Source organism: Corvus kubaryi, unplaced genomic scaffold (genome assembly GCF_017639235.1).
Source record: "Corvus kubaryi isolate FWS band 111438036 unplaced genomic scaffold, C.kubaryi_AGA036_p1.0 138, whole genome shotgun sequence".
Taxonomy (NCBI): Eukaryota; Metazoa; Chordata; class Aves; order Passeriformes; family Corvidae; genus Corvus; species Corvus kubaryi.
In genome coordinates, this window is record NW_024580672.1 from 6,315,833 (window position 1) to 6,527,992 (window position 212,160).

The 212,160-nt window shown below is 40.8% G+C and overlaps 4 protein-coding genes across 10 annotated transcripts in view; 1 reads left to right on the forward strand and 3 right to left on the reverse strand.

The window, feature by feature from the left end:
- The window catches only part of ARHGAP22 (Rho GTPase activating protein 22), a 131,415-nt gene extending 119,053 nt beyond the window's left edge, over window positions 1–12,362 (reverse strand). Inside the window, exon 1 of one of the 3 annotated variants that reach the window (XM_042018838.1) lies at window positions 12,057–12,362. In XM_042018838.1, coding sequence (XP_041874772.1) covers window positions 12,057–12,090 — 34 coding nt within the window. In that variant the 5' untranslated portion in view covers window positions 12,091–12,362. The remainder of the gene's footprint in view (window positions 1–12,056) is intronic. The other 2 variants (XM_042018839.1, XM_042018840.1) reach the window with 2 other exon arrangements.
- A 15,797-nt stretch (window positions 12,363–28,159) lies between these two features.
- Window positions 28,160–152,831, forward strand: WDFY4 (WDFY family member 4). Of its 4 annotated transcripts, none has more exons than XM_042018862.1 (62): window positions 28,176–28,294; window positions 32,223–32,484; window positions 38,203–38,317; window positions 38,903–39,006; window positions 40,410–40,556; window positions 40,918–41,107; window positions 42,224–42,413; window positions 44,306–44,466; window positions 44,826–45,278; window positions 46,870–46,974; window positions 47,833–48,023; window positions 50,566–51,176; window positions 55,231–55,324; window positions 59,816–60,030; window positions 60,913–61,013; window positions 62,950–63,157; window positions 63,428–63,504; window positions 64,187–64,405; window positions 65,845–66,029; window positions 68,944–69,175; window positions 71,124–71,275; window positions 71,809–71,920; window positions 72,036–72,226; window positions 73,760–73,912; window positions 74,272–74,345; window positions 75,123–75,284; window positions 77,428–77,519; window positions 78,434–78,533; window positions 79,343–79,548; window positions 80,079–80,248; window positions 80,598–80,723; window positions 81,199–81,360; window positions 81,473–81,670; window positions 82,673–82,790; window positions 83,355–83,512; window positions 83,952–84,190; window positions 85,984–86,093; window positions 87,046–87,237; window positions 87,792–87,931; window positions 98,442–98,519; window positions 99,433–99,636; window positions 100,530–100,581; window positions 101,434–101,600; window positions 105,883–106,031; window positions 107,172–107,292; window positions 109,666–109,751; window positions 111,133–111,195; window positions 124,022–124,064; window positions 124,836–124,955; window positions 125,441–125,558; window positions 126,233–126,342; window positions 131,526–131,679; window positions 133,300–133,391; window positions 137,906–138,118; window positions 138,643–138,790; window positions 139,230–139,387; window positions 140,974–141,132; window positions 144,978–145,157; window positions 147,996–148,178; window positions 148,795–148,882; window positions 151,112–151,223; window positions 152,221–152,831. In XM_042018862.1, the coding sequence occupies exons 2-62, from the start codon at window positions 32,224–32,226 to the stop codon at window positions 152,285–152,287; spliced, it is 9,579 nt and encodes a 3,192-aa protein (XP_041874796.1). In that variant the 5' UTR covers window positions 28,176–28,294; window position 32,223; the 3' UTR covers window positions 152,288–152,831. The 4 variants fall into 4 exon arrangements, with proteins under 4 accessions (XP_041874799.1, XP_041874798.1, XP_041874796.1 ...); XM_042018863.1 differs by having other exon boundaries at window positions 82,673–82,766; XM_042018864.1 differs by lacking the exons at window positions 126,233–126,342; window positions 133,300–133,391; window positions 137,906–138,118; ... (6 more) ...; window positions 151,112–151,223; window positions 152,221–152,831 and having other exon boundaries at window positions 28,171–28,294; window positions 131,526–131,640.
- On the reverse strand, window positions 113,698–119,394 carry LRRC18 (leucine rich repeat containing 18). The gene is made up of 2 exons (XM_042018869.1): window positions 119,008–119,394; window positions 113,698–114,790 (listed from the first exon to the last, which is right to left on the reverse strand). The coding sequence occupies exon 2, from the start codon at window positions 114,758–114,760 to the stop codon at window positions 113,981–113,983; it is 780 nt and encodes a 259-aa protein (XP_041874803.1). The 5' UTR covers window positions 114,761–114,790; window positions 119,008–119,394; the 3' UTR covers window positions 113,698–113,980.
- A 7,483-nt stretch (window positions 152,832–160,314) lies between the features above and the next one.
- Window positions 160,315–193,257, reverse strand: VSTM4 (V-set and transmembrane domain containing 4). Of its 2 annotated transcripts, XM_042018866.1 has the most exons (9): window positions 193,133–193,257; window positions 187,489–187,887; window positions 183,812–183,880; window positions 182,908–183,015; window positions 180,367–180,400; window positions 174,739–174,851; window positions 173,835–173,896; window positions 164,558–164,747; window positions 162,848–162,932 (listed from the first exon to the last, which is right to left on the reverse strand). In XM_042018866.1, exons 1-8 carry the CDS (start codon window positions 193,185–193,187, stop codon window positions 164,574–164,576), a joined length of 1,014 nt encoding a protein of 337 aa, XP_041874800.1. In that variant the 5' UTR covers window positions 193,188–193,257; the 3' UTR covers window positions 162,848–162,932; window positions 164,558–164,573. The 2 variants fall into 2 exon arrangements, with proteins under 2 accessions (XP_041874802.1, XP_041874800.1); XM_042018868.1 differs by lacking the exon at window positions 164,558–164,747 and having other exon boundaries at window positions 160,315–162,932; window positions 193,133–193,253.
- Window positions 193,258–212,160: the final 18,903 nt, after the last annotated feature.

A 212,160-nucleotide genomic window follows, 5' to 3' on the forward strand; every position in this document is an offset into this window, starting at 1 on the left:
TGACTGTAATAGTTAATTTCATTAGGGAGATACTTAGGAACTTCATCTGCAAGTCAACAACATGGATCAGATAGAAATTTTTAGAAAGAGGAATTATTTATGGCTATTAACAGCATTGATGCTTATACTGCATGCTTCACAGAATATAATAATTGCATAGAGGTCAGAAGAAAACTTTTACAGATGAGCACAGCCTGCCTTTAAAGCAGCAGCTATCTCAGACTACTGAGATCAAAATATCTACTTCTATAATCTGATGCAGTACATCAAGACCTTGATTCTTAATGGTAGAAATATATTATTTGTGCTCATCTATTTAACAGAATTATGGAATCAGCAGAACATAAGGAAGAAAACAAATCAATAAATCAGACTCACAACTCAGCAAATACATTACATGCTCTGGAGTTCTGATCCAGTAATGCGTTTTCAATAACGCCACACAGGTTGGTTTCGCTCTTCACATTGTCATTAGTTGATTATTGATTTAGCCATATGCATAAGTTCTAAACAGAAATCGGTGTAGAAAGGATTCAAACTCTCCACGGATAAAGGTTTGGGATTCATTTGCACAGCACGGCAGTACTGAAATGCCAACCACATACCCACACCACGCCCACTCCAGGTTAATTGTAGCACGGCAAGGTAACAACAGACCAGGCAGACACATAGGTGGCACTAACGAGTCGAGCCATTTTGGGATGGTAAATCATTGTGTAAGGCAAGAATCAGAATTACAGACCTTGAAAATACTCCTGTGACTGGAAGTGACACTGGCATATGGAAGTTCTCATATCGAGATGAATATGAGAGGAGGAATACAAGCAAAGGCAGTGAAGCAATGCTTAACACTCAGTGTGCAAATGCCTGAGACTACACTAAACAAACTCCCCTCCTTGATTGACACTTGATTGTCATGCCTCTAATGGTAAAATCCAAGATTATCCTAAGGAGTGGGTGGGTCAAGTTGGATGGAGCCACACTTCCATTCCTTACAGAGGCAGCGATCCCTATCCAGAGGGCCATACACCACTACAAGAGTTCCTCTACAACTTAGACCTGCCTCCAAGCAATATCCACATTCCTGTTTTCTCATCACATCTATTTTCTACCCTGAATATGCACATAACAGAGACAACATCTGCCCTTCCCTATCCATACCATCCCCCCTTCCTGAGTTCAATCCTGCCTGGCAACATTATACAATCTCTTCTGCTCTCCCTCTCCCAGCTCTGAACACCACTAGAGATTTGAGCACTCAGTAAGTACTTACTTAAACCAGACATGGAAATCAATCAACTCAATGCAATTCAACATCAATTAAAGTTGTAATCTTTTGAAATTTCATAGGCAGTTAGCTAAAATCAATATAGTCATTAAAATTGATTCTGGCCAACAAACTGTCCTACAATAAAGGCACTTTGCTCTGGTGTTCCTTCAGTCTGATGACACAGTGACACGACATATTATTTCTAATATAGTCTGTTTAAAGCACTAGCCACAAAGGGAAGTGGTTTCCCATACTATAAAAAATATTCTCACTTGGTTTACTCAATTCAAATTTGGCCTTATAAAAAGGATTCACTGGAAACATGAGTAATATGCCTGAATTTCCTTTCACTGAATTGTAGGCAATAAAATACTTGGTTTAGATTTTTCTGTATCCATCTCACAACCATATCTATGTTTGAATTTGATTGCTAAGATACCAGAGTCAGTAAGCACAAACAAAACCAAGATACTTCCTCAGCACAATCTGAGAATTAAGCATCTTGAAACACAATAAGCAAAGAAATTAGTCAGAATATTTAATATTTCTAAGGAACTGGCAAGGGCTTTTAGTTCCCTCAAGACAGAGTAGCAATCTCTACAGAAACAAAAAGGTGCTACACAGTCACGTACCTGCTCCCATTTTGTGATCAGGATGACAATTGCCACATTCAGAAACACTACCATAAGAGCCAGCTTGTGCTCCATCACTTCTACTCAATAAAGCTGCACCTGTCTGCTCAGAACATTTTATAGAGCAAAGTGATGTGCTGTGTTCTATTTCGTTCCCTTGATCTGGTTCTCTTTCAGCCAAAATAAAAACAGGAAAGGAAAAAATAAAAGGGTCTGGAAACCTGTTTCTGTTTGTTTTTTTTTTTTTCAAAAAAACCCCTATGCAGGCATTACACTGGAAGCAGTTCTGTAACATTACAGTCCAACCAAAGGAAAAGCAGGGAGACAGCTTTATATATGTTTGTCTACTAACTTGTATTTTCTGCAGTGGTTGGAAAACCAGACTGAAAGTACCAAACCAGACTAAAAAAAAAAAAAAAAAAAAACCCAACAACTTAAAGTCTGAAGGATTGGTGGATCTGTTTGTATAAATATTTACTTGTTATTAAATTCCTGCAAGAAAAACTGCATTCCCAAAAACCAGTTCATAAATGTAAAATCCAACATAAACTAGTACAATATACTATACTATAAACCACTGTAATTTCACTCAGACTACGGATGACTGCTGTTAGAAATTGGCTATATTCACAGTCTGAAATACCTTTCAGCCCTTAACTGAACAGCAGAAACTTTGGTTATACATTATTTACCTGTAGGTAAGCACATTCTGTTTAAAAACAATCACCAAACCCAAATAACCCTGCCCCCCAACCACATAGATAGCCTTTTGAGCAAAAAAATACCAAAGGGGGGGGAGGGGGGGAGGGGGTGAAGAAAGGTCTGAATAGAAAGGAGATTACCAAAAAACATATTTCGGCTATGGCTAAAGAATCTGAGCCAGCATGAAGGACTCTGACAAGAAAAGATGAATGCCCACAAAGGAGCCCAAATGGCTTGGGAAACTAGACTTGTCCATGAAGGAACACCCTATCTCCAGAACACAGTTCCATCTCCTCTCAAAGTCCAAAAGCTGAGGGTTCTGCTTTTAAGATGTGTGCTATTTTGTAAAGGTTGTTCTCGCATGTCTTGCACTGCCAGATCAGTCAGTGCTTTTTCACTGGCAAACTCCAGGTGCACCAAGAAGTTCTGAAGAATAACACTGGACTGTATAAATGCTTCATATCAGCACTTTTTAAAGGGTGAACATGCTGACAGTACCTGGCAGAAAGGGAGGCAGGATTTCCTGCCAGTAAGCAGGTTAGGCACACCCAAACAACACTTGGAATACACATAACTGGATCTGCTTCTGAAAGCTGTGTAGCCCCACCGTGCCGTAAGCTCAGGCACAGCAACACACATTACAAGTTGCCTATAGCCTTTTTAGGGTCATCACAGCTGACTCGGGTTTTCCATCTATCTTCAACAAGATCACAGTATTTCCTTTGTAGGATATGTAGAAAAACGATGCCTCTGTTCCACTGGCACAGCATTTATGGAACACAGTCAGAAACGAGGCAAAGACACACTAGTTTGAGGGAAGTTGCTCGCTCCCTGGCTAGAATGAAGAAATTAATCTTGGACTTCTTTGTGGTGTTCAACAGCCATGACTTTTCACCACCTTACAAATGGCATAGCCAGCTCTGTATAAAGCACACTGTAAATCAGAAAAATAATTTTATACTCCAGTGACCTGGGTGATGTGACCATAAAAGCCACTTTACTGAGCAGAGTTACTTTCAAAAGTATGCAGGTCGTTTATCTAAACATGGCATCAGGGGGATAAGACTGAAGAAAGAAAAAAAATCAGCTTCAATCTTAGTCCTCTTTTCAAGTAACACAAAGTTCAAGGCTTCCATGAGATATACTAACCAATGACCTGGCAATGCCTTGTCTTTATTACATCAGAGAACACACATACAGTAGCACAAACAGATAAACATTAATGCAGAACCTTTCCACAAGTCAAGGAAAACCCAAGTATATTTGATAATCAATGCAATCCACCCCATACAATACAAAACATAAAGACTGGAATAATTTAATCATTTTCTCCTGAAGAACAACTGACATTCATCTTCAAACTATTGTTACAAATTGATGGCATGCTGGACTTCAGGAAAAGCTAAGTATTTTGGCAATACACTGCTATCCATAAAGGGGCATTGGTTTGCTGGTTGACATTTCACACTGGAGACCTTTCAGCTATTGTACAAAGCAGTCCCAAACTTAATTTGCTGTCACTATCAGCAAGAAGGCCAGCAGGTCTCAACTCCACAGAACAGTTATTTAAAGAGTTTAACCTTGTATTTGCAAAATAATTTGAATTTCTGTTTCAGGTTGTAGGAATAGGTAGTAATTTTGACAACTGTCAATGAACAAACCTTAAATACTGCAGGTAACCTGCCACCAGCTGTTCTCAAAAGCACCCTGCAAATACACAAAGCCATGCCAGTCTTTTCAAACCACCAGCATTAGATCATGGATAAGTGCCAGGATGGAAAGATGATGGCTTGACTTCTTCTGCTACAACAGACTGACCTACCAATTTACTATCTAGTAAAGTGAAATAGCCCATGTCCTTTGTTACTGCAAAACCAGAGTTACAGACCATATTGACAGTGTAAGAACAAGTACAGAAACTGCTCCCAGCAAAAGACCGTATTTTCCAGTCCCTTTATCTGCACCATCCTCTGAGATCTTCCATCTGGATCCACTGCAGACTATTCAGAGGACAGATCAGCACTTGGGTCGTCTCTAATTGATGTGTTGCTTTAAAGCACATGCACTTGTTGCACACTGCGGACTACAAAGCTATCCAGCAAACCCAAGCACCAGCTCTCCACTCCCACTGAACTCTGGCACAACCTCTTGCAAGCTGTACATCTTCTCCATCTGGTTGGTTAGAACTGCACACCTGACAAGCACTGCTGAAGGCATCTCTGTTGCATCTCTTGTAGTCCCATGGACAACCACACTGAGCTACAGCTTACCACTGCCAGAAGAAAAAAGTCTTATTCCTTTCCTTCTACTTCCACTCAGCTCTTTCCATCTGCCAATACACTCAGCCTTACATTCCCACACTACACTAACAAGGTGAGACCTTTTCATAAGAGAAGTCGCTCACTGTAATGGTAGAAAGTTCTCAGATTTTTTTTCTTGCTGCTATTTTAGTGAGTCAAATCAGGTCACAGAAGGAAGGCTGAATGAATACTTGTACTCCCTCTGCAATCAGCAGCAGCCCCTTGCAGTCCTCTCTATGGCTATGACTATTAATTTTTAATAATCTTTCCAGCCACAGTAGATTAAGGAGCTAACAAAAAAATGCTGACCACAGTAACACTCAGTTTGGAGCTGGGACTGTGGCCTGAGTTTGTACATCATCAAATACTGTGGAAGCCTGATCAAGATTGTAGCTCTACAGCACTACAGATGCAGCATAAACATAGGTCCACTGCTGCCTAACAACTCGGGCTCCTCAGAGGCACTCCAGTCACCCACATGCTTTTGCTAAATACTGTCTGTGCCATGCCAAGCATGGGACATATTCTTCAGACACTGCAGTGTCTGCTAGCATCAATGATTCCTAAAATTGATGTTATGAGCACCAAACATTTGTCCACCCTGCTCCATGAGATATCACTTCCCAAAATTATTCTGGACTGAAAAAATAATCTAGAGTAGAGAAAACTCTCTCAAGGCCTTTTGCCAGCAACTGGCTATAAAATGACGTGATACCACAACCCAGCTGCTGTCAGCAATAAACACCCCTGAATTCAGTCGTAACATTGTATTTCTCTTCTTTTAGTCATCCAAAGATCAGGAGGGTATTCATGCCTACCCTGCTTTTTAGGGCATAACACTGAACCAAGAGCCCATTTTGCCTATTTCAATACTGTTGTACCTATTTTCAATGTGTGAACAAATTCTGCTTCCTTATGTATGCAACAGCTGACTGACTTGCTGCACTGCCAGGCTTGATCTGGGGGACAAAAGCAGAAGAAATATAGGAATTCTTACTCCTACATTAATTCATACTCTGAATCTAAGTACTCAGATATTTGACTCATCATTATTTGTGACATCACTGGTTAATAAAACAAAGGTGGCTCATCCTAAACTGGAAGTCTGCAAAGGAGTAAGTATTAACCCTGGGCCTACAGTTCTTCCAAAGAGATCATAAAGAACCCAAACCCTTTCCATGCAACAGAATCAGTTCTCACCTTAGAAACAACATATGCAGCTTGTCATTTATTTCCTATACCACAGGTTGGTTTTTCTAATACCAGTGCACAGGATGACAATCTTAGTGAAGCATAACATTTCTGAACACCTGCTTTTAAGGGGAAGGATATTACAAGCAACTTTTTTCAACCACAGCAAAAACCTAGTATCTCCTCTATTTAACTCTTCATAAAGACTAATTTACAGCTCATTGGGCACAAAGGATGCACAGAAAAGCTCGGTGGAAGGAATACATATTAGAAAGACTGTCAGTAGGAGCCTCCCTCTCCCATATTAGTTTTAAATACCTAAATACATGCAGGCCTGGACAGAGTCTAGGCACAGATCCTTTCCTCTTCCATCTCAGCAGATGGCACATGCTGCAGCCTCAGGAAGGAGTTTCCCACCAGTGAACCTTTATCATTGCATCAACTACCCCTGCCCATACTGCAGAGAGCTGAAGAAAACAAATTAAGTTGTTTATGCTGCTGTGCTTGCCTAAAATTTACCATAAATGTAAAGGGAAGGCCAGCAAGGAAAGAAAGTCATTCTGGCAGTAATCTTACAATTAAGAGCAATACATTTATACAGGTAGTAAAAGTAGCAGGTGACTGTTCTCTCAGGAGAGAGGTGCTAACATTTGTAGTGCTTCCACTGTGCTATTTATGCACTAATTTCCAGTTTCACCCTGTACTCACTCAGTGATGTTCTACGAGTAATTAGAGAGCCTATGGCTTCGTGATTTTTTAATATTTAATTCTCTCCCCACAAGTGGTCTCCCCAGCCATCCAGCTGCCCTCAGAGCTGAATTACTGCTCTTTCTCAAGGCCCCTTTCCCTCCCCAGGAGGTGAAGCTATGGCTCGTTATTTTGAATTCAGATTGCCTGTGCTTAATAAGCTGGTGCCTGCCTGCAAACTTTTCAGGGCTTTTTCTAAGGAGAATGACTGCCTGCCTGTGCCTCCAGGCAGGGACAGAAAGCTGCTATTGCCAATAGCAGCAATTCTCCAGCACACACCATGTATCCAATTTGAGAGCAGTATCTCTACAGAAATGAGAGGATTACACCTTTGAACAACTCATGTCCTTCTTCATGGGACATGCCACAAAGTAAGAGCGAGAATGCAAACCTGTCTCTTGAAGAATCCCACAAATATCACTTTCTTGACCCTGTCTCTATATGCAAATAGCCACTAAATCAGGACAAGAGAGACCAAAAAAAAAAAAAAAAGCCCAGAGCTTATAATGCAGCTCCTTGCCACACACCCCTGCACCAGAACAGCACAATGCTAGGAGCCTAACCCTGTACTGAGGAACACAAGTAACTCCATGCTTCATTCACCTCCCTAGGGCTGCACATAGTGAGAAGGGACCCTCATAGTTTACTTGTCCCCTACGCTTCACCCTTTAGTCTGCTCCTATTTCTTCATGCTACCTTCAGGGAAGTTAGTCCAGCAATGCACCAGGTCCAGCCCAATGCCTCCGTCCACAGCCCCTGTACCCCTGCCTTAGGATTTAGACTTAGCAGCTTCATCTGAAGTTCCTCCACAGCAAAATAACAAAACACAGGGCTATGCTGCAGGCAGCCCTACTGCCACCACCTCTTCCTCCTCCCCCCCACGGTCTCAGAGATGCCTTCCTCTACCAAATTGAGCTATAAACCAAATTACCAACACCTCATCCTTGCCTTTTACCCACATACCTCCCAGAGAAGAGCTCCTGAACTTGCCTCTCCTGCCTTAAAGGATCACTTATTTAAGGATATGGGGTAGTGAACCGCCCCCTCACAGGTGGGCTCCTCGTTAATGGTGCCTCTGCTCTGCCAGCTGCACGAGTCACTCTGATTGCTCCCACCCCAGGGCCTCATGTGCTCCCAGCAATGTTGGTGGGCTCTGAGGGCTGAAGGAAGTGTTTGGAGGAGTTCACAGCTTCAGGGCTGTTTACCTTGGTTCCAGGAGTAAGAAACCGGGTGTTACCATTTGCCTGGTAGGCTGGAGGTGCCAAGGCGCTGGCCTCCCAAGTGCTCTGGGATAGCTGTGTACAGCACCAGCCCCTCAAACCAAAGCTGAGCGTGGGGCTGTGGAGGCACCGGTGCTGCGCTGTGCAGAGCTGAGGCTGCAGGTGCTCAGGTGGCATTTGGTGAGAGGCACTAGACACAGGAGAGCTCCTCTTTTCCATCTTTCACTGGCTGGTGAAGGGATGGTTCTTCACACAGCATGAGGGAAATAACCCAGTTCTACGACAGGCATGTGAAGGATACCAGTACATTTGCAGCAGCCTAACTAACCAAAATGTTTCCCATCACTTTTCCCAGGCTCTAAATTTTAATTAAAACAGACAAACAAAAGTTTAATTGTTATGACTGTAAGGAAAACTTTCAACATACTGTAACATATGTAAGAGCATGTCACAAACAGAAATAATAGGTCAGAGTGTCACCCAAAAGTACAAGGTCCTACTAAGGAGACAAGGATTATCCTTGGTGCCTCTACAACTGAGACCGACAGTGCTGAAGACAGGAATACTGTAAATTATATATCATGGCAGCAGGCTAACTCTCTTTCTATAGAGGGCAATCACATCACTCATTAAAATACAAATGCATAAGCCTGTAGTCACTCCAGCTTCCATTTTCTAGCACATTTAAATGCAACTGGGCAGGTGTAACCGTTTTGGGACTTTTCAAGCCAAGGAGCAAATGCTTTGTTTCATTTTTTAATCTCTTAAAAACAAGGAAACAAAAATGCTTGGGACTGAAGAATGTAGTCTGAAAACTGCCTTCACTCCAATCCATATGGAAAGTTCTCTTGCTTCCACTCTGCGAGGATATATTTTTATGCCCCATCACATAAAAAGAATATGAAAATAGATGTTTTCCATTGCAGTCACTCATTTTGGGATCCTGGACTCGGCCAATTGCTGTGCATGAACCCCTATAGATGAAAAAATAATGCAAAATCCATTCAGACCCAGCCAGAATGAATGATTTCCCAGAAGGCCCATTTGTGCACATTAAGATTTTCAGTCTGTGAGATTTTGCACCTTCCTAGATCTTATGAAAAGAACATGTACCTCTGAATGCTGATTTCTGAGTCATAGATGTGAGGTTGCTGGTGGAACGGCAAGGACTGCCTTATACTTAATAGTTACTTTTAATAAAGCAAATTATCTTTGTTCTCTACTGTCCTTTTCACAGACATTAGGAACTACACCCTGGATCTCAGGCTCAAGTCTAGACACCGCATTTTCAAAAGCTTGAATGCCTTTAAACCCAGGAGCTTTCTTAAGGACAGTCTACAACTCAACCAAAAATGACAGCATCACAATTCAATGTTTAAAGGTACCTTCTCAGCAGAGAACTGGAAATAAAAGAGAAGTTGCTGAAGAATTCCTATTTGCACAAATGCTGGGAGCCTGAAGCAAAGAGCCAGCTAGCCACACACACATAGGGGTTTGAACCTCAAGAACTCTACAAATACATGGACATCCCTAGATTCAGCCACATTGCTGCCTTCTGTCACACTCAAGTAAAACTACAGGCTGTACCCTGAGTATCCTTCCTTGTCCCTTCTCTTCAATCTGTCTGCTCAGAGAAGTCACATTGTCTCCCTTACACAACGAAGTCTTCAATGGCAGAATTAACAGTCACTACTCTGAAAAGTCAGCCAAACTCATGCAGCAGCTTGCAGCAGATCAATGGCCCTTGTCGATGTTCACTGCAAGCAGAACATTCTCACAGCCTTCTGAATAATGTTTGTCCACCGTTTATCACCTGAATCTTCACTGCAATCCCAGCTGAGACTCCAGGGAGCATGAACTACCACTTCCCATTCACCTCAATCTTGCAAGGTGGGACACTTACCTTCAAGAAGCATTCAGCATCTTCAGAATGGCCTGTTTACAGTTCCTGTGAACAAGAGCTGTAGAAGAACCTTGCAGGATTAGGTCCTACTTGGTAGGCTTTGATAGAGGTTACCAGTGCTTTGCCACAGCATTGCAAAAGTAGGAAAATTCCTGGAGTTTCCAAACCCAGCATCCCAGCTCTTTTCATGAGTTCTAAATTCATCCAGAAATAAACTTAGCACTGCACAGTTAATGAACCAAACAGAACAAACCCAGAGAGAATGACATGTACTGCTACAAATAGAATCACAAAGGTACACTATAGTTTGTCCCCTAAGTATCAATAGCCCCTAGGAATCTAGCATGTCTGTGGATACTAAAAAGCTAGGAGCAGAGGAATTTTCCAGCTGCTACAGCATCCTGTGAAGTTTTTCTTTCTCATGCAAGCTAAGTGAGAAACAATTTTAGGTTTTTGTAAACCAAGGCTTTATCTTGCACTTGCAAACTTGTTTTCCAAGTTGTTATGGTACACTGAAGAAAATATTTTGAATGGGTGTTGTAAAGCCTCCACCAATCATTCTAGAAGGTGGTTGATCAAGGGACCAATAGTGTCATGCCACCCTTGTGAACAAAGCTATATAAGCTGATTTATATAACTAAATATAGCCATTTTGGCCACTTATCCTGAAACTGGACTCGTGTAGTTTTTCGCTGTTCTTGGTACAACAGTGACACATGTCTGTCCCATAACCAGACTTCAATATATATTAGTGCACAAATTAGTCTCTTCCAGGTGGTTTGAAGAAAGCAGAAGAATGGCAGGCATGACACAGCCTTCCGGTACAACCTTAGCAGCATCATCTAGCTTGTCTCATCAGAGCTATAGTAGCTGCCAGGAATGCTGGATAACATATATTAAAAGATTCCCTTAGAAGGGGGATGGCAAAGAGGCAGCATCTACAAAAGGCTTGCTGAACTTCTACAACATTGTGTAACTAAAAAATAAGTACTTATGACTTTACTGTGGGTGTGGCAGTAAATATCTGATCCTGACAACTCCACATGGCAGGAAGCTTCTTCCTTCCAAGATGCTAACAGCTACTTAATGGGCTGATGGCATTTTAAGGACTTTTAATCACGTAATATGGCTTCAATATACAATGCAGTGACATTTGGCTGAAAGTACCTGTCTCAGAATCACAGTAGCTAGAAGCAGTGACACTTTTCCTATTTTAAAAAATGCTGGCATGGCTGAAGAAAACCCTAATCTTTACAATACTCTTCTGTGTTTGCTTTAGGTCCTAAATTACATTAATCTAATCTGTTTCCAATATGCAGGAAGATATCCCTCTTACACTGTCATTAGTTTGTGAGTGGCAATGATGATTTACAAATGCCATGTCAAATGAGGAACTGGTGCTGCCCCTGAAGATCACAGAATACATCCCCTGCCAGAACATCTCTTCCAGGTGACCTGACATCGAGACAACGGCTGTGCCCAGCCCCAGCTCACTGCTTTACAAACATGGCACACTATACCTCGCAGCTCCGAATGACTGCTCAAAGCAGCTGTTGCAAACCCAGGGCAGGTTTTTCTTCCTTCCTTCCTTTTGTCTTGCCCACAGCTCACAGAAATAGTATCTCCACCTCCTGCTTCCAGCCCTGCAAGGATAATGTGCTACAGCAAACTGCTTCTCCAAGATGCTGCAGGTAAACCAGGCACACCTGTCTCCAGCCGTTATAATGAATTCAGCGTTAGAAACACAGCATTAGCAACCACTAGAGGGGTGAAAAGACTACGTCGAGTCCCAGGACAGAGTACATTTTTTTTTTTTTTTTTTTAATTTATCCCTGCTGCTCATCCCAGACATTGCAGACCACGTTGGTGAACATCAGCACAGGTCTCCTCCTCCTTCTGCTTCCTTCTCCCCGAACAGTCACTCCGCTGCCCTCCCCAGGGCTGGCTTCAGCCAGCGGGGCAGCAGCCACTGCAGCCGGGGTGGGGGACACTCCGCGGGCAGCGGTACAGGCTGTCCGCCGCCGCGAAGTTTCCCCGCGCCAGCAATGGTCTCCGTCCCCACCCCGCGAGGGGCACGGGTCGCACACTCACCTCTCCTGGCCTGCCTGATCTTGGGGCTCAGCATGCTCCCGGCTGGGCGCTGCCCGCAGCCTCAGCGCCCGGCTCCGGCCGCCGCCCCGCTCATCGCCGCCACCGCCGCTCGCCGCTCCAGCCCTGGCTCGGGGGCGACGCTTCACGCGGGGCTGAATAAGCCCTAATACATTATTTATCCGGCCTCGAATTAATTCCCATCCAAACTAGGCATTAAGTGTCTCGGTAATTACTGCCGATAGATCACCAGCGCGCAGACACGAGGGCTGGCCCTGGCTCCTGCCGCTAATTGGCCACGCGGCCGTGTGATCAATGTGCCGCTTCCAGGGAGCAGCGCTCAGCCCCGCTCCAGAGCTGCGGCTTCCTCCGGTGCCGTGCGCTCAACAGATGCTTTGACTCGACAAGGATCAGATCAGGAGCTGAGCCTGATTCAGCGGGATTTCCTCTGCGCTGGAAGAAATACCAAGAGCGGTGGTCCTGAGGGCAGCGGCGTGCTGGACCACCTGCTGTGCCCTGCATCCCTCCCGGGGAGGCATCCCGGTGAGAGCTGGGGAGCCGAGGGAGAAACGACCCACTGCTCTCTGTGACTGAGAAAAATATTTCTTGCCTGCACTGACAGCCTGGCAGGATGGGCACAAGGGAATGTCTTCATTACATTTTACATTGCATGACATTTTAGCACCCATCATTTTTATTTGTACTGTTTGCTAAGCTCACCCTCACTCCTCCCCGGGAGGGAGGCAAAGTCTGCAGTTCTGCAGACAGTAATGAAGAGGAGGAAAGGACAAACATTTGTTGAAATAGATAGAAACTATTAAGTAGTGTCTATAAAATATAAATAGATAATTAGATGATAATTGAGTAATGGACATATCCTGACCCTGGGCTGCTCTTAGCTCCATCTGCCTAGCAGTTCCTTCTGTGAGTGCCAAAAAGGGGGTAAATACTTCCCTAGCAGTGTACGTGCCCTGCAGTATCACCCTGCAGGTTTGTATTGCTGAGTTGTACTGACAAAAGACATTTGAGATTGGCAGTTTTCTCCTCTACCAGATCTATCATATCTCGGATACTTAATGCTGGCTATCGAGTTGTATCTCCAATACTGGAAGAGGTTTTCTGGCGCTTTATAGAGGTTGTACTTCTCAATGTGCAGACTGCAGCAATGGCTGAGATATTTTGGACCTTTTGCTGCTGGTGGAATAAGTGATTGTAAATCTTTGAGTTCATGGTGGCATGAACTCAGATTTACACACTTGTATGTGAGGATAGAAGTGAGATCTGAACTACCATCTCAGTTCTGAACACACAGCCTCCTGCAGTTATCTCCCCACTAATCATCTGTTTTAGCTGGGTTTCAGCACAATGAAGAATAGCTAACTGGTGATCTCTTGGCCAGCAAACTTAACAAGCGTCCTGATACTGTGGACAAGCAGAAGGAGCATCAGCAGAGGGATGTTACACTTCTGCCTTTCTGTCCAACCTGAGACTCTGGATCAAAAAGTCGTTCCTACTAACCACTTAATAGAACTCTTTTTCTCTCCATATTTTTAGCAATTCCTGTCTGTTTGGGTGCTGTTTATACACACCATTTTGCAGTTTGAGCAGGAAGTCAAAAGGTGTGTACAGTAAACATGACAAGGGATAAAGCTGACTGAACTTTTAACCTCATGGGAAGCACAGAACACTTCATCCTGCTAAGTCACTTCCCATGAAAACTTGATTTCCCCTCTGGGAAAAAAATAATATAGCATGACCTATATAAATAATTATCATTTTTAAGAGTAAAATGAAAACATTCAAGAAAATAACAGCCTAACACTAAAGGCTCACTTCTAAGTTGTTCTTGTTAAGTAAAAAAAAAATACTCAGTGCAAATGGAAATATTCAATTTGACACTGTTTAAAATATTTTACTTTGACTTAAACATTTTCAGCCCTTCTTAAAGCAATTTTTAAAGTGGAAACATAATTTAAATGCTTTTTTAAACACTTGGAAAGTTGGGGGGCCGGGGGGGGGGGGGATGTGTGTTGGGATTTTTTCCTCCCATTTAAGTATTGGTCTGAAGTCCAGGTCTGAAATTCTCAGGCATTATTTGTGGAAAGTAAACTGCTTGCCAGGGATTTTAAAAAACCCCAAAAACAAACCAAACGAAATTGAAACAAACAAGCCAGCTGAGAGGAAAAAAAAACCTTACAACAAAACCATCACCTCCAGTAAGTGGTTCCATGCTGGCTGCAATGCTTTGGTCTGAAAATTTAGAGAAATAGCTCCTCAAAGAAACACTAAGAGTAGATGAAGTAGAAAGGTAGCACAAGTTTCTAGAAGGAACCAGGCCCTATGGGAATGTTTAATCCCTAAAGTTTGTGTGCTGAACTGCTTAAACTGAGGAAGATAATTGGGACAAGTAATCTCAACAGTTTGTATTTACCTTAATTCTCCTGTGTGAGTTTAACAGCTCCTTTCCATCCCAGCAGCAGAGATATTCTCCCATGTAAGCACATTCTGCAAAGATGAGAGAAACCTGTATTGTGATCCTGAAGTGCATTAATAGCCTTAACACACCTCCCATGGTCACCATCCACACCCTCCGCCCATAGGTCCAGGATCTCTATTTAAGCCCAGGCTTGGGCTTCATATCCAGCTTAAACTATCTGGTAGGAATATTGGTCTTTAATGCAGCTGTAGTGATAGACTGGGTTTTCAGCTTGGCCTTGCATGTCCCTCACTGCTGTGGAGCTACCTAGTAACTGGAAGATTGTGTCTGCCATTGGTAATCTTTATTCTACGTAATTCTCACTCTTAGCCATGGGGTGTTTTCCTAGCTTGACCCTAGACCTGCTTCTTCATCATCATAAATGTGTTTGATGAGCTTGATTTCTGATTGAACCTGGCCACTTCTAAATCTTTCCTCCTTACTTCATTCAGGTGCTGTGGGGACTATGGCCTGGCCTGCTGTGCTCTCCCTCTCTCCCTTAGGGAGGAAAGGGGTTTTGCTGCTCATTCTATTCCAGAGCTGGGCTCTAAGGGTGGTCCCATTTAGTAGGCTTCTCAGAGTGACTTAGGAAGCTGCTGGGCTGTAGGCAATAGGGCTTTTATGACTGATCTGAGTCAAGAGGGGACTGATGGCTTGGAACACTAAAGTGATGATGTGTACCAGTTGCTGCAAACCACTGCCCTCGTGCTTATATCCCTCTGCTTGGTCAAATCCAGAATGACAGTCAATTGCAGAGCTCTAAGCATCTAGGGAGCTAGAAAATAGAAATCAGTTGACTAACCACATACTGCAGAAGTGTTACTGTGACTCGTATGTGAATCTAAAAATAAATGTGGTCATTAATTATCTGCTGCCTTTTTGGAATGTGGAAAAACTCTTCTCTATCAGAAGTGTTCACCATTGATTGTTAAGCACACATAATGAAGGCAGGTGATGTGACCTAGGGATTAGAGAATTTAAGGAGAGTGAGGAGATGGGGTCTCTTGTCTTAATGATAGCTGATTTCCCATGGCGACAAGCAAGATATTAAATCCCAGGTCACATCCATATTAATGCAGTGTTTTGAGATCTGGGATTGGCAAGTGCTATCTAACTGCAGAGGATGATAATAAGGTACTGCAGCAGGGACACTCACAGAAGATATGATTCATCTGTTGGCGCCAAGGCTGATGACTGGAGGCTAAGAAACACGGCGGGTGCTTGAGACGGAAGAGTGCGTGGGCCAGTGAAGTTGCTGGAGCTGTTGTGAGGTGGATTGAATGGATCTCTGTTTCCCCAGGCTGCACACACAGCATGCTGTCACCTACCAATTATCACACGGTATATCCTTATTTCCTCCTCCTCATCTTCTGCTTCCATCTGCAGGCCAAGGACTTGTTGTAACTAGCTGACTGATAACGTTTTCTTTGCTCATCAGCATGATGCACCTGGATTAAAGCCCAAGCTCAAATCGCCCTGGACTTTGGCCCCATGGAACTCTAGATCCAGTTTATTTAGACTGTAACCAAAATTGCAATCTGTTCTAATATGTTATAAAGTGGAGTTGATAGAAAAGGGTCCAAAAAACCAAGGAAAACCATGGTGAGCATTTTGAGATCAATAACTGCAGCAGCATTTCTTCTGCAAGGCAAGTTTGAATGGTTATGTATACAGGAACTGTGAAATTCTGCTGAAGAAGTTTGTGCATAAATCAACAACTTTTCAAGTATCTAATGACCAGAAGAAATTTCAGTTTGATATAACCCTTGTTTACAGGCTAAGTGATCACCACTTGAAAACTCTTGATGCTCATGATGCCAGATGGTTTTCCAGGTGAAAAAGGGCACTGGTCTTTCAGCTGCCAGTAACCAGTGATTTTACTGGCAGTCTTAGGAGTTATAGCAAGAAACATTCAACCCATGAAGAGAGAATTACCCTGGTTTTCTTTGGAGATGGCCTCTCGAGGACCACATAAACTGATGATGCAGAATGGAGAAAGCTGTGTTGATGTTCTAGAGCAGCTCTGGAAACAACTGGAAGTTCAAAGGTATCTTTGAGGGAAAAAAAGGTAATTCAGGAAAAGCTTTAGTTCAGGGATTATCTAATGCCAAGGGACAAAGAATGGAACAATTTCTTTAGCTTTGGCTGAAAAGTAAGAAAACGCATAAGCCTAATGACATCTTGGGCTTCCCAGGGGTAATGCTTACTGCAGGAGGCAGTGAATGTGCCAAACACATCATGACTACCAGGAAAGGACAGAACTATGATCTTACAGAATTACATTCAGGAATGCGGGCTAAGGGGGAGACTAAAAAAGAATTATTTTTAATGTTTTTCAGAGTGAAACTAGGGAATTCTTGTGTATCTTTATTGTTCTGTTACAGTCAATGTAAAAAGCACTTTTTTCTCCTCTGCCTGCAGTGGTGAACATATACCAAGTGTACCTATATCCCTGCAAGATCTCACCTACTGCTGTTGGAAAGACCTTAATGTAATCCAAATTTATTCAAGAGTGCCCTGTGAGTAAGAAAAATAGGTGGCCTCCAAAAGCACTTTAAGAACTGTATTTTTCATAGTAGATAAAGTATGACTTGGATTTCTTTCCCTTTTTTTTTTTGTTTATACTTAACCAACATTAGAGCTGTTGATGTGCCCTTTCTGATTTTGTTATAAACAGTGATCTCTGACCAGGTCAAGGTGCACTATTCTAATGAGAAGCGAAACCTTTGACAGAAATTTTCAGCTTTTGAGAAGCTATTAGGCAGTGCAATTGAAGAGGTGGTAAAAGAAAGGATAGACAATTCTGAATGATCCAATAAAGACTTCCAAATGTGTTTCGTGATGCACCTTCATGTATTACAGGAAAGCAAGACTTAGATTATGAATGCAAAAACTTTCTTAAAAGCAGTAAGTGTATTACAAATCCAGATATTCTGGATTTCATAAACCGGGAGACAATGTTCCTAGTCCTTATTTAATTTTTTTATATTTCCTATTGTGTCTTTGTGGTATCATCCTTATTATACCGAGGGCAAAACCAGGATCAGAAATTATATGTCCCCTTTAGTACTAGAAACTCTTGCTATTGCCATATTCCTAAACATGACTTCAAGCAAAGTTTCCTTTGGTAATGAAGGCAATCATAAGGACACTGAGACAGGATGGCTCCAAGTATTGCATCTCATCTGCTTTTCACAGGATAAGGAGATAAATTAAATATAGAATGGATGCTAATTGTATGGAAAACTAGTGGCCATCTTAATTTTGTGTCTAGAAGATAGCTTTATCAGTGAGGCAGAGAGAAATCTTTTAACCATTGCAATATCTGCTGGGGAAGTGTCAGGGCAGATCAGAGACTTTGAATTATTTGGTTCTGCTCCATACAAGATCTAGTGGATATTTTCCAATCTGAAATAGAATGGCAATGACACTGCAGCTTGTCTCACAGCCAGATAAAATACAGAATTAACACAATTAAGGTACACAGAAATAAATTGTTCCCAAATTATACTTGGGTTGAAATCTGTTTCACATCTGAATAAGGGCTACTCAGACTATTGAGGACTAGGGCCCATCTCCTACAAGGAAGAGCTGAGGGAGACAGACTTGCTTAATCTGGCAAAGAGGCTAATGGGGGAATCTAATATCAACCCACAATTAATTAAAGGATGTTTTCAGAGTATAAAATCAAAGACCTGCTAGTACAGATGCTGAAACAAAAAAGCAGTGCCCCCAAGTTTGGGCCTTAGAAACTCAGACTGGAGCCCAGAAAACCTTTTTGACCAGGAGGATGATGATGCAGCACTGGGACAGATACCTGCAGAGTAGGGGAGATGTCAGCCTTTGAAGATGATTAGATTAGTCTGGTTTCAGTGCTACCTCTGTTCCAAGCAGAAGGCTGGACTGAGTAACCTCCAGAGGTTCCTTCTGTCACCATTTTTGTGAGTCTGCCCGAAAGCCTCTTTTCTGCTGCTACATCTTTTGATCTAACAAAATGCTACTTCTCTCTCCAGCCCTTGCATCACTATCACCTTCAGATCATCACAGGTCTGAGGGCTGCTACTGCTGTCAAATCAGGGAAATCACAGCTGAAGGTCTTCGCTTCATCATTGCCTCTTTTAAATGGGTGATTCCTCTCACAGAAATTATCTGTGAAATGTATTCTGATCTTTCTGAACTTAATTTCCTGACTCCAATAGAGAAAAGCATTTGAAGTCTTAATTTAAATCATGAGAGAGTGCTCACAAGCTTCACATTGAAATATATGCTTAACTGACCTGCTGGATGAGAATTTATTGGAGTAGTTCACATTGTTTGGATTTTGCATTATGCAAGCAAAGCATCTCAAACTTCAAAATGAAGTTTCTTAACATGACCAAATTCCACTTAACTGTGCTGTTGTGCTCACATCTCTGATTCTAATTGTATTACCTACACAGTTACGCCTCCATTTGTGTCTTAAGATCAGTCTGCTCCAATTACCCAACAAAATTTGCCAGTTTGAGTTTTTATGATATTCCTGAGACAGGTAGGATGTGAAAGCCTGGAGACATTACTGATTTCTCACTTGTTCATCTGTTTCTGTACATCCCCAGACCTTCCCTGCACCTTTGAGAGCAGTGACAGCAATCTATCCTTTAGCAAGGAGCTGCAGGACCTCATGAATCAGCTGCATAGAACGCAGTAACCTGGGCAATTGCTTATCCTATCTGTCACCTATGGGCCTGGAAGAAATGAGGTCCTTGGTTTGGAGAGGAGATACAGAAATGCATTATTTAAAACTTGAAGGCTATCTCTGCAGAATGAATGTTACTTTTTTTTCTTTTAGTGGCAGGAATCAAAGAGCGGTGCATGCATATTTTAGACACCAGGGACTGCAACTGGCATCCTCAGGAACGTATCTCCTCCTGCTGCCTCAGGGAAAAACACTGTCATTTAGGCAGATCTGATTCAAAATGAAACTAGGGTGAAAACTGGAGGCTAGGTGAAAAATGGAGGGCGCTAAAAATTTCAAATGCGCTGTTATTTTAACACTGACCCATTTTTCTTCTGTTTCAAATCATTTTAAGGAGAGAAGAAGAAAATAATGAAATTAAAATAGAGTTGTTAATGACTTCCAGACTTGGATTTTGGAGGCCCAGGTACTACTTGTGGCTCTGCCACTGGCTGTCATTTCAATTCTTAATGTCACTGTTTCTAGCCTGTGAAATGGAGTCTGTAAAACTGACCTCTCTGATAAGGTTTTCAAGATGTATGGAAGAAAAATCCCTAATGAAATGGGTTTAATATAAGAAATATTACTTATTATACAAAAGTGTGATCTGAAAATACATTCCCATTAATATTTTTGGATCAAAATGTTATGGAAAAATGTGATATTATTTTTTAAAAATGCTTGTCAACTTTTCTATGGGTGAAAACAATTTAGGAGTCATAGTATTTTAAAGCATCATTCATGTTAGAGCAGCATCTTGTTTACAAGGACACCAGTTTCCTGGAAGATGACAAATGTTTCTTCTCTTTGCCTACTCCAATATTCATTTGTGGAGCAGACTTATTTGGACTATCCTAACTGTTTAGTTATGCAGATATCTTCTCAGATATGCCCTGCTGTGGAGGTTGCCCACTCATAGCTGCAGTATAATGACTTTGCATAGAGATACTTAATTTGAAAAGTCAGAAATCTGTAGGACCAAAAAAATCCCATGGTTCTAAATCCTTAGCAAGATTCCTAAGTTTGTGTTCCTGCAGGGAATTTCAACTTGGAAAAAATAAGGTACTGAAAAGTTCTATATTACTGGATTTACAGAGAGAACTGAACTACTCATTAAAGTTGTATGAATGGGATTTTTGTTTTGTTTAAAAGCAACCAAATAACCCTCTAAAAATCATGAACTCCCCACTAATGTCATTTGTCTCAGTATATTCTTGTTTATGTTATCCTTCATCGAGCTTTACTAATGTTTCTGTTCAAGGTTTAAATGAAAAAATGCCTTTCCAAAACAAAACATCAACTAGTTTAGTTTTGAAAGTATCAAACCCCACTTTTTAACTAAATATCCTCTATGTTTTTTCCTTTTGCCAATGCCGACACAATTTACAAATAATTTGGTTTCCCCCAGAGTTCCATTCTTCATCCACAATCTTTTATCTGCTCTGCTACCTGATGCTACCTTTATAAGCTGTGTGCCTAAAGTGAGAAGGTTGAAGTACACCACTGTTTTCTAAGTGGCTTCTCTGCTGGGTGCACAGCTAAGACCTGTCCATTCCAGAGGCTCGTGGGAGTATGAAAATGTAATCCTGTAAGTGCTCATAGAGCTGAAAGCACATCAACGGGCAAGTAAGTGGTTATATTTTGTGCTGTCACACTCTACTGTCTTGTTTTTTAAGATGGTCTGAGGAAAAGAAAAGGAAGCTGCAACTCTAGGATGAAAATGAACTCTCTACTTGCAGGTATGTGAGATTTTGGCTGCCTGATGGAAGAGCAGCCCTTGCAAGCCCTTCTGTTGTGCTGCCACCTCGTGACGCTCAGGGAGGACGGTGCCAACACAAAGGATGCTCAGAATTAAGACTGCCCATGTTACTGCTGAGAACCACAAAGCAAGTAATGATTTTAGGAACTCAGAGGCTAAAAGGCTGTAAGGTACAGTTTACAGTACATAGATTTAAGATCTATATGGACAAAATAGGCTTGTGGAAATGGGAGAGCTCTGAATAGCTCTGGTGGGAATGCCTGTATTGGGCAAAGGCCAGCTGTCTGAATTTTTCATCTTTATTCTCATCTCATTTGAGGGAAAAAAAAAAGAAATAAAAATAGAAAATAAAAGTTTAGTAGAAATGAAAAAGGATAAGACATTAAATAGAAATAAAAATACCACCAGAGCCTGGCCTATCTACACTAAGCATTTAGTCATACACTTGTCATCTGTGCATTTCAGATGTCTTTTAAGACGGATCCCGCCTCTGAGCTGTTCTTCCACTTGTGCCTAATAAAGTACAAGCCAGGTGCCTGATTTTGACTTTTTCTTTTTCTTTTTTTTTTTTCCTTCCCCCTAGTAACTGTTAATGTTCTGAGCACAGGTTCTGGTAGTAGTTTGTTGCTACATAGTTGGATGAAGGGGGAAAACCTTGCAGGTTACATTCCAAATGCATATAGGTCCCAGACTTTGACAAGGTAGGTTTCTGCTTCCTTTAAGTTAGAGGCATCTGTATTGTGACTGATGTACTGAGATACAAAACAATCATTTAATTTTCACCTTATGATTGGTGTCTGTTTTTTAGACAGCTTAATAACTATTGTCACTGAATAAGCTTTTGTAGACTTCCATGTGAAGCCTGCTGTTCACATTTCCCTGCTTACAGCCAGGCAATTCTTGAAGGCAGTGACACTTGTAGAGACCCTGTGTCTGAACTGGCATCCTAACGTGCAGCCTTGCAGAAGGAATTTGCTTTGGTTTGTCAGATCTGAGCCACTGCTCTGCAGCCTTGCAGTGGCACAGCAGCAAAAGGGACTCCCATCTGACACGGAGCTGCTGAGGTGCCTGTTGCACTTCCCTCTTGTGGTGAGCTCCTCTGCAAGGTAAGGACTGCACTCTTTACCAGTTCCTCCTTTACTCCATGTGGTAACTGCCTCTGCTGTGAATGTGCAAGCTCTGCTTTCAAGTTCTGCTGAATGCTCTGAGCTCCAAATGATCACACAGCCAATGACTAGTTCCTTGTTGCTCTAATCTGCCACCTTAACAAAATATTTTCTACTTGTGCAGTGCTTGGGTTTAATTTCAGAACTAAAATTACCTCTCTGATGAGCAGCAGCAATTTTGTGTATCCTTATTGGTCCAGTTCCTAGAGCAAAAGCAAACACTAGTGTAGAATCTGTCTATAAATTAAGTAGAGATTAAGGAGATTTTTTTCTTATTATTTACCAGCCTAGAACAGTGTTGTTTGAACACCCTAAAAGCAATTGTTTCCTAGGGGAAAAAAAAAAAACAACACAGTCCCCAGGGAAGATATTCAGCTTAAAGAATTGTTTTTTTAAATCAGAGCATACCAGATAGCAAAACCACTATTTTCATATTCACTATTCCTTTTGTCCAGAATTTTGTATGACATGGCAAACTAAATGCTATTGAAGTATTAGTTCTGTATATAAATAATTGAAGAAAAGGGAAGATACATGAGTCTGGTTCACAGAGCTAGAAGAATATCTGTAGAAAAAACAGGCTTATCCGTGAATAGGGTGTGACAGCTCATTAAGCCTGGCTTATTAGGCATTTGAAGCTCTCTGAGCAGTTATGACTGTGGAAGAGCAGCCTTCCTGGATACATGCAGGGTCTCTCTGGGAGCACAGCTTATTGGAGAACAAGGTCACAAGAGCTGGAGTTTATCAATAGGCTTGGGAGTTGCAAAAAAACCAACCAACCAATCAAAAAAAAAAAAAAAAAATAGCAGGGGACATATCAGTGCTGGAAAAATGTGTGCTCTCACACTCGTGTTGGAAGGATCTTGTCTAATTTGTTTAGCCGGAACTTCAGGCTCCCTATTTCCTCTAAAATGACGATGAATTGCTGTAGGCTGTGCAAGCTACACAACATCCTTACAGAAAACAAAGCGGGTGTAAAACAGGAACTAGGACCCATTTCTGGAACTTAAGAAAGTGATGCTGTCTGCACAGATTTTGATGGTTCTTCTACATAGAGAATAAGAGTAAATCTTCCAAGAAAACAGCTCTTGGTCAATATGTGTTTTGTAATTACCTCTTGTGCTTTTGTCTGCAGCTGTCTTTGAGTGCTATTTTCTGATAAGCACTATGTGTTAAAGTCCAACTTTGCTTTGTAAATTTTTTTTTTTTTTAAATCCTGCAGACCTGCTGTATCATGATCTTTTAATTCAACAGCTTTTGAGTTGATATGTAAACAATGAATTCCTGTATATCCTTTAGTGGAGAGTTAATCTGAAGTACAGGAGGGGGCATGTCGTTGCTGTGCCAATTACATTTTTTGCACCAGCCTTTCAACTTCCTCAATCTCATTAGACTAACATGGGTTCTAGCGTGGAGATCATGTGTTCAGTTAAATTGCCTTAAAATTTTCCTGCACAACGTTTTTCTAGTCAGTGGGTGACACTTAATCAAAATACCAGCTTCCCAGAGGAGTTTTTCTTAGTTGATACTTTTTTTCTTCCAGGGAAAAAATATTCTATTTATTTGGTTGTTTGAGTCTGACAATTTCAAACAAAAATGTTTTCACTTTTGTTACATACCCATTTTCAAATGAGGCTTCTTTTTTCTTGTGTTTTTAAAAGTTGATTTTTTTTTTTACTGACTCTGGAATAATTTTGGGATTTATTTACGCACAGAATTTTTGAAAAGTGTAGCTTAAAATTATTCAGTGTACTTCTACAGCTTTATCATCCAGTGAGTCCCCCTGACTAATTTTAACAGAGGCAAAAAAAATGACCAAAGGGTGAAGCTCTCAAGCAGCAGATTTACATGTGCTGCGTAAGGATTTGCAATAAACTACGTCAGGATTGCATAGATTTTGAAAGACTGAAAACCACTGTTGCAGCCCAACATGTAAGATACAGGCTATTGGATTCACTTCTGTTGGTTCCTGTTTAAACAAAAACACTGGAAAAAAATTCATTTTGATTTACAAATTTGTGTTGATGGAGAGAATTTGTTTCCAATGAAACATTCTGAAATAGCAAAATTCAAGTAACAAATTATCCTTACTACATAACATTGCTACTGCTGATGAAAGGTGACTGCTGGATGCCAGGAGGCACAGAGGACCAGCTGCAGAACCCCTGACCTTACTCAGGTGGAAACACTGGGGAAGGAAATGGACCACTTTTCTGAGCCAAGTTAGGAGCTTGACTGCAGGACCAAGGCTGAAAACTGCCCTGTCCTTTTGCACCCCACAGTCATGGTGCCAGAGTAGTGTGGGATGTCTGGGTCTCCCGATCCAGACTGAGAGTGCTCAGGTGCAAGGTATGCTAGCAGGCAGGAGATATTCTCCTCGTGGTACGCTGTGTGTCTTTACCAGCTACCTCTCATGGTTTCATCATCACAAGCTGCATTTAATTTAAAGCTGAAGTGCAGTTACCTGTGCAGGTGCACAAATACATGAGTTAGCTGGCAATCTGCACAGTGTGGCTGTGCTTTGGCACACGTCGCTGCCTTTCCCTCAGAGGTGGTGGTGCTGCCCGAGGGCCTGGGTGGGAAGGGCCCTGGCTCAGCTGGGGCTGCCCAACAGCACCAACAGCAGCTGGCTTTTCCTTCCCACGGCTTTGACCTCCAGAGAAGACCCAGCCAAGGAGGTGGGGTGGCCTCTGAACACCTGCTGCCCCAGGCCTCCCCTGTGTGTGTGCCTGAGGGAGAGGAGCTGAGCTGCTCAGGCTCACAGTCCTGTGGCTTCTTCGTAGCCCGCTGCTTTTGCTTCTCTGGGAGGATGTGCTGAAGGAGCTGAATGCCTCCTTCATTGCAAATGTCAAGGTTTGCTGAGAAAAATGATGACTGAAAATGATGGTTAAGCAGATGGTTTAAATTTTTGCGTCGCCTTTCTCTGCGGTTTCTCTGTCAGCTTCTCTTCTGCCACTGAAAAGAGGGGAGGAAAATGAAACACAGCCGCTTCCCTAGAGAAATGAAAAATTATTCTATGAACATTTTTTAATCAGCTTGCTTTTTATCAAGAAAATATGATGGATTTTAGCAAGAGAGGCAAAGAGTGGGAAAAAGCCTGCAGCTAATTCAAATTTGGACACCAAAATGTTGAAAGGAACACGTGTTTAACTGGCTTTTTTTCGTTAGATTGAAGGATATAAATGTGCAGCACAAAAATTTATTGTCTCAGCAAATTAATTTTATTTTTTATGTCTACAAGGAGACAAACCTGCTGAAGGGAGAAATACAGGCTTTTCAGCAAAGCCCCATCCCATCTGAGTTTGCAGTTGGGCGAAACTATGAGCTCCTTGGGCAAGGGCACCTGCACAGCAGTTAGCCAGAGGACATGTCTGCTCTTGCTGTAGCCAGTCAGCCATTTGGTGAATGTAATGCAACTGGAACATACTGCAAGTTGTGTTTTTGGGGAAACCTGCAGTCACTGACCTGCAGCCTCAGGCTGAAGAAGTACTGTGATTCTTGGCATCCTGAACCACTAAGATACACTGGTGTGGCTGGTATCATAAAGGTAAAGGCACAAATCTGTTTTTTTCCACTTGTGTGTGGAGATTGAAGTGGCAAAGAAGAAGGAAGTTTGACAAGAATCGGCATGAGGGACACTTTGATGCTGTGAGACAGGTGGACCTTGTAGTTATAGTTATCTCTAGACCCTTGCCTCAGAGAGCCGTCTGTATGTCTGGCTCAGGCAGGACACCATCTCCACTGGGCCGTGCATGATCTACATCACAGTGCTGCCCTATCAGATGGCAGTTTCCAGCTGGTGTTGATAGAGCTGGCTCCTGGGACCAGGAGATTTAGTGCCCTTTCTAGATATCACAGACAAAATGAAGGTTCCTTTGAACTAGGTGCCCTGACACAGATGCAAATGCAAGTATGTGGGAGACATATCTTTTTGTTTGTTTTTTTTTTTCCTAGACTAGGGGGGAGAGGACAAAGAAGGATTTTTCTTCCTGTTTTTGTAGGTGGAGGCACAGTGCAAAGTGGTTTTTAGTATAAACAGCCCAGACTGACAGAGTGTTGTGGCACTGTTTCTTACTATGTTAACTGTATGCTTGTCTTTACCCCTTGAGTTATTTTTACTACAGATAATTTGGTTACATCTGTTTTGCTCCAGTGAAGCAGAAATTAAATGGGTGGGCGTCTTGAAACTGGACTTTCAGACCCATCAGCAGTTAGTGAAGAATGAAAAAGAGAAATGGTACTTCCTCTGCTGTGACTCTCCTAACTGTGTGTCTGCTTGAGTCCTGACATCATCTAGTGAGGAGGTACTACTGTATTGGGAAGATCCCTGGGAAATAAACCTCTCTGATCAAACAGCATGGGGAGGCTGCTGCAAATGACCTTTTGTGCTTTTAAAGTGGCAGTAAAAGGGTGGAAATGGAGCACATTTAGGTGCTTAGTTAGGAAGTTCTGAGTTAGGAAGTCGAAAACAGTGATATTCTCTCTGAGTTGGTATTAATATTCTTTTCTTGGTCTCTCTGCTTCTGCCATTCATCTCACCAGTGTGGGATTGGCTAGATTGCAGCTGGAAGCATATCAGCTGATATGTGAATGGCCTCCAGCAGGAAAGTAGTGGATGTGTTGGCACAGAGTTTCACAGGCTGTGTGAGCTTGCTCAGCCTGTGCTGAGAGCTGCCAGAGGCCCCACAGCCACACCAGTGCAGCACTGAGCTGTTAGTGGCTCTGGGACTCACTGAAGTGGCCAAATGCAACACTCACTGGAGCTGCCCTGAATGTGCACAGCTCAGTGTGACTTTGCATGTTCTTGGAAAACACCCTGTAAATTATACTTAGTTTAGCTAATGCTTTCCAATACCTGGTCAGTTTAGAGGCTACTATATGTATAGACTGGAGCAGAGTATTTTCCTTGGGATCTGAGGCATATTTCTGTTTGCAGCAAAGCTAGAGTTTTGTTTAAATCCTGGTATAATGTGTAAAGGGATAAACTAAACCCATGATATTGCTGCTGCCTATAGTTCAGTACAATACAATTCCACTGTAAGAGATGAGAACAGTCCTCTGTGTGCCAGGAACACCACTGCATCAAGAGAGGTCTCCGTGGTGTACAGGCAATTGCTGTCCCATCTTACGACTCATTGGGAGTCTTCAGCCTGGATTAGCTGTGCTTTATCCAGCAACGTTGCAGATGAGTTGGAAGAGAAAGTTCTTCTGGATGCTTTTTCAAGCATTTGAGTAAAGCAGATGTTAACAGAAAACAGATGGCTTTAACCACCTAGGTTAGAGTCCCCTCAGGTTTCAGTCACTGTAAGGCCATGATCCCATTGATTCTCAAGGTCACCATAAAATTGCTGGGGAGAAGAAGTTGGAAACACTTGAATTTCCTGTGTAAAAATGTTTAAACTCCACTTCCCCTTAAAAAAACATTGTAAAGCCTTTCAGATGTGTTAGGGAGAACAAAAAAGCAACTAGACAACTGAGAAGTAATCTCCTCTCAAGCCCATAGCTAATCAAGGTTCATTTACGTTGTCAGTGAGCTTACAGTGCTTGTTTGCCTCTTGATCTGAGCAGCTGCCTTGACCATTTTAGTAGGGAAGTCAGGGACGCAGCATTCCCCTCACCATTCAAATGTGTTTATTTTAAGGGTGGAGCATTTGAGGAAGGACTATGACTGTTGCCTGACTTTGGGCATAGATTGTTGCATGGACAGCATGAGCTTTGTGGTGCTGTATTCCTGTAGTAGTTTTGTAAACCTTAAATTTAAAACCAAAATGAAATAAATCCCACTCCCCTTCCCCCTTGTGAATATGGTACAGAGGGGGAAATACCTGGTTACCCTTGATGCAGGGAGAAGAATGCTATGCCTTCCAGGTTTGTGTGTTAGCTGAGCTGTTCTAAATTGCTTTGGGAGCTTGATGGGTCCTGAGCTGTGGTTCATTTGCTTTTCACTTCTGCTTTCCTCAGGAAGTAAGTGCAGCAGCTAATCAGGTGATTCACAGTGGAAAGTTTAAAGAGCAGAGCGGGAGCTGCTGCATACACCAACATGCATAGGAGGACAGAAGCAGCAACACTCATTTCTCTGGATATGGTTATTGACTGCAACAGCAGCTGCCAGATCTAGGAGCCCAGGTATGTCAAGAGATTTTCTGTGAAAGCAGAAGGAACAGACTGTTAAATGTTGAGGGAACCTACAGTATTGGTTGCAACTTGTGTGTTATGATAGATTACTTTCAATTAGTGAAGGTTTCAGTCAAAGTTCACCCTAAACTGCAGTATGAAGACAGCTTTCCTTAGGAAGTAGTGGAATCCCTGTTTTTAGCATTTACAATTATGAGCTGTCATAACTGTGCTCATTAAACAGTCATCTTGGCTGCCAAAGAAAGAAAGGGAGTATAAAGGAGTATCACACTGGATTTTTGGGATGATCTGAGCTGTGTGTTTCTGATAGTCCACAGAATCCTGGTATTTAATAGTCAAGAAAAGTATATTAGGATAAAAAATACTTAAAGAAGATAGTCCTAGAACTAGGGGTCTGACATTTAGTCTCGTAAATCTCTCGTTATCAGAACAGTTGGATTAAATAAGGAGGCAAATTGTAGTCTTTATTTTATGTTCATGTACTTTTGGAGATTAAAGATTTCCATGTACACCCAACTAACATTTTTTAAAGATACTTACTGTAAAAAGGGAACCAATTTTGGCCTGAATTTTGGTATGAAACTTGATTCTCTTTTGGTCTTGGTGCAAATTGGGATTTTTTAACTGAATGGGATCCTTCTATGAACTGCTCAGGGGGGTAATCACAGATAAATAGAATTAAAATGTCATTAAAAATCATGTTTGTTCAATTAGTAATCTGTTAGTAACAGTATTGTGCTGGTCCTTATGGTTAGGCCTTTCTTCCCCTCTGTCTTTTCAGTCTGGAAAGATGTAGCCACATTGCAGTGTGATTTCACACAAGCTTTATTCAGAAAAAAGGGAAAATACATGATTAAGTTCCATTTTCTCTCTGTAGCCTGACACTACTTTCTGAATGATAGTATCAAAATTATTTGATAAATTTTCACTCTTAAGTCTTTTAAAATATTTATTATTTAGTGTTTACTTTTTGTATCATTGTGATACTTATCAAAAAGTATCTTATCAAATTTAACCAAGAATCAAACAAAAAACTTATCAAAACTGAAATAAGGTTACACTAAGGATCAGAACAAGTGGTGAAGTGAAGAAGAGAGACAACATATAAGACCTTTTCGAAATATCTAAGTTATCCTTCAGCATTCAAATATCTTTGGTGTTAACTCCACGATTTTGTGGTTGGTCTAGAAGAATAATTGTCCTCCAAGATGAATAGAAAATTGAAAGGATTTTAAAGCCCTAATCAAATTGTAGATGCAAAAAAAGGCTGCTAGAAGTAATATTTAAAGCATATAGTGCAAGTGGAGTGAACAGACTAATATTGGAGGACTGATCTTTAGTCTAACATGCCTTTTGTAGTCTAGATAGTTGGAAAAAATAACGAGGAATATCATAATCCTCATTTTGCTTTCATGTATTTCTTGAGATTGAGTTCCATGTACACTTTAAATGTCTTACATAGCCTCTTACAATCTGATCTTTACTAATGAAGTTGTTTGTGAATATCTGGTTGTAAGAGTTTCTGTGGAGATGAGAGCTCTTTCATTACATGGATTCATAGAGTGAACACTTTTTGAGAGGCTATCCCTGCTTGCTTTAGCTGTGCCACCAACAAGAAAGGCCTTCTCAGTCAAGTATAAATAGAAAGAGAGAAAATTGGTTAACACATTTGCTGGCCCATGCAGTGCAGCTGAGGGAGTTGACCTTCTTCTGAGGCCAGTGTAACCATTTCATTTCACCTCACCATGATTTAGTGTCACCATTTGTAGAATGCTTCTATAAAGAACCTTGGGGTTCTCTGTGCAGAAGACCAACATGAACGTAGGCACTGGAGTGAGTTACTTCTTATCATTGATTTAGGCTTAGCAGAGTAGCTTCCAAGGTCAGATCTCCTTGAGGAAGAGAATGGCTTTGCTATTTGGGATGCAAGTTGAGCCTCACTGAAAATGTAACTGAACTATGCTCACCAAAGTCCCTAGAACAGCACCCAGGTTTTCTCAACCAACACACTTACAGCTTCAGGATGACTCAAGTGGGTCAAAATCCCACACCAGAGTTCAGTATAACATATGACAAATGTAACTCCCACACAGTCATGAGGAACAGAGTCTTCCTGTTTACTCTGTGCAGTCACCACACTTTTTCTGCTCATAGGGCTTATTGTCTTAGTAGGGATAATTAAGGAAAACAATAGCAGCAAAACACAAAATGTTGTTGAGATAGGAAATTCTAGACTGACTGTTCCTTGGGGACTGATCAAAATTACATAGGCCTCCATCTCCTAGCAAAGGACAGAGTCTGGGCTGTGGTAAAATAAGTTAGCCTGTGGTGTAGTGTGAAGAACCAGCGTTTCCATCTAAGCACAGGTGTCTTCTGGGACCACCATCTTGCTGCAGGTGGTGTGGTGTACAGTGACAAGATAAATGCCATTCCCTTCATCTCTGTGGTACAGAGCTTCTGCGGGAGCATGGAAGTGAAACTGGTTCATCTGGCATGGAGTGGGCAGAATGCAAGCAGTAAGCTAGCTGTGTAACTGATGGATGACGAAGGAAGAGAATCCCAAATGCAGTTTTAGTGTTGGCTCATAATTCTAAACCAGGCTCATAATACTGCCTTTTAAAATTTATTTGTATGTATGTATGTATGTATTGGTAGTGCAGATCTGACTCTGTTTTTTAGTTAGTTTGCTTTTCTGACATTTTTATTGAAATGGTGGAATGGCAATCAAAAAGATACTGTTAAGAAAGAATCTATTTCCTAGAAAAGAAGGTAAATTGGTGTTTTTCTTTGAGGGTAGTGATTTGTTAAAGACTCTTCTGGGCTCTTAAAAAATGATATATTTGTTAAGTAAAGTGAGCTACATTCATCTTGGTGACAACTCCCATCTGCCCAGCCACACTGCCATAATTTGTCCTGTCGTAGACTCCGGAGTAGTCAGACAATGACCTAGACTCCAATAAGCATATGGATGCCTTTGATGGAAACTGGAGAAGCCTGATCTCCGTTGGTGTAGGTGTTTTCATGATGTAGGCTTGGCATAGCAGGGTGAGCTCACAGAAGGCTGTGGCAAAGAAGTGGGGCTGAGTGACCCCACAGAACACTATGGAGGAAAACAGGGCTGTAAAGTAGATGAAAGGACTTGGGGTTGAGATTAGGGTACCAGAAGGATTCCTTGATGTGTACTGTAAGATGGACCCATTTTAAATTTGAAGGAAATGAGACTGCCAGAAGCACCATGCTCCTTCATTGAGGCATATCCACTTCAGTTTACAGGATCAGCAAAACAAGCAACGTTGTTGTGAAAATACCTATTGTCCAGAGCTGTACCTCTGGCACAAAGAAGAACTGAATGTTGCTGCCTCTTTGGGCCAGCACAGCCCTGTGGGGAATCCTTGGCTTTTCTACACAGCTACTATTCCAGACAGGGCTTCAGCCCCATGCCAGGTGGGGAATGTATCAGTGATGTGCAGCTAGGTTTAGCATCCATACTCAGTGAAATGTGTAACTTGGCTCTTGGCTAGTGCTCTTCTGTTGCAGATCTGCTGATGGTAATAGTTACAACTTGTTTTATAGTTGGATGACTGAACTGCAAGAGAGAGGATCTGGCTCAGTGGCAAAGCTGGGGCTGGAATCCAGATTTGCTGTGTGGTTTACTGGCTTGTTCTGCCAAAGCCCAGATGAGCTGTGTAGCACATGCACATGTCTCATGGAAGAGAGCTTTTTCATGCAATTGCAGAGTGGTATTGTTCTTGTCCAGGAACAGGGTGCTTTGCCATGAAAAGTGGAAAAGAGTCAATGACTGAGAGCGTTTCCGTATTTCTAAACTCTGACAGTTAAAACTGTCAGTGTCTCATTTCTTGGGAGAGTTGACTGGTAAGAGCTGTAAATAACACAGTATATTTATCTGGTCTCATCTCAGCATGGACAAAGCAGCTGAACTTGTGTGGCAGCTGGAGGACACATCTGACAAAGCAGGACAGCAACAGCAGAGCCCTGATGATGGAGACACAGCGGAAGCGCTGGAGCAGCCTGTACACAGCAAGGACGAGCTACCCCAGAGCCATACCCTCCAGTGGGAGACTCTAGGAAAACAGTTTGTAGAATATGAGCAAGTGGCTCCATTTCTCATCCCAGAGGATCAACAAAGAAGGCTGCTGGAATTTCTTCCCCTCTTCTTAAAGGTTTGTTCTCTTTGTTGCCTTTGGTGCAGATGCTAATTTGAGTTTCTCTTCCCCTATCCATTCTGTGGTCACCCAAACAGCCAGTGTAGTTAATTAAAGCAGGATCCTTTTAGGTGATAAGTTCTTTCACTCCATTGGGAGCCTGGAGAAGAAGTTTCTTGTCCTCCTTTCATCTACCTAACCTGCTAGGTCAACATGAAAAAAGTACAGGGGGGAGCACTTCTTCACTTTCCTGAGTGGCTAAATTCTATCCTTGAAATCAAGGAGTGAGACAGCCATCTTGCAAAGTGAGTACCCTGTGAAGAGGTCTGCCTCATCTATGTCATTACTTAGTGGGGGCTGAGAACTTTCCTTCCCTGTTTCAGTCTGGGAAAATGTGGTTGTGGCATGCAGCCAGTTAGGGGAAATGCAGGTGTACAGTCTTAAGATGGAATTTTGGAGTTAATGACAATGCTGATGTCTAATTTTAGTGCTTGAGAGAGGATTTGGGTGAGAGATGAGGAAGCCATGGAGTGAGAAGAGGAAGGCCATATCGTGGGTGAGGGACACAGCTGAGAACTAGAACATTTTAGTTAGCAGCCTGCCCTACAGCTGCCATCAGCCAACGATTCTGAGACAAACATATTGAAAGGTGAAACTAGAAAAGCTCTGTAATGAATAGGAGCCTTATGGGTCGGTTTTCTTTGCTAGAGTCTGTGGAATATACAGGAAACTGTTTGAGTGGACCATACAGAGACAGAATGGCAGAGCATATGCTGAGTGAAGCAGAAAACCTGGCTTATCTTTAAATGTACTGTAGTGATCTACTAGTACAGAAGAATTGTTTTTCTCTTGGATTACCTTGGGTATTTATGGGTATTGAATCTGCATTTTTACACTCTCACTGTGCCTTTCAGAAAGAAAATAAAAACCCCTTTTTGGTGAAACCATATTTTACTGATAGCGTATTTCAGGTGTCTGTATTTTTGAGTTCTTAGTGCTCTTGGCGTGACCAAACTCAGATCCATCTATTCCCTACCTAGATGAGTTGGATTTCTAAAATAGAAGTCAGTGGATTGGTGAGGGAAAAAAATTAATGTATGGTCACTGTTTATGTGGAAGCATTGTGAGACATAAAAGGGGATACTCTGCATTTTGAACTGAGTGTGTAGGAAATCACTGTACTCAGGACTGTGAAATCTTTGGTATTCATGACAGTAAAGCAGGAATAACTTCCAGATAGTCATAAATATTTCACTCAGCTGGATGGAGCATGAATATTTGGAGCTTTTAAGTCCTGGTGCACTGTGAAATCAATGTAGATGCTTGTGTCAACGAACAGCATTGAAACTGGTGCAAACAATTGAGTTGTGGGTGGGACCTGGAAGTGCCTATGGTATAGAGTTTGCTGTGTTTGAGTACAAGCTTGCCCTGGTCCAAGGCAGTGCAGACAAAATGAGTGCAGGGGTCTGAAAAGACAGTGAATGTATAGCCTGGAGTCTCAGAAGTTGCCTTCTCATTAAATCTAAATGGTTCTACAGATATTTTATGTTTACTGAACAAAACTTTCACTTTTCACCACTTCCTCTCAACTTCTGGATTTATTAGCATAGAAGAGTGTCCCTCCCAAACCAAAGGCTATATTTGAAAAGAAGAACTGTTGCTCTCTGTATGAGCCTGTCACTGGGATCAAATCTCTCTTTGCAAATGGCATTATGTGTGCTGTGGTGGTCTTTTCTGTCTTGGGAGCTCACCACTGCTTTATCAGATCACCGAATTACTGGCTTTGCAAAGGGGTAGCATTCCTTTCTCAGCCTCCAAAGAATGCATGTCAAAGTCAGATAGGGGCTGATAATCTGACAGTTTTCTGTAGAGGAGCACCTCCTTTTTCTGTGGATCTGCTTTTAAAATGGCATGCTGAAAATTTCACTGTTGGGTTTTGGTTTTTTTCTGACACACCACCTCAACAAGTTACAACAGTTTTGTTTGGAATGAGAGCCATCTATTCTACTTCCCCCCGCCCCCCGTAGAGCTGTTTCCAGATCTTTTGTCTTCTTTCCTGACATGACCAAGCACCACACAGCCACTCACTCACCCTCCAATCAGTGAGATCAGGGAGAAAATCGGAAGAGTGAAAGAGAACACCATCACTGCAAACATCCCTTCCTTCCTCCTTGTTCCCCCACTTTATGTACTGAGCATGATGCCATCTGCTCTGGAATATCCCTTTGGTCAGTTGGGATCACCTGTCCTGGCTGTGTCTCCCCCCAGCCTCCTGACCAGTGTGGCAGCACTAAAAGGCCTTGGCTCTGTGTAAGCCCTGCTCAGCAATGACAACACATCTCTGTATTATCAGCCCTGTGTGCAACACAAATCTAAAACACAGCCACATACCAGCCACTGTGAAGAAAATTAACTCTCCCCCAGCTGAAACCAGCGCTGCACTTTCTCTTGAAGGTCCATTGAAAACATACATCCTTAATGTTTCTAAGGTATTAATTCATCCCAATGAACAGGCTTTGCTATAGAAGATAGTCTCTCTAAACTGCTTCCTGCTGTTTTTGTAAGCAATATATTGCAGGCTTTATGAGAAATTCTTCCATTAAGGTTTTCCTGCCTCAAACTTAAATTGAAATTCTAAGATCTAAAGTTTCTGAGTCCTATTGCAGCTTTAGTTTTTGAATACCATGTAGTGAGCATGAAGTAAACAAATTGTGGTGAGATGAAATTATATATATCATCTTTAGATTTACTGGTCATTAACTAAGTATGAAAAGCAAGAATGCCTTTAATGTGGTGATGATTTTTTGGAGTGAAACTTTCAAAGGACTGAGAAAGTTGTTACTGAACAAGGGTGAGAAAAGTTATAAAATCTAGAAGTCTTGGGAATTAAAAATTGGACAGCAAAGCAGTAAATTCTCACATCACGATAAATAAGCAAATAAATTTTAGTACCAGTACTTTAGGGTTGAAGGACAGTTGTTGCCAGGAGGCAAGATGAGTATTGCTGAGGGACTGGCAATGTTGTATATATGCACATCCATGGTGAGTTTCCTTTCTTTAAGACTGAACTTCACAACCCTTAGGGTTGTAGAAACTGATTTCCTGAATTGCAGTAATGCTTGCAAAAAGGGGATTTTGAATTCTCAAAGGAAACTTTGCTACTGAGTATATTCATAATGGAGAAATGAATTTTTCATTATCTTAACACTTGACTTTGTGCCCTAAGAGTGAGATTCTTCCCCTCCACTTCTCTTAGATATGCTACTGGAGCTTTGCACTGCTTTATAGGCATTTAGGTCCAGAAGCGTGACTAGAGAGAGCATTTTGGCTCTGCATCATTGATTTAAGAGTACATTGTGGAGGATCTGGCCCTTAGCTTTTAGTCAGCATGTCCTTCCCCATATTACTTTTACTCCCTTCATATACCAGCCTTCTGCTGGCTTGGGGAAACACATCTCAGTTTGAGTTGTATGTGTTGCGAAGTTCTTACAGAAACTACCTCATTTCCTCTTGTTTAACAATGGACTCTGTGTGAGTCCTCTCCCTCCTTGGAAGATTTTTCTCTTGCTTTTCCTTCCCTGTTTCGATGGTGCAGATGGCAGTGCATCCTTGCCTTTTTGAGTGCTTTAGCTCTTACTCAGTTGGCTGGAGAGAGGGGTCACCAAGCAGGAGACTCCTGTGATGCGGAGGCTCGTTACTCACTGATGCTCCTTGACGTAGAAGGAAAAGGTGTGGGAGGGAAATGTCAGCCATCTGCTCATGATTCAGGCCTGGGCTGGGAGTCATTTTAATGTGCCTTCTGTGTCTTCCCTCTTGGTGCCTCAGAAAGTATCAGAACGTTCTTTTACGTGGCTGGCTTTTGAGCTAGCATCTCTCCATGAACCATGGAATAGGAAGGGCAGATGGTAACAGCAGACACAGGGATTTTGTGGCAGAATCTTAAACATGCAGAAACAGGTTTAAGAGGAAGAAAGAAAATCAGATTACATTGATACCATATTATTTGAGTTTCCCCCAAAGGCAGACATCCTGCAATGTAGTAGGTTGATATGCTTCCAGACATAGATCTTCTTTAGGCTCAGACATGAATATGAAATTAATGAGGTCTGTTCCTAAAGGACAGCATATTCTAAAGATTGGTGTCTGACCCTCAGGAAGAGCACCTACAAAATCGAATCAGAACATTAGTGGCCTGCTTTGTAGGGAGATGGACTAGTAGCATTGCTATGAACATTGGATTACTGGTCTCTGCTGTGCATGGTCTGAACTTCTAAAATTTATCCTGCTCTTTCTGTTAGCGGAGGAGTGACTATAGCAAGGCCTTTCTGAAGTGTTAAGAGGATGTTTCTCTTTGAGGAAGAGAGGCAGAAATATGTCACTACTTTCTTCTGTAAAAGGGCATAGCTTAATGACAAACATCGTATATTCTTAAGTGGCTGTGAGTTTCTTGTCACTGTGTTTGCCCAGCTTGCTTCTATTCTTTACAGATCTTCCCTCCCTTCTGCATCAGAGCTGGAGGAATTTGTGAATCTTGCTTCTGCAACTGAGTGTCTCTGAAAGTAACTTACGGTCAAAATCTGAAAAAATTAGTTTGTTTTTAATATTATTGATTGATGAAAATTATTAATAGATGCACTGTGCAGTTGCATTTCACTCCTGTAGCACAGAAAGAAGAGTTGGGGGCATTTTGCTTATTGACTGCAGTAAAATTAAGTCAAAAGTAGGTGCTTGCCTGATTACTGAGAGATGATTGATGCTATCTCCACAAGCTACCATCTGTGATGAAAGAAAAGAAATTGAAAGCAATGGTAGGGAAGGAAAAAATATTTGTGGAGGATCTTCATTTACAAAGAGTTGCGCTGATTTCTTGGCAGAAAGTATTATGGGGTGTCTGATCCAATTTTTTTAGGAGAACACATGTCATTTTTATTCCTTTCATCATTGGGGCTTACAGCGTGATTTTTCAGAGCTTCTTAAAGAAGGAGACTTTCATAAAGAAAATTTTTCAAGGTTGCTGAGGACAGAGGTGTCTCAGACTGGTCTTCAGAGGTGAATACTGAACTATTACGAAAACATAAATGTGTGTATCATCAGATGTTTTATATAAAAGAATTGGTACCTGATTCTCAGAGGCCCTTTGGGTGCAATAATATTAGTCTGCTGGAATATTTTCTTTATTTCTCTTTAATTTTTTTCCCCCGAAGGCAGGGCTAAGAAACAGTTAAGAGGGGTTTGTTTGTCCAACTCAGGGACTCTACAAGTCTTACTGTTGTTTATCTAATAAGTTTTGCACTTAATTGCTTGTCCATTCTTGAACAAGTGAATTATAAACATATTTATAAATTGTTTATAAACTTCTCTATAAATTTGTGTTTCTTCAGGGTGTTTGTCATGTTTTGAAAGGGACTAGAATAATTTTTGACACAAATAATTAGTGACAAAGGGTGTAACCAACATTTACATTGTTTGGATTGTTTTTGATGTAGAAAATACTGCAAAAGATCTCTGGTAGATGCATTACATTATTCAAAAGGTAGTTCCAGTTTGAATTCTCTATCTGTAGTGTCATACTCCTGCCTGTCTGGGAAATACTGCTAAATGGACTATACTGACTAGGGGGCGAATTTTGTAGTGCAATGTTAGCCTTATACTCGTTTGTTTATATTTATTAGTTTTTGTCAATCTACCAAAGATATGGTCTGTCAGAAAGACTTAACAGTTACCCTTGGATTTCAGGCCTGGGAACAGTCTGCTGGAGTAATCGTGTTCCCCAACATTCAGCTGTTAGCCAGTGAGGTTTCCAAGCTTCTGACTAAAGAAATTAAGAGGAACCTCAATGGCAAACCTGCAGGTAATGATCCCATACCATATCCACTGGATCCAGTTTTTCTGGAAACGTGTGTCTTTCAGCTGTCCTCTGTGCTGGAAATAAAGGGGGAACAGGAAAATGCTCTGTAGAAAGCCAGATATTTTAGTGGGTGCAAGCTAGCACTGGTTTGAGGTGATTGCACTGAAGATTTGGCCTTGTATGCCATGCCGATCTTGGGTTTGGAACTTTTGTAGCTGGAAGTGTGTAATGTATAATGCATGTAAGAGTTAAAGAGCAGGTTATACACTATTCTGAGGAGCTTTCTTAAATGAGAAAAATATTGCTAGCCACACATGGCTTTCCTGGTGGCTGTTGTACATTGTTTGTGCTGTCAGCTGCCAGGCTTCGTGGATTGAGCTGGTATTCTCAGTGAAATTTCAGTTTGAAATGGGTAGTTTACATGAACTAAGCTTGACGGTGAATCAGTCATTTTATGTTTTTCTGTTCCCTTTAGTGGACTCCGGCTACTGTAATTTTGTTAAATTTGTCAGATCTGTTAAGAAAGCATAAATGCAGCATTTTCATCTTTCACTAAGGAATTAAAGTTTAATGTTTTTGTGATAACAGAAGAAGCTCTTCTGTCTTTGGAGAAATTGCTGCAAAAGAAAGGGGAAGCAGGAGATGGCCATTTGCTCCTGAAATCGGTGTACCTGCTCTCACAGACTGACTTGGTAAGAGAAATTGCTATAAAGTGTATTTTCCCTTTTATTTCAGAGAAATTGTGTAGGCATCTCAGTGGAACACCCAGGTCTCAGTATTTGCATTATCTCTAATATTTTGAGCTTCAGCATGCCCAAGGTATACAGTTAGAGGACACAGCACCAGGTTTGTCGGCCAGGCTTTTCTAAGAGAGAGAAGTAAGCACTTCATGCTTTCAGAGACCTTTTTAGTTTTGATATCAGACAGCTGGTTTTTCTGATGCTTCTCTTCTTCCCCCCCCCGCCCCGTGTATCTTTTTGTGTATTCTTTGTCACTCCAGCATACATATCAAAAAGACGACTAGTAAGAATCTGTCTGGTAGTACAGTGGTTGGCTTTTCCATCCTGATAGCCTCTCACTTTGAAGCATAGAGTTTAACAAACTCTACTTGTACAGCCATCCCAAATGCAGACTGGCATCAGGAATGCAGACTGGCATCAGGAGTACAGCCTGCTGATGGGCACCTGTGGCGTGTTTATCTGTGACATTTAGTTAAACAGTCTTTCTTATTAAAAGACACAAAAAAAAATCTTACTGTCAGCTTATAATGGATATATTCTGTGTCATAAGGAGCTCTATAAAATTATATATATAGCTAGTCACAACATGAAGTATCTGATGAGATTTTGTGTTTTTCACAGATTTAAGATGTTGTCATTTTTTGTAGCACACATACTCACAAAACTTCATATCACAAACCTCATTCCTCTGTTAGTTTGGTGCTGATTTTTGTCATGATTACTGCGTGCCAAGCACACAGACTAGGACTTCTCTGGAAGCTCTATGCAGCCATAATGAAGATGGGAAGAAAATAAGTGTTGGGAAACACTGTGAAGAAACTGTCAACTTGCATTTATAAAACCTGTAATTAGAAGTGTGTGTGCAGTTATTGAATATGTTAAAGAGTGAAGGCGTTATAGCTAAACTGCTGCTATGCCGAGTCAGGGAGGGAATGGAGAATCCATGCTTTCAACATACCAGGCCTCTATAGCTGCAGGGTGTCCTGGAAATTAATGGTAAGGGGAACACTCTGCCCCTGGCCTTACTGCTGGTTCAACTGCTAGTTAGTTTGCAGGTTGTGTGCTTCACTGACTGTAGGTCTCCATATGCAGGACATAGTATTTCTGCCAAAGCTGTAGTTCAGCTGGAGCAGGAAGTCCTGGGAGCAGCTACAACAATACACAGTGCATTTACTTCTGCCAAGTGGATTTTACAGCTGTGTTATGTGACTGCCAGTCCCGTGTGCCCTAGAGCACTCATGAGGATAAAATGCTCAAGTAGGTCTTTCCTCTGCCATGACTATTCTCAGTGTGTAGAAACACAAGGAAACTGTGGTCAGCTTCTGGAGGGACTGATCTTTATTTTGTCTGCTTAGAGGACTATATGGAACATCATTGGATCTGGACTTCCAGCTGCTCTGATGCAGTGCCTGTACCTTTTCTTTACTGTCCCTCTGAAGAAAACTAGTGATGATGGAGAGACAAGTGAGGATGATGCCCAAACTCAGGAGATGCTTGTTAAGGTGAGATGTGCATTTGGGGTTCATTTGCCCTGGGTACTCAGATATTCACTTAGGCTCTTAGCTGTCCATTTCATTCAAACTGCCAAAAAACCTGTACATTTGGACTGAAAACCATTGAATAAGCATCAGGAGCCACATAAAACATATAACCTATATCTTACATTTTTATTAAACAAAACAACATGACTTTAAGTGGGAAAAATCCGTTAAGAATATCTTAATGGTAGTTTTCCTTGTTCATTTCACTGCATCCTTTCTCCTGTCACTAGTATCAAACTTACAGTCTCCTTCCTCAATGGATTTTTCTTCCTCTCCTGGGTGTTTCTAAAGGAGTTGTAGCTGATGTTTGTCTGCTTTTCAGATAATGCTTAACATGTACAAAGAAGAACAAGGTGTAGAGGAACTTCTGGCAGCTGATAAGCTTCAGTCTTTAATCATAGCAACTGCTTCTCTCTGGGACCAGTGCAGCCACTCATGGAAAGTACCTACAGGCCGTGTGCTAAGAACAATTTCAAAGGCTCAGACCAAAAACAGCATTGTGTACCTACAAGGTTTGGTTTAGTAAATTTGCTTCTCCTTTCCTTATAGCTCCCCTGAAAATGAATTTTATCAAAAAGAGTCTCCTCAGGATAAATTTTTATCCCTACATCATCCAGTAGTCAACTGCAAAGCATGGGCTCTTGACTTAGTAGAGAGGAGCTTTATTTAGCACTGATAGCCATCTGGAAACTGAAGGGTTTTTTACACAGAAAACCCCAAAATTACAGGCAAGAGCTAATCCCGTTTGATCACACTGACGTAGGCAAGGGGAGATGTATTATGTTTTTTCTTAAGTCATGTGACTCAGTCTGTGGGCCTGAGACTCGTGAACACTAAATACAAGGCTGGGGGCACTGTCAGAGTAATGGTATCTTTTGGGACAACATCACAGTTGGTTAAGTAATCATTTCTTTCTAGGCTTTATTAGTTTAAGCAATTTTTTTTCTAATTAAGAAGTGCAAAGGCCAGAAGTCTCAATTTCTTAGAAGTGAAAAAATAGTTTTATAATGCACAAAATAATATCAGTATTCCATGTCATGGAGTAAACACATATAGATATTTTTCTTTTTTAAAATGAAAATTTGGCTTCCTGTGTAAGATGGAAAGAACAATTTGGACATTTTGAAGCTGCCCTGGAAGGAGACTGGCCATGAGATTAGACAAGAAAATAAGCTTCATTCCTCAGAGCAAAATGTGTGTACCCCATTACATATGCTTCATTGAGCAAATTAATCTGTGAACTCTGTACAGAATGTGTGATTGACTTAGTAGGAGACAATTAAATCTGTTAGTCTCTGCTTACCTTGTACTCAGACAGCTGGATTCACTGTCTATGAATTTTGGTGAGTTGGGGGTTGAAAGCTTATACTCCTGAGATTAAATCAGTTTCTGGGAGTTAAGCAAGGAAATGCATGTATACTGTAAAGCCAGCAATGCTCTTCCTGTAGCTTCTGAAATGAGTGTGATATTCATATATCCTTTTTTCTTTTCTTTGTAGAAAAAGAGTTAACTGATTCCTATTTTACTGGGAAATAACTTGTCAAATTAGTTTCATTTTTGTTAGTAACTTTAAACTTGTTTGACTGTCAGTTTGTAAATACCTGCTGTATTTTTTTTTTTTTTCACAGCTGTGGACTGCATTAAAATAGCTATTCAGCAACTCTTTACACTGGCTGATACTCTACCTGCTTGTGATGTGTGTGAAGCTGCTAGTATTGTGTTGTGCTTTGTGAAAGATTCTTACCCTGTATCATCAGCTTTATTAACAGAATTTGAAAATAATGATGGCTACCAGCTCCTGCTAAAAATTTTAGTCAGGTAAGAGAGGCTCTTAGTAGGCTTCTAGAGGATGGTAAAACTAAATTTTCAGAATGCATAGTGGTCTCTTAAAATAAGAATCATATAGGTAATCCTGTGGCCATGCAAAGCATTTCTGTACTAGGAATGGAAACAGTACATAACTTTTTCTACTTAAACCATTACAGAAGGAGAACAGTATAGGAGAAGTTAGTTTGCAGGTGGGATAGGGACTTTTTGAACACAAGACAAAAGTTCTTCATCAATTAGTATTACAGAGGATGTAGGTCAGAGATATTTGTCTCAGTTAAAGTGAGCTTTTAGTCCAGGAATGCAGTCAGGTTGGGAGGGAAACACTATCTCCTTGCTGTGCAAAAACAAGCAAACAAAACCCACCCAAACTTAAATCTGAAATGTTTACATTCTTCAGAAGCAAGATGAGTATAAACATATCAGGAAAAATCCCCACTAGTTATCCTAATCCAAAGTTCAAAGAAGAATCTGTTACTCTCCTTGTCAGCTTGTGTTGTCTCACTAGGCTGGGTTTCTTTAATATCATTTGAAGAGAGCATTTCCAGATCTTTGTTTCCATTCTGGCTTTGACTATTCTTGTCCTCTTTCTCCAACACTTGTGAAAACTTTGGTCCCTGAACAAAGACTGGGTGGGGAGGGTATTTTGTAATTTGTATCTAGAGGATTGCAAATTCTATCATGAAGTCAAAAATATCTGTAAGTGACTATGGCTGCTCATGATTTTTGAATGGCACAAAATTATTAAATTATGATTGGAAAAAAAATTGTGGTTTTCTGGCAGTGTTTTCTTTAGTTACCAGAGACTGTCTAGATTTCCCTTATAAGTAAACTGTGTTGAGATGCATATTTCTGATTAAATTCTAGCCATATAAGGGCAGAAAACACGGGATCTTTTTCAGTAAGGGCCATGAATGTCCCCATCCTTTTCAACTGATGTCACTAGGCAGGAGAGACAGAAATAACAGATGCTCAGGGCTTCAGATTAGTCTTCGTTCCCAGCATATGCTGGCATAAAGGGATAGATGGAGACCTTCCTTCCAGAATGTTTTGTGTGAGCAGGTATCCTCTTCTCTGATGCTTAGAACTTTTTCTTCAGGTAGAAGAACCTTGCTAATAGCATTCTTTGAAAGAGAGCATTTGGTCTCTTTTTTCTCTTTCTTGTTTACATGAAACCAGAACATTTTGTTCTGTTTTCTTCCGAGATTTTTCTAGCCTAACAGTACCAATCTATTTCTCTGCCACTAACCCGTGCCCAGGTGATGCACTTTTCCTTAATAACTGACCCATCTGAGCAGTACAGAATAAGATGATGTGATAAGCAGCTCTCTGTCCTTTGACAGACTCTCACTTCAGTCTATGAGCCATGGCAAATCTTGGTTACATTTCAAATCATTACAAATCCTGGTTAAGTATTTCCTTACTTAGGAGAGACATGCCATCTTCACGTCTGGTTCACAAAGCTCAGGCAGTACAATAATTTTCCCTTCCTCAGGGCTGAAATTTTTTGTTATTTATCTCAGATAGCAAGTCCCTTTTCTTGCCAACCATATGCTCACCTTTTAATATGAAGTGTCTGCTTTAATTATTTGAATTCTCACAAAGTTTAAATTTTTATTCCCCAAACCAGGCTTTTTTTTTTATTTAGCTTTTTCTTTTTTTTTCAAGGACAAATAACTGGACTAAGTTAAAACACTTATCTTTCTTTTGTTCATAAGACTGTCAGTGTCACTTCAGTCTGTAGGTTTTGTCCTGATTCAGAGTGTGTCACCATGGTGTGGATTATCCTGTGCAGCGCCTATGTGCTCTGTACTTGATGATGTATCCAAAGAGTCTGTATAATTAAGGTATGAATATATGACTGTCCCAAGTTTTGTTCCTAGATGCGAGGGTTTGCAACAAAATGAAGGAGATCCCTATCTGGATGAGATCTTGGACATGCTGACTTGCCTTACAACCTGTGGAAAAACTGAACTGAAAGTTTCTGGCAATATCGTACACCCGCAATTGCCACACTTTGATTTTGAACGGACACAGTCTTCTGGTACTGTATATATCTATATATATATACATGCACATGTGGGTGGGTAGGTGGGTCATTGAAAAATGAAGCTCTATTCATTTTGTTTCTTAATATGGAGGAAGGAGTATGATGTGGCATCTTCAGATCTATGTGCTAGTGCTGCAGGAGCCTGAATGCCACCTACCTCAAACGGAAATGCCCATGTCAGTTCTAGGGTCTGATCCAAGCTCAAGATTATGCCTCTCAATCATGTCTGGATTGTGCCTCCATCCCTCATGTCTGTTGCTCTTATTTCCACTTTCAGACATGAGCTAACATTATAGTTACGGTGCTTGCAGGCTTAAATAGCACTCATGTAAAATTGGGTTTTTTCCCCACAGGAATGACAGTGAAAAACCTCCAGCCTTTTCAGGTGTTGCAATCCATTTTCCAGAGAAGTAATGATCAGCACCTGTGTGGAAGAATCTTGGCAGCAATTGGTACCATATGGGCTTGGGACAGAGTGAATTTCTTTCTTCTGGAATGGACACTGCAACCTATCAACCAATTTACTGACATAATTCATTTCAAACCACACCCAGTCCAAGTCCAGTTCTTCAGACTGGTGGAGTCCATAGTCCTAGACCTGTCCTATGTCCCCCATGAGATTTTGAAGAAGGTTCAGTATTTGATCAAGGAAAATACAGTGCCATTCTGCACCTTAACAGCTCTTCAGTGCCTTCTCAGCATGACCCAGAAGGACCTGTTATTTAGCGATATTTTCCGTGACTCTGGGCTCTTAGGCCTACTGCTGGCACTTTTGAGGAAGGAAGCCAAGATCCTGAGGAAGTCAGGTACAACTTACTGCCACTCACAATGACCACTGAAGTAGGCAGATCAACAGGAATGAATAATCTCTTTCTATGATAAATTTATGTATTTTATATACTGAGTAGCTAGATTTTATCTTCAAGCCAACTGGCCTAAATTTGACACATTAAGCTGGGTCCTCTCTGAAATCTTTGCTATTTTTTGTTCTGGTCACTAGCCTGAACAGCTCTGGGCTATTCTTCACTACTGTATGATGAATTATTATGGGTGGTACCCTTCAACCCACACTTTTAAACAGGTCTTAGTTTGGGGCTCTCTAGAATGCCAGCTGGAGGTTGGAGCAAGAAAAGTTTTCCACAATGCTTATTCCTTTGACAGTAACACCTTAATCCTGAGGACTGGTGATAGAAAACAGTTTATTGAACTTTGGCCATATGTTCCCCACAATTGCTACCACTCATTGTGATGTGATGGAGTTATCTCCTAGTATAGAAACAGGAAGGTGATACCCCTAGTTTGGTAACTGTGGAGTACAGCTAACTTAGGAGACAGACTCACATATTTAAAGGTTTATAACTACTATTTTAATGAAAGAAAAAGGCATCATAGTGTTTTCTGTGCTATATGAGTTGGGAAATGCCTTTAAATTTCAGTGCAAGAGTCATTTATTGAAGGAGGAGAGACACAAGGTACTAGGAATAACTTCTGATGCAGTAAGCATACTTGAATTATTTATACACAACAGAAGGAATATGAATTACAACAGAAATTCTAGAGTGCAGACATCCATCAACTGCAAGGACACTTAGATTTGGGTTCTCGATATCAGAGAACCAGGATTTTGCACAAGAATGCTTAGATAAGGATTGTCAAGATAAATACCAAGGTTCTTGGAAACTTGTCTTCTGATTATGAGCTGGTGCATAGGGTCTTTCTTCTGTCTTTGCATTTATTTCACTGCTTTAGATAATGTGGTGATAAAAATTTTACAGAATGAGTGATTGAATGGCTATATAATTTGTAAATTTAGACACAGGTGAAGAGGAACAAGTGAGAAGAAATTATTGCTACTTCCCTCTCTTGGTTTCCAGAAATTTAGCCTGGAAACTCTTGACTTTTAGATCTTAAAATAACTTACCATACGCTGTCTGATCCTGTTTGCCTTTGAACATGCAGGATATTTCTGCTCTTGGCTTTTAGATTAGGTATTTAATGTCTCTCTGTTGCTATAATATTTTACCACTTCATAGCTCATAATCTATCCTGTTCTTTTGTTTATCTGTGTTCCTACTAGATACCACTAGACAGGTAAATCTACACCATCTGGGAAGTGAAAACACTCCTATTAGCAGTACTGCCTGTAGTTATGAAGGAGATGTGGGCTGCAGAGCAAGAATCAGACCTGTGTTTCCCAAAACCAGACTAGACCCTGACAAATAGGCAATGACATGTCTGTATTTTGTTGCTTGTTTTTAGGTTTCAAGTAGCCAGTAAGTAATACTTGAGAGAAGCTAGAATTTGCTGGAGAACTGTTTTTCCATTTTGGCTAAATATATTTTAGCTACAGTTGCCCATTTCTTGTATATTGTAATATTACTTTTAACATACTGACAGCTGGAACTCACCTGCCTGGTCTGAAAGAAGGCACTGAGAAGGAATTAAATGTTGTGATGCTGAAGATGGTGGCTGCCCTTACAGCGAGGTCTGTGAGGAACACGGGTAAGGAAACATATGACTGCATTACCTTCGTGACATTTGGTGGTAGGTGGCCATGGTTTTAAGGAGCACCAAAATATTTTCTGACTTTGGTGCTTCAGTCAAAAATGGAGGACAAAAGCTAAAGTGTAGGGATAACTGTGTTACACTAGGAAGAAATGTGACAAAGGTATTCTCATCCTGCATAATGAGCTTTGTCCCAGTCCACTTGTTTCCTTGATCCATGTGCATACTCCTGAAGTGTTTATATAGGATGTACAAACTTAGCTTCTGGAAAAAATGTGTGTGTACTTGACTCTTGTGTATTGTTTGTTCATCCAGATTTTCTTCCATCATTTCTGTTACTTGAAATCTTGATTGGATCAGGTGCATGCTGAGTAACACTCTTATATTACTGTTATACCTAGGAAGTCTGTGTGTAGGGAATCTTGTGGAACATAGTACAGGAGTGAACTCTAGTGAATACTGGAATCCACTCAATTAACTCTGAAATCCTAGAATCATCATGTTTGTAGTATCTTGCACAGTGTAAAGGTCTTTTCAGAAACCATCAAAAAGTTCCCTTCCTAAATGAAAAAGATGCTTAAGCTGAAAACTAAGGTGTCTTTTCCTTTTCATTCATTATTGTATTGGGAAGCTGTCATCTCTGATGATTAGAAACCATGGACACCCAGTCATTTTATCCCTAGTTGTTCTTGTGCCATTCAGTTTGTGTCATCTTTAGCTTAACCAGCTGCTCTCCTTACCTGTCCTGCTGTATTTGTAGAAATGTGGCACTTCGCACCAACACTGAAAATCTGCCTGTAAAAACTATGAGCAAAGGATAGTTTAACTAACAAATGATAATATATTTGTCCCTAGTTGTTCTGAAGGACTATGGAATGGTGCCATATATCAAGATATTTTTGGATGATGAGTGCTACAGGAGTGCTACTCTCAGCATCCTGGAACAGCTATCAGTCATCAATTATGAAGAATATATGAGCATTATTATTGGGGCCCTCTGTTCTTCCACTCAATGGGAACTGCATCTGAAACTAGATCTGCTGAAGGTAATTAATGTGGCTATCACTTGGGCATTGTTTTCTTGGGAACTCTCTCTTTTTCAAGATGGCAAGAGCAGAGGAAAAAAGAGCCATAGGCAAGCTCTGGATTATGGTAACTTGAGCACTTTGATTTTTAGCAATGCATGTGTGGTCAATACCTTCACTCAGTATCAGATTACAAAGTATTTTGAAGACTTAAATAGTAATGCAGGAGGGAGAAATGGAAATGCTAAAGGTACAATTGTATGAACAGTTCTGTGTAATGTGACAGAGAAAGGAGAAACAAATGGGAATGAAAGTGGATATGTGGAGAGAGGATGTCAGATGTGAAGGAGTGAGATTGGAAGAGCCAGGGTAGGCATGAGATGAACAACTTCATTCTGATAAGTTTCCATGGTTGAAACTTTGCTGTCCTTAATTTTGTCATTTCTCACAAACACTAGTATCATGTAAAAAGAGATGAGGCAATGGAAAGGAAGAACTTTATGAATGCTTGGAGAAAGAAATTAGAATTAGTCATAGCCTCTATTGACCCCAGAGTGTCTGATCCCTAAGCAATGAAACAGAGGAAAGAATCGCTGTGCTTTATTTTGGTTTAGGTCATAGGCATCCAGTTGAAAAGCAGCAGTGTTGTAAGCACTGATTTTAAAATTTCATTCTACCTTCTCTATCAAGTGGGAATGGAATTAACTTTTCTGTACAATATAGCAACTGCTTCTGTGATAGAAGAACCATATTACTTAAAAAAAAAATTAAAGAACAAAGTTTATAGCTTTCATTTGACAATTTGAAACAGTAAACTTTAACAATACCTGTGGAAAAGTTGAGTATGGTGTCCAAACTAATATGAAAATAAATGCAACTTCAGTGTCTAATTTTGACAAATGATAACTGTATTAAAGCATAATGTAAGCAAATGAATTTATTTTGTTTATCCATTGGGACTGTGATTGTGTTACACACAAATTCAGATTGATTTGCTAATGTATATTTAGCTGTTAAAGCCTGAGCCCAAATGCAATTAGCACTGCTGTATTCCAGTGTGACACGTGGACAATTATGAGGAATAACAAATAATGGAATGTGCGAAATAAATTCTGTTAGCAGTAACTGAGTTAGGGGGTTTCCAGCAGACTTCAGTTTTATAGATTCAAGACAGAGGAATACTAACTCATAGGCGATTAAATTCTAACTGAGTTAAAGCTGGAGGAAATGTGTTTACTGTTGACCTTCTCTGGAATGTGTTAAAGCCATCCTGGTAACTTCAACTCTAAGTTATTAAATTTACTCCCTGTTCAGAAGTCTCTGCCTGGTTTGATACATTATCATACAAAACTGAATGCCAGTAATAGAGTTCCCCCTACCCCTTCAGTTCTGGCAACCCTTTCTCACAGTCCTAGATCCTGTTACAGGCAGATGTATTTCTCTTAGAAACTGTTCCTCTTAAGGAGGTTGTGAAGTAAAGCTCTTCCATTGGATATCTCTTGGGAAGGTCTATATGTAAAATTAACCCTTTCCAATGTGCAAAGGTACAGTATCAAATTTGAAAACTCCCTGTACAAAATTAATTGTGCGACACCTGAAAAGCTTGGGATCAATTATATTCAAATGCAGTAGACGGTTTCCTTGCAAGCTCCTTTTTCTCATCAATTTTACTTCCACAGCTCTTAATAACTTTTCAAGATTTGTTTTAAAATGGCAAGCCCATAGCATTCAAAATTGGCAAATTATTTAAGTTGGTTTTACGCATGTGTAATACTGTCAAGTGGCATTCACTTATAACCTGCTTTAAGCCTTTTGAGGTTAGATAAAATCTAATGACTTCATTGTCTTGAGATCTTACTTTTTATGGCTTTTTTCCTCTAAAGTATTGTGCAAACTTTAAAAATACCTCAGCTGAGAAAAGGTATTCTCGTCTTTCTTAATGAGGAGAGCCTGCTGCTTACAATATTCTTTGTGCCATCCTGAGTCATTGGTTTTTGGAAAGGTCCTTCTCAGTCATTTGAGCAAAAGTCTAATGTGGGTTCTCACGTGCATTCAGGGCTGCAGGAAGACTTGTCTGTAGAGAGCTGTGCCTTCCTGCCAGTTTCTATATGAGGGTATTTACATTTAATCTTTACTTCCATTTATTTAGGGCAAAGGCAGGTTTCTTGAGAGAGTCTGAGAAGACTGATAAAAGAACAGCCAAAGATATGAAACTACCTCTGGCCAAACTGACTAGGATATGTAATGCAGGAAATTTGATTCCTTTGCTTCTTCCTGTGAGCACTGTTCCCCACCTGTCAGGCTGACTGCTTTAGCTGCTCCTAAGGGTGCTTCCAAATCTTGGTTGTATGATTCATTGGGTCTGTGGGGGAAGGGAGGAAGAGAAGTTGTGCAGTGATGACATTTATTTTGACCACCTTCCCCTCCCCCCTCCCCCCCCACCAAAGAGTGAAATTTCAGTGAAAGAATTTCGGTGCAAACTTGGAATTTTAAAATATTCTAAAGCCTCTTTGTCCTTTGATTTAAGTGCTTCTTTTGTTTCCTTTCTTCCCAATGTTTGTAGTCACTCTTGAGGATATTGGAGAGTCCCAAGAGTCATTCAGCTTTCAGAACCTGCAGTGGATTCAATGGGCTCCTGTCCCTCCTCTCAGACACGGAAGGTGCGTTGCAGGACCCTCCATCTGGGCAGTGGACAGCAGTTGGACAGAATTGTATATTGGAGCTTGTTTTCTACACACTTCAGGGGATAACTGCAGCCCTGCACCTAGACCCTGTCAACAGCAACTTCTTCCAGAGGAATGGTCTCTTTGAAAAGATGGCAGAGGATCTCGGATCACTTGGATGCTTCTGGACACGAGAGGGAAGGCAAATTCCTGTGAGCCTTGAGAAGAAAAGGACATTTGCGGAATTCTTGGATGCAGTTTTCTGTTCTTCAGAACCTTTCCCAGCGTGGCTAAAGAACAGCATTTGGATTCTGAATTTTCTTGATCGTATGGTCAAAGGAACCCTCCACCAGGAAAGCTATTTTAAGGAGAGGAAGCCAGAGATGGGAGAAGAATCAAGAGATGATCAGGAGGCACCCCAAACTCAAGAAGAGCATCCTGTTGTTTTCAAAAGACCAGGCAACAAATTACCTGCCTCTACCTATATGCTGTGGGGAAACCCTGAAGAGAAGTAAGCTTTTATTTACTACAGAAAATATAGTACTAAGACTGGTATGTGCATTTTATATGGTAGTATACTGAGGTAAGGTGTGATACAACCTGCCAAGAGCTAACAAATCAGTTCTGTCCCAAGTCCCAGGCCTCCAGGCAACAGAAATCTATGCTTTTGGAAAGGTAAATGATGATAGAAGTGGGGCATAAGGATTTAGTGCAGCAGTGGGACACACAGCCCCAAGAGCTGCAGAGTTTATGTTGGAGATTCTGACACCTGAAATGTGGGAGCAGGAATGGAGTCGAAGAACAAGGTTGCTGGGACTTAAAGCTTGTGCTTTAAGTTCACTGCTTGAACCTGCCCCAATCAATTTTGACTTTTTCAATTATGTGGAAAGCTGCTTCCAGTCACTCAATACATTAAAAATAAAAATTACTCTAAGCTATTTTAAATGCTCTCTCATGCATCTATGTCCAAGCATATGTGTGCAGACACACTCATTCATGCTGAAACAGAGAAAATTGGAAAAGGGACAGTCATGCTGCCTGCCTCATTGAATGAAGGTTTATATCAAAATATATATCCTTTGTAGGAAGGGAAGACTATACCAGAAATCAGCATTGCTGTCAGCTGTGAATCAGTTCTGAATAACCTGCATTTTGTAACTAATGAGATCTTCTGTCCCTTCACTTGTCTGTAGCTTTATCTTGAATATTTCAGTCCTTTTACCAAATTTATGTTTCTGGTTGAAGTTTTGCTTAAAAAGGCTAAACTGATAAGTGTGAGACTTCTTCAACCCTTACTGTAGATTATTGCAAAGTCATCTTCCAAGTTAAAGACCAAGACATGACGTCTGCCACTTGTAGCAGCAGTCACTGAAGTCAGCAGAACTCTTTTTCCCTGAGTACCGAGGCAGGCTGAATAAGCATTTCTGGTTATATTTAAACTTGTTTGAAGAAAGTAGAAAAACTTGTGGTGGATTTCTTTGTTCCTTGTGCAGCAGATTTTAAAGTAGTCATGGAGGCGTTTGCTCCCTGTCACCACTCTTTAAATTACACTGGAAGTTTCTGGTTAGATACTCAGTGCTGGGGAGAGGACTTGGTAGCTTGGGAGGAATGAATGCTCTTTTCCAAGCAGATATTCCTAGCCTGATTTGGGAGAACTTGGGTCCATATGCAAAGAGTATATAGATGGTGGTAGTTACAGGAAGTAGACTGTCTGTTGCTTAAGTATGCATATAAGGGAGGCCCAGGGATGGTAAGGGAGAGAGAGTAGGTCGGGGCAATGCTGGGAGCAGTGTGGCTCTGTCTTCTGATTGTCCTTCTGAAGTCACTAGGTCCGAAATGAGCAAGGCTTCCTATGTCCTTGTGTTGTTTTGCCTGCTGAGATGTGATGCTGTACAGTAATTGAATACCACTTGTGGAGAAATTAATCCTGTAAACTGGGACCCTTTCAGTTCTCACTGTCTGATTTGGGACTGTTTGTCTTGGCTATGGGATGTGAAGGCATAAAAGGAAGCCAGATTAGTTAGGGGTGGTTGGAGACTGTCCACGACAAATGTATGCAAACACAAAAGAGGAACATGTGCTGGAGAGCTGACAATCTTCAAGCCATAGAGCCTGTATCCTTTTCCAGCAGTAAATTTTATGAAAATAAAAAATCCCATAGTTTCTGCAAGCCTGTTGTTCCCCTGATGCAGCTTCCTCTTAGCTGTACTCCACACTCACACTTCCCCTTGAAAAGGTTTCAGGCAGCAGCTATGCAGCTTGAAAGGAGGAACTTGAATGCAGTCAGTGTAGGTGGCCTGTGATGCCCCATCTTGCAACATATATTTAACATTCCCAAAGAGGCAGGGAAGGGAGGTGACCCTGCAGGAGCCTGTGACTAATATATAAGAAAGTTAACATTTTAATGCTGGATAATATTGTAGCCCCTTCCACTGTCCTGTGGTCAATGATGCTGCAAGCTTCTGGGACACAGGGGAATTGATCCTGTCATTCCCATCTCAAAACCAGCCCTCTGTGTTCCTGCTCCTGCAGTAATGTTTGGAACACCTTTTGTGACAGATGAGGTCTCTGGTTTTCCTTTTGTTCCTGGTGATTAGACATAGCTTGCTGCAAGCTGTGTTAACTGAGGCTGATCTCTTTGGGAGGGAAGCCCTTCTTTGTGCCCACCCAAGCATCGTGGCTGCTGCAGCTGCTGTTACCACAGACAACTCAACTGTGCTAATGGCTCTTCAGGTTCTTTGTGACATCTCATTTTGTCCCCAAACCCTCTCATCTGTCTTATTTTTAAGTAGCGCTAGTGCAGAGCAGATCTGTGATTCACAGCATGATACTGGTGAGATAGATGGAGTGGAATCACAGGGCTGACTGGATAGCCCTGGGGCAGGAGTGTGAGACATGGGGTATTTGCAGAGGGGAGGAGTTGGTACAGGAAGACAGCTTTTGTACTAAGACAGGCCATAAAATGAGAAACTCATAGAAAATCACAGAGAAGGCTGGAGATAAGGCTTGTGTAATGTTCTTAGAAACCCTTCATGAGCCTTGTGGCCCTTCTCTGCACACACTCCAGCACCCCAATGTCCTTGTAGTGAGGGGCCCAGAATGGGGCCTCACCAGTGCCAAATACAGGGGGGATGATCACTTCCCTGGTCCTGCTGGCCACACTATTGCTGATACAGGCCAGGATGCCATTGGCCTTGTTGGCCACCTGGGCACACTCTTGCTTAGGTTCACCTGGGCATTGACCAGCACACCAAGTTTGTTTCCAGCCATAATTTTGCTCCTATTGATTTTAGTGAGCCTGGATTTTTCTCTTTTAAAATGGTGTGGGTTTTCTCAGGGAAATGTAAGTAGAGCATATTTTTGGTGTACTTTTTTCGTTGACATTTAAAAACGTGCCCACATTCATGTCAAGCAGAGGTTTATGTATCCACACTGAAACCACTGCTGCAACAACTTTTTATACCAGACCTGATTTTGGCTTACTGCACAGAAAATATTGCAAACAAGCAATTTATTTGAAATTATCTTTCTTGAGGATGCAGTAAGAATTATTTGTCACTGTGTGGCAGTGTGCTACACATTACTCCCTGTTCTGCTGTATCAGATGAGCCTTTTTGGGAGTGGCTAACAAACATGTTTAATTGCAGCCTTTTTATCCTCCTTTACATCCCTTGTAAAACTTTTTTTTTTACGCTTACTCTTATACTTGTACCTTGTGTTTTATAAAGTCCATAAAACATATTGTGCTTTATTTTGTCAGTCTAATTACAGCCATTAAATGTTGCCCTTGCTTTTGCTGTGAGATCTGCTTCAGACAGATGTTTCTGACAGTGTACATCACAACTCCAGTTCAGAGGTGCACCCAGAAATGCTGATGATACTCTGAACAGGACAAGCCTGTAGTGCCTAAACTAGAGTTTCTGCTATGCTGTGGGTTCATCTTTGAGATATATTGGACCTCTAACCTGCATCATGGCATAAGCAGATCTTCTCTGTGATGTCTCTGATTCCTCAGTTCCTTCCTGTGCCTGAACATAAAAAGGTCGTAAGTGGCAAAAATGAAAACTGGTGGGAAAGCAGATATTCAACTTTAGTTTACTACTTTAGGCAAATTTTGGTGTTGGAAGGGGAGGGTGACATACTGATTTTATCAAGACTGTCTCACCTTTGCTTATTTCTATTATGTTTTAAAGTACTGAAGTTACTGTATAACTGAAGTTATAAACTCCTAGAAAATAAAAGGATAACACTGGTTGTGGACTGATGCATCAGTGATTCCTCTGGTTGTCTATTTTCTGTTCTGAAAATACCTTCAAAAGCAAAGTTTGTTTAAAGAGGCTGCTGCACATCTTTGAATGTGCAGGTCCCTGGGATGAGCAGGTGATGTCCTGTCTTTGTTACTTGAAGGAGGCTTCCAGTTGTTCTGGGTCATTTGTATTATTTGCTTAGTTTCCAATGCTGAGCCTGGTTGCTGCTAGGAGGATTTAATGCTGTGCTCTGCTGGAGCACTTTTAGACTCTCTTTGCTGTTCTTAATGATAATTAGGATGTGTCTTTTCACTGCAGGTTGGAAATGAGAGACTGCACCATTGTACATCCAGGTGCTGTCTGTGTCATGGTGAGGTTGCTGCCAAAACTGTACAATGAAGGACATGCTCAGGTGAGTCTGAACATAACGAAATGCCATCTAAACAGTGTCTTCTACTTCTCTGTAGCTTCTTTTCCAGGAATTGCTTACTCTTTGCAAATGTGGTAGTTCTAAAATTTACCTAAAACACTGTCAGGAGGAACAGCACAAACTTCACTGAGTCAACAGATGTGAGAACAACAAAGACTCTTGGCTGTCAGTTTGCCTAAGCATTTCTATACTTGTCTGATGCAGTACATGGACTTTGGTCCCAGAATACTTATTCCAAAGGCATAATGTAGAAGTGCCTTGAAAATTGTCTAAAGTATTGCTAACAGCCCTAGCAAACAGAAAAGTCTGGCTCTTTGGACCTAATGTTCCATAAACTTTTAATGCAGCTTAGAATGTATTTTTCTTGTATCTTTCTATATATATATATATACACCCACTCTGAATAAAGGTATTTCCTATATTGTATTGGCTATTTGGTCCAAAATACTTGAATGCAGTCAAGTACATATGGAGGGCCTGAAATAAAACCAGGTTATTCATCCAGAGCTATGAAAGGGGCAAATAGCTGCTGGCAATTTCCAGCTCTGTTTATTGGAATCAAGCCATCAGCTAGTGAAATTTTGTTAATTACAGTAATTAATTTCTGAAAAACAAGTAGAATCGTTAATTGGATGAGAGTGTCATCAAGAAATTAGAGTTGAGCTCTGCAAGAGAGAGAGCCTCTCAGACCCTCAGTAGATGGCAGTGTTCTTAAAAGTATGAAGGACTAGAGCACAAATTCCAGCAATTTCAGTTATGTATTTAATTATGCTCATATTTTCTTTTTTTCTCTCACTCCTTTCTTAGTCAGTAAGAAATTATTACTGGTAGTGTTTGTTTAGTATTGCTGTTATGAATATGATTGCCTCAGGTAAAACAGGACCACTATTATGCAAGGTCCTGAGTCAAACCCTGGCTAGGAGTTAACAAATGTCTTAAAGAGTTCTCATAAAATAACCCACAAAAAGGATACAGGAAAAATAGAATTTTCCTGACTATTTCTATTGAAAAAATCATTGAGAGAATGGATAGAATATTTCAGAGCTTGGGAAGCTCACTGATGCTGCCAGGTAGAGACATAAAAGTCTGGACTTTAATACTGTTAATCATAACGTAAACCACTGCATGAATCTTTGTGCAAGGAGATTCTACCTGGAGCACAGGATTCTGGTAAGATGTGATGCAAAAGGTTTAACCTCAGTGGCTAGTGAGGGGGAGTTACTTGGTAGAAGGAAAATAACTGAAGGAATTACTCTTTGGGTAGATATATCCTGTCCAAAACAGTGTACTATTTTTTTTTTCTAGCACCACAGTGTTTGACAGCTGGATGAGAGATGAAATAATGGCTTCGTGGATGTATCTCAGACATTCATTAAAAAGTTTTAAGGGGTTTCTTGCTCTGAATTTAAGACTGAATTAAATAATACATTTTTTAGGAGCAAATATGGAGAAGAAGAGAAAATAACTCTTCTCTTTCCGCTTCTTTTAGCGCTGTGATAGATACTTTAGGCCTGAGTGTCCAGGAGTAACCTGGAAAAATCTTTAGAATCAGTTCAGGTCATGTGCGATTCCTTTGCTTTCACAGAATTGGCAATGAGAAAGCACTGCTTTTACAGAAACATTAATGGAACTCAGTAAAATTAATGTACTTTTGATTCTGACCCTCAGAAATAATATCAATATCCTGCCAATTTTGCAACCTCTCACTGACCTTTGTCAGACCCAAGAAATGATGACCTGAAGCAGTGTTAAGCCTGTCAGCATAGAAAACCCAGTAGCAGATAGTAAAACAGGTGATTTTGCACTTCAGCCATTTCTTATTCTTTCTGTAATGAAAGTTAAAAGCTGAGGAGAATAGATTTGTGGATGTATATCCCTACCATTGCTAGGTATGATAAAAAAATCATTTGAATGTCATGGGTACAAAAACTTGCTTAAAACTTTAAAACTGACCAAGAGTTTTGAGTCAGTAAACTGTATTTAGAGGGTATTGCTCATGTTCATGCCTATGACTGGAACTAAACCAGCTTCCATGTTGTTTGACCAAATATAAGATCGATTTTCCTTTTATTAATATGTTGTCTATTTAGTGATGAAAGACAGCATTGGACACATTTCAAACACCTAGTAAATTGAGACATATTTGCATCCACTTTAGATATGTGGCCCAGGATATTCACAGAGTTGATTCTACCTTAAAAAGAAAGAAGTTACCTCTCAGACACATCTCATCCTTGACTGGAATTTTAAGATTCCAGAGTGTCATGACTGATCTTTCCCATTTGTAATGTCAGATACTGAGATTGCCTGTATCTGACAAGGCTGAGTAAAGGAAAGGAAAGAACTTTTGAGAAGAGAATAAAAGAATTACTCAGTTCTGTCTCATCATCCTGGTAGGTTTCTTGTGAATACGGACAAAAAAAAAATCCTCTCGCAATTCATCATGTAAATTATCTATACTTTTGCTAAATGATATTATTGCTTACACAGCTGGATTTTTCCTTTTTGTTTTCATCCATGCCTCTTGTATGATGAACTGCTGTCATAGTCACTGTTGTGAAAGTAAAACATTGTCCATCAATAAGGATTTTGCACCTTTTAAAAAGACCCTTATCCCTGTTTTAAATGTAGGCTAAATGACTTGTTCTTCCTTGTAGATGTTAACAAGGTAACATTTTTCAAGTATTTTGCACACATAATTATTGCTATATTGTTCTTAAATCTAAGGAAATTGCGTCCTTTTGAAGTGAATGCACAGCGACAAAAGTTCATAATTTTTGCTTATCTTGAATATAACCTTGAAGATGAATAGTAGTGAGTTAAATTCAGCTACCAAGTTTTGAAACTATAGGCTCTAAGGAGAAAAAATCTGGGTACTACTTAAGCAGATTGGGCAAATTGCTAGGTGACATTTTGCCCTTAAGACTAATCTGAGGCAGAGCTCAGCTACATTCTAACTGCACCTTCAATATCCTGATTCACGGTGCAAGTAATAAGTGTTAGGAAAATCAATCCATGCATACAGAAACACACAGCATGGTTTCCTGGCCACCTTTAATATTTCCACTAAAATCTCATTTTACTGGAACAAAGATCCCTGAAAACAGCACATTTTATTCAAAACAAGGCAATATTGGTATTGACAGAGCTGCTAGGCTAATGAAAACAATCAATTTTTTTGTACACCATTACGCTTTTATTGGATTTATTTTGGAGTAAACCAGTTGCTTCACTTAGTCAAGACCTATGTCAATCTTTGTTTAGTGGTATTTACACATACTTTCCTACATATAGTCAGAAATGGAGTAAAATATTAATTAAAATATTTATAATGTTGTGAGACTTTGTAATAGTGTAGTTTAGTCTGGTGGATGATTTTTACATGTAATGCGATGCATAGTGAAATTTATGTCCCTGGCAATAAATAGTCCTTCAGAGAGAAGAAAATGTTATCCAAAGAACTCACCCTTCAGATATGAAAAATGGTAATTGAGTTTGCAAAAACAGTATGTATGTTGCAATGGCTGTATTATCTTCTAAGTGTTGGGGATGCTTTGAAAACAAATTGCTTGTGGGCTTTGAAATTGTTCTGTATTGGCTTTGTCTGGTTGAATGAAAAAGAGCTCAATTCCTCTTTACACTTAATAAGCTTATTCTGAATCCAGTTACTTCTCATTCATGTTATAAAATCAAATCCCATTGCCTTCATTTGCATTTCTGTCACCATTGTTGTCCTCTTGTTTAAAAGTTTGCATATCTATTTCCTAGAAGAGCATATGAGAAAGCTTGAAAGCTCTTGGAAATAGGGAATAATTAATCTTTGTAAGATTTGTGTTTAAATATATTATCCAGTTACTTTTACATGAAGTCTAGTTAGGTCAATGGAGTACAATTCATTCCTGAATGGGAACAAATTGCTCTAAAAATAATTTATGAGAACTGAGAGACTTTAAGATCAGTAAGAAGCAACAATGAAGTAAAGCGTCAATTCAGGAAAACATATAGAGAAGTGTTTAAGATTGTTTCATGACATTGCTTGATACAGTTTTGTTTAAGAGCAGGGTTTTAGAATGAAGAGTAGATCATGTCAATATGGATCTCCACAGGCTCAATGTTAAATATATTCTGAATTCCTGTTTGGTCTTGGAGCTTATGCCTAATAACCTGCCCTTGGTGGTGATCCCTTGTTTGTGAATGACAGCTGATTGCTCTCTTCCTTCACCACCATAGTGTCGAGGCAGGAAAGCTGAGTTGTGGTTGGCCAAGCAGCTGCTTGGATGAGTATATGCACACTCTTTAAGTGCAGAGCTTGATAGAACAGCCATGCAGTTCTGCTTGAGCCTCTTGCCTTAGGGGCTTCAGATGTTTACACTCAGGGATTTGACAACTGAAAACCAAATTAAAATAAAATAAATCAGTTACCATATACAGTTTAGTTCCAGCCCTCTGACTTTACTTCTGTGTCCATTTCAGCTTTCCCAGGAAATCCAGTGTGCTCTGGTTGATCATATCCAGTCCCTGGTGAAGTCAGAGAAGAGTCGTCAGGTGATGTGTGAATCTGGCCTGCTGAGCACCATCATAACCTCCTGTCAAGATGCTTTCTGCAATGACAGCCATCCCCTGCATCTGCCCCTCACCAGAGTGTTTGAGAAGCTCGCATCACAGGCTATTGAGCCACATGTGTTAAGGTATCAGATTGTATCTAATGGAACCAATTTGCTTTAGTGGTGCCATTTTTTTGCAAAGTTTATATAAAAATTAAATGCTTCACATAGTGCTCTAATTCAGCAAGACTCAGCCTTTTGTTTCAAGTCCCATTTAATCCTCCTTTCTCACTGATTGCAGGATATATGCTTAAATGACTCCTGAAGATGGTATGAGTCTGTAGTGTTCTGCTGCATCATCTCTGCAGGGGTTGTAAAGCCATTTATTAATGAACTAATTAAGTCATTGCAAAACAACCAGGGTTATTCTCTCCTGGTATTCATATGGAGAAGCTGTTTTCTGCAGAGTAAAGATGACTTTTTCGTATCTCAGATCCATGTCAATGACAGATGCAGAAATAAAAAGTATGGTCTTCTTCCTCAGTCGCTGTTTCTAGTTTGAGGTTGCACTTTCTTCATTAATGCTAAAAAGTGCTAGACATTACAGTACCTAGCAGGTATCAGAGTGCAGGTAAATTTAAATATTCATTGGAAGATTGTATTTCTTTCACTCAAATACAGAATAGGATTTCTATAAAAAACCTCAATAAAAACCCCCAACCCATAGATTTTTTTCTTTCTGAATAATTACAGCTAGTCAAGAATATTGATGAAGGAAAGAAATCTTTGATTTTTTTTCAACAGGAAAATCTTGAAAGGAAATGTGAAGCAAACTAAATATTTGTGATGCTACAATGGAAAGCATTTCTTTTGTTCTGTTTGGGATGTCTTTAAAATTTGCTGTTAAATACAAAAGTTGTTCTCCAGATCTAAGCTCTATTTGCATGGTTGCTGTGACTACAAAGTGTCTGGCTTCATTGTTTTCTTTTTTTTAAGTTGCTTTCTTAATTTTTTTTTCCATGTTAGGCAATTTCTGTGGTTGGGAGGTTCTCCATTGCTACCTTCCAGGCCCAGCGCAAACAAGCCCAACGTCCTTTTGTGTCAGGGGAGTGAGTCAGCTAATGCAGGTAAGCACACAATGAACAGTCTGTTGCTGATACAGTGGCTAAGTTAGGCATGTCTCTGAAATGACAGGAAACTGCTGTTGAGTAGGTTGTTCCAAGATAGTCACAGTGAAGGTGGAGTATGCCTGGAAGTTTTTCACTGGGTATTGCCCAGATTGGGTGGTACTTGAACAACACTGAGAGCTGATCTAATGATCAGCAGAGATCAAATTGTGATGTCTTTGCTCAAGTTAGATGCTGAGTATAGACTCAGGCTGTGCTGGATCAGACATGGAAGTGATCTATAAAAAAAATAATATTCTACAAATGAAGTGGAGTGTCTCCTTGGTTTGCAGCATGTTTTTCCTGTGATTTATAGATAGGAATGGAATAAGGATGGGACTAAAGAGCACTGCTTTTTGTAGTCCCGAGGATATCCTAGTAGTCTGCCTTGCTTATATAGGCTCTTCTCCATAGGAGCCCTGTCACACATGAAATCCCTAATTGTGCTTGGTCTTTGCATATTAAGTGCTTTAATTAATTAATTCTGAGTTAAATACTTTTTAAATTGAATGTTAAAATTAACCCATCACCCAGGTACAAAAATCAAGTTCCATTATCAGTGTTTTCAATTGTTCAGAGTAGTTTATTAAGAGAGTTGCACCATTCCCAGTTAAAAATTCCCCAGTTAAAAATCCCCAACTGATGCTCCCTTTTCAAACTTCAAACCACCTGTACACCATAAGTTATCTTTCCTGTGTTTACTGTATACTTTTACAAGTGTTTTAAGATGTGTTAGATGTATTTTAATATTTTTTTTAGGTGTTTTTACTTTGCACTTTGGTCCAAGGGCTAACTCCAAAACCCCAGTTCTAACAGCCAGCAGCTATTTTTAGCCCCATAGCCTTTACCCTGTAGGCAAGCTCCATGGCAACCCGAATTTTAATGAGGGCATTTTAGCACCCTTATCTCAACTGATACCACCCCTCTGACAACGACGAGCGATTGGTGGACTGAGATGATCTGTCAAAGGGAAAGCACCAATCACTTTAAATCAAAGGGGCAGGCTGTGGGCGGAGCAAAGGCACTAAAAAACAATGAGACAGGCCTCAAAAATTGAGGGAGGAGGGGTTCTCTGCAGGCTAGCTGTGGTGGACATCAGTGCTGGGCATTAAAAGCCTTACTCCTATTAAGGAGCCTTTAATAACTTTTTTCCTGACTTTTGGACCTGCCAAAAGCCAGCCCAGCACTGCAAGTCCTTTTTTTCTACCTGAGGTCCAGTGCTGACCCAGCCAGAAGATCTCAGATCCCTGCACTCCTGGGGCATACCATCTATTGAGCCATAGGATCCCAAATTTTTATATTTTTCTAATTTCTATAATTTTTCAATTTTTCTGTTTTCAGTAAATTATTTTAATTTTTTATTTAAGAGTTGTCTCTTTTCTCACAGCCCTTTCTCTGCTATAATGTATTTTATAGATGAGAGGCTACAGTATAGCAGTATTTGGTGCTTAAACTATTCTCATGCCTGAGACACCTGATACAGTATGATCCATATCTGGGTCTTAAGTTCTTTGCAGTCATTCTTCAAATCCTCTCCCACGTGTTTCTTTTAACTATTGTGTTACAGCAGAGTTGAATGGTCTGTGTGTAAGGAAAATGGAACCAATGGGTTGGGAACAATTTTTGGTAGGGTGAGTTCTGAAGCTGCCTGAAGATGTGTGGGAAGAAAATATAGCTGAAATATGGCTATGGCTGTCCTGCCAGCCTCCCATTTTGAAATGCCTTCAGTGCAATATTTTTTTGTATTGCTGAGGATTTTTGTAAGCTGTTGAGGATGTGTTATTTCAAGAGCATGAAGTGCTGTTCTGAGCAGTGATGAATAGAATATGGGCAATACCTGTGACTGGAAAAAGACTTGCAGACATTGATCTGATTAGGCACTGTGTTCATCTTTCAGGTTCAGAAGAGCGTGTGGTGGACAGCAAAACAGATCCTCAGACAGTTGTACCTATCAGGACCTCTCCTTGGCTGTCTAAACGATCTGCACTGGCACTCCAGACTGCCATGAGTCTCATCTCCATGACATCACCTCGAAACTTCCAGCTACACGGCACGGCTTTAGCTCCATCGTTTGTGGAGTTTGACATGTCCATGGAAGGCTATGGGTATGGCTGCTGTTGCTTTTATTTTAGCTGCTCTGGGGTCTCCAAGCCCTTACTCTGAACACAGTAACTTTTCACTTCTCTCTTCATCTTAATGTATGTACCCTATGGCTGCTTTCCTTGCAGCAATGCTGCCAACATATTTTGTTGCTGTCTTACTGCTGACAGCCTACTCTCTGCCTTGCTAGCATGATTCTGCAATGCCAGAAGTCCCTGGTGGCCTTCAGGGATGATTTTTGTTTCTGATGAATGGGTGCTTGCTTGCTTTTGTAGGTGTTTATACCTCCCTACCTTGGCCACTGTCATGGGATCCAGTGCAGACCAATCTGTCTCAGGAGGGACTGGCATGGGTAAGAACTTTGACTCACCTACAGCTTGCTGGGAGCACCAGCTTCTCAGCCCCAATGAAAGCATTCAACAGTTGTAAGAAATAAGTTGTGTGTTTCAACGTTTCTGTCTCTCTGCCCCAGACCAGCTCTGAACTGTGTAACTTGTACTGCTCAGCAAAATGCAGCACTGGCTACAGATTCATAGTGTGATGAATTAATATTAGCAATACAATTTTAAAGCAAGCTTCTAAGAAAACAGACTTAACAAGTAAGAGCCACCAGATTTTAGGGTAACAGACAATGGAAGGAATAGGAACTGTCACTTAAAGGGATTTTTCTATACAACAAAAGGCTCTATTGGGTGGAATGGGAAATGGCTGTACTTTTGCTTCCTGAATTTTTGTGAAATTTGAGAACTTGTTTCTGGCTTGGAGATTGCTAATTCATGAGCTCCATAGCATGGAGATCTAGCAGTCATTTCTCATCGGTCAGCTTTAGGTCATTTATACATGTGCACAGACTCGTATGTGCAATCTTTGTGATACTGAATACAAGCAGTGAAATCTAACAGAATAGAAATTAAACCCCATAACCTAATGTTGGTTCTTCCATGGTATGGACTACAAATGAAACACAAAGCAGTCTGCTAATGGCTGCCCAAGGAAAACAACTTCCTTAATGCCTTTTTGTTTCCTGTCTACAGGCATCAGAACATTCCCTCCCTCAAGTGGACTGACACTCTCCTGCTGGTTCCTGGTTAGCAAGTTTGGTTTGGTGCACAACAGCCACCCACTCCGCTTCCTTACCATTGTGAGGCACATGTCAAGAACAGAGCAAGAATTTGTATGCTTTTCTGTAAGCTTCTTTCCACAGGACCTTTCTTTGGTCATTTCTACAGAAGAAGTAGAATTCCAGCCACTTGGTAAGGCTCTTTTCAGTCAAGCTGCAGTGCTGTGTCCTCTTATTATCTGGAATTTTTCATTAATAAATTTCCTCTTCTTTGAAGTACCCAGGATATTAATGAGATTTCTCTTCAGTTTTCCTCTTGCATCCAGTTGTGATTGTAATTCTTGGCCATGTTTAATTTTTAAGTTTGCTGTAGGCATTGTGAATTACTGCAATTTTTATGGAAAATTTTTGAGTGCCACTTATACTGTGGTGTGCAGTTGTGGAGACTGGGCTTGAACCAGTCTCTTCTGTGTGACATTAGGCAGGTTTGGAGAGTAGGACTGAGAATTTGGGGAGTGATCTAGCTTCCTAATGAAACAACTCATTTCCTCTCCTCTCTTTCAGAATGTTTTCTATTATGCCAATCTGTTAATATTGTTCCCTGCTGATATTTATCCCCTTTTCCTTATTGAGTAGAGTAGGTATTTCAAATGTAAATGTGATTGAATATTCCAGAGGAGGTTGGAAATGGAGTGGGAATAGTAGCTGGGACTTTTTCAAGCACAGCTGACATTGTATGAGTGCTCTGATTGCCTTAGATAATGATAAAAATTCCAGCTTACCTTTTTTCATAAAAGCTACAAATTATTATAGAGACTTTTATAAATAATGGATTTGCTAGGAGTTTCTCTGTGTCAGCTATTACTGTTTCTGTCCGGCTCTGTGGGGTCACATGCATGCACGCACACACAGACGCATGGCTAGCTTCAGTATAAAGTTGGTCACCAAGAGATAGGAAGGGCCTTTGTGTGTATTCCAAGAGGAGCAGTTACTGCTTCGCCTACACTGTCGAAGGCTACAGAGGCAAAGGCGAGAGCAATGCCGAACTCAGGGGTTTTATCTGGGGACAGGGAAAAGGCGGGACTAGGGAACGGGACCAATGGGGAAGCTCTGGGGGAGTGACGAGGGGTAGAGGCTGACAGCCAACTGGGGGAGCCAAACTGGGGTCGATTACTGTAACAGAACAAGGCATCCGGGGAGAGATTTCTTTCCCTCATCATGACCGATAAGTCTCTGGCACCAGAGACTGTCTTACCAATAGCTCTCTCTATCCCTTGTGCCACAGGCTAGTCGGCCATCACAGTCAGCTAACTGTGAATATACTGAGGGGTTCTCCCCTTAGTGAATATGTTGGGTTTTCCTAGGTCAGGGTAGTTTTGCAGCGTCAAGGCAGATAGCAGGTATTATTTGGGAGGGTGACACGTATGCTGGAGGGAGCTTGAGAGTTGTGCAAGTTGTAGGTCCTGATACTAGACCTTGGGCAATGTTTTAAAGACATTGGACATAATACCATCGAATCACACTCTACCCACAGAGTGTCATGCTCTTTCTGTCCCATTTGAAAGTTGTGTTCCAGAGGTTGGTGAAGGTAAGAAACTTTCTGTTGACTTATCTCTGTTTTTGCTGTTACAGATATTATGGAACCTGAGGGTGAGGTCCTAAATCCCTCCACATTTCCAGGGCAAGTCCAGTTTGGCTGTGGTAAACTACTGGTCACTGGCCAGTGGCATCATCTCACAGTGACAGTTGCTAAGGAAGCAAAGAAGAACTGCATTGTGTCAGCTTATATAAATGGTCAGATGCTTGGCTCTGCAAAGGTAAAGGCTCTCTGCATAGATCTTGCGCCTGACTTTTGCCTTGCATTGCTTCTAATTTTCATCTCCCAATGCACCTACCATGACTTCTCAGTATTAATCTGAGAAACTCAAAGCATGGTGATTTACACATGTAACACATGCCACTGTGCTGGGTGTGAGTGGAGTCAGAAATCCATACCAAAGAGGGTGTATTTGTGCTGCTTTTCAGAAGTATGTTCTCACCTTATACTGATGCTTTGAACTAGTCCCCCCTCCCCCTTCAGCATGTAGATAACCATGTGGTGGTTATCTCCTCTAGAGCTGAAGTTACCTAGGTTGCAGGTAGCTCAGGGTTATGTTGCTGAAATTCAGTTAAACATTTAGGTCAAAATTTTCTGAGTTTACTAGTGATTCAGAGGACCTATCAGTTTAAGCCCAAAATTTGCAGAAGTCGCCATCTATAAAAAGTACTTCACATCAAGGTGTGACCAGAAAGCCCTAAACCAAAGATAACTTGGATTTAGGCTAAAACCTGCAAAGGTGATGAATTATGCAGGGAGTCTTCACTTTTTCTTTTGAAGAAAGCTCTTGAAAGTGGAAAGGTCACAGAGAAATAAGCTGCTGTGATTGGCCAGCTCTTTGCAAGAATCCAAAGATGGGAGCAATGTCAGTCAGTGGTCTTTTTCCTCACTAGCACACTAAGCATTCAGGAACAGATAGGTGTTCCTCTGGGTTAGTTGTACAGTGTCTGAGATTATATCAATTCATGAGTTCATTGCAAATATTGGTGTACTGGTATTTCCCCTAATGTGCCATTTCTTGTGATTTTTGTTTCACAGCAGCCAGTTCTCAGGTTGCATGAGATATCAGGCAAAAGTAATCCAAATGCACCTGAAGGGTTCATAATCTATGAGATAAATGAGAATAGCCCCTGGTTTATATTATTAATATCATCATGCTCCTCGTTTTGCAGTAAACTCATACTATTTCAGAGATCTAATTTTTGCATTTTGAATGCAGTATAGAAAAGGCAGCCTGCTCTTTCTAGTATGTCTCTGATTGGTGTAGTGTTATTTTGGTTTTGTTTTTGAATAGAATCCTATTATTAATTGAAACTTGTAACCTTGGTTTCTTCCTTTTTGTTCCCATATTTCAATTCAATCTCAGTACGTGCAAAGCTCACTTGCGTGTTTTATGCTTCCCCTGTAAATGCAACCTGTTTAATTCAAATATTCTCTTTATCATACTTGGGAAAATGATCTGTCTTATAAATGTCTTTTGGGACCTATATCCATTTCAAGAATGAAAATTTAATTTAATTTGACTTCCTTCAAATGAGACTGAAAGTCATCAATAAAACTAGGCCTAAACATTGCAATTGATTAAAGAATTCTCGGCAAGTGTGTTTAACATTCAGTGAAACAGCTCATATAAATAAAAGAATCCTTTAGTAAACAAAAGATTGTCCCAGTGTTGGGGTCACTGACTAAATGCAAGCCTTCATCTTGATATGTACAGTGAAAACATTGTCTAAGAAGTTAGAAATGGACAAAGGCCCTTAACAATACCAAAGGCTATATTTAGTTGGTGGCTATGGGGCGGGTCTGTATGTGTGTGTGTTACTGTGTTTCATCAAGTCAAATATTTATTCACTCAAGTATCAACTCCTGCCTCTTAATATTGACCAGCCCTGTCTTCTAAATCTCAGTATCCAGACACCAGTAAATGCTAGGAGTCTCCTATCCTAACAGCAAGTTGTTAAAGACAGGGCTAAGCCCCAAAGTACAATATAGTTTCTCTCTGCCAAAAAATTCCAACTACTTCCTGTTAGAGCTCTCTACAGTTAAATAAAATAATAGACTCTGTTCAGGAGGCCAAATCATTATTTTGGTACCAAAAATAAATGGCCCTGTTTCTTAAACAATGTTAGCTCCACTGAAGCTTACTGATGCACTTGAACAATCTACACTCTCCAAAAACTGCTTATTCTCTATTTGTGCCAGTCCAAAGTGTGATCTGTAACTTTTCTTTCTGTGTTGTCATAGTCAGGATTATGAATTTTAGAAGAGGAAAAATATTTCTGGAGTCAAGACAGGGTTTTTCTTTGCCAATACTTGAAATTCTTTTGACTGTGTTTTTGGAACAAAAATTAGCCTTAAACATTCCAAAATGCTTATGTTTACAGTACTTCTCAAAGTCCAATTTCTGAACAATAGCTGATAATTATTGTGTGGGTTGACCTTGGTTGGATGCCAGGTGCCCACCAAGCAGCTATATCACTCCCCTTCCTGGCTGGACAGAGGAGAGAAAATAAGATGGAAAACGACTTGTAAGTTGAGATAAGGCAGTTTATTAAAGCAGAAGTGAGTTTTCATGTCCACAAGCAAAGAGAAAAAAATAGGTTTATTCTCTACTTCCCATCAGTGAGTGCTATTCAGCCACTTCCTGGGAAGCAGAGCATCAGCACATGGAGCAGTTGCTATAGGAGGCAAGCATTGTAAATCATGAATTCCCCCGCTTCCTCCTCCTTTCCTTGGCTTTTATGTCTGAGTTGACGTTATACGATATAGAATATCCCTGTTGTTAATTTGGGTCAGCTGGCCTGGTTGTGTCCCCTCCCAGGATCTTGCCCACTCCTGCCCCTTGATGGGGGGAATGTTGGAGGGACAGCACTGATGCTGTGCCAGCTTTGCTCAGCAACAGCCAAACCCTGGTGTGCTGTCAGCCCCTTTCTAGCTCCCAGGGCAAAGCCCAGCACTGTGAGAGCTGCTGTGGGAAAATGAGCTCCAGCTCAGCTAGACCCAATATAATTTTGTTGCACAGCTGACTGAGAGCTTAATGAGCAAAGAGGTGGCAGGCAGTACCTTACAGGGACAAGACCCCAGGGCACCCTGAATGTATTGGATCCCCTTAGTGAATTCCTTCTCTGTTGCAGATGCAGTATCTCCAGCCTTTACCGGGTAGCTGTGTTTCCATGGAACCCTCTTCCTTTATTGATGTCTATGGGTACATAGCTACTCCTCGAGTTTGGAAACAGAAGTCCTCTTTGACCTGGCGCCTTGGTCCTACATACTTGTTTGAAGAAGCCATTTCTGTGGAAACCATAGAAGTTATTATTAAGCTTGGCCCTCAGTATTGTAGCAATTTCCAAGCAGTACAACTTCAAGGTATGTAATAATTCTCATATGTGCCACTATTTGTCAGGGCAGTGTTCTTTTTATTTTTATAATCTGCTATTAATGTTCCAGCTGTGTCTAGGGCTCATTCTAAAAGTCTGGAAAACTGCATTACTGAATGTTGTACAAGGCTGTAGTAAGATACACAAGGATCTTGTAACATACTGTGAATTGGAAAGAAGGGCAGGAGTCAAGCAGCAGAGAGAGATGAAGAGTAAAGAGGTATAACATCCTGAGCTGCAAGATTGTGATTTCTGTTGGACAAACCTTAAAGCAGAAGCTTTAACTGAGATACTCTGCATTAACAGTGCTAACGGGAAAAAAAAAAGGGCAGAAAAAGAAGTATGGAGCTTAATTGCAAATGCCTGCAGTGTAGGAGAGAGGGGTAGGGGAGTAAGATACATTCCATTTAATGAAGAGGCTTTTTAACTAAAGTATGTTGTTAGCTTCAATTCTTAAACAGACAGACAAAACATTTCAGTTATTGATTACTGTTTGTTCAACATTGAACATTCACCTCTGTGCTAGAGCTTGGGATGAAGTGGGATGGTCATTTCTCATTTGAAAAGAGCAAAATAATCTTTCTTGGTGACACTCCAGCCTAGAACAATGTGAAAAGACTGGCTGAGAGTACTCCTTCAGAATGCTGTCTATCTACACGCAAAAATCTGCAAGTCAAGCATGGGAAGGGGTTGTTGAAAGAGAAATGGTGTCAAAGTACAACTCTGAAATAAAAACATTACCTGTAGAAGTCAAAAGGATTTGATTTTTTGAATCATTGAGTCTTTATGAAGTCTGGGAGGCTTGTTTTCTGCAAAGTTCTCCCCAGATGGGAAGAACTAGTACTAATTATAGATTGTGTCCATCTGACTCTAGTTATGCCCTGCTGCAGGGAATCACAGAGCAACATATAAGATATAATCTCATGATTGTGAAATGATCTCCCTCTCTCTCCCTGCACTCTCCCTATTCCATCAAAACACTCAAAGGGACTTGGTCAAATGGAAATTCTGACTTAAAAAAAAAAATTACCACAATCCCCTCAAATACTATGTTTTTTTCCTTAAAATGGATTGATGACCTTGTTGCAAACAGCAGTGGGAATTTTTAGCAGTGTTGTGTCCTGTCTTCCCCACTACCTCATTGCTTCTCACTAATCAGCTGCAGTTGTGCAGAGGCTTAGTCCTAAAACCAAGTCCTGCTGGAAGGGAAACGGTGACACAGTCTTGGGGCATTTACTTATAGTTAATCTTCATGTGGTGTATGAACTAATTTTTTGCCTAAAGGGGCTGTGTGACCAGCATTAGTAAACAGTTTTGTAAGTCAGCTGTTTTCCTAGTGTATAAAATTGTCAAAAATACAAGCTTGACCTTTTTTTTAATAAAGGTACATACAGTTTTTCCAAGTGTGAGCAGGAATAGAAAGTTCTTTAAAGAAATGCATATGGTAATTTCATGTAGTTATTAAGCTGCTGAACCTGGTACTTTTTAGAAGCTTCCCAAACGTTGTGAGTTGGCAGCTCTACACTTTTGCCTCTGCCCTCTTTCCACACAAATCTTTGCTTCTGGTATCCCTGATAAAGTTCCCAGTAACACAGAAGGCCTCTGAAATGTTTTCTATATCCAGAAAGCTTGTTTGTTTATATCGTGTGGACGGAGGGAGAGGTTTATTCTGGACTTTACTGAGCTTCATGAGATGTTATGAGAGGATATTGAATCAAGGCAAAGTAGCAGAGGACACAGCCAAGCACATCTGCTGGTGATGCAAGCTGCTGTGGACTGTGTTGCAAAGGGTGAATGTTTTTTTCTAATTATAGTTAAGACAAAGTAAAATTATTTCCTAAATACCAGTTTCCTCCAGTTATTTTTCACCTGCCTCTCTGTCTTGCATATTGAACAAACGAAGTTCCTTCAGACATTCACAGTCTCTCTTGTTTAAGGTGAGGACCAGTACAGTGATCATAATACTGCACCTCTGGTGGCAGAAGAGAAGATTTCTTTTGGAATCAATGCAGTGTGCTCATCTCTCACCACAGTCCAAGATATAAAGAGCTCTTACAATGAAGTGGATGGTCGGCTGATTGCCAAAGAGGTCACAAATTCCCCTTGTCTTAAACAAGTTTTCTCTTGCTTCTAATCAGTTTCCTAGAGCCAAGTTTCTGACTTTGTCTTGTCTGTGTACCTTCAGTGCTTTTTTTGAGCTTCTTTTCCCATTCCTTAACTTTGTTCTACTCATAGGTTAATTTTCATATATGGAGAGGAATAGATTGGACAGTGTGAGCACAATGTTAAAAGCATTTTTTTGAAACAGGAACAGAAGTCATAATTTTCAGATTTTGGGATAACTTGTTTCATTCTGTGTTTTCTTAATGCCTTCACAAGGACTTTTCACATCCTGTTCTATCATTCTTGCTAATACCAGATCTACTGACGTGAAAGTAGTGGAGTTGTGGGATATTGTAGATAGGTGAATGTTTGTCCTTACAATAAACTTGTTGTGAAAAAAGATGGTTTTCATAGTATAAAAGTAATAAAATAAGCTAAAGTGTCAGAGCATGCATTTGTTACTTTTAGTGTCCCCGATACTACCAAAGGTTTTCTTAAAATGTCTTTTATCTGTTTTAGATTGGGATTAATTCTCGGGACAGTTCAACTCCAATATTCCTAGCTAAGAATATTGCTGGGCACCTCTCAGGTTCCTTGCGGACTATTGGGTCAGTTGCTGTGGGCCAATATGGTAAATGCACTTGTCTTAATGCTTAATATTTTTTTAAGAGTGAAGCCTTTGTCTGGCTAATAACAATAGATTTGGTCATGTAACTTCCTGGTAGAGTAACACTGCAATTTCCTAGGGGTAAGAGTGTTCCAGTCCACTCCAGCAGCTACTAGTCTGAACTTTATTGGAGGCCCTGCCATTCTCCTGGGTCTCATTGCTATGGCCCGTGATGACCACACTATGTATGCAGCTGTCAAAGTCCTGAACTCCATTCTCAACAATAGCCCATTGAGTGGAAAACTGATGAGGCACATCCATGGATACCAGGTAGACACTCCTTTGTTCATTCATTCTGGTTATAATCTTTTCCTTGTAGATATTTATCCCCAAATCCATCAATGGGAACGAACCAAACATATCTTGGCTACAGGCACTTGTGGTTGGAACTTTGTAAGTTAGGAGGGGAATATAGGATAGTGCTCTATATGCTGTGTTTATAGTTTATAATTCCTGGGAACCTCTGTAACAGTTTATCTGCTGAAGGGAAGGAGATGGCAGATGCCTCTTGGTCAGACATGATTTAATAAACTAAATAAACCAGTGCAGCAGATTTGTGACCGAACCACTCTTCACCTTTTACCAACACACTTGATCCCTACACAAAAGACCACTTATCAGGCAGGTTTTCTTCCTCCCCTTGGCCTAGGATTCCTCTTTACAGACTGCCCAGTGTAAGGTTGACAATGAATTCCCACGGCTCAGTCTTCACTGTGTATGAGGAATTGTGCTGATAAAAGTGCGTGCTGTCTGAATTCACTGATTATGTCTATCCCAGATTAATCTTTAAACCTGAAAGCTATGCAGATCGAAGATTTTGGTTATACGTAAAGTCTATATATGTAACATTGGATGGATTGAGGCTCAAGTATAAAGTTTCAGTTTAGTATAATTTACTTCATGCTGAGTAGGTGAAGCAGAAAACTCTGAAGGAAAAAAGAAGGCCCTTTAATACAGAAGGTTCCAAACAAGACTCTTAACATTAGGGTTTCATGAATGATTTATTATAAATTCTCAATTTTCCCAACATGCAAATTGTTCATAAATTGATTACAATTTATAGGAATATATTTATCCTACTTAGATATTGCTTGCCCAATCCTTTTTTGTAGGTGAATGCCAGTCTTTATATTGTGTGAGTGTTCCTTTTGATTTTTTTACTAAATAGTGTTCTTTACATGTGACTGATCACCATATTGCAATGGAGTGAAGTGGGTTTTTTTAACAGCTAAGTAATAAATGTGTCTTGATATGTATTTTCAAATTAATTTCTGTTCTTCCCAACCTGTTCAAAATGTAATGGCTTTCTGAACATTCTTCTCACAGTATTGGGAAATTGTTGGATAATCAAAGGCTCAGTTGAGAAACTGGCAATGTTTCATAAATGTTCTTCACTTGGAGAGGTGAAAATTAATATTTTTTAAATTAAGACCATTTGTAAGCAATTAAGAATACATCCATGAAGAACAGCATAGAACACCTACTGTGGTTATTTATAGTTATATTTGTCTGTTGCTTTTTGTACATTCGATTCGACATAATATGGCAGATATTTTCCTGCTGTTCAATGCCACGGAGTTGTCAAGCTACTTCAAAAATTGACCCTTTCATTTCCTGCATGAAATTTTGTGTCTGGACTGAAATCTTCATTTTCTTCATGATACTTATGGAAAATGTATGCATGCATGACTACTACAGCTGAGTAAACAGTGTATTGGTCTTGAATTAAAGAGAAGTGTTATATATCAGTTTATAAATAAAGATTTATACTTGGCAGGTACTTATTCAGTCTTCTTTTTTCAGTTGCTGAGCTATCTATTGAAGAGGAAAACCCAGCTGCTGAACAGCAGGATTTTACAGTTAATGTTCTCCCTGGTGGGCACAGCTGAGCTGGACTTCGAGTCTTCAGTCATCAAGAATTGTAGTGCATTCCAGTATGTTCTCTGCAACTTTGAGGTAAAACTGTTCATGTTACTCTGTGGGTTTGGCTGTATTAAAGATGGCTTTACAATACGAGGTTTGGTTAGTTCCCAGCACCACCTGTATCCAATATTTAGGGTGGGGTTGTATGTTGTGCATTATCACACTGTGGCTCCCCAGGTCTGCAGGAACACTCCCAGAGGGCCTGCTCCTTGGCTAGCTCTGGAGCTACAATTCCCTATGCTAGCAGGGACTTCCAGTGCCTGCACGTTGCATTACAGAAATGCTGAATGTTATGATTTTCTCCCTAACTAGATTTAACTGTTTCTCTGCTGCAGGTACTGTTCTCTAAGTTCAGCAGAGCGGTAAAACCTCTGCTTTCCTTTGTCTTTCAGCTTTGGATGAAAGCACCAGAAAATCTTGACCTTGTTCTTCTTTCCCATCTTGTGGAGATCTTGCAGTCCTCCAGGTATATAGAGGTGTTTGAATCAGACACCTGTGGGACAAGCACATCTGTAACCTGAAGCTAGAACTGTGAGGTGGCTGTGAAGGGTCTAGTCCCAGTTGGAATCTGTGGATTCTGGGAGTGAATCATTCCTGTAGCCCGGAGCTAGTGATTTGATCAGCCCCTGAGATGACTATGGGGCCAGACTGGGCAAAGATATCTGGTTACCTGGTTCACGTGCAACTACTGCTGTACAATGAAAGTTTAAATATCTGCTGGGGAGGGGAAAATTGAATGTTTGAATTCAGTATGAAATAATTTTTTAAAATATATAATTGAAGTTGTGTTTAAAATCAAAACACAACCGTTTTATCAGTATGCTTAATCATCTGGACTGGAGTTAAATGTATCTAAAGAGACAAAGCATGGTAGGGGGGCTAAGTAGCAGAAAGCTCTGTGGAGAGCTGTCTGATGTCCCTTGCTGAGTTTTCCAGGAATAGCATTTTTTTCTACCAACTTGCTGCTTGAAAATTCTATAATGTTTTCTTTGAACTTGTTGGAATGCAGCAGTTTCTGGGGGAGAGGGCAGAAGAGAAGAGTAGAACACACAGAGTAGTCTTCAGATCTCCATCACTGACACATGTTCAGTTTGTCTGACAGTGTTTGAAATGTTATAAAGACAATATTAGAAGCCAAAAGCACAAATTATCAGTGCAACCTGAGAATCCTTTTAGCTGAAACTTCGGCAAATTTGGTCATTTCCAGTAGAAGCTTTTAATAGTCCCTGTGCTTTTTTTACAGAGATGCATGTCAGAATGTTGTAATTGCCTACCAGGTACAAGTGGTGCCCAAGCTTCTTTTCCTTTTCAATGATCCTGAAATCAGTAGCTCCAAGATCACTCTGGCCTGCACTATTCTGTCCCATCTCTTGCAAGGATACTTTAATACAAGGGATGTTCTCAGGTAACCTTCAAGGTCTGTTGTGTTTCCTCAGATTGTAGATGAACTATACTTCTGCTAGTGTTGGAGAGACCTTGACAGTAGAGCTTCTCTCACCTTGTCTTTGGTAGAACACCAGATCTTTGGCAACTGCAGGATCCCCTGGTGAAAAACTGATGAAAACTTTTTTCATTCACTCCAACCTTACAGTTGTGTGAAGGTGATGACCCTTATAATAGTGGCACAGACAGTTCTGTAGGTATGACTGGGATTACTCAAAGCCTGTAGCTAATATTTGGTTTCATTAAAGCCTTGTCCCTAAAGTATCACTACAGTATTACAATTTGGCCCCAAAGAACTGTGTACCTAATCCTGTTGATTTGGTTTATATCCCAGTAACAGTCCTTTTCGTTCTTGAATTTCAATCAGTTATGTTAGTCAGGATTTCATGAAGCATAGCATTTAAATCCTTGTTTGCTCTTCACAGAATGTAAGCACTGCTTCATTTTATATTCCCGGCCTGTAGCCTATCAACTGAGGAAGGTCCATGTAGTGCTGTCTATAGCCACCTAATTCCCAGGGAAATGCACTGCACAGATGGCAGCTCTGTTTCTAAAGCTCTATTTTAATAAAATGTAGAAACAGAGTTGCATGTCAAACCTGTGGTCTCAGCCTTTTGCTCTGTTAGAGAGTGTGAGTACCTCTAATAGTTAACTGTGGAGTAAGCTGTTACATGAACTTAGTGTTTGCCAACTCTTTTGTGGATGTTATGTTCGTGGATGTATGTTACCTGTATGCATGTCCCTGCCCTGGGCTTGTAGGAGTTAGTCTGTTTCTTTTTTCATATGGGTAGTGAGACAGGTGAGAGTAGTGGATTTAGTATATCAAATTTGTCATGATGTAAGGAGTGTGAAAGAGCATTTTTTCTTGAATAATCATGATTTGTTATCCCATGGTAATGTGATTGGTTGTCAGGCCCATGAGTGCTGAGAGATTGGACAGTCCCTATCCTTCCAGCTCCTGAACAGCAGAGCCTGTAACAGGCTCTCAGCAGCACTGGGAGGTGCTGGAGTTTCTGCTGGTCCCAAATTTGGACTTCCAGTGGGAATTGCTGTGTGGGCCACTCCTGCAGAACAATGGGTGTTATGTCCCTTAAGAAATGTCCTTCTTGTGGGCAGGAGGAGATTATGCACTTTCACTAAATATGTTTATATAACATTAATCTTTCTGTCCTTAGAACCACGTAATGCGTTAAAGCAAACTACAAGTGAAAAATGGGTGACAGTCCTCCTCACAAAGGACCTGTTAAGGTTTCTCTGTTCTCCTCTGTATGCTTGGAAACCAAGTGGTGATAAGTGATATCTGCATGCCACAGGCTGCTCAGAGTCTTTCATGTGAACAGAGTGCTTTACTCAGTATTCCTTTCTTCTTGGTGAAAGACCTTTAAAGTAGATAGAGAAAACAGTTCCATAGCAGAATGTATTTTACTTCAATTTGTAGATAGTTTTGGTCATCATGATATAAGAAAGATATTAAGCTAGAGAGCATCCAAAGAAGATGCTGGCCATGAAGATGAAGGGTCTTGAGGGGAAGCTGTATGAGGAGCATCTGAGTTCACTTGGTCTGTTCAGCCTGGACAGGAGGAGACTGAGGGGTGACCACTGCAGTTACAACTTCCTTGTGAGGGGAAGAGGAGGGGCAGACACTGATCTCTGCTCTGTGGTGACAATGACAGGACCTAAGGGAATGGCCTGAAGTTATGTCAGGAGAGGTTTAGGCTGGATATTAGAAAAAATTTCTTCACCCAGAGAGTGGTTGGGCACTGGAAGAGGCTCCCCAGGGAAGTGGTCACAGCACCAAGGCTGAGAGAGATCAAGGAGCATTTGGACAATATTCTCAGGCACGTGGTGTGATTCTTGGGGTGTCCTGTGCAGGGCCAGGAGTTCAGTTTTGATGATCCTTGTGGGTGCCTCCCAACACAGCATATTCTGTGATTCTGTGACCTTTTAATTTGCTTCCTAGTTTATGAAGTTTTCATCCTATTTCTCAAGTGACTGGAATTTCCAGTGGTTGTTATGTCATTAATCAGTATTCAGCTTTGCATATAATCTCTAAGTAAATGAATGTCTTTCTGTTGACCACAATTCCTTCACTCTTTCTCTGCAAGGATTGGATTGTTCCTTGTTTACACCTTGAAACCTTCTTCTGTGGATGAAAATCAGATTTACCTGGATAGTGTGGCTGAGAGGCCCACTGAAGGTGAGGGGCTGCCTTTGGTTTATGAGTTATGATAGGTAGCTACAGTATTTTCTTCCTTCCCCAGGGCCTGATGAACCCTAAATGCAACATTAGTGCTTCTGCCTCCTGTGGCAGGAAGAGGCACAATTCCAATTACTTCATATGGAAAGGACAGGCTGCACTGAGATGACCCTTTTGTTCTCTCTCTGCTAATAAACCAGTAGTACTTTGGCGGCATTGTCCAGAGCTGACACAATGTTGGATTTCAGATATACACAGAGAGGAAGGACATTAAATTGAAATTGCCCCCATACTAACCTACTGGGCTGTTACAAGGGGTAAAATTTCAATGGGCATCCTGGATTTTCTGTGAAGACCTTGCTACACCTACAGTTGTAGCAAATAATAATGCGGAGCTCTGCACCTCTTAAAGTATCTGTGTATTTGTCAGGTTCACGTGGGGGAACATCCAGTCATTTGGCCCTTTCACTGTGATCTTTCACTTGAGGCTTTATTGTTATTGCCCCTCTAAACAATAGATCATATTAAGGAGGCACTGGTAACTGTGGTTTGTATATAGACAACACAGTTAGGCAGTACGAGTCAGATTGCCTATTTACATTTCCCTCTCTAGTTAGCCTGAGACTGCTTCCTGTGAGATATTGTTCAACATATAGTCTGAATGAGTTTTAAATAACTCTAAAGAGAGGACTTTGACAATGGAAGCCCAGGTTGTTTCTTATGTTAGCCGGACTCCTTATGTCTAAAATTTGATGTCTGCATCTTTTTACTCTGCAAAAAAGATACAAGTACCTGATATAAGTACCTGATATAAGTACTTCTACTGGGCTAATTTGATGCAAAGTTGTTCATCAAAGCAATGGAACATGTGTTTTGTCTCTTCATTACTCTTTATTACTTTCTGATATTTGTAGCCTTAAGCCAAACATCTGGAAAGACAATCTGGCTTCGAAACCAGCTATTGAAGATGCTGTTAGATGTAATACGCTCAGACAAACTTCACCTGTCCTCTGAGTAAGTAGAAACATTTAGGAAGTTAAGTGTCTCTGTCTTCCAGATTTTTCATCTTCTGGTGCTTGACCAGGACTAAACACACTAATGTTCGAATTTAAACAAATACTAAGTAAGAGCAGACTGGATTCACAGAGTCTTTTTTGTCAGTGATTTATCTGGCATTCACACAGCTGTGTGGTCTGAGGACACATCAGATATCCATTTTGAAAGAAAATTTCATGTTTTCAGAAAATACTGTGAAAGGGGAGCTTGGATATTGATGTTTCTTCTGCATATCAGGGGTTGAAGAAATCCCATCTGTATTTGAAAATCAAGTCAATATAATGAGGGATTACTTGCATCCTTCTGTCGTAACCATGAGAATGATGCTACTGTAATTCTACCTTTCAGAACTGAAAGGCAGATTTCATAGTGCTGGGTGCTGTAACTGTGCATTTTCATTAGATAGTACATCTTGGACTTCAAAATTTAAACCAGAATTTTGAATTTCATAGCTTGAAAGATCTAGTCTGTGATGTAGCTTGCCTCAGTTATTGATACACACTCTCAGAAGGAGCTTCGTCTTAATGAACTGTTTTGCCTGACAGTAATACAAGGTTAAATTTAGCAGGAATTGAGTGATTTCACCTGTATGGATGAGTCTGTTGTTAAATCTTCAGGATTTTCTGTTGTGGTATACCTTTAATGAGATATTTTTTTTTAGAGAAACATGAGCTTCTAAATCACTTAGAGATAATTTTAAATAATATCTCCTTTTTGTCTTCCATCATGTTTCCTTCCATGTGTTTTCATTTACCTGTTTGTCCTAGGGAAAAAGAAAAGACATTTTTGGCACTGGGGCCAGACTGGTTTCTGCTGTTCACACAGAGCTACCTGCACTTCAGCACAGTTGTCCTGGGAATCAAGCTGCTTCTGTGCTTCCTCCACAATCGTTTGCTGCTGAACAAATTCAAGGAGGGGTTAGTGGCTGGGCGTTGGCTGGAAAACAGCTCTGCAGGGTTGAGTATTCTAATGGGTATGTGTTGGTTTAATGTTCCCAAAACACTGTCTTGATCCAGCTCAGTGGTAGAAGATCACTGTGTACATGATACAAGAATCCTCACTGATCTCAGTACACCAAGAGTTTAAATTACTTCCTAAGGTAGTAATTTATTAAGTTTAAAAATAAATTTGTCCTGGTACTTTTTGTGTTGCACAAAATCAGGCTAGTTGATAAGCCCTTGAGGTGTTCAGATGTCAACTCATGCTCTGAAACCTTTTGTTTCTTTAAGATTTGTTCAGCTTGCTTTTTGATAATTAGACCTGTGGATCTCAGAAAGGAGGAGAAAGGAAGAAGAATGATTCAGGGACACTGCCCTATAACAAAAGGGATAGTGGGAAAAATTATCTGTTACTCCGGGGATGTTTTTTATACTGTTGATACTGCAGCCTAGCAGACCACTGAGTGTCCTGGGACAGAGACAAATGAGGACAAAGTTGTGTCAGTAATTCTTCTGCTGATATGACATTTATTTTTAGACACTTTCCTTTTCTTTTCCTTTAAAGATAATTTAAAAAGTCACCCTCCAGTGCCTGACAATGGCTACTTCTTGATTTTTGGATTTTCTGTGTTGCAAAGATGTCTGACTGATCATGTTCACATCCCTGAGATCTACTTGGTTGTGGCAGAGCTCTTTCTGGCAACTCCTCAGTCTGAACCGCCTGAAGCAGTCAAGGTATGAAAAAAATAGCAGACAAGCACCTGAAGCTGCTATTGCATTACTATTTTGACATTTTATGCCCTTTTCCATGACAGGATTCTCAGGCAAGTTTACCCTACTTGGGTTTTGTGATAATAAAAATGATTCATATTTTAGACGTTTAGTTAGTTAACTTTAAGAAAATTTTTGTTCAGAACAACCTTGTTTGGGCAGGTGTTAAATGTTACAAATTTAGTAGGAGAGGAAGGAGCTGTTGGAAGTGCAGATGTGTTGATTTTATTCTGATTTGGAGAGAGCAGGCATTGTTCTTGATGCATGGTATATAATTCCTATCTCTGAATGAAATATCTCTCCTCCTGTGTAGAAAGATCTTGAGTCTATGTTGCAGTGGATCTTTCAGCACCACCTTACAGAGAACATCCTCAAATTCGGGTTGTGTGCAGAGGCAGCTGTGTTACTGCTGGAAATGGTTAGATTCACTGTGGACAAGGTAAGTGTTTTGTTGCAAGGACAGTGCAGTGTGAATGGCCGAATAAAGTGCCCAGGTGTGACAGATGCCAGTGGCAGCCTTTACCTGTAATCCCTGTGCCTGCTCTGCCCTCAGAGAGCAATACTGAATGTGACAATGAGCAGGGACTTCCAAGGGTCAGAACAACTACTGCCCTGGTTATGTAGCACAGGATGTGGTGGGCTCATGTTTAAGAACTTCTGAGACCAGAGACAGGCCTTGCCCACAACAGTACTCCTTTTTTTTTTTTTTTCATTCCTGATGATGATGATATTATGTTACCTTTCTGGTTGGGCGTATCTTCAGTCTGCAAGGCGCGGGTTGGCTGCTGGTGCCTCGTCTGACTTCTTCGTGGCTGTGTCATGTTTGCTTAGAAATACCTAAAGAGGAACAAAGATGAGCTTTTGTGAATGAGAGGAATGCTGCCTTGACCAGATGCACATTTGTCTGTGTTCAGCCTATTGCAGATGCAGAAGCCTCCTGGGCGATTGCCTATCCAGGGAATGTTATCGAGTTTCTGTGCTTGATCTATCACAGTTACACGCAGGACCCCGTGTGGCACTGTCCTGACTTCTTGAAAACTTTGGCTATGGTTGCTTTTCATTCAGGACCACCCAAGGTATGTGTATATGAGCCAGCACAAGCCCTTCAGATCAGAGATGGGTCATTAGGGGAAAAGAAATCAATTTACAGGAGTCTGAGTTAAAATGTATTGCTGTCTGCTTTCACAGGGTGGGTCTGAAGGCCTTTTGACTCCTGATGGTCCAGCCATTGCCGAAGGGAAAGGCTGCGCTGATCCCTCCTCTCTCCCACTCCTACCACACCCTGTCAAGAAACAAGTGTGGGATTTTGTGCGAGTCCTCCTGAAGGACAGTCTTCTCAACATCCCAGCAAACAAACAAGGACATCCCCTTGAGCTGCTTCTTGAGGTTTCTCTTCTCATCAGGCTTTGGTGTTCTACCTTGCACGGGGGGTGGAAGGACAGGACATATCCTGCTAGCAACCTAGTAAAAAAAAGTGCTAACAGTGACAAAAGGAGAGGACTTTTCTAATGCCTCTGTACTAATGTGAACTAAGAAAATGCTGCCCCTGGAAAACAGAAAAGATATTTTTCAGGCAATGTTTAATATTGAAGAAAGGTGGGGAAAAAAAAATCCCTTTTCCTTAGTAATATCTGCTTGTCATTAGAGCAGCCCTTGAATTTGATGAGAACAGAAAATTTCACATGGAGTATCCTGTGTACTGATTTTTGAGATAACAAAATCTCAGTTCTCAAATAAACAAAAAAACCCTCTCTCGACTTTAAGTACAGATTAATTCAAGCTGTAGCAGTTGAAGTCTGGATTATAGGTTTCAGCCACTCTAAGCACTCACGAGAATCAGAGTAGTCTGAAGAAAGGGGAAGATGAAAAATTTAGGCTTCAACTCCACATTATCAATAATCCAGGCATCCTAGATGTGAGTTCTGATGCAGACTTAGCTTAGTAATATGAATAGTAATGAACATAAGCTTGACTACAATTGTAATGAGTTAAATCATCTTGTGGAGCAACAGCTCCCTAAATGTTTACACAGTACTATCCCAAGGTTTGGTACAGTTAAAATAGAGTATGGATTTCTGATTGTCTGAATCCTGAGCCTGCTAATGGAGCTGAATTCCCTGAGGAAAAGACCTCTTGGGAACCACCTGTGAGCCAGATTCTGGCCCTTTGCAAAATCTTGTTTCTGTTCAGTGTGCAGAGGGTGACTGTGCTGGCTATCAGCTAGATGGTGTAGTCCTATGGAAGATTTCTTGGTTTTCCAGCTAGGGAATGAAGTCCTGCCATCTCTGCTGTCCAGTAGCTGTCCACATAGGCACTCTTGCTGAAAGTGAAGTTGAATCAGATTTCCTGTTTTCCTGCTGTACTAATATGTATGCCATCACTATACAGGCTTCTCCAGAACATGCCACCAGTGAGCAGAAGAGACTTTTTCAGACAAAAGTTCTGCTGTCTGCTATGGATGTCTTTCATGTTACCAGCCAATGTGAGGGGAAAACAAGACCAAGAGGTGAGTGAATCAGATTGTTTAACTAGCTGATATTTAGCCTGTAGGTGTAATTGCTAGAAAGGTTTGGAAACAATAGCTAGAAGGACAGTCCAGCTAAGCAGGATGCACTGTCCAATCTATCTTGCTGTAAGCCAGTTTGCATAAATTATTGTAATTTTATAATTTTTTCTGGAGAGCCTCTTCATTTTTTTCTTTTTGAGAACAGATATTAAAAATACCTGAATATTAAAAAGGGAGTATGTGGAAAGAAACCTAGGTTTATCCTTGAAAGCTTCTGGAAGCAGCCCCACTAACTTAGTTGTTGCAGCTCTCCTTTCTGAGTTGTTAGTTGAACCAGTTCTTCATTACAACATTTTAGTGAGATTGCTTCTATCCTTAATATGGAGCTGTCATTTCCAGTCTGAGTAAGGTGTTTCTGCTATACCTAGAGTCTTCTTAGACATGTCCCAGCTCTGACATGTTGTGGGATGAGACTGTTCCTACTCAGCTCTGGTAATCTCACATTTCACTTTTTTTTCATTTCAGCTTGTTATGGAATAATCAACCCTTTTGTATCCTCTCCAGGGAGCAGCGATCCTCATGGTGCTTCAGAATCAGCTGCACCCCTATCCACGATGAATATTGCTTATTTTGTTCAGAAGCTGGTTGAGAAGCTGAACAGCAGAATGTTTTCTGCTGATCCCAAGCAAATCCTGATCTTCATTGTCAAACAGATTATGTGGGTGAGTCACTTTTTTTTTTTTCCAACTTTTATCAGCATGTTTTAACATGCTGTTTTACACTGAGGTCGTGATACTGCAATTCTGAAGAGGATGGCTGCAGCTGGTTTGGTGATTGTTGTTATTCCTGTTTTCTTGCGTAAGAACAGTTCTAAATTATAATTAGAGATAGATGGTGCAGCATAAAGAAGGGATAGTTAACTCTTTTGTGACACTGTCTGTTGGCTATGTACACGTTGCTGAACAGGAATAAATTAATCTCTTCCACAGTTCTGGGGACTTCGGCAGAAATACAGAAAAATACAATTTTTATGTAAGAGGTAGTTTGGGGGAATTTCGCTGAAATAAGTTTCCAGCAGGTTAAATGAAGTGGGAGGAGTGGATCCTTGGGGAGAAAGTTCTTTGAGCAAGCCAAGTACTCTGCTGTTTTGTGTTTTCACAGGTCTTAGAAAGCTCCGTCTCTCAAAAGGAAGTTTTCCTCAGTGCCCTGTACAGCTGCTTAAACAGAGCCATCCTATACTGCCTATCCAGACCACAACAATCACTGCCTGAGCAGTTTAATGTCCTGAACACTCTCATTGTTCTGCAAGAGCACTGGGACATTATTTTTGCAACTTACAACTCAAATAGTAATTTTGTCATCTGTCTGATGTACTGCCTCTGCCAACTGAACTCGGGCAGGTACAAATGTTCATCTCGTTATAATGTTTGTTTGTATCTCGTGCTGTACCTATGGAAGTGGCTGCAGAGGGGGAGATATCTCAGAACTTAGGTAATACCTGGTTTGGGGAATCACTAGAAGCTGAGATTGAGCTAGATCCAGCATTTCCAGCAGCCTACTCACTTCGGAGTAGTAAATGCAGTTAACAGGCTTGAACTGATTTCAGTGGAGCTGGCTCACAAGCCTATCAGGAAAATGAGCATCTGGAAATCTTCCTGAGACGTGGGCTAGAACCACTCCACAGTCATGCAGGCAGCCATTCTTTGAGACGTCTGCATGGGGTAATTTAGTGAGATGTTTTTTCTGATCCAGCGGTCATTTATGTGCGGGTACATTTAAAACATAAGTAAAAGTGTGCATGGATCTTGTGATCTTTGTGTTATTGTGACTTGGATCTGAGCTGCAAAGTTCTGGTTGTTCTGACATTGGGTAGGGCTAGAACATCCATACCCACTGTTTGCTATTCTTACAGATGTTGATATAATAGATATACTCTTGCTAATGTAAGCTGGGGAGTTACTTTGGAAGCTTAGTTTTGTGAAAAAAAGCCAATATTGGCCAGTGCTTTATTCACTATAATGGTATTTCTTGTTTCACTGATAGCCTTCTGTACTGCTTTGATGGTTTGAATTGAATCCATTAATACAGTGTTACACAAGAAGTAAGCTACACTTCCTGAGATCTTTTCTGGATTATTCTCATTCCAGTCAGATAATAACTTGTAGGCCAAAACTGCTAAGATGGAGTAAGGATTGCTTTTACGTAGTAAGAGCAGAAACATTTTTTAAAAAATGAAATTAGAGAAGGGTTTGTGTTATCCAAAAGCCAAACATAACAAACCCAGGGAATCAGAACTGTGGTATTTTAAAGAAATCAGAAATAAAAATGGCACCTTGCATACCCAAGGATTTGACTCTCCCAGGTAGTAGGGCCTGTTTAGACTTGAAAGACCTTGGTATGTTACTTGTGGCTATATATGCCATTATTGGCAGCCATTCTGTGTCCAGATTGTGTGGATACCTTACCCAAGCCTGTTTGACTTTTTTTTTTTTTTTTGAAGCGTTACTGCTGTACTGAAGTTCCTAATGTCTTTTACCTACTGACTGGTAAATTGTGGCACAGCCCCCAGTCCCAAAGCAGAACTCCTCTTGGCCATGGTGATGTTCTCAGTAATCACATCTACGTGATAACTGTATCACGGTGCTAAATTTACAATGTTTTTGTGCTGAGTGCTTTAGAAACTGAATGAATAAATCATTGTTACAAAAAACTCAGACTAAGCAGTTCAAGTGTAGGGTACAGCAAGACACTGCTTTCTGCATAGTGGCAGATACCTCTGGCAGAGGAATTCAGAGCAAAGAGATGATGTACAAGATGCCCAGGGGAGGTGCAAGAAGGCTGGTGTAGACTGGCTACATCAGTACAGCCCTGTGTTCTGTCTAATTGGGGTGAATGGTAGATACAAGTGCAATAAGAAGTGCAGGAATTAAGCACGAACAAGAGGGTGATCTAGAGGGTCATGATGACTGCTCCTTGACTTTGAAAACCAGACTGGTAGTGGTTAAGTTCCCACTTCTGGAAATTCTGTGGTATTACATGACTGGTATAAGCTCTCAAGACTATAAATACTGATCTACTAAATGATTCAAGTAGGAGTGGATATGCAGAAACACCTGTGGCTCTTTCACTGTCCTCAGTTTGTTCTGATTTCCTCACCTGTCCTCCTTTTTTTTTTTTTTTTTTTTTGTCACAGCTGTTCGGAAGGTTTTGGGTTGGATGCAAAACCAAAGCTGGCTTCTTATCACCAAATTTTCCTTGCCCCCAGTGAAGAGGAAAAGGGCAACCTGCCTACTCCAGATGATGGTAATTTATGGCACATGTTTCCTGTGGCTTAGAGAGAAGGAAAATACCTGTCCTAAGCAGTTATCAGAGCAGCTTGTGCAAGTGCCACTTACTTCCTCTTTGGTGTACAGGCACTGCAGGCACAGCAAAGAGAAAGGAAAGTTGTGCTGAAAAATTACTTGCGTTTGCATCAAGCCTTTTGATTCAAAAGTCACACCCTACATCCTCAGGAGTAATGGGTATCAGTTTGGAGATCTCTCCTCCATGTTATGGCCAGTATAAGGGACCAGACACATATACTATTTGTAGCTCTATTTCTTTTTTTCAAGGCCATACACAGTGTGTGTCTGTTACGTGCAGAAAGAAGCATTTTGAGCATTTAAGAGAAACATGGGAAAAATGTTGGGTTGGATTCAGTGTGGTTAGCTGAAGCCTGCAGCAGAGCAGTGTTCTTTTTTTATTTTTTAATATATATTGGCTTGGTTATGATGCAACAAAATCAGTCTGGTTTGCAGGGAAATAGAGCAAAACATCTCAGCACTTCCTTGTACAGTACCCTCCTGCTGCGTCAAATTGTTTCACAACTTGGTTATCTTTGCCTGTCCATCTCCAATGATGTTTGGCAACATAAAAGAATGTCCTTTATGTGCTTAGCATTCTATGCATGATAATAAGATCATAAAAATTCTGATTAAATGGTTTTCCAAAGCAGAAACCTGTTAAAACCACGTCACTCCTACTTGTTTCTTTCAACGAGTTGAAATATAAAAGAAATATCCTGCTGTTTTCTGTATTAGATTAACTACTCTAGCTTAGAACCTATGGAGGCAGTACACAAAAAGGAACAACTCCACTGACTCCAGCAGTTACTCTGGAGCAGTGCTTTTCCAAATGAGATGTTTTTGCATTACCTGTTGCTTGACTTGAAAACACAAATGAAGAATCATTTTTTGGTGTTACTTTTGTTTCCTAGTTCACCAGGAGATTCTGAGAACAGTAGAAATCATCTGGAAGCAGCTCATTTCTCAGAGGCAGCAGGCTCTGGAGGACACTTACAAGATGGATCTTTCTGTAAAAGGAAATGACAAAGAAAGGGACATGAAGATAACAGAGATCACTCCTTTATGGGAAGAAATTATGACAAAAGCTTGGCAGCACTTGCTAGGTCTCTGATCTTTTATGGAATACTCCTTGTAGTAAGCAAAGATAGTGTGGTAAATGGGGTGCCTGGTGGAAAGCAGCTGTTCTTTGGTTATACCCTGCACATCACCTGCTGAGAAGCAGATTCTCAGTTTCTCTCCTTCAGGGCTGTGATTGCTTCCTGTGTCATAACCCAGCCCTTCTGTAATCCCCTGGTGGTGTCTTAGGGCTCATGTTGTGCTGCAAGAAAGAGAAATCTCCTTAGATGGTTGTATCCCATAGGAAGATTTAAAAGGAAGGATATATGGTTAAAGAAGGGCGTTGCAATGTGTGTAGTGCTGCAGTGATTCACAGTTTGTGTCTGTAATGAAACTGATCTATGGCAGAGCTCTGTGAGGCTTTTAAATAAAAGCTTGAGAAGTATGTGTTAATTCAATTCTCATAAAAATAGAAAGTAATTCATCTTGGGTAACACGCTGCTATGTTGTTTTATCTTGTGTAATGGGGATAGAACCCCTCTATCTTCCGACAGGCTCAACTTCAAGTCTTAAAAGCTTTTCTGTCTGTTTTGGCCTGCAGTATCTGAAAAGAAGCTTCTCCAGAAAAAAGCAGGGCCAGGCCAGTCCCAGAGCAAGCACAATTCCTGGAGTGAAAGCCTCTCTTCAGCTATTAGGTTTATACCTGGCCGAAACACAGAGGAAATGGCATGCAAATCAGAGGTAAATTTTGTTCTTTGTCTTTTCTGGGTCTGTCACTGGTCTAACTTTTATATAGCTCTGGAGAGTTTTTCTGGATTGGGGTGGCTTCTGAATGTCTGTTGGTTGACATGTTCCATGGCAAACTAGGCAACTGTTGCAGCTGAGGTTCCTTTTCTAGGCTGCTAGAAACAATCACAAAGAAATAGTTACCTGAAGAACTTCTCTTGGCAAGCCTGTTCATGTAGTCTAATAATGCATATTTTCTGCATAGGGCACAATTATGTGCCCTAAGCAGCCCAGATACGTTTGTGTTTACAGGGCTCTGCTTGGAGCAAGGTGAGGAGATGCCAGCTTTGCTGCTGCTTTGGACTTGCATCACCTATGTAAACCTTGTCCTTCAGCCACTGAATTAGTAGAATTAGTAGAACGGCTCAGGTATCATCATAGTACTATTATTGTGGTACTATCATTACATTTTCTACTCAATATGAAGTATTAAAGGTCCAAATTTTAGTTTAGCCCCTAGAGATCAAGAAACAAGTCTTGGTATATAACCCAGGGATTGGTCTGGAGGGTCTGCATAATTCCTACTGTCAGGAATGAAGGTGAACTGTCTTTTCCACGTGTAAGCTCCTCCTTTGCTGAAAGAGGGGGCCATTTCCATGGTTTTGCTGAGCATTTGTCAAAATTAGAAATAAAAAGCCCTAGATAGATGTTACTTTTCAAGTGTACTAGAGGTAGAGTAACTAACTTGCCCTAGGGTATGGTAAAAGTGCATTGACCAAATATTCAGAGCTTTAAACCAAGCTTGTGCTACTGTGGTGCTCAACATGTTAAGGTCTTTTTCTTCTCCTGAGGACACAATGAGTCTGTTATTAGCATCACTTTAGGCAGCCTTAACCCTCTAGCTCAAGCCACGTGAGATTGCAGCTTTATGCCTGGTGATGCCTGGTTCACTTCCAGGTGTGTTGATCAGGAAGACTGTGATACCCAGCTAATGTGTCTGATGGTACCTTACTGAGTTGCAAGGTTTTTTCAGCATGCCACAGAATTCTTCTCAGTCCTTAAAATCACTTTGCTGCTTACAGAGTGAGCAAGCTCTTCCCAGGTACATATGTATACTGTGATGTCATACTACAAGAGTGTCGACTATTTGCCCTGGGGTCTGTTTAATTATTTTTTTAAATTAATTTTGATTATTACAGCTGATTACACCTCAGTGAGCAATGTAATTGATATTTGTAAATGTATCCCAAGGAACATTTTGTACAACATGCTTTTTGCTGTTGAAGGTTAAAGACTCTGTTATTGGTTTTTCCCTAAATATGCCCACATCATTAGTTCCTCCAGTGAAAAGGTTGCCATCTGGAAAAGGCAGCACGGAGACATTATTCAGGCACAAGTGCATGAAATTGGTGTTTCTACATCTTCTGTCTCTCTTCTGCAAGGAAGCTGCTTGTAATTAAAGGAGCTGGGTTTGGAAGAAACATTACTCACTTGGTGTTATTCTTTATCATGTCAAGTACTGACAGCTCCATAGCTCTGACAAATTGTTCTTCTCAATGAGATACGAAGCTACAGTTCCAAATGTTCTTCTCCACTCTCCTTCTCCCCCCTTCTCCCTCCAGACTGTCTTTCAGAGTTTGATACACTTTTTAGAGAGGTGAAATTTAAGAGGAAGAAAATTTAGTTGCCCCTCAATGGTTCTCTTCCTTCATAGACTTACATTAGAAATCTTACATTAAAAGTAAATGGTATTTTTGCTTCTACCTCCTGTTTTTGACCACTTTGGTAGTCACTTAAAAATGTGCTGTAATGTAATTTTGTATCACTTTCTTTGTCAGGGGACTTCTATGTTCACTACTGGCCTCTGTCTTCATTACTGCAAGTTATGGACTTATGTCTGACAGCAATAGGCACTTGGTTGAAACATGGAGATTAAAGGAAAAATAATAGTATGAACTACATAGGGAGGAACAAAGAATTTAAATCCTGGAGTAAAATAAAAATATTTGCTCCTGACTGAGCAAAGTTTACTGAGAGAAGTGCAGAAATTCACCCAGGATTTCAGAGCTGTGCCCAGTAGAAAGAAGAAATGGGTTGTTTACTGGGTTGTTAATGTGATTCCTCTATCGACTGAAAAATAAACAAAGACGTTGAAGCAGTAGTAGTATTTGCTGCAGATTAAAACAAACAAAAAACAAGCAGCAAACACTGCTCTTAAATTTTTCCCCACGATTATTTACAAGATAGGAAGAGTGCTTTTGAGACCCAATCCTCAATCTGGAAAAAACAGCAAAATTCAAACTGTTCACTCCAGCAAAGGATCAGGCCCCATGTTTCTGCTGTGCTTTTGCTCATGTTCTCCATCATCAGCAAACGCAATTTCCTGCTATTTGGTAGCAAGTATGAGAATCAGCCATCAAATGCAGCTGGTTTTTCTGCATATTTCTGAATCCACTGTGCTATCTTATGCTTTGCTCGTGGCTTTGTCTGCGAGGCGTGATCATGTAGAAAAGAGTGTAATTACATTTCTGGTAGTAGAATGGCAATGATCTGCTCTAGTAATTGCTGTTTTGTACTTTCTTGGAAGTTTGAGTAGTCGTGCAGGAGCACAAGGAGCATTGTTCAAAGTTGGATTTTTTGATGCTTACAGGTGAGAGACTTGGGTAAATTTGTCAGCAGGAAGGTCTGTAAGACTGAATACAGTGCCAAGGTTTCCAAATCACTGACTTTCCTGTTTCAAAGTGAGCCTTTTGATCTCTTGCTCTTTCTCCTCCTTTCCCCCTCCCCAGTTTTACTGTCAAAATCTAGTATATGTATTTAATTTTTAGGTTAGTAGCGTCTGTGATTGGTTTTGATATCGTCAAAAAGCTACAAGAGCAGCAAAGGACCACTGTAACAATTGTATTTCAGTCAACTCTAAATCAGTCAACAGCTGCTTCATGCCCTGTCCTGAGGTTCCTTAGGATTAGTGCCTGAGCAAGGTTACAAGCACCGTACTTCTAACTCCTGTAAGACACAGTGCCTTAGAGCTGTTGCTCTTTACAAGAAATGCAGAGCCTCCTCAGTTTTACAGGAGGCCTGATCATGCCTGTCCTCTACTGTTTTCATTGATTAATTGCATTCCTCTATGCCAAAGGCCCATATAACTTGATAGAAAAGGTCTTTTTAATCCCAGTCTTCAGAATGAAGAGGTTAAGAGACCTCCTAACTTCTAATTGCAAAGCCAGGAACTTAAATCTTTTTCTTACCAATCACTTAGTTGGTCTTTTATCAGCTTTTCGAGTTAAGTGAGTTAAAACAAGCAAACATTTAATGATATTTCTTTGAAAAGAGCATCGTTTGTGTAACATGTTTATCTTCATAATAGAAGGATAATTAACATCACTAATTATCTAATTAAGTTCATTAACTATGCACCAACAGTGCACCGTGAAGTTGACATTATGTTCTTCTGTCAACAAATGCTTTGATTTCTTAGGAAGTAATTAAAATGTAAATTAGCATGTCATTAAATGCACAAGGGAACTTTGGAATCAAATATTCATTTCAAAACTGCTCATAGCACACATTTTTTTTACTTCAATGAAAGCAGGCACTTTACTATTAATGATGTATATTAAACAATTTCCATTATAATATTATTGTCTTGTTTAATAACTGGCTCAAAGCTAAATTACAGCATGCTGTAGCAAGCTGAAAAAAGTTTCTTTAACTTTGAACAAAGAAATTTTCATGTCCTCTTACACGCATATCTGACACACTGCTCATTTATCACTTTCAGATTGTTTACAAGATCATAAAGAAGTAATTCAACAGGTCAGTGTTAGCTAAGAATTGCATGAAATCATAAAATATAGAGCTATTTCATATTATGTGATACAAATCACTGAACTTTCTGAAACATGGGAATCATTTCCCCATTCATTGAAGATAACTGTGTAGCTGAGAACTGGAATATAAATGTTGTATGGTGAATACAGGTCTTTAGGCTGACTCAGATTCACAGACCCCTCAGTCTGTCCCCTAAAAATTCATTAGAGGTTGCTGCAGGAGATGGTGTGTGATAGCACAGTGTACAATAGAAAACCTATCCTAGCAAGATTGCTTCTTTCTTGATTTATATCATCTTAAAACCTGAAACACAAGAGACATTGCTTACAAATTTTCTGTGGGTAGCTCTTCAGAGGGACTTTTCCTGTGTTTTTAAACTCAGTGGTCTTCTGTAGGAGTGAAGTGCCTTCACTGAATTACACATTGTATGAAAATGTTGCCTGTTATTTCTCCGGCATATTGTTTTAAAATATACTTTTGCCTTTCAAGCTAGAGATTGTCTGGGTCAGGGTTAAGCTTGGATATAGGATTTCAGCAAGTGGAATTTAATGTTTAAAGCTGTTGGCACCAAAGTCTCATCTTTCAAGAGCTGCTGGTTGTGGAGTTTTATTTTCACATAACGGAGCTGATGCCAAATGAGTTGAATGGTGTTGACATGAAAGAGGTGTTTTATTTGGTTGCAGAAAAACCCTAGAAATTAGTGCTAGCCACTGAAACAGACTATGATTTTCTTTGCCAAATACATAGATAAATAATTTCTCGTATTTCTTGGTTCAGATATGTCTGTTTTCTTCCAGTTTTTTGATTCAACATTTTATTTATAATAATTTCAGAAAGAAATGGTTTGAATTCAAAAGACTGAAGTGTCAATTTAAACTGAAAAGTAAAGAACAGAAAATCAAGGGAGGCCCTAGAAATCTCTGCGAGATTGACTTACATGTTTCTTCTAAGTGAGGCTATAGGTTGCTAACTGTGTTAAAGTCTGTGACCATTCCTTTCTTGTTGCTCTCATCTTTGCTAGCCAAATTAAAGTTTGCTTGTGTTCTATTTATGCTTTCTGCTGCAGAGTAGCTTGAAGTATATGCACTAAGAAACTCCAGAAGTAATCTTGTCACCTTTAAATGTAAGTCATTTTAGGAAAACTATATTTTTATGAGTCAGGAGAGAGATGTTTCTTTTTTCTGTACTCTAACCTCTAAGCATACACTGGTGTTTACAGAATTCTTTCATCAGCTCAAGGACTAGAAGGGCACATTTTTCTTACATAAAAGCCATGATTCAAATGTAATCAGAAATGCCAGTGCATGAGAATGTTGGACAAATGCATTTAGATAATAGTGTGTAATAAAGCCCTAAGTTAAATACAGCTGTAGGACTTCCACATTTTAAATAGAAATAGGAAAACAGTGAGTAAGAGCAAGTGAAGGCTAGAAGAGACTCCACTGCTATTCCCTGTGATGCCAAAGTCTGACCTTCACCTTTCACTTCGGAGGTAAAAGTTAATGCCTCTGCTGTAACAGGATGGAAACTGAGTCCTCAAGAGGTTGAATGAATTATCCCAAGTCACAGAAGCCATTCTCAGAGATAGGATTAAAGAATAAACATGCCTTGACTCTCATTGTGCTTTTTTGCTATTAGGAGACAAGTAATCTGTTCAATAGTGTCATCTGTTGAAGGGCTGTGTGTATGCACGCACACATACAGACATATGGTTGCTATAGAAGTAGATTGGCTTCTGTACTGCCTGGATTTAGCTGATAAATAGTCACATGTACGCACCAAGCTTTAGGTTTACCCTTTGAAACCCACCCCTGTGTGTGGGTACATTTATGATGCACTCAAATATGGAGGATTTTCTCATTAGGTCTGCTATTCCCCAACCAACTGGCAATGCCAGGAATGCATCCATGATCCTTAGGAGCAGTTGGCACACTGCATTAGCCTCCTAGTGGGCTGAGGCACGAAGCTTCCCCGCAACACTTAACTGCTGGAACTCAGTCTGTTGAAAAGCTAAATGAATTTTGGCAAAGCAACAATAAAATCCACACGGCAATAACAATTTTGTGATTCAAAAGAGCCTGCAAACAACCCTCAGTGTGGAGAGTGTATGTGAAGGACTAGGATAAACTGCTCTTTAATTTGCTAAGGAAAACATTATCTGCCTTAGCTTAATGGCTGTTACCTGGTGAGTAATGGAACAACTTTTTCTCTTGTGAAATGAACCTACTTGCTGCCTAGTGCATAGTCACTTTCTTGAGAAGTAATCTGGTCTCAAGAAAGGTGGCTTATTGTTTGCACAGGGTAGCAGTGTACCTGGTTACTTTGTCAGATTTAGTAGCAGGAGAAGATTTGGAGATGTTACGCACTTTGTCTCTATCTGAATAGAACAGGGCTGGTGCATTGGAGACTTTACCCAGCTCTAATAGTTTACTATAGCACTCAGATGCTTCTCTGTAAAGCTGCCATGGTAGCTATAATCCTGTCCTCTGTAGCAAGCTTGATGAGCAAGCATTGATTGATTTAGCAAGAAAGGACCAGAAGTATTGTGCTTTAACATTCTGGTTAGATGTGTGGAAACAGAAGGAGCATGAGAACTGCCATGAATACAAGAAGATAGTTTTCATATCTCCAAAGGGTTTAGGCTCAAAACTACTGAAAATCTGTCTCTGTGCCTGTGTAAGTCATGGTGGTTCAGAAATGTTCTATGAAAAAATTATTGGCTCTAGATGATGCCTGCAAAAATCATTTGCTTTTGTGAGAAACTCTCTCCTTCCTGACTAGGTCACATCCTCATCCACACTGGTTAGGGCATGTGGTCCAGAGGACAGAGGTGGCATATGGGGCTGCTGAGAAGAGCAATGCTGCGCCATAAGTGGATGCCATGTAATGTTGAGCTGCTGGGAAATATATACTTAAGAAAAACTGAACAATTTGCTCTTTCTAAAATGGCATTTCCTTAGTGTTCTGTTTCATCTGCTTTTCTGTTTGATTCAAGATGTGAAGAGTATCACATTGGTATCGTGTAATTTTTCTTATTCTAATGATGCTAATTTCCTATTTTCTTCTTTGGGAGTGATCATCCATAGAGATTTTAAGTATTTTTAATTGTCATTTTTGAGGTTCAGCTGCTGCATATGTATTATCTCTGTGTTGATATCTTTAATACTTGGATTAAAGGTGCGTCTGCCTCCCTTCACTAGCAGACAACCTGTACATAAAACCTGTGAAATGCATGCCTAAGCACATCCCTAAACACAGTGATTTCTTGAATCAGTCATCATATCTATTTCTGCCATGCACAAACTCTTTGCCACTGTCACATATGCTATTTACATGCAGTGTCTGGCATCCCTAAGAGCTCACTACCTGCTGTGCTGTTTTTCTGTGCCTGTGAAATACTTTCTGAAAACCTAGTGACTGCTTGAATAGCCATAATTAGATAAAAAAAACCTTCCTTGAAGAATTGTGAAAGCCCAATTTAGACAAATAAAGCACATGGACTCTTCCTGGGATATGAGATCTTGTATCTGGTAAATCAGCTATATTAGAGTACTATCTGCCACTGGGAACATAAGAGTAGAAGGGGTTTCCAAACTAGTTCATCAAATGGTTTCTCCCTCCCACTACTGCATGCTCTCACCATATGCATCCTCCCTGTGGGCTTATCATGCTATTTCAAATTAATTCAGGTTGGGTTTGCCCCATCACCATCCCCCCTTTCCCTGCAACCACGTCCTAATGACAGGAAGTTGTGGACTCTCCACCCCTGGAGGTGCTCAAAACCAGGCTGGATGGGGCTCTGAGTATCCTGTTCTAGTGGAAAATGTCCCTGCCCATAGAAGAGGGGTTGTAACTGGGTGATCTTTAAGGTCCTGTCCAACCCAAACAATTCTATGATTTAGTGATGTTCCAGAAACTCAGCTCTTAGATTCTGTCATGTTCCAGAAACTCACTTCTTTGTTTCCCCATCTGCAAACTAAAGACTTTGACTTCTTTCATAAAGATCTCTGAGTGGTACTGGTCAAAACTACTGTGCAAGAGTTACAGCTGTGATGCTACATAAATGCTCTTACTATGTATGTTTATATACTTACAATATTTATTTTGTTCAGAAGAGCTAAAGTAGTAGACTATCATCACTAATTCTAGCCCTTACCAACAGATGACTAGAAACACATGCTTTGAAACAAGTATGTGGGTACTGTCACTGTCATCCATGGGATAATTCGCTTGGCACAGTGAGGGATTTGAAAATTTAGGCTTACCTTGTGTCTCTTAAAAGTCAAAAATTAATTTGTCTTGACGTTTATTTTTATTTATTAATAGTTTCGGCACATACTTTTGTGTGCATGTGTATTCTGTAGCACAACACATATAAAGAAAGCCTCCAAGTGCAGAGCCCTAATGACATAATGTTTCTTTAGGAAAGAGCTGTGGTATGCGTGGTGTCTGGATCATGCAATATGAGTTTGTTATGGCAAGCCTGAATATTTATGAGGTGCAGGAGTGTTAAGTGATCTATATATATTAAAAAAAAATATCAGACATAAAGCATTCCAAAGCTCAGTAGAGTTTTGTTAACTTATAAGTCTCACCTCAATCTTTTATGTTTTTCTTTTCAACTGTTTCTCATTATAAACAGTCTCTCAATCTCTTTAGTTGAAAGAAATTATAGAAAATTCACACTCTGGATTTCCTCAGTGCTAATAATTTTCTCTCCTATTTGAGGACTCCATACAGCAAGAGCAGAAATGGTTTTTGAGTCTGTGATTTGTTTTGGTTTTTTAATAGGAAAATAACTTTTAAATTCCATCACCTTTTCAAGCTCTAAATATTGGCTGGGGAATATGTGGCAGTAAAATGATCTGATTCTACTTACAATGTGATTGCCTAAGGCAGCAAAGTAGAGAAATCTGTAAATGAAAGACTTAAAGCATGGTTTCATACTCAGATTTTTAGGAAGGGATTGATCAATAAGGCTCTTTAGTAGACCCTTCCCTAAAATGTGCATTATAGTTCTTACATTTACACCTGCTTTTCTGTATATGAAACTCAAACCTTATGTTACACTACATTAACAATTATCAAAGCTGGCATGTTTTTGTTTAAGATAGATTTACTGTGGCACTGTTGAAGTTAAGCTACTCCGTAAAGAGGTGGTCTTTTAAAGGATAACCACTTAAAATTTTTAATGGAAACTGTTTATTTGTTAGAAACTTGTTTGCACTAGTTGTTCATTAAGCATTACAGTGTAATTGTTTTGACTGGCTTATTAAATAATAGCCTAGTCCATATTCTCCATGTTTATTGGATATCTTTTTCAGGTTTTGTTTTTGTGCATTGGTTTGGTTTGTGTGGGCTTTTTTCCTTCCAATCAGAGTCATCTCCAATTTTGTTAACTGTTCATTTCACTTTACAACCAGATGGTTTTCCCGTGGGATCAAGAGGGACATTTTCATCTGGTTGAAGCTGGCTAGCTATAGCTCATTTAGAAGCCAAAGTGGTTAGTCTTTGGTTGACCAGATTTGGCTAGCAGAACTTTTCCTCCTTAGGACCCTTCATATGTTTCAAGGGCTAGGAGCTGGGTCAGTGAGAATCTTTGCAATGTGGGCTTTGACCTTAGGGGGTCTCACTGGTGACCATGAGTGAACCACCGACTATGAGCAACTTTGAAACAGCTGCCAGTAGAGCACTGACTTGACTTGAATAGTCTGTGAATATCTAAAATGGAGGAAAAGGTTTTCTACTTTGAATGGTTTTGCCCTAAGTCCACATAGAGCCAGGATCTCAGCTCTTCTTCTACACCGAGACGGGTTTAACAGCACAGAGATGTTGTTGCTTTCTAGGTCAGCCTTTATGGGAGTTTTATATGAATTATGGAATAGTTTTGTGAGGCTTCAACTGTGATTACAGGTTTAATGATGCTTTAAACAAACAAAAATATAATGACTTTCATCAGTGTAAAACAGGAGCTTCCTGCAGGGAAACACCAATAAATGTGGCTTCGCAGCAGGGTTACAGACCTGGCTGGCAGCCAGCAGTAATCGGCACAACACCCAGGCCTTGTATGTTAACTTAATTAGAGCCCAGTGCAAGCAGCAGCCAGACAGTTTGCTGTGAGAGATCACTGCCAGTGTGGCAGAGAGTCCCTGCATTTAAAAGTTACCTACCTGATCCATGGCTTTAGGTAGTAAGAGGCTGGGACTTTCACAGCAAGTGCAGCCTCGTGCTGTGACTCACAACAATCTCATATTTGTTGGGGAAGTTCACCTGCATATGACAGCATTCATATGGCACTACAGGCACTCACCTCTCCTGTATAATATCACTATAGATCCTTGCCTCAGCTGGGGTCTCTGTCATTTATGCTATTTGCAGTACTAATTCAGCTCCAAAAAAGAGGAGCCTTAAATTGTATTTGATGTTTTCTTTCACCTTCTGAGAAAGTTCTGAGTAGTTCCACTAATGATCTTGTTAAGATCATGTCTATGTTTATATTTCCAGTCTAAGTGTGCAACTTGCTCTCAGGTAATTGACTAATCAGTACACTGCCTGCAGAGCCATCAAACTTGCAGACACAGGCCATATTCCCTAACTGCTCTTGTAAAAGAAGGGCAGCTAATGCCTGCTTCTGCTCCTCACAGGATTTGCACCTGCAGCACCTTGGCATAACGTGTTCTGACGTTTCTTCTAGGGATTTGTGTCAAGTATGGAACGGTACCGAAGAGTTGGGCAGGAGCTGTATGCCTCTCTGTACAAGGACCACGTACAGGTAAAGGATGAATATTGGGCAACAGCTTTCTGTTGGACTACCCTTGGACTACCCTGAGAAACTGAGCATTTTAAAAGTGAGATGAATATTGTGCCTAAAGAACTGCTGAGAGTTGATGAGTCAACACTCCTCCCCTGACATTGCCACTGAAGTGTGATACAGCATCATTCGGCAATCAAATGCCTCACTTTATTTTCAGGAGCCTTTTTTTCCTTTGTTTAAATGAATTATTCCACTCCTCCAATGGCAGAAATGAAAGTGAGGACTTCGACCTTTTTTTTTTCCTTAGTAGCAAGTAAAACTTTTAAAATAGATCTCAAGCTCATAGTAAAACATCACAGGTTCAAGTTTGGCCATTAGAGACCAACAAACTTTTCCCTCTTTGAAATTTGCACCTCTCCTCTTCTTTAAATTAATATTTTAATGCTCCCCAACTCCTTGCACACAACACCTAAGTAAAATTAATTAAACTTATGCCTTGCTCAGAGGGAGCATAGTACATTTGTATTTGAGACATTCAGACTGTTTTCAGTGAACATGATGATTGTTGCTATTTGTCACACACATTTGCCAGAAGAAAATGGAATTAATAAAAACCTCTGTGATGTGGTTTTCCTGGCTGACTGCTTTTGAGTTGGAAATTTAATGAAAGCCGCCATTTTCAATTTTGTGATGTGCTTGTATTTGTCACTGTATCGTCTAGTCAGACTATCACTAGTTTATCCCTAATAACTTCTGCTGCAGCACACTGCCAGTGGTCACTTGGACTTGTTTGCTAGGTCTGCAGCACTCCCTCTGCGGTGGTCCCATCTGGTGGGTTGGGTAGATCCCTCTGAATCACTGGGGTGGTGCCACTGGTGGCTGAGAGGAGGGAAGTGTCCAAAAGCCAGCACAAAGTGTTTCTGTCCCACAGATGCAGCAGTGTGCTTACAGCAAAGCAGCCAAAGACTGGATGATACTTGAGGAGCAGCTTTTCTACAGGAGGGGCCCGTGGAGAGATGCTTCATGTTCGTTAGAGCCACGATGGATTCTTGATTGTTATGAGGGGCCTTCGCGAATGAGGAGGAGGATTCAACACATGAGCACCCATGCAGCAACAATGCAAACAAAGAGTGAGGTAGAAAGCTTTAGAAAGCTTTTGCAGGTGGTGCACAATTTCTGTAACAGTTGGTGGTGGCTTTATAGATTAGAGAAACATTAAGGTTGGAAAAGACCTTCAAAATCATAGCGTCCAACCTTTGACAAATATGTGCATCTCTTTCCTCTGGTTCTCATCACCTGACTCCTCAATATGCTGTTCCATGTATAGAGAACCCCTTGAAGGGGTGTGGGTTTGGGGGTAAGAAAGGCTCCAATGTATTTAACAGCAACAGAATGAATTTTCCTCTTTTCTTGTATAAAATCTCCCCAGACGGGTGACAATATAACCTGTCCATACTTTTCTGCTAGTAGTATCTCAAGTGCTTCCCAATGTATGCAGCAGAGTCCAGTTAGAAGGCTGCACTGTCCTGTTAGTCATATGCTTACAAGTGCTGCTAGAAGTGGTGAATCGCCAAAAGGGGAACTAGGGTGGTTTGAACTAAGATTGAACTGTGTATGTGGGGTATTTAGTACTTTCTGTTTCTCTAATGTCAAAGTGTCAAATCCTATCAATGAAAGGCTGAAGCACTTTAATATAAGGTTCCTATATCTAAGGCATTTTCAGCTTTCATGTGCTGCTTGGATTCTGGCAGTTTTCTGCAAATGGAGTAGTATGATTTTTATCCTATAACTGGCCTCATGTACAGTGGTCTTTGAAAAGATAATAGTTCTTCTGTTTAATTGTTGACATTTGTTCCTTTGGGTTCCTTTCCAATGATGTTTATTTGTTCCTTTCCATTGAGTTTATTTGAATTTCCAAGGCATTTATTTGCACCATAGATCTAAAGCTGTGTTTTTCTCTGCCAGCTAGGTTCTGACATGTTTACCTGTCTGCATGTTCCACTCTAGTCACACCTAGTCTCTTTTCAGGTTCTCCTAGCAAACAGAAAGGAAACAACTTCCCCCACTGAAGTGAATCCAGGTAACCTTTTAGGGCTTCATTGCATCATCAAGAAAGTAGACATAAACAGTCAAAGATAATTGGAATTAGTGTATGGAGTTCCAGGTCAGAATTCAAGCCAGCAAAAAAACCTTAATGTTAGTGCTCTGGGCTAAAAAGTCACTGTAACATCTGGGACAAAGCTGATGTAAATTTTATAGGTGATACATCAACTGTGTTCAGAATTTGCTGCTCTATTGTTGCCACCTGAAAGATCTAAAAGAGCTATTTTGAAATGAAAGCTTTGGGTACTTTTGGGCACCTGCAAAGCTCCCAATTGCTTAAACTCAGAAGAAATTAGGTTGGAAATACGCAGTGTTGCATACTTTTTACTGTGATAGGGTCTAGCAAGCACGTGAGTGGAGCTCATTGTTTTAGACTCCAACCAAGATGGAAGCAGTATGTAGTTCCTGCATGGAGTGGTTACAGTCAGCCAGGCTGACTGTGCCTTTTTGATCTGCATGCACTGCATGAGTGTGCAAAACCTGGGACACAGCTTAAGCAAGATAAAAGTGGGTTGTCTCTCTTTGGGTTTTATTAAGATCCTGCTCAGTCCACATCCCCAAAGTCCACATTAAATTTTTCCTACTTTCCTAATCTTCCGTGATTATAGGGATTTAGTGTGAATTATGACTGACTGCATGTATCTGTCTTTGGTTCCCTGAAATAATCATCCTTCTTCAGCAGTCACAGGTTTTAATTCTCTTGCCTGTTTTTTGCACATAAATAATGCTATTTCCCAAGGTAGAATAGATTGAGTGAAAGTCTAAATTACAAATACTTCTGGTGTCATCCGGCTGCCACTGAAACCACAATCTCTTTATACTGATACAGGAGAGCTGATGTTAAATGGAGCAGAGAGGGAGATGGATCAGAAGGGATTGGATTGTAACCAGCTAACATTCTTCCCAGCTCTACATGAAAGTTTCCATTCAGAAGACTTTTTGGAACTGTGTGTGGAGAGACAAATTATATTGCAGGAGTTGGCAGAGAGTGAAAAGGTAGGAAAGATGAACTAGAAAATTTTCTCTGGGGACATGGCACTTTAGAGGGTGAATTGGATGTGGAGGCCTATCTGTTCCTTTCAGTTTGGGGTTCAGGTGGATTCAGTCTACAGTACACATCATTACTCTCTGTTTCCCTAGAGCAAATATAATTTTCCAGCCTCTGTATGAACTCCTACACAGACTTTTCTTGAAGAGCAATTAACATTAATTCCTTGAAGTAAGAGAAAAAAATTTGGGCATAGCAACCAAGATATTCTCGTATGAGAAGTATTGTCTGAATTTGCCTAAGACATGGCAAATGATAAGACTGTGAGAATTCCTGTGCTGCTCCACAACCTTTATTCATGGTCAGAGCAGTGCCTAGATCAAACTTATTTCTGACCTCTGGAAGAGTGTGCCAGTTTTGTATAGGTTGCTAGTTCAGTGGTGTTCACATGTCTTCCTGAAGAATACCAGAAGATGTTTTCTTCCTCCCTTCATACATCTTTTCCTTTCTCTCTCCCCATGAGTTCTGGACAGATTCTTCCCTCTTAGGCCACAGAAACTTTCCACGCTTCCTCTTTGATGCTTCCATCATGTGTTACCTAGTCAAAACATTGCTGTTCCTTCTTTGCTCTTGTACAGAACTGGATGCACTTCACCAAGGTTTCTTCCCAATATAAGGAAGAGGCGAGTTCAGGACCATTGTGGGAGGAGATGAGTTGTGGAGTAAATAAGGGTGACTCTTAGGAATATTGTAACTTAGATGTTGTCAATTTAATTGAGGCATAGACATGGCCTCATTCCCTGATCTTTTGCAGTGTACCTGTTTTTTTCAGTGGCATCACTCCCCCAGTGGCCCAGGAATTAACATCCCATGGTGGAAGCCAAATACTTTTAGAATTTAAACTCAGTCATCACAGTGCTGTGATAGTTGTACATAGATACAGAAATAGCTGTTTTATTTTAATATCTCAATACCACCACCAGATTTTCTTGATGCTTTGCCAGTGGCTGGGGGTTGCACTCGTGCTCTCTAATAGGACTTTCTCAGACCTCTTGGTGCAGTCTGTTTATGTAACAGAATTCATTTCTCTGCCCCTCCTCCTTTTGCCCCTTCCTCCCCATACTTCTCCCCAGAAGAAGGAGACAGGCATGAAAATGCGAGGCATGTTTTCCATGCACTGATCTCATTTTGAGCCTTCAGGCTGTCTGTCTCTTCTCCATGTAACTCTGCAGGAAGCCATCAGAAATGCCAGGCATGTTTTTTTCCAGCAGCAGTCGCTGCCTTGCCAAGCTGGCAGAAGTATTAACAAAAGCAGCGGGGGGTGACATTAGCTGTCCTGTGCTCACTTAGTGCGCCGCTGTCCTGCCTTGTCAGTGGCTGCCTCCTGAGCTCTTTGCACTTTAAGCAGGCAACTGGAGCCATGTTCTCTCCTGCACTGCACAGAAAAGTCATTGAATGTGCCTGAGTGTGTGTGAGTTTGAGTGTGTGTGTGACCACTGTATTTTTCCCTGGAGGGACCATGCTAACACTACTAGAGCCTGCAGGAATAGATGGCTAATCCCCGTAGTGTTTTTGAAAACTATATGAAGACTGTTTGCATCTTCACACATGTAGTTCTTTTGGAAATCTGGTTGTTGAACTCCAGAGCAGATACACTTTTATGGCTGTTTGCTTAAATGTAACTGGAACATTTAGAAACAGCTCTTCTGAAAAACAAGAAAAAGAAACAACTTAAGCCTTTAGCTTAATTCCCTCGTACATCTGAATGAACAGAGCAATCAAGAGATGCAGGGCTTTGGGCAATACCTTAGAAGGTAATTATTCAATTATTTTATGTCATGTTTGCTTCATTGATTAATGATTCTAGTAGCTTGTGAACTGGGTTTTGATCTGTTTTGACAGAAAATGGAAGTTTTTATTTAATTTATGATAATTTCAAGCTGCTTGGTGTTTCAGTGCAAGATTGAAGGTACAAGACTTGCAGGTACAACACTGTCCTGGTGGAGATTTTGTGGTACAACTCTGTCAGATCTTTGCTACTCATCAGCAGTAATATAAGTCACATTCCCCAAATGAAAAAAGTTTACTCAGCTCAAGGGCTCTTGTATTTCCAATACCGCAGATGTATTTAATAATAATATAAATTTGAAGAAATAATATAAAATTGGAGAAAGGGATTGACACCATTGACTGTTTCTGGTTGGATAGTACAGAATACTCAGAGTTTAAGGTTTGTGAAAGAGAGGTACATGCTCTTTCCTCCCCGTCAAGGTCTGCTAATGTGCCCTGGTCCAGCCTTAGGCAGAATAGCAAAGTGTTTATTTGTGCCAGACCATATCAGTGATCATGAGCAGGCCTCCTTCACGATCCACATGCCTCCTAAAAACAGACACATGATCTCTGGGTTTGAGGTGGATTTCTTAGAAGTCTGGATTTCAACTTTGTGTCTGTGGAGCTGCTTTATGAAACTGCCTGATATTTCAATATTCAGTTACCTTCATTTTGGGAAGAAGTGATCTTTTTCCTATTTAATTACTTCAGGAAACCATGTGGTTTGCTAATGTGAGCAGATTTCCCCAGTATTCTCAGTGCAAGCAGACATGTCTCTAACCATGTAATGGCAGGCACTCCAGTTCAGGGTTCTGTGGTTGGCATTTCCCTGCAGAGATAGGCATTCCTGTGGGAGAGGTGATGAAAAAATGCTACCTTCCTCTTAGAAATCATTTAGAGGGGAAAGAGATTGAAGAGATTTTCATGAAAAAATACCCACAGAAGTCTCCCAGGGCTGGGTTTTTTTTTTTTTTTCCTTAAAGCCAGATAGAAGAAAACAACCTTTTGTGCCCACTAAGTGATTTCAAAATGAAGCGCCCCATTTGTTGGTAAAATAATGTCTTTTCAGCAGAAGTATTTAAACGTGGAGATTTTATTTCATTTACTTATGAATTTAATATTTATGTTATCCTGACATCAAATACTAAAACCTTGTGAAGCAGTACAGGTCTGTTTCAGCTGACCTGAGCTAGACCGTGTGTATTTTGGGATGGCAAGGAAGGTTGTAGATTTGACTCCAGAAATAGTGAGGTTAGGAACAAAGGCAAAAAGCAAAGGAGAACCATTCTTACCCTACATATGATCGTGTAGACTTTACGTTATGTAGTAAAACCAATCCCATTTCTGGGTCAATTTTGCCTGCCCCAAAAAATAATACAGCTCCCTAGCTTGGTAGAGGTAAGACCATTGAGATCTTAAGAGAAAAACAGATTTGTGATACTTCTCATACTTGTCAATCTGTTCTTTTAAGAGCACTGTATTACATTTCTGAATCAGGAAACTTCTGTTATATGTAGCCCACTGATCCTTGCAGCTTCAGATGGACTCAGCTTGCAAAATTTTACACTCATTTCTGGATTGTATGCAATTCAGGATTGTGTTAATTTACAGGGGGAACTCAGCAGTGCACAGTTTTCCCAGTATATAAGGTAGTAGCGTTTTAAGATTTTGGGAGGAAGATTTTTGAGGCTGGGCTAATAGATGATTAGCTACTGCCTCCTTCCCTAGGAATGGAGGAGGTACTGGTTGAAAGTTCTGGTTGAAACTGGGCACAACACTGAGTTGGCCTTGACCCTCCCAGCTCACTGTACTAACCAGTGGGCTTTGCTTTTGGAGCTGAGTATATATAGAATATTATATGAGCAGACAAAAATAAGGAACTCCATGCTTCTAAATGTAAGAGAAATTCTTTGCAATAAACTACTGCTTGATTTAAAATCAGAACTTTTATTTTTCCTGCAGGCCACACCATTTTCCAGTCCCTATATTGGTTTATTTACTTTCTGCACCATCTATCAGCCATAGAAAATGTTCCAGAAAAAAGGCTTTCTTTTCTTTATCAAAACTGGTCAGTTCCCAAGAAAACTTTCTATGAACTGGCGTATATAATAAACAAAATACTTTGTTGAAAAATTCCCCATGTTTTTAAATTGTATTTTAGAAATTCTTCTACAAGAAATTGAGTCTTAGGATGTCAAGGCAAATTTTTAAAAATATTCTAGAATGTTTATCTAAATCTTTAAGACAATTAGATTGACAGATTTATATATTCTGATTGGACCTCTGTCAGTCGTATGGTGATTTTTGTGGCTTTGTTCCTGTGAATTCGCTAATCAATATGGCACAAACATTGGTTTTTGGTACAATATATGTTCTTCTACATCACTGGGTCTGGCTCCCTGCTGCCCCTGTCTCCCATGTTACCAGCTCCTGGCCTTATTACTCTTGCCTCCATACTAGGTGACGTTCAAGTGCTCCGTGGCAGTTGTGCGGGGTCATACAGCACTGGAAGGGGTGCTGCTCTTTGGCAAAGAGCACTTCTACATCTGTGAGTGCTTCGTGTTATCCCCTCTGGAGGAAGTCTACTGTACTAGTCACTGCTTGTCCAGGTGAGTCATTCTTTCCTTTCTTCCAGAGATCTGCTTGGTCAACTCCAGTATTGGCACATGGATGCCTTGAATTTGTACAGATTTGAGGGCATTTCAAGCAGAGTAATAGCACAGCAAGAAGTTTTCCATCCTTCCCATTTGTTCAAAAAACTGCTTAACATAACTAACAGAGGTGCTTGTTCACAGGCTTTGGAGATGCCATGAGAACACCCATCTTCAACAGATGGAGATGGTGGACAGTCTCACACATACATTGTTGGTTTTCAGTTATGTTATAGTGTTGTTAAAGTTTCTTTCTGAGTAGCTCACAGCTTTTTTTCATATGGAACAGTTAGTGCAAGACCCTTTAGCTTCATTGTCTCATAAGTTTTTTGTTTGTGCCTCCAAGACAGATTCGTAATTAATATTTGGCACACTGCTATTATCTCTGACTCATGATTTATTGAAAGCGATCAATATTGAAAATGAGTCTGTTAGACTGAGCTCTTTGTGCATACTGTGTGCTCATGTGCAAAACCCAGTGGGACAGTGAGTAGCTCAGCATTTTTACTCCCTGTCTGCTCTGCATCCGAATCTTACTAAATTTAATATCAGTCAGTCTGATCAGGTGACTTAAGGATCGATTAGACTGGATCTGATAAAAGCTTAGGTTGTTTTTCTAAGGGATTTTCTGTGGGCTAGGCTGTAGATGGAAATTCCAATGCATATACACAACTAAAATAATAATTAATTAATTGCTTAATTATTAATTCCAAGTAATTGCTCTTTACAATAGCTGTGTGTCCATATGATGCTTACGCTTGACTTGGGCTTTCAGGTTCTCCCAAAAAGTTTCTTCCCTTGCTCATTCTCAGACTTCAACGTGTGCAAAACATTGCTGTCTGCCTGTTTGCATGCACTAAAAGAATTCCAAACCTACCCTTAGCCTCCACAGGCTCTTTATTTGGGTAACTAGTTGAAAATCTGCCTTTAGTATTTAGCTTTATTTAGCTTTGTTTTCAGTTTATGTATGTCCCAGTTGATCTTGATATCTCTTGGTATTGTTGTTTTTCTTTAGGGGAGGACTTGCATGTTCAAGAGGTCTCTCCAGGTCTTTTTTGTTTCAAATTATTTTTTTTTTAATTTATTTTTCTCCTCCAGAATCAGTGATCCATTTATTTTCAACTTATGTCATAAAGATCATGCTGTGGGAGACCAGATGTGTTCCCGTTATTCATATCATGATATCAAAGAGATTCATCTGATGCGCTTTCTCCTGCAGGTAGGAATTAACATGCTCAGTCATTAGAGGGAAAGCTGCAACAGCAGCAGTGACACGTGACTGAAAACTGCTTGCTCAGTTTTCACTAAGACTGCTGATATTTTTTTGCTTGAGTATCAAAATGCTTTTGGTCCCATCATTGCTTCATTAGCCTTTGCTAATACAAACACCTTTCTATACTCACCACAGTGTTAAAACACCCTGAGTGGAGTGGCTGGATTATTAATTGTTGGGCTAACAGTGTTGTTCACACAATGTGTTTGAAAATTAGACTTGAAGTTAATTTTCTTTATTTTTATGGAAGCTACCAGAAAGCAGCTGACTTTAGTAATATTGATCTCCCAAAGACTTCAGTAGTTACGGCATCAGTGTACTATGGGTTACTAACACACTTATCCTGGGCCTCTTGGAATAGCATTCAAGTTGTGCATGTGGTTCAATAAAAGAACCATAAGCCAAAACAGAGGATTCTGTGCCTATAGCTGCAATACCCAGGAGCTACTCATCACCAGGGGCCTCAGTACCCTTTCAGTTTTGTCTCGTTTAGCTGAATCTGTGAGGAGAATCACAGAAGAGTCGTAACTAGAACTTCTTGCAACACCAGAGCCTGTACTTGCTTTGGAGGGTTTTGGTACAGTCTAAGGATTAATTCACAGATTTGACCAATATATGGAATTTTGAAGCAGCTGTAACTAGTTACTTGTTACTTTGAATCCATTTTTGGAAGGTTGAGATTCAGCAGGGAATTAAGAAATCATTTAGAAAATTCAGAAGCTGGAGAAAATAGGGCTGATAATTGTCTTATATCATGTAGTATGGTACTCATCCATGAGTCAGCCCTGTTTTATTTTATATTTAATTGTGTATGCAAACTGGGTAATTTTGGTGGGTGACGCTTCAGGATACAGTACATTGCAGTGGTTAGGTCACTCACCAAGCATGTACAGGAATGGTAAGTCATGTTCTGAGTAACTGTATGAAGCTTATTTTCTTAGATCACTTAGGTGATCAGCCTGAGTAGCAGAACTGTCACCTCTTCTGTTTGTGGGATAGCATCAAAGGTCCTAGTGGAAGACTTCTAGCTACTCATATATTCACATTTGTGTATGCATGGATTTTTTTAAACATGAAAAATAGAAGTGTTAGTGTGACCCAAAGTGGAAAGTGGAGATGAGTAGAAACAGTGTTTGGATGGGCCTGGGGAATAGGCAGAGCTTGCTGGTTTGAGGGGTTTTGTAGATTGGGGGTTTTGTTGTTGTTCCAGGGTTGTTTTGTTCAGTTAATTAACTGAAAACTCAGGTATCTGTATCAGGCTTTGCTGGGACTCTATGCCACAAACTTTGAAAATGTATTGTGGAAAAGAAGAAACCTGATTCCTTGTGCTTTCCCTGTAGGCCAGGTAGATCAGCTGTTTAGGCAGTGACTGTGCCTCAGCTGGTCTCCTCTTGTCCCTGCACATAGCCCAGCCCAGAGCAAAGCACTGGCCCAATTCTGTAATGGCAACACTTGAGCAGACCTCATTTGGAAAGCTGAGCTTCAGAGCAAATGGTGCAAGCTGTTTATTGTCATAGCTGCTCTCATATTACCTTTATGCTTTATATTTTATCCATGAATCATGTATGGGCCACCTGCCATCATAGTGTTTTTCTAGGTTTGTATTGCACCTGCCGCATTTGGATTGAAACTCATGTCTGTGTTCCCAGACACTGCATGTTATTTATAGTTTTACTTGAATGACTTGGGGGAAGAAAGGACCACTCACTAAGTAAATAATAGGATTATATTCAAATGCCCAGCATAACAACGTGTGGAGACATTCCAGGGAGGTGAAAAGGGAGTGAAGTTTTCTTTCAACTTTAATTCTTCAAAGTTTTGGTGAGAAATGTCATAAACTCCCCTTCCTCCTTTGCTGCTTCTAGTCAGGAGAAATTATTTTGGCAGTTCTGTTGAGCTCTCTCTTAATTTAGAAAGCAGTATGGATGCTCTCTAAAAGAAACTTATTTAGAATCCCCTCTCTGTGTTATCTTTATCACCTAGTTGGAAGTTAATGCTACTATTGTCTTATTAATCACACTGAGATTTCACGATAGAAATGTTTCAGAAGCAGCAGGAAAAGGTGATTGGTGGAACCAATATCTGGAGTTTGGCTTTGCTTCAAAGAGGTCTTTGAACTCCTAGTCGCCCAGTAGGACCATTCCTACTGTTGGAGATATTTAGAATGTTAGATGTATTTTGTTTTACTTCTTCACGTTTGTCAAAAAGTCAAGGTCTTGTTTTTAAAGCTCTGAAGAATTGGACAGGCTGTGATGGACCCTTTGTAGCACTAGGCTTTGCTTTGCAGCTCCTCACACTGTAAATGATTTACCTTTCCAGGAGATCGCCTTGGAAATATTCTTCAAAAATGGTTACTCCAGATTTCTCGTCTTCCATGACAGTGACCGAAATAAGATATTTAAAAGGTAATGACAAGCTCATAATGACATGGGAATGCTCCTGGTGATGCTCCTGGTATACCACCCCTATTTATCCTGGTGTCAGGTGTCTGTGTTGTGTTGCCACGGGAACTTTATTTTCCATTTTTTCCTTGAGCTTTCATGGGTTACACTTTAGCTATGAAATTTTGCTTTTTCTGACCTGTGAATTTTTCTGAGCATTATATAGCCATTGACTTACCAAGGGATCTAATGTGTAGGACTTTTCTAGCGCCCAGTCATGTGTTCTGTGTCCCTGCATCCCAGGAAATTTTGACTGTAGCTGTTTTCCTTCCTCCCACTAAGACTAGAACCACTTCCACTTCACCTCACTGTACTGGGTGGAAGAAGGTTTCTTCCTGCTTTCTTCCAACCCACATAGTATCACTAGATTCTTTAGGAATAACATATTTTTGTCTCTCCAACTTTATCTTTGTAGAGTTAACTTTTAACAATGGCATTTTAAAAAAGATTCTCCTTATGTGCTTGCCTTGTTTAATGGAACTTGAATGTAAGACTACGAAGTGATTAATCTGCACTTTGTTTTCTTGCATGTTTTTGTCTACTGCAGTTCTGGCCATTATATCAGGATTACTATACATTCACTCACTGGCCTTTACACAAGAAAATCCACTTCAGTACTAGTACTTCCTGTAGTAAATTCTGCAGCCCGAACTGAGCATTGGTACTACTAATTTCTAAAGAATCATAGTAATTCCTTCTGCTCCTAAAATCTCTGAGCAGTTCCTATTCCAGTATTGCATTAAAAAGTCAGTGCAGATTTATCTGTTCTTCCTTTCCAGTGTGGCTGCACAGTGTGGCTACTTAGAGTCACCAGGATCTGCTCCAAAGCCAGCCCTTACCTTTGCTGTCTTTGAGTTCTGACAAGTATCTCTTGGGGGAATCTTTCAAAGGCCATTCCAGACACGGTTTTGATCCTCAGCTGAAGGTCACCAAACCTGTATTTTTCAAGGGTATAGTTTGTCTGATATCATAAACCCACAGCAAATGTAAATATGAATGGCTGAGATAAGGGTTGGTGTTCTTTCTGCCATTTTTGCTAAGTAAATGTCTGAATGGGTTCTTATTCTCTGACTTTAATAGTACCTTAAATCAAAAGTCCATAACCCTATATATAATTTCAAAGTCCTATTGGGGAGAGAAACTGCTTTTATCCAGCCCATAGCAACTCCTTAATATTAGATGTATGCTTTTGCCTGTTGTCTTGCAGCTTTGTCCCAGGTTAGAGTCTTGGGAAATGCTGTGGCTTCCTGAAGAAAGTTGTGAGGCCACAGCAGTTTTATAGATATGTAATATGTTGTAATAACCATTTGCATAACTATAATGTGACCTTTCATATCTCCTATAGATTTTGCTCTTTCCAACCTGCTTTGAAGTCAAAGGGGATAACGGAAGAATCCCTAAATATAAGGTAAGACACAGGAAACCTTGGATAACTGTAATAAGTGCAATCGTGTGAATAAGTTGCACCTTAAAAAAAGCATATAGAAACATACCTATTTGTATCCTCCCTTTTAAAGATTCAGAGGTGTTGCCAGAACTTCAAAAAGCATTCTAGCATACATCATCACAGCATGAAGATGAGTGTTAAAAAGCTGACTGTGCAGAGATGATTAATAATTATTGTCTCCTTAATATCACTTTATTGGTAAACTCTACACAGATGGTTACTGTAGGAAGAGACAGTGAGGTGAGGACAGAGCTAATCCATACTGCTTTTGCATAAAGACCTCTTCATTGTGTACTTAGGGCAGATGGTGAGAGATGTACACATGGATGTTTTGGCATGTTGTATTAGCTGCACAGTGGAGATTCTAACGTGTCCCTCAGATTTACCATTGCAGGAAAAAAGTTTTCTCCCAGTGGGAGGTGCTTGAGAGAATGTTTCATGCATCTCATGAGTTACTGTAACTTTTCTCAATTTGGGTATCTGGGGAACACAGCCCTAAGTGTCTAATTGGTGTCCTCTGAAATGATTGCTGAGGCCAGAATTCTATTGAGACTTGAGGTGCACATTGCCCCTGAGCTGTTGTAGCCTGTGTCAGCTGTACCCATTTTAATTTTCAGTCTACCTGTTGCAGATCATTACCTATCTTGTAAGTGAGCATTTTCACCCCTGAGCACCAGTCATCAACTGGCTGAAAGTATCAGTGCAGTATGGAAACAGCTCTGGCTAGCCTATGCCAGAGGTGGTGGCTGACTGGGGAGCATGATGTCTGTTCTGTGTAAACAGTAACTCACCCTAGGATTTCCTTTCCCTCTGCTTGCTGGGAGCTCAAGAGGTGTGAATGTCTTGAGAGAAGATGCATTACAGCATCAAGAAATGTGGGCATTAACTGGGCTGGTGGTTACTGGGAGAAACACTTGACTCATGTTTAATCTGATAATTTGAGACAGGCTGCATGCCTAGGTCTAAAGTAGCGTGTCCTGAATTGCAGTAAGGCTCTGCCTTCAGTTTTACTCCACTGGCTGAGAGAAGCCCCTATGCAACTTACTCTGAGAACATAAAGGGCCTTTGGCATAACTTTGGCTGGACCATGTTAGAGCATGAACTGAAATAAAATAAATGTAATATAGTACCATTGCCTAAGTACTGAAGCCAGAAAACTCATGCTTAAATTAAGGAAAATAACCTCAGTAGGTGTGCTTCCCTTTACCAAGCTCAGAACTAACAGACTGAGGACTTGATGAGTTTACTTTTCCCTTGTTTGAATTGTGGAGCTGCTTCAGAGTTAGAAAATCTCAAAAGTAGCACTTGAGGCTCCTTCCCCATCTAGGAGGACAATGGCCAACTTCCACAGCATTCCAGCTTTTCCTGCCATACCTGAGACAAGGAAACAGACTAGACTAAATTCTTTGCCCAGACACATTATTAATAATTGCACAGTTGAAGCATGGAAAGAAGAAAATACTAGTTTGATACATCATATGATATTGTGGTAATAGAATTTCTGGTAAATCCCTTATCAGTTTTTCCACCTAGTCCATAGGAAATACACAGGAGTTCTGACTCCCAGGCTCTACTGTAGTAATTTAAAAACTAAAGTGCTCCTGGCACTTTATTCTTCATATAAATATACTTAAATGTTTGCCATCACCATAGGTTATTACAGCCACTGCCAGCCCTTCTCATGTCATGCATGAGTGCTTTTATAATCTGCTCGTTGCTTGTCCCTGTATATTGCTGTTTGCAGGATGTCAGCACTCTCTGCCCTAAGGATGTGATTTGAGCAAGTGAATGTGTGTGCTCAGGTGCACATGTGCATACGTACATGTCAACAGAAAACTAAAAGTGCTGTGGGGATACCAGGCCTGACTTCATCAATTCACAAGCTGATTCTTGGTTCATGGAACACAGTGACTCTTCTTCTCTTAATTACTTTATTCACTGCTTAAGTGGTAAGCCTGGGACCCTTATAAAGAGAAATATTTTTCCTACCTGTTCTCCTTTCTACATCTTCCTTGGAGAGAGACTCAGAGGCAGAGAAAACACTACGAGTATGGGATGCCATGCTGATTGTGTTGTGCAACTTGGAGATTGCTGCACCTAGCTATAGCACCCAAAATCCCAAAGAACTTGCAGAATCTGGCCCCTTGATGGCAACCAGGATCACTAGTTATCTATCTCTAAGCATTGTGTTTGCACTGCTTAGTTACTCCTCAGCATAACACTTGTGTTTGCTGCCTCTGCTTAATTGAACAGGCTCACTGTTCCTACACTGGCAGTGCCTATTTGAGACTCTGAGACCTTGGTGGCAGCCACCAGCAGCAGAAGGTTCCCAGGTCTGTGCCTTTTCCTCCAAATGGTATTTACTGAGACTGGTTCAACTGTGTCTCACGCTACGAAAATGAACAGAAATAATACTTGTGGCTTAGTGGTGGGAATGGATTTACTACAAAAACCTATTTTTAAAAAGATCCCTTTACTGGACATTGCACACGCAAAAGACCCCAAAAAGCCGAAACCTGGAGAACATGTTGTAGGGACAGGCCCAGATGGAAATAGTCTTTTCCAAATATACACATAGTTTAGTTGTTCTGGTTTTCATTTTAGAGACCATAGAGGTCTGCTTCTAAAATGAAGTTGATCTTTAAAGAAGCAGAACTGCAGGAAAATGGAAGAGTAGAGAGGTCAGCTTTTTATTAGCTTGGGCTGGGCTTCATGGAACACAGTCTGTTGAGTGCCTTGGTATATTTCAAGGATTGGCGTCTTTCATTCTCCATTCTTCTTGGTTATCCCTTGCAGAGGAATTGGGTGTAACGAGTGAAGGGAAACTTGGCTTATTTGAGGAGCCGGGTGTCATGTCCTCTAACTTGTGCAGCTCGTCCCTCTCACCCTGACATGTCTGCAGGCAGGAGCTGCACAGGTCTTTCTTTTCTACTAAGTAAAGCGATTCTATGCGTTTAACGGTGTCAATCGGCTCTTCTTCCTCTGCAAATTCTGGTAAAGGGTTTCTTTTTACATTCAGTTTCTCAAGCTTGGGGAGTTTTTTCACACTCTTCGGGATGATGGTCAAGGCGTTGTCAAAGAGACCTAGCTCAGTAAGTTCCCTTAGAGTCCCAAGAGTGGTGGGAATAGTCTCAAGACAGTTCAAGCCAAGGTTGAGAATACGCAGGTTCCTGAGCAGGGTCAACTCTTCTGGTAGAGCTTTCAACTTGTTGTTGCATAAATTCAGGTAAGTAAGGTTGTGAAGTGTGCCTATTGCTGCAGGCAGCTCATCAAGCTGATTACTATGCAGGTCCAGCCACATCAGATTCTGGAACTTCTCAATGATGTTTGGAATCTTTTTTAACATGTTTCTGCTCAAATCAAGTTCCTCCACGTCAGCCAGCTCCAGAATGCACTTGGGGAAGGTGGCAATGCCCATTTTGCTTAAGTCAAGACGGCGCCTTCCATTAAAAGCTACACGGACTGCATTTTTGGCCACTTTCAAGGTGATCCTTTTCCCTTGTGGACCTTTTCCCTTGGGCGGCATCTCTCTGCTGACAGACAGACAGACCAGACTCTGTGGATAAAATGTGACAACTCCAATAAAGCCTTTGAAAGCCATGGGTGTTAATCACACAGTTATAATTAATATTACTGCTAGACTCTTCAGAAGTTTTTTTTGTTTTGAGGTCAGAACTTGTCAACTGCAAAGCTGCAAGTCTGAAAATTCTTCCTGAAAGTATTTTGAGTAGGTGAAATTCTAATAATTTACAATATTATTTCATTGCAATGTAACACCTACATTACATTACAGGATGAAATTACAAGTGGGAGACATCTGCCGTCTTTCATTCCTAAATACTGATTTGAGCTTAGGATATAATGCAACTGAATGAAATATGTTATTATCCATCAGCCAGCTGAGGAGTGGAGCAAAATATATTGTGGGTGTCAATCCAGTCCTTAGAGACTGCATTAAAAGAAGCTACCTAAAATTTTCTTATTCTACCAGATCAGCAGTTGCCATCTTTACAGACCTGACATTTGCTAACAGGTTGGTTAAATTTCCTGTGTAATGGACTTGAGATTTCATCTTTGGTTGTTACTGAAAGATTAAATGTTTAAAGGAAATTATTAAGAATTTTGTTTTGACCAGGACTCAGGAACATGGTGGGCTCCCAGACTGGCCAGAACTGTTGGCAATTCATATATCACCTACAGGACAAACTGCAACAGGGATTGGTGTCAGTGCTGCTTAATGACATGTTAAACTGGGCCTTGCTAAGTGTCCTCTCCTCTGGATACTCTAACCTTGTTATTTTATTCATGCTGGGGGATAGAGGGTCTGCAAAGGTGCCCTGCCCTCAGAAAAATGCATGTAGGTGTAGTAGTCAGACTTTTGACTCATACTGACTCTCAGCATGTGTTACATGCTTCCTGGAGGGGAGGCCTGTAAAAGTATAGTCCACTTATTCTCAGGTTTGGTGAACTCTTTCTAATCAAAGGTCATCAAATACAGCTGCTAATTATGCCTAGTGGCAAAGGAAATAGGCCGATTCCCTGGAAATGGATGACAATGTCCCTCTCAGTGAGGGTTCAGAGAGGAGCACAGGTTACATCTGAGTAATCTCAGGTCTGGGTGCTCTGGCATTTAATTGTAAAGAGTCAAATTGCAGCTTTGATGAATGATTGTTTAGGACAAAATATGGATTTGTCTACAATACATGTCCCTATGTTCATTACAAACCCTTCAGGCTTTTTGGCTACTCATTAATCATGTGTGAATACATGAAGGGGAAGCTCAAGTTACAACTAAGGCATTTCAGCTTCTTTTCAATTACATGCCATAGCCCAAAATAATGCAAAAGCATTAACCCAGCGACCACCCACTCTCCCAAGAGCTCTGTAATGAGGCAGATGCTTCAGAAAATACTGGAAGCAGTGCAGTGGATTCAATCTTGCCCTGGGGGCATGTTCCAGAATAGGTTTTTTGTTATTTTACATGAAAATATTTAAACACAGTTAAATCTTTCTGTGTGTCACTCCCATGTTTCTGTCTCTCATGAGTACTTACAGGACCATATTACCAAGGGGCAATGTTGATGCTATTCTATCTATATGTTGACTGGTAACTGAAGCAAAGTGTAAGTAAGTACTCTTTCCACCTTTGTTGATGTTAGCATAAATAATTTCCCCAGGAGTGAGTAGAAAGTTCTGGAGATCAAAACAGCAGGGTTTTCTAATCACAGCTCACTCATTTTAATGATTTTATGCAATATCCTTGTTGGCAATTCTGTGAAGATAAAGTTGAGCAGCATGGGGAGCACCAGAGCCCCACTGCTGGTACAGGACACCCTGAGCCCTTTCTGGTGCACAGAGGTGGGGTAGCTACCATGCTTCAGAAAAAAGATCTATAGGGGAGCTTTCTTACACGTTGGCAGGATGAAGAGAGACTTTCTGCCTCCTGTAATTGGCATGAACCAGGTGACCTTTGGGTCCAACTTTTTCTTTGTTGGAATTTTGTGTTGGACGAGTTGACCAAGACATTCAGTGCTTTTTGATAAGTGAAGCTTCTCAACCAAGTATGCCTTTTAAAAAACTAATGGGAGCCTCAAGGAGAAACATGTAATTTTTTCCTAATTTCAGTATTATAATTTCTTTTAAAACGCTTTTTTAAAACATGTTTAAAACTCAGAAAGAAAACATTCAGTTCCTATTAATTTTTTTTCTATTAGTTTTCATTTAAATTCAAAGAGGGAATCATTGAGCCAAAATAGTTTCCTTTCTTACTTTAAAAAATACCATCTAGGCAAAGAATCATTCGGTTGTGCTGCTGTTCCGGTAACTGGTTCCCAGTGCCGGGGTCCCTCTGCGCTGTGCGTGCCTGGCAGCACTAGAGGGAGCCTGGCGTACAAGGTTCAGTGCTGGAGGCTTGGCACGACTAATGCTGCAGTTCAGCCTGCTAGGTTTGCATATTTCTCTGTCAGTAACACTTTCCAATCTGTTACAAAGTTTGAACCTGGACCTTTCAGGTTTTTAAGAATTCCTAACAAACAGATCAGTGTGATTTTTCTGAAGACAGATCTCTTTGTATGATGCACTGCATAATGTCCAGACTCCAAAGAAGTTTCTTCACTCTGCCTTCTTTAGTTGGGTTTTTTAAAATCCAGCTGTGAACTTCTCAGATGCACCGATCAAGTCCCTAGGGAGTGCTCACTCTTTCTAAGTGCTGTTTAGTTTGGGTTAAAAGTTGGAGCCACATTCTGGGCTTTGAAAACTATGATTTGCAATTCCAAAAATAGGGATTAGTACTGAAGGACTGCAGAAACATTTTAGTGCACTCGACAACTTGAAGGGGATGGATAGCTCTCCTGCCTCTGCATGCTTGGAAGCTAATTATCAGTGTTTTACAGGGCTGCAGCTGGAGATAATGGAGCTTACTTAGCCACATCTCTTTGGCTTTGTGTGAGAGGGCCTCAGTTCTGTAGCCACTGATATTAAAAATTCAGGAATCACAGGAGCCCTCCTTGCTTAAATGTTAATTACGCCTGTTCAGTCTTATGCTCACAGTGCATCTCCTGGAATGGCAGAGGGAGAGGTACGTGTGCTGCCCTACCACCTAAGAAATGATGAGACTTCCCACCTGCACCCCACTGCCAGGTTCACCCCCCGAGTTGTTGACAAGCCTTTTGCTGGGGTGGAGGGTGCTGTATTTCTGTGATAAGGTCTCACTAAAATGGATCTTGACTAGAAAACCCTTTCCCTTTCTATCCACACTTGGTAGAATCTTTTGCCTGGATGGCGTTTTAAAAGCCCAGAGCTTTAGGAGTGTTTAATAGGCCCAGAGCTTTGAGGTTGACCTGATACAGAAATTAACAGAAACTGTGTGTCAAGGGCATCATGCTGTCTATGGTGCTCAGTTTGCTGGGAGCTGCAGGGAAGGAACAGACCTGAGCATCAGTACTATCAGTGTCTCTCTGAGGCAAGGAAGGATTGGGGATTATTCCTTATCTGCACTTATGCACTTGCACAGGGGTCAGTCATGACCCACTGTATCTTAAGCCTGCCCTAAGAAGGACATCTGATCCTAAAAGACTGCACATTTGGACCCTGAACATTTCTTCTTCCTTTCCCAGCACAGGCGAGAACAGAACTGACCTTCTGCCTGTAGCACTGCCAGGTGTTTCAGGACCTCCTCCTGTATGGTTCTGCCTGTACAGAATGATCTTAAGCCCATCTTGAACTACCCTGTGAGAGATTTCCTCTGTCTTTCGTCTTGGAATTCTGCATGCTGCAGAACAGGCATGGCAAACCCAGTGGAGCTACGCATTCCCTGCACCTCTCTGGTGGCACGAAGGCTGTGAGGTGACATGTGCTAATTCACCCATGGAATAGGTGGTACAATCATCTGTAGTGAAATACTTGCATGCAGAGCTTAAAACCTGCACTTGTACAGCAAATGATTTTGCATGAAGCCAAGCAGTTCTGCTTTCCTGCTTAAGAGCCTGTTGCCATTTCTTGTTGGATACAACCTGTTGTGGAAGAGATTCATTCACTGACTGTCTTAAATGCAGTCTCTTGCTAACAGGCAGGTTTAGATTAAATTCCACCATGAGTACATAGTTTGAGAGAAGTTTCCTTCCTTAATTTTCTTACTTTTCCAGGTGACTTCAGGGCCACCATGCTATCACACAGTGCAAGGTCACTTGCAAAACCAAGGCCCACCAAGAATAGGCAAAAATATTGTTTCATCTTAACAATTCTGCCAGGCTGCCCCCCTGCATACGATCTTACCGGTTAGCAGCTAGAAAGCTACTAGAGGGCGAGGTGCAGATGTCACAAGCTGCTCAGTTTTTCTCAGTAGTGTGGGCTGAGCATTCATAGTCTGTTACTGTGCAGTTGTCCTCTGTCTGCTCTTCTTTGAATAATGAATTAGTCTTTCAGTCTGTAAACAGACCTATGAGCAGGGAACACAGGACAGTTTCCTTTCCACAGTCCTGTGAATTCTGAGTCGTACTTCCTTGATGGAAAATGGCAGGCCTTCAGGAAGGTTGGGTGAGCGTGCCAGTGGAGTGGCAAAAGGGTTTCCCCAACTCTAGGGTCCTGCTCTTCAGTGCTCCTTCTGCAGCTTATGAAACTTGTGTTACTAAGCAACAGGAGTGCTACGCCCTTGGAGATTATTAGCATAATGGTTGGTTCCAGACTGCAAGATCGAGCTGGAAAGAAAAGAGCTGAATAGCATGCAGTGCCTGGAAATGTTAGATTTCAAATTATGCAGAAAGAAAAAGCATCTGGAGCTCATTAGAAGCTGTTAGTCGGCTTCTAACACTGCCTTAACTGTCCATTTTAGTCACTTGACTATTTCATTTTACTTGGCTGTAGCAGAGTGAGAGATGCTTGTCTGTGAGTGTTAAAACTCACAATGTTTGTGATACCATCCTTAGCACATGCCAAATGGGATAGATGTGGACAGAGGAGGGAAGGCTCATTCAGTGGTACAGCAGAGACTATGAACTGCAATTTATCTATCTGTGCAGATCAATCTATCTGTCTATCTGTCTATCTATCTATCATATCTATCTGCAATATCTATCAATCTTTGACCCTTCAAAAATGCACTTGGTACAATGATTTCACTCTGGAGCATGTCAATTTACTGACATTTTTCACTATGACTGAGGTTACCAAACTCAAGCTTTTAGTAACCGATTGCAATAATTTCAAAATAATATCTGAAAGAAATTCTACTATGGAAGAGAAGTAGCTGAGTGGTTTGTTTAGGTATTATTCACAGGAGATGCAACATTGAGGCCTGTCTCTCACTGATAATAGGTCCAAGATACTATTGGCATAAAGAAGCTGATGATGTTTATGTACTTGTCTGATTCCAGGGTTGGAGATTGAATTCTGCTCACCTAAACAAATTAATTGAATTTACTCAACGTGTTTCTTCATGACCTGAAGTATGCCTGAGTGCAGCATCTCCACAGTGGAAAAGTTATACCTTTAAGCACTGTGAATGCACATGGTGCATTTCCTCATGAATGAGGGAGATTCCTTTCTCCTTCCCTACCCTCTTCAGGACACTCTGGTTCAAGGAGCCCTACTTGAATATGGCATTTATTTTTTATTTTGAATTACCTCTCTATTCTTTGAGCACAGATTAAGAATACCCGGAAGGTGGACTGATACAGTCAAACAAGGAAGATATGTTGTACCTTTATTCTAAAGTAATCTAACCTAACACTTTTCTGAGTTTGAGAGAGATTTGACTGTTTCACAAGGGAAGCTGGTATTTCTTTTTAAGTCTTCTTTCCTTTTTCAATAGTATGACTTGGACCTAAGTTGTGGCTTACCAGAAAGGAGGTTTTCCGTAAAAAATCTTTGGTAATTGCAAAGATTCTTAAAGAAAAGTGGTTTTAGGAGAGACTTGGCACAGTTTTTCAGACTGTAGTCTGGAGAATGGAAGAAAAAAAAAAAAAAGAAAATTAAAGCAGTTTCGTGAAATCTAAGAATCTATTAAGTTTATTGGAATTTTAGTACTAATTTTAGTGAGGGCAAAATCTTATCCTTTGAGATTCTCATCTGCAATGAATCTCCAAATGGGTTGAGGTCCACTGGCTATCACAAGAGTGAGATCATAGTCTGATGTTAATGGGAGAGGGATTAATAAATCACGTATAGTTTAGCCAAAGGTGGATCATCGTTAGTACACATTGTGTTTACATTCTGCCATGGCTGGTGCCCTATAAACATATATCTTGTAAATTAAGATATACATAGATCTGTAGGTACTTCTCTTGAGTTCATATAATTTCACTCCCTCTGGAAGTTTAGTTATTTATATCTATAAAGCACTTCAATTTCTTTTACAAATCAGCCTTTGATTATTGATTTATTTTTAAATGCACTTAATGTGGTTGGATAACTGACCTTCATCTACACTGAGCTTTTGCTGTGCTGTCTAGAGAGGTGTTGGCTGGAAAAATGCTAATTGGTTATCAAGGAGAAGGTAGGAATAGGCTTGAGCTGCCTGTAATGAAATTCTTGCTCCAAGACCCTCAGTCAACGGAGAATGGAGAATTTCAGATCTCTGGGGAATTAGAGGGATCATCCTCCCTTGTCCTCTGAGACCCAGAAGGATTGGCTTTTACAGGGAAGAGAGTACATTTAGCCTTGCTTATTTTCATGACATGGTGAATTTGTAAACCTCTTTGAGTTATGTAATGGCTCCCAAAGTCAGCAGAGAGAATTATTTTCACCCTTGTAGGGTCTTATTAGCTGTTTAGGGCTTGTGACAAGCAGAGCAAGTGTTTCACTAGGGAGTCATGGCACCCACAAGTCAACACATGTATATTTGCATAACATCCACACGAGACTGGCCCTGTTTAGTCCTGTGTATAGCATTTTTATAATGCTTTCCCCTGCTTCCTAACTCAGCCAGAAATCCAAAATAAACCTGGGTGGTTTTAGTGAGCAAGTGTGCCCCTGTGGAAAGGGAAGAACCTAACTTGATCACTCTGTAACAAACAGCCTAATCCAACCACACTTCAAATAATGCCGGGAATCCTGATCCTGTTCCATCCCTTTAAGATACCCTCTCTGAGTTCCAAATGTGTCTTGGAGGCCTTACAAAGGCCACTGGGGCAAAGCTCTGTGAAATGTACATAGAGTGTGAGAGAGCTTAATTTTAAAAGGTAAGTGCTCATGATACCTGTTTTGTACTTTGGAGTTCCCACATTCATGAACCATGTGTTGCTCAAGCTGGGGGTGCAACACAACTACTCTAGTCAACAGAATTTCTTCTGATTTATACTGTGTAAATGAGATCATTGTATAATCTCTTCTTTTTTTGGACAAAGAGTGAAGGTCATATTTTTCTGTGCTGGACATGAACTCTACACCTTCTTGTGTACTGGTTTCCATAAACATTATTAGGTTTCATATGCTTAGCAGGAGAACTAAGCAAAGCTTAGGAATTGTAGACCATGTGCTAGAATTCATCCTAACTTTCATGCTTATTCATGCAAAATCCTTCTCTCAGATACACACTTTTCTCTGTAGAGAGTCCTAAGCAAGGAATAAAATAATGTGTAAACCATAGTGTTTTTCCTTTATGTACACTCTTAACTGGTCCAGGATTGAATGGGCAGTAAAACAGTGATTCATAAACATGGGAGGTGGTTGACAAGAATTTACTACAGCAAATTCAATAAAAGGGTAATGATCATAGACTGTTCCAGTGTTTTATTTAGATCTTTGAAGCTACTTTGAGGCCTTGCTTTGTGGATTTCTAGTGTGATCCGATACAGAGCACAGGAGTGAAAATTAGCAGCTAGTTATTCCTGCAGTAATTTTATAATCTATGCTGAACTGATTTCCTTACATTTCATGAAGTTAAAAGTCCTGACTCTGAGCTGGCACCTTAGGATTTGTTTTACACTCAAAGGAAAGAGCCTCTCTTACCACCAGTATCATATTGTGTCAGTAAGCCTGTTTACTTTGGCAGATGAAAAGTTTCTTCAATCTGTGTACTGGTTTTGACTGGGATAGAGTTAATTTTCCTCATTTTAGAAGAAACTTGCACTTGGATTTGTGCTGGAAGCCGTGTTGATAATTGAGGGAAGTTTTAGTTATTGCTGAGCCCTTACACAGGGTCAAGGCCTTTTCTATTCCTCATACTGTCCCACCAGGACCATGAGCAGGCTTGGGGTGCACAAGAAGTTGGGAGGGAACACAGCCAGGACAGCTGATCCCACATGGCCGACAGTGTGTTCCGTACCAATCTATGCCATACTTGGCGTATAAAGCTGGGGGGAGAGGGAAGAGGCAGGGACATTCCGAGCGATGGTGTGTGTTCTCATAAGTCATTGTTAGATGTGATGGAGCCATGGAGATGGCTCAACACCAGCCTGCCAACGGGAAGTAGTGAGTGAATTCCTTGTTTTGTCTTGTTTTGTTTGCATGCACATCCTATACTTTATCTGTTAAACTCTTAACCCACCAGTTTCCCCACTTTTCCTCCTTCAGTTCCACCACCCCTATGCAAGGGAGACTGTGCTGGGCTCATTTAGCAGTTGGGGTTAAACCACAGTAATCCAAATCTGTCATTTGTCTCAGTTTGGTCTCTAGATATTGACAAGAACAAGTCGATGGTCTTCAGATACTGACATATGTTCTGGTTCAGTGCAGTTGAAATGAAACTTTTGTTTCCTCAGAATCTTTGACTTTCTTTTTTCAAGTTAATTCTCCTGCTTTTAGTTGATCTGGTTTTTTTTATTTGAAGTTTTAATAACAAGTTGCATTTTGATAACAAAAAAGTGGAAAAGATATTTATTACTTCAAAAACATTAAAATGACAATCCATTTTTTAAGAACTACATTAGTTTCAAAGTGCTTTGTGCAACAACAGTACTTGATTTGGAGACTGAGAGACTTCTGTTTTTTAGCCAGTGTTTTCTGAATGCTTCAGAAAAGCATGAGCTTTTGAGAATAAGGCTTCAGAATGGAAGCAGACAGGCGTAATGGTACCTGTCGTTAGCACTCTGTAGCTCTACAATGGCATGAGACTGGGAGTACAGACTGATGAGCAGTGTGGCTTAACTCAGAACAGCACTAACATAATCAATGATGCTCTGATTTTGGAATTATTTAGTCAATGATGAAACCTCAACCTTCTTCTAGTGTTGGTGTTCTCTTATTTCTGTGGCATGAGAGTGGGGGGCACAGGGAGCACAGATGTTAACATGTTGGCTTTCTTTTATTGTTCTGAAGCAGGCTGTTTCAATCAAATGTTTGTTCCATACAGGAAGCACTCAGGAGGGGAAAAGACAATGCTCCAGAAGTGGCAGGTAAACTAAATCTTGGCTACACATGATTAAGCAAAGAATTTCAGCACACAGATATATGTGTGTGTACATATGTACCTCATGGCCTAAGCTGTTCTCTCACTGCTGGAGGTGAGGTTGTTGGCAAGAAGAGCACAGTATTTACATCTGGTTATTGCAGTTTTTGCTCCTCCTGCTATGAAACATATGGTGCTACTGTCTGGCAGATTAAGTGTGATTTTGTGCACAATTTTAATTTGAGACCAAAGAGAGCCACCTAGTTGAATGCCTGTTCACAGATCATCTGTACATCTAAATCAATGTGCCAGATGTTTTGCTGAGCTGGGAGATGTGTGTACTTTTCTGTAGTCATGATCTTGGTGACTCGAGACAAAGGAAGAAATCCATACCTTCTTGTTTATATGTAGCACTTTGTGCAGCCTTTTCTGTATAGGCAGTTGTCCAGGGTTTTCCAATATCCAGACTGGATGCATTTGGCTCACTTTTAAATCGGGAAAAAGTGCTCTGTTATGCAAATACAGCATAAAAGCACTGCATGATTATAGACAAATGCAAATGGCTTGTCTGAAGAAGAGACAGAATGAAGACAGGTTCTGTTGAATGGATTGTTGTATAAGAGGTATTGTGTTGATCTGAATGGCAAAGGATGATTGATTTCACTATTTATAATTCTTTTCCTGGTGGACCTGGGAACCATAGGCTTCTGAGGGTGCCTTTGCATGGTTTTCAGGGGCAGAGTCTGTAGATTTTAATGCTTGTTTCCTTTCCCTGCAGAAGAGGGAGATCAGCAACTTTGATTACCTCATGTACCTGAACACTTTGGCTGGCCGCAGCTACAACGATTACATGCAGTATCCTGTGTTTCCGTGGGTCCTTGCTGACTATCACTCTGAGGTCAGTGCTTGCTGCAGAATTATATACTTTCTATGGTAGCAACTACGCAAAGGATTGGTGAATTATGCCACTGAAGCAGAGGGGTCTAGACCAATGGTTTAAAATCTGAAATAGTTTGAACTGTACTGCTTCTATATAGATTAACCTTATCTTCAAGTCAGCATACTGAGGATCATGTTCTGTCTCACAAAGGTGGATGAACATCTGTTTAATACAGACCTGGTTAAGGACAGGTTGCATCAGCTCAGCAGATAGGTATGAACAGGTTTCTGTGACCACAGAGAAGAAGTTTTAGACAGAAAAGACTTGACAGCAATATGCCATCTCACAGGTCCTTTATTTGTGAAGTTCTGGAGGAGGGTAAACCTGTGATCTTCTTGTATGAGCAAAACATTCAACACAGTCTTGCCACGATCCAGTATCACTGGAATAGTCATGATGTCTAAGATCTTAAAATCTGCATCTTTGCTGGGTTTTCTTTTCAGACTCTAAACCTCACTAATCCTCATACATTTCGAGACCTGTCAAAGCCCATGGGAGCACAGACTGTGGAGAGGAAACGCAAGTTCATCCAGCGCTTCAATGAAGTGGAGAAGAGTGAGGGTGAGTGTTTTAGGAGACTAATAGACAGCAGAGGCTTGAGTCCCCTCGGAACATCCAAAAACTTTGCAGAGCTGTGGCTAAGGGAAACACCATGCCAAGGAGAACCCCTCTCTCTGCTGTATACAAGCTGATTATTGATTGAAGGAGAAATGTCTCCTGCAAATACTGCCTTATGTACCTTGTACTGCTGAATTCTGTTCTCTTCCCTTGGACAGAAAAAAATGCTACAGCAAAAAGCAGTGTTCCCTGGAAAAGACTGTGCTGTTAGCTAAGCTACACATGTTGGTCTTATTTGTTAGCTAAGCTTCATGTAGGAGGCTGCTGCACACAGGTTAACTAACAGCTACCTTAAGAAAAGGAAACAGAATGTTAAGGCTGTTGACCTCTGGAGATCAAGACCTTATTGGCGCTACTGGAGAAAGGGATGGTCTGGAAAGTTAAAGGTCTTATTCTTCAGAAAATGAAATGTGGAAGGCAAAAAGTGAACATACTTCAGTAGTAACTGTGCACATTCAATGCACATATTCAGTGCAAGGTGTGCTTTAGCTCACAGGTCTTTGAACACATCTGCTTAAAATACCTGTTCCCTATTTAGCTGTATTGTGGTAACTGGATGCTGTGGGCTTGAAATGGTGGCATTTTGTACTGGAATCTGATTTGTGTGCAATTTCCAGGAGACCTGTCAGCCCAGTGCCATTACTGTACTCACTACTCATCAGCAATTATAGTGGCATCTTACCTGGTCCGAATAGAGCCATTTACCCAGACCTTCTGTTCTCTGCAGGTAAGGGGCAAGATAACTTCTTTCCTGCACCTTGTTATGAACTATTCAGTGCATTACAGAGGCTGTGTAATGAAGGGGGATTGCCTCTGACATTTTCTGTACTCTCTGTGTGGACTTGGGGCTTACTCAGGGCAACCTTTATGCCATGAATGTTGAATTCAGTGAAAACATCCTAATGGGACCATGATTGATGCAAGGGAGAAGGATTATTTAGTTTTGTGAGAACTGAGGCATGTAAACAGATAGCTAATATTTTATTACCTGTCTGACCATAGACTTCTGACTTTGGGGCAGATGAGACTTGGTATCATTTTCTGTGAGATGGTAGGTCTTCTAAGCCCAAGTACAGTCATGTGGCTACTGGCAAGCACTTGGAGCTTGCTGTGGTGGCATAAGGAGCATTCCTGGGCCAGGTGAGGATATTTAGGTTCTGGTAGGTGTGAAATGATAGGGATCATGGGATCAACTTCCTGAAGAAGTGGGATGGGATTACATCCAGTGCTCCAGAAGGAATATTTTAGTGTAATCTTGTTCTGAACTTCTTACTGTTTATACAGTGCCAAGCTGGCTCTCACCATGGAATTGAATTTATGGAAATTGAACGTTGTGTGTACCTTTCCCATCTGCCCAGCATACAGGGGCACCAAATTTCCTGATTGCCCTTTTCAGCAGGCAGCTGGTAATGCTCAAGCAAATACACTTGGGCTGCAGCAGAGAGTTGTTACCCTCATTTCTGTAACGTGCTGTGTTGTAACAGGGTCTACCAGGAGGACAGATCCTCCAAGGTGTATTTTTTAAGGAGTATCTTGCTGAAATCTACCTATCCTTGTGGAAAAATACAGGAAGATAGCCAGGCCAGAATATTCCACATTTGGAGACTGCTGTATGGATAATGAGGGATGGCCATGTCTCCTGCAGCTTTCCAAGTGCTTTGCTGTTGTGGTTTGGGTTTTTTTTTCAGTGAACTAATACAAATAAGGTGCTGTGTTAATTAAGTAATAAGCCCCGTGATATTGGCTGTTACCAGCAGTAGCTGATGGTTTAGTGAACCACCTGAGGCAATGGTTGCCATCACACTCTGTGAGCCATATGTTAGCTGCAGTCATGAATGACTGTGGAGCAGTTATTTCTTGTTGTAAACAACAAAGGCTGCCGTATCTCTCTGGCACACTTTTCATGCGTAATGAGTTCGCAGTCTGAGTGAATGCTTTGTGGCTGTGTTTGTGTGATTAGCAGGTAACCAGCAGTTTTGTGAGGATAGTTGTCTTCAAAGGCTGCTGAGATCTGAAGCAGTCAAAATTTTGTCCAGATGTGGATCCACTGGAAGAAACAGTAGAACTCCTTCCATTCTTACTCTTTTGCTTTTATGTTGGTGCATGTTCAGCTGAGCTCATTGTTGTCATTTACCCCAGGTGACTGGTCCTATGGCAGCTTAGGAATTGCTAACTGTGAGATGCTGTCAGGCAAACAGCAGATCTGAGAAGTGTATGATCAAGTCAATGGCAGGTTGCAAAAAGAGAACTGCCACACTTAAGACCCTGGAAGGGTGCTGCTGCCTTTGGGAGCTGTGAAAGCTTCTCAGCATCTTAAAAATTGAAAAAGCTACATTTACATCTGCAAATGGACAGTCTGAATACATGACAAGGAAATGCAACAACTTGGGTGCGCTCTGTGAAAAGTTCATGTTGGCATAACATCTTCTCTCAGGTCAAACAGTTCGATTTGCACCTGACCACAGAAGGCAGCAGCGAGCAAGCGCTGCCTTCAGTAACGGGACTGTACAGGAGGAACCTTATTTCACCTTTTTTTAAGTGTCTTGAAATCTGGCTCTGGATAAAAGTTTGTATGTGCTGTGCATATTGTACTTGGAATGGAGGTAAAATTGGTTTATCAAACAGGTATTGGCTGGTACCTTCCACTTTACCTTGGTCAAGTAGCTCCTGGAATTCTTTTCAAGAATTGGCCTCAGCACCATAAAAGAGCAATAAAGGTTTCTGTGTTTAGTGTCTTTATTGGAAAGGCATTCCAGGACTCCATGCCTTCAATATTGAGATTTGCTTTTGATCAACTCATCTTTTTATCCCTTTTTATTCTTATCCCACTTTTGCACTTCAGCTGTCAGATTGACCTTTCCTGACATTTCCCTCTCAAAGGTACTTATAGAGAGCAGGGTCTTTACTCTTCATTGTGTTACTGACTCTTGAGCAGTCATTTAAGCACTACCAGCAGGTAATAACTTCTCAGCATCTCTGGGCATGTTGTAAGTCTTTGCACCATCATAAGCAACTCTTAGAAACACTTTGAGGTCTTTGGGTCTAGAGCACCACCAAGGTGATGCTTAGTGTTATAAATTTGTGAAGTTCTGACTTCTCTCCAGAGATCATTTTGCCTACTTGCTTTGTATATACCCTGCTGGACTGTAGTTTTTAAAAGCATATTTTTCCAGTATTTCTGATGACAGTAAGGCCTCTACTGAAAGGAAAGAAAACAGAGACTTACTGTGTCAAACTGTAGAAAAGTCATAAGAGTTCGTTGTCTTGCAATCTAAAAGCATAAAGCAATTCTTGATTCTCTTTTTCCCTTTCAGTGCAGTTTTTGCATTCATAGAGAGAGAAAACTCATTAATTCTGATATAAATATATGCAAATAAATTTATTAATATAGGAAATGGGAAAATCAGTTATTGCTTCCTTTATAAATAATACAGGCTTAAGTTTTAAAGATATTACTTTTCCCTAAAATGAATTAGACAGCCAGGGAAAAAATCACATTTTTTCGTGGTGGTAATATCTTTAACCAGATTTGTCGCGCTAACAGCATTTCCTATGTATATATTATTTTTATTTAATACAGGTAATCTTTTTATTACAAATCATATTGTTTCTCAGGAGATTACCACCAGCTCTCATAAAAGCTGCAAAAAAAGATGAAAAAGCATCAATCACCACCAGACACAGCACACTGTGTGCAGATTAAATATACAAAGCCCTTTAATATGCTTCAATGAGATACTTGTTAGCTGTTGATTTATTTATAGTCCTCCTTCTACTCTGTTTTAATTTCAATTTGAATTTGACTCCAAGGGTCCCTGCCTAATAATGATCAAGAGCAAGATGACCTTGTGCATCAGATTAACTCCAGATAGGCTTGCTCATGTGATTAGCCACTTTTTCACTCTGTCCCTTGAGTGGGTGTGGGAAGGCTTCACAATTGTCACTGGTATAAAGAAGGACAAGAAGCTAAAGCAGAACTATGCTGTCATTTTGAGATGGGGCTGGACCAGAAGCCTGGTCACAATTCACCTTAGGGGAAAGAGGGGTGGGATCCTTCCATCTGGAATATATGCTCAGTTTTGGTGTGAGTCTATCTCAAAAGACAAGCAAGGAATGGGGCTTCAGCACTTAGGGTTTTTTTGACTACTGTCTTCTAATAACTTATCCATGAAGGTATTTTCTCCCTCACAAAAGATGTGGCAAAAATTACTTCTTGACTTGCAGTTGCCAGACTGAGCAGAGCAGATCTAAAGGAGTTGCAACCTAAGTGTGCAAGTACTCAGGGGGAATAAAAAGGGCAGTGGTTCTTAGCATCAGAAACCCATGTGGGATCTGCTGCTGGGGTTCTTCTGGTCCGTGGGAGTGGGATCCCATCCTCACAGCATGAGAGTGCTTAAATGTTGTTTTCCTGTGTGATAGATTGCAAATCAAAACTTCAGCTGATTGTTACTGTACAGAAGTACAACATCCTCCTCATCTAGCACATGCAACAGTCTACAGGCAGAGAGAAAACTAACTGAAGGTTTTGTTTTCCCTTGAGGTCAGCCACAGACAGAACCTGACTGCATCTCATATCTTTAACAGATTGACTCTTGCACCTTGTCTGTGTTTTAGTGTCTTCATTATGCAATCCCACTGGCTTATTATTTTTGCCTAGGGAAGCAGCTTTGAGGATTGAGTGGTTGAGGGTGAGCAATCATTCCACACATGTTCACTGTACTGCAGAACTATTTAAAGGTACTCGTTCTATCTCTGAAAATCTCTCTTGAGCCCTGGCAGTGGGATGTACTGTTATGTCCCATGACACATAACCCAAATTAATTAACCCCAAGGAGAAATGTCTATATTAGCTTGGGAGCACTGCTGCCAGCACCTGAAGTAGGGATTGAGAAACAATTCAGTTCTGTCACTTTAATACAGTTAAAAAGTCAGCTTTCCTCTAAAACAGTTTGATTTTTCTGACAAACTCATTCAGATGATCTCCAAAAACTGATTTTTATTTGGTTATTTCCATTATTATAGAAATTTTATGTTACAGTAAGTTCTTTCATGCTCAATGTAGGGATTTATATGTAAAGGTAAACCTGGATTTTCACAAATGCATACAGCATCTAAAATCCCATTAGGAAATTCTGTAGAAAATATGGTTTAATTAGGAGGCACATATCCTTCATTCAGTAAGTGACTTTTTTTCTAAAATTTCCTCTTGAGGCCTTAGTTCAGAATAATGTCCTGGGACACTAAGGCTGCTTTTGTCTAGTGTTTGACTCTCATTAATCTAAACATGTTCAAATATTCTCGAGATGTGAGGTAGTTTTTTATCTCCTTTATTACTTACCAGTTCAGCTCGGGTCCCAGAATTTTTTTTTTTCTCCCCTCTTTATGGTGTCTCTCCTTCCCATAAGGAATGACCAGTCCCTGCACACTCCTGCCCACTGGGCCTTTCCTGTTTTCCTGGATCTAATGTATGTTACTTCAGTGGTAACCTCTCCTTCTCCAAGGATTTTTTTCACAGGACAATTGCACATAAGATTGTTCACACTTGTTTGGGTCACAAGTGAATTTGGCCATTGCTTGCAAATCACTTTGGGATGAAATAAATTAATTGCTTTCAGAAGCATTACTAATGGGCATGGTGATATTCTCAAGCTGCCCATGATGGCTCCCGCTTGCCTCTGTATTACTGCAGGCTGTGCTAAGACTCCAGGTTTGATGGCTTCTCAACATACATACCTACAAATCAGGACTAAGACAGGTCCTAGCATAAGATCACACTACTTAGAGCCAGGACAGATCTTGAGGCATCCCCTTATGAACCATGTGATAAGGGGATCATTACAAAATTAGCTAAGATGCCTTTAATTTAACAGAATAGTGACACAAGTCTTTTTGTCTGTCTCCATTTCACAGGGTGGGAGTTTTGATGTTGCAGACAGGATGTTTCACAGTGTCAAGAGCACATGGGAATCAGCATCAAGGGACAACATGAGTGATGTCAGGGAGCTCATCCCTGAATTCTTTTACTTGCCAGAGTTCCTAACCAATGCAAATCACTTTGAACTTGGTAAGTTCTAGTGTTCCATCCAGCATCCTACCAAAAGAAAAGATCCAGATCTTGTGTTGAGAGTCAGTCTCTGGACATTGTGGACTGATGAGTCTTTCTAATGATGAGATAATTTTTTATTCAAATAACAATACAAGAATGCAAGCTTCTGAAAACTGAATTATGTCAGAAGAACCAAGTTGCCAGCTCAGGAAGAAGCAAGCAGTTCCTACTAATTACTGTGCAAAAGAATTACACATTTTGTCACACAAAAGTGGATTTTTATATAACCAATCTAGTTGGTTGCTTTTGAAAATTTGGCCTGTATTATCAAATCTATGTAGCTATTGAAAATGTATTATTCCTTTGGAGATGTGTTAATTGTTAAATGGTGTTGGTGAAAGGTGGGATTGTTTTTGTTTTGGTTTTTTTTTTTTTAATCTCCATGAGATCACAAGGTGATTAAAGTTTCCAAATGTCCTCACTCTCATCTTCAAAGGTTCTGCACAACTCACATGAACTTGATACATTTTCCCTGTCCTCAAGCAGCATCACAATCCCCTCTGAATGTACACTGTCTCTAAACCTTTCTGCATCCTTGATGAAGGCTCAGAGAGAATCCAGAAAAAACACTCTTCAGAAATAGGCATGGAAGTTCTGATTCACTTCACTTGACAGGACTTTCACACCATTTGCAATGCAAAGCTGCTTTCTATAATAGACATTGTTTGGTTAACAATTAAGGCAGGGGAAAAATACCTGAAGAATCATCCTAAATCGGTGACAGCAAAGGCAGCTTAACCCATGGTATTGAAATCTAGCTGTAATTGTATTTAAGATACCAGTGAAATGAGGCATGCTAAAAGATAGGAATGTATATATTTATATATAAGAATAGGGGAAAAAAATGTGCTAGAAGTTTGTTAAAAGATAAAAAAGAATTGGAGTAGTTTCATCCTGAGAGGAGGCCAAGAAAAAAAGCCTGGCTGAAATAAAGACTCAGAGACTGACCTGAGTGGAACTGAGTGGAGGGACCCAAAGGACACCAGAATCTTGTCAGTAGAGAGCAAATATACAGGAAGATTTTACAATAGGCAAAGCCAAGAACCCAAATCTGTACTCTGCTAAACTGTAGGGATACTTGTGGTCCCAGAACTGAACCTCAATTTAGATTTGAATTCATCCAGTTGCACAACACTGTGCTCTGAATTAAGAACATATGCTCACCTTCTGAAAGGAATCAGGTTGCAAAGGACTTGAGAACAAAATCCCTCTCAGTGGCTCCTTTGGTAGGAATATTTGGCAGTGAGACCCACAGGATTATGTATAAAAAGAAAGTTGTGTAAACACATTTGTCTTGTCTGTGTTTGCATTCTGTACTAAAATGGTCTGTGCTGAGGACATGCATATTTTTACTCTGTTAATGACAATTACTAGAACATCTTCTCACTGCTTTATTACTGGATCAGAAATCCCAGAACACTGATTCTTCAGTATTCTATGGCCCTAAATTTGATGAACCTGAAACTGCCTGTAGGAAAATCACCTCAACTTCCTTTGACTTTGGTGTTTCAGTAAAGTTGTTCCTATTTTCAATGTGTCTGATTCTTGTTTTTGGTTCTCCCTTTGTAATTCCTGCAGGCTGCATGCAGGATGGAACAGTGCTGGGAGATGTGCAGCTTCCTCCTTGGGCAGATGGGGATCCCCATAAATTCATTCTCCTGCACAGACAGGTCAGTGAATATAAAGATTTGCGACAAAATGCTACCTGGGTGCCATTGAAAATGAAGCTCTGAAAGCCAGAGTTACAAATGAAAATGTTGAATCCAAATGTGTCCTATCATTGTGGAGTTTGTGTTGGTTCTGAACTTTGCATGTATATTTGTCTGCCTAATAATTTACGTTGAATCAAGGCAAACCTTTCAGACCAGATGTGGATTACATGTAGGTTTGTGGCATGACCATATCTCAGCCCACAAGTGTAAGAGAACATAATATACTGTACAGGAATTTATATGCATACAGTTCTGTGTTGTTGCTAACAACATGTGTGTTTATTTAAATTATTTATTTCCATCTCTGAGTCATGCCAGGACTAAAGTTATTTTTTTATTTTTGGGGGTTGGGATGGGGGAAACCTAATGTAATTCTCTGCCTTTAATGGAGTCAGCCTTGGCAATTTGAAAACAAATAGCTCTAAGGTCCTGAGACTTACTGCAATTAGTGCTGTCTATTAATAGTTAGAAAGTCTTCTGTGTGATGTCATCTGCTTCATAAAAGTGAAAGCAAATGCAGTTCTAGATGAAGATTGTTGCATTGAACTCAGACTTTGCAGCATAATATCTTGGTGCAGGTCTCTATAGTGCTCCTGCATTACCCCATCAGATTTCCTTGGGTGAGCTGCATGTGTGAGTGCACACAGATTGTTGCTGTGTACAGCTGTGATGAATGTATGTGTTAGCATTGGTGGGGCTAAACAAACAGCCCATGATTTTCAAGGCATTACATTATCCTGGTTTGTCATGTAGTTTCAGTTTTTGCCTCAGTGGGTGTAGGTTCTTCTCACCTCTGTTATGCAGGTCCTGCCCTTGGGATTTCACCTTTCTCTCTCCATAATCACTCTGTAGGTGATTATATTCAAACCTGTGGATACAACCATCTTTTCTGTTTTGGTATCTCCAGATAAGCCTTTCCTCGGTTGACCTCTCCAATGCTGGCTTAAATCCTGTCTCTGACCTCCTTACTACCTTAACTTCTTGTTCTTCTTTTGAACAAAACCAGGGTCATACTCTTATTTTGTAAATACTTTTCTTCACTGTTCACTGAACCATTAACAGCAACCACAATATTCCCACTAAGTTACCATTACTTTCATAGAATCATAAAATGGTTTGGGTTGGAAGGGACCTTAAAGATATCCTAGTTCCAACCCCTCTGCCATGGGCAAGGATACCTTTCACTGGACCACAGTGCTCAAAGTCCCATCCAACCTGACCTTGAATATTTTCAGCAATGAGGCATCCACAATTTTCTCTGGGCAACCTGTTCTAAATTCTAAGCACCCTCACAGTGGAAAGTCCCTTCCTAACATCTAATGTAAATCTACCCTCTCTGTTTAAAGTCGTTCCTCTTTTTCCTATCACTACATTCCCTTGTAAAAAGATCCTCTCTGGCTTTCTTGTAGGCTTCCCCTTAGGTACTGGAAGGTTCCTGATGCTGCAAACTCTTTGGCTTGTGAATGACTGAGTATGAGACAGAGCCTGTTCAACTCTGGTTTCATTCACACATGCTCAGGTTACTCCTGTGAGTGAACATGGATAAGGTCTGAGCCTGTGCTTGCCTACTTATTTTTGTGCAGTAATCCTGCTTTTGTGGGGTTTTTTTATGACTGTTGCTTATATAGTGTGACTGTTGATTATATAGTGAGATATTTCATCTTTTCATTTAAGAGATTAAGAGGCTCTCTTTAGTTTCTGTTTTGAATTTATGACCTGAACACTTCACTTTAAATCTGTGTCAGAACAATAATGCTAAAAATATTTAAATGAAGTTAAAGTTCTATCTTTCTGCTTTACCTATTTTGAAATGGATAACTCTTATTATGGATAACCTACTAAAAATTTTGTCTTCAATCATTTTGAAAATGCAGTCATCTACCAGATTTTTTTTTTGCCAAAGAACTGAAATTGAGATTAAGAGCCACGTTTAGAATGCTTCATTTCCTTTTCATACACAATAATAGGTATTACTGAGACAGACTTCTCTGAAGCTGTGTAGAAAGTGACTTAGAGGCTCAGAGCTCTGTTCACACTGAAAGGTGATGGAAGGGAAGAGAGAGACCTGAGCTTTTGTCAGAGCCCATAACTACATGATGATACAGCTACTAGGAGGAAGGAGATCCTCATTTAAGTTTTGTGTGCACTGCAGACTTGCTCATGGAAGTAAAGTCCTTGCTAAACTAAAGAGTTGAATCCAGGGAATGCCCAGTCTCCTACCTACTGCAAATTGGTTTTGGCCGCTGAGGTCAAATATGCAACAGTTCCCTCGTATTCCTCAGTGGCTCCTTGGAAGGTATGGAGGCTTTGGGGCTGTCTGGTTCCTTTCACTGCTCTGTCTCATGGTCTCTCTGTGACTGTCCAAGGTGCTCAATCTCTGTTTTCCAGTTTCCCAAATATGGGAAAGGTAACACTGTCCTTCCCTACCAGATGTGCTGCAGACAAAAAGCCACGTATGACTGAAAGATGCTGCAATTTTACATTGATGCTTTTTAAAGAAAAACATAGGGAGACATCCTGTCTATTCTACTACGGTTTGTTTGGAGTGTAAAATACTGAGCTCCTTACTGCTTGTGTAATGGTGAATACTCCAAAGGCACTTGGATACCATGGAGAAATCTGCTTTTACCTAGTACTTTAGAATAATGGTACAGTTTGGAAATGAATCTGCAGTCATCCCTGCATAGCATGGGTTTGCGGTCACTGTAGAATGATCTCAGATTGTGTGAACTAGATTTGTTTTGGGTGAAATGAAAGAAAAGCTGCACTCCAGTTGTGTGCTCCAGATGCTGGTAGCATTCAGCTTGCGGGAACAGTCTGGATTTAGTTGGAAGTAAAGCCCCCAGAGTGCATTTAATGTGGATACTGGGTGCTCTCTACCATTTGTCTACAGAACTGCTTCCTCTGAGCTGCACTATTTAATAACATTGGCACAGCTGATAAGCAAGTTAATTCAAATCTCAAATAGGAGCAGCTTAGCAAATGAAAGATCATGTTTATACATGTGTGTTCTTAATAATTTTCCAGACCTGATCAGATTTCCTGTACAGTCAGAGCAATATTGTCTTTTCAACCATAGCTGGTACCAGGTACTACACAGGGCAGTGCAAGAAACCTTAATTAGCCTGCCTGGGAGACTTTGTCTAACTCTGAAGTGAAGAGTCAGAGATTTTGAATTCTGAAGCATGAGGGTTTCTCTCTCCTCTGAAATCATCCACAAGGCTGGAAGTACTAATTACTGGTATCGTGGCCGTTTTTAGGAGGCTCCACAATGAGTTTGGTGCATAAAACAGATTGAAGTTGACACTGTTCTGAGGTTGGCTATTGCTTTCAAAAATGTGAGAGTGAAGAATTGTTCTTGACATAAAACTCTGAACAGCTTCCTGTTTCATGCTTAATAAGTTAGGAATCTAGTTCACTGAATAAATGTATATACTTCCTCCCTAGACCACAAGTTCTCCCTCCCTGGCTGGGCTTGCCATAGCGCTCAGTGAAATACTTTGAGTCTGCACAGTTACAGCTCTGTTAGTTGCTTTGTTTTGCTTTGGCAGCGATGCCAGTCAAAATTTACAGTTTGTAATTCATGGACTAACTGCTTTTATTAATAAGAATGAGTTCCAAGTCTGTTCAGGGACAGATTGTACACTGTGCTTGTTCTGTGAGCTGCCCTGTGATCATTATAGCTGTGGGCAGGGTCATTTGTACCAGCTGCACTGGGCAACTGTCTGCTCTGTGAAATGAGCCATTGTTCTGGATCCCATTAGCTTGTTTATTTCTGCTGTGCTTTGGGTGGGCTGGTCTGCTTGGAAGACTTTTCACTGAACATCAGGGGTTACACAGTCAAATGATTCGGAGATAGGAAAGTACTTTTAATAATGCTTGACACTGCTGCTTGAATCATTGCGCAAGGCTGTTTGGGAATGCACAAAAATTTGGTGAGGCAGGTGATGGCAGGAGCAATAACATTTAGTGATGCCTCATGGGTAAGACTGGCTAACCTGGTGGTGGGCACAGATTCAACTTGAATTTGTGTCCCCTGCTTATGAACTTGCTTGTCTGGGTCTTCCAGGCACAAGTTTTACTCTGTGATTGCATTAGCATCTCGCCCAGTCTTCTCCAGTAGTAATTGTTCATTCTGGTCCTATTAATCCATGTGCCAATCACTATGGGTGCCAAGATCTGTGGAATGCTTTCATTTTGCTTTGTGGAACCTACCTGTGTTGTGTCTGAGGATATTGCTCCTGGTGTCTGTTAAGTCAAACATGCTGCACTCTGTCCTTCCGTTTCCTGTGGGGATCCACTTTAGTCTCTTTCGGTGTTTTACGAGCCTGTGCTGAGAATGGAGGTACTGGAGGAACTGAAAGTGTGATGACTCATTTGCAGAGAATTTGTCTCCAGCAAGGACTGGAAAGCAGTAATGCATTTGTAATGGATACAATCTAGTGAATTAAGTAATTTTGTTTTGGTTTCAGGCACTGGAAAGTGATTATGTCAGTGCACACCTTCACCGCTGGATAGACCTTATTTTTGGCCACAAGCAGCACGGCTCAGCTGCAGTGGAAGCAGTTAACACCTATCACCCTTACTTCTATGGAGACAAGATGGACCTCAACAACATTAAAGATCCTCTGATTAAGAGCACTATCCTGGGATTTATCAGCAACTTTGGACAGATACCAAAGCAGGTATCACTTTATCATGAGAGTAGAGAACATAATATATCTTGATCTTACAGTATTTTGACTGGAAACCAGTAATAATAATGTAAATCAGAAACATCTTCTGATTTAAACCTGCTGAAAGATGGGCTATAGGCTTTTCCAGATTTTGTACTACATCAGTCTGCACCCCCACTTTCTAACCATGCTGCTCCTGTTGTATGCCATACAGCTGCAGCATCAGCTCTGGGTTTTGCTCCTTCAGCACAGTCACACAAGTAATCACTAGTCTGGGAATGGGTATAATCAACTAAAACCCAGCTCAAAGTCTCACCTATGCTTTTCTTTCTTGTCCGGAATTGCTGGGATTAGCCTTCTGTCTCTGCGAGGGAGGGATATAATCTGATGAAAATATTATATGCCTAAGATTTTAATTAAGAGATTCATATATGATAGTCTTGGAGTCTGTGATTTTAAGATTTAAACAGGTGTTTCTCCTAAGTGGTCATACAAATAGAGATTTATTTTTCAATGGCATTCCTTTGTCCTAGCTCTTCACAAAACCACATCCATCTAGGAATGCTCAAGGGAAAAGTTCATCAGGAAGAGAGACTGGGCCGTTCCTTCACTCAAGTGGAATTCTTCCTCCTTTTGTGAGCAGTCTGCAAAATCTGAAGCTCTCACCAGTTACCATAAAAGGTGCTGCAGGGGCTGTGTTCCATTTTCTGACAATACACAGTTCTTAGACAGGATAAATCTGTGTTTTCAAGAGCACAAAAGTAGTCACACAGCTTTGTATGGGTTGGTTCAATCAAGATCCCTTCTGCCAATTGCGATTTATGTATCTGTGTATTAGGAGTGGGGATTGAAAGCTTCTTCAAACTTCAGTTGTAGAGTTCAGAACAGATTGTTTCTTATAAGACATCACCCCCTCTGCATGGATCTATGTGGTCCACTGGAGAGGAGCGTTTCCACTATTGTGTCTCAGTTTCAGAGTGGATTTGTGTCTCTGGGCCTGGCCACAGCACTGAGCCCAGATGTGGGACCTGCCAGCCTCACCACACAAGCTGTGCAAGGAGAAAAGTTAGCATCAGTGCTCTAAACCAAACAGAATTAAATATTTTCTCTGTCTTGCTAGACTATCCCAAGGGAGCTATTGGGCACATTGTTCATACAGAGAAAGGCATTCTGGCCGTTGAAAAAAATAAAATTTTGATTCCTCCTCTTTGGAGCAAAACATTCTGCTGGGGTTTTGAGGACTTCACCTGCTGCTTTGGCAACTATGGATCTGACAAGGTAAATAACAAAAAGACTAAGAATTCAAGAAATTAATTATATGTTGTGGTCTTTGACTGGTTTGGGCACCCATTTCAGAGGCTGTTGGGGAGCTGATTTCAGAGGATGCTATACAGGACTTTCTCACAGTCAAGCTTCTTGAGGAATCTCAAGTTGAACATCCAAGATAGTGTAAAATCATTTTACACTGCTCAAAAACATGGCATTTGCCTCTAAATTATCTCCAGTTTTCCATCCAGTGATTGTGTTGTCCATGTTGTTGCTGTGTAAGGACAACACAAGGTCTCCTGGTCACTGATTAGAAATTTCATTGTGCAGAAATTTCTGCTGGAATTAAGACAGAACCATCTGTCAATTCCCCTCTGGCTCCAGCAAAGTCCAGTGCATTCATTCAAAATAATGAAGTTAATACTCTTACTTCTTTGCTGTTAAAAATAAATGGTCTATATCATCACACTGCTTGTTAGGGCACTTGACAGATCTAGTTTCTTCCTCTGCCATAAATACACTGATTTTTGGATGTGTTTGGGACAATGTTATGATATGCAAAGACTTCTGAGTTAGCTTGGGTACCAGAATAGCATAACACATAATTCAGCAAGATACTGACCTGGGTATTTGTGCAAGTGGCATCATTATGTTTTTACAGACATACCCAAAGTCAATGGAAATGAAAAAGCCATGAGATATATTCCAACTTCCGTTCCCTGTATAATAAACTCAGTGCTTAGCAGTTCATACTGTTGCTGCAGGCATAAATTATTCAGTTTGTCACTTCAAAACTCAGGGTGACACTGAGCATAGTGAGTGTGACTACACAGTCGCTGTAAGTAATAGTTAGGAGTCCAACTTGAATATTCTCGTGGTCAACAGTGCCAGTGGAGACAAGATGTAAGAAACTTTAGTCCTTGTTGTAAGTAGGTAAAGGTTTGTTCTGTCTGTGGTAGGGGTTTTATAGCTGTGCCACCCAACTCCACCAGATTCATTGGTACCAGAGTGCTGTCCCCGTTGTGTGGGGGAGAGCTAATGCAGAATGTGCAGGAGGATGTTTGTGCTGTAATTGTAGCAATGTGCAATGGATCTGACACTGCTTTAGACTGATTTGGGTGCTGCTGACAGAGCACAGAATGCAATTTAGTGCTGTGTCTTTTGGCTTTTCAATCCAAATAAGAGGAGGGTTGCAGGGCCTGGCAGTAACTGTAAGCAGGCCATCACAGCCTGAGCTTTCTCTTTAGTCTACATGGAATGTTTGCCTTATGTTACTGTATGGTGGCAGAATGAGCTTTCCTGAAGTTATGTAGGAAGTGTGGCACAAGAGAAATTGGGACCCAAATCTCCTAAGACATGAGATACTGAGCTTTGTTCAGCCTTGGCCCCTGGAAGATGGCACAGATGTGTGCAGCCACAGACTGTGCATGTCCATGTGTTCACAGCTGTGCTCACAAAGAGACTGGTTATGATGACCTTTTCTTTCTTAGATTTAAAATATGGAGGCTCAGTTTTGAAAATTGAATCTACCATTTGATATTAGTAAAGACATGGTATCATCAGATGAGCATTTGACTTAAAGATGCTTTCTTGTACAGAATGTGACTACATTCGAGTGCATGGCAGACTGGGGAAAGTGCCTCTGTGCAGTGTGTCCTTCAGCAACTACCATAATCACATCTGGAACAAGCTCAGTTGTGTGTGTCTGGGAATTCTCCCTGGTCAAGGACAAAGTGAAATGTCTAAACCTGAGACAGGTAAGTACTGTGGCTCTTCTGCTACGGAAACTTAATGAAATCCAGAAGATAAGGTTTTTATCTCTCAGATGTTTGTCAGAAGAAGCAACTTTGGGTGAATCAAGAAGGCAGGAAAAAGCCAGTAATAAGCAGTATCATGTGACAGCCTGTTATCAGGTCAAGAGCTGATAATATGCCTTATACCAGCAGCTTATAGCTATGAGTTCCACTTGGTGGATTTTTTCCCTTTAGTAGCATTTTCAAAGTTCATCATGATAAAAGAAATGATGAAGATAAGGCATATTCTCCTCTCTTGAAGTGCAGCCCTTGGGTTATTTTCAAAAACAAGTGTCACCTGGAGATGCTTATAATTTGTTCTGGGCTGCTACAGCAATGGACAGGATCTGAAACATCCTGTGAAATTAGCTGGTGGAGATGAAGGCTCAGCTTGGCAAAGTCCTTGATTCTTTTTTCTCAGCCTGAATTCAGAACATAAAAGATTCATCTGTCAGTCTGTGAGGGAAGGTTGTATCCAATAAGAAAGCTATAGTTTTTATCCTCATTATCCAAAGCCCTGTAGTGGTTGTTGATTTAGACTTCATCTGTAGTCATCAACCGACACTGTATAATGCTATTTCATTTACAAAATTGAATTTTCATGCAAGATTTGTGTGGTTCAGCTATGGCAAGTTCTCAGCTTTACAAGTACAACTAGAGTACACCACTATTATATCTGGAAGGTAGCATGGGGCCCTTCTTCCCTAAAGAAATCAAGAGACTCTTGATTAAAAAACCTCTGCTACTTTTAGGCACACTACTAAAGGGTTCATTGATCACCAAGGTCTCCAAGTGTTAGAAGCTTCTTCTGTTCGTTTGTTCTGGAGGGGTGTTCAGATGATACTTCAGTACTTTCCATACCCTAAGCCAAAACATATTTTGTCATTAAATGAAGTGAAAACTTCATGGTCTGTTGGGATGCCAGAGAAATATTTAGATCTTCATTTATCAGACATTCCTGTTGGAATTTGTGTTGAGATTAGGGGAGCAAACTGTTTTAGAGCAGCCTCTCTTCTGAGGTTTATGATGTTTAATGCTGTAGAAGACAGAAATATGAGACAAGATCTGATGACCTTTTAATCCAGCTGGTTATTATTTCAAGGCAGGACATGAACATAGGAATGGAAGAACTAGCAGTAGAGAAGAGCATAAGCAGTAATTTTCATCAACATCCAAATGATACAAATCAGGGGGTCAGTTTGAGTTTCAGGCAACCAAAGAGGCTGTCTTTTATCTTCACTATAATGCCTTTCTCTTTAACAATCTTAAATCAGCCTTGCTGATGTGTTCCACTGTGATTAATTCGGTATTACCCAAAATCCACAAAGTGGTATGAGATCATGCAATGACAAATTCTGTATTTTTTCCTTTACTTTGCTATCAGAGGCTTTTTTTTTTTTTTTTCTTATGACTGTCTGGAATGGATGTAAACTTGAACTATGGTTCTAAATGTCTTCCAGTGAATTACTTGCTCTTTCATGCACTTCACTGTTTCATGGTGGGTGCTTTTTCTGCTGAACAAAAAAATTTCCTGAGAGAGTGAGCTTTGTTTAAGAACATCTTATGTGCTATAAAGTGGATGCTATTCACTTACCAGCTGTCTCATGGGACTGACACATTCTGGTTTGGAATGTAGTAAAGTACAGAAACTATATTTCTGCAGAAAAAGTAGCTTTTGCCTCTCTAGTGGGATCTGCTTCCACAGTTTTGTGGAACACTAAAGATTGAGCGTAATTGCCTCAGTATTGAACCATGCAATTTACTAGCAGAGGGATCTGTGTGATCCAGTCCCCAGAATTTCTGGGCCAAATGAAACACTTAAGCAAGGTGTGCTCTCTGCCTCACAGACCTCTCAGCAAGGTGTGGAGCGTATCTGTAAAGTGTCTGTGTCCTTGTCAGCTAGTTAAGTTGGATGCTCAAACTTGGTTTAAACTGTCATGGACTAAACATTCCTGCAGTGAGGCTGGTCTTCTTTTTAGTCTTTTGATATTTGTTAAAATACTTTGGAGATAGGCCTCAAGATCTTTATGCAAATATGCTGCAGAATATTTCCCATTAAGGAAAAACCTGTCAGTCTTTGCAGAGTGATAATGAAAAGATGTAGAGAGCCAAGCATGAGACTTTTTTTCTGAATGTGCATTGAGACTGCTGGGTTGAAGCTGATACTGTAATTGTGTGCAGGTCTATCCCTCTTTTCCACACTCAGCTTGTATTTAAAGTGTTTCACTGCCAAGTAGGATCTTCATGGGTTAAAATAAAAGGGGAAAATGGTTTTAGTGAGACTTGTGCAGGAGATTAGCTTGGCTTGACTTGGCAGTTTGGATGCTTTCACAGTGGATACGTTTTCTTTCATGCTTTGGAAAAAGGAGAGGAAAGTTTGAGCCCTTGAACCTGACTTGTCCCAGCCTTTTTTACAGCAGTCTTGCACAGTTCTCAAGTATGGGCACTTGGTTATGCCCAGTCCTTTCTAAAGACACTGTTCTACAGCCAGTCCAAAGCTATCACTGAGCCTCCTTTTCCATGCTTAGGTGAGAGTGTTTCTGACTTCTGGAAACCACAGTTGGAGACCTAATTTTGTGCCAGTATTTACAGTTGACAGTTCCTGTGAATGGAGTAAGTCCCAAGCTGAAAGTCATCCCTCGTAGGTGCGGCTCACCTTCAGTAACGCAGAGCCTGGTGCAGCTCAGCTTCCTCACCAGTGGATTAATGTTTTACTGCTGTTGTCCTGGTGACCTTGGCAAGTGGCAGCACATGTTAGCCAGCAAAAGTTCAGGCTCTCAGTCACATGCTGGAAGAGAGGATGAGGTATGGCCACAAAAGTCATCTGGGACATGTGGCTCCCCTGCTTCATGCTGAACTGGGATAGAGCCTAAAAATGTGCTAATAATATCATGGAAAGAAAGGCAGCAAGGAATATGCATTTCCTTTGAAAACCAACATTGAAACTGGTGGGTCTGATTTTTCACAGTAAGGCAGCTAAAAAATGAGCCCTGAAAGACTTTTTAGGAAAGATGTGAAGGACTTTTTCTCTGTTGCCCTACAGGTTTTACTGTCATTTACTGTGATTATGTAGCAGAAATGTACACTGCTGTCATTTGAGAATGCTGCATTAAACAATTGTCAGCAGTATACTTCAATCCATGCCTTCTAACTGTGCTATTAAGTTGCCTAAAGCATGTTCTCTTTTTCAGAAACTGTTTAAATAAGGTTAACTGGGCACTCCTTATGACTCTGAACCTATTAAAAAATAACAAAAAAAGAATGTTGTGTAATGATGAAAGAGAAAGGAATTCCTACAGGGCTTAAAAGCAAGAATGCTCCATAAATGCTGTTTCTCTTCTTAACCAATATTAGAAATGTATTAGTACTTTTTCAGATACACAGAAAGATGAGACAGAGAAGGTCACTGAAATATATCCTGATAAATTTTATTTCAAAAAGTGTTTTAAATATTGAGAAATTCTGAGCATAAATTTTACTTAAAACTGCATGGACTGAAGTGAATCATGATTTTTATTCTTGCTAAGCACAGAGCACTTAGAGTCTGAAGAGTAGGCCAAGGGCCCTGAATCACTGTGTAATTTGGGCAAGTCATATGATCTCTTGGACCCTCAGCTTTCTTCAGCTATGAGTTGAGGACAAGGATGCTTCTCTGTAATATCCTTTGGCATTTCCCCCTCATTCCCTCTTTAGTTCTCCAAAGAATGACTGGGTTGCTTGTTCTTACTAAGCAAATGAGGTAGGACTGTGGTTCCCTAGTAAATCAGACACCATCTGCTGTGGTTTATTGGTTGGTTTTTCCCCATCAGGCGTTGTATGGACACACTCAGGCAGTGACCTGCCTTGCTGCATCTGTAACCTACAGCATCTTTGTGAGTGGATCCGATGATAGAACCTGCATCATCTGGGACCTGAACCAGCTGACGTTCATAAACCAGCTTCCTGCCCACGAGGAAAGCCTTGCTTCTGTTGCCATCAACAATTCAACAGTAAGATCTTCATTTATCATCTTTCTTCTGATGCATCCATGAACATTTCATGATAATTTAATGGGTGCTTTTCCCAACATAAAAACATCCTGAGAGTCTGATACATTGATTTTTTTTTTTTTTTTCTATAGAGATTGCTAATAGTGTTCTTAATGATGAGAGGCGAGCACTAAAAGCAACATCTTAGACTGAGTAGCTAAGTAGAAGCATCTTTGGATGGATAGATAGCAGGATTAAACAACTTTTAGTTTATGGAGCATGAAGTATTACCCTAGTACCTCCTGGATTTGGCTCACTCATAACCTTGTTGCCTCTGTTATTTCATTAATTTGTCCTGGCATTCATGGAGCAGAGCCACATCTGAGCTGCACATTTGTGCAGCTGAAATGTTAGGCTGCACTCTGCCACCTCAGCTGACAACTGCCTTACACCTTTGCAGTGATAATGTTGGCTTTTTCCTTTCCCTTCTACTCCCAGGTGTGGGGAGAGCTCCTGAAAGCAGTGGGTATAAATCTGTTGAGGTCTGTGCCTGGCCAGAATTGCATGCATGTTGATAGAAAAATATTCTGTATTGGATTTTACTGTAAACACTCTGGATGAGATTTTTTCCCCATCCTTTTACATCCCAAAAATGTTTCTTTCATATTTGTATTTTCTCTCTCTGCTAATATACTAGAACAGGGTTTCACCGGCTCAGACAATTCAAGGTTGAATCCAGTCCTGGATATTGTACAAAGGCCAAATTGAGTTCACAGCAGTAAGAAACCAGGCAGATATTCTCTACTTAGTCTGTGCCAAAACAATCATCTCATATCAGAGCTTTATTAACCATGCAGTCTGATGGCTAGCAATTTTGAGGGTGGGAATTAAGTGGTCTGTTCAGTGCCAGCTCAGCTCCCAGTCCTGGCAGTCCTGGTTACTGTAAAATGGCCAGTGGCCTCAGCAGGCCAGCTCAGAATATCTTGGTGGTCCCTTACAAAGTGAGCTGAAGCAGTGCCACTCAGAAATGAGGAGGTGGGCTGGCACAATGCTGCTCGAGATCCCAGGGGACAGAGTTCTCTCCGTTCCGTGTACCAGGCAGTACAGGAGCCTTTTCAGTTGGTATCTGCTCTCCTGGAACTGCCCAAAAATGAGATGGTCTCTGCCAGGAGCAGTCTGATGACTGATCCAAATGACTGATCTCCACTTTATTGGGGTGCAAATGGTTAAGCTGTTTGGATAACAATCTATAGAAAAGTCCGTTTAAAAGAGCAAAAACCTTAGAAAAATATGACTGAAGCTTCAAGGAAAAAAAGTAAGGGGTCCATACCTTGTGGATGAAAAAACTCCTTTTTATGTTAGCAAAACAGAACACCTAATTATGAAATGTAATTTTTGTTTAATTCTCTATATGTGAAAATAAAAAAAAGTTTTCCATTGTGCTGCATTATTTTGATTGACACAAAATTACATTATTGGTAGCAAGTGTTTTTTTTCCTGAAAGATTCAGAATTATTCAAAGCAAAGTTTTGAAGGAAAAAAATTCTGCGAAATAAGAACCCTATACAGCTCTTCATTATGTGATGGTTGGAGTTGCTTGAGCATCTAGAATTTCCATCTATAGATCCAAACCTCATGGCGTTTGTGTCATGTAGACACAAAATAAGAACTGTCCCAAAAAGTTTATAAACTAAGGAAGATTGTAAAAGGTTACAGTAACTAATTGTTTCAGTTAGTTTTAAATCCCTGGTCCAGACCTGAAAAGTGCTGTAGATCATTGCCAAATGCCTGGACATCATGTACTCTCATGCAGATAAGGTAGCTGAAATTTAATCTCTCGAATTATTGGCTACTCTGTTTTGAACATGCTATCATTTTTTATCTCCAGAATTCTGCCCAGCAGTGTAAAGAGCCCTGGCCCCAAATGAGACAGGGGTGAAGTAAGGTGTTAGTTGACTTAAACCAGATGCATGCTGCTAATTTAAGGGCACACTGTCCTTTACCAGAATCAGATGACTATGTTGATGAGGTTCTTTTCAGCTGATTCTTAGTATGCATCAAGAGTGGAAAGGTTAGGTAGAATTTCAATTAATAACCTGATCAAAATGCACTTTTGATTAGATCATTTACAATTGCAGCATTGGCTCTTGGTTCTGTGTGTTTCCCTAAGGGCATTTGCTCCTTATGAGCAGTCTCTGGTTAAGGACCTGCATGGAATGGAGGGGAGAGGTTCAGTGCAGAGGATGTTTTCTGCATCAGAAGTGCAGGTCACTGGATGCGGAGCTGGTCATTGGTCAAATGCAAAACACAGTGTAGAAATGCGATGACAGTGAGCTCCCTGTGAGGGGCAGAGGAGGATTGTGAAATCACCAAAGGCTTCGCAGCTAAGCAGGTGAACACCATGTCCTTGTTTCAGGGAATGCTTATTTGTACGACTTACAAGAGCACTAGTCCTGGCCCAGAACTTATGCTAGGCACTGCTTGTGCACAGCCCCTGTCCCTGACAGTAGCTAGGCCACTCTGTCAGTCTGCTTTTTTACTAAAAGCCTGGATTTTATGGAAAATAGGGAATATTTCATTATATGTTTTCATTTAAAAATGTGAAAAAAAGCTTTTTTTCTGCATTACCTTGCTAAATCTGAGATGATGTTTCAGGTTTATGTGATGTAAAAATGTCAGGATTTTTCATGGGAAAGAAAAAAAGTAATTTTTACTTTGTCTGGTTTATATCATCCGCCCAGAAGAAAAACAATGGTCAGAATTTAAATCAGAGAAAGTCAGCAATTTTTAATCAGCATTTAAAAGTTATGAGGAGGATGAGTGTAGGAGTTTGAGACATTGCCTCTTGCTCTGTTACAGGGTGACATTATCTCTTGTGCTGGATCTTACCTGTACCTGTGGACAGTCAATGGCCAGCTTCTCACAAGCATCAGCACTGCCTGCAGCCCCACCTGCCACATTGTTTGCTGCTGCTTTGCTGAAGTGATGGACTGGGACACACGCAGTATTGTCATCACAGGAAGCACAGATGGAGTGGTGAGGGTAGGTGGATGGGAGAGAGGAGAGGAATCCTGATTCATTGTAGACTGGAGGTAGAATTTTGTATTCTAAAGGGAGGGACAGAGCTAATAAAAGCCCATGACACTTTCTTAACAGTGCAGCAGAGGGCAGAAAATGAAAATCCGAGTGAAATACTTGCTTCCTATCAACTTTTATCCTCCTGAGCAGGGGACTTCTTGCCATTCAGGGAGAATTTTGAAAATGTACTGTCCATTCTGGGGTGATTCTAAAAGCAAAAATTCTATCACTCCTCAGAAATATGTTTGAATATGGTTCTGAGAGTTCACAGCTCTGTTAATTAAGTCATACTTTCTCATGAGTAGGAATTCACTGCTTATTCTGACTCCAGTCTGGTAGGAGAACTTCCTGGGTTACTGGGATTTTCAATAGCATGCCAGCCTTGCAACCCCACCACCTCCCTGCATACATTCCTCCAGTGTGACACCCTGCAGCACAGTGACAGAGGGGGAGACAACTGCAAAATCCTGTTCTGGTGTCAGAAGTCCAATTCCCACCCCTTGCTGGGAAGCAGGAGCTGAATCTCTCTCTCATTGTTACAATCCATGCTTTTTCCTTTTTTACCCCCTCACTGGCACAGCTGTGGAAGACCAAATACCCCAATACCCCAGAGCAAGGTGCTGGACTGAGAGCCCGGAGCGGCGTGAGGGAAGAGCCGGGTGGCACAGGTATGACCACAGGGTGGGCAGTGAACTGCAGTGTGACCCAGTGCTGCAAGCCCTGTCTGGTTGTGAGAAGGAGAGGGGGTGTGAGCACAGTGGTGTGAAGGGGAGATGGTGTGGGCAGCTGGTGCAGTGTTACTGTGACCAGCAGCAGTGGTGGGCAGTAAATGCCCCACCTTGGAGATTGAGCACACCTCAGCCTGCCATCTCAAGGGCACATCCTGCCTGGATGGAGCTGAAAGCTTCTTCATAGGCTCTCTCATGGGTTCTGTCAACCTCAGAAGACCACCTTTCTGCATAAACCTGTGACACCAATGGCTGGAAATAGTCCCAGCTCCAGCAAGTCCACTGCCTTGGCACCTCTGCTGATGGCCTGTACTAAAATATCCTGGCATCATGTCAGAGTGGGCAGTGCCAGATCCTGCTCAGGGATGGAACAGAGAAGTTTGTTGTCTTTGCCACCTAAAAGAAGTCAGAGGTCCTTCAAACTGGTGGGAGGCCAGCAGCAGGCCCTAGTGCTTGGAGCTGTTTATTCAAGGCTGTGTGCAGCTGAAGCTGATACCATGGAGCTCTCACAGAGCTGAGGTTAATAAGATCGTGGGACTATGGTGCTTACTGGTACTAAAAACAACTCAAGCTCGCTTCTCTGTTCCAACAAATACAGGAGCTGAAACCTGTCAGAACGCTTTAAAGGCACATCCTAAATAGCACAGCTTTCTTCTTTTCCCAGTGCTTTTTCTAAGATAAAGGAATTGTGGTGTTATTATGTATAATTTACTCCACTTATTTTCTGTGGTCCTCATTACAGACATTCTCTATTACTTCAATTTTAGGCACACAATTTGCATAAATATAGAGCTATAGATGTAACATCTGCAAAAAAAAGAAGATACTATACAGTAATTGGGCATTACCACAGAGATCTTCAAAAGTGCTGTTCATGGAACTTGGCATCAACATTACTTAGATTGCTATGTGAAAATATTTCCAATATGCCTCTGTATGTATAACAGCCAAACCAGATGCTTATCAAACCTTTTGTCATGCCTTAGAGCAGCCAGAGCCAGATTTTTCTAGGCAAGGTGCAAGAACATCCGAGATGCCAGATGTGAGATAGTCTGGCTGTGGTAGCCTCATATTTGTTTTTGTTCTCATCTCTAATTGAAGATTGCTTTGTCAGTAAGTCAAAGCAAAAGACCTAACATTCTTTCCAAAATCTCTGTGGTATTCTGTAGTCATTTTGTGGATTCTCTTTACCCATTAAAAAGTCTACTTTGACATAAGAATTTCTGAAGTTCTTGTCTAAAACTTCCTGTGGCAGGTCTTTCCAGGCATAACTGCGTATGCATGTTTTTGAACAGACTGATACTTTAGCTATTTGTAAAATGTATATCTTAAGGAGTTTTCTAAATGAGGGCTTAAAAGCCATCCATGGGAGCACAGAGGAACACTCTTGTTTGTGGTTTTTTCCCAAGAGGACCATAAAAGATGTGCTGACCCCACATCTGGTGATGTGTAGAGACAACACCTGTTTGCACATGCACATAAGGCTGCATGTTTTCAGATGGATACAGGAACAGCATTCTTTATTAAAGAGTTGAGAGGTGTAATCAAAGCAGGGTCATACTCCCTTAACCTATTCAGATGACTTCAGAATTATTTTAAATGACCAAATATTCCCACATCTCATTTTGTGCATTAAAGAAAATAAAATTAATACAAACCACAGTCATTAAAAAGACCAGAGTAACTGTGATTGAGTTATGTTGTTAGGTGTGCGTGTGTATGTATGTGTGTGTATGTGAAATGTTCACAGCATTTAATTATTGGTTCTGTTATGAGCAGATTTAGATAAGTTGATAATACCAGAGCTTTATGTAATTTCTTTTTACTAGGCAATTATGGGCTGTATTATATCCTGGCAGCAAAGTATTGTGGGGCATCTTATTAAGCACAGAGCCAGTGAAAACTGATGAACAATTTTGCTGAACGAGGCATGCAATTTAGAAAGCAATAATACACAAATCCAATTTAGCACACAATTGATACAGCCGCACGTCAGCACATGTAACTATCATAGCCACAAATTAAATTGGGATGGGCCTATTTTGCAACAGCACAGGCCAAGATTAAATATATTTGTTCTCAACAACTTGCTGACCGTAAATAATAACAATCCCATCCCTGCTGCCCCCCAGACGCTTTCTAAATATTTATTTTTAAACCACACAACAGGTAACAAGGGTGGAAAACATCTTGTTCTCTGTCGGGAACTGAATCCCAGCGTTGCCCTGACTGGCAAAGCGAGCCGGACGAGCCCGGCGGTGACGGCGCTGGCCGTGTCCAGGTAGGGCCATTGCCAGCGCTGCCCGGCTGGGGCCCCTGCGGCGGCGCCTGGGGCCAGGCTGCCGCTGGTCTTTGCTTTCGGGGTTGTGGGAGCTCAGTCGGACCTCTCGTAGCCAAAGCAGCTGCTCAAGAAGCTGGCCTGGCTAGGTACATTAATGAAGGATGTTGGGGTAGTCATTGGACAGGCAGGAGACAAGCCAGGAGCAAGGTTTTGGCCAGAATAGTTGTGGAACTCAGTAGCTGCTACGCCATCTCTGCAACATGGAAATAACTCCTGTCCTAGGAGTTGCTGGAGATACTGTCTCCTTAAAATGTGAACAGGAAGTTTTTGGCCAAAGGACAACTTCTTTGTTCAACTCCTCTCAGTCTGCAGAGCCAGCAGTATTTTAGTTTACTCAAGCCCCTCCCGCAGTCATCTGGCTGTAATATTTGTTGTTATCTCCTTCTCCAGGATGTTACAACATACTGTAAACCAGTTACTGTCTCTTTCTCTGAAAGTATTGAAATTTTGACAGTTGATAAAATGTTCCTGCATTCTGCATGCTCAGCTTTAGAGCAGTCAGTGTGATGTTGATGTGCATTGAAAGGGGGAACGTTTGGGGTGAGGGTTAGTTTCATTAGTGCTGGTGGCACTGCATGCAGCAGAGATTTCATTGGCTGAAGCCATGACATTGTGCTAACGAGTCTGAATTCTGAATCTGGACAGCAGATTATTTCACATCCGTAGAAACTCAGAGAAGGGTAAGAGCTTCTGATCTGGTTAAATTGTCCACAACTAGCCCAGTCAACTCCAGGGAAGTTTGGACCCAATTCTAAGCTCAGTCTTTGAAGTACCAAACTTTGAATATTCTCTAACATGGGTCTTCAATTTTAACTTTAAAGATAATGTACAGCCGTGAATGTTGCATCCTCCTAATTGCTGCACGCACAGAAAAAGCCTTGATCCTGTGTCTTCCTCTTAAACATGGTTTTCTTTGTCTTCTTCTTTCCTTCTCAAGAAATTCCTCCAAGCTCCTAGTTGGTGATGACTGGGGAAGAATCTGCTGCTGGTCTGTGGATGGGTAGGAAGAAATAGCCAAGAGTTCTTGTTTTTTCAGCCTTTTGGGTGGAGAGAAAAATTACCCTCCAAAGCATGAGAGAATCAGAGAAACTGGAAGCCTCTGGTTGGAGACTGAATCTCAAAGGAGTTGTTGGACTGAGCCTGGCAGTCAAGTATAATTTAAATTAGACACTGGACCCCAAAGTTGCGAGAGAAACTGACAGATATGCACATAGACAATGAGATTTTGTAGTATTTGTCCTGGGAAAACTTTTGTATTTAAAATGTTATTTTAGATATTGAATTTGACATAATACATTGTATTTCACAAATATTATCTAGCAAATAAAACTGCCTTGATTATGCCAAAGAGCAGTGATGCTTAATAATGACAACATACTGTATTTTTAATATCATGAGATAAAAAAATACTCAGGGTTCAAACAGGTGTTAAGTGAGTATGTTGCAGTATTTTTGTTCTTCACTGACATGCAAGAATATTAATATCTCTGTTCTTACACTTCCTTCCTCCCTGAATCTGCATAAAAATGTGTGCATGCCTTTTGAGAAGCTATTTTGTTTACAAAGTGAAGGTTGGAATTCCCATGCTGATGCTGGTGCCTTTATCCAGCCCCACTGTGAATGTGTGTTGTGGTGCAATGTTGCCTAATCTCTGACCTTTTTTTTTATAGTACAGCAGGCAAAATGTATGGAATAGGTGAGGAGGAAGATCTGACACAGTGGTCAACATATTCATTCATTTTCCTTCTTTGCTGTCTTCTTTCTAACCTTGTCCCTATACTTTCTGGAAGATCAGTATATTAGACATATTTCAGGATTTACCTCCACAACCCTGTATGGTAAAGTGAGTATTTGTAGTAAATGAAGGCTGAGACTATAGTGTAATAAATTTAAGTGCCATTTGTGTCCCTAGTGGGGATGGAGAAACTGTGAAAAATCAACCTCTTTAACATTTTAGCATAATTGGAAGGAGCTAAATTGATAACTGCCTTTCTCTTCTGCTCCTCCTTGACCTGGTGAAGAGATTGAATATCTTACCTCACATACAGAAGGTCTGCACAGCCACACAGGCAGAGCAGCTTCCTGAACACACAGACTGGGTCAGAGCAGTGCCAGGAAGAACACGAAGGACATTATGGCCATGAAGGCTCTTTTATTCATACCACCAAACACACCCTCGGGCAGACAGATCCCTGTTTTCCAGTGCACTGGGACTGGTCAGCACTGCAGGAGTGAAGCTCCATGTGTGCTGCACTGGACAGCCAGAGGTTGAGGAACATGCGGAACCACTATATGCCAAAATCTTGGTGCTAGAGACTTGCTCTTCAGCATCATTAGGAAGAATCTGGAGTAGAAGACAGGTTTTTACCAGTCTTCTTTTAATTACATGATCAACTTTCTTCTTCCTACAGGACACTGCTTAGCTATTGACTCTTCTTTTGAATTGTGTTGCTGAATGTTGTCCTATAGCAAACAGCCTCATTCCCTACAGAGTGCTGAGACATGTCCACACCCCAACCCCGCCATGGTTCAGCCTCACCACCATAGTGAGTGAGGTAATTGCCTGTGGAAAATGCAGTAATTAGATGTAAGCTCATGATGCAGGCATACAAGGAAATCTGCATTATGTCTACACAGATGTCCTGCCTGGTCTTCCTTTCTGACCTCCAAGTGCATGACTTGATGAGTCAAATACTAATCTTTCTGGGCTCAGGCAAACATACACTGAAAACAGGCCAAAACACACCAATATTTTCAAATCAAAGTAGCCCTATGGAGCAAAGGTGGACTGTGCCTATTTTTCCTGAGGACTGGGGAAAGGTCAATTGTCAACAAAAGTGTACTTCTTTCCTCTTCCTTCTGCACATTCCTTAGAAATAAGCTGGATTTGGATACGTGGACAGAAAGACTTAGATTCCTGTCAAATTCCTGCAAATACAGCTTTACTGAACTATGGTAAAGGTGATTAAGAGTGGTGAAAAAAGGTCACTACCTGTGTTTTCATTTACCTTCTAAGCATCTTGAATAGCTTGCAAATTGTTTCCTCTTTTAGCCTTTTCCTGCAGCCTGTCTTTGCCAAGAGTAGATGTTCCCTGTTCTAGAGCTGGCAGTGGCACTCTGCAACTTGGGCAGCTGCACTAATGGCTCCAGTACTCTAGACATCAACCTGGCTTTGTTTGGTATAAGAAGAGGCCAGCTGTAGGCTGGCCATGCATGCATTTGACAGGCTCATCTCCTTGTGCCTAACATCAGCTCTCTTAAGTCTTCAACAGTTGCTTCAGCAACATCTGGTTTGAATCACAGAGATCAGGTCCAGAGTGTGCATGTGTGAATGGAAGTCAGCACGTTAAATGTGTTCCCAAGTCAAGCTTCTCCTCATTTTCAGGGAGCTGCAATTTGGGAGAATATAAAAGGCAGATGAATAGAAGTGGGTTGCAATTTCATCTGGTAAAAGTTCTGATTAGGAATGATTTGCTGTCTAACAATGCTTGGTTGAGAAAATTTTGGGTTCTTCTCTAGCTCTAGAGATTTTTCCCAAATGACATAAATCATGGGAAGAAATAAATACTGTGATTATTAAAAGCACGACTCAGACTGCAGAGTTAAGGCACAAATGTCAGCATGCTGCAGTCTTCAAATTTTCTAGGCCTGATAGAGCCAGTATGTGTGACAGTGGTAGAGTGCTACCTGGTCATTTTCCTACAGGCAAGTCTCTGGGACAGGAAGCTTTAGCTCAAAATTTGTAGTAAGTGGTTGAAGGATCGCCTGAAACCAACCCTCTTGCAACTACCTGTTTTAACATTTGTTTTGGTCTCCTGGATATTTGGTAAATTATGAATGCTCATGAAAATGTCCAGGAAATTCCATCAGCTCTGGATGTGGAGGTGACTTTCACTGATACATAGACAAGCCTTGGTGCTAGGTCAGGGGCAGTAGTGCTGTGAGTTGTGAGTATCCTGATGTGACACATGCTTGGGATGTAGGGGTAGCAAATCTAGAATATGCTTGAAAAATGAAATATAGCAATTCCACAGCAAATACTTGTAGCACAACTCCATTGTTACTGTAAGTGGAACAGCGTGAAAAATCAACACGGTGTTATAATTATCTCAGAACCAACTTTTGCTCAGGGTGAGAATTATCCTTAAAAGAAATCCAATCCCATTAGGATAAGAAATGTAGAAATAAGTTTTAACTCTGCCCTATAGGGAAATGAAGAAATGTGGAACAGCACAACCTTTATGCGACTTTAAAAACCAGTTTAATCTAATTGAGTACCATAAACCCTAAAATGCCTTAATTACACTTATTTGGTTATTGCACAGACTATCTTGCTTCCTTGTTCAGCAACAGAAGTCTCCTAAGTATTACACTGAGCATTAAGTAGTGCCTGATCTCTAGCATTCTGCAGGCTAGTTAACACTCATGAAGTAATATCTGCCTGTGCACTGCAGGGCCTTTGCATCCTCATAAAAAAGAATTTACTCAAAACTTTTTTGAGATATCTATGCAAGGAAATCTGTAATTCTCACAGGAAAATTTTCCCTGTGTCTGTCACTATGTGCTACTCTTTTCAACTCAGGGATCAGTTGTTGTGTTATTGGTATCACTGTTCAGACATGTGCATTGCAATTATTGTCATTAAAGTCAACCAGGCTGAAGGGGATGGGGGTGTGAGAGGGTACAAGGTGGTGTAATTCCTGTGGAGGAATGTCAACCTTCTCTATACTTTTTGCCTTGCAGACAGTTTGTAATCAGAGCTCTTCCCAAGAATCAGGAGGCTCATGCAAATTTGGCACATGAAATTTTTAAAAGGGCTCATCTAAAAGGGCTCACCCTTATTCCCTGCACTAGGGTTAAATGTCTTGTGGAAATGTAGTACTCAGAACCAGGCAGCCTTCAGCAGGACATTGGAATATTAGTGACCGTGAGTAATACTTGCTGTAGTGAGTGCTGAGCAAATGTAGCCCTTTTGATGGGGACAGTGGTGCCTCTGTTCAGCAACCACTTGATGTGTTTCATATTCAGGTGGTGCAGCTCTATGCATGTGGAGGCTGTTGGTGTAGTGCAGTCATTGGGCAACAGCAGCATGGGAAGTTTCCCTGTTTCAGGTCAGAAATTGTTCAGTTTGGACACAAGGCTCCCAGGACTTTGTTTCTCCCTTGCACATATGCTCCCTGGCCAAAAGAGACAGCAAAAACTCCTGTTCCCATATCTCCAGTTTTGGTGGGATGCTCTGCTCTTCTGAGGGGAGCACATGAAGTGAGCCACAGGAGTGGATGGTGAGAGTGCTCTTTGGTGCCTCTGTCCATTCCCTACCAACTCCTGGCTGTGGAGAAGTGGAGAAGTGGTGGTAAGCTAAATCTCCTTGGCTAATGTCCATGTTTTTATACTCCTTATTTTACTGAAACTCCTGGTCTGACCAAAATCAAATGCAATCAAGATGCAGTCCTTTAAGTTCCCACCTTTGACTGACACAGTATCACACAGACACACAGCAGAGTATCAGATCTAGTAAGCAAGCAAAAAGGCATATCTTGGTGTGACAGTGCGACCGTGGACATTGTAAACAAGGAATTTCATTAGTGTTATGGAAATAACCAGAACTCCTGCCAGACTATGAGATTATTTGCTTGGGAAGGTGAAATCCTGATTTGCTCCAAAGCCTTTGCCTGCCTGGCAGGCTGGCTTCAGCCAGCTTTGGTGGTTTTTGTTGTGTAAGGATTCATTTGCCACCTTGTTGTATAGCAGCCTGTGGTGTTCGTGGGGGAAGCTCTGGGCTCTTCAGAGCCTGATTATGAGCTGAATATATACTCCATATCTGGGCTGTATATTTACAGGCCCTTCCCTGTGCCAGTGCTGGGACTGTGATAAGTGGGAGGAGGCCCACTGGAAATCTACTGAAGCAGGTCTAATTGAACCAAATAGACCAGCTCAGTAGAGTAGAAAATAGTCCTTATATATCTACCCAAAGAAGATAATGACCTTTTAAATAACAGAAGCAATTTTATTTCAATACCCCAATTATTCTGAACTCTCAAATGTCAAAGTGCCAAGCACTTTCAAAATAACTTAATTTAGACATTTATAGCACTTAGACACTGCTAGTTTCTTATCTAACTTAATTATGGGTTGTACAGGAAATTGCAAAGCGTTCCAATTAGCGTTATTTTTTATAGTGATACATAGGAGTGGCCTTTGCCATTTGCTGTAATCATGTGCACGGTGATTTACTAATTTTGGCTTTTGTGTTAGTTCCTCTTATGCTCTGCAAGGAGGAAGTAGAGGTAGAAGTGAGCATAGCTATGTTTGCTTGAGGATTTGAAGGGCATATTTTCCTCTGAGAGCAGAGTACAGTTGCAAAGCAGGACTATTTAAGATGAAGAGGTGCCATGTAGAAAATAATGGCTAGCTAGCAAAATTGCTGACCTTCCTCTGATCTGAGCACTTAGGCCATGATTCTTGACTTTTCTTGTGCAATGACCACCTAGATTTAATAGTGTCAGATCACATCACTGGAGGAAAAAAAACATAATCTTGCAATTAATTGCACATCTCTAAGTAACAAAGCAACTCACTCAAGGACTACAGAGAAGAAAATTTCACTGAGTTTAATATGCTTTAGTGTAAGAAATGCAGAATAAATGGATTTACCTTTTTTTAACAGGAACTGTAAGCCCAAATTAATCCCTGGCCTAACTCTCTCTGGCTTCAGCCCCACAGGACTAGTTCAGGGGAAGGGGATGTGTAAAGCTGCTTAACTGGGTGCCTGAAAAATCCCTTCACAGGCAGTGCTGAGCATTTTTCATTCTAGTTCTTACGGACTCTAGTTCCTATGAGGAGGCAGAATCAGAGGTGGAGGAAATGGTGCAGCACCACTGAGCAGTATTCAGTGACTTCTTGTTTGCTTTCATGGTAAGGGGAAGACATGCATCCAGTTACTATGTTTGAAAGTGACAGCTGTTGCCCATCCCCGTGTGGTTTTTTGCCCTGTATATTTTATGTGATGTCTTTGTTCTGTGCTGTGGTCATCCACCCTCCCCAGTGTCAGGAGACAGTTTGTCTTAGCAGTCAGAGCAGTTCCTGCAGGCCTCTTCATTCCTGAGGGTGATCCAAAAGTATCAACGGCTAATCTCTCAAGGAAAGATGCAGGGTTGTGGGTAGCTATATACTGCTGTTAACTGTGCCCAAGATGATGCCAGCCTGGAGCAGGAAGGCAAAAGCCCCAATGGTGATCTTGTCTTGTCACACCTCTATGTGCAAAGCCCTAATGCACTGTTGTGTTCTCATTCACTTCCTTATGGCAAAATATTGCTACAGACAGATAGGTTTTAACAAGGCTTAAATTAAGTCCATGAGGGAAAGCTTGTGTTTGACCAAACCAGTCCCTTTCCTCAAAGTTTTTCTTTAGCCAGGACCACAACCCAAGTGAGATTGCCTGGGGCCTCTGTGGACATGACCGCCTACTTCTCTGGTGTGAGATGCAGGAGCAGATCCTCACAGATCAGGTCGCAGATCCTCACAGATCATGTCTCAGATCCTCACAGCAGGGAAATGCAGCTGCAGTGACTGGCTCTGTTAGGTACTAAAATGAAAACCTGAGCAGATCTCAGCAGGATGCTCACAAAGGGCTGCCAGAATATTTCTGACCACAGTGGTCAAAGACTGAAGAGCCCTTTGTGGGGTTTGGAAAGAGCCCAGCAATGCTGGTAAGGAACAAGAGAGACGCAATAATTGGATGCCAAGACAGGGAGGATTCCTGAAATATCTATGCAAGAGTCTTCCACTGATATGCAGTCTTTTGATTTGCCCAAGTAAGGTAGTGAAATGGAATCAAACCTGCTGGTGGAACAATGCAAATGGAATGAGTACATTTCACATTAGAGTAGAAAACTCAGACGACCACTATGAAATTTAGGAATTTCATCTTTTACTCTGGCAGGTTAGACTGAAGCCAAAAAGGATCTTTGCATCTTGATGTCACTCACCAGAGGTGTTTTGGAGAGGCCCTCAAAAAGCAAAATTTAACCTACAAATTAAACATCAAATGCAAACTTACCTGGTCTGAGTCCTATGCTATCAGAACCTGGCCAAACCCTGGCTAAGGACACAAGTTTATTGAACTTTTTAATGAAGAGAACTCCACAATTATGTTACAGTTATACTAAAACAAGTAATTTGCTTGCAATTGCAGAGATAATGACATGCTGACCACACCTACCAATTAGAAAGTTGTAATAAAGAATAATAAAATACTTTTTCCTTGGGCTGCAGAATCAACCCCCACACAGCCTGTGACACTAATATGATTTACTCCTATTTGCTGATGGAGAATTCTAGTAATAAAATTTAATGTGGAGGAACAAGGTGCATTTAACCAAAGCTGTAAACATATCTAATTCTATTTAAAGCTATAGGGTGCAGTACATTAACGTTTAACAATCTGATATTAAATTGGTGTGAAGCTAATAGAGGTGTATTTGTTAAGATTTCAGAACAAAGCCATGTTTTACCAATGACAACAGAAGGAGTAACCAAAATAGTGTGACTCAGCAGACTCCAACTGCTGCTTAATAAGGTACTAAGAGTCTTCATGGGAACTCCTGTCATAACAGAATTGTGGGCCACCTTCAGGTCTGCTGCTTTTCTCCTGATGCCAGAGAGAGTTAGGCCAGGCATTAATTTGGCCTCGCAGTTCCTGTTAGAAGGAGCTAAATCCATTTATTCTGCATTTCTCACATTGAAGCCTATTATACTCAGTGAAGTTTTCTTCTCTGTAGTCTTTCAGTGGGTTGCTTTGATAGTTACAGATGTGCAATTAATTGCAGGATGATGTTTTCTTTTGTCTGCTGCCATATGAAGTCAGTTCCAAACATTTGAAAAGCCTGGAATTTTCTGCAGAATGAAGAATTCAATTCCAAATACTGGGACTTTCTAAATGCTATGTAAGAGATAAATGCATATCCTTCAATCTAGGAAGCAATATCCTTCTCTAGGAAGCAATAAATCCTGCAGAGAGTGAGACAAAAAATCTTACAAAAAAAGGTAATTTATTCAGTTCAATTAACTATTATTTTGGGCAATTAGATATCAAACATACACAAGAATATATAGGATATTAATACATAAAGAATGGTATTCATTAACATGCTGGGCATAAATATACAGTAGAGGATTCTTCGGAACAATGGGCACAATGGCCAGTTGTATGCAAAAGGAATGTTTGTCACCAAACTTGAAAGTTTTCACATCTAAGTGGTCAAATAATTAATGTGTTAGGATTTTATCTTTAATTCCAAAGTAACAACTAATCATGTCTATATTTTTCTAAGGCTTCTTGAACAGCTGTCTGCATAACAGGTGTCCTCTCTGAATAATCAGTTAAACTGGCTGTTCCAAAATTGATCCCTGAATGTTGAATCACTCCTTAGCACCAGTTTGGTTTTGGTCAATGAGTTGATTGCTGTTGTCACTGAAAGTCCAACACCTGATCAGAGAACAAGGAAAAGTACCATGCCCTTTTGGTGGGTGATTAACTCCTGGGATAATGCAAAGGTGAAACAAACATCTTTTCTGACAGCTCACAAATGCAAACATTAAAAATGCAAATAATTCCTAGCATTATAAACTGATAAAAGCTGACCTTAGTTTGGCAACAACTGTTCTGATGAAGAAATAGAATTAAAATTAGTACTGCACATAATGGTCAACCTGATAAGCTTTTCTTAAATTCTTTTTATAGAATAAATTTTTATCTAATGTGGAAGCAGGTGACTGCATTTTATATTTACAGATCCTGGCTAGACAGTAACAGATTATGTGTGCTGCCTAATCTCTACCACTGTTCAAAAAAGTTGAAAAGCAGTTTATACAGACTCACTTATTCTGGTGAAACCCTCCAAAAGGCAGTGATGTGCTCTGTCCCCTGGTTGCATGTCCCCATCCTTGAATTGTCCCCCCTGCCCTCCTCTCCTGCACTCCCATGCAGGAACAGGAACAAGGGCATGAGTGCTCCTGTGATGATTCCCAGCTGTGCTCTGAACCCTCATGAGAAGTTGTTCTATCACTAAAAGGCTGTGACCTGTAAAGGAAGAACCAACTTGGACCATCTTAGCTGTGACTCCAGAACTCAAGGCCTGCAAGTGCTACTCCAAAATCCACATTAAATACTGGTGAATGAGCAGCCTGTCATGGGGCTCCCTCACAGACCTGGAGAAGACCTGGCACACACCAAGTATCAGATCTCCATGACCCAATGGTGACCTAAAGAGCCCATGCTTTTCCATCTCCATGGACTGCACAGTTACTCAAGGGCTAAAGCTTCCCAAGAGCTGAAAGATGTTGGGTATCAAACTCTCCCTGAGCTTTGGGGAAATTTAGACATTGAAGATACATGAGCTTGAAAACAGCAGTCCAGCTATTCTTCATGACTGAAATGCCCAGGATGGCACAGAATAGCTCATTTTCCATCAATGTGTGTCAAAGGAAAAGGGAGAATGCCTTCTCAGTTATCAAGAGGTAAAGAAAGAGGAATGTTATTTTGTATCCTCACATTAGGCTCATTTCCCTATCTCCTAAGCCCTGGTCTTTCCAAAGAAATAACTCCAAAGTCAGCAGGGCATTACAGAGTCTGTTCCATACGGAAGGAGAAGCTGTGTAATTTTTTCCTCTAGATCAGCAGCTCAGCAGTGCAGGCTACAGGAGGAAACTTTCGCAGGTTTGGAAACACCAAACTAAACCAAGACCAAAAGCAGTGTCCTGGTTCTCTCAGTTTTTCCTATTCCTAATCAGAATTTTAAAAAATCAGATCCTGGGAGATGTTTCCAAGCTATGAATATTCTTCCTTAAATCATTGGGGTTTATCTATAAATGTTTCTTTCAGATTATTTTGAAATATTTTATTTCAAACACCTTACTAAAAGTAATAAAAGTTTTTTAAAGACAGTGTCATTTAGAAAGGGAATTTGAAAACATAGAACACAAACGTTTTTAACTATTTCTGGAGAAGAGGAAAAAAAGCAGAAAAAGTAACTTTAGCTTTTCCTTTGCTGTAGAAAAAAGTCTCAGCTTTACTGGGTTAATGTTTTTCTGGTGGGACAAAATGCATTAAAGTGGCCATTTTCCTGGTCAGTGGTCTTTTCCTTCAGGAGCAGGTTGCTGGGCATGGATCCTACAACCAGCCCTCCTAAGGCTTGCTAAGATATTGATGTTTGCAGCTGGACTCATCACATTAACATTAAAGAAGGAATAATGTGTAGTGTTAAAAATGCCCCAGGTGGAACTTCAGTCCATTTCCAACAGGGGTATAGAACACTACAAAGGGTATCTCTGGGACGTCACTTGCTGACCAGCTGCTTTTTCTATGATTACTTTCAACTACATTGTGTTTAAAAGTTTCATAGAAAAAAGAAGTGCATGAATGGAAATAAAAAAATAAGGACATTTGTATGATTTCTATAAATAAACAGCACAGCAAGATTTAAATAGAACACAGACAAAGGACATTTATACAGGCATGAACTGTTACAGCTTGTTCTCCTCAAAGAGTATCTGTGCATAGACCGTCATGCTGGGAATGCCTTTGGCTTCCTGGATCGGCTTCATCAGTTCAAGTTCAGCATATGTTAAATTCTCCTCTGTGATTTTTGGCTGAAAGACAGAACCAACAAATTAGTTATAATGTCATTACCACTGAATGTAGATATTTTATAAAATTGGCTATAGCTCTTCTCCCCCCCATTGTAATTCTACTACGTGTTTAATCCGTTTACTCTGCATTAGGGTTAGTTCTTAGAAGATGAAATAAAAATAGTATTAAAAATAGGAAACAGGAATAAGTAGGATTTTCGGGTTTGCTTCTAATTTCACAAACACTGAACATTTTGACCATTCAAATATTGGAGACTTGAAAGATGTGTGTTAGCAAAATGTTCAGCCTCCTTAATAGTAAATTTCCCAATTTTATTTATTGCAGATTTCACAATTTGAAAGATATATGCCAGATTTGCTTTCCAGCTGTAAACCTTGGACCAGTTACATCTCTAATCACAGCCACTCACAGAGCCTCTCATTATATTTCTTAACAGAACCAAAAAATGTTAAAAATACACAGAAGGCAGAAAAAACTGGATAGAATTACTGCCATTCCACTGGAATTTCACCACTTTTGCCAAGCTATAGATGAGTTCAGAGTTTAGAAAAAAGGCAATACCACCAAAACTGTCTGCTGTATTACAGTGATTGAGTTTGACTTACAACTATAAAATGTAGCTAAGGGAGATGGTCAATAAAATTTACTGAAGAAATTTTTTTGTGGGTGGCAGAAGCTGCCTTCTGCTATTGGGGACTTCATCCAGACTCAGGTGGCTTAGAGGAGGAAAATCTTGTCTTGTGCTCCTGTGTGTGTTTTGCTCACAGCTGGGAGTGGGTTGTTCATGTCTAATTCACCCAGAAAATGTACCAACAAACAAAAGAGTTGCTGTGGAATTGTATGTGAGACCCTCAGTATTTGAAATGGATTTCAGTTAATCTGTAGAAGACTGAGGTCTGTACTCCCTGAAGAAGGGTGAAGCTCTGTGGTCATATGCAAGTGAAGAACTGGATAATTTGTTCTTTATCTTCTTGAGTACTTGTTCTACCTGAGTAACTGGTGTCCTCAAGTTGAAGTGCAGAGGACAATTAAAAAACCCAAAACGTTTCAGCCATGTGAATTTCTGCAGTCACAAGAAGCAGCCGTGAAAAGGTTGCATCTCTCAGACTACAAAAAGCTTTGGCAGTTGTAAACTTAAAACTGGCTCAAAGTTCATAAACCAAGATTTTCCACACAGTACTTAAATGTTAGGAAGAAATTGTATATAGTTGCCAAGGCCAAAGTTTCACATTTTATTTATTGCTTATTTATTTCTGATTTAACACAAATGATTCCTGTTTCCTTGAAATGTGTTTGAATAATTATTGTATTGTCTTCTGCCTAAAAAGATAAGCATCTAATACCCTCTGAAATCAGTCCCTGTGCTCCCCTGCTTCCTGTTCTTTGCACTGCTCTGGAATCCTCTCATGACAGTTGCTCACACTCAGCATTTCATTTCAGGTTGTTTCCATCAGGGTGAAAAAGTTTACACTTTTCCAGCATTAATTTGATCCTATTTCTTCTCTGCAGATCAAATCCTCAAATACTTTGTGCAGCTGCTGCTGCAAGTGGTGTCACTGAAGTCAATTGATCTGTGCAATGTGAGTCCAAGCCCTTTGCATGGTATTGCCTGCAGGACTGGCACCTTTGCATGTCACTGTTCACGCAGTCTTCCCTCCCTCCCCACTTCCATCCGTAGTCCTATTTGATCTCGACTTCTGGTCCTCATTCACTATCAAATGCTCTGCTGTTGACAACACAGAAAATGTCGTGCTTTCATTGAATTCTCTGGCGTAATGACAAAAGGAATTACTGTGGATCCAGACAGATCTTGACTGTAACAGAAATAAAATCACACACATATTTTCTTTGTTAATGTATTAGGATTGAACTGAACCACAATGTTTAGAAAGACATCTCTCCATCCTGGCCCTGACTTAAAGACTTAGAAAAAACTCTTGGTCAACTGCTGTGATGCATTTTTATATTGCCCTTTTCTTTCTGTCCTGAAAGTATTAGAATTAGTATCACTTTCTAGGCACTTCAGTTGTTTTTTGCTTTTATGTTAAGTTAAAGATTCCTTTTGAGATTTCAAAACTCTATGTGCCTGTCTATTCAGTTATGTAGTACAGAAGCTAAACACAGGAGTTACATTGAGGGTGGACACCACAATAACACTAACAAATGCTATATATTTTATTCTCAGAGTAAGATAGTATATTGAGCCTCTGTTTGAAGGTATGGGGAATTTTGCTGACAGCTTCAGTGTCACATCAGACCTTCAATGCATAATGATACACTGCATGTGAAAAGCCTCCTAAAAATGAATCTGATAAAACTTTTCAAGAAAAGATATTGGTCACTGCCACAGTAAAGCACTACATTTCCTAAGTCTGATGCAGAACATCTGTTGAGGCAGAAATATTTTCATTGTTCTGTAGGAATCAGTTGTTCAGGGCAAGCTAAATCTGTATATGTTTTCCCCTTTATTGTTTAATCATATTTCATGTTATGTTTCCATTTAGAAAATGCCACATGTCCTAAAATAACCACCCCAACGCCCAGCTCATGTAAATTTTAGAAGTAAGATTTATGAAATCATATTGTCCAGGTGTTTTATTATATTATCTCAAAATTGCATTGTTTTCCAGTGTAGATTATCTCTTTAGTCTTACCTTATTCTATTATGTTTGGATATGAAAAATAACACTAGATTCCCCAAAACAAGTCATTGGGCAGTAGTGGCTGATGTGTTGCTTTCATACATTTTTATGATGTTCCTATAGTAAACATAATTTAATAAAGCCAAAACACACTAAATAAATAATTGCATCTAGAAAAGCAATAAAACCAAATAAAATTAGTACTTTCATAAGTGGAAAAGGTACTTCAATTACTGCTACAAGCAACAGCACGCCATAAAATGTGTAGAATAATTTCCCTTATGCATATTTCTAGTATGTAATAATTTGATTGAAAATATGAGGAAACACACAGGAGGTTCAAAATTGTGAAAGGTATACAGTTTTCAGCAAAGGATGTGTAATAATAGTGCATGGGAGCCAACACTACTTCAAGTTACCTGTGGTAGCCAGGTTTTTATTCCATACACTCTTCTGCACTTCATTTATCAACCACGTTTAATTTAATTTTGTTGGTTTGTTTGTCCAAAACCAACTTTTTTTGAACAGACAGGAAAAAAAAAACAACCTAATTCTTACGATTTCATCTCTCATTAGGATTGGATATTGTTTTGGCAGTGTTAACCTGGACCCATGCCACCACTTCCTTTCTGGAACAATGGTGTGACTTTAATAACTGATGTTGTAGGTGGGACAGAGGGTAGAACAGAAGAAGAAGAGACAACAATTGACTGGCCATTCACCCCTCTCTTTCTGTCCTGGTGCTTCATCTAGGAGGTCACTGGGATTTCTAGGGCTACAACATCCTTTTCAAAAAATTTCATCATTGTTCTAAAATAATATTGAAATTATTTCTTCAAGTAGGATCTATTCCAGTGTGGCATTCCTAGATACAGCATTTATCTTGTATGTCTGTTTTCTCATCTTGGGAACATATACTTTGCCAAAATATAAATTAGGAAGAGTTATGATTTTCCAGTGTATCTTCTGGCAAATGCAAAATGATTCCTCTTCCAGATTTCTTCCAGTTTAATTTTAGTTTATTCCAGTCACAGAGCTTCCCATGGGCAACTATTCAAAAGAGTTCACTTATAGGAACATTTCTCTTATTAAACAATCTGCAAGGTCTATCATGTGAATATGTAAAAGAAACTAAAGTACGTGTATATATAGTTTTGTTTTTATTGGGTTTGTCTAGTATATAAATGTGTTAGAAATTAAATAGAAGTGTTGGGTTTCAATCAAAATTATTCTGAATTTTATGTCATAATTACCAGGAATGTCAATTTTTCTCTTACTAGGCTTAGCTAATTTGTTTCTTGGCAGCCTCAAGAATGTTTACTTTGAGCACTGTCAGACGGGAAAGTTCTTGAAGTTTTAACTAAGACTACTCTTATCCAAATTTGTAATTAGGTATGAAGAAAACAAGCAAATAATAACCTCATAAATTCAAATTCTCTGCAAAAACAACTGATGCCAACTTGCACATAGAGATTGCTGCAGTCTCACTGTTCCATGACCACACGTGTTATGAAGATGACAAACTGAATATGAATTTTTAGTTTACTATCAAAAATAAGCAGAAAAGGCCTGATTTTGCAGTTCATTTCAGTCTTAAATATTTTAGAGACTATTGCTGCAGACATTCGCCTTTGAATTCAGTGCCTATATAATCACATGTGATGTAGTTTTTGTTTGTGATATGATACAGAAAGAATTTTACACAAGGGAAAATAAACTCCTATAGATGAAATTAAATTTTCAGCACTGAGTTTTCTGGATTCAACAAGCATATATCCCAAATTGTGCACATGGTGGTGGGGTTGGAACTAGATGATCCTTAAGGTCCCTTCTAAAGCCATTCTATGATTCTATGAAATTCCTGTCAGAGCTTCACAGTATTTTTAGTAACTCCGGTTTCCTGCAGTAACACTTGAAAATGGAACTCCACCCTCACTGCCATGGTCTGCACTCATGGATGAGTGGATTAGGTCAGCAAGGATAAAACCCTGCCAATTCTGCAGATGTTTGCTGGTGTGATTGCCAGTGCATGGCAAATTGCCACCCGTGGCCCAGCCATGCCATGCTGTTGGGTGGACATGTGGTGCCCAGGAATGCTGCAGGAAGTGCAAATGGGAAAGGTAAAGAGTCAAGAGGTGCTGCTAAAGTTTGTTTGACCCAGTCTCTAGGAATTGCACTTTTGGCCAGGTTACTCCACAGCACCAAGAAAGCAGCCTTGCCCCAGTGCCATGAAGGAGTTGTTCCCAGCAAGCACATTCTGGAACTACCATTTATTTTCTCTCCCTTTCTCTTGCAAAAGCCAAACTTGACTCATTGGCCTTTTTCCTTTAACATTTGAGAAACATCCTGTTTTGTAGTCACAGTCAGTAAAAAGCTCCAAAGAAAAGCTCAGATACTGTCCAGATGGCACAGCTCAGGAGCATCCAGTGTCACTGCCTGAGCACACTCCATCAGAAACTGTCTAGACAGGACTCCCCAGGCCAACTGGTTGGGCTGTGTTACCACAGGAAGAGATTGTTGGCTGTCTCTGTATCCATGTCCAGAAGGGTGAAAACTGCATGCTGAGTGCAGCTTAAGGGAAAGGGGGTAGCCCGTCATCTCCTCAGCATATCTCCTTTTCAAAGCATCTGGTTTTTGAAGCCATGGAGGGGATGGGATGCGATGGGATGTGGCTGCCAGCTTGGCCATCACTGGAGAGTCAGTGATGGAGGTGAAAGTGAGGATGTGCTGAAGCAAAGATCCAGCATGATCTGGTGGATCCAAAGATCCAAGATGATTTGGTGGATGAGTTTGCAACTCACTTGTCTGGGCCACCAGGACATGGGAGAGAGCACATGCTGGCAGTGGGGTCAGGCAGGACAAAACTCACTGTAGCTTCAGAGAGAAAAGGATTAACCTTTGACAGTCCTATTTTTAAATATACACAGGAAACCCCCTCCCTTTATACTATGTGGTCTGAAATCAGTAGTGTTCCTGAGGGCCACAGATACACTTAATGGTCAAGCCCTATGAACTTCAGTGGGATGATTTCCTCATTAAGATAGTACCATAACTCAGAAGTCAGAAGGAGTTTTTTGTTCTTTTTTTAAGAGCTTCAAGTGTTTACCAATGTCAGTGACTTGATTGCAGGCAGAAAGCCAGAGATTCCCCTGGAACAGAGGAGTTTCAGAAATTACTTTTGCAGAAGTTCTGAAGCTAGATCTGCAAAATGAGCTTTCCTCTAGAAATCCATCTACTGGCCAGTAAGATGAAATATCAAGAGAGACATTCAATGCCAAAGCTAATAAATATGACATTGGAAAATATGGAGAGTAGGAATTATGACTTTTAGTGGCATTATCAGTTAAAAAGGACAGGCTTTTTCACATTAAGATATCTATTTTTTTACTTCCTATAGAATAAAATGCCTATACTCCCTGAGAACAATATCTACAACAATTTGTGAACACTCTTTCACCATTGCATCTAAATTTTGTTATTGCATCCCACAGAAGTTATGATTACAAAGTCAGGGACAAAGATGATTTAAGTCCCATTGAATGAGTTTTGGGGGAAGAGCATCCTCCCCTTTGCTAATGCTCTATTGCTTTTACAGTTGCAGTTATTCCTAGATTCTAAACCAACATTGCTGGAAATCAAGCTGATTTCTTATCATTCAAAAAAAGCCAAGGAAGTAATTAAAAGTTTTCACTTCACTGGTGACACTTCTATTACTCCAAATGTGTCATCACACAAAAATCATCTACTGTGGGTGGCACTTCTATTACTCCAAATGTGTCATCACACAAAAATCATCTACTGTGGGAATTTGTAAATACACAAGTCTCAACACAGATCCAACAAGAAATTTTACATATTTATACAAATCATTCCTTCCTGGGCATAAAGATAGCAACCTGTGATCTGAATCAGGAAGCAAGCATAACTCAGTAGTTTTGAGTACGTTGAGTTCTGAGTGTCAACCTGAATGTGCAAATGATATTCATGTCCTATGGACATCTCATATCCTATGGAGACACTGAAAAAAAGAAATGATTATTCATCTTGCAGAGAGAGGAATTATGAGGACTGAATAGAAATATTAAAGAATAACAGGGAGTCTAGGGTAAAACCATTCACCACTGCTTTGTGTATTATATGTATGGTCTTACTTGAAGTCTGTGGAGATCAATAATGCCTTAATAAATTGGGAGCTTAAATTGTCACCCATTATTACATGTGGAGGAAGCAACTCTTCTAACAGAAGGTGGCACAGCTTTTAATTTAAAGTCATCCAGTAGAAGGGAAGACCTGATTGCTCCCAGATTCAGAATTCACAAATTACTGAGCAGATGTATTCCACTTCCATTTTCTTTCTCAAGGAAAGGGCCAATGGTACCTACAGTTAAGACTACTGAGGAATCCTACTAATTGTGTGAAATACTGACTTCTAGAAATTTCCCTCAGCCTTGGATAACCATAATCCCTTCCTGGTTCTCAAGTAACTTTTACATCATCATCATCATCATCATCATCATCATCAAAAGCAGATCTCAGTAATCATGTAGCACTGAGCCACTGGTGATCCAATCCATGCTGAAATAAACAATGCTGCCTACACTGTGGGAGCTGAAGGTAGAAGGATGCTTCTCTTAAATAGCTCAGCGCTATGGTCACTGAAATCACTCTGCCCAGAAGTCACACAGGAACAACATGTACACTGTGGTGGGGAACAACAGAAGCCAGATACACTACATTCAATAAAGAGTTTATGTAAGAGGTTAGTCAGTGTAGGAACAGCAGAAGCCAGCTCTTGTGTACTGTGAGCTTTCCATGGATGTGTTTGGAGAACTAAGCCCAAGGGGATCATTTGTAATACAGGAGATATTCACCTGATTTCAAAGTGTGATGGTTATATGATGTAGCAGAGTGCAAATGTCAGTGGCAGAATCAGAGGATTCCCTATAGCCTGTCTTATCTGGGCAGGTATTCCTCCCCTTACAATTTGGTGTGAAAACGATGAAGTAAAAAAAAATTTTGTATAAGTAAAGATTTCAAGGTTTGATCTAACCTGAAGTCACATCCTTTCCATTGGTTGTAGTGAATCACACAGGAGCTCCTAAGATTGATGGTTCAAACCTTCATGAAAAGACACTAAAGCCTTTTCATTTAGATGATGTTCTATAACTGACACTCTAGGGCTATGACAGCTAGTCTCTAGGAGGCAATGAAAGGCTTACCAGAAAATTTGGTTGAGGAAGTAGAAGATTTATCTCTACCAACTCAACGGGCTAAGTACTTAAGGCTAGAGCAGAACAGCCCTTAGAGAGAAGAGTTTGTGGGCCCCCAGAATTTTCTTCTTCATAATGACTCTCTGCGCTTCTTGCATGCTATAAAAAACATCCCTTTTTGCATTTCAGCATCTCTATTTCCTTTGATCTGCACACATTTCTCGTTGATGCTAATAGAGAATGACACTGATGGGGAATATTTTTGCAACAGGGGGAGCATAGAATCGTTATTCTGGCTAAAGCAAAAGCAATATGACTTAAGCAGAGTATTTAAAAGGCTTTACTCAACACTGCGCAATTGAACATGGTATTAGACTTTCTCTCTCTTTTTTTTTTTTTTAATTTTCATTGAGATTATGTCCATATTTTATCCAGGTTATTGTGTTCTTGTAAAATTATACTGCAACCCACTCTAGCACGTTAACAACAAAAGAAATTCTCTAGCTTATTATAAACATCTTTCAAGAAACCAAAAGCATATGTCCTCTGGAAATAATTTTGCTGGTATTTAGGCTATTACAAAAAAATTTCCCAAAACACTGGAATTATTTTGTAATGTTCCCTTATACTCTAGCTTGTTAGCTTAGGTTTTCTAGAATATTCTCCTGGTGCCCCAATACAGTCCCTTCCCTGAGTTGCACAGGGAAGCTGCAGAAGTAGTCCAGAAACTCAGCGATATGTGTCTGTCTTTGCAGTAGTGATTGCCTAGTAAGTGTGTGCCATCAGTGAAAAAAGACCTAGTGTAGACACCAGCTGTGCAATAATTATAGCTGGAAAGGAAGTTATTTTATCCTGCAGAGATTTGGCAGGATGATGATATTAATTTCTTTTGCCCCAAAGCACACTGAAAATTTAAAATCTGAGAAATTTTTGAGAATTAAAATGGGGAGACAAGTTTGCTGAAAATTTTTTTTTAAAGTTTCATTTAGATGTATATGATATGTCTTTTTCTCTGTATTTTCTACATTTTTTATCTTTCTTTAAACTTCTTTTACTTCAGTTAGTTTAATTTTCCTCACTGAAAAGAAGTAATTTAAAAGCAGAAAGTATGGATTTTTTTCCCCCTGAGAATACAAAAGCATAGACAACTGTGCTGTAAAAGGAGGCAAGAGGAACAGAATTGGCAAACTGCTCTGACAAGTGCCCTGCTCAGCTTCTGAATATGCCTTATAGATTTACTTCAGTTTAGTTTATTTTGTCCCTCAATGCACTTTATTGCTAGGTCCGTTTATATTTGTTGGATCACTTTTTGACTTAAAACTAACCCGTGTCCATAGATTGTGTCTTTTCTGTGGGCTATGTTTCTCCAGGTGCACTCTGAAGTGAAATATGAAAGGGAAGAGAGCAACATACAGAAACTGCTGCCAAAGTCCAACAGCAAGGCATTAAAACAGAGTCTGCTGTCTGCATGCAGCGTGTGGATCCTCAGTTGTGCTAGGGGAGACAAAGCTGATTTCATTGTTTGAAAAGGCTTTACTCCTGCTCAACCTCCAAAGTGTTTGGACCTTGACTGGTGTTTTGTAGCAGGAAGGGAAGAGCCAACAGCTATTTAAGGGCTATCCTTGGAATTATTCCAGAAAGAAAAAGCAACTGGAAACAGATTTACTTCAAGTTTAGCCTGTGTCGATGTGCTTTATTGACCTGCAGGAAGAGTCTGAGTGCTTTAACTGGTGAGAGCTTTTCATAAGAGAGCTGAGACTGCCTGATTACTGATGTGCCCGGGCGCTGGGGTTTACACCGTGGGCACGGCAAAGGGTGCCTGTCAGCCCTGGTGCCAAAGGCTCTCATCTGTGTCTTCTTAGCAGAGCTTTGGCCACAATTACCTATGTTGACATAAGGCCTTTTTCACGGAGTTTTAAAACTCTGCCTCTTCCTCTACTGAAGCCTGACCTGTACGAGCAGAGTCTGGCCAAGGGGCAATCCCTGCAGGACCAGCAGAGGAATGATGAGCTCCATATCCAGGCAGAAAAATTGCCCAAGATATTAGCTGAACTGTTCTCAAGTCACCTGGCATTATGCCCAGGTATCCAGGGTTGTAAAATGTAGAAGTTATTTACTGACAGTTGGTGGGAAGGTTCTCAATTCTAACTCTCATCTGAAAGTGAAACCATCACATGGCATTTGGGTTATTCCAGTGGCATAATTTTAGGTACCCATCTTCACCTAATATAGAAAGTTGGTCTCTCTGTGATCTCTCTATTGCCAGAGAAGGGAGAAAGGATTCCCAAAAGGCAATTCAGAGGAGTAGTCTGAATTACTAGGAGCATCAGGTTCCTACTTTAATTCATCTCTCTTTCTATTGACTACACAGGGACCATAGCAGAGCACTGCAGCTATAGGCATCTGAAGTGAGTTGGTATAAAACTGTGTCACTCTATTACTGCTGGATGTCTTGTCCAGGCCTTGCTTTGTTACAAAAGCAGAGAAACATCTCACTGTCTATCTGATTTGTCTTGCATGTATCTGCAGGGGTATTTTTCAATCGGAAACTCATACCCAAGAGAAACTTTTATATGAAGGGCTTTTTCCTTAGTATGAGCTACATATATACATCTTATTCCTGCAATTCAAGGCATTTCTGACTTACAGCAGTGTAGTGCAGAATAAGCCTCCCCATTTCTGATTTGAAGTCTCAAAAGAATTGTGACCAGTACAGTTATGATTTTGTCAGTAATTGGTATTTTTTTCCAAAACACCAGCTGCCAGAAGCATGTGAGAAGGAATAGCAGGTTTCATTTAAGAACAGGCCAAGTTTGTAGACATGACAACTGTTAGAAAGCTGGAAAACATAATCCAGTGTAACATTATGCTCAAAATGAAAAGAACCAAGATAATTCATCACTTGAAAAAGTATTACTTAAAAAAAAAAGGACCTGTATGATTTTTTAAGGTGATTTACAGTATCTGAACCTAGAGTTCTGGCAACATTTCAGCATTTGTATTGAGACAGAGGAATATGCAGAAAATCATGTCACGGAAAATTACTCACCAGGATCAATTTTCTTTGAGGTTTCAAGAGCTTGGGCTTAGGGAAATTATTGGCAATTGGAGCTACAAAAATAAATATTAAGGGATCATTTCATATTATTATCATTCACTGTCATTTTTAGCATATGTATTAGCAATTTATAAATTACATATTAATAGCAAATTAGGAGCAGATGCATGTACTTATACATGAGTTTAAACATATTTCAGGTATTTTACAAGGAACCATAATGCTTATGAATTAGAAAAATTCATAAGATTAAAGGATCTGATATGCAAGACATGCTGTTTGTGTGCAAACACTAGAGCAAGTATACCCCCGGAGAACTGATCATTTGTTACCTAAACCACAGTAAATCTTCAGGTCCTTTCCCTCCTCTCTCCCACTGGCTTAGCACTGGCAGTGTTGCTCAGAAAGTACACCCAAGAGTTTGTGAGACTGACCCTGGAGTTGCAAATCCTCTTGGAAAATGAAGTCCCCAAGAGCCTGGTCTTTATCTGCCCAGTTTGCTTGACTTCCCAAGTACACCAGCAATTTTAAAGAGTGCAATGTGTTGGCTTCCCTCAGAATACCCCCAACAAATAATTTCAACTTGCCTGACTTTAATCTTCTCTTTGAGCAGGGTGAATATTGCTGCAGAGGTTCCTGTCTCTCCTCTGGTTAGTGTGAGCTGAGACCTCCTGCTTGGTCTCATTGAGTAGCATCTCAGAATGGCTAAAGCTGCAGGGAGGTGAAAGTCTGTCCCAGCAGCAGGCAGAGGCCATTTCTTCCCCCACAGATGGGAGCAAGAACAGGCAGAGGCAGAGACAGTGGCAAAGTGAAAGATTCCTGACGTCCCACACTCTGCTGTCCCTCCATGGTTGTGCTCAGGATTTGAAATACCTCTGTGTCTCTGTATTCATACCTTTTGCTGGGATGGCTGGTGGCTGCTCCAGTTTCTCTTTCTCTTTCTTTTTCTTTACCTTCTTAGGCTGTAGAGGAGACATGCTCGTCACACTGGTAACTGTCTCCCCAGAGCTGCAAAGCACAGGCCCAAAAGTGAGGGGAAAATGGAGGCAATGGAGGGAAAGACAGTTTGTCCGTGTGAGTTCATGCAAACACATCACCTTCTACTTGTGAGAGTTCATGCCCAACAACCTGGATTGTTATTAGGGTATATAATGAAAAACCTCTTACGGTGGTTGGAAATGCTCTGGCTTTTGCATTTGTTCAGACATATAGTATGGCTGAGAAACTCAGAGTCTCACTCATCCTGGCATAGAAAATGCAAACTGTCAGGTTTAAACAAGACCCATTTCATAGCACCTATTCCTTAGAAGCATGTATGACCCCACTGATGCACCCAGGGTGAACTTCTGCCTGCCTGCCCTCAAGGGCTAGAGACACAGACAGGTTATGTGACTTGCATAAGCTCCCATGGGAAGTGTACGGAAAAGCAAAAGCTTCAATGCAGATTCTGGGCTAAGACTGGCTGAGGGGCCAGGAGAGCATGTAGCATGTCTTCAGGCAGCTCACAAACCTGCTAGCAAAAGCTGGCTTCGTCAAGGGGGCCAGTGTGCTCAGGGAATATAACAGGAGAAACTGTGCCCCAATCTCTAACTCGGGCATTCTCCAGTATATTTGTGCTGAAAAGGTGCTATGAGGGAAGAGTACAAGTTATACTGTAAACAGACTCCTATCCAAGAGTTTCTGTGTTTGGACTATTGGAGTTTAACATCCTCTAAGGCTGGACTCTTTACCCTTATCATCTCCCAAAGCCTGAGATCAAAAATCCTGCTTTGAATATTCGGGGCTTGGATGCACAATCAGGTGGCAGCGATTGTCACCGCGGGTCAGCTGAGCTGTGCAGGGTAACTGACTGTGCAGGGGCTCCCTGCCTGCAACTAAAGGGGAATAAAATTGTACTGGCTTAAGTGGTGATGAAAGGAATCTTGACTTACAGCTGGGGTGGGAGGAGAAGGTAAACCATTTAGTTATGATGACTATGGTGATGGAGGTGACTTGGTAAGCAGCCATTGCTCAGCTGCATCTGCCCCTGGGCTCACCCTGGGGTAGACTAGGGCAGTATGGTTGTGGGGACCTTTCTCTTCTGTGCTGGGAGTTCCACCACACCATGGAATACAACCAGGGTCTCCACAGTCATAACACTGACAACACTTATCTCATTGAATTTTAAATCCTTTGACCCAATCTCTTGTTCATCTCCAGATTCTTTTGCATAATGAAACATTCTCTTTATATTAATAGAATAAAATATTCAGACTGGGCCAAAGATTAACAAAAGTTAAGATGTGTCAGCTATTGCCCACACAAGAACAACAAAATTACAGACATTACCATTTTACACAGTTGTAAATCCAAATGACTGTCACTACCATTGGTAAAATCACTCTCTGGATTTACACTTGTGTAGATTACAAAAATACTTTGGTTTGCTGATTTTCCTGAGTTCTGTTTCATGTACTCAGTCAAAAACATAGATGCTGCCAAACTTTCTAAAAAGCGTTTAAAAAGTAAAATATGTTCATGAATTATGAATAAATCACATCAGTTATGTAAACAGAGGGTTGCACTGAAACAATTTCAAAGTCTGCCTGCTCTGCTACGAACCTATCCCACAACAACCATTTGTTTCTATACTAAAATCAAGACGAAATGGTTTAAAACCAGCAGAAAATAAAACTGCTCTACCTGGCTTCTTTGTACAAACAGCAAACTGCCAAGAAGAAAGACTACCAAAAAGGAGATGAGAATGATTTTTTTTAATGTTTTTGGGTTTAGTAATCCCAGGTCATTAAGGCAGATGTGTAGCTTAAAGATGCTGTTGTTCCGATATAAATTCTTTAAGCGCAATATATGAAAAGGCTTAGTGTCAATTCATTGCATTAGTTATTATTCCTGCTTTGCCACTGAAAAAGTGAAGCTACAAAGAAATGTATTTGTGACTTGAAGGTTTCTTTTAAATGCCAGGGCCACACAGGGTTAACTGATTCTGGGAGATACAATAACTATACTTGCTGTCTTAGAACTGAGCTCCTCAAACCACACAAGGAGGCTCAGAGAAGACTCCTTGGCTCTAAAACACTGCCTCTTTGTGAGCTTGTCTTGTTCTATGTCTAAAAGGAAAGTTAGTTTTTTATCTCCAGTTCCTTCTTCAGCCTCCTGGCTTCTGTTTCAATGGTGTCGCGTTGTGCATTTCTTGAAGGATCTAATGAGTTTTTAGAGAGCAATAAAAAACCAGGGGTTTGGGGAAGTAACCTGTGGAAGGTGTGCAATAATCATGGAACCAGGGCAGCAATCTCCCTGGAGGTCATGCCTGTTGCAAGACCTGGGAAGCTACTAGAATTTTGGCTTTGCTACTCTTATTAGACCCTAGGATGTGGAACTTTGCCTGTTGTCACCTAAGTCAGCTATTTTCTCTTGTCAAAGGTCTGCATGGGGGTGACAAAAAATTCACTTGAGTGAACTGGGAGTTGGATATTTTTCAGATAGGGGAGCTGTGTGAAAAGGTGCCAGGGATAGTTGGGTTCTTGGTTCTGGTTCTGTGTGGTAGAATTTGCTCCTGTGATGTGAGATTGGCACTGTGGAACCAAGGTGTCAAGATGGACAGCTTTCTGAGGCGAACACTTTATTTACCTCCAATTACTTATCTCCAGAAGAACAGTCACTGAAGGACTGGAGAGTTCAGGCCAACACAAATATAAAAGACAGAAAAAAATGTTCCTGTTTTCAAAGCTTTGCCTCCTAGGGGTTTCTGGATCTGAAAACTGACAAAATGATCCAATAACAAGGAAAATAATAAGAAGGGTATTTAAAGAAAAGAAAACATCAGAAAATGGAATTAGGTGGTTTGGAAAACTAAAAATAACTGTACTGTTTTATTTAGGTAGTTATTTTAAAAATGTGGTAAGGAAATGGGTTTTGGTCAACTCTTTTTTTTTCCCCTTAATTTGTTATTGGTCAAATAGCAAACCAAAACCTAAACATCTGCTTTGTTATACTCAGGAAATCTGGACTTAATTTTCTTTTCTACCATGGCCATTTTGTGAGACCTGGGACAATTCACGTAGCCCGCTGTGCTTTAGATCCCAATTAAAAGTAAAAACATAATTCTGACATCAAGACATAAAATATTTTAAGATGCTTAGGTATTACTGCAGTGCGAATGCAGACATTTCTTAGACATCAGACTATTAATGTAATTTTGAAACTGGATTCTACTCTGTATTTGAAATATCACTAAGGGAACTGGAGTTGAGCTTCTCTAATCAAGGCTGAATTTTGCACAGTAGTAATTTTAAATGGCAAGAACCTCATGCAAATTAGTTAAACAGTTTGGCCTAATGGATATTTAGACAGTAGGTTTTGGGTCTATATGTGTTGAATTAAGTTCCAAGACAAGGAATTTGCAGGTGAAGAGCAACGAGTTCAAAGGAATTAATGGTTTGTGTTTTGAGGAGAGAGTGGAAAATAAATGGTACCAAGTGTGAAACATAACAATTATGATATTGTGTCCTGGGTTGCAGTGTATTCTATTACCATCCTCAGGAGCCGTTGAAATCAGGTGGGGCAGTGTTTCCTTGCCTCCTCCCCCCAGACTATCTTCTGTTAATGGCCCATCATTGTCCTGCCCCCTGACTCAGAGATAACTCCCTCCGGACTATCTTCTGTTAATGAGCCTAATCAACACTTGGCCTCATGACTCATTACCCCATTGTGAGATGCTCCACCCAGAGGGAGGAACCAAGCATCCCATTGTGGATATAATCTGGGACTCTGAACACTAGAGACAACCTTTCCACTGGATTTCCAGGGGACAGGAGCTACACAGCCACCATTGGACTTTCTGAGGAAGAGCAGACTCTTTTACTACAGGATCACTGCTTCAGAGGACTGCAGCCACCATTCTACCAGACTGCTACCACCACCCTGCCTAACAGGGTGTCAGGTTGTACCTTGACTCTGTCAGTTTGAACCAATGTTTTCTTTTACTTTTTTTCTTTTTCTTTAATTTCCGTTAAATTGTTATTCTGACTTGGTGCCTCCCACTGGTTTGTTTTCAAACTAGTACATACTGGTAACACTTTCATAGCTATTTCATTTTAAAGCCCCCAAGTCAATGCACTTTTAGCCATGCATTTGTGTGATCAAGGATTTCACACCGAAATACATGAAAACTGTGTTTTTATCCATATAGAGTCATGCACTTCTTTCATTTCTTGAGATTCTGTTTTATGGTGAAGAAATCACATGGGCTTGTTTTCTCCCCTCTATTCAGCCTCTTAAGTTAGAGCTTGCAGCAGTATCACTGCTACATCATCTGTTCCCAGAGAACCAGATTTTGTAGTATGAGTTTTTATCTGACTGCCATGCTCCATTTTTTCAGTTGGGTCTCATTTTTCTTCTCTTTTTGTGTTCTCTACCAATCTACTTAGATTTCCTCCCCCTCCCCATTCTTTTTTGTTTGTTTGTTTTTTGTAATTCCAACTTTGTCCCAGCAGCTAATAAAGAAGGGGAAAAGAGAAAACATCCAGGAAAAAATGAAAACTGCTGAGCTGTCTCTCTGAATTTTTGGGTGGTGCAATGGCTGGCCAAGGTCACAGAACAAAGATCTGTCCATGAGTAACATGAAAGTTTCGGTTTGTACTGGCCTCTCCTGAAGCCTGTGTGGCTTTATTTTGATTTCACTTCCATCTGAGTGCCAGTTAGATTGGATACTGTGATAATCCCATGAGAATGCACTAAAAATCACACTACTGGAGGATCTAGGGTGTGCTATACTTGGCATTGAATCCTGTAGTGTCTAAAGATACGATGAGAAACAGTATGTGATACCAAGACGTATTGGATTTAAACTGTAAGGCTAGAAACACATGGTTTCTGTCACTGAAAACTGGGAAACAGCTGTGCCTCTGTGTTGTTATGAGACATATCTCTTTCATCCTTTTTGTTTGTAAAATGTTTGTCATATATTTTTACTGCAGTTCCAGTCCAATATGCATATCAGGAAAATCATACAGTGGAAATCAGTTGTATAGCCACACCATCAAAAACTTTTGGCAGCCAATGGTATTTAAAGGAATGCAGCAGCAGTAGAATTCTTCCCATCACTTGGAGTCTTCAGCTGCAAACAGACTGTGGGCCTTGAAAATTTGCTTTTGAACCCCCACTTCATTCCTGGGTGTGGGAATCATGGGGTAACATTGTGATTTGTTCTATGTGCATGGATGGTTTAAGACATTACCATCCTGTGAGGTGCTGGGAAACCCTAGAAACCTACAAGGGATGAAAGCAGGCTTCTTCAGAAAGCATCAAGGAGGGGCTTGTCACTGCAGCACCTGCAAGACCTTCAGCTAGCCCAGTTAGATCTCCCTTTTCCTGCACAGCAGGCACATTCATGAGTCAGGGACCTGGGACTCTTTATGTTCCCATAAGCATTTTGAAAACATTAATCCTATTCTTCAGCATACAGAGCAAAACAAATCCAGAACTGGTACCTTGGTTTATAGTAAAGAGATGTGTAATCTCCTACCTGTTCTGGGGGCATTTCACCAGGTAATGCTTCACTGTTAAAGAAAAGAAAAAAAGAAAGAAAATGTGGCTTCACACCAACATAGTTTAGGAATTTCAAATGGGCACTGCAGACAGACCTGTGTTGCTGAGACTGTGGAGTTGCCAGGTTGTTACACTGGGAGAGCTCCTGATCGTCACCATACATTATGTTGTGCTTTAAAATGCAGTCTGACTCTAAGACATAGCTAGTCTTGGGAGAGGGGAATGTATGAAACACCAAAAATCTGCTGTGGAAATGCCGGGCGACACGCATTCCAGTGGTCAGCCCAGCCAAAAGACAGCTTGCTAAGGAAAAGCACAGCAGGCCAGTAATTTTACTTTGAAGACTTTTATTTCCCTTGTGGTGCCTGTATTTATTTCCAGAAGCCTGAAATAAACCATTCACCCACAGGAGCCACTGCTGTTCCTAATGTAAGTCAGATTGTGACCATAGGCGTAAAGGATCGCCTCCTGGGATCAGATCAGAGGTCCAGTCCAGCCACTATCCTGTCTCTGACAGCTGTGTGTGTGAGCTGCGTAAATCCTTCTACTTCCTATTCCTTTGAGTCAGTAGTCCTGAGCAAGGGCAGCTGCCCCCACTGCAGCCTTTTAGGAGCCAGGGTTATTAAGATGCTCTTTTGTGGCTTTGTGGCTTCTATGCCTCTCTTAAAGGACAGACTCTGTCTCTTCTGGTCAATCTACTGCCAATTTCCATCTCAGAAGGATGAGAGGGTGCATCCCTGGGTCATGATGTCAAGTTGAATACAACCTAGACATGCCACTCCCTTCTTCTCTGTTCTTTAAAGGACCACAAAAACCAGACAACAGGGCACTCACATGACTATGCCCCTCTCTACGGGAAAGTTTTCATATTTGAACTTAGCTAAATTCTCCCATTCCAAGGGAGCTATACAGCTAGCTCCCTGTTTTGGTCCTAAGGAAAGGGGAGCTGAGAGCACCAAGAGCTGGGACTAACACAGAGGCCATGTTTAAGCTAGTGAAGGCAGTGCTTCCATCTACCTGCCAGGCCTTTTTTAAATGTACAGGAGAACAGTAGGCCTGACCCTCTGGGAGTAAGGGGATGCTCATGTACAGTGCTGACATGCTTTTGAGCATGCAAATATTCAGATATTTGGGTAGCGAAGAAAGGTTTTAGCAGCTCAGAAGAACCTACTTTTTCTCCTTTGTATATCCTTATTCTATATTGTATATTATTTCAATATTTAGCTGGTGTTGGTTCAATGTAAATAGACCTTTCCTCCGAGTTGCTTATATGGTCACAGCAGTAAATTGACAAAACCAAGCAAATTCTAACCCAACGTCTGCCCAAGAAAAACTGGGATACATCAGTCTAGTGCTTGTGGCTTCAGGGTGACTCACCATGACCAACATACTTAAGTGTGGGTACTCCCTTGGCACAGAACCTTTGTCATCACTTTACAGGGTAGGAAGAATAACATCAATCTTGCTCCTTCCTCTTGGCAAGCAGAGTTGTTGGGTTCAGTCAGAATCAGAGTTACTCTACTAAGTGCACTACTAGGAAGATGGAGCCACAGCCTGAAATGTGTTTGTGGTCAGGCAAGGGCTTCTCTATACATCTATTTTTGGCTTACATGTCTTCTCACGTGTGTATCTGAGTCACTCATTCCTTCGTGGGATCTGTGTAGGCTGCAGAGGCAGCAAAGTCATGATTCTCTCCTGTCATTAACAAGGCAAGGCACTGACCAAACTCCTCCTGAAAGCTTCTCTTCAGAGGTGGTCCTTACACTCTCCTCTGACATGGTGGCTGCTAAGTGTGCTGGTATCTCATCCTTGCAGCTTGTGTGAGGTCTCCAAATAAATGAAATGAAAGTAGAGCCTGCACTGGTTACTCCACAGATCTGAAGTAGCACATCTGTTTACAAAAACACTGCTTTGATGCAGATGTAGCCTCTTTGAGAAACCCTATCTGAGGCAGAGAAGAATGAAACAGTAACCCTTGATCTTGAAATATTATTATGAAAAGACAGATTTGAATGTTGAAATGATGCTTCAGTTTCAAAAAATACAGTAAGTGAGTGCTAATAAAACCCTTCAAATTCCCAAGAATATTGACAGCTACTCAGGAAAGGAGAATAAAACAGAACAGAGTAAGATTGCTTTGAAACCACCCTACATGTTTGGAGAAACGTGACTCATGCAAGATTTTAGCTTCTGGTCAGAATGCAACTTAGTGATACAGCATGTGGTCTCCTCTGAAAGAAGTTCCAACGACCAACTTATGTTTGTGCAAAGGCGAAAGATTTTTGAAAAGTCTGAAGCAAATTTGAAGTGAAATGTCTATTAAAAGGGAGGAAAATTCCTTTGTTCATGTTTGGCTGATAGAATTTTTTTTCTACCAATTTTATTTAAAATTACAATAAAGGCAAGGCAATATTTATTTTTCCTGCTTCCTCTGCATTCTCTTAATTCTCTTCTCCCCTCCCCATGCCCCCCTTTTTGGCAAGGTCTTTGCAGTCATCAGGAATGGCATTTCACTCACCTGTGGATCTCCTCCTGTTCAGAAGTGACTGACAGAGAATGACAAGTGTAAAAAGGAGGACACTGATGATTCCTATGGAACACACAAACACTGCATACACGTACAGATCTGAAAACCAAGCACAGATGATAGTCAGTGTTGCAGCTGATGCTCCATGGTGATAGGCCAGAAAAAAGTTATGTCTGCAAGATCCAAACAGGCTCTGGCCCAAAAGATTTTGGGTAACTGCTCAGAAGTAGTTTAACCCTCTTGAAGCTTTCCTGTAATATCCTGCTCGGTTTAAAATTTGGTTGAAGTCTCCATAAATGCAAATAGGTGTAGCTACACTTATGAGTTGTGGCTTTCAGGAGCTAACAAAGGACTGGTTTGGGTTTTGGGGTTTTTTTGAGCAACATCTCAAAACCCAAAAGGACTTCAGTTGGGTTATTTCCCAGTTCAAACAGCTGTACTTTTTTCTTTTGTAACAAAAGGGAAAAACAAACACACAAACAATGAAGCAAGAAAAGTGACAGTGGGGAGAGTGTTGAGTGGCTGGGGAAGAAGGAAGAAAGGCTGCAATTGTTTCTTTTGCTGGCAGCACTGGCTTTTAACTTTTGTATTTTTTTTTTCTTTTTCAATCTACAGCCTTAGGTTCCCTTTATGGCTTTCATTCAGGTGTTGTAACACATTCCCAGTGCTTATCTTCCCATTGGCCATAACAGATATACAAGAAACTGAAGCTGGACGCTTCCATTCTCTTTTGTCCAGCACCCCTTGTACTTTGTGGGATGGTTTCTCAGGCAAGGCCTGGGTTTGCACAGGAAATAGCAAAATTGGTCCTGATTTGGGGCACTTTAGGTGTCCTGTAGCATTGGAATAAACTGACATTGAGTATAGAACCAGAAGCAGTTAGATGTATCTTTACCTTCAAAAAACTTCCAGGCTTCATGGTTTTTCTTGAAAGTGGGATGATCAGAAGCTTTTGCTGAAATCACTGAAAAAAACCAAAGAAGATACAACAAAAACTGAAAAATGTGTGGCATAAAAAGTTAGAACCTCTTAAAGTAAATGTATTCTGCCTTAGACTTCAGTGCCCCAAGATCTTTCTTCATCTAACTGCCTTTTGATGAAACACTTCAGCTGCACAGAACTGTCCCCTCTGTTTCAGGAGGAGGATGGGTGACTGTCAATATCATAACAGCTGTACAGGCTAGCACCAGCATCCAAATGCTCTGACTGCTGAAACATTGTTCCAAACCCTTTCTGCTCTCCTCAGCCAGCTTGTTTATGCATGCTGATATTTTTTATGACATCAGATTAGATGATGTCACTTATGCCAATTCCATGATTTTTCTTCCTCTAGCAATCATTGCAATGAAATGTGAGCCTGGTAATGTCCTCCAGATTGCCAGTGAGGTCTGAACCTCCAAGAGAGCTTCATGTGGCAAATCATTAGAGAACAAGTATCTTACTGGAAAGGAATTCATTACAGAGAGCCCTGCAGGGATGTGAAGAGTGGGGCTAGATCAATGGATGTACAACTTTCAGGACTAATGAAATCTTCTATTCAGTTGTGATGGGAAGCTCATCCTGGATGTTTTAACAAATTACTCATTTGTTACATGAAAGCATCACATGTGTAGATTTCTGGCAAGTATTTCAGAATAACTTCCCTGGAAAAAAGGGCTTTTGTTCATTTTGGGGAAAAAAATAATCTTGCATTCCTGTATCTTGCAACATTTTTACCATTAGAAAATGCCACATGCAACTAATACTGAAGAACTCAGACTCTCTTCTGTGGCAAATTCTGATATATAAACTTCCCAACAAGACAGATTGTTGTGATCATCTACTTTTTTGTTGTCCATGCCAGTATGACTATAGTTGGACTGCCTAATTTTCTGTATTTGTCTTCCTACAAGTAGTCTCTTCGCTTGGACTGTAAACCATTTGGAACATGTATTACTCTAAGAGACATGCAGTCTCTTGAGGGATTACATGATTGTAAATGATGTTTCTGGGGTGCTGCATATTGTTCTGAGATATGGATTAGAGTTTTCTGATAGGAAGGGAGTAGAAGAATTTTTTTTTTTTTGGTCTGTGATAAATTGGTGTTTTGGTGTATTCTCTACTGTAAATAAGACTGCTAACTTGGTTTTAGGCTGACATTGACCACACAAGCCCAGGAAAGGAGCAGATGCCTTTAATGAGAAGATGGGGGAAGGGAAAAAGGTTGACTTTATCTTAGACAGAAGACACTGCAGGCTGGATTAGGAGACACTTCTTGGCAACACTGGCACATGGATTTCTCTTGGTTTTACTAACAAGGTTTAACAGTAGCCTTCTTGTAGATGCTATCTGATGTCTTGTATTCACGATGAAAGGGGCAAACTACAACAGTTTAAATTTCAGGTGGACCTGAAAACACTACAAAGTTGCTGTACTTGACATGAGTGCAGGAACAGAAGACTGTAAGGACTCCATCTGCACAACAAGGCTTCTTTTCCAAAGAAATGTACTTTGCCTCTAAAGTAGAAGCCAGATATGTAGCTAAAATTAGACTGTCATCATTACACAGTAAGGAACTGTAGCGTGTAACTCAATTGTTTTTCTGTAAGTCCACTATGTGTATTTGTGCAAATTTATGTGTTGCAACAAAATGTATTTGCAACTTCTTAACGGCCTATGCAAATTTACACGTGCAAACTTGCTAGCAAATAACAAAATCTAAATATAAATTAATAGCAGTAGATACTACAGATCCAGGTTGCTTCAAGAGCAAGTTGCATTTTGAAGAAAGAGAATTGTCCTTTTCTTTTCTCTCTGGAAATTTGTGTCTTGCACAGTAACCTCCTCTTCCTGTGTGAATAAATAATAAAAAAAAAAATAGACCGTGCTTTTTCTGCTCTGCTTGATGTGCAAAATTTTAAGAAATTTGCCTGGTGCTTTAGCATAAAGATACTATTTTGAATTGGGCATAACTGCAGACACATTACTGGAACAAAATGTTAGGCAACACAGCAACTGTGATGTGGTGGAACACTGCTACCTTATTTGATAAAGCACAAGCAGTACAACTTAAGTATCCAAATGCTTCAGGCAATTTGTATTGCTCCTTTTGTTGCATCCTGGGTCTAACTGTAATATAAATAAATCCCTTTGCAATAAAAAGTGTAACTGATCATAATATAAAATACAAAATGTGTTTGGAATAAAATTTCCTTGAAAAGCCCAAGTGTTACTGTTGGGAAAACTGGAAGCTTTTATCACTGCTCAGAAGAGTTACCTTCCCTCTCAAGTGCAGCAAGTTCTGTACACTCAGGGTGCATTAGCCAAATGCTAGCAAAGGTGGTCCTTTTTTTCCAGTCAAGAGGCTTTAAGTGGTAAAACAGTTGCTATGACATTTAAAGATATGCAATATTTCAGCTATCTTCTGGTATCTTTAATCTGGATTTAGAGTTAGAATAAATATGCTTTTGGGGGGACCAGGGTGGTTGTGGTGTTTGCCTCAGATCCCCATAGGGTGTCTACAACTCTCTACAGGTTGGCCAGCCTTCCTCCCTTGTCTCAGGTCTCCTGCTCTGCTTTGGTTCATTTCAAGTGAAGTAATAGAGCTGAGCAGACTGTGAAAATGATGAAGTCACAAGTCTCAAATCCCTATTCTGATTATATATTCATGACTCATACTAGAAATCAGGGGAAAAATATTATTTAAGGACTAGACTGCAAAATGATGGATTTCCTTCTTTTCAACAACTGCATTGATCTGAAGCCCCATACTTTGGCTATGAAAACCAATGAGCAGTTTCAGTGTTACAATCAGCAATAGTCTGAGAAGCTACGAAAGCTGTGGAGTGTCTCTTTGGGAGGAGGGGTACAACAGGTGGTGTGACAATATTTTATATTGCTTTTTCTTCTGCTGCCACTTACTTGGAACATGCCATTCCCTTTCCAAGAACTTCTGACAAATCCAGATGTTTCACTACAGGCATTTAGGAACAATGAGAAAACACTCTATACTGCTTTCTGGCATTATGTTTAGGGCTGTCCCTGTGGGAAATCAAATTTTCTGTTTATAAAGACACAAGTAGGGGGCTAGTTTGCCAGCTAGCACTGATGGCACAGCTGCTGAGCAAAACCAACTCTCCAAAGGAGTCTGCTCTCAAAATCCAACTTCACCCATCTCTGAAAGTGTGAGTATGGTGGCATAAGATTTGAGCTAATCCATCCTAAAGAGATGGCTTGTTTTCAACTTGGTTCACATCTGCCACTTGTTGCTGGCCATTTTATCCAAAGTTCAATACCAGCAGGATGGCCATTGCTTTTCTAGCTCTGCTTTCTGGCTGCAAGTGGTGTAAACAATAGTACTGAAGTGGTACTAAAAGTGCTACTTACCAGCTGCTGCTAGACTAGAACTAAGAGTAAGAGAAACACCAAGAGAAGGGCAAAACACATAAGCTGAGTACTAGGTTTTCTTCTCTTATCCACAGATTACACTTAAAAATAATCTAAGTTCAAATGTCGTACGGATGAACTTCCAAGAAAAAAAAAGGGATCACAGGACAAGAAGAAATTATAGACTTGAAATCAATAGTCTCTCACCTCTTATTTCAGTAGCTGCTGTACCATTTGACCATGCTGTCCACTTATTTCTGTGTTTGCCAATTTCTTGGACTTTGCATATATAATGTCCTTGATCTGTTTGCTGGAGGCTTAAAATAAGGAATTTGTACATAGTTCCATGTTTCTCTTTGAGAAGATGAAGTCTTTGCTTTTGAAAATGATGAGTATAATTTCCATAATACTGGACAGACCCAAACTTTGTCATTTTGATCATCAGATGCTCCTGGGTAGGTGATGCAGCGAAGACCCACCGCACAGCCAGCAAATTGTCTGTCTTTCTCTTTTGAGAAATGTGGCAGTAAAGGGTAGCATTATCCCCCTCGGAGTATTGCACTGTTGGTCCAGGAGAGACTGTCACATTTAAAGCCTCACAAACATCTGCAAAGGAAAGAAAAGATGGTGAGAATCCTCCATATAGGCACAACAGCACCATGATCTGTCCCAGCATGCAAGCCCACAGCAGGTAAACTGACAGTATCTGTTTAGTGTGCAGCAATTTAATGACCTTGTAGACCCTGACAGCATCTGTCTGTGAATGTTAAAGATGGCATGAGGCCCTCCTTCAGTGAGCCTGCCCTAGCATTTTTTCTGTCACTAATCAATAACACAGAGCTGACATGGAGACCTTGTTACTGTCAGAGGACCAACTTTATATAATCTTTTATCAGTCTGAACAAACGTATTGGAAAGCTGTTCCGTGACCAGCCCTTCCGATGGCTTGCATCCTTCTTAGGACTCCCAGGCTAAATGGTTTCAATAGCCAGTTTATGCTCATTTGTTCCTGTGCCAGCTTTAAGCTTAAAATAGCGTTTTCTTCTCTAGAGCTTACTTCCTGACTCCATATACAAAGCAATTATCTGGCCTCAGCCTTTGCTTTGTTGAGCTAAAGAAGACAAGCTCTGTTAGTCTCCTCTAGTAAAGTAGTGTCTTCCCTATTCACCCTAACAGCCCTTCTCTGCATTGGTTACAGTTTAAATTTTGGGTTTGATTGTAATTATTTTAATTTTCTTTTTATTTAATTGACTGCAGTTATAGGCAGTATCTGGAAAGAAGTTCTTCAGTGTCCTGTGGAATACTCACAGTACTTCTCAGATTTGACTGGGATATACCTTGCCTGGTACATCCCAGAATTAACTTGTTTTTTCCATGATACTTTCATATGTGATTATATGGCAGGTTATATATAGCATACTTGGGTGTTTTCTCTTGTCATTTGCAGTTCAGCTCTCAGTGTATCAAAGAAATTCTTACTAATCCCCAAGTATGTGACTTTGCTGTACTAATTTCTGCTCCACTTCTGTTACCCCATCCTCAGTTTTACCTATGTGCCATCCTTGTCTTATGCTAATTTGATAAGGTCACAATTTCAATGTTCATGCTTCTGTCTACCTCTTTTAGACATCATTTGCGCAAACCTTATTTCATACTGTTCCCTAGATTATCACTGGAAGACCACTGAATTCTCTATATCCTACAGTTCTCCATGTCCTCTGTTTTAAGTAATGTTCTCCTTGCCATAATCCAGTGGTCATCTCAAACCTGGGTTAAATCCAGCAGACTAGATTTTCTGGCTACAAATTCAAGTTAATCTGACATTATTTCCATGAAAAAATATGACATGAGATCGTATTGGGACAAATGATTATTCCATTGTTCCATTAATTCTGATTCTTGTCTTTAATGTTCTTCATCCTAAACCTCACTTAGACCAGTTGTTTGCCTCTCTGCTTTACTTCTAACAGTAGCCACTATAGGTGAAGCTTGAAAAAAGTGTCCATAGCTGTTCATTAGAGGAAGATTTCCCTTTCCTAACCTAACTGATTTATACTGGACTGATTTTCTGAGGCATGCGAATCAACACTCATTTTATTTCCTTCCTAACGCACATTAAGAATGTCCTGATTAGTCACATCAGAGAGTGATCTATTTTTGACCAACGGTGTATTGTGGCAATGTGTTCCCTAAATGACTTGTGATGTGTAATCTACCCATCTGAGGGCATCCACTAGAGAGAGAACCATGTTCCAGCAGTGAGCAAGCACTCCCTGCAATGCACTCTGCAAAGCATGAAATGTCCTCTAAACTGTGAACTTCCTGTTATGTGAATACTGTACTGTACTCAAATACTAATGAGAATTGCAACTCTGGGAGAATTATTTTTTCATTTTTGGACACTTTTCTAGCACATCAGCAAGGAACATTTTAACAAAGGGGATGAGAGTTTTGGCAGAGACTATTGTCTGACATCAGCTCCTGAAACACAAACATGTATTTATCTTCAAAATAAGCAAGTAAAGTATTTCCATTCTATTTCTGAAGGAGTACTGGAGACAGAGACACTGGTTTTATGGTCCCAGTGAAGCTGTGAAATGAAGCAGTGAATTATATCACCTTATTTACAGTAAATCCACTAAATTAAAGAAGTTGAATTGCAACTGTTTGCGAAGAATTCTGAAAATTAATAGTATGATAATTATTTTGTGCCACTTCAGTCGAAATCTCCAATGAATGGCAGGTTTATTCCAAGTAGACATTTTTTTTTTTGTTATGAAGGAGAAAATATTTTGTATAAAGAACAGTTTGGCTTTTTAAAAAAAATTTTCTTGAAGAAACTACAGCTAAGCATGGATGAGGTTATTGATAAAATTATTTGTGCATTATGTTTGTGTCTGCAATTCATGCAAATGCCAAAGAAAGAGGTTATTTTGCATTGTAGAAAGCATATAACAGGATGTCAAAATTTTAAATTAAGACTGAATCCCACCAAAAGCTTTCCAGGCACGAAACTTCAGTTATTACTCTCTGGACTTACCAGCCTTGGTGCTTTACCAGCAGAAGGAAAGCCAGTAAATGGCTGTCTCTGCCATTGTGAAGGTTGTGCTGCTTAGTAAATATGGAATAAGTTTAAGATTTTCAACACTTTTGGGGTCTTCAAAAGTACTTAGGCAATAAATGTTTAACAAATAATTTATAAAATTATCGTTTGGGTAAGTTAAAAACACAGACCTTTTTTTTACTGAAATTATGAACATGTCGTGAAAACTGTAAAGAAAAACAATTATGTCATTTTCCTGACATGTGAATTTCTTTTTTGAAAAAGCTGGCTAGGAGTAATTGTGAAATAGAGTCCCAAAATAAAAGGCAAAAAGCTCATTGCTTAATTCCAAACTAGGCAGAACACAGTGCCAGGAAGTACCCAAGAGAAAATACAGAGGAAGTCAGATATGGTGATGATGGAAGCCCCTGTGAGAAGATAAAGCGGCATTGTACATGGAGACTCTGATCCCTTTCTAGCTGTTTACACTCATACAAACATTGGTATTTTATACCTAAGGCTTCTACTTTGCCTCTGGGGGCATGCCTTTTTATAAGGATGTATCAAATTTTGCATCCTTCATGTGTTCTGATCAGTGGGAACTTATCTCCTCGTCTTCCTTCCGTGGCTCCTATTGCTGCAGCTGCACAAGTACAGCAATGGGGAGAGTTTTGGAAATCTCATGGTGCTTTTACCATGGTATCAGCTGATGTGGAACAGGGTCAGGCGATGCTTTACATAAAACAGAAAAACAGTATCCATTTGACTTTATCCTCCTACTGCCATTGGAGAAGGAACAGTGGATTTTGAAGGAAAGTTCATTTGCCTCCTATGTGGAAAGGAAAACCCTCATTCAAGCTCTGAGACACGAGTGGACATGTTTCTCCTGTCTTTAGCAGGCACTGGTCAGCCCCAACATGAGGTTTACCCTTGTTATGGGCTCCTTGCCAAGAACAGAAGACTTCATAACTTGAGAGCAGGGTTGTGTGCCAACTGTACTGAATTTCTAGACTTCAAATTGCTGTTTCAAGTGAGGAATCACTGCTTTTCTTCTGCCTTCCCAATATAGCATGATGGAGCCCTTCAGGTGGAGCTCACCACAAGAGTTTTAGTCTCATTTCCACTTGGAAAGGGAAATTATTTATAGGAAGGGGGAGGAGAGAGAGTCAGAGACTTGGTGATTCCTTTGCAGTGTGCTTAACCATCAAACTTCTCTCCTTTTTGCAATGAGCTCACTTAGTTGCTCCCATCCCAACATTTCAGCTGCTCGCTTCTCTGGTACACTCTACCTGCATGTCTCAGTAGCCTGTGGGGAGTCTGGAAAGGTGACTGCTGACTAAGAGCTGTTTTGAAAAAATCTCACTTTGAAAATAGTCCAGTTCTGCTTACACCAGTTCAAGTCCAAGAATTAGCTAGGTTTGGAGTTTGCTGTCTGCCATACTGCACAGCAACATAGTTTCACAGCACTGTCAGTAGTACCAAAATATACTTCTAGCACCCAGAAACTTGTTTATATTGGGCCTCTCCCCTCTGTCTGTGCTGGAACAGTGGCAAAGGACTTAAAGTGACCACTCGGTCCTTACACGTGGTGAGCATTTTCAGCATGGCTGTGGTTCTGTGGGAGAACCCCAGCTACTTCAGTTGAGATAGGAGTGGAGTTGTTCCTGTGCACAACTGCTCACAGTCCAGGTTTGGTGTTGTACACAGGCCACTCTTCCATCCTCCATGGAGACTGACAGGCAGAATCTTCAACCCAGCGTACAACCCAACCTGCTGAGAGGACTGATAGCTGGGGGACTGGGGTATCTGGGGGGCTAGAGGGGCATACGACTAGGGTGGTTACCTTCTGATCTCAGCTTTCCATGACCAGAAGCATATGGGATGGCTTTTATCTGTGTTGTAGTTTGTTCAGTGAAGCTATGCTACTGTCAAAGCCTGCTTTAGTTTGATTTCTTTACGATTAAAAAGAGCAGATGAGCCAGGAAAAAGCAAAGTTCTTTGTTTAAATGAAAGTAATTAGGAGCTGGCTAGCAAGAGCACCGAAGAACAACCAGCTGTTTGCAGTTGAACAGATCTGTCTGCAAGTTTCACAAGTCAGAGGCTCCCCCTCGGAGAAAGCTTCTGCATTGACTAAAGATGGACTTGAACCAAACCTCTGCCTCCACCATCTCCTGCCGTTCTGCAGTGGAGTTCGAATTCAACTCTTTCATTAGCCTTGAATGAGGACTTCACCACCCCTCTAAGCTCACTGCACCTGGAATTCAGATCCAGACTATATCTGTTCTGCAGCTTCAGGACACAAAACGCCAATATACCTTTGTTTTTGGAGGCATAAAAGGTCTTAAAAGGGAGGAGACTTTTTACAAGTGACCTACAGGTTCCATTTCCACCTGATGCCAACGGGATTAGGGCACCTGTGGAAAAAAAAAATGCCAAATCTCCCTTCACTTCGGCTTTGCCTGGCATACAAGACGGCCGAGGACGCATTTCCATGAACCTGCATGGAAAGGGCTTTCTTTTCTAAAGAGGATCCGATCGCCGTGCAGAAGCGCTGCTGCCGGGAGCCCGGGGAGCCGGCGGCGGAGCGGGGTAGGGATGGGGCCGGGCCGGCGGGGCTGCCCCGGTGGGACCCCCGGCTCTCGCTCAGCGCCCGTCCCGCCGCCCGAGCCCGGCGCTGCCCCAGCCCCGCCCCGGCGCGGGGGACCCGGGCCCGCTCCGCGGGGGCTGCCCAGGCGGGGCCGGGGTCCCGCCGGGGGCCGAGGGAGAGTTCCGGCCCCTCCGGGCGCTGAGCACCGCGGTGCCGCTTACCTGGGGCCGAGGCCGTGGCCAGCAGGGCGGCCAGCGCCGTAGCCAGGAGGCGCATGGCCCGCGGGGTGCCGGCTCCCGTCCCGTCCCGTCCCGTCCCGTCCCGTCCCCCTCTGCCGAGCTGCCTCCCTCCTCTCCTCCCCGGCCTCTCGCCTCCTCCCCGCCCGGTCCTCCCTTCTCCCCTTGCTTTTCATCTCCTCCCCTTTCTCCTCCTTTTTTTTTTCCGCTTTCTTCCTTCCCTCCCTACTCCTTTGCGCTTCCCAGCGTCCTGCCCCCCTTCAATTCTCCTCTTTTTCTTGCCCCTCTTCCCTGTCGTTTCTGTCCGCCGCACGCCTGTAGGGTGGCATTAGGGCTAGACAGGGATGCTCCATCTCTAGCCTCCGCGATACTCCCTGTACGCACACATACGCACCTTGCCCAAAGGACACGGATCTGTGTTGATGGGAAATGGGAAACTCCCTCCCTCCCTGAGCGCAGAAAACCTCTGTACGAGCAGGTAAGGCAGCCCGGCAGCTGGTGGCTGTGGGGTAGACTGCTGGGATGGGGAAGGCATCCTCTCAGGGTTCCTGAAGGTGTTGCAAATTTTGCAGGCACTCATGCCGATTCCACTCATCCCACTCCGTAACTGGAACAGGACCACCATTCCCTGGCTGTTCTAGTTAACATTATCTCCCATTCCCTGGGTTCAGGTGGTGGCAGCCTGGGGACGAGGAGGTCTGGCAGGCAGGACTATCCCATCAGCAAGCATAGGGATGAATGTTGTAGGCATTTAGAATACCTGTGCCAGGACATTGCATACGGTGCTCTGGTGTTTGCCCTCTGCAGTGACAGCACCTCCTGACCACTGACAATCAGCCTCTAAAAATGTCCTGAATGAATTGATACAGTAGCTTAAGGTGCATCACCCCGAGGTTACCGTCCTTGTCTTCACAAATGGTACTATAGTGCTAGGCCAGAAAGTACAAGGGAAGTTGGCACCTTGCAGTCCATTCTTGCCTTTCCTCGGTGCTCCTTTTGAAGTGTTTATCACTTGAAAGCCTACAAATCTCCACAGACATGGATTTAATACTTCTACCAGCAGGTATGATGGGTTATGCCTGATTATATATTCAGGTTGCATGAAGTGTGGATGATACAAACACACTGGCATTCCTTCGTCCCTGGATAGGGCAATTAGTATGGATTTAGCTACTCCACCCCTCTCCTAGTAATCACTTAGGCAGGAAAATACATGTCTGCTTTTAAGCATCACAGATAATTTAGCATGTGCTGAATCTGATCCTTATGAGACTGAAAACTGCCTTTAAAATCTTGCATTTTGTTTCCTCCAGGGACAGACTTCTGTGTCTGTACAGCAAATACTTCTCACAAGAGAGTGACAGGTCTGGATTATGCGCGGAGCAATCGGCAGAACTGAGGAAGCAGAAGCAGTTGTTACAAGTTATACTGCCTGGGGAGATAATTAGAATTTGTAGATTCAAATCTACTCCTTTAGCACAGGGAAATCCTATCAAAGAGATAAGCTAATTCAAAAACAAACAGACAAATTCACCAAAAACATTCCACCAGCAATTATGCAGTTTGATGGTCCTGATGGAAACTCCATTTCAGGAAGTCACTGGACTACTAATAGAAAGGAAAACAGGGGTGACTGATTTTGCATACCCTTCCAAAGCATCTGCTCCTTGCCATTGCTTGATAGTAGATATTAGGCTGGATGGACATCTTAAACCTTCTCATATAATTCTGCTAGGCTCATTCATGCCTCACTCCATGTCTCTGATGAATTCCTTCAGCCTACTAATTTTTTAATGGTGTGTACAAAATACTGGTGTAAAGACATCAATAAGGACTGCCTAAGGTCTCACGTGAGTGCAGAGCAGAAAGACGCACTGCGAGTGTCAGTATCAACATTTGTTGTTTGTCAACAGTCCCCATTCCTCGCTGCATTAACAGTTCCTTTAATTGCACCAAGAACCCTAACAAGCTTTGGGACAGAGCTAGATCATTTTACTGGGGAGAAGGCTTCATATGATGTATTTGCCTATGAAAGAAGGCAGAAGAAAAGTCAAAGGCACATCCGGACTTCTGAAATCTCGTGTCTGACATTTTACTGAAAACATACTCCTTCTGTTTTGAGCTTGTGATCTCTGTACTTTTGACAGTTCCCTCTGTGTTGTGGGTTCTGTCTTTTGTGTAGAATCACTTTTACTGCTCCCCCCTGCAAGTTCTTCAACAACATAAAAACACAAAAAGTGATTCTTACTCTTAAAGGGATATTTATTCTAAAGTTCCAAATGTACTTTAAAAAGTGGTCTAGGCTGGAAGTCTTTTTTACTTGTCATTGCATAAATGAGTTCAGGTGATGCTGCCCTTTTAGGTTTTTTTATTAAGGGAGAGCTTTCCTTTGCACAGATAGAACAGCACCTGTAGATCTATGTACACATCTCTCTCTTGCTTACTCTAAGTTTTACCACCAGCAGCACTCATCAGGTAACCCAGCACCTAACATACCTGAGTAAATCTGCATTGTGCCAATCTCTTAGGATATACTCATGGGCCAGACAGCACTAGTCAGGCTAGTGAGCTGTGGACAAACAGAAACTTCTGACCTCCCATCTTCCCAGGTTTGATGCTGACTTGCTGGATGATTTTTTGCAAATTGGTTCTCACCTCTGAGCTGCAGATGGGTGAACTGCAACCTTCCTTTGTGCCTCTGTTGGAAGTGTTTGCTGTTGGGGCAACCAGCATGAAAGGTGGCAATTGCATGATTTGCATTTCTTTGCTGTTAAAATCTTTCATCCCTTCCACCCATTTGTTGCAGCTGAGATGTTTCTGCTTTTGTAAAGTGTTTTTCCAAGATTTTTGATGTCTCTTACCTGACACCATCACAGTTTACCCATGCACCAAAAATCCCAAAGGCCAAATGAACGTGCAGTACAATTCCTTTTTCCCCCCCCAGGCCAGTGCACAGCTCTCTCTGTAAGACAGTGCGCCTCTCTTTGCTGACGCACGCGAGTGGAGCCTCTGACCCGCAGGATATGGCTTTCTCGGCTCTGGCAGCACGTATGTGGCCTCGTTTCCTGCTGAATGGGTCTGCTCTGAGGAGAAAAGTGCCTGATCAGCACTCCAGTGCAGCTGACACAGCTCAGACTGACTGACTGCAGAGCCTGGAGCCCCTCTCTCGCTGGGGCAGTGTTAGTGAAATCATCAGCCTTGGTCGCTCGGGCTGAGACCTGCTGTGCAAACCCCCTTTGCCTCTCTGCAAAGTCACATCTGTCAGGAGAGGTAACCACAGCCTCTTGGCTTTTGCTGTCCTGTCCTCCCTCTCTGGCTGTTCTTAACCCACCTTCTTTCTTTGAAAGGTCTTACTTGCGTCCCCAAATCTGTGTCCAGAATCTGCTGGAGGGTTCCTGTGAGCGGGATTGTGGCTTGCCCTTACAGCAGTGTTGCAGTGTGGCAGAGGGACACAGTGACATCCACTGCAACTCACACTGGGCTGCTTCAGCTGGGCTCTAGCGTGGAAAAAGGTCTTCCCAAGGCTGCAGGTCTCACCATGTGTTGATGGGCTGGGGTGGGCTGCCTGCTTTCATACGTGGTACGCTGCTAAGGAGAGTTATGCTTGTTCTGAATGGTGTATGGGAATTTGCTGCCCACCTGCAGCAATAAACAATCTCTCTGAACTTTTTGTCTTTCACCTGGGCATTATCTTTCAAAGCAACTGCAGCTTATCACCCTTCCACACCTCATGCAGGCAGCATGCAAAGATACTGCCTGCCTGGAACCCACCATCAGAGACATGAGTTATGGCCAGGTCTTTTTCAGAATCCAGCAGATAGCTCCTATGGCCCAAGGAATCCTAATTAAAAATGAATATTCAGTGATTAGAGATGGATAAAATCCAAACTGTTTCAATGTTGCCAAGCATGGAGGGTGTTTGGATCTGTAACCAAACTTTCCTATTCCTTTAATGCGCCAAGTTACCTTTGAACTGTAGCAATCCAGAACTTCTGAACAACGTGGTTCTGCCCCTGGCATTTTTCTATGGCTATTTTGTGGGCCAACATGTGGAAAATACTGTTTTGTAAATCCAGCTCTTTGTCAACAGAAAAAACACTGTGTAAGAGCTTACAAATTGTAAGCATCATACTTTTAGGTCTGTGAACATCATGCAATGTTTACACAGTGTTTGGGGTTTTGATGGTATTTTTCTTGTGGCCATTTATTTCTGACTGATTGGAAAATTGCTAGATAGATATGGTGATATTATTAACTCCAGATTTCCTTTCCCCCCATGTGAAGTGTCCTTCTTCCATTCCCTTTTCCTTTTTTCTTTCAGGGTTATGAATGAATGATACTGATGTATCTGGGTAGGGTCTGAGGTTTCGTGGCTGTTGTGCTTCCAGAAGTGAAATCCTTACCATTGATGCTGTAATGTATTTTTCATTTTCTCTTTTTTCAAATAAGAACACGTTTTGGTACAGGAAACTTGCTTTTGTTATTACTTTTATGATTATGTTTGGGACTGCACAAAAGCATGAGGGATTTAGTATATTTTTCTTAGCTTTTGCTTCAAGTTTGATCATTCAAATTTTCAGGGCACTGTTAATCCTGAAAAAAAATTAGATCTGTAGATGTGTTGCAAGAGTGTTTAGAGACTTTCATGTGTACTTCCTGCATAGTTAGGTGGGTGCAAGTGTTGAAGAGTCTTACTGCGCATTGTCATGTAAAAAGACACCGTTTTGGCTTCCTGTAGTTGTATATAGCAATGTCAGCTTCCTATAGTGGTAGAGGGCTGTGTCATTTGAGGACCATTAAAAAGTCCATTGCTGCTCCAGTTCTGTTCTCCAAAAATATTAAAATGTCACTTTTAGCTGCCCTATTTCTGGCAGTAGGTGACCAAATGTCATGCTAAGATGGATTTCAAAGGCTTTTCAGTGCATTAGTATGTTCTGGCTATGCATTCTCATTAGGCACCTTTCCCAGTTGAAACATTACTGACAGGACTTCAAGCTACCCCCTGTGAGCCTGCTGATCCCACTCTGCTCAGCTCAGAGGGGGCACAGACTCCAGAACTACACGGTCAGTGAGAGTTGTCCTGACAAAGCACTGTGCTGTTGCCTGTTCTGGCTTGCCTTCCTGCCCAAATAAGTATTGCTGCTGGGTTTGGGGAAGGAAAAGTCTCTCCAAAAAACCACATGATAGGGTTTATCTGAAGTCTCCTGTTTCATGGAATTCAGTCTTTCTACACAACCTGTGCTGGCACCATATTTTATATGGACTTTGTGTCCATAATTTGTCTCTGGACCTTCAGTTTAAGGGACTGACTGATGTAAGGATGACTCTACTGAGACAAAGCAATGATCCTTCTGGTTCAGTGTCCTCTTTCTGGCTGCAGCTGGAATAAACAAATACTTAAGGGCAGGGCAAACACACAGTGCTGTGTTCCCAGGAGACTTTTCCAGCTTTGTACGGTTTGCAGCATGTGCTGTCTCAGCAAGATGTGTCTCAGAGCCTCACTGATCAGACCCAACTGCTCAATGTGCACTCAATCTGCTCCTATGTCACTCAGTTCTGGGCTGAGGAGACAGAAATTTTCCAGTGCATCCCTCTTCTGTGGGCAGGGTGGGTGTGTGGCTCCCATGGTACTGGATGTGGTTCCTGATAGAATAAAGCTTGGTGGGAGGGAGAATACTTTAAGCTGAAGCTGATCATGAAACAATCACTGCACCCCGACAAGGACACTCGAACAGCTGCTACATGGTTCTTGGAAAGTCACACTACAAAAGCAGTGAACTAAAATCAGAAAGTATAGTGTACTTGTCTCAGATTTTTTTGGTTATGCTCAGATTTATTAAGTTTTCAAACATCTCTTCAACAAATTTTCTGAAGTAGCACATCTAGCCTTGATGTATCTTAAGAATAAATGCTTCCACATGAATTCTTTTGACCTACCTGTTTCTGTTCAGACCAGAAATATTACAAGAAATGCACCCCTTCCCCACACCTGATATTTCTGATGTCCTTACCTTGTCACCTGGATTGAGAAAGATTGAAGTAGTGTCCAAGCAGAGAATTGAATGGTTGTGGAATGCAAGGTTTGGATGAAGGTGAATTAAGGGGAAGAATGTTGGACTAAATGAGATTTGAAGAGCTCTTCTAGCCTTGTTTTCTTTGAGACTGATTTATGTTCTCTGTATGTTGTTTCCCTTAGTAGAAATACTAAATCCTTGAACATACCACCAGAAAAAATTTAAGGTCTTCCCATCCCAAGGAATAACAACATTTTGTCTCTGACCTACTTTGTCCTTCTTGGACATAGATAGAATCTTGCCCTCTGATCTCCATTTTCTACCATGTCCACCAAGAGTTTCTTCTGTTTCTGCTTTTCTTAAGGATAATAAATCCTTGATCAAATTTCTTATTTGGATAATAAATGCTGTGACTCTGAGTTTTGAGTTTTTTAAAACATTCCAAGCTGAAAACTAAGTACCCACGCACATACTCACAGTGCAGAGTTTGTTGTCAGAAAAGCAGGGAATCCTTTCCTAACCTCAGGAATGTCTCTGGAAGATGTGCTGCACTTTTGCTCTGTTGTCAGGAATGGTGTCGCTACACTTCAGCAGCTGCTAACTTTAAAACAGATTCTTTAAACTAAAAAACAGAAGTAAAAGCCTACTGTTTCTTAAGGAATTCTTCCAGTGAGTATCTTTATCAGAGATGGTTTAATCAGGGAACTTCAGTCGAATTTTTTATGCTATATAGGTTTGAGTAGAGGTTGACCTTTGACCTCTGAGCTTCAGGAGGAGTTACGGATGAGACAAGTGGTTATGTTTCCTGCTGAGCAGCGAAATAATGAAAAAGTATTTATCCAAATATCCAGCACGTCTGTGAACTGCTTTAAAAGTTACCTCACTTGTGTTTGTAAGATGATCCCTCTGAAGAATTTTTGACCCAGCTTTGAATAAACAAAAGTATTTGTTTCATGTCCTTCAAATACTGGGTATTTTAGAATAGATTGTCTTTCATGTTGTAGATGAGGACATATGTTCCTCAATACTGCATTTAAGTGAAAAATAGGCAGATGCTGTAGCACATTAAAGGCATCTCTTTCATGTAGCTGTCAGGTACTGAATATTGTGCTCTTCATCTTCTTTTCTTTAAAGGAAAAAATAAGGAGCAAAAGAAATATGTTGTCTGTTCTTTTTCAAAGTACAGAAGTTCAGGTGCCATTTGTTAAATTATTCTTTGCAGGAAAAGAAGCCACATCTCACATACTGTACATACCATAAGCTTGGATGCATCCCTTAACCAAAAATAGATATTTTCCTTAGCATTGTTGTGGCCATGTGGATAAGATGTAAGGTGGTCATATTACCAAATCAGCTTGTATTTCTTCTGTCTAAAAAGTTGCTTTGGATAAGCTCTCAAATATGCACTACCTATTAAAAAAGAGAATCTGATCCTTTATTTTTCCTGCATTCCTCTCCTTACATGAGAAGGCAATAGACAAAGTTTGTCTCCTAAAGCAGGAAGGAGACAACTGCTTCAACAGCAGGCCTTTGAAAGGCGCCGAATTATTTGCATTGTTTGATGGAAGAGGAGAGGTCCTGACCCATTAAAAATTAGTGATTTTGATGTGGTGAAGTAGCAGCCAGATCCCTTTTGACTGTGTCCAGTCTGATTTTCTGGCTCCATGGCTACGTGGAACAATAGTCTGTGCAGGGCAGCTGGGACGTGGGCAGCATTACAAGTGAGCATCCGTCAAATTCCTCTGTACTACACTAAGAGGGCTTTTCCTCTGCACTTTTTAAATGACAGAAGACCTGTGTGAATGATTCTCTATGGCTTGGGATAGGCAGCTTTGAACTCAGGATTGTACCCTGGAAACATGAAAAATTATTTTTGTCACCCATGAAGGTATTAAAAGTGTACTGTGTTGATATTGGCAAAGCTCCATGGGTTGGTTGGTTTCTTTGTTTGTTTTAAAGAGAATACTAATATTTGCACAGTTTGTTAAAAAAAACCCCAACATCTCTTTGTGGAGAGCCTATGCATAGACTATTTCTATTCTGATGGTTAAAGTCTGTCAAAAGTTATTGATAATAGGAGTGGAAGTTTCTGATGGGGATTGTTCATGAGGAGTGCCAAAAAGCAGTGGCTGAGTTGAGTATCTTGGGTTTGTGGGATTATATCTAGAAAAACAGCGCGGTTTCTTGGAGCTGCAATTTAATCAAAATGTATGTGGTCCACAGCAGACATTGAGCAAAGGCTTCCAGCTGGGGAGTTACTACTGGAGGGTGTCCCACACCTGAGACTGACTTCACCAGGCTAAAAGGTTTGTGTGTGCCTGAGTGGCTGTAGAGAAACACAAATGGGAAGGAGGGGAACTCACCTCCTTCTCTGGGACTCACAATAGACATCATGCTGATCTTAAAGGGAAGTCTGTATTTGAATCTAGGAAACCTCTAAAGTTAAAGCAGATGGGTGAGTGAGAGCATCTAAATTCTGCTTGGCTGGCACATAAGGTATGTTGTACCTTGTAGTATCTTGTTAAATGTCTGCTGGTGATTCTGCTCTTGCAGTCTGCTTTATTTATTTATTTTTGTTATTCAGACTCCTCAGTGCAAAGGCAGTCAACAATCTGACTGAAAAGAAAAGCTAGCCATACAGTGAACGACCACAGTGCTAAATGACCATTAGCCACGGCATAGGCAAGTAATTTTCCAAAAAGGAGTGTACTTGAACATTGCTCTGAGGGAAAAAAAAAAAAGATTATAGGGAAAAAAAGGAAGCAGGATACTATCTTTTAAAAGTAATAGCACACAATGCAGGCTCCAAAATGTTCCATAATTGTTTGTGGTATAGCCTCAGGGTAAGGAAATATTATCATTAAAAAGGAGCAATTTGAGTGAAGCTAGAGATCATAACATTCCTCTCACCCATTGCAAATGCCTACTGTCAGAACATGGGTTTCCAGTACTACCCAGAGACTTTCTCTGCTTCTTTTGATCTGCTAGCCTGTAACAAATATACTTTCCTTCTCTGACACTGAACTTAGGAAAGTAAACAAAATCAAAACCATATTTAAAGCACTGACTCACAGAAAATGTTATGCTTATATATATGCCAAAGGCCTATGTTATATTAGTCATTATAATTAAATTGATACACACATCTGTTTTACAATGAAATGTGAGTAATGTGTCACTAATTATTAACATCTGTAGTTCTTTCTAGCGATGATATTTCCATTTTTAAATGCTGCACAATCTCTGGATTAATAAGATGTGCAAAAGCAGATTTGAAGTTTAAATTTAAAAATTATAGTACCCTGAGTTGTACTTTGATTTTGCTCATATCAGTATTTGTCATCAGGGACATCCTGGCTTTCCATGAACTGTCTGTTTCTCCCCTTTCAGCAACCAGAACAAATGTTCAACAACTGGACTGATACTTCTTCCCTGCCTTTCCAGACAAATGTGTTTAAGCTTTCCCTCTCTTTCCAAGAGTAGCTTTCCTGGGAGCCTGCGTGTTAGAGTAATTGTGTCCTTTCAGCACTGTTCAGCCCTCTTTGAGAGCATCCCAATTTCCCAAAAGTGTCCCTAAAGCCTTCTTTAGTTGTTTGGGTCACTCCTTCTCTGATGAGTGTACTGTCTTGACCAGACTTAGAATGTTAAGATCAGCTATAAGGTTTTCCTTCTTCACTAAATCTTAGAAGACACAATATTATTAAGCAGCCCACAGCTGCAGCCAAATCATGTTTTGTAGCCATGCTGTCCAGACATCTCCAGAAGCAGCAGTGTTGGTGTTGTCATCGTTGAAGTTGCCAGGCCTTCCTTGCCATCTCATCAAGAATTATGGCTCTAACATAGTTTTAAGCTCTGGGCATGGTTTTGGCTGGTGTGCCGAGTCACGTACTGTTGTTTTGTACTCTGAATGCCATGAGCGGGTCCTATCTTTATTTCTTTACTTTCAGTGTTTTTTGCATGCTATCATGGCCACAGTATCAGAGCAGCCTGCACTCTGTAAGCTTCAGTTAAGTCTGGGTAACTTCCTTTGCTTGTCAGATTCCAGATGTTTTGCCAAAGTTTATTTCTGGGTCTTTCATGAGCCTCTCTTTGGATTCCCTGTGCATGTGTGTCTTCACACCAATGATGAACTCTGCTCTTATCAGGATTAGTCAACTACCAAGCTCCCCCAACCCACTTCCTCCCCACTCCAGAAAAAAAAAATGTTCATCTTTCAAGTCTTAGATCTGTTACAAACTCCTTTAATACTTTCCATTCCCCCTGCACTAAAACAATATTGTTCCATTTTTGTACAGAATGCAGTCCTCCTTTAGGCTCTGCAATCCATTTTCATTGTGAGCCTCTTGGCTGTCTTAATTGAAAACTAATAAAAACTTCAAGCAACTGAGAACCAACTTTTATCAGAAGTAAATTGACTTTCTGCCCAGTATCCTTCTGATAGCAGTCACTGTAGCTGCATAAACTGTGCAGGTCTTCTCTGAGAGTTTTTTTTCACTAGCAGGGAATTTACCCACTCCATTATTCATTCCTGCAGAATAGTTTGATTCTCCCCGATACTGTACTTTGTCCTGAGTTAATGCCAAGCCTGTGAGCCTGACAGCCTGTAAATGTGATATCTGAATGTGTCAGCATTGTTCTGCATGGAACACCATCGGACTGAGCATTTCCTTCTACATGTCTCATACCAGCAGATTTTAAAGGCACAGCTGCACACATGTTGTGAACACTTTCTCCCCAGGAGATTTACCTTTCCACTCCTCACTTTTATGCCCCACAACGGCATTGTGGAGGAGAAAAATTAAAAGAGCTTAATGCACCCTGCAGCCCAGAGCTGTGAATTCATCTCAGCTGCTTGCAGAGTGTTAATGGACACTGTGCAGGCCAAAAAGACACAGAGGGAATCTGTCCCAATAGTTTTTAAAGCTTCCCCTCTGTTGCTAATGTCACCTTTGAGAGCTAATGACAGTTTTCAGATGTAGGTCTGGTCTCTGCTAATGCTCATGATTGTGAACATACAAATAGTATTGCATACTCCAGTGGGAAGTTTACTTGGGCTACGTTCCCACTGAGGTCAGCTGGGCTTTGTCCAGAGCAATCCTTGCCTAATAAGTCCCCTAATAGTAATAAGCAATGAGTTTGGAACTGTAGTTAAATATAGGAATATTTTAAATTAAAAAATACATGGGCTGAAGTCTCCTCCTGTCTGTACTGCTTTTTCCTGCAGTAATTCCATCAAGCTACTCCCAGTCTTTGCTGGTGTACAGCTGAGTGCAGAATCATGCCTCCTATTACCATGTGAAATATCTCATGAAAAATCTTCAGTTTTACACTATTTATTTCAAATATGAATTTAGGGCTCTAAACTAGTGAGCACCATGACATCCAATGAGTCCTACAGTATCTTAACCCTAAAATAAAATTGAGGAAAATTCTTATTTTTCTCTAAATGAAGGTGTGATGGCAGGGTGGTTCAACGTCTGGCATTTTGACAGAGATGTAAGTTGCCTTGTCATGCTAGTGATGAGTGTTTTCAAGACAGGTGGAGAATCAGATTGTGCTGCTTTGAGGCTTTTCTTGGTCAGTGCAGCTGTAAATGGGCACCAGTCATTCCAGCTGAGAGTCAGAAAGGCTGTGATAAAAAGGTCTGTGATAACCACCTTAGTGTTTTCATCAATGTGGTTTACCACAGAGCTGGCATGTGCCAGTCTGATGGGCTGAACTGCCTTGGTGTAAGTTGTGGCCATTTTCCTACTACTTCTGCTGAGAGATGTGTATTTCCAGTGTAAGCAGATTTGTCTTGTGAGAAACAGAACTAATGAAGTCGCCTTCCCAACAAATTTGGTTATGTGCTTGGTTGATGTTTGCTAAATGAGGCCATGGATCTTAGTAGGTGTCAGGTAACCTGCAAAGAGAGATCTAGAGAAGGCCCCAGTCTGGGAAAAAGCTGGAAATGGGGTTTTGTGTCCTCTTTTCCTAGCTGCTTGCCATCATGAAGCATGCTGGAATGTAAACTGGCAAATCTGTCCTAATGGTGGGAGGAGACTGCCTTGGCCTGAGCTCCAAAATTCTCTGAAAGATTCTCCAAATCATAGCACTTTTTGGTAGATCCATACAGTCCAACATGAGCTCTGAAAGCATCTGCCATGGGCAGGTTACTGCTCAGCACACTGGGGAATACCCTGAGTTCAGTTGTTCCACTGACCAGTCAGGAAGCTCTGGATCCATGTCTGGCCAGGCTGCAGCCAGCAGTGTGAAGGGATCAGTCTGCTTTAACTGACTCTTCACTTTCAGCTCAGGCAAAGTCTGCCTGACCCTGCTATGGTAAAGCAATTAACAGTGCTTTAAAATCTGCTTCTGCACTTACGCCTTTTAACATCCATACAACTCAATGGCTTTGATTTTCTCTTGATTTTCCCCCAGCACAAAAGAGGCTGGTTTTTACTCTCAGTATGAAGTTGCATTGACTTCTTTAATGCCATTACATTAGTATCAATTGGCAATGTCCAAAAGGACTAAAAGGCCTGTTTCCAGAATGAAGCAGAGAAGAAATTCTCATCAGACAAGCCACAGTCGGGTACTACTGCTAGATACTGGGATTTTCCCAGGAAGTTGCAGGATGGGAAACAGGAACTTTGAGAACTGTGAAGAGGATTAAATCCAAGTTAAATTCATAGATTTCTGTAGTGTGTAGAAATCCTGCTAATAAATATGTAAATATTTATCTTTTACACGGAATTTTTGGAGTTCTTACCCAAGTCAAGGAAAGCCTCCTATTCTCCAGAGTCCTTAAGCATGTGCTTAACTAAAAGAAGGAAAGATTTTAAGGAGAATTTCTGTGGAGCTCTGTGTATTTCCTATCAGCTGCTTCCATGAGGGAATCAAGCCATTTATGTATACAGTTCCTGACTCTGGGGCAATTAAAATCTCAGCCATAATGTTATATTAACACAGAATTTGGTGTGCCTAATGACATATTAAATTTTCCTAAATTATAGCTAAATTACAAAAAGGACTAATTTACCAAAACCAGTTACTAAATGTTTAGAAAAGGAAGCTAATTGAATTATCCCTTGTTTGTCAGAGACAGATAATCTCCTTGTGAGAAATCTCATTTTTTCTGAAGCATGATTAATTGGCCTGACGAGTCAGAGATTGTGACAAATTATGCAGGAGAAGATAATAGATAAGTCAGTAGGACGGCTTGGGAGTGGAGAACTAGCAGCTCTTATTTGGTTTGGGGCTAGGTACCACTTCTGGATTCCCCCTGATCCTTGTATGATCTCCTTGCTGCTGCTGCTGGAGACAAGCCTTGCTGCTGTCACAACCATCCTTTGCTCCTTTCCCCGACACGCTGAAAGCCTCAGCCCAGTTCAGATCAATAACATCACCTCCCCAAGAAGGATGCCTGAAAAACCATGTGCTTCTAGGTCAACAAATGGTTTCTACGGAATAATCAATGACATGAGATGAATTTTTTATTTTCCTTTAGTCATGGTAGGAAGGCATTTATGACTCACACAGAAGGTCCAGTCACAGCTTCATCATCTTGTGTGAAAAGCCTGGCAGGTGTTGAATCTGAAGCAAAAGTTTATTGGTTATGTTAATGTTACATCACATGGGTTTGAGAATAATTTTAAATTTGCACCATCTTTTATGTGTAGATCATGCTGTAATAGGAACTAGATTTTAATTATATTCTCATTAACATTATTTGGAAAATGTTATGAATTAGATCTGCATTATTTATTAATGTGCTCAAAGCAAGGTATATTTAATATTATAGTGGGGGTTGCCACAGCCACATGATTTGAAGACTTAGTGTCTCAAGTAGAGTATCAGACAGTGCAAAACTCCCATGTTAAATAATGACTGTTGGCACCACTCTGCTTTTTTCTGTTGTTCCTGACTGCTAAAACAGTGATTTGAGGCAAGTATAAGTTCACGCATTCTGCCTTTTCCTCTGCATTCACTTTTTACCCCTTCCTGACATCAGTTAGTTCTGTCTTATATTTAGTTCTCCTTTATATCATCAGTTTGCTTATAAGAAAAAGCAATTTCCCAGGCATCCCCAGCCAAGTCCCTGTGAACCTACCACTACCCCAGTCCCATACCACACACATCCAGTCATCTCCTCACACCAGGACCCCCTAAGGTACCTCAGAGCCATTCCAGCTCTACTTTGGGCACCGCATCCCTTTGGCAGGTAGGAGCAGAAGCCTCAAGTGGGGAGAGGCATAAAGGGAAAAGCCAGGTACCTGTAGCCTTTGAAACATGAGGTCAGGAGCCTTCCTTCAGGACAAAAAAGATGTCAGTGGCCTCCCAAAGAGGAGCCTGGGTTGGAACAGCAAGGTCCCAGAGATACCAGAGTGGCAGGTTCACCTACCAGCCTGGCCAATCTTCACAGGTGCTTTGCTAGTTGTTAGAACTGGTCACTGCAAACACACAGTGGACTTTTCTTCTGAGTAGCTATTTTGTGTTTTGCATGCATTTCAAGGTAGCAGCTCCTTTGAAGAGGTCCCTTCAGGTGCCCTTGGACACTCAGCACAGCTCTCTGTTGCTTCCCTGGTGTCACTCTAATGAGTTTAAATATGAAGCAGCTTAAAACATACAGGGGTTGTTCCCAAAACAGGTGAATAGTCAGTGGTTTATATTCACTGGGGCATTTCAGTCAGTTTTAATCACAACAGAATGTTTGTATCTGCTCCCAGCTCTCCGTCTTCCCTCAGTACTGTGGAGTAATTGAAGAATATGATTAAAGGTAATTATTTTAATTGCCCATTGACTCAGGAAGATTTCTGATAGTGCTGGGAAGGATCTGATCTGTAAAAGAAAAGCCTTAACGATTGTCTGCATCAGGACAGATCCCCATCAGTAGTGGTGTGAGGTGTGCAAATGAACCCACTTCCATCCTGAAAGCACCCTGTGGATTATGGTGTGGAGAGAGGGGGCGTGGGGCAGGAAACAGGAGACATACTTTTGTCTGAATGCAGAAGACAGAATGTGTGCACTGTGCCACTTTGCTTGAGATGCATTTGGGCTTGTCATTAGCTCACACAGTGTTCAAACCCAGTGGAATGTCTCTGACTTTGCTGAGGCTCCCATTTGGTGCAGCCATGAGGGAAAGCACAAGGTATGTCTAGGACTTAAAGCCAGAAACAAGAGAATTCAAACCATATATATTCACTGAGGTGAAATACTTAACACCTAACTATTCCAAAAGCAATGTTTTTGTTGGAGGCAGTAGTAGAGAAGAATGATGGTCTACTAGGTAGCTCACCCATGTGGGGCTTGGAAAACTTTGTCTGTATTCTTTGCTCTGCTGATCCTGCATTGGCCTTTGCTGCAGCACTTAGGCTGCTCCATGTCTCATTTCCCCTCTCAGTTAAGAGTGAACATGCCTTCTCAAGACTATGTGAATTGCTTCCACGATGTGTTAGCATGGAAATTTGTACAAATTCACTGATATAGTGACAGAGAGGGCAAAGGCCCTTGTGGTATTTTATGTGCAATTATATAGAATGTATGGAATCAACCACTTCTGACAATGGAAGAAAAATGCACCAGAAGACAGTAAATTCAACACTTTTGGCTAAGTGACACAGAGCAGAAGTTTGCTGTAGGGCAGTAGGGTCTTCTAGGAGAGCATTGGCACATGCTTGCAATGCTCTTAGGTTTCATGTAGATGTTTGCTGTGGCAAAGAGGCTACCAGAGAAGGTGGACCTCTGTCAGACCTAGGCTGACTATTGTAATATTCCCTGTGTGTAATGAGAGCAATTTTCTGAAGTCTGAAGCTTCTATAGGTCCTATTTGTATGGTATAAACATCCTTTCTTTATCGGGTCCGCTAGTTTGGTGCTTTCTTTGTTTGTGTTTTCCCATATTTGCTTGGTGAATCAAAGCATTTTTAATAGTCTTTTTTATTTGATTAAGTGCCATTGTAAGAAACAGAAAAAATATTCCTGACTAAAATGATCTGAGTTTTTATTTACTGTCATGAGAGAAGCCAAGAAAAATTCAGGTTGCAAGTCTTTTGACTATTGACATTTGCCATCCTTTCTGTTTGGGAGGAGCTGAATCAGACTCTCCTCTTCCTCATACTGTCCAGAGTGGATTTGTATCAGTGGAGTCTGATTTCCAGGACTCCTCCCACAGGCACATTTTACTACCCATGCAGCTGTACTGAGTCCAGTGGATTTTTGCCTGATTTATTATCATGTGAACAAGGGCTGCACCAAGCTGTGTGACTCCTGTACTTAGTTTTGATTTGGACTGATGCAGCTGACAGAAGGAATTGACTTGAATGATCTCACTGTTGCTGTGGCACTTGCATTGTAATTAAAGCCAATGCTGTGTCGTTATCTCTTTAGAAATACACGCTGTGCCTGCACCTCTCAGCTCACTTCTTGTGCCCACAACTGTCTCCTCTTCTGAATAACTCTATTCACGAGCATCATTATGTTGCTGGGCATCTGCTGTGAAGGGACTGAGGGCCAGAATGAGACGCTGGGCATGTGTCCAAACCCTGACTCCGGAGTGCTTCCCACTGTTATCCATTCAGGGGAATGCCAGCGAGCTCAGGGAGAGCGTGGGGGGTGCTTAGCATGGACAGGCATAACCTCTGCTGGACAGGCAAACAGGTGAGTGCAGATGCCTGTTGTGCTGGATGTGGACTGCCTGGGCTGAACCCTTGATCAAAAATTCATGGAGCTAACAATGTCTTTTGTCTCCCAAATGCTCCTCTTTCATCTAGTTTTCCTTCACTGATTATTTCCAAGCAGTGTTCTGCAGCTTGGCCCAAATTTAGGAGCTGCTGATGCTCCAAGTGGTGCTGGTAAAGCTGGTTGTAGGAATGGGCAAAACCAGCAACTCCCTCAGGTGGCAAAAGACTGCAGCCCCATGCAACAGCAACTAAGTGTGCCCAAACTTCTCAGTGACAGCAGAAGCAGTAGCTCTGAGAGTCCCTTGTGCCCAGCTGTCTTGTCTAAGTATTGCTCATCCTTCTCCCATACCCAGGGAGCCAAGGCACACACCAAAAGGTTTTGAGAAATCATAATCTATTCACCACCTCAGCACATTTGCCTGATCAAGATTACCAACCTTAATTCTCCAGGCCTTTCTCCTCTACTGCTTGTAACTTGCCATTTCTTGTTTATTTTCATCTTTATTTCCCACAGTGTACTGAAATGATGTCTAGTGAAACATTTGTTCACACAAATAAGGGAAGGTGATAGCTTCCCTCCCTGACCACATGCTCTCTCTTCTGTTCCAAGTCTTAATTAAAATGATACTAAAGGAAGCAAATCAATTAACAGATACCTTACAAGATGCTTTATTCACTTACACATGTACACACAATTACTTACAAGTATCACATTACTGCTTTAGTTTATCTGTTAGCAAATGCTGCTAATGAACTGCAGTGCTACTGAAATGGGTAACAGACACCTAGGAAACCAGGGAAAGTATTCCAATATATCATTCTTCTCTCAAAATAAATTTTACATTTTGTTGTTCAAAATGTGTGGAAAAATTACTATCCAGTTTCCTTTGCACATTTGAAAAATGACCTGCTTCGTGAAAGTCAAAAAAACCCCATATTGAGATCCCTTTAGTTACAGTTACAAGTTACAGTAGCTTTATAAAAGCTACTGTACTTCTTTATAAAAACAAAATTCTGATATATCTGTTCTTATGGTCTAACAGCATGTTTCCTCTAAGTCCCTGACCCAGCACACCAGCTCTGCCTGATCTGAAAGTTGATTACTGGATAGGAGGCCTTGGTTTCCATTATTTTTCTGAGAGATATTTCTCAATAACACTCAGAATTTCTAGGTTGGACTTCAATCTTACAATTATTTTTGTTTGTTTGTTTGTTGGTTTGTTTGTTGGTTTGTTTGCTTTTAAGTTGGATTAAATCTGTTGTATTAGTGGAGAGCTGGAAAGAACTTTATTATGATCTGCCACACTGAGAGCAGAAACAGGTATAAAAGTGAACTTTAAGAATGTATGTAAGGTGAGAGATTTAAAAAACCTGTATGTCTATAGACATTGGTTTGAGTTAAAAGTTTATGAAGATCCTATTTATTTACAGTTTGTGGTCTTTGGATCTGGATAATGGCTATTTGTAAGTTCAATAAAATAGTGTAACATCCTGTTTGGAGTCACCCTGTAATGCTATGACATAAAGCTCTGCCTGTAAAATATTGGGACATAAATAAAATATTAATTAAGTTGTGCATGCCATCTACCTGAGGCTCCCAAGCCTTGAAGTTCTGCTGGGTTTCCCGAAAGAAGCTGTAAGGAATAGCAGAGGATGCTGGCCAAGAGCTCCCAAAGTTCCCACAGCTGACATTTGCTGCCCTGTCTTCACAAGGTGAAAGAAAAGCCTGGCTTGAAATACAAAAATCTTCCTGCTTTTCTTGCAGCTTGTGATGACAATATGTTATATACAGCGTTCTTGAAAGAAGAGGTTTAAACAGAATAGAATCTACAGCATTATTTTCTGAACTGAGACCAAAGCCACAGACTCAAAACTTTGGTAAAAGTTGGAAAGTGTTTACAGAGTAACTTGGGTTTAAATTATTTAAACTACTGTAAATGTTTTGAAACAAAGCTCTAATTTTTCTTCTCATCACTCCCACTCTAAGAAGCTTGTAATTGGAGCCAGGCAAAGCAATTTTGATGTAATCAAGTCCACCAGAACATATAAGGCTGGAATGAAGGTGCTGGGAAACTGAAATTATTCACAATTTCTTATTGAACTTAGTGCATTGTTTTATACTAAAAAAATTGGGATAGGGAAATTCTGGAAATAGCAGATCAGCTTGTTTGTACAATATTGACACGAAGTGTCAACAGCACATGGAAAACATTATTTCAAAAAGAATTTTTTCATTTTAAATGACCATAATTAATATTAAATGGTTGAAATCATCACTACCACCTACAAAAGACATCAGTTCTAAATGTAAAAAAAGATAAAACTCTAAATGAATGCAA

Coding starts and splice junctions, on each gene's coding strand:
- WDFY4 (XM_042018862.1), top strand. CDS start 32,224: ATGGACAAAGCAGCTGAACTTGTGTGGCAGCTGGAGGACACATCTGAC. Junction 71,921..72,035: donor AGTTGCTGTGGGCCAATATG/GTAAATGCACTT, acceptor GCAATTTCCTAG/GGGTAAGAGTGTTCCAGTCC. Junction 75,285..77,427: donor AATACAAGGGATGTTCTCAG/GTAACCTTCAAG, acceptor TTTCTCTGCAAG/GATTGGATTGTTCCTTGTTT.
- LRRC18 (XM_042018869.1), bottom strand. CDS start 114,760: ATGCCGCCCAAGGGAAAAGGTCCACAAGGGAAAAGGATCACCTTGAAA.
- VSTM4 (XM_042018866.1), bottom strand. CDS start 193,187: ATGCGCCTCCTGGCTACGGCGCTGGCCGCCCTGCTGGCCACGGCCTCG. Junction 180,401..182,907: donor GAACAGGAGGAGATCCACAG/GTGAGTGAAATG, acceptor TTTCTTTAACAG/TGAAGCATTACCTGGTGAAA. Junction 173,897..174,738: donor ACCAGCCATCCCAGCAAAAG/GTATGAATACAG, acceptor TTATTTTTGTAG/CTCCAATTGCCAATAATTTC.